General features: G+C 42.6%; 2 protein-coding genes across 2 annotated transcripts in view; one reads left to right on the top strand and one right to left on the bottom strand.

The window, feature by feature from the left end:
- Positions 1–19,449: 19,449 nt before the first annotated feature.
- nell2a (neural EGFL like 2a) lies at positions 19,450–240,726 on the top strand (the record flags this gene model as incomplete). The annotated part of the gene is made up of 21 exons (XM_080737060.1): positions 19,450–19,540; positions 20,405–21,208; positions 28,272–28,403; positions 58,452–58,602; positions 61,937–62,110; positions 63,545–63,641; positions 71,638–71,710; positions 72,766–72,848; positions 74,689–74,817; positions 83,140–83,242; positions 99,358–99,449; positions 113,253–113,358; positions 115,590–115,718; positions 147,803–147,928; positions 171,863–171,985; positions 178,592–178,687; positions 210,905–211,045; positions 216,619–216,812; positions 222,521–222,697; positions 235,124–235,348; positions 240,685–240,726. 21 exons carry the CDS (start codon positions 19,450–19,452, stop codon positions 240,724–240,726), a joined length of 3,288 nt encoding a protein of 1,095 aa, XP_080593186.1.
- Positions 240,727–273,135: 32,409 nt separating this feature from the next.
- The window catches only part of tmem117 (transmembrane protein 117), a gene marked incomplete at both ends in the record, with an annotated part of 120,875 nt that continues 105,652 nt past the window's right edge, over positions 273,136–288,358 (bottom strand). The window contains 3 exons of the mRNA XM_080737061.1: positions 273,136–273,547; positions 275,068–275,368; positions 280,860–280,989. Of these exons, the coding sequence (XP_080593187.1) occupies positions 273,136–273,547; positions 275,068–275,368; positions 280,860–280,989 (843 nt within the window). The remainder of the gene's footprint in view (positions 273,548–275,067; positions 275,369–280,859; positions 280,990–288,358) is intronic.

A 288,358-nucleotide genomic window follows, 5' to 3' on the forward strand; every position in this document is an offset into this window, starting at 1 on the left:
ACTTACTCTATACTCTCCTAGTATTGTCTCCTAAATTTCTCAATGGAGTAGGGACTATATATGAGACCAGACCACCCAACCATTATCTGTCTGCCACTGCAAGACTGTACAACCCCAATTCAGACCACTTCCAACTACTGCACATGACCAATTAGATTTCATGTACATGCTCTGCACAGATTGGTTAAACATAACATCTAGGTTCCAGATTGCAGCTTTAATACTCAGGACATTTACTGTGCATGAGGAATACAATATGTCCTGCTCACTATAACCTTCGCTTCTGTGAGTTCTGTCGGGCAGAAATCTCCTATCTCCATATAGTTTACTTTTTCTTCGTAAATTAACACCCTACTTTTGTCATGTTGTAATTCTATGACATTACACAAAAGCATCAAAAGTAGCAGGTCTGCAAGATCAAGCTTGTTGATCTGATACTTTATTTTTGAATATGAAACTGTTTTGAAAATTTGTCTTTGAATATTTTGACCAGATTCTATAAATGTCTTCTAAATCCTTCTTCTAAATCAGTGGTTCTCAAACCTTTTCATGTCAAGGACCCCCAAAATTACATGTATTTGGCCACGGACCACCCATCTCAAAATATGTTGTTCCAGGAACCCCCCAGAAGCAAATATTTAAGTTACAAATGTTTGCTTTAAAAAATATATAAATATTCAAAGATTTCCCAAAATGTCACGTTTTTTCAAAAATGCAGATCTAAAAAAATAGCAGTTACAAGCTCACAGTGCCCGCTGTGAACTTGTATATCTGTGTCATTTTGACCTCTTTTAAATTTTCATTTCATTCCAAAACAATTGAAACTCACTGGCCTTAAAGATTCTTGTGTATGTATTAACATGTAAAAACCCTCTGTTCGCGGGTCATTTTGACCCGTTAGATATTTGGTTTAAAAAACTATACTAATATAAATTTTAACTTAACATTGACTTTGTCTCAATTCCAAACAATTCATATGATATAGATGGTAAAATAAACAGTGAACTTAGAGTTGAAGCATCTTGCAAGATAAAGTGCTGTTCAGTGTGTCCTACAACAGCAGACAGGAAGACACAGACTGCTTGCAGGAGGTGCAAGAAGCTCATAATGTGCCTCACATGCAGTGTGAAGCATGTGCTTCCTAGTGTATACGTACAACAAGTGTACATTCATATGATATATGATATAGTACTTTATTGTCAGTCAAGGTTATTATAGTAAACGAAAACTAACTAAAAAACGAAAACTAGAATGAAAAAACATTTTAGTTAACTGAAATAAAAATAAAAACTAAGCTTTTTAAAAAAACGAAAACTAACTGAAACGGTATTGTGTGTTTACAAAACTAACTAAAATAAACTAAAATTATAGAGAAAATCTCCTTCGTTTTCGTCTTTTGTCTTTTCTGGAAATAAAAAATAAAAAAACACCAGTTGGTGAGGTCAAAGAGAGAAGTTGCATGTCTCAACATTCCTGCCACTCAACAATATGATTTTCTTTATTAGACAATACTTTTTCCGGAGCTTTTTTAATCTCACCCCTGACAAATACCCCATATTACGTAAAAGACTAAAACTAACACTGAAACTAATAAAAACTAAACTAAAACTAAGCATTTTCAAAAAATAAAAACAAAACGAAACTAGCAACCTCACTTAAAAACAAATTAAAACTAAACTGTAATTGAAAACAAAACCTCAAAACTAATAAAAATAAAAAGGAATGGAACAATCCAAAACTATTATAACCTTGTTGTCAGTTCACACTGAAATTTGTCTTGCGACACAGCAGCCATGTATGCGAAACATATATACAAACATTTGACACAAGGGAACAAAAACAAGACAGGTTTACATAAGGATAATATAGACAAGAGCAATGTCCACCGCTAAGCCCAACTATGGCCAAACTCCTGATTAAGCCTTAAAGTCGACTGATGGACAAAGGACCTTTTTAGTCTAACCTTATTGTATTCTGGAACACCGTATCTCCTTCCTGAAGGCAGCAACCTATATGTACACTTGTACGTATACACTAGGAAGCACATGCTCATATGTGACGTTCATGGGTGTAGACATGTGTGTTCAGCTCTTATTTTACATGAATTTCAGCTATCAGTAAAAACACCTAGCTCTTTCATTATTTAATGTGATATAGCAAAGCATAAACGCAAACATTTACCATATATCATATGCATTGTTTGGAATTGAGACAATGTATGATGAAGATTTAAAATTGATACTGTTTTTGAAACCAAATAAAGTGAATCCGAACAACAAAAATTTGATTTCAATAAATTGACCCCCATTGATTCCAGATGGGGACCCAAATGCATTTGGGTCCCCATCCAGAATCAATGGGGGTAAATTCATTAAAATAAAGGTTTTGTCTTAGGAATGTGACAAAAACGAAAAACTATTATTGAACTCAAGTCTCCATGGCGTGAGTAATCAATAGAAAAAAAAAGGCATTTTGGGGGTGAACTACTCCTTTTAGGGTTAAAGCATAAAATAAATGGTTGAAGTGGTTCCAGGTCTTATAAATCAGTGGTTCTCAACCTTTGGGTTCGGACCCCCAGAGGAGTCTCCAAATTATTTTGCGGGGTCCCCAGATGATTAACGTAATGCGCAACATTGTTTTCTCACTCAACAGTAAACACACCAACATAAAGTTTAAGTGTATAGAGGGTATCTGCACATTTCTAAAGTGGCAATTTAAGGACTTTTTAATAAAAGTGAGCATTTAAACATTGGACAAATTCTCAAATTTTAGAGGCAGAAATTGTGAAAATAGCCAATCTACATGCTCACAACGCCTCGCAACGCCATGTAGATCTGCTATTTTCACAATAGAACTGTGTTATACACAATTTATTCCTCAACTCTTAGTGCTCGTCAAATGGAGGGATCCCCAGTTAAAATATGATTATTTTGGAGGTTGTGGCCTGAAAGGTTTGAGAACCACTGTTATAAATAAAGTGGATTGGATTAATTGTCTCTGTCAGGTGGAGACCTCATCAGTCCAAACCCTGTTACTTTTCAGGATCCAAATTCCAAAGTATCAGCTCTACAAGCTCGCTTCGCACCGCGTTTCATGATGAAGTAGGGCGTTAATTTACGAGAAAAAACAAACAAAAAGTTAAAATGGAGGTACCGGTATGTCATATCTCTAAAAGCAACCTACACAATCTACTTATTTGTTTTTCGAGAGTTACTGGCTCAATTCAACGTATAACTCAAAACCAAATACACCTGTGGAGTTATACCATAGTCTGTTCATAATCAATCTACAATCTATCTACACGTGCGTTATACGTATAGTGGAGTTAAGTTTGTTCAAATTACACACAAAAGTGAATTGACAGCATCATGAAGCTAGCTGAAATTGAAATGTCAATTATTAGAGCAAAGACAATCTTCTCATTTGCAACATGCCCAGCAATTAGCAATTTCCTATACGTTAACCACTGAGGTCAAAATCAATGATTATCACCCAGAATAAGACAAATCTAATAAAATCACACATTACTTAATTTGACAACTATTTGAAGGCAGCAATTGTGTGAATTGTGTGCGGAGATGTGATTGAAGATAAAATATACTATTGTTTCATAATAATTTAATTTGAACTAATTATTAAATAACTATTGTTCATTTGGCTGTAAGATCTATGAGCTTTTACTCTTAATGATCGGTATAATTAGTTTGTTCCTTGCTATTCCCTGATAATAAAGCAGAAAGAAAACCAAAAAAGCTTAATTTGATAATGTTAAACGGTTGGACAATAGACAATGAATTATCATCTACAATTGTTAGTTTTTTTTTGTTTTTTGTATAATAATAAATGTAGTGTTAAACAAATAAATAGATAAATACAAAAATAATACATTTCCTTTGACAGCGTACAAACGGAACCAAATGAAGTTACAGACTTGTTAGGGTCAATTTAGACCCCCATAAAGGAACCTAGAGAGTCCCTGAAATCCACTTTGAGAAACACTGCTTTACAAGATTCACATTCAAAAATAGCAAAAGTATCAGATCGACAAGCTCAAGCTTGCAGACCTGCTTGATGCTTTTGCACAATGTTGTAGAAATACAAGTCAAGTAGGGTGTTAATTTACAATAATTACGAAGAAAATGTTTAAAAAAATGGGCGTCGAGGTCTGAGGTTTACCTGCGTTTGTCAGAAACGGGCTGCCTAGCAGGTCTTTGACCTGTTGACAGTGTGGAAGCTGGCCCTGATAGCCCTGATGATGGCTGTGGCGGTACACTCCATGCTGAAGGCCCCATGATGACGTCCTCCGTGGGGATGCACAACACGGTGCTTGCCTCTGATGGTGATATCCGCTTATCTTCCCCTCCACGACGATGGCCGCCGACGTTAACGACGACGACGTCCCTGATGATCGCAGCAGATTGTCAATGAGGAAGCTCTTCCCCGTGCTCCCGAATCCCTGCAAGCCGGCCATACTCGTCGTCTTCTTGCACCGCAGACCAGAGACCATCCTGGTTCACACGGTTAACCCTGACAACCTCAGCTCTCTCTCTCTGTGTGTCTCTCCAACAGTCACAGCTCTCACTGACACTAAATTCTCCTTTAATCCCTCCTTGGAAAGTGACCAGGGCCAACTTCATTAAAGTCTGGAAAGCAGAGAAAACAACAGTGCTCTCCTCTTCCTCTATTTTAGGGCCTGGGCACTTTTTTTTTTTTTACTACAGGGGCCGTGCCGTGATTGGCCGAGAGCCTCTAAATGCTAGCTTCTCAATGCAGATAAGGCCGGGGTCCCTTTTTCTGGAGTGGCAGAAGGTGGGTCCACTCTCTTTCACTACGTCAACTGGCCTATTAAATGATAGACACCCAGAGACAATGAATTGCTTGGCCATAGTTTAACATGCAGCCAAACAGTTCTCTCTCCCAGTAGTAAATAGTTTTCTCTTTTCATCAGCCTCCCTCCAGGGATCTCCATTGTGCCTCGTACAGACCCATGGGCCTATTAAATACTTAGCAACTCATTCACGCACGCACGCACGCACACACACACACACACACACGCACAGTGCTTATTTATATCTGCTTGAGCCAGGTTTCCTCGTTTTCATATACAAATCATCGTGGTGGGAATGAGCATCAAGCCGGCACGATAAAACATCAAATATAGCCTGGTTTAGTGCAGGAGGATTTTCTCACGTGCAGTTTATTAGGTGTCCAAAATGTGGAAAAGGCTTTGACAAAGAATGTTCAGCGTTTGTTGCTAAGGCAACGATAAGAAGGGAACGTGCATCTTTTCTCACAACAACCTGCCTTTAAACGTTTAGATGTTTGACTTAATTCTTTATTGTGGATATCTTTTCAACATTTCAAATGTGTTATCATTACAACCACTTAAACCTCTTCTACCGTAATGCTAAAGATAATACATAAACAAATAATACTTTTGGGGGTTGCCATTTGGTCAGATGATACAGTGGTTCTCAACCTTTTCAGAACATGACCCCCAAAAGAACATAAACTGGTGACCCACCACCCTGATAAGCACCTGGAATTGTAGGAGTTGAGGCGTCACATTTAGTTTGACCCTGTACCACAGTGAAAATAGCAGATCTAGTGAGCTTGTAGCTATTTTCAAAATGCCTTGCCTTTTTCTTATATTATTTGACAATTTGGCCCCACAAAATCATATGGGGACCCCATGGAGTCCAGACCCGCAGGTTGAGAACCACTGAGATAACGGATTAACATCTTGGGGATGCCCCAAATAACACCCTGCATGTGGCAATTGCCACCCACTAGTTTACTACCTTAAATTCTGTTATTTGATGCATAGGCCTACTGTCCCCAACTCTGAAATGTTTTTGCAGATTAATCTGATTCCATCGCAATCGATGCCCATCCATTTACATGTAACAGTGTCAGAATTTAGATAAGTGTTTGCAACCATAATTTATCAACCACATTCATCCCTTAGGCAGGGAATGTCATTTTAGGTGAACATTTTCTCTTTGTTAGAAAAAGGGCTATGGATGTTTTTCTTGCCACTCCCTATTCTTTCTGAAAATACGCCTCTGGTACCACATTAGGACATGCCACATGATCCCTCCCTTTCACCCTTGCATTTTGCCACTGTTCACTGTCCCTTCCCAAGAAGCGCAAGAATGTCTGAAAAGTGTCTTGAAAAATATATATTTTTTTTTAAATGATAATCGCGACGAAGGTCGCAGTTTACCATGAGAAATGTCACAGCTTTGTCTCTGTGTGTGTAGTGTACACATGTTTACAGTCTATGGCTTGGTTACCTTTACACATCACTGTGACATCACCTACCGGTATGTAAAAGTCCATATAATGGGTATTCCCCAGAATCCCTTTTTATTCCCACATATGAAGATCCCTGATGTCATCGATATATCTCACTGGCCAGATGGCCAAGACATGGCCCATATCTTTGTGGCTGATTCAGACAGGGATCTCCATGTATGGGCATAAATGGGATGTACTACATACAGTACATGGATCTCCATATGTGGGTAACTGGTCCGATATACATCACTGGCCAGATGTGAGGTCACATGTCGCCCTGAGGTGTCTTACTAGTACGGTATATAGAGTGTTGTTTCATATGATTGTGTGTTTCAATAGGTCACTCACTCACCATATTAGATGTGAAGTGTGCAGATGAATGCGATGATGATAAACTTCTTCTGTGACTGCTCTCTGTCATAAATTCTCCTTCTACAGCACTGCTGCGGCAGTGTGGAATTCTGTCGCGGCAGTGTGGAATTCCTTGACTCCTTCCCTTAATTAAAACATGCATAGTTCACTGGCTTCCTTCAAAACTACCCTTTCAAAAATTCACCTTTCAGGAGGTCAAAGGCGGAGGTAGTTATCACTCCTCCCTTAGACAGGTGAGAAGTGATCACCCCCCCCCCCCCCCCTACTCTGTACATAGTGTTTTATTTATGTGATGATATAGATTTCTTTTCCATGCTACTTTATATGTTGATGAATTGAATACCAACTACTACATTTCTTGTTTGACTTACTTGTACTATTTTTTGTCTAATAAAATATTCAATCAATCAATCAATGTCACACCGATGTCCATGACCAGATCCACTGTCACATATCGTCTGTTGCGTGGAAACTGATTATGTCCACAACTGTTACTTTTCAAAAATAGCGAAATAGCTCACAACACCTCACAACGCGAGGCGTTGTGAGCATGTAGATCTGCTATTTTCACAATAGAACCGTGTTATACAAAATGTTATGCCTCAAATATCACTATTCAAATATAATTATTTTGGGGGTCGCGGCCTGAAAAGGTTGAGAACCACTGGTGTAACAATCCTGAGGTGTTTTCTACTTTACTGAAGTATTACAATTTTGTCTGAAATGAGCTGGGTGTGTGGCTGGTGTAACTACGTAAAACCACAGTTAATAATGTTCGACATCATAATAGACAGACAGGGCCAAAGAAACCTTGGGCGGGGGTGGTGGGGGTTTGGGGGCAAAGGACCCAGAGTGGAAGCACAGTAAACAGGCATGTCCGCACAGGCTGGGGGTGGGGGGTGGTCTTATACCTCATGCTGGGCATGAAAATTGGTCCAGACAGCTTGGCCTATTGTTGCATTGGCAAGGGAGCCAAAGGTGCCTTGTAATCAAATTTGGAGGTTTTTATTCCACACACTGGTGGGGAAGCCGTGGCGCTGCGCTGCGTCGCGTGATGAGTGTTTAGCAAGCTTGTGTGTGTGTGTGTGTGTGTGTGTGTGCGTGTGTGTGTGTGTGTGTGCGTGTGTGCGTGCGTGCGTGCGTGTGTGTGTGTGTGTGTGTGCGTGCGTGGCTGCGCGCGCTATATATATATATATAGCTTTGTGCAGCTTTGTGCATGTTTACATGCTGCACTCTGCTTGTGAATATGCCCAAGGCTTTTTGTCTGGTGGCGGCAGACTGGTTTGTTCATGACACAACAGGAGAAAGGCTATATATAGCCTGTAGAGTGGAGTATCATATTGTTGTTGTCGGGCACGGGCAGAAACCTTGTATCTCCAATTTTCAAATTTGTACGTTTTTTCGCAAATAAAACCCTGCTTCATCATACAAGGCCGTCGCACAAAAGTAGTGAAAACAGCAGATCTACAAGCACACAACGCCTCGCACATCGGCTGTTTTCACTAGTTTAAATCATTTTAAAAATGATAAATACAAAACAAACGGTTTTGGACATACAAGGTTTCCACCCGACAACGACAATATATTGTTGTTGTCGGCAGAAACCTCTTATGTCCATGTTTGAACCTTTTATGTTTTTAGATTTTTTTTTCTTCAGAAAAGTAGCATATTTGCGACCTCGAAATGTGGCACGAAACGTGGTGCCAAGCTTGTAGATCTGCAACCTTTAATATATATATATTTTAATCCTGAGAATGAACAGTTTTGGACAAACATGAGGTTTCCACCACAACAGAGACGATAATATGCTTGCTGGAATTCTCCAGCTTCCCCTCTCTGAAAACATTCTGATTTCCATGAAGGATAGGCCTACTGCTGTTTGCAGACTGCAATAAAATACTGCAAGTAGGAGTAGCAAAAATCTAAAACATGGCAAGACAGAACATCTTATAAAAAAAAGCGAGGTTCAACTCGTAAGAACTTCCTACTTAAAGCCCTTTATCCTGTCGACATTGTATGTGTTAATAGTATCTGCAGTGGAAGTCTATTTTGATCTTGCAAGACTTTTATTCTCTGAGCGTTTCATCATTTAGATTCTTAACGATGCCGTCTCCAACAGGGCTCTCCAGGAGAGGGAGGTATAATTAGGCTATTCTCATACGGGGAAGTCTTGGAAAATACCCTGAGAGCAAGTTCATGTGAATTTATTTGATGTCCTTCTCAGGAATTGGAGGCAAAAAAAATAGGGGTCCCTTCATTCAATGCCCCCCACAAAGGCCCCCACGTTTGAAAGCTATAGCAGCTCTTCAGGGCCATCCGAGACCCCCCCATGCAACACCCACCCACCCACCTTTTCTCTCTTGTTTTCACCCACCTCCCCACACCCCCACGCCCCACCCCGAAACCTCTTAAAAAGATATCGGACCATTGCACACTCAATTGATATTCCATCACTCGAACTTAATATCGTGAATGGAGGGCCAGACTCTATGAATCAGCGGGGACAATGAGCCTAGCTTAGCAGTAAACTGGCACTTTGTGTGCAGTGTCTGTGCCATAGAAGAGGAAGTTTCTAATGTGCGACTCACAATTGTGTGTCTATAGAGTTCTAATGAGCTTCTGTGTGTCGGGATTGAATGACCCCGGGGCCCCATTCAACACCACGAGGTGCCCAATGAGCCAGCTCATTGCACACGCACGCACGCACGCACGCACGCACGCACGCACACACACACACACACACACACACACACACACCGCACGCAGCGCACGGAGACACACACACACACACACACACACACACACACACACACACACACACACACACACACACACACACACAATAGAGATAGGGAGGGGGCATATAGAGCGACTCCACTGCATGGAGTCTATAAAAAAGAGAATTTGCAAGAGAGTGAGAGATGAACATGTAGCAAAAGTACAGCAATGAGCTCTATGTGGAGTGACCACACATAAAGCCAGGTGGTGGTGGAAAACGTACTCTCATCATGTTTTACTTGAGTAAAAGTATCAATATTGCAATGTAGAGATATTAGGGTACGGTCACACACTGCACTGCCAATGCATTTAAATGGGAATGCAGTGGTTTGCTGCCATTTGCGGATTTTTGCAAAAAGAAGAAAAAACTAATTAAAAAAAAGAAGAAAAGAAAACACTCCATTATTCCCATTGAAATGCATCGGCAGAATCCACCCTCATAGGTAGAATAAAAGTGTGCTGTGACGGTGCCCTTAAAAGTAAAAGTCTGTAATTCAAAAATGTGCTGGTATATATACAGGTATTGATATCTAAATGTACTTAAAGTACCAACAGTAGAAAGTGCTCATTGCAGAATGTCCCATTTCACAAGTTTTCGATTGAACATAGCAGCAACACATTGTGAGCTTGTAGATCGCCTATTTTCAATAGGCTGGTTAATGTATGTATTGTAATTAATTAATTAATCAAAATCTATAGAAGTTAAGCAATTAACTGCCTAAACTGGAGACTTTTCAAATAATTGTATAGTAAAAGTACAATTTTATATTTGTCTCTGAGATGTAGTGGAGTAGAGTAAAAGTACTGACAATTGGAAATACTCCGGTATAGTAAACCAGTAAGACACCTAAGGGCGAGGTCACGTAGGACGCAATTCGCACAGGACGGAATTCATTTTCAAGTGTGCATGATTCGACTTGCGGTTGGTTGTTTAAGTTGGACAAAATGTGGGCAAAATATTTTCCCAAATATGGATATGGATTTAATCTGATGAATCTATCTGATTTGCTATCTGATTGTATTAAACACTGTCAAACTCACCAATATTGCGGCTCTATGGAAAGCTTGAATTATCCTCTTTCTATCTTTTAAAAAACGTTTTGATGCATTGAATCTCTATGGGAGGTATTGCAACCCTAGAAAAAAAATCTAGGGTTGCAATTTGCAGCTAAGATGTCTCATGTTATAGACCACATGAGACTCACACAATATGTCCATATATGGGCATTCCAAGCATATGGGCATATTGATGAAATCAGGGTTCTCCACATGGGCAAGGACGGAATGTGATGTCACAACAATGTGATGTCATAGGTCAGCTATAGACATTGAGGTTGACGTACTGACACAAGATGTGACGGTTTTCATATTTAACTGCGACCTATGGTCGCAGAAATACCCCCAAACATGTACTACTGAGAAGTTTTACTCAGTTACATTACACCACTGTATTTAGCCAGATGATATTTGCGTAGCACTGCCCCTTTAAGGGCAGTGCATATAAGTGGTGGCCAGGCTCAAGGCCCGCTGTTTGCCAGAAGCCTGCGTTTGAGTGTTTGTTGGGTACCTGCTGGAGGCATGAGTTGAACAGCCTAGCATTCGGTAAGACATCTTGAAACACATGTTGATGCTTTGATAATTCATTTTATGGGGCTAATATCTTAATTAGTGATACTTTATAATGCAGTTACAGAGTCCGGCAGGTGTGTTTTGGTGAGGGGGAGCTGAACTAGCCTAGCTCAGCTAGACCATCCACCCATGTTAAAACAAGGAGGGGAAATACTGCAGTTAGTTAGCTGTATATAGTCTGGCTAAGCCAGGCTAGAGCTGAACGCTGCCAGAGGCAGTAAAGAGGACTGGGGTCTAAGAGGGATTTGGAAATGGGGACTGTTATATATTTTTTTCCAGTGTGATGTTTCCTTGTGTATGTTTTCCCTCCTTATTGGTGTATTTGTGACTGTGTGGTGAGGAGTGATTGAGTATTGACTGGTGTGAATGGTGATAGTGGTGGCTGAGTGTGATTGGATAACTACTGGGACCAGGCTGGAGACTATAAAGATGGCTGCCTCCAGACAGTTGCTGGTGTCTTCCTCCTAACCACCAGTCAAAACACCAGTCCTCTGTGTCGCCAGTGGTTTTAGCTTTGTAGTGGTTTAGTTTTTAACATCAGTTAGTTTACAGCCTTTGGTATGGTAGGGCCTTTCTTTTGTTTTGGTTCCATTTATTTATATGTGTTAGCTCAGTTAGGTAAGAACTCTTTCTTTCTGTTTGGGTTACAGGTAAGCTTAGGGGTTTTAGTTTTGAGTGAGTTTTATGTACAGGGGCCCACCCTGAAGTAACGCATCCACGTTTTAAACTTTTTGTTTATAAACCGCTGTAGTTTGGACTTTAAAACTATTGTTGGTGTTGTTGTTTTGGGACTGGGAAATGGGACTTTTTTGTTGCGGCCTAGGCTCCCCTAGGCCGGGCCGTAACAGGGACAATGTTGGTCAACTGTTGCTCTAATTTATTCTCTGTACTCCCAGAGCCTTCAGGTCCTGGGTTATCCTGGCTATCCAGTAGGACCCTTGAATATATTGACTGGGTATATTTTGGTATTTTGTTGTATTTTAGTCATTTTGCTATATTTTGAAGGGGTAACCAGATTTATATGATCTATTGTAGGAGGACAACTAACCAACCTTTCACTGTTTTTCCCCACCGTGCTTTATACTGATATTTAAAAAAATGTTTGTTGGGGCCATGAGCAATAACAGGACTGAAGAGTGGTGTAGGACCTATACTGGGCCATTAATTAATATTGCATGATTTGACTTTTGTTTGCTGTGATTACTTTATTTTCATTTTTTTCCTATTTTCATTTGTTAATTTGCTGTGTAATGTTTAGTTTAGAGGCCTTAAAGCCTTCACCCCATAGCACAGATTTGCCCTTGGGCTTTGTCCCATTTTAAGGATCTTTACTTTGCAGTTAATTGTCTCACATTCTCCATGTATAAATGAGACACACTCCATAGTTAAACTTTGAACACCCATGTCTAATATTCGCTATCACCTATGAAAGATAAAGCACTAGGCCTACTGTGATGTATTGAGAAACATAATTGTTTATCAATGAAAGATAAATAAAGCACTAGGCCTACTGTGATGTATATTGAAACATAATTGTATATCACCATGTCAAGATAATTATGTCAATGTAGGAGTAAGTAAAAGTATCAATACTGCAATATTATGTATAAGATAATAATAATGTAAAAAAAAAAAACAAGCCCAAAGACGCTTGTAATAAGCAGACATGGCAACACTGCAGAGTGCAGACACTGCTCACTTTGACGCATATGCTGTTCTGTGGTCATATCCCTTATTAAACGGATATTTCACTTTCAAACATGTTTGGACTGACACTTGGTTCTGCTTCTTGTTAGGGGTTGGTGTTTTTTATTTAATTTTAGTTTTATTTAGTTTTAATTTGTTTCAATTTATTACATGATGAATTATAATTTATTAGAAAATACATATTAAATAATCTAGAATTAATTAATTCTAATCCACCCATTAGAAGGACAATATCAGTCACCAGAACCAAGGACATGTGTTCTCAATAAGTCTAACATGGTTAAAATGGAGTTTGAAGTTACAATGGGTTTATGTATGAGGGTGTCTAATAAAATGAATATCAAATATCTAAATACTGAATCAAGCGAATTAAAAACTGCCTGGGGTGAAACCCAAAAGCCTGAGTAGATGTTAAAATGACCCCAAACGTTTGAAGGTGAAATGTCACTTTACATTCATTCACAGTACTGTCCACAAGATGGCGCTGAGAGAATGAAATACAGTATATCAAGTCAGTTAGGACCACTGTGGAAACACTGCAGTTCATGTTTTCACTGCTCTTCCTTGGAGGACAAATCTTTTTAAGATGAGTGTTAAAATGTTTTCATCTACTGCTTCTATCGTTTTAGCGATTTTAACGTAGGCTACAAGTGGCTAAATATATATTTTTAGACACAATAAGCCCATTCCCAAGATGCACCGCAATCCTTCATGAGCAGATGTGACTTATGGGGGCTAGTAGTTGCTGTAAATGGTAATAGACTTCATATTGCCTTATATTTGGGCATGCCTGACATCAGTGACATGGAGCTCCATAGGCCTATTTGGGCATAAAAGAACAAAAGAACAAAGGAAGAGACTCGTACAGAAATCTCCATATATAGGCAAAAAACAAACTCAGACACAGAGACAGACGGGTACAATGGGTTTGGATAAATGGATGGGGCATTCCAACTTGCAGGCTGTCTAGTAATTATGATAACAGAATAGTCTCCTGTATTTGAAATTATATTTTCTATTCTATTACATTCAGGGAGGCAACAAAGGCCTGCCCCTCCCAAAAACAAATAAATAAGTCCTTAATAACCCCAGCTGACTGTACCACTTTCTCCTCTGTCTTATCAATATGTAGACACCTGTGTCTCTTTTTTGTCATGTAGACACCAGTCTCTTTCATGTCAATATGTAGACACCAGTGTCTCTTGTAATGTAGACACCAGTGTCTTAAGTTGAGATTCTGAATTCTTAACCGAGTCCTCATCTTGTAACCAATCCAGTGATGCAGGGCTTCATTTGATGGCCTTCCTGCACTGGCATTTGGCCTTTGTGCCCTCAAAAAATGGACAACACAAAAGGCCAAGTAGCCGTGCCCCTAAAATGACAAAGTTCCAGGCCTGATTACTTCATGCACACACGTAATGGATTATGACTGCAAAGCATTTCTCATAATCTCTGTAGAGGTCAATATGACATGTGGTCTATTATACAACAAATTGTCCCCAAAGGACAGTTTTTATTGAAGTATAGCAGTCCTGAGGTAACTGCAACCACAGACTCCTTTGTGTCTCTGATATGTGTCTGTCTGTATGGTAACGATTATGACCAGGAGCAGTGTAACTGAATCATCCATCTGTTATTCTGTTTACTTTCACAGAAACACACACACACACACACACACACACACACACACACACACACACACACACACACACACACACACACACACACACACACACACACACACACACACACACACACACACACTTTCACTGTCCTGTCCTGTCCTGTCCTGTCCTGTCCTGTCCTGTCCTGTCCTGTCCTGTCCTGTCTTGTCCTGTCCTTGTGGGGTGTGTGTGCGCGTGTGTGCGCGCACGGCGTGCACATTTATTGCTTTGTATTCTTGTCTGGGAACATGTTTTAATGACTTTTTATTTTCCTGGTGGCACTTTAGGAAATGACAACTTGTGGGCAATACAAAGTAATTACATTTCCTGTGTCTGGAACCAACAGAAATCTATTATTAATAATGAATATAGTTGCAGGCCCAGAAGATGTGATTCTCTGGCTTCCGTTTAAAAGGGGGAGGGGTGTTGCTCGTCTTTGTTTTACGGACAATAGCCGCCCACTAGATGCCCGCCATGGTTCAGCCATGAACAGTTTATCTGAAATGGAGCTGTATGCGGAGCTCGGGTGGCGCAGTGGAGAAGTCCCTGCCCACCATTACGGAGGTTGTGGGTTTGAATCCAGGGATGTCGAACCAAATTCTGGGCCCTGGGTACAAGGATTCACTACGGCCCCCCACAAATGTTTAGACTGGTAACGCATTATTTTGTGCTTTATTTATTGAAAAAATAGCAGATACAATCTCACAGCGCAGCACCGAGTGGGGACTGCGTGGAGTCCGAAGGTTCATTAGTCCGAAAGTAGTTAGGGTTACTGAGGTTAGGGTTAGAGTAAGGCATAGTATTCTTAACAGATTCGGACTAATGAACCTTCAGACTAATGAACCTTCTGACCAATGCCATGGCACCGCACCGAGTGCCGCGCTGCGAGCTTGTAGATTAAAGAACCACTGTTTTTTCTGATGTAGTAGTAGGCCTATATTGAAATTCTGAAATCTATGCTCTTGCCCTGTTTCGAATGGCCCTTACAGTAAGTATTATGCATTTGCATAACATTTCGGGGCCAGAGCGGAACCGATGAAATTCCGCATTCCCATCCGCAATAAGGGAATAATACCAGGCCAGGCTGCAGAGACAGTCTGGATAGCAGGCTCTCTGGTCCATCATGGCAGGACGTTGAATGTCAGAGAGGATTTGGAGACGGTCAGACGATCCCAACGGTGTCTGTCTGCTGGCTTCTTTGATAACAGCCTCTCCTTCACGCTGTCAGGCCTGGACTCATGCAGTCTCTCAACAGGCCCTGCTGCTGAAAAGCCTTCCACTAACGTCCATCTGGTCGTCAATTTGCTATGGAAATGTTTTTTTTGTGTGTGTGCATGTGTGAACCTAAACGTCATTTGATATGATATGATATACTCTTTGTCATTTACTGTAAAAAGTACTATAATAGTGTGTTGCCCCGTTAGGGCAACCACACTAATTAGTGAATAAATGTGAGGTCATCATGTATCTTTGTGCATAAAACATATCGTCGCTGTCGGGTGGAAACCTTGTATGTCCAAAACTGTTCGTTTTGTATTTATCATTTTAAAAATGATTTAAACTAGTGAAAACAGCCGATCTACAAGCCGCGAGGCGTTGTGTGCTTGTAGATCTGCTGTTTTCACTACTTTTGTGCGACTGCCTTGTATGATGAAGCAGGGCTTTACTTTGTGAAAAACGTACACATTTGAAACTTGGAGATACAAGGTTTCTGCCCGACAGTGACAATATTAAGCATAGAAATGCTGCACTGGGGCATGCATCTCAACTCAGATTACGTATTTCCATTATTTGACTCTATGTTTTTTCCCCCCCGTAAATGAATTCCCTACTCTTACTAGAAAAGTATCAACAATAGCAGTTTGGGGCGCCCGCTGGCCTACTGGTCCAGGTCCATACCACATAAGGCATTGCCACATAGGCATTGATGCCTGACGGCGTTGCCGGTTCGATTCCCGAACCGGCACGGCCTTTGCCACATGTCACTCCCCATCTTTCCCCCTACTTCCTGTCAGTCTACTGTCCTATCGAGTAAAGGCATAAAAGCTGAAAAAAAATATCTTCATAAAAAACAATAGCAGATCTACAAGCTCAAAATGTGTTATTATTCGATGTGTTTTGAGCGTGTAGATCTGCAATCCTTTTTGTGACATACGCTACGTTTTGGACATTATGAGCTTTCCACCCGACAGCAATGAAATGCAGGTATCATAGCTTACTTCCTCTTTAAATATGTTTGGACCTTATGTTTACTCTAGCCTATAGACCTACAACCTGTTGATTTTATGCTGTTTATTCATAATATATTATAGGATCCATCTTTGATGGATCTTTGAAATGTATCTTTTCACTTTCAATCCTTGCTCTCCCTCTCTCTGTCTCCCCTCCCTCATTTCCCCCCCTTTCCTGAAAACAATGAATGAACGATGGAGCTCGCACAAAAAAATAAATTTCACCCACTTCTTTACACCTGTAACCTAGGCTGTGTGACAATAAAGATGACTGATTTTGATTCAATGAGCAGTTGATTGGGAGGTTATTGAGGGAAGACTCATAGTTATAGCGATAGTTCACCCCAAAAAATAGTTTTTGTCGCATTCCTAAGCCAATAACTTGATGGCCAGCAGTGGTTCCCTATGGAAACACAAAGAATATCCTCAAATAATTAGCTTAGGAATGCAACAAAAAATATCCATGAATTCAAGTCTCCATGGGGTGAGTAATAGATAGGAAAAAAAGTCATTTAGGGGCTGAAGTATCCCTTTAATGGGCTGTCGAATATGATCCTGCAAGGCAGGCTAAACTTGTAGCCTAAATACTGAAGGAAGTCAAAATACCTAAAAATTGTACTCAAGTACAGTGCTTGAGTACATGTACTTAGTTACTTTACACCACTGCTGATTCCTATCAAGAGCACAGACATAAAAAGCTAGATACCTCGTCCACCGCTGCAGTTGATTGGAGCGACCTGTCCAACTTGATAGGCAGAAAAGCGGAAGTGTCGAGGGCAGTTCCAGTTTAATCCAGTCCCACCTGTTGCGCGACGCAGCTGTTTTTAAGAGCTGCGTACGAAAAGACCCGCACTCGCCTCTGATTTGCCTACCGACCTTCCGTGTCTGTTACGCACACGGAAGAATTCCAAGCCTGTCAATCAAAAATGCCTATCAATGCGAGACGGGTACCAGAGAGCCGGAAGAGCCGTCTACCTTTTTATGTCTGTGATCAAGAGGGCTCAAGGCCGCGAGAACAAGGCTGGCCAGGTGATTTTATGAGGTGCCAATCAAGGTCAGGTGTTGCTTATTGACGGGAGAGTCAACATTCTTCAGGCCAAGGACCCCTTGTGATACGAAGACGAAGCATAGATAATATTGTGTCAAATTGTTTTGCATATTAAACCAGGCCTTGGTCCCTCCGACTTCTGATTTTTCTTTTACTTTTTACAATGTCTATTCTGTCACACAGCTGGTTGGTATTATGTGTTGTAGTCTTGCTTAGAATTGTCAAGTTGATTGATCTTAGAAACTACTTCTACCAGATACGTGAATGTTGTGATCCAGTCATGATCACTGAAATGTGCAGCCAGCTCTGCACGTTTTAGAGCAGGGATCTTCAACGTTTTCAGGCCAAGGACTCCTAGTTGAAATTGGCCTCGGAAACCCAGACTTCTTTAGGCGATCAGAAGAAAAAGAAGCCTGGGCGATCGCGTTATGATCACTGTTGTAGGAAGTGTAGAATTTCCCTAACCAATCAGAGTGCAGAGAGAACGTCACACCGAATGTGTTGATGTCATGACGCAGCAGTGTTCTCTGCGCTGAGCAGAGGGGGGAGGGGGGAGGAGAACACATGCTATTGGCCAGAGACTCGCGGAGAGACTCACCGCGCCCGACCCATCTGCCTACACAAACAGGTCCGCGTTAGGTTAGAGTGAGTTGAAATAGAGATGAAGCAGGGACCCCCACAACCCATAGATTTCATATATGTAGCCCCTAGAGGGAGACATAGGAAAGTGATGTCATAAGTGACATAGGTATTTAAGGGCTTTCTAGACAGGCTGCCAACAGGGCAGCTAACATCTGTGGGTCCTCAACACTGCCAGTAGTGTTTGTCGTGTGGGGGGGGGAGTTTGAATACTGACCATGACTTGGTCTGGTGCTGTGCATTGATGTTATCGTGGCTGTTGTGTCCACAATTGTTTGGGGTGTGGCTCTACCCTCCCCATATGGTGTAGGCATTTAGACAGGAGAAATGTGAGTATTTTACTATGTATGTGCAGAGGTGAACAACAAAATGGGTTGCTATATTTTCTGTAAGATATGATTTATGTAGCATTGTCTAACCTGTGTATTTATGTCATTGCTCTAAGGGATACAGGTGGAACCAGGAGGTTCTGGTGCTGCTTGGTGTGTAACCATGAGATGTGTTGAGCTGTGTTAAAGGGCTATCGGGTAAATAATTTAATAGATGCTGCATAACTGTATTGCCTGGCATGAGTTGTATAGGGTATTTTGAATTATACTGTGTTGATATGTTACATGCTGTGTGCTTATGAATTATGTGCTCTTTTCATTGTCCTAGGCCTTATGTGGAACAAGCAGCATATGTAGGACCGCTGTTCCTTTCCCTTAATTGTTTGTTTTGTTTAATTGATTTGAATTGTTAGCCAGTCTCCCCATTTCCCCATTGTGTCTCAACAACACTTTTAATAACTTTTACCTATATTCTAGTATCCTTCTTTTCTAAATAAATAATTGTTATATTTGTACCATATCCTTGATCCTGTCTTGTATTGTTAGGGCGGGTAACATTATGGCGTTGTCGGCAGGATATGGTACATACAGTGTTTTGAGACCAATGATAGTGTGGGAGATGGTTTTAGGTTTTTGTTTGTTTTGAATAACTGGTTGTGAAAGGGAAAGGAACAGCGGTTGAAGAGGACCACGCCTGCGGAGGAAAAGTTTGCCTGCCTGCCTGATCAACTACCACTGCACCCAAACCAGTAATGGCACACAAGGAGGAACTGGCGAGGCTCCGGAATGAGCTAGATCAGCTGAAAGGAGAAAATGAAAGACTTAAGGATCCATCTAGTCAAGGTAATGGGGTGGGCAGTAATGGTTATGACCAACAAAGGGAAGTGGTCTCCATCCCATGTGAACAAAAGTGCCCCTACTTCTGTGGGGAACCTGGTGCTCCATCTGTTGAGGACTGGTTTGAAGAAGTAGACAGATGTACAAGGGGTTATATGTCGGTGGACAAGGCACAGTTTATGTTCGATCACCTGAAGGGGAATGCTCGATTGGAAATAAAATACAGGTCAAGTGAAGTGCGGGAAGATCCCGGGTTAATGATTAATGTACTGATAGACTTGTATTCTTGTTCACATTCCTATGTCGTGTTACTACAGCAATTCTTTAACCGCAGACAGATGGCGAATGAGTCATTGCAAGCTTTTTCATTGGGACTGTTATTTATAATGGACAAGATACAAATGCGTAACCCTACTGCTATGTCTACTCCTGCTACTGTGTTAAGGGACCAGTTTTGTGAAGGGGTGCATGACCATATACTCCGCAGAGAGCTGAAAAGACTGGTACGACTTACTCCTATGATGTCACTCTTCGACTTGCGAAGGGAGGCCATGTGTTGGGTGATGGAGGGACAGCCACAAAGGGATGGGTATAATTGCTGCAGACCCAAGCCTCATGAAACACCGGTCAGGGCAGCAAGTGAGAGGCCCACTTTGAATCAAGTTGAGATTGTGAGACTCAAGGACATGGTAAGAAAGCAGCAGGCCCAATTTGATATGATTTTTAAAACCTTAGAAAAACAGAGTGTGTACACAGGTAGGGTGCATAGACCGGGGCAAGTTAACAGGGTCTCTTCAGAGAAGCAGCCCTTTAGTTTTCAGTGTCACCAGTCAGAACATGTAGCTTACCGGTGTGACACTTATGACCAAGGTAGCCAAGCTACACCAGACTGTGACCCTGTGCCCAAAGTTGTGAACCAGTGTTGTCGAGACCTGGAGTACCAGTTGTCACTGACCAAGGTCGAGAAGCCTTCCCTGCAGGTGGAAGCCCATGCACGGAAGAAAAGCAGACATGAGCAGCAGAGGAGAGGGGGCTGGCTGGAGAGTGAGGCGTCGGAGCTGAGCTACTGCGACAAGGAGACGATCAGTATGACTCCGATGCTCAAAGAGATGGACATCAAGCTCTCATCTGACCGGGTGAGCAGGCCCGAGGGCCGGGGAGAGACTGGTGACCAGAAGCGAGCTGACCCGGGAGATCTACGGCGACAAGTGCACCTTCTGGAGCAGTGCAACACTACCTATAGGCAGCGCATGGGTGAGTTGGAGGCTGAGCTATGCAAGCATGCTGCAGAGGCCAGGAAAGCTGAAAAGTGGCGGTTAAAGTTTAAGAACCTTTATGATCAGCACCGCATTCTAGTTGAGGAGAAAGAACATTGGGTCTCAGAGAGAGTGACAACCCAGGCGACCAATGATGAGCTGAGACGAGACCAACAGCAGGTGTCAGAGCTACAAGCCCAGGTGGAGGAGCTCCAGAAGGCTCTGCAGGCCAAGCACAGCAATATGGACGATGCCCTCTCATTTCTTTTGAAGAAAACATTGGAGGGGCACTTGGAGAAGCAGGCCAAGAGCTTCCAGGAGGAGGAAGGCCCTGATGACCTCCTATGCAAAGCAGATGGCCCTCGAATACTGATAATCTCCCCAGGGCAGTGGAAGCAAGAGTGCCACCACTTGCATAGTAAGAGTATGACCATGGGGAGGCCTTGTAGAAGTGGGTAATTAAACAGTAATAATAGTCTTCATTTGGTAGTGAATCGTCGGGACGACGATTCATTTTTGAGGGGGGTAGAATGTAGCCCCTAGAGGGAGACATAGGAAAGTGATGTCATAAGTGACATAGGTATTTAAGGGCTTTCTAGACAGGCTGCCAACAGGGCAGCTAACATCTGTGGGTCCTCAACACTGCCAGTAGTGTTTGTCGTGTGGGGGGGGAGTTTGAATACTGACCATGACTTGGTCTGGTGCTGTGCATTGATGTTATCGTGGCTGTTGTGTCCACAATTGTTTGGGGTGTGGCTCTACCCTCCCCATATGGTGTAGGCATTTAGACAGGAGAAATGTGAGTATTTTATTATGTATGTGCAGAGGTGAACAACAAAATGGGTTGCTATATTTTCTGTAAGATATGATTTATGTAGCATTGTCTAACCTGTGTATTTATGTCATTGCTCTAAGGGATACAGGTGGAACCAGGAGGTTCTGGTGCTGCTTGGTGTGTAACCATGAGATGTGTTGAGCTGTGTTAAAGGGCTATCGGGTAAATAATTTAATAGATGCTGCATAACTGTATTGCCTGGCATGAGTTGTATAGGGTATTTTGAATTATACTGTGTTGATATGTTACATGCTGTGTGCTTATGAATTATGTGCTCTTTTCATTGTCCTAGGCCTTATGTGGAACAAGCAGCATATGTAGGACCGCTGTTCCTTTCCCTTAATTGTTTGTTTTGTTTAATTGATTTGAATTGTTAGCCAGTCTCCCCATTTCCCCATTGTGTCTCAACAACACTTTTAATAACTTTTACCTATATTCTAGTATCCTTCTTTTCTAAATAAATAATTGTTATATTTGTACCATATCCTTGATCCTGTCTTGTATTGTTAGGGCGGGTAACATATAGTTTCATTGTTTGACGTCACAATCATCAGTGTATTTTGGATTCATGTCAATTTGTGTTTTCAGATATTCACTTGAACCGTCAATACTTAATAAACTTGACCTTGCACTCTGTACACCCTTTTCTCCTCTACACCAAACCTCTTTGCCGAAAATAGCACTATAGCACTGCGAGGCGTTGTGAGCTTGTAGATCTGCTATTTTTGGCTAAAGTTCTCAGGATATGGACACTATAGGGTTCAAGTGCAGGCATATAAAAAAGGAGAAAAAGATGTCTATTACAAGATTTGGAGGACCCCCTGTAGTAACTCTGAGGACCCCCTAGGGGTCCCGGACCCCCCATTGAAGACACTTGTTTTAGAGAATAGATGTGCAGGGGTGTTTCTAGGCAACCCCCCTACAATAATGAAATAAAAATAACAGTATCTAGCACTGAGCGGTCTGTACCATCAAGGGGAAATTTAGAAAGAACAAAGACGAGGAAGAAATTAGTAGCTACTGAATAGGTGTGTTTTAATGGACACTTTTCTGTCTGTGTCTGGTTTTCCTGATTGCTTCTAAAAGTTCAAAGCCATTAGTGGGCAATTTAAAAAAAGACAAAAGACATATGATGACAAGATGACAAAAACTGCAGAGGTGGCCTTGGAGATAATAATACACATTTACAGGGTTAAAATTGCTCCTCATATTCCATCCCTCTCAGCTTCCCTACCATCTCATTAAAAAGAAATGTGTTGGATATTTTCAGACAGATTTACATATGAATCTATACATAAAAACGTTACTATCAAACAGTAACTTGGAAGCCCCCCGCCCCGGCAATGATTATGAGGACCCCTAGGGGGTTTATTACCCATGATGTAAGTTGTAAGGCATTGATAAGCGTTTTAAAACATACCAATATGCATGCTAATTAGAAACTAATTAATGGTGGATACGTGACGTTACCCATACTTTTGTTCGTGTACTTAATTATGTCCTGTTGTAAAAGTTCTTTGGACTCGATTTGAATGTGCTTAAAGGGGCCACACCATGCTTTTAAAAATATATATTTTATATAAATATTTGTCCATAATACGGTTTTATGCAGGTTTTAGCCTAAACAACCACTCAGATATTGACATTTCATGTTCTGTCTGTCTCTAATTCCAAGCCATTTCAGATGCAATACCAAAATGCCCTTTGTTGGCAACAGGGCGCTGTCTTTGTAGCCTGGCCAGCCAGCCTCATACTTGTGTGCATTCACTCACTTCCTACAATATAAGTCTGGACTTTGGGCTATAGGCAGCTTGAAAAGTGGGCGGGAGTAGGCCTACTTGCCTTGACAGACAGACTCCTTTAACCAATCAGCGTAGCAAAACATATCTCAGCCAGTTGGAAGAACGGCAAACTCCGCTAGCGCATACTCCTGTTCCTTTTTAATTGTTGTAATTGATTCCAACTCTGGAATAACTTCACTTATTGCTATCGGATCGTATCGCTATCGGATTGGTATTGATTCTGCCATGTCAGTAATCAGATCGAAAGTGAAAAATCCAGATCGCAGCATCTCTAAAATGTACTTAAAGTCAGGGTTCGAGTTATGCGGGGGCCAGTGGGAGCTTAGCTCCCATAGTTAAAGTCTGGGACCCCATAGTCAACAACCCCCTTTGGGGTCTCTTTTTTTCTAAGTGTGTTTTTTTTTTTTTTTTCTCGTTTTATTTTTATTTTTTATGTTCCATTGGAAGAATTTATATTATTTATGTTAACTAGATATACTAAATAAACATGTTAGACAGTAAGACTGAACAATGACATCACACCGTTTAATCCTACTATTAATTTTATTATTATAAATCAGGCGCATTTAATGTGGGGTGTGAGTCTTCCTTTACCGTCCGGGTTATAACACACTCGCTGCAATGGTTCCTACCTTTCCCCCAGCTGGATGCAGACCTACCCAGCTGCGTGGTCTCGCCATGGCCTGGGCATAGGCTAAGCTAGGAACCACTGCATCGAGTCTTTGCACTTCTAGCCACGGCCCGGACGGCAAAGGAAGGCGGACACGCCGGAGAGCAACAAAACAACCAAACAAAACAACGCTGTCTTAGCAAGACCATACCCGAGGGAAGTAGGGGTGCTGGGGGTGCGGCCGCACCCCCTCCCCCACGTCCCACCGCACCCCCTAAAGGGGGGTTGGGGGGAAAATATTGCCGATCGGCAAGTAGAGGCTCTGACATCAGTGGCGTGAAGTAGGAGCTATTGGCTACTTCTATTTCCAGTACAATTTCAAAATAAACATGTGTTGAATGATCGATTGTATAGACAAAAAAAAAAAAGAAAGGCTCTTGTTTTGAAATGTGCTTCTGGGCACTGTTCAGAGAGGAAATGGCTTTCAAAGGACTTCCCTTTTAACTTGTCTGAACGTCTGTCTCTCCGTGCGTAACTGATGCGTCATGGACTCGGTGGATTATAACAATACGGCCATAAAGGAATATACAGAACACCAAGACAACACAACCTAGGCTATGAAGACATTAAACATCGCCCTCTGCTAGCCCTGGCGTCCTCACTGGTGAGTCGTGGGCTCGTGGCTATAGACTTGTAATGATGAATGAATGCTATGTTATGCTGCTGTGCTGCCTGGCTAGGCTAACGTTTGGGCTAGCTAGTGGCTAATGGCTATGGTGTACCAGAACCATCGCCAATGAAGCCTGGGTTTCCGAGGCTAGCTGTTTCCTAACACTGGGGTCTGGACCGATGTGGCAGACACGTTGTATGGGTCACAACGCACTGAACACAGTGCGAAGCAACTCGTTGTGAGCTTGTACATCTGCTATTTTCACTACTTGTTTGGTACAAGGTAGTAATGTCTCTTGGTTCACGGGCTAAAAAGTTTGGGAACCATCATACTTGCTGTTGTAGACAGGTTCACGGGCTAAAATGTTTGCTTGCTGTTGTAGACAGTGGTGTAAAGTAACTAAGTAGATTAACTGAAAAGCTCTGGGAACTGAATGATTTTATGAAACTGGCACTTGTTGTCTGACTGTTGGTACCAAGAAATCCAGACTATATACCGAAAAGTACCTGATTTAATATGATTTAATATAGGAAAATACTCGTTTTAGCCGACTTTATACCCGAAAAATAGGGCCCCCATAACTATGGGGGCCACCCCCATAACTATGGGGGCCCTATTTTTCGGCGGCGACCTTCGGCGCCGCTAGAGGGACCCCATAGCTCTCGGAGTATAACTCGAACTCTGCTTAAAGTACTAAAAGTAAAAGTACTCATTATGCAGAATGTCCCATTTTGCAAGTTCAAAATCTTTTGAAAATAGATCTACAAGCTCACAATGTGTCACATTGCGATGCATTATGAGCTTGTAGATTATGGCTGAAATATCTATGCGGCTGAAGTGGTTAATAGTAATACTAATCAACCAGCTCGGAGCCTGGGAGGTCGGGGTTCGATCCCCGGCCGGATCATACCAAAGACTCATTGGGACCAAATGGGACCCACCCAGTGCCTCCCTGCTTGGCCTCAGCATCAAGGGTTGGATTGAGGGAAAGTCCCTGCAACATAGTGTCATGTCCAGGGGGTGTACTTGTACATCAAGCTGCTCACGCTACAGAAACAGGAGAGGCTCCTGCCCTATATGGGCCTCATGGCTCGGAAAAAAGAAGGAAAAAATCAACTAATGCAATATTGATATTCACTTAAGTGAATGATTATTAGTACAGATGGGGCTTACATGGTCGTGTCATACGAGATACGACCGTCCAGGCCCGGCGGCGCGAGGGTGCAAATGGGGGCCGGGCCCCCTCACGCAGACCACCTTGCCCCTCCCCTGCGCATCACTGAAACCGGTTTGACCGAGTTGCAAATACTCGAAAACAAAGGCGACTTGCTTGAAACATACATTCGCATAATGGTCGCAACCTTAAGCTCACGGACGCCCCCCTAAGCCATTGAGTCCTCCTGCCGCCGGGCCTGCGACCATCATGTTTCAGGGCTAGGTCTTACATTGCTCCTGTTATCAAAGCAATTTCTGTATTCCATACTTTTTGCTCGAATTGTACCCATCATTTTGTGACCACCCCCCCCCGCATTAGCGTTGCCTTACTCATAAAGACTGTCTGCGTCCGTGCTTGGGCGGCGGTGGACTCTCCAGGCTCAGGAAAACTGTCTATACTTGAGTAGCCTACTTTACACCACTGCTGAAGTGCTGAGTCTTGCTGATTCCTATTACCCCTTGACAAGAGGGCTCAAGGCCAACGACAAGGCTGGCCGGCCAGGTTATTTAATGGAGGTGCCAATCAATTAAGGTCAGGTGTTTCTGATTGACGGGAGAGACAAAAGCACTGTGCTGCATGTGTTCCAAGTTCCAACTACATTTTGTGGACTGTATTTTTGCTTTAATATTTGTATTTGTATTGTTTGTATTAAATCACAAAGAAAGACAGGCATTTTGGTTGAAGAAAATAAACATGAACTGCATGGAACTTTGGACATCCTTGGACTTTCTTTGTCACTATGCTATTTACGAAAACGTTTTCAAAAGATTAAGCATTATTTGGATGACACATCCTCTTGCATAATTTTGGATTCAGAACTTTTACAGCAGAGTATGTTTTATTGTGATGAGTTCCCACAACTTCCCAGTGCATGGTTCCCAAACTTTTCAGAAAATAGCAGATCTACAAGCTCATAATGCGTCATAAGAAATATGCAGGAAACAAAAAATGAAGGGACCCACACAAGCTATATACTTCTCCCACCATTGACACCAGGGGGCGCCAATGGGTCCTCCACTGCTCTCGGCTGGGTCTCTCTCTCTCTCTCTCTCTCTCTCTCTCTCTCTCTCTCTCTCTCTCTCTCTCTCTCTCTCTCTCTCTCCCGCTCCCTCTCTCTCTCTCCCCCTCTCCCTCCCTCCCATCCACACTGCTATATTCCACACAGGAGCATCTTCTCTTCTCAGCCGGTGGAGGTGGAGAGCGACCAGCCAGCCCAGCATCCTTTGTTTTCATAATAGCCACCTGTATCGTGGACATCAGCCAGACATTCAGACACAGACAGATCCTAATGGAACGTCCGATCTCTCAATCAATGGAGTAATATCCCCCCTTTCCCCCTCCTCCCGGACGTGTGTTGTTATCTTTTTGCATCATTGGATGGACATCTAAGTTGTGATGATGACGCCTGCTGCTCTCAGAATCTGGGATTGGTAACAACAACATCCTCCTGCAGCGCTGGTGACCACACCGCTCGCCCCCCCAAAAAACTCGGAAAAACTCGCACGAATTGTCGCCCAAAGCTTTGGTCCCCCTCGCCCCAGAGCTGCGGTCCTGGTCGCCCGTCTGGACCCGTGGCTTAGACAGGTCTCTTTCGCATGTGATTGAAACAAGCGGGGATACAAAAACATGGACTAATTTTGTTTCTACGTTCACCATGGGAATATCACGGCTATTTCTGCTCTTCAGTTTATTTGGCGTTGCCTCAGGTAGGTTTAGGACGCGTTTTGCTTTGCCATTGATCATAAAATATAGATTGTTTTGCAGTGAATAGTCTACAGTATATAGTCTAGTAGCCTACAACAAAATACATACACACATTTCGTGACTGGTTTATGCTGTAGGCTACAGTATTTTTAAGCCTACATTGAGGCATTTGCCCTAGTAGCCTACATCATTGGTTCTCAAAGTGGGGTCCGGGGAGCCCCAGGGGTCCTTGAGGGAGTTCCATGGGGTCCCCAGCCAAATCATAGATAGGAACCAAATGGACCCTTATTGGTCTGTAACTCAGGGTCCATTTGGGTCCATTTGTACATATACATTGGGGTCCCAGAGATAGAATTGCCTAATGCATGTCAAACTGGGGGTCCTTGAAATTAAAATGGTTGGGAATCAGTGCTAGAACCTTAAAACATCTAATCTTATAGTTATAGCCAGGCAGGGATCCCCTGGGATATCTTTTTTAAATGGGGGTCCGCGGGTGGGCTGATAAGTGTCAGTTTGGGGGTCCTTCCTTGACATGAAAAAGTTAGAACCAGTGGCCTAATTGTATTTTTATTTTTGTATTTGTTATTTTTTAACAAGGTATCAAGACCTGACTAAATTAATGTTTGTGTGTTCTTGTGAAAAAGTTTCGGGCTTCGGGGTTGACCCTGCTCTGCGCATCAGCGTGTTCGACGAACTGGCGGTTGGAGATGAAGGCTTTGATGGAGTTGCACAGGTCCAGGGCTTCCACAGCGAGTCCAGGGCGTTCCACTTCCAAGGTAAGAAGGCTACAGTAAAAAAAAAGCTGATTTAAGACATGTAGGTCTATATGCCTTTGTAGATCAGCTTATTTTCAGTGCAGTCCATCCATGGCAGTGACATATTTGCACTGAAAATAACTGATCTACAAACAAAGCTGTGAGCTTAGATGATCGTCTATTTTCAGTGTGTGACACTGACATGCAAGTCCTTCAACACAACCTGCTTTGCACTGCCTTGCACTTGCACTTGACTTGAGATCATGCATTCTTGCTGGTCTAAGTTGAAATGACAGTCTATGAAAAGATTAATAGGATATAGGCTATTACTGTAATATTAGCATACACACCTGGTCACTTTATCAAACTATGTCCTCTTGGAATGTTTCGGCTAAATTGACAGACAGTTCCAGCAAGTAGGCTATAGGCTATACATGGGGATGTTTGTTTCTTTATTGACTGAATTCCTCACAAGGTTAATGTGATCGTGTCAGATGATTCCTTCTTTTGGGAGCATGAGGTCATAAATAGTTGAATCTTATGTTATCCTCTGTCCTTATAACACAATGGTTCTTCTCTAACATTTTCATGTGAAGAAAGGTCTGTCCCCCCGAATTAATGTTTTTGGACACGGACACCATATCAGTTGTGTTAGTCTGTTTTAAAAAAAAAAAATCTGTCACAATATTTCAACTAGATTGGCTATTTTCGAATAGCACCAACTATGAAATAAGGTGACATTAAGTGGTTTTAAACAGATTTTTCCAGGCGAGCCCCCTGGAAGTTGAACGGCGGACCCCTCAAGCCAGGACCCCATAGGCAGGGTGTGTTTAAAGAGGCTGTTGTTGCAGAATGGATCTGCTATTGTTTAGAGTAGACTGAGGCTGAGCTCCGGGGGGGTCACGGAACGCCACCTGCCCCAAACAATGGGGGAATGTCTGGGTCCCCCCCATGGGAAAGTGAGGGAGTGGGTGCAGTGGAGAGGAGGAGGGGGGCAAATGGGGCTTGGAATCAGTGGTAGGGATGGGACGATATGAACATTTCATATCATGGTTATTGTGACCAAAGAAATCGTGATTTACGATATTATCGCGATAATCAAAATATCCCCAACATCCATTATCCTGGGTCGGAACATTTGCCCAAAAATAGCAGATCTACAAGCTCACAACGTGTCGCAACGTGAGCTTGTAGATCGGATATTTTTCGGCAAAGAGATTTGGTAGAGAGTGGGGGGAAAAAGACTGTATCAAGTACGTAGATTATTAAGTACGTTTTACCAATAGAGAGTTTAAATGGCACCGGATATGCAGCTCGGCAAATAAAAAGTGAATTGATCCCAGTGCATGACGGAGGACGATTTCACGATCATTTAAATCTCCACGATACGATTATCGTGAGTGTATTTTATCAGGATAAACGATAATATCGCTTATCGTCCCATCCCTAATCAGTGGTGCAAAGTAACCAAGTTCATTATTAAGAACAATTTGGGAATACTTTTAATTTACGGGAGTATGTCCAATTTCCAATACTTTCGCTTCTGCTGCACTACATCTCAGATGCACATATTGTACTTTTTACTCCACTACAATTATTTGAAAAAACCCCACTTCAGCCCTATTTAAACTTATTTGAAATTAGCCGATCTACCTGCTCACATCGCGTTATACATTTTATACATAATGGTACCTTGTGAAACGGGACATTGTGCATAATGAGTTCTTTTACTTTTGGTACTTGAAGTATATTTTGATGCCAATACTTTTGTACTTTCAATTTAGATCTCTGTACTTTCACTTGTATCTTGTATTGCAGTATTGATACTTTTACTCAAGTAAAACATGTGAATACTTTCTCCACCACTGGGGATAAATGGGGGCAAGCATGCTTGGAATGATAGAAATAAAAGAGAAGTAAAATCACTTTAGAGGGGCCGTATTTATACAGCCCTTTGGTTCACTCTGACCCGGCCCGTGTAGGGTTAATGGCAAATTACAAAATAAACACATTTTCAAATGTTACCTCATGCATGGACTGCCTTACCTTACCCATCAAAAATGGCTCAAGGGGCTAAAGACTAAAGTCGGAGCCGGAGGTAAAGCTGTGTGATTAGCTTGCGGGGAGCACATCTTGCGGAGAGCACTGCCTTTTGGCCCGGCCCCCCAATGGAAAACTACCCTACTCTAGATAGTGATGGTTATGCTTTAATGCAGGGGTCTTCAACGTTTTCAGGCCAAGGACCCCTTAGTTGAGAGAGAGATGAAGCAGGGACCCCCAGATTCCATATAGTTTCATTGTTTGAAAGCACAATCATCAGTGTATTTTGGATTCTTGTCAATTTGTGTTTTCAGATATTTAACCTCTTGAACCGTCAATACTTAATAAACTTGAACTTTCATTCTGTACTTAGTCTGCTCTTTTCCCCCTCTACACCAAAGCTCTTTGCCAAAAATACAATCTCACAACGCCGATCTAAAATCTCTGTGAGCTTGTAGATCAGCTTTTTTTGGCTAAAGTTCACGGAATATGGATATGGATATATAATTATATAATATAAAAAAGGAGAAAAAAACGTTATCACACAAAGATTTGGAGGACCCCCTGCAGTAACTCTGAGGACCCCCTAAGGGTCCCGGACCCCCGTTGAAGACCCCTGCTTTAATGTACAGTAGATGATATCATAGGGAGAAGTACAATAACACTCAAGTTGGTGGTACGGTAGTTCTGCCAAGAGCCACATGGGATCAGACCATCTATCTACGTATCTTCTATCTATCTATAAATGAGACAAATCTATGTCTGTCTGTGTGCGTGTCTGTGTTTACGTCATCCAATACAAATAATACAGAGTGACATCATCAATGGGGTGATGACGTCACCATCATCACCATCAACAGCCAATGAGGGACCAGCGTTCTTGGTGATGTCACCATCACCATCAACAAGTGCGGCCGCCTGATATAAATTACACTCTATTAAGTAGTGTTTATGCCATGGGCCCGTAGCCAGAGAGGGGGGGAAAGGGTGACATCATAACAGTGAGGCATAAGGGCCACAAGAACCGTCTATGCCTGTAGCAAATCAGATGGGCATAAACGGGAATATGTCCGATACGCTTGAGGATTGGTGGCCAACCAAACTATAAATGGGCCAATTTCCATGATTTAACTTTCATGTGACATGTGAAAACGGGCCCAAACCTCTGTTTCTTTTTCCAATGAAAAGACGTGTTGAAAAGTGACAGACTTATTCAGAGATCTCCATGTAGGGGCATAAAAGGGACACGTATCATGTATGATCGTTGCCAAATGTCCAACTCGTTGTCGTGTGGCCATGCTCTTGTCTCTGGTCCCACTTGGAAGAGGCCGGCCTCTGAAGGTGGTCTGTACAGGGGACAGGTGGTGACTAATATTTTGTGTTCTGCGGTTTGCTCGGGCTCACCACTCTCAGTCTGCCAGGCCCCACTTAGCCTTTGTTGGTGTCATTCATACTATTGGCAGCATTCTGGGAAATGAAGTTATGTCAAAGTCAGAGTTGTCAGAGTTTTTTGTGTCCATTCTTATGCCAGTGAAAGCTCTTCCTGACAGCGCCTGATTACGGTCCTGATAGGGCTTGATATCAACCCCTGTGTCGGGGCCAGGGGGTGGAGATTGGCTACCGTCAGGCATCAGCATGCCAAAAGTTGCCGCAGACTACGGCGAGACACACAGGACCAGGCAGTTTAAAGTCCTAGAACTAAGAGAACTAGTAGCGATGCTCACTTCCTTAACCCATTAAGACCTGAAAAATACCAAAAAAATGTATGTGGTGCTCAAAGTTTTTAATGTCAAGGACCCTTAGAATTATATGTATTTGATTACGGACCCCCATCTCAAAATATTTTGTTCCAGGGACCCTCCAGAAGCAAAGATTTGAGTTAAAAATATTTGCTTTAAAAGAATATATATATATATATATATATATATATATATATATATATATATATATATATTATATATACATATATATATTTTTTTTCTTCTTTTTTTTCAATAGTGAAAGTATAAAGAATGGTTACGTGACATAGATGCATTCCCGGTCCAAAATGACTTTTTTTCTATGGATTAGTCACGTCTTGGAGACTTGAGTTTAATGATATGTTTTTGTATGTGTTGCATTCCTAAGACAAAACAATTGATCTTAGTAAATTTACCCACATTGATTCTGGATGGGGACCCAAATAAGCCCCTGGATGGGGACCCAAATGCATCGGCCTGGATGGGGACCCAAATAAGCCCCTGGAAGGGGATCCAAATGCATTTGGGTTAGAATCAATGGGGGTATTTACACCCACTGATTCTCACCCAAATGCATTTGGGTCCCCATCCAGGGCCTTGTATTTGGGTCCCCATTCAAGCCCATGCATTTGGGTCCCCATTCAATTCAATCAATGGGGGTAACTTTATTATAATAATTATTTTTGTCTTAGGAATGCGACAAATACAAAAAGATATTATTGAACGTGTCTAATCGATAGAAAAATAGTCATTTTGGGGGTGAACTACTCCTTTAATGGGTAAACTAAAAAAAACTAAAACAAAAAACAAAGAAGAGCTCACGTCTCATGGCAGATTAGATCTCACCATGGAAGTGACTGCTCTGTATCGGAAGACACAGAGGTGCTCGGGAAAAAACACCGCCTCACCACTATCTTCTAATCTCCTCCAGTCAGGACTCAGGAGGAAGCTGAGGCAGCAGCATGACTGCATGAAGATGATGATGCTACTCCTGTGTGTGTGTGTGTGTGTGTGTGTGTGTGTGTGTGTGTGTGTGTGTGTGTGTGTGTGTGTGTGTGTGTGTGTGTGTACCGTGAAGGCAGCTTATTATTTCAGTGCTTCTTAGACCTTTTAATGCCAAGGACCCCGAGACTGATATAAGGTCAGGGACCCCAAGTTTTTTAACTTAAATTGTCTAGGGTTAGGTCTGCCTAATGTAATGTCCTGGAATATTATTCCACTTAGTGCATGGAAGTGAAATGCTGCTTCTCCATTTTTGGTCTAACTGTGGGAACAACTAGTTGAACTTTTCTGGCCGTGACCACCCCCAAAATAACTAGTAAGACTCCCTAAATCAGGAGATAAGCGACCGTCAGGTCGCATACACAAACTTTGGTAGGCAATGGTAGGCAATCAGGAGGGAATATGGGAAATGGGACAGATCCATGTTGATGACATGACTGGTAGGGATGGGTACCGAAATTCGGTACCGGGACAGAACCGATAAGGACATGACGGTTCCTGGGTACCCAAAAATAATATTTACTTTCGGTACTGCTTATCGGTTCCTAGGCGCACCAGTAAAAAAAAAGACGTGCTATCCGTTCAAAAAAGGCTTCATTACATTACATTATATTCATCTTCAAAGACGTATTTGACTATCTGTCAGGACCCGGTTACCAAGGCTAAACTAACGTGAGTTACGTGACAACGTGTATTCCTCCAAACACACACAGACACACAAGAGCACACACAATCGGGGGACAACTGCGCTGCCACTCAGTCAACAAGTGGCAGCGATGCTAACAACATTAGCAGCTCAGCCACCAGTACAGCTCAGCCCTGCACAGCCACAGAGAGACGTGAGATGGAGACGAAATGTTTATGTCTGCGTGGCATTCATCTCAAAGACTGCGCGGCAACAGTGCTTGTGTTGCGGACCCCGTGTGTCTCTCTGCCTGGGTTAGGGTGCGTCTGCGACTGTCACTGCTCGCTCGCTCGCCAAGCTGTGTTCTATTGTCAAATCTAAGCTGGAAAATCTAACACATCCGGTGGCCGATCTCTTCAGAATAAGATATGTTGCGCTAGCAGCAATAAGACTTCCAGATGGTGGTCGATTTCGTAATGCAATTAAACTTCCAGACGGTGGTCGACTTCTTAATCTCTTCAGAATAAGAGTATCGCTGAAGACATTGAAATATGTTTTCATTTGCATAATTCATTAAAACTGTAAATTAAACATTAAAATGTAATTAAAAATTGCTGTTTTTAATTATTCATTAAAACTGTAAATTAAAAATAAAAATTAAATTAAAAAAAAAAGAAATTGTGTAAAAACCGTTTGGAACCGAAGCCGATAAGCAGAACCGGAACCGGAATCGTAAAAATCCAAACGATACCCATCCCTAATGACTGTACTGTGTACCGCTTTGTGTGATTTTAGGGCAAAATCTGTTGGAGCAGAGTCCAAAAATGTGTCTTGCAAGAATCGGCCTCATGGTGGCGCTAGAAGAGGGCCATGTGAGAAATGAGGGGTGGTTGTGGTTTGGCAGCCAAGGAGTGTGTGTGCAAAGTTTGGCAAAGTATGAACCATTGACACACTGTCAGGCTACACTGAGCCTATGTGGTATGCGCCTGGACCGGTAGGCCAGAGGGCGCCCCATGAGGCATTCCACAGCTATTGTGAAAATAGCAGATCTTCAAGCTTTTTTTGAGCGGTGCTAACCGCTCCTATAGACCGCTTTTTTACCAAAACTATGATGTCACAAATGATGATGACATGAGTTCGCTAGACCAATGAAACACTTCGATTCTGTTGATCTGTCCATGATGTCATAGTCACAGAGTCCATGATGTCATAACGCGTTTAGGCCGCTAAAATACGTCATAACGCATTTAGGCCGCATAAAATACGTCATAAAAAATTATTGAGCGGTGCTAACCTTGAATTTCAAAATTATATTAGATGAATATCACTTATAAGCGATAAAATATCCACACTTTTAGACAGACTGTGGAAAATCTTACAGGTTATAAATGATAGGCAGGTAATACAAGTTTAAAATACAAATGAACAGACTTTGAAAAACTAAAATATTGATCTTCTGGCCTCTTCTCGCCTCTCTGGAGGCCTCTCTGGAGGTAAATAAGGTCACTTATCATTACACTATGACACTCTTACAAGCTACAATCCGTAGCTTGGTCAACTAACTGATGAGAAATGACAATAAAGACTTATATAGTCTGAGCAGACCTCTAGACTGACATACACAACAAAAAGAATATTGCCATGCATGCCTATCAACACTGATTTGCGCAGGAATTAGTTTGCACCGCTCACTTCGCACGGGTGCGATTTTTTAACCCCTGCTTGCTCAGGGGTTAAAATGAAAGTCGTGTTTCATAGATGAGACTTGACCTTAGTCTTGAAAATACAACCACCACAACTGTATTGTAAGTTATATTGTATTAATATACTCTACCATACAGATTGGACAAAATTACATTGTATTCATGAAAGAAATGCATTTGGGGAGCATGGGAACATGTTGGGAATCACTGGAATAGGATGGATGTAAACAGAGAGAGAGAGAGAGAGAGAGAGAGAGAGAGAGAGAGAGAGAGATGAGGGAGGGATAATAATGAGACCCATAGAAAACATCTCCTCAGCACTCCATCAACTGATTTAGTGAAATGGAAAACATGCAGAGGAACACAACACGCTCCCCCTCCAGGTTGTTGTCGTGCGGCACGTGGCTGGTAAACCACCTCTCCATCAACAACAAGCGGCTCTTTAATGGCTGTGGATTGCCTCTGATCAGCCGTTGACTGCTCTCAGTTTCCTGGGCAGCCGAAGGCAACGCTGTTATTTATGGAAGAGTTTTGCCTTACATCACTCAACCCAGACGTCTTGTGTTTGAAGCAAAGCGATGCCGGGTTGACGGGGGAGTACAAGGCTGTACAGTAACAGGGCAGTACAGGGGAGTACTGGGCAGTACAGGGGAGTACAGGGGAGTACTGGGCAGTACAGGGGAGTACAGGGCAGTACAGGGGAGTACAGGGGAGTACAGGGCAGTACAGGGCAGTACAGGAGTACAGGGCAGTACAGGGGAGTACTGGGCAGTACAGGGGAGTACAGGGCAGTACAGGGGAGTACAGGGGAGTACAGGGCAGTACAGGGCAGTACAGGGGAGTACAGGGCAGTACAGGGGAGTACAGGGCAGTACAGGGCAGTACAGGGCAGTACAGGGGAGTACAGGGCAGTACAGGGCAGTACAGGGGAGTACTGGGCAGTACAGGGTGAGTACAGGGCAGTACAGGGGAGTACTGGGCAGTACAGGGCAGTACAGGGCAGTACAGGGGAGTACAGGGCAGTACAGGGGAGTACAGGGTGAGTACAGGGCAGTACAGGGTGAGTACAGGGCAGTACAGGGTGAGTACAGGGCAGTACAGGGCAGTACAGGGCAGTACAGGGTGAGTACAGGGCAGTACAGGGTGAGTACAGGGCAGTACAGGGCAGTACAGGGTGAGTACAGGGCAGTACAGGGCAGTACAGGGGAGTACTGGGCAGTAAAGGGCAGTACAGGGCAGTACAGGGGAGTACTGGGCAGTACAGGGGAGTACAGGGCAGTACAGGGCAGTACAGGGGAGTACAGGGGAGTACAGGGCAGTACAGGGTGAGTGCAGGGCAGTACAGGGGAGTACAGGGCAGTACAGGGCAGTACAGGGGAGTACTGGGCAGTACAGGGTGAGTACAGGGCAGTACAGGGCAGTACTGGGCAGTACAGGGGAGTACAGGGCAGTACAGGGGAGTACAGGGGAGTACAGGGCAGTACAGGGTGAGTACAGGGCAGTACAGGGCAGTACAGGGTGAGTACAGGGTGAGTACAGGGGAGTACAGGGCAGTACAGGGCAGTACAGGGGAGTACAGGGCAGTACAGGGCAGTACAGGGGAGTACTGGGCAGTACAGGGTGAGTACAGGGCAGTACAGGGCAGTACTGGGCAGTACAGGGGAGTACACGGCAGTACAGGGCAGTACAGGGGAGTACAGGGCAGTACAGGGTGAGTACAGGGCAGTACAGGGCAGTACAGGGGTGTACAGGGCAGTACAGGGGAGTACAGGGCAGTACAGGGGAGTACTGGGCAGTACAGGGGAGTACAGGGCAGTACAGGGGAGTACAGGGCAGTACAGTACCAGGGCAGTACATTGCAGTACAGGTAATACAGGGGAGTTCTGGGGGGTACTGGAGTAAAGGGGAGGGCACGCATGCTATGGCTGTAACGATTATGACATTGCACGTGGCGATTGGTTGTCACGCGAATAATTTAGATGAACAATTTAATCGTGTTTGTTGTCAATAAGCTTTGGATCATTATAAAACATACATTTCTATTTGGCTTTTAGGCTTTGAAGCTGCAGAAATGACGAATAACCTAAATATACAAAGAAATTACTGATATATTTAATAACTGTATCCTTAAAAAAATCACAGTAGAAGTAGCCGACAGCTCGTACTGTAGATCTGCTATTTCCACTAATTTTGTTGAAAATGTTGAAGAATTATAAAACCTTTTTAGACATGGAAACGATTATGACTGTTGCGCAAGCAGGCAAATGGACAACCAAAGTATAATCATGTTTTAAGAAGTCAAAGAAAGGTGGGCAGAGGGTGACAGGGTTAAGCACCAAATGGAGCGGAGGAGGTTGCAGAGAGACAGCTTGGCTAGTTGAGCTGAACTGTTTGTTGAACGCTGTTGTCGAGCTAAGAAACCTGTCATATTCATATTTATTTGCTAAGTGACAACGGTTAAAAGTAGGGCAAGTGATTGTTTGGAGTTAAAATAAGTGTTAACTAGCTCTATATTCTGATAGTACTCTATAGCACTGTTTTCCAGACTCATTTGTGGGTCACGGACCAATTTATATGGGTCAAGACTCAAGTAAAAATCCCATTTTCTTTTCCGACAATTTTTTTAAATATTATTTCAAAAGATTTTCCCCTCCCCCAAAAACATTTTATTTTAGGGAAAAAAATAATAATAAAATAAGAATTGTATACATTTTCAAACAAAACACATCTAAGAAATTCCATGAAAAAAAATATACCTAATAATTAAGAAGTAGTGAACATATCCGATTTACAAGCTCTCAAGCCGATTTACAAGAACTTTTCGTCTATTTTCTCTTTTGGGACCCCAGCTCTAAGAAGTTTGGGAACCTCTGCTCTACTTTCTCTATGTGAGTGTTGGTGCAGTAACAGGAAAGGTGTCTCTCCAGCTCTTTATTAAACAGAAAATGCACCTTCAGGTCGGATACCAAACAATTTCTATCCAATCAGGATAGAGAACTCACACATGATACAGATTAAACAAGTGTACATGGAAGAGATGACACAAAGAAATGAGCAGACCAAATTTGAACTGTAACACTAAGAATTAAGCTGATTAATGGGTCCCTGCAAGCCAAATGACGTCATGATGATGTTATGATAACGTCCTCCGGTGACTCCGGTGACGTTCAGAACTAGGCCAGAGCACAGCCATTTGGGATGATCTTGACGTCATTTCCAGGACGTCATATGGACTTTTTTGTTTGACAGGATTATTGTTATTGTTTGTAATGCTACTTGAAATATGAGCATGTAAGGTTATATTCTGGGACATACCTGACTAGTTATGATATTTATCTGGCCTCGATCGACCCTCTCTGATTAATCCAGGACGTCAATTTTCGTGGGCAGGATTTAATGTTGGTTGGAATCAAGTGATATTTCTAGGCCAGATCTGACTACTAGTCATGGTTTGACTTGATCTGGCCCCAATCGAGATGTCACTGATTGGTCCAGGTCCTGACCGTGCTTGCTGGGGTACTCTCTCCTGATTGGCTGAAATTTCACAACCCATCTGAAAATGTATTTTCTGTTGGAGAGACAGGGAGACCCTCTGACTGAAAAAAGGAAAAAATAAAACACAATAGCAATGATTACTATCTGCATATACTGTTGTGCATTAACCTTTTAACAGACGTTTTGTTTTACCCAAACTATATCACTTACCCTACCTTAAGTCTGTCTGTTGCATTTATAAATACTGAACCAATGAAACGTATGAACTTGTGTCTAAATAACAACTACATAGCTCCATGGGGAACAGAGATTACACCAGTTTTCCTCCTGACAGCGATGATGACAGGTGACATGGTGACAAACACTCATTAGACAGAAGCCCTTTCCTTTCCTTTCCTTTCCTTTCCTTTCCTCCTGAGTGTCTCTCTCTCTCTCTCTCTCTCTCTCTCTCTCTCCCTCTCTCTCTCTCCTCTCTCTCTCTCTGCCCAAAGGGAAGGAGGAGGCTGCTATCTCTGGGTGTGTTGGTTTGTGCAGGAGGAGGAGGAGAAGGGGGGGGGAGAGAGACAGGAGTGAACACTGCGGAGGGATGCACTGCTCTGTGTGTGTGTGTGTGTGTGTGTGTGTGTTGTGTGTTGTGTGTGTGTGTGTGTGTGTGTGTGTGTGTGTGTGTGTGTGTGTGTGTGTGTGTGTGTGGTGTGTGTGTGTGTGTGTGTGTGTGTGTGTGTGTGTGTGTGGGCCAAATGTCCCCACAAGTATAGAGGGAAATTAACAAAGAAACGAAGGTGGAGATTGGGATGGAGAGAGAGAGAGATTTCTTTTTAGACCTCTTCTTCGGCATCTCCTATCCACTACCACTAATATATGTTTTATGGTAAAAATAAAAAGTAAATAAAACGAATCTGCTTGGGGTTAAGGTTAGGTATGTTAAGTAGCTGATCTACAAGCTCACAATGCGTTAGGTTAAAAAATGGCAAACAATTGTTAAAATTCATAAAACTGCCATCTGAAAATGTTGACGTCCTCACAAGTGTGCTGTAGTTGTGTGTGTGTATGTGTGTGTGTCCGTGTGCGTGTGTGTGTCAGAATGTTTTTTTTTCTTTTATTCTTTGAGAAAGTGATGAAAGGATATAGCAGTGAGCAGTGGGAGTAATTGGAGGAGGCGAGGATAGTGTGTGTGTGCGTGTGTGTGTGTGTGTGTGTGTGTGTGTGTGTGTGTGTGTGTGTGTGTGTGTGTGTGTGTGTGTGTGTGTGTGTGTGTGTGTGTGTGTGTGTGTGTGTGTGTGTGTGGCAGAGGAGGTGGGGGTGGTGGGGAGGTGGGCTGTTTAGCAGACCCCCTGCTGGTGCCTTTGAAGGTAGCTGTCAGCACAAACTGTGGAGTGGCATTAAGGGCAGGTGGGCCGAGAGAGGGAGAAAGAGAAAGAGAGAGAGGCATAATGGAGGAGGAGGGAATGCCTGGGGCTACTCCGTCCTCAGCAGACTGCTGCCAGGTGCTGGAAAAAAGTACTCAAATGTTTTACTTACTTAAAGTGGGCGTGACACGGCCAAAACAGCTAATTATGGCTATCAAATTAGCCAATTTTTTTAATGATGTCATGTACCCCCATGTTAAATTACCCAATCAAATTAATTTATTGTAGTTACTGTACTGAAAGTAGTACTTTCTGTACAGTAACGGCAATACATTAATTTGATTGGGCTAATATGGGGGGAGGGGCGGAGACTCGCGGAGTCGAGTATCCATATCATTATCTTTTGAAACTGCCCCAAAAAAAGCTGTCCGAGGCGTGTTTCCGACTTTCTAAACCAACTTTAAAACTATCAGTTCTAGGGGTAAAAATTATACACCATTCGCTATAAAATGGTAAAAAAGTACATGTCTTCTTCAAAAAAAGGTGTCAGAGATTCGTTACGAGGGTCAACACTCAACACGCTTCTCCCCGTCTAAGGGACGGTTTTGTCGGCCATACCCTGCTGTGTCTTCCGCTAAACCTGACTGGAGGACCTGGCCGGGACGCGTGATTATGGATCCCACTGGGAAAGATGGAGAACGAGCGTCCAGCGATCTCCTTTCTCCTCGGCAGCTTTGAGCCCTTTTAGCAGACATATGTCCTGCTGTCTCGGAGGACTGAGGTCCGTGGCTCATACACTCTGTGTGTGTAGCCTGTGTGTGTGTGTGTGTGTACACACACAATAGCTCTCCAAAATAGCCTTGCGGTGCGGTGCGGCGCTGCGCTGCTACACGCTAACAACATCACGTTGTGCGCGGCACGGCAGGACGGACGAAGTATACATTGCGAGGCACCGCACAACGGACGAAGTATACATTCACTACTAACTGATACGGCCCGCCTCCTTTTCAGACCGTTTGAAGAAACACCACGTGACTTACTGTATCATAATGTTAAATTTCGGCCGGTGTCACGCTCCCTTTAAGTAAAAGTATCAATACTAGAATGTAGAAATACTCTGTTGCAAGTAAAAATCTGGATTTCATAATGTACTTGAGTAAATTTACGAATTTACGAAAATGTTGGACTCAAAATGTACCAAAAGTAAAAGTACAAAAATGATTGAAAATAGCCGACCTACAAGCTCACAACGCGTCTCATCACGACGCATCGTGAGCTTGAAGGTCGGCTATTTTCAAATAGTGTATGTATAAAATAGTAACTAGTAAGTTAAACTAAAGTTTTCAAATGAATGTGGTGGAAGTGAAGTACACTATTTGGATCCGAGATGTAGTGTAGTAGAAGTAAAAGTTTTGGAAATTGGAAAATACTCAAGTAGAGTACAAATATCTCAAAAAATAGCCGATCTACCAAGCTCACAACGTGTGATCGGCTAAGTTTTTTTTAAATGTTCCACCCCAGGATAATGGATTTTGATTATCGTGATAATATCGTAAATCGCGATCTCTTTTGTCACAATAATCGTGATATGAAAATGTCATATCGTCCCATCCTTAGTTTCAGGTAACTTTTTTTTAAAGATAATCTACTTGTGGTGCAATGCGCGTGAGATCATGCAACCTAGTCGCTTCTTCAGGGCTGGTTTTCGCAGACCTGGCCACACATGCTTCTCTGGCAAAAGCTGGCAACACTGCTGCCCTGCCCTGCCTGCCGCATCCCTCCATGCTGTGCCATCAGCCCACCCTCCCCTCCCCTCCCCTCCCCTCCCCTCCCCTCCCTTCCCCTCCCTCTGTCTGTGACTGCATGTAATATTTATCAAGACCCCACCCAGGAGCATGCCTAAGCATAAAGACACAATCACAGTGCCATTACAGCATCCCGCCCAATACGCTGACGACACTGATAACTGTTTTTCTTCTGATGTATACTGCTGCTGGAGTCCGTCTGTCCGTCTGTCTGCTTGTCTGTAAACAGCCAGTCTCCATTGGAGCGATTGGCATGAAACTGTGCATGCACACTCCCAGTAGGCCAAGGAAGAACCTCTGCCCTAAATGTTTCAAATCGACCTCACGGTGTCGCTATAGCAGTATTACTCTTGAACCGTAAGACGTACAATCAATTTTCGGCATTCTTTGGATTATGAATTCAACTTCCCACATAGGCCACACCCATTTCCGCCTGATCAGATTTTCCACCGTTGTGTCCATTCCTACAGATCTTGTCCAAATCGTTAGGCTACGGTACACAGAATCTCTGTGACGTCACGTGATCACGATGTGTCCGTCACCATGTTCAGATGCCCTTCTGATCGACTACGATTGGCTTTTAAAGTTTGCAGGGTGGGGCCCAACTGCCAGTTGGTGGCGCTGTAACATCCCCTTCACCTTTTGGCCTATAACTCTTCGTACTGTTGGTCGTACAATCAAAATGCCCTGCTGTAATTTACAGTACCTCCCATACCTATATCTTAACCAGGGGTCATCAATCCTGTATGTCCTTACACAGACAACGTCCGTGGCAAATACATACATATTCTTTTTACACACCATTATAATGTTATTATTTTGACCCAACAGAATATCAAGTTTCCAGGTTTTCTTCAAAATAGACACTTATTTACTACAAAACTATGGCATATTACAAGTCCAAATAATACTAGTGGTTCTCGAAATGTTTTATTTGCAACCGAAATTTCACAGAAATGTTATAGTCATTCAAGGCTAGCTCTTTGTTTTTCTGGTAATATTATTGTCCACTAATTTTGTATGTCCGATTGTCCGTGGGCAAAAATAGAATTTCGACAAAAATTCTCCAGCATGGCGATGACCCCTGATCTTAACTGCTATGCTGTGTCTGGCGATTGAATTTCCCCTGGCGGGATCAATAAAGGTCTATCTTATCTAAGAAGCATCCTGGCATGGCATGGCTGCCTGCCGCGAGGGGAGATGGATAGGGATGGGACGATATGAAAATGTCATATCACGATCATTGTGACAAAAGAAATCGCGATTTACGATATTATCACGATAATCAAAATCCATTATCGTGGTGGCGGAACATTTGACCAAAAATAGCAGATCTACAAGCTCACAACGCTTTGCTTTTGAGACGCGTTGTGAGCTTGTAGATCGGCTATTTTTTGGCAAAGGCATTTGATAGAGAGTGAAAAAAAGACCATCAAGTACGTATATTATTATTAGTAAGTAAGGATGGACAGCAGCGCCAGCGAGGCCTGCGGGGAGCTGCTCGGCTTGTGGCGCAGCGTGGCCACTGGCCAGCGCCTCCAGGTGGCCGCTCATGTCCCGGCCTCGCTCCTTCCTGTGGGCCCTGGGGTCCTTGGCCGGGTCCTCATTTTTCTAGTTTTATTAAGCGGTGCTGACCGCTCCCACGTCAGGTGTTGTCTGTCCTGTGTCTGTCTGTACGTAGGTCCTGCCCCATCCCACATTGGCCAAGCTTCGCGGGACGCTTAATGAAATTAACTCATAAATAAATAGCACTGCTCACTTCACACGGGGTGTGATTAGTGTGGTTGTTCTGGGTTCCAGAACCTTTATGCCAGTTAAAGAGCGGTGCTCCTGAGCTCCAACATCTAGCTTTGTCCGGTTCCCAATACTGGCCTAGATATGGCCTACATCTGGTCTAGACACGGCCTACCTCTGGTCTAGACACGGCCTACATCTGGTCTAGACACGGCCTACATCTGGTCTAGACACGGCCTACATCTGGTCTAGACATGGCAACATCTGGTCTAGATATGGCCTACATCTGGTCTAGACACGGCCTACATCTGGTCTAGACATGGCAACATCTGGTCTAGACACGGCCAACATCTGGTCTAGACACGGCCTACATCTGGTCTAGACACGGCCTACATATGGTCTAGACATGGCAACATCTGGTCTAGACATGGCCTACATCTGGTCTAGACACGGCGTACATCTGGTCTAGACATGGCCTACATCTGGTCTAGACACGGCCTACATCTGGTCTAGATAAGTTATAAGTACCTTTTACCAATTATAGAGGGTTTAAATGGTACCGCATATGCAGCTCGGCAAATAAAAGTTGAATCGATCCCAGTGCATGACGGAGGACGATATCACGATAAATTAAATCTCCACGATACGGTTATCGTGAGTGTTTTTTTATCACATCACGATAAACGATAATATGGCTTATCGTCCCATCCCTAGAGATGGACACTGTGGCATGCGCCCGCTCTCACACTGTTGCTGGAACGCTGCAGACAAACCCAGCCATATCAGGATTGGATACGGTCCCTCTGTCTGTGACTCTGCATCTAATATTTATTAAGACCCCACCCAGGAGCAAGACGCATCCTGGCTTTTCACCAGTGGTGGGAGATGTACTCAGATTAACCCATTTAGGCCTAGGATTATTGACTGCTTTAACTATTGAAAAATAGCAGATATACAAGCTCACAGCTGCGAGCTTGTAGATCTGCTATTTTTTGAAAAATCATGATTTTTCTTTGCAATTCTTTGAATATATCTATTTAAAAGCGAACATTTGTAACTCAAATATTTGCTTCTGGGGGGTCCCTGGAACAACATATTTTGAGATGGGGGTCCGTGGCCAAATACCTGTAATTTTGGGGGTCCTTGACATGAAAAGGTTTGAGAACAGCATGATTTAGGGGAAGGATTTAGAAGTCGGATCAAAGATCAGGTCAAAGATATTCAAAGACTTGCACACATTTTCACGATTTTTCAAAAATAGCAGATCTACAAACTCGCAGCGCGGCACTCGGTGCCGCGCTGTGAGCTTGTATATGTGCTATTTTTCTAAAGTTAAAGCATACAATAATGGTTAAAGTGGTTAAAATCTAACGCGACTCGGGCACGTTCCAGGTATTTGAGAGTTAAGTAAAGTAAGTAAAAGTAGCAATATCCTGTTCCAAGTCCTGTAAATACTCAGTACCAAGTCCCGTATTCAATTAAAAAAGTACAAATCTTTGCTTTATTTTATTTTTTATTTTTTATAGCAGGATCTACAAGCTCACAATGCGACCCGTTGTGAGGTTGTAGATCAGCTATTTTCAGGTATAAAATAGGGGTTAAGTGGTTAATGTGTGTTTTGTAGTGGAGTAAATAAAGGGTATTTTTTGTATTTATTCTGAGATGTAGTGGAGTAGAGGTATAAAGGTAGCCTGTAACAAATTGAAATACTCAAATTCAGTATAAGTAGGCTACCTCTAAATTGAGCTTACTGTAAATACAGCACTTGAATAAAACGTACTTTAGTTACTTTCCACCACTGCAGGGAGGACTGAAGTCATTCTCAGTGCAATGACGCCATCGCTAGAAGCTTCCTCCAAGCTACTATCCTCAGACCCATCACCCCTGTGTGCGCGTGCGTGCGTGTGTGTGCGTGTGTGCCTGTGTGTGCGTGCTACCGAAAGAGGAAATGTGTGTTTGTATCCAATCTGTCTGGCTCTTGCTCTTGCTGAGTGTTTGAACAGTGACATTGAGGTGTGTATCTGTGTATCTGCTGGCGATAATGTTGCTTATGGCATTGTTTCTCAAAGTGGGTTCCGGTGGGTCCTTGAGGGCGGTTTCCAGGGGGTCCTTGAGGGGGGTTTCCAGGGGGTTTCCAGCATAATGAGAAACTGTTTAACCACGTTCCTTTTTCATGCTCTGACATTTTTACATGAACTTCATGAAGTGCCATGCTTTTATTCATTTTAGTCAGATTTTGATTGCCCAGACATTTTTCTTCTTTGAAAATATCAATACCTTTCACTAATCAGGATGTAATTAAGAAATATTACACAAAAGAGTGTGCTTTATCATGATTATCGCCAGAAGCAAAATCTGAGTTACAAATACATGTTTTCACGACTTTTTCAAAAATAGCAGATCTACAAGCTCGCAGCACGGCACTCGGTGCCGCGCTGTGATTTGGGAATTGGGGTTAAGAAACATTACACAAAACAGTGTGCTTTATCATGATTATCGGCACGCCAGCCTGAGGGTCCTGACCCACAGGTTGGAGACGACTGCTCTAGGCCATTAATATACAGCCGGGCAGTGGGGGCGGGGGGAGGCTGGGGACGGCAGCTCAGAGTGTGTGTGAACGTCAGACAGACAGGCGGTGTGTGTGTGTGTGTGTGTGTGTGTGTGTGTGTGTGTGTGTGTGTGTGTGTGTGTGTGTGTGTGTGTGTGTGTGTGTGTCTGTGTGTGTGTGTGTGTGTGTGTGTGTGTGTGTGTGTGTGTGTGTGTGTGTGTGTGTGCGTGCGTGTGGGTGGGTCCGGGTCAGTGAGGAGGGGGTGATCACAGAGATGCTGGCCCCAGCAGTCCTGGAGGTGCCCTTGGCTCCGTTTATGATTAGTTCCAGGAGAACAGCGGAGAGAGAGTCGAGCCGCCGAATGCAGATCACCTGAGCGCAAGTGTTTATTAAGGAGTCTCATATAGGCTATCTAAAATGGTATACGGGTCGGTGTGAGTGTGTGCGTGTGCGTTTGGATGTATATTTTTGTGTGTGTGTGCAGGGATGTGCAGAGAATGTTCGAGAGGCAGGGGCTGACATTTCTTAAAGGGCCTTTGGTGAAAATATAGAAAATAGCAGCGACACATTGTGAGCTTGGAGGTCGGCTATTTTCGGTAGTTGATACCACACTAAACTAAGCATAATAATCAAGTGAATACTGGAGATGTGGCGTACAGCATGGATTTCTACCCAGAGACGGATAAAAGGGCAGGGGCTCAAGCCCTCTTTGATGTCTATGTGTGTTCAGCTTCTGCACGGCAAAATCTGTCAATTTTGGGTACTTAGTAATTACTGTATGAATTGTACTTCTTAGTTTTGGTCATCATAGTTTAGTTTTTATGTAGTTTTCGTCGCAAAAAAAAGTTAGTTGACGAACATTTTTCACCATAGTTTTAGTTGACAAAATGAACACTGCTCTGTACAAGTACAGGTTTGTGGATGCACTAGTCTGTGACAGAGATAGCGGGTTTAGAGTTTGCTGCTGGTGGACAGTTTCTCACTACTGTAAACCCCTTTGGAGAGATATCCTTACTTTTTTCCTCAAATTACATCCCCCCCCCCCCCCCCCCCATGCTGGGGCCCTGCAGATGAAATGTGTTATTGGAAAATGTGCGCTTTTTCATTTTTTCAAATAGGAAGCATTACGCAATGAGCAAAAAAAAAAGTGTAATTATTGTACAGGTTGTGTTGTAACTGTGCCCCTTCTCTGCGTATGGAAAGTAACATAGCATTTACTCAAGTACTCAATTAGTCAGAAATGTAAACGGCAAGTGGTACAGTAAGACATTGAGACTAAAGAATTATAATAATAATAATCCTGGGGACTTGTTTCCATTGTGGTCCTTTCTATTCAGTTCATCAACATAGTATAAAAACTTACACAATAATACATGTCATCAACAAATAGAAAACGCTATCATGGCGCAGTTGGTAGCACTGTCGCCTCACAGCTAGAAGGTCCTGGGTTCAATTCCCGCTGGGGACGCTGTGGACGCTGGGGGCGTGTTCTCTCCTCCGCGTTATCAGTGCCCATACCCTAAGTGGGTTTAGCAAAAGGGCCTTTCTGTGTGGAGTTTGCATGTTCTCCCCGTGTTTCCTAGGGTAGGTACCCTCACAAAAAACAGGCAGTAATCCTGGTCTCTATAATGCCTCCCCCTGGCCAGCCGGGGTGCCTGATGGAGGTGAAAGGAACTGGTTGGAATAACGTGTTCCTTCCACGCGATACGTCCAGTCGTGGAAAACTCCCACCTGTCAGGTGAAAAGAAGTAGCTTGGAAGCATGAGGTCAGTCCGTTGCTCTCCCAGGTTGGCAGAGGGCGTGTAGTGCCCGCGATTACATTAGATAATTGGCACTGGGTGAAAAATGGGCAAAATCGTGGGATAAAGATTTAAGGCGGTAAACAAAGGAGAAAAAACAATGGGAATTTGCATTTACCGCCCCTTATTGTCTCCTGATTTTCTTCTTTTTGATTGACATTGATCTTTTAAAGGATGGTGTCTGGGCATTCCACATTTTGGTGGCAGAGCAGTAGTATGAGAAGTTTCCCTTTCTACCACTTTTTGCGGTCACATGTTCAGATACTGGATTCTGATTGGCTTAAAACAGTGGTAAATCAATCGCTCCCTCTAGTGCTGTGGCTGTGGCTGTCACTCACTTTGGAGCAGAAGTTCAACATGTATGAGGTTATTGAGGGCACTAAGGGTACTTGGACGGCTACACCAAATCTCCTAAAATAGCAGATCTACAAGCTTGTGGCTCGTATTTTTTGGCAAATTGTACCCTACCCCAGAATATGGATGCTGGAGTGTTTTTAAGCACATTTTGATTGCGATAATATAGTTTAATCACAGTTATACTTTGGCTACGATTATCTTGAAATGTTCCTGATATCGGCCCGTCCTTTCCCTGCTGTATGGAGCATTGCGTGATTAGTGGATTCCATGCATGGACTTCTTTATGGTCTTGAGCGAAGACTTTTTTACTTTGCACACAATGTAGTCGTGGAGGAGCTGTCAGAACTGCGTGGGTGGCTGGTGTTATTTTGCTTCAACACTGCAGCAGTTCCTTCACCAGAGACCAAACAACAAAAAGAAAAAAAAGTTCCCCATTAGCCACATAAAGTGCCTATAATCACACACTGATGATTTCTTGGTTTCCATTCACTGTTGCCTCGGGGAAATAATTACACAGGCAAGATGCACACACATAAGGAAGAGGAAAATACAGATCCCCTGTTGTTATGTCTGCAGAGATGGTTCAATCCCCACCAGGGGATTGAATTCTGGGCTTCACTGGGATTCACTCACATTTTGAGCTTTAACTATTGAAAAATAGCAGATATACAAGCTCACAGCGCGGCACGAGTGCCGCGCTGCGAGCTTGTAGATCTGCTATTTTTGAAAAAACGTGAAAATGTCTTGGAATATTTTAAATCCTTCTAAGGTGTTTTGAAAAACCTATGTTTCTATGTCAGTGGTGCTCAAACCTTTTCATGTGAAGGACCCCCAAAATGATATGTATTTGGCCCCCATCTCAAAATATTTAGTTCCAGGGACCTCCCAGAAGCAAAATTTGAGATACAAATGTTTGCTTATATATTCAAAGATTTGAACACATTTTCATGACTTTTCAAAAATAGCAGATCTACAAGCTTGCAGTGCGGCACTCGGTGCCACGCTTTGAGCTTGTATATCTGCTATTTTTCAAATAGCTAAAGTATAAAATAACTCAGTCCCACCTTCCCCCCCTTGTGACGCCCCTGATCCCCACACAATCCTCCGTTCCTTCCTACTTCCTTCGAGTTCGAGATGTGATGCTCTGTAAGCACAGGTAGACGTGAATGTTTGTGAGAAAAGGGTTGTATAGTGCCTGGGTATGTCTAGGCTCAAGTCACGGTTTAAGGTACCTGCCATAAATACCAAACCTGGGAACTAGTCTTTGCGGCAGTCAAACTATTAACTTTTTCCCTGCCAGATTATTTATTTATTTATTGGGTCTGGTGCCATCAAAAAGCAGCTTACCTTTGCGACGTTATAGTAGATAGATAGACATTCTTTTTTTTCTTTTTTTTTAAGTGCCTGGTCTGCACTTTCGCAGACCAGGCAGCAGAGGGCAGCGTCATGCCATTAATGTGAATTTGGCCGGTCTCGCTTCCCTTACATTGAGAGCAGTCACTGGCCAGAGAGCCTTAGGACCAGAGAAAATCAACACGGAAGAGAATTGGTCTCCGTTGATGTTAACGCATAATGGATTTTTAAGACCATCACTGCTCGCCATGTGATTACAGTACACGGCGGCGTGACCCCTCATCAGCTTAAGGACATCAACAAGGTAAACGAATGAACGGCCGTTTTGGCGCGGCTCACTCTCTAGAATTGGGGCGAACAGGAACGTCCAAAGCAGTATAAGAGTTAATCTCAATCTGCAAAGTAACTAGTAACTAGTAACTAAAAGCTGCCAAAATAATTGTAGTAGAGTAAAAAGGACACTATTTGCCTCTGGGATGTAGTGGGTATAAATGATTGAAAAATGGAAATACTCCAGTAAACCTTCAATTTTACTTAAGTGTACATGAGTGAATATACTTTCCATCCCTGGGTGCAGTGAGATTTGGTCTGTCAGAATGCAGGCAGGGGAGGGGGGGATTCAGTCGAGAGAATGAGTTGTACGTCTGCATAAGACAGTTTCAGATTAGAGTTGAAGCTGGTGGATGGCATCGCATCGAGCTCGAGGCTTTTGGAGATCACCACCGTAGCTGGTGGAATTCTCTCTTTACCCTTAAGAAAATGGAATCGCGTGGATCTCTGGAATCATGGATCCACCTGGGAACGGAGATGATGCAGTATATATCTCAGAAGATTTCAGCCTGGTCAAAAAAAAAAAAGCCTACTGGCAGTGATTGTATAAGGAAGGGGTCTTCAACAGGGGGTCCGGGACCCCTAGGGGGTCCTCAGAGTCACTACAGGGGGTCCTCCAAATCTTTGTGTGATAGAAACGTTTTTTTCTCCTTTTTTATATTACCCACTTGAACCCTAGCGTCCATATTCTGAGAACATTAGCCAAAAATAGCAGATCTACAAGCTCACAACGCCTCGCAGCGCGAGGCGTTGTGAGCTTGTAGATCTATTTTCGGCAAAGAGGTTTTGTATAGGGTAAAAAGAGCGGACCAAGTACAGAGTGAAAGCAAGGTCAAATTTATTAAGTATTGACGGTTCAAGTGGTTAAATATCTCAAAACACAAATTGACACTCCAAAATACACTGACGATTGTGCTGTCAAACAATGAAATTATATGGAATCTATGAAAAGGTTGTGGGGGTCCCTGCTTCATCTCTCTCTCAACTAAGGGGTCCTTGGCCTGAAAACGTTGAAGACCCCTGGTATAAGGAATATGATGCAGATCGGTCCAAAATGACAAGCAGCCATGTTGTTGTCTCCGAGCAAACGGCAGGGATAAAAGGTGGCTGTGTGTATGTTTTGGAAGACCTTTTTATTTTTGTAATATTTTCTGTCACACAGCGTGGTCATTAGGAGCAGGTGGCCAGTGGAAGAATGTGTCTGCCAATAGATAATCGACCCGCGGCTCCCTCCCTCGGCAGGGCCCTCATTGATTTGGCAGCAGAGCAATAGGATGCTGCTGCACATGCTGGCCCTCGCTCTCTCTCTCATCACAACACTGACTCATCCTCTGTGTGTGTGTGTGTGTGTGTGTGTGTGTGTGTGTGTGTGTGTGTGTGTGTGTGTGTGTGTGTGTGTGTGTGTGTGTGTGTGTGTGTGTGTGTGTGTGTGTGTGTGTGTGTGTGTGTGTGTGTGTGTGTGTGTGTAGGATATTATTGGTGCACTTGTTGTGTTGATGTTGAGCCTTGAAGTGACCTAGCGGGCGTTAAGGTGGCAATTTGTTTTGCTGTCGTGGTTTCGGAAACCTTGTATGTCCAGTTCTTATTATTATATAAAGCCCAGCACGTTGGTGTACTTTTCTTTTTTGCTTCAAAAACCGATAGATATCTTCCGATAATAGTTTTTATGCTAATATCGGCCTGATAATATCGGGAGGCCGATAATAACGGACATCCCTACACGTTAACCCTAACTGGTTCATTTGGTTCCATTTTTACACTGTCAGAGTTAAGGGGAGACCTTGAAATTTGAAAGTTTGAGAACCACTCTTCTAGAGCAGTGGTTCTCAACCTTTTCAGGCTGCGACCCCCAAAATAATCATATTTTAACTGGGGAACCCCACCCTGACGAGCACTAACGAGTTGAGGCAATACATTTAGGACACAGTTCTATTGTGAATATAGCAGATCTACATGCTCACAACGCCTCGCGTTGTGAGGCTTTGTGAGCATGTAGATCGGCTATTTTCACAATTTCTGTCTCTAATATTTGACAATATGGCCGATGTTTATTTATTTTATTTTATATGTATTAATTCGTAGTTTACGGCCAAGGAGCCCGAAGATTTTTCTATGTCTTTCACTGCTGGCTTCTCCTACCTGTTAACGCGGGCGCTCATCCAGTTCCCATCGTGCGTGATCGGACACTGCTATGCATCGTGTGTTCGCGTATTCCATCAGCTTCTCAAATCCTTTTAAATTTTTTCAATTGATCAATAAGTTCTCCGTCTGTAAGCCGCGGTGTTTACACAGTAAGCTAACGGCCCAAAATAGAGGACGGACCATCCGCTTCCGGTTAACGGTCTCAATGTTAACTGGTCCGCTCAATAATGTGTCCGTGTAGAAACCGATCACGGAGCATTAGTTCCGGCCTATTTTAGTTCCGCTTCGATAAAAAAAATGTTTTTAATTAAAGCTTATTAAATCTTCGGGTTCCTCGGGCATGGCAGAGAAGGGGTACAAAGGGGTATTTTTTTGGCAGAGGTTGAGTTAAAAGGGTCTTAAAAGTCCTTAAATTATCACTTCAGAAATGTGCAGATGCCCTCTATACACTTAAACATTATGTCGTTTTGCTTACTGTTGAGTGAGAAAACAATGTTGCACATTAACACAAACTCTGCCATCAAAATACCCCTTTGTACCCCTTCTCTGCCATGCCCGTAGAACCCGTAAATGTAATAAAAATGTATTAAAAAACATTTTTTTATCGAAACGCAACTAAAATAGGCCGGAACTAATGCTCCGTGATCGGTTTCTACACGGACACATTATTGAGCGGACACCTTTAACATTGGAGTCCCTGAACCGGAAGCGGAAGTCCGTCCTCTATTTTGGCCCAGCTTACTGTCTGCACTCCGCGGCTTACAGATGGAGAACTTATTGATCAATTGAAAAAGTTTCAACGGATTTGAGAAGCTGATGGAATACGCGAACACACGAGCAGTGTCCGATCACGCACGATGGGAACTGGACGAGCGCCCACGTTAACAGGTAGGACTCGGAGAAGCCGGCAGTGAAAGACATAGAGAAATTAACGGGCTTTACGGCCGTAAACTACGAATGAGTTAAGTTAAGCTAATCATCTGGGGAGCCCCCCAAAATAATTTGGCGACCCCCCTGGGGGTCCCGACCCACCGGTTGAGAACCACTGTTCTAGAGGTACCGGAGTGAAGGACTCAGGTTCCGTCCAGCTCCGGCATCAATTAAGCACTGCGCCCCACCCCAAACTGAGGTCAGTGGAGGCCAGGCCTGTATAGTGCCATCTGATTCTGCACTGTGGAATCTGGTTTGGTTATTTGGTCTTCGTCAAATTATTTTTGCAAATGATTCGCTGTATTACAGGATGTCTGCGATGATCAGAAACCACAAGAATAACTAAAACAAAAAAACACTTCAGATGTAATTATTACAATTTGACAAGCACCCAAACACACCTCCAAAAGGCACACATAAATTCCGGCAAGCAATGCCCTACATTATTATGAAAAATGGTCAGATATTTAATTATTCATCGTGTTTTTCTGCGGGTAGCAGCAGGTTATCGCCGGGCAGAGTAGTCATGTTGCTGTCACTAGACCATCTGTCCCAGCTAGAAGCCATGTCACAGTAGACCCATGCTATCCTGTCACTGGAAAACACATGTCATGTCACAACTATTACATAATAGCCTAATTATTTGAGATGATCACAATGATGTATTTTCAAACATTTAAAAAAAATAGTGGAAATAGCAGATCTACAAGTATCAAGTTATTTTTGATTGTCTGAATACTCTATTTACTTAAAAAAAAGGCACAGTAGCACAGATTTATACAAAAGACTGCTAAGAGGATAACCCAATAAGCCTAGAGCTTCCATTCAGGTCCTGTGTATTCAATTCATCCAGACATTTTAAAAAACAAACAATAATTAACTCAGACCGACACATTGCTGTGATTTGAAATGTGTTCACCGCCTTTGACCCATCTCTTGGAGCAGTTAGCTGCAGCCGTGCCGTGCTCGGGAATCAGAAATGGTGATCAACGCCCCCAATCCAACCCTTGATGCTGAGTGCCAAGCAGGGAGGTATTGGGTCCCATTTTTACAGTCTTTGGTATGACCTGGCCGGGGAATCGAACCCCCAACCTCCCTGTCCCAGGGCGGACACTCTAACCACAAGGCCACTGAGCTGGTATATATTGTATATTATACAGTAGTATCAAAAATATCATATTATACGAGTAGTAATACAAAAATAAAGCCATAATGCACTCCCCGTGTCCCTGTGTGTTCGTCATGGCCTCTTCAGTGTCTTCTAGTCTAGATGGCAGTGTGTTAATTGGTTAATCCCACCAGCTGGAAGTAATGCTATACACAGAGGAAACGCTGCGTTGCTAGCTTCATGAAGTGCTCCAGTGTGTGCTATGGCCAGTGTTGCCAAGTCTGCTTATTATAAGCGACTTTGAGCTTGGTTTTTTTTCTTCTGTTAAGTCGCTTGTAAAAAATACTGGAGTTGCGTTTTAGATTTTTTTAGGGGGTGGGCTTGTTGTAGAGTTGTTTATTTGTGCTTGTTTCCTAATGGTAGTTCTCAAACATTTTCATTTGTCCGCGCAGACCCCCATCTGAAGATATTTTGTGCAAGGGAAGATTTGTGTTGTTAGAATGTTTCAAAAGTATTCAATTAGTTTTGAAAACTAAAAGCTCACAACGTGTTCATCGCGACACTCTGTGAGGTTGTAGATCTGCTATTTTCAAATATCTGATGTATATAGGTTTAAAGTGGTAAACCTCCTTCTCCTCCTCTTTGAGTCTCCTACCGGAGACTTTGCCGGTCATCAAATGATTGGCTTAGGAATGCGACAGAAACAAAATAATCTCCATAAATTCAAGGCTTCATGGTGTGTCTATGTAAGAGATATTAAATAAGTGTTTTTTGGGGGGGGGACTACTCCTTTAAGTCATTTTGCTGGGGACCCCTATGTGTGTGTGTGTGTGTGTGTGTGTGTGCGTGCGTGCGTGCGTGCGTGGTTCCACCATAGACATACTGTAGAAAGGTAGACACCTCCTTTGGCTCTGGGAAGCCTGTAAAAAATATTCCAGGCAATTCTTAAGACAAGCTTCCGGAATTCTGAGGCACACTACTGTGTGCGTCACAGAAGGGGACGTTCGGAAGTCCAGTCAGAGGCATGTAAAAGTTTGTTTCCTCATGCCAATAAAGCTCCTTTGAATTGAATCGATAAGTCCGGAAAAAAACACACTGTGATTGGCCAATAGTCACTTTGAGTGGCAGCGTGCCTTCCACACTTCTGCACTTCCACCTGGACTATTTTATTGGTCGCTCCAATGAACTGCAGCGGTGAATGAGGTATCTAGCTTTTTATATCATCTATGGTGGCCACCGTGACCTACTCGCTTGTTTTGTGCTTGTTTTCGTAGACCTACTGTAGCCGGCCGCTTGTTCCATTTCGCCAAATGTGGCAACACTGGCCGGGGCATCATCTAGCATGCATGTCCTAGCTGGAAGTGAGCTCTTTGATGTAATCGCTTGTGAGAAACGTCATCATTTATTGATGCTTCCATTAAAGAAGTATGGACGTCATGTCTGTAGGGGGAGGGGAAAAAGGGTTGGCGAACCTGCTGGCGGAACAGAAGCCAGTGACACAGAAAATGCCCGCCCCACCATGCCAACTCCCTCTTCTCTCACTTCTTCTGATAGCACCACCAAACTCATAGCTTCTGCTTCTAGATCAAGCCCCCAGTGTGTGACCCATTATGCTGCTGAATGTCTGTTGATGCGCTATTTAGTATGAAAACTTGCAGCTCATGTCCGTCTGTCTGTCTGTCTGTCTGTCTGTCTGTCTGTCTGTCTGTCTGTCACACCACTGACCTGTTCTGACATCACAATGATGACGAGTCTCATGTGGTCTATGATGTCAGACATCTATGATGTCAGACGTCAGTCATCTCCATATTTGGGAAAATATGGACACATTTTGGCCAACTTAAACAACCAACCAGGTCTGCATTTTTCGGGGGGGTCAAAGCTGATCCCATGCCAAAGCGCCAGCGCTCGCCCAGCAGTCTGCCGTCACCCAGGCGGATGCGTGCACGCGCCCGTTCTCGCCCTTAGGGCATCTTACTGGTATAGTTGGTAACATAAAGCTGTGATCTTAATTACAGTACTTGAGTAAATGTACTTAGCTACTTTACACCACTGATTTCATGTGCCTACTACTGCATTTTGCAAAATGAACACATACCCTGGCTCAGAGCTATCTTCAAAGCTCAGATGACACTGTCACTGCACATGTTCTTGTATTTTGCAACATGCAGCAGCCACGTGAAATACTGCAGGTTTTTGAACGTTGTCTACAGAGAGTTTCCTTGTGTTTCTTTGTGAATATTCCAAAGAGCACGTCTCTACTCCCCCCCTGATTGAAGACAGTTCCTTCCAGTATTCCTTTATAAACTATAGGCTTTAACGGGATATTGCAGACGAAGCGGCCTCATGGGAACACAACACAACACATTTCCCTCAACTGCCTAACCTGAAGACATTCTGTAAATACTTGGAACCCATATAAATCGGGGATTCAAAGCAGTTGTTTGTGAATACTAACTATTGTGAAGTGGAGAGGATGAAATGTCGAATGCTAACTGCAAGGTTAACAATTCGCCCAGCCCATTATTTAGATATTGTTGGCTTTTTATGCCTTTTTGATAGTTGCAACCATAGGTCGCATTTACTCTGAAAACCTGCAGCTCATGTGCGTCAGTCACTCAGTCACTCAGTCAGTCACGGCAACCACACTTGCAAATTAATTCTGTCCTAGTCCCTTTTATGCCCATATATGGAGATCCCTGATGTCATCAATATTAAGCCCATATCTGGGAATGCCCATATATGGACATAATGTGTCAGTCTCATGATAACCAGTGTGGTTGTGGTAACTCGAGTCACACTTGCAAATGAATTCCGTCCTTGTCCCTTTTATGCCCATATATGAAGATGCCTTATATCATCAATATTAAGCCCTTATCTGTGTCAGTGCCCATATATGGACATATTGTGTCAGTCTCAGTTGTTTCGGCCTTAGGGCGTCTTACTGGTACACAGTATTTAGCCAGGAAATGGTGGAGAGAGAGATGGGGAGTGACACACAGCAACGGTCGTCGTGAACGGGACTCAAACCCTCGACATGCTGTCAGGCTGCATTGGAGCCTATACAGTAGGTGCCCAGACTACTACACCAGCGGTCCGGGGCGCCAGCCCATTATTATGAAGAGTTGAAGACAGTTGTAGTCATTAGCCTCTTTCCCAATTCAGAGTGTGCACCCTTCAAAGTGTGGGCCTAGCTGCGGTACCCACTCCCCCGAACCTCTGAATGACGTAATATTGTAGTTTAGACAGAGCCGAACGGAAATAAATTAGTCTCAAGTGGAGTTTGCATCGGCCCTTACTCTTGGTATTCAAGTCATCCTGCATCCTCCTTAATAGCTTGTATATCATTCATTGACAGACAGCAGGAAACAAATATTGTGCTTGAAGTGAATGGTAAATTGTTACATCACTGTGTACACACAGATGGCATTTATCACGGTTGAATGGCGTGAAAACCACTTTATTTTGACAGTTTTTTTTGTCAAATCTTAAGATGTATTCAAAATACACTCTTGCAGAAAAACTGACTTGAAAAATACCCGCTCTGAAATCTTTTATGCAATGCGCCTTTCATTTTCGATTTTCAAAAAATGCACTGAAACTAATTTGCTATACCTACTGTCAGGTGTTGTTTAGAGCAGTGGTTCTCAAATGGGTCTTTGATACTGTACATCATCACAATCCTTTTAACCACTATATTTTATATATTGGCTATCAAAAATTAGTGGATGTCATGTACAAGCTCGGCCATAGCTGAATGGTTAGGGACCCTGCCTGAGGAACCAGAGCCCCTGGTTGTCCCAGGTTTGATTCCAGGCCAGCAATTTTGATGTGTGTCTGAGCTTGTAGATCAGCTATTTTTAAATAGCTGTGTGTGGCCTATTTAGTCGCTTCTTTCGGGCTTGTTTTCGCAGACCTGATCACTTTGTTGCTCTTGCCGAATGAATCTGTCAGCAGTGGATTGCATGGGTTTAAGTCACATGTGCTTCCTTGTCCTCCTCCTCCTGCAGGTTCGTCCAGGGAGGTGAGGGCCTCGGCGCGGGCGTCAGAGCGCATGGTCCAGAAACTGAGGGGCAAGAGTGAGTTCACCGTGCTGGTGACCCTGAAGCAGGAGCACCTCAACTCTGGGGTCATCCTCTCCATCCACCACGCTGAACACAGGTACAGAACGAACGAACACACGCCTTCATACCGGCAGGGGTGTCGCACCAAATTCTGGGCCCTGGGTACAAGGATTCAGTGCGGGCCCGGCAGGGGTGTCGCACCAAATTCTGGGCCCTGGGTACAAGGATTCACTGCGGGCCCACCATGAATGTTCTTCATAGGGGGAGGGGGTTTAACCCATTTAGACTGGGAACGCATTATTACGCGTTATTTTGTGCTTTAACTATTGAAAAATGGCAAGTCTCACATGCGCGGGGAAAAATCTTGAAAGTTCGTGTCATTAGTAGTCTTTGAATATTTCAAATCCTTCTAAGGTTTTTTGAAAAACCTATGTTTCTTTGTCAGTGGTGCTCAAACTTTTTCATGTGAAGGACCCCCAAAATTATAGGTATTTGGCCACGGACCCCCATCTCAAAATATTTAGTGTGTGCTTTAACTATTTTCAATAGTTAAAGCACACAATAATGCGTTTCCAGTCTAAATGGGTTAAACCCCCTCCCCCTATGAAGAACATTCATGGGGGCCCGCAGTGAATGCTTGTACCCAGGGCCCAGAATTTGGTGTGACACCCCTGTGCATAACTGCTGCCCAGACACGAGTCAGAGAAATAAGGAACCTTATGCAACAGGTGTTCAGAGTGGCCGAATGTTGTCTGTTACTTTGTGCAGAGCATTCCAACTTCCTGTAGGCATGATTTAAAAAAAATACTGAATCCTATTAGTGTTATGTAGGCCAGGGGGTTCCCACACTTTTCCAGCAAAAGAAAGATTTGGTGTCTTCCATGGGACTCCAAAAATACATTGTGCATATACAGTATCACTTAAGCCCTGTTTAAATACAAGTGAAAATGGCAAATGTAGAAGCTTACAATGCGCCACAATATGTGGGCATTGTGAGCTTTTAGAATAGATCTACTATTGTCTTTTAGTCTAGACAAAATATTAATATCGGTAATACAGTATGTATTGGATTTTCCCTTCTTTTTTTTTTAAGAAAATGTTTTGAATTGTCTTTATTTTTTCTGATTTATTTCTCCTTTTGTACATGAGAGTATGGGCAGGAATTGGGGTGTGGCGATAACACACATAGAGGCTGGGATGGTACATGTATTGTAGGTTTGTTTGATAAACATCTAAACACATTACCTTCGCCATCAGTCAGTGACTTGAGTAAACCAGCAAATCACCCTGTTCGGCAACATATTATTAACACGCCGTCACCCGTTCCGAACACTGGGCCTGCAATCGCGGCGTGGGACGTAATGAGAAACACACGCACGCACGCACGCACGCACGCACGCACGCACGCACGCACGCACGCACGCACGCACACACACACACACACACACACACTGACTGCCGCGGCCCGCGCTTAGCATGCTAATGCACTCCATTAGCCTGGGCTGCTGCACATAGCCGAGAAGATCAGACCAGGCCATGTTGAACGACACATAACACAGCGATTGATGTGTACATTAAAGTCATCGCCGAGAAGAGACCCCACAGCGGCGGTAATGACCCCCCCCCCCCCCACACACACACACACACACACACAATACTGATTGGCTTTCCCAGTCGTTCGTAGGCTACAAAGTGGTGCTGCACTGTTTCATTTGGAAATTGGCCTAGGCTGGGATTTGTTTAATGCCAGTGTTAGCTACTGTTGTGGATTTGTGCAGCTAGAATGAATGTGTACTGTCTCATCTATGCATGGCTGGGGGTTAGAGTATAACTCTATTAGATTGGGGTTAGCTGGGGGTAGATGAATCAATTCCTTTACAGTTATGTGTCGGTGTTGTTTTTTCTTTTTTACTTTTTTCTTCTCCCTTTTGAATAATGTTTCAAGCAAATGGCCGTTAAGTAAGTGTTCTTTAAAGGCAGCTCTAGTGACTGTATTGGCAGCTCTTTCCATTAACGATGCTCCTTCAGCTGAATCTCAATGGTGTGGAGACAAGGATTCTCTTAAGCCTGATTTATGCACCTCCAAAGTATGTATCAGGCTGCAGAATACAAATGCTTTGAATACAAATGCAGAATGTCCCATTTACAAGTTTTCAAACGTATAAAAGTCTTTTGAAAATATCAGCTATTTTCAAAAATGTATATAGGGTTGAAGTGTTTAATGTATCCTTTCTAATAATAATCAATCTACAAAGTAACTACATAGTAACTAAAGTTTTCAAATAAATTTAGTGGAGTACATTTACTAAAGTACTTAGTCACTTTACACCACTGTTTTTGAATAGCCAACAAATACATGGATAAGATAACTATCATTTTAAGTGGTTAAAAACTAGTGATGTGATGGTCCCCAGCGAAACTACTCATGCTGGGGACCCCCTGGAACCCACTCTGAGAACCATTGCTTCATTGTGTGGCGTTGAGTCCCTCTTATGTTCATAACGTGTTGTTGTTTGTTACATTAGACAGACATACAGCCAGCACTGTTCGTCTGGAAAGCTGATTTACAGTCATTTTAAACAGTGGTGCAAATGGAGATGTGGTTATTGGGTGTATTCATCCTTTACTAAGCAGTTGGGTAAGCATTTGCTTTAGCTTAATCTACAGAATGCAGGAGCAATGAGGGAAGAGGACTTTAATATAAATAAACTCCTAAAGCATTTGCAGATAAGTGCTTAACATAGTTATTATAGTTTTGAAATATTCATCTGTTTTCCTTTTTCATTTCATTTTGGTGTTTGATTTAAGTTTAGTTTTATTTAGTCTTATTAGTGCATATGTAGTTTTATATTTGGTTTTAGGAACAGACTAGTTTTATTTAGTTTTAGTTTTCAAGGAAAGTCTTGATTTCATAGAAGCTGGGGCGGTTACAAAAACATTCAAACAGACTCTATTGGTTAAACCCAGAGCCCTCTATTGGAGATTCGTGCCAACCTTGTTCACTTCATTGGGCCAGGTCTTCTACATACACATCTATTGGCGAATAGTGACAAAGCGCCAACCGGAAGTTTACGGAATGCATTGGAGTGAAAGAGGGAAAAGTGACATTTCGAGTCACATGAACCACGTGACCGGCACTGTTTCTGACCCCGCTTTGGCAGAACTCTCTAATACAAGGCTCTGGTTAGACGGTTAGACCTATAACCAGAGTAGTGTCAAGGTGATATGCCTGCCCTACATTTGCATACTGGGTTGTGAGCTTGTAGATCTGCTATTTCCACTAATTTTGAAAATGGTTGAATATATACGAAAATAATGATTATGACGATTAAGACAAAATAATTGCAATTAGACGATTATGTAATAATTGTGACAGGTCTATCTATGTACGCAAGGCACAACGCTAAAATGCTTTGTCTGGTCTCCGGCAGGTTCCTGGAGCTGGAGAGCAGCGGGCAGCGCAGCGAGGTGCGTCTGCACTACCGCACCAAGGGCCAGCAGGCACACACTGAGGTGTTCCCCTACAGCCTGGCCGACGGCCAGTGGCACAAGGTGTCCGTAGCCGTCAGCGCCTCGCACGTCATACTGCACGTGGACTGCAACAGGTAAACACTGCACTGCTGCCTGCAAATGACACACTGTCAAGTCTTTAGCGTAGGATCACTGACACATGCAGTGGTGGAAAAAAGTACAATAATGTGTTACTTAAAGGTGTTATGTCACGCCCCAAAATATGACGACATGCTACAGTAGGTCACGTGGTCTTTCTCCAAACAGTCTGAAAAGGGAGCGGGACCGTATCAGCCTCTGCACAGAGTGACTGACTGCCTAGTAGTGAATGTATACTTCGTCCGTCGTACGAATAGACAAGCTCACAAGTCACAACATGTCGCGTTGAAGCACGGTTATTTTCTCTCACCACACACATTTTGTGTTCGAAAGTGGCATTTTCACCTCGTACAGCTTCTGTGGGGGTAGTTTCAGAATATAATGATATGCACACTTAACTCCGCCCCAGCCCCCCATATTAGCCAATCAAATTAGTTTATTGCAGTTACTGTACAGAAAGTACCACTTTCAGCATAGTAACTGCAATACATTTATTTGATTGGGTAATCAAAGATAAATTCACTTGACATCATCAAAAATATTAGATAGACTTTACTATTGAAATGCTGATGAAATGTGACGTTAACAACATGTATACTTTACTTTGAGTGATAAGGCTAGTTGGCTGGTGGGGGGTTTTCATTAAATGTGTGGGAATGTATAACTGGACATTATGGAGCTGTTCCAGCCAGTATTCATATATATACGCGTAGACTTGCCAAAATCACTAAATAAACTGCTTAAATTTGAGGCATAAATCAGCTTGGTCTGTTCCTTCCCCTGCCAATGCTCAATGCCCATGTGTAATTGTAGAATGATTGGCCAAGCCATTGAGGAGAGAAATGCACAGTATGCAGACAGACAGACAGACAGACAGACAGACAGGCAGGCAGGCAGGCAGATGGACAGATAGGATGTTTTCTCCATTCTATAGGAGGATGATAACGGCTTTGGTTTATTTTAAGCAGCAGTCGACAAAACGGAAATGTTTCAGCCTTGTGCCAACCGCCAAAAAGATCACTTTACAGCACCTTTACAGTGTTGTTTTTGACAGCAAATTTTGATTTAGTTTTAGTCATAGTCTTTTGAATAACATATCATTCAGTTTTAGTCATAATTTAGTCACCTGAAAAGTTTTAGTTTTAGTCTAATTTTAGTTGACTAAATCTACAGTTGACTTAGTCAACTAAAATGATTTTGGCAGGCCTTGATGGCATCGTAATGATTGATTTTACACTTGGTTGCATGCTGAAAATAGCCGATCTACAACACGTTGTGAGCTTTTAGATCTGCTATTTTCAGCAAGCAACACCTGAGAGCAGTGAAAAAGTGAAGAAGAAAAAAACGCAGTCGACACACATTTTTCGTCATTGTTTTAGTCGACGAAATCAACACTGCTCCTTTAACTGGCATGCATTTTTACTCTGAAGGATCTACGAGAGGGTGGTGGAGATGCCGTACATGGACATACCTGAGGACACATCCTTCTGGGTCGGACAGAGGAACGGTGCCCACGGCCTCTTCAAGGTTGGCATTACTTTAAAAAACAACCTTCTATTAACAAGTGATAAATGATTCAGATCAAGGCAAGGGCCAAGTTATGCATGATTTATAATTCATTTAGTGCAGGTAAAGTATGCAAAAAATAGCCAATCTACAAGCTCTCAACATGCTTTGTAAGCTTGTAATTAGTTGTAGATAGTCAGATAGATAGATAGATAGATAGATAGATAGATGAACACTGGTAGATACTTGTTTGATACTTATTTGCACGACTCCCACACACAAGTATAACTGCCTTATCGAATATTGACCTTTGCACCAGAGTGTCTTTTTTCACTTTTCTTTTTTCCTTTTTTATCGCTACAAACTTGTTTTCGCAGAATTTTAATTGCACTTCTCAGCAGTCGCCTTTGGTGTAATGCGCAGGTCGCTAACAGGCCCAGTAGGAAGTCACTATTTTTGTTTTTGCCGTCATTGTTTGTTCCCTCGCCTCACTCTCTGCTTCTAAAACAACGGAGGTAATTATCCCGGCAGTCTCTCCCGATACTGAGGAGAAATCATTAAATAGCCTCTGGACGATGCTCATTAAATGTTGGCCTTATTGTTTATCTGAAGTGGAGACAATAATTTGGCGTCTCGCAGGCTAGCTGCTCTGCACGTCATCGTCATCAGCGCCCAATCCGTCCCCCCCAGGGGGGGAAGTGGCCGGGGTTGTAATGTTGGCTTTATCGGCAACTGGAAACTATTTTAATCACAGGGGGGCGTTTGATTTGATGCCTGGCACCTACAATATAGGATGCTGTCTCTCTCTCTCTCTCTGTGTGTGTGTGTGTGTGTATGTGTGTGTGTGTGTGTGTGTGTGTGTGTGTGTGTGTGTGTGTGTGTGTGTGTGTGTGTGTGTGTGTGTGTGTGTGTGTGTGTGTGTGTGTGTGTGTGTGTGTGTGTGTGTGCACGCGCGCGCGCGCGCGCGTGTACTTGCATTACTATACGGGCGAGGAACAAAAGTTTCAAATTTGTACATTTTTTCAAAAGTAAAGCCCTGCTTCATCATACAAAGCCATCACACAAAAGTAGTGAAAACAGCCGATCTAGTGAAAACAGCCGATTTGCAAGCACACGTTGTGTGCTTGTAGATCAGCTGTTTACGCTAGTTTAAATCCTTTTTAAAATGATAAATACCTGTCCAACGGTTTTGGACTTACAAGGTTTGTCCAAAACAACGACGATTTGAGAAATAGACGTTGTGAGAATCGTTTTCCTGGTCCTCTCAAGAGAGATGTTGGTTTTAATGCATGAGTATTCCAATTAGAAAAAGACTCAGGTTGGGGTTTAGGAATTAAACATTTAGAGGTTAAGGGTTAGGGTTAGAACTGTCTGTTGGTCCTTAGTCGGGATTTACACGCTCACAACGTGTGGCGCTGCGATGCATTGTGAGCTTGTAGAACAGCTTTTTTTTGTTATTGACTATGTTCAGCTATTTTCAATGCCGTCCTTAAACTATCGATGTCCTCACTAGTATAATATTGCAAGTGTGTGTGTGTGTAGGTACGTGCACAGTGGTAATTGGCAGATGAAAGAAGACCTTGAGGTCGGCACTAATCTTGACGTGACGGCCCCTCCCCCTCCGTCTCTCTGAAGCCCTGATTGAGTGGCTTTATGGAAACACAGTCGTCCCCCCTTAAAACACATCGCTTAATTAACATCTGCGTTGACACACATATACGTGCTCGCACACACGTCTTTGTTTGAATGTGGGTGTCAGTTGAAAACTTGAAAACTTTCTTTATCAGTGATGGCAAAGACTTTTTTTAATCTCAAGTAGAGTATTTGTATCTCCGTTTAGCAGACCAGCATAGTATTTTCTTTGCAGCCTGCTCTCAAAATGTAAACTTGTATTGACAAGCTGTCATTCTGCCATTGTTAATATAGAAAATGAAATAAGCCTATAGTCTTGTCAGTTGTCAGTATTGTAGTTAGAATATTCACGACTTGAACCACATTTATGGACAACAAATACAGCTGGCATATCAAATATTGCAACATGAAATGAAATAATCATAGTCCCTATGTCATGTCCAATAGCTGAATGGGAAGCAATCATGAATTGAGTACAGAGGACCCCAATGTAAACAAGTCTTAGTGCTTTCTTGGGTTTATATCCTATTTGTAGACCTTGTATCTGAACTGTACTGTCCTGTGCTTTTCCTATTCGAACTGCTAATAAAGAGTATTCAATCAATCTGCTGAAAACTCAATTTCACCCGCAGGATCAAAAAGGTCTTAATTATTAGTATTATTAGTCCCTGACTGGCTGCCAATTTCAAACAAGGCAGTTGCTATGCAACGCTTACATTTGTATGTCTTTATTCCAGTTTGTCAGTGTCAGTGTGCAGATCAGCCGGTCAACCTTGTAGAAGGTCATTAAACCACACCGTTGCTGTTTGGAGATTTTAAAGAGATTAAAAACGAAACAAAAAATAAAATAAAAAACACCAATCATCAAAGCATTTGACAGTCCTTGATGATGTTTGCTTTATTTTTTATAGTCGCAATTATCTCATTTTGTCTTTTAAACTTAAAATATAATATAAGGAGTAGTTCAGCATTTAAATCCTATATCATCTCTGTCAGGTGAAACCATGTCTTTTCAAGATAAAATTCTATAGCAACAGTAGCAGAAAACAAAAAACACTAGGGCAGGGGTTCTCAAAGTGCGGCCCGGGGGACCCCTAGGAGTCCTTGAGGGGGATTTCAGCCGGACCTGAACTTAAATGATTAACAGTTAGGAACAGTGCTTAATTTTTGGAGCTGTGTGAAGCACAGGCTCCCTATACGTGGCCGTGTGGGTCTGTGTGTCTGTGTGTCTGTATGTAGCCTGAACTTCCTAAACTTCGGCACGCCACTAGTCCCACAGTTTTGCCACCACACACTCGCGCCATATGTCAAATCGACCGGCTTACTCGGGAATCGTGGGCTATTACTTTTCTAAGAGAAAGGTTTCTATAGTTTAATTGATATTAATTTATTAGTGAATTAATTTTCCCCCATTGACTTATAATGGGAATTGCAAAAACTCACATTCAATTATTTGTCTCTCGCAAACCATAGGGGCTAGAGTTTCAAGACTTGGAGAGGAGGTTCATAATGATTTCAAGGATTAAATAAAAAATAATTAGTGTCATTTGGCCGCATGGTGCGCCATAACACCCCACTTTACGTTTTGGCCTGTAACTCTTTGAACCGGTAGGTCGGACAATTAAAAATATTTTTTTCCCTGGATTCCTTGGGTCATGACGCATCTCCCCATATAGGCCACGCCCATTTGCGCCATGATAGATTTTTCCGCCATCTTGAATTTTCTCCAAAACACACTTTTTTGCTCCTTTTCCTACATATTTTCTTCAAATGTCACAAAAATCGGTACACATGATCCACACACACACACACACACACACACACACACACACACACACACACACACACACACACACACACACACACACACACACACACACACAGACACACACACACACACACACACACACACACACACACAGCTCCACTTCACACGGGTGTGATTTTTTTTCAATCATTAGGTGTCTCATGGGTCTGACACAAAATCAGCTCCAGCACAAATGAAGCCCTGGTTAGAAACCAAATGTACACTCTCAGAGTTGTGGGGGTCCATGGCCTAATGCTTTATTTTTCTATCAATTACACACCCCGTAAAGTATTGAATTCATGAAGAATTCTGTTTAGTTTTTGTCACATTCCTCAGCCTATAATTTGATGAATTAGGTCAGGGGTTCTCAAACCTTTTTGTAGCACAACCCCTATATTTGGGGCGATCACCCCACTCCCCCCCGCTCTTGAAAACTCTGTGAGGGTAGAGATTACAGATGGATCTAAATGGACCACTTATTGTACCACCCCCCATAAGCATTTAGCCAGAACATGTTGCTAGTAGTACTTTAACTTATTGCAACAAGAATTTTGTGATCCAACTCTCGATAACTGGTCTGGTTGTCTTTCTGGAATCTCCCACTCCGAGCGAGCTGGTCGGTAATGTTACATCGCATCACGATCGAATTTTAACAATGTGAGGGGTACAGATGGGAACTATTGGTCATGAATTTGTACCACCCGCTGATATTAAACATAATCCTAGGAAAATCGTTTATGAACAGTTTAAAATCAGTTTGTCTCTACTAAGCCTCTGCTTACAAAGGGCTTGTGAATGTGTGTGTTGGCTTCAAAGTCTAGTGCTCTGTTCTGCTTTGTGTTGGGGGCGGAAACTGTGTGTGTGTGTGTGTGAGTGCGGGCGTTGTCAGAGGTAATTGAGTGTTCCGTTCTCTTCACGCGATCGACAAACAACCTCACTTTTTTTCAAGCCTTTCTTGATTAAAATGTATTCATTCTTTTTCTGGTTGCCAATATGCGCGACCCCAACGGCACCTTCCCGCGACCCCACTTTTGGGTCGGGACCATAGTTTGAGAACCACTGGGTTAGGTCAACAGAAGACTCAGTAGGAACTCTTTCACTCTCATGAGGGATACGTCATGAAGTGTGTCATAAAAAAATAAATAACTACTGCTTTAATATAACATAAACAAACAAAATGGGGGTCCTTAAAATGAAATAAAAATCACACCCGGTGAAGTGGAGCTGTGTGTGTGTGTTGTGTGTTGTGTGTGTGTGTGTGTGTGTGTGTGTGTGTGTGTGTGTGTGTGTGTGTTGTGTGTGTGGTGTGTGTGTGTGTGTGTGTGTGTGTGTGTGTGGATCATGTTGTACGATTTTTGTGACATTTGAAGAAAATATGTAGGAAAAGGAGCAAAAAAAGTGTGTTTTGGAGAAAATTCAAGATGGCGGAAAATCTATCATGGCGCAAAATGGGCGTGGCACTATATGGGGAGAGATGCGTCATGACCCAAGGGAATCCAGGGAAAAAAATATTTTTAATTTTCCGACCTACGGTTCAAGAGTTAACAGGCCAAAACGTAAAGTGGGGTGTTATGGCGCCACCATGAGGCCAAATGACACAATTATTTTTTTATTTAATCCTTGAAATCATTATGAACTCTCCTCTCCAAGTCTTGAAACTGTAGCCCCTGTGGTTGCGAGAGACAAATAATTGAATGTGAGTTTTTTGCGATTCCCATTCTAAGTCAATGGGGAAAATTAATTCACTAATAAATTAATATCAATTAAACTATAGAACCTTTCTCTTAGAAAAGTAATAGCCCACGATTCCCGAGTAAGCACGGTCGATTTTGACATATGGCGCGAGTGTTTGGTGGCAAAACTGTGGGACTAGTGGCGTGCCGAAGTTTAGGAAGTTCAGGCTACATACACACAGACACCACACACAGACAGACACACAGACCCACACAGCCACGTATAGGGAGCCTGTGTTTCACACAGCTCCAAAAATCACACCCGTGTGAAGTGGAGCTTGTGTGTGTGTGTGTGTGTGTGTGTGTGTGTGTGTGTGTGTGTGTGTGTGTGTGTGTGTGTGTGTGTGTGTGTGTGTGTGTGTGGTGTGTGAGTTGTGTGTGTGGGATCATGTGTACCGATTTTTGTGACATTTGAAGAAAATATGTAGGAAAAGGAGCAAAAAGTGTGTTTTTGGAGAAAATTCAAGATGGCGGAAAATCTATCATGGCGCAAATGGGCTGTGGACTATATGGGCGCGAGTGTGTGGTGGCAAAACTGTGGGACTAGTGGCGTGCCGAAGTTTAGGAAGTTCAGGCTTACATACACACAGACAGACAGACAGACAGACACACACACACACAGACCCACACGGCCACGTATAGGGAGCCTGTGTTTCACACAGCTCCAAAAAGTTTGGGAACACCTGACTGCACTATAGAGACAGCACCATACTGTAGCTACATGGCCATTCATTGTACACTGTTGCATCAGTATTATCTTCTCTTCTTTGCTGCTAGTATGCTTAGCGAACAGCACAATTGCCATCGTCTCCCATATTCTTTGGCTTTTGCCATGAAATCATTTTCCGCAGGATTTTTTTATTTTATTTTTTTCTAATTCACGGGCCGGCAAATTGAAGTGGCAAGACAATTTAAAAAAACAATTTCTCCTAAGTTGCACACTCCACTTCTGTAAGGGAAATAAAATGCTCCTCAAGGGATTGGAGATTGGGTTACCATGGCGACTATACTGTGTGTGTGATTGTGTGTGTGTGTGTGTGTGTTGTGTGTGTGTGATGTGTGCTGTGTGTGTGTGTGTGTGAGTGTGTGTGTGTGTGTTGTGTGTGTTGTGTGCGTGTGCGCGTGCGTGCGTGCGTGCGTATCGAAGCCAGTGGTTGAAAGGCTGGCAATCAAATTATATATGTGTATTTTTCCAGATTATGCTTATCATTGGGGATCGGGCAATCACTGGGAAAACAGAAATAGCTGTTTTTATATATTGAACATCACTCCGGCATCATATCGTCGTTGTCGAGTGGAAACCTCGTATCTCCAAGTTTCAAATTTGCACGTTCTTTCGCAAAAGTAAAGCCCTTATTCATCATGCAAGGCTGTTGCACACAAAAGAGCAGATCTACAGATTGTAGATTGGCTGTTTTCACTAGTTTAAATCATTTTTAAAATGATAAATACAAAACAAACGGTTTTGGACATACAAGGTTTCCACCCGACAACAACGATATGCTTCAATTTATATCAAATATTAGAGTTCGTTTCCAATTTAACGAGGACGAGTTCGTCGGCGAGGCGACCGGGCGGAAACTCAAGATGAAGTTGTCAAGCGTACCCGTCTCCCCGCAGAACTGAAATGCCTGTTTTTCACTTGCAGTCACGTTTATTAGTGTGAGACTATACTGTAGTACTATAGTCTGACTTTATTCCATCCATCCATCTTTCCAGATAAACCTTTTTTTGCCGCGCTACTCCTCCCACAGTTTTGGTGGCACCCGTTTGAGCCATATGTCAAATCGACCGGCTTCATCGGGACACGTAGGGGTGCATTTTGTTAAGAGATATGTTAAATAGTTTAATTAATATACATTTATTCTTGAATACATTTTCTCCATTGACTTTAATTCAACCTATTTAGACCTAGAATTATTGAATGCTTTAACCAGTGAAAAATAGCAGATATACAAGCTCACAGCGCGGCACCGAGTGCCGCGCTGCGAGCTTGTAGATCTGCTATTTTTGAAAAAGTCGTGAAAATGTGTGCAAATCTTTGAATATATGTATTTTCAAAGCAAACTAAAATTTTGCTTCTGGGTGGTCCCTGGAACTAAATGTTTTGAGATGGGGGTCCGTGGCCAAATAAATATCATTTTGGGAGTCCTTCACATGAAAAGGTTTGAGAACCACTGACATAGTAGTCTCTCAAGAACAGACTAACTGAGCTCCATTTAAGTGAAAAGGACCTTTTCTTTGACGAATGCTGGCCAGATTGCTGACATAGAAACATAGGGTTTTCAAAAAATCTTAGAAGGATTCAAAAGACACTTATAGAATCTGGTCAAAATTCAAATTTTCACGATAAAAAAAGAAAATAGCAGATCTACAAGCTCGCAGCGCGGCACTCGGTGCCACGCTTTGAGCTTGTATATCTGCTATTTTTCAATAGTTAAAGCATGAAATAATGATACACAATAATGTGTACCCGTTCTAAATGGGTTAAAAGAAAATAATACTTTTCCCAAATATGGAGCTGACAGACAGGGACAAGGACTGACACAGAGATCTCCATATATGGCCATTAATTTATTCGAGAATTCATTTTCCCCATTGACTTGAATGGGGAAAATTCATCATTTGCAAGTGTGACCGCGTCACGGCAACCACACTTGCAATTTCCAATTGCATCTTTCTAGTTCATTATTCCATTTGTTGTTTGGCTTTAATTGTGTGAAGTCAGTGTTTACCAATAAGGGTGTGTGTGTGTGTGTGTGTGTGCGTGTGTGTGTGTGTGTGTGTGTGCGTGTGCGTGTGCGTGTGTGTGTGTGCGTGCGCGTGTGTGCGTGTGTGTGAGCAGGGAGTGATGCAGGATGTGGAGGTGCTGGTGATGCCTCAGGGTTACATCTCACAGTGTCCTGATCTCAACAGAAGTGAGTATGGAGCATGACGTGTATCATCGTATTTCACCCAAAATGTATCACATACATTATAGATCGATAGCAGATCTACAAGCTCACAATGTGTTGCATTGCGACACATTGTGAGCTTGTAGATTAGCTATTTTCAAATGGCCAACATTGATATATGGCTGAAGTGTTTCGTAATAATCAAATCTACAAAGTAACGAGTAAACTAAAGTGTTTACAATAGTGTGTACAATATTTCAATCAGAGCAGTTGCGTCAGTTCAGAAAAAGCTAAGGTATGGCAACATGACTGGTGTGTTGCGCGCGTGCAAGACACCAGTCATGTTGCCATACCTTAGCAACAGGCATGATACATTTATTTCAAGGAGTACATTTTATTTTTTTCCCCCGTTTCAATGGTTTCTTGGGCTGGATATGGCAGCCTGGAACGGTTGTTCAAGTGCATTGCACCTGTGCAGCTGACCTGCGGAACCTGGGAATATACCATTTTAGTAAAAGTATTGGAAATTGGAAAAACTCAAGTAAATTACAGATATCTCAAAACTGTAGTTACAGTACTTAAGTAAATGTATTTATTAAAAAATATAAACATTTTCCGCTTCATAATTTATTCAGAAGTCCTTTTTGTTATTTCTATGAAAAAGGACAAATAAATACTCCCCGAACCCATGCAGGTGTGGAATATCACTTTTGATTTGATTATGAATAATGATTGTGCCACATTATGCGACAGACATGATTTGAATTGATCTGCCATTAGAGAAAGGGCAAAGCAAATTGTTAGCTTAGTCATTCTCATGAATGTTTTGGTGGCAGAACATTCCGGGGGCTTTGAAAAAAAAAGGTAAAAGTATGTTTTAACTGCAGTCTGAATATTCACGATCAAAGAGTCATTTCAACCTGACTCTAAATTATGTGCATAATTCTTAACTATGATGGTGGCAGATATTGCAGTATATGTCAGGTTATATACTGTATTTTTTATTGTAAAATGTGTCAGTGCATTTCTTTTCTGTGTTCTGTGGCAGACAGTTTAATATCCTTTCTCCCATAATGCAGCTTGCCCGACCTGTAATGACTTCCACGGCCTTGTGCAGAAGATCATGGAGCTTCAGGATATTCTTGCCAAAACATCCAGCAAGGTAATGTCATGACGTTTAAGCATTATAGTATTGCTGTCGGGCAGAAACCTCTTATCTCCATATTCTAACTTTGTGTTTTTTCATAAATTAATGTCCTACTTGATCATACTACACTAACTACAGCATCACACTAAAGCATCAAAAGTAGCAGATCTACATGTACAAGCTCGAAGCGCGTCTACCCCATAGACTGTAAAAAAAATATGGACGGTGCGAAGCCATTGGTTTCTATGCTGCGAAAATGATGTTTTTTTGTCCCTTGTATGGGAGTCGCCATCATTGTTTTAATGGTACCCAAGGAATCATAAGGAATGCTATTGGCTGCCAACGGTCACGTTGAACCGCAGGGATACATGGGAGAATGTGGTGTTGCGCCTCCCGAAATACAGCACCCGAAGAAGAACACAGCAGGCTGGTATCAGTTTAGTTGGCCACGCCCCCCGCAACTTTATCATCAATTTTAACATAAATGGGACCATATTTGCACAAAACGCATATCATGGTGATTGAAAGGCAGTTTTTCACTAGCGACAGGAACCATAAAGTATTTATGACAATGTTTATTAAAGCTATACTGTGTAAGTTGCTAAACTAGTGGTCAATCGCGGTATTGCTTTTTTCGTCCGTTTTTCGCCCGGAGTCACCGCGGACCACCGGAGCGGCGCCACAAACCACCGCAACCGATACGAATCCATGGAGTGGTAGAACGTAATTTTCTGAGCAGGATTTGGGGAATAAGAGGTTAAGAATCCTTCACCATCGTAAACACTGGTTGCTGAGGGAAGCTACTTCCTGAAGAGTCGGTTATTGGCCGGTAGTGTATCATGTGTGTATGATCTGCGATGTGATTGGCCAACGTATACACAACGTATACAGATGATGCAGATTACGTCATTTTGCCGGGAAATCCCACCCCTGTCACTGCTAAGAAGAAAACATATAAAGAGAAGGCTTCAGAGGCTGAAAATAACGGAGTGGGTGTACTAAAACCTTAGCGATTTAACAGTTAGGACAATTTTAAGATTTGTTTTATAAAAAAAGTTACATGGTTAGAAAATCAAAGGGGAAAATGAATGGGGTCCAATGGAGAAAATCCTTTTTTGGTACCTCGCGGGGGAAAACAGAGCAACTAGCGGCCAATCATGGGATCATTCTCTTCCGGGAAAGTGTCATGAATAATCCAGGCAAAAACAACCCTGGTCTACCCCCTCCCTAAAACAAACAGTATGACACTTTGGCATTGCCAGGGAATACACACACAAAGGGAATTGGCAGTGACTAGAAAATGAAAGAATAGAAGAACATGCACTCACATTTGCTTCCATAGCAACAACTGCAACAAACAGGCTGGCAGGCCTTTGACATTGGCTATATTGTTGGAAGCTACTGGACTGGTTGGAAGCTATCAAAACCTCCACCGGCAGTCAATCAGTCAGTCAGTCAGTCATTCTGTCCATCACGCCACGTCACACTTTTTCCCTACTGTTATCTCCGGCACCGTTGCCCCTATCCATGCCAAACTTTTCACACACAGTCCTTGGCTGGCAAACCACAACCTCCACCACTCATTTCTCACATGCCTGATTAGGGAGTCTTACTGGTTGTTATTGTTCTTATATTCCAGCAGGAATTATTGCTTTCTACAATTCGCGGTGCGAGGCGTTGTGCGCATGTAGATCTGCTATTTTCACCAGTTTTGTGCGACAGTCTTGTGTGATGAATGAACAGGGCTTTGCTTTATGAAAAAAAACTGCAAATTTGAAACCTGGATATACGAGGTTTCTGCCCGACAGTGATGATATCTATTGTTTTGTGTTGTTGTGGTTGTGGGGGGGAGCAGCTGTCTCGGGCCGAGGACAAGATGAATGGTCTGGACGGCTGCTACTGTGAGAGGACCTGCAGCGTCAAGGGGGTCGTCTACCGAGAGGACGAGGGCTGGACGGACGGCTGCAGGAACTGCACGTGCACGGTATGAGGTGCACGCCTATTCTTGTGTGTGTGTGGGTGTGTGTGTGTGTGTGTGTGTGTGTGTGTGTGCGCGTGTGCGCGTGCGTGCGTGCGTGCGTGCGTGCCAGTCTTGATTTTGATGTTATTTAGTTTTAGTCATATTTTATTCATCTGAAAAGTTTAAATTTTAGTTAGTTTTAGTAGACTAAATAAATCTACAGTTGATTTTGCAGAGACAAATGTATTTTGGCGGGCCTTGATGGTGTCGTAATGGCTGATTTTACACTTGGTTGCATGCCGAAAATTGCCAATCTACAAGCTCACAGCGAGCTTATACAGTAGATCTGCTATTTGCAGAGTGCAACACCAGAGCGCAACCAAACATAAAATGACTTCTCTTTTGGTTCTACTGGATCTCTTCTCCACCAGCTTGGGATCAGTAGCATTTCGGGTTTCTGAGTGGTCGGAGCGGAAACAACTTACGTCATGTTGTAGTCATCAGACGGACTATACTTTACCAAACCGGAAACTGTTTTAACCTAAAATTCCCCGCGCTCAAGGGCATAATTTTAGGCCCTACCCAATAAACCCCTTGATGCGACGTAGTTTTGCTTAATTTGGAAAAGTTTGTTTGGTATATTCAGCTTTTAGTCCAACTCGTAGCGACTGGATGCTTTCCTCTGAGGGAGAAAGTCTGGTGACGCGAGGTTACTATTTATATTGATCCCAAGCGATAGGATTGTGGGCTCCATTCTAAGCTATGAGGGCTGCTGGGTTCTGCTGGGGAAACTGGACAACAGGAGCATTTCTGCCTAAAGCCCCTATCATAGTAGGCACCGTGGTGATAAGCTATCCACCGCGGTGTAGTCTTTTTAAGTCATAAATCTCCAACATTACGCCATTACTCGCGGTGAAGGGCTATCCACCGCGAACCCCGACACATCTCTCTGTTTTTACTATCAGACAGATCGGCATATCACCCCGTTCACTGACTGGTCGATCTAGACCAGTCAGTCACAGTGATAGGACTTCACCGTGACTGACTATGATGGCCTCCACTTGTTTTCTCACTTTAGGTGGATAGCTGATCACCTAAAATTTGCGGTGATAGGCTCTTCACCGCAGACTCTGATAAGGGCTTAATAGACCCATGGACAGTCTTTTGGGATCAATATAAGTAGTGAAGTGAGCCTAGATATTATTTAGGGCAGAGTTGTCCTTTAAAGAGGCATTCCTTACCAAGATGCTAATGTAGTAAGTAAGTACCAACATCTAGAGGATGCTATTATGCAGCTTGCTTACTAACGTGAACTGCTTGTGTTCATATTTGGAAGCCTGCAGATTGCATGAATTCCCAAGCCGAGAGCTACTGTATAAGGGAGGGAGGGAGGGAGAGAGAGAGACAGACACAGTGTGTGAGACAGTTTTTGCATTAACTGCGACAACTGCCGGTTCTTTTAATTCAAAGCTAGAATTTGTGTGCCGCTGACTTTCATTGATGTTTTTAATTAATTTCTCGTGCTGCACTGTAACTTTATTTTATTTCTCTCTCTTTTTCCTTTGAGCTCATTCTAATTTTCCATCTTTCCTTTCTTCTTTAATAGCTAATTTGAATTTATAATGGAATTCTTTTTTGCGCTTTATGTTAATTCTTTTAACCCATTAAGAATGGAAAGCATCCGTGTCATTTTAGATTTGAGCTAAAATGCATTATTTTACACTTTGGCTAATCAAACATAGCAGATATACAAGCTCATAGCGCGTCACTTCGTGCCACACTACAAGCTTGTAGATCATAGGCATAGTGTTTTATTTCAATTTTATCGTTGTTTAGTCACCTTTACAATGAGGTACAGCTTGTAACCATCAGGCATTCGTGGAATGAGCAACACAGCCATATACGTGTGGGGGTCCACATGTTGAAAGCTGCAATTTTATCGTTGTTTAGTCACCTTTACAATGAGGTACAGCTTGTAACCATCAGGCATTCGTGGAATGAGCAACACAGCCATATACGTGTGGGGGTCCACATGTTGAAAGCTGGTATAAAAGGACCAGCTTACACCTTATTTTTGCATTTCCTGAAATGTTACGGCTTTGGTCATACAAGGTTTCCCTCGGACAGCACAATATGTGATTTCCAACCATTGCACCCTAGGGTAGTGGTGCAAGAAGGCACTGATCTCATTGAGTGGCAGCCAGAAGCGTTCGGTACATGAGACTGACTGACTGACTGACTGACTGACTGACTGACTGACTGGTGTGGAATCAGTTTTCACCGAACATTTATACATAGTTTTTGAGCAGTGCAAACTGATCCTACATGTTAGCACTAAATCAGGGGTCTTCAACGTTTTCAGGCCAAGGACCCCTTAATTGAGAGAGAGTTGAAGCAGGGACCACCACAACCTGTTCATAGATTCAATATAGTTTCATTGTTTGACAGCACAATCGTCAGTGTATTTTGGATTCATGTCAATTTGTGATTTCAGATATTTAACCACTTGAACCGTCAACACTTAATAAACTTGACCTTTCACTCTGTACTTAGTCTGCTCTTTTACCCCTCTACAACAAACGTCTTCGCCGAAAATAGCCGATCTACAAGCTCTCAGAACATGGATGCTAGGGTTCAAGTGGTTAAAAAAGGAGAAAAAGGTTTCTATCACACAAAGATTTGGAGAACCCCCTGTAGTAACTCTTGAGGACCACCTAGGGATCCCGGACCCCCTGTTGAAGACCTCTGCACTAAATGCTAAGCGGTTTCTTACGGCCGCACTACCCCGCTATTTGCGCCTGCAGGAGGTGTGGTCGTGTTGTTGCGTTTTCCCTAAAATTGCTAACTTGCCCAAACATGTTTAGGAAACATATCAGATTTTAATCCCACCCGCTACACCAAATGTATTTGTTAGAGTGCACGCCTGCAATGGATATGTCAAGGAGTCGTACTGCCTGGGCGCCAGTGTTGATTTCAAAGCTCACAACGCGTCGCAATGCGACGCGTTGTGAGCTTGTAGATCAGCTATTTTCAGCACACAACCAAGTGTAAAATCAGTCATTACGATGCCATCAAGGCCTGCCAAAATACATTTCAGTTGACTAAATCAACTGTAGATTTAGTCGCCTAAAATCTTATGATATTTAGTCGACTAAAATTAGACTAAAACTAAAACTTTTCAGGTGACTAAATTATGACTAAAATGTAATTATATTTTATTCAAAAGGCTATGACTAAAACTAAAACAAAATTTGCTGTCAAAAACAACATTGCTGGGCGCACAATGGCACAACATTCAGAGGTCTCCACAAATCTGTTTTCCTATGATCAGCAAAAGTAGGGGTGTCAACTCCTTGCGTGAGTTGTATTCATACAAGATGATAGTCTATTCAAAGACAATGATGTGTGCTGTCGTCGTGCACAATGCCATTCACTCCGTCCAGTTTCATTAATCCATTGTTTAGGGAATGAACTGATGACAATAATACATCATCCTCTATAATCAGTACTATGTAAGTGATGCAATATGTCTATCAAATATTTTTGATGTTTTATTGAAAGGCAATCAAAAGCTAGAGCACAGCTCTAAATTGTAAATTGTATCAGTAGTTGCCAAGTAAGCTTATCAAAGATTGTTTGATCTATGTTTGCTATAGCCACACTAGAGCGATTTGTTTAACTCTCTAAACCAGCAATGTGTGAGTGATAATTCTGTGAATCAACTATCATTTAATATCAAGGCAATGTTGCTCTTCCATGGGCAGAGGGAGAGGGCATAAGATTGCATTGGGGATAATGGCTTGCGCAGTCTTCTCAGGCAATGGCATCTGGCACAGTGATTGGTTTTAATATTGTATCACCCAAACCACACCTACTGTATGCATAATGTAACAGGTATAAGGCTTTTTAGAGATAAGGCATGGTGTCCCAAGATAGCAACTTTTGCACAGGAGCGCCCCTTCCACAAGTTAAAGTCACTTTGTAATTTTGAATGCCACAAGAGACCATCCATTAAAAGATGAGAATGGTTTCTTAAAAAATTGCCCTGAAAACACATCTATCAGGAGAACATTAGGGGAGGTAAATGCAAATTCCCATAGAAAGTAGGCGTCATTCATTTCCACCGTTCCACGTTTTTTTCTCCCCCCTTTGTACATATTATTAGGGCATTAACTACTTGTGATTTTTGCAAGTCGACTCGACTTAGTAAAAAGTTGAGTTGAAGTCGACTTTATCGTTTGATGACATCATCACATCACATCACACGCGACCCCCCAATTATTTTGGGGGGTCCCCAGATGATTAACTTAATGTGCAACATTGTTTTCTCACTCAACTGTAGACAAACAAACATAAAGTTTAAGTATATAGGGGGTATCTGCACATTTCTAAAGTGACAATTTAAGGACATTTTAATACCTCTCTAAAATGACAAGTTAAACATTGGCCAAATTGTCAAATATTAGAGGCAGAAAATGTGAAAATAGCAGATCTACTGTACATGCTCACAACGCGTGTGAGCATGTAAATTATTACTATTTTCACAATATAACCGTGTTATACAAAAAACAAAATGTAATGCCTCAACTCTTTGTGCTCGTAGGGTGGGGGGTCCCCAGTTAAAATATGATTATTTTGGGGGTCACAGTCTGAAAAGGTTGAGAACCACTGCATTAAAAGGCTTTGCTTTGCGAAAAAAGTTTACACATTTGAAACTTGGATATACGAGGTTTCTGCCCGACAGTGACGTTATGCTACGGTATGTCGATGAATTGAATAGTGTACATAGGACCACGATCCCCAGGGCCTTTTTTGTGTTATCCTTTTAACCTTAATGTCTGACCTCGTGTTCCTCGTTCTGTTTACATTTCTGACCGACGAAGTATTCAATTATCACTCCAAATCATTTCTAATGCTCAATGTATGCTCTGTTGCGTTGCGTGCTGAAATTGACCCGATCTACAAGCTCACAATGTGTCGCATTGTGAGTTTGTAGATCGGGCTATTTGTGGGCACATCGCATGACGAAGTGCAAATCGGACACCACTCTCCTTTTCACAATTATTCACTCTTGGGTGGAGAGAGCGAAGCAGGATTTGTGAGGCAGTGGTAAGTACCGCTGTTTGAATTGTGTGACGGTGGGTAGAGTGTGGATGCCGCCGCCACTGTGTCTTTCCTTGCGTAACTGGGGCAACAGTCTGCAAACCCCAGGGAGTCTTGAGAATGTAAGACATGGACAATGGGGGCTCCTGTGTACTGTTGTCCCCGGTTTCCTAGACGCCAGTGGTGGAAGAAGTACTAGACATTTTTCTTCCTTAATCCATTAAGAAAGATTTCTGAGAGAACACCATATGGGGGCCTCAAATTAGCTCTTGAAACGGGGCTCCAGATCTTTAAGGCCGGGCCCGCATAAACACAATTCAATTCAATTCAGTGTTTCCCCTAGGATGGAGTTGTAACTGTGGCAGGCTCGGCTCTTCATGCACGGGCGCAAAAAAAAAAGAAAAAAGGTTCTTTTGTCCTGTTTTTTTGGGGTGGTTTCCTCATTGTAGGCAACAGGTGATTTGGATGGACAATCGGATATTCCTACAGCGTAGAATTCACTGTGCCCGTTGAAAATGCTAAAACAAAACACAACCCATTCTAGCGAGCTGGCGCTGCAGCCTCGCTAAGACCTACCATGAAAACACGGGTGGCCCAATTATACTTTATCGCACGCCGGTGTGTGACGCATCTACAGTACAAGCTCACAAAGCGCCTCATAAAAAGATAAAATGTCCTCAGAAATCTACCGTGGCGGCCAAAATCAAGGCGAGGCGGGCCGCCATGGTAAAATGCATAGCCTATAGGGGAAACGTTGCAAATGTATTAAAGTGTCAAATCACAACAAGTTGTCTCAAGACACCGACAGTCCCACCCTGAGCAAGCAATTTTGCGACAGTGGCAACGAAAAAAACTCCCCCTTAACTGGAAGAAACATCAGGCAGACCCAGGCTCTAGGGTGGCCAACTGCCTCGACTGTGTCAGGGGGGAAAGAAAGAGAGACAGAGGAGAGACAGAGAGAGAGAGATACAAGCAAATACAAGTAGATTAGTATGTGAACGGTCACAGCTTGTATCTTTGTGTGTATCTCTGTCTATAACGTCTGACACTGTGGCTCTATGGTGTATATGTATATATATATATATATATATATATATATATATATATATATATATAACTGGCGGCCCGGGGGCCACATGCGGCCCCCACCTTCACTTAACTCACTTAGCGCCGGTCGACTCCCAGATTGACATTGTTATTATGGACGTCCCTGCCGATAGACTTTAATCGACTTTTATATAAAAGCATTGTTTAAGCATTTATGTGGGTTAATCGACGGAGCAAATCGGTTTCCTTACCTTCAGCTCGTTATAACACGAAACCGTGAAAAAAAAGGATACGATTATGACGTCACCGCTAAACCAGGCCTCGTCTGTTTACAATAGCATCTGCTAGCCGTTAGGCTCAATGCAAACCATCGTCCATCACGCAGCTTCACTAGGTCGGATTTTGATTCGAAATTTTGTGTGTGGCGTCTGTATGGGCAACGATCCGTTGCCCACACCGATGGTGGTTTTTAGACGATCAAGCACGAATTGAACAGGATTGAGCACAGATGGGGGGCCGCTGATCTCCCATTGTTGCTGTCACCTTCCCATCCTTCAAACATGGTTTCTTCTGAAGGTTTTAGTGTTACGATGGCGCACTCTAGTGGTCTTTTGGTGGTGGTTTATCATCATGGCTTTGAAAACAATGAAATTACACCCTATCATGTTGATAAAATATAGCTATTTCCTGGCAGTTTTAGCGCACATCCATATTTTAAGTTCGCAGGGAATGGGGTTAATGCGGCCCGCAGGTTAATACCGGAATACTGATATATTATTGATTTCAGCTGTTACAATTCCAAACATGACCTGCTTTAATTCTGTCAGTCTATATTAGTAGCTTAATGACTAGTATAGTAGTATTAAAATGTATTTTTATGTCCAATGTATTTGTATTTAGGTACATAAAGTTAACATGGCTATATAACTAAATGCGTTTGAAATTAAATAAAAGATGTTACATTTTAGGATTCCAATTAAAAAATAACAAAAAAATATTCAGGATTCCAATTCAAAAGAAGTAAAAATAGCCGATCTACAAGCTCAAAACGCATCGCAGCGCGATGCGTTTTGCGCTTGTAGATCTGCTATTTTTGCTTCTTTTGCATGAGATACTAGAATGACAAAGTAGGATGTAGCAATATGCAATGTGGCCCTCTGGAGTGAAGGTGGAAATATAGTGGCCCTCGCCATCATCAAAGTTGCCCACCCCTGCCATAGAGACCTACAAGCTCAAAACGCATCGCAACATTTCTTGAGCTTGTAGATCAGATTTTTGCTATTTTTGTGTGACACTGTCAGTGTAGGATGACGAAGTAGGGCATTCATTTAAGAAAAAATCTTAAAAAGTTGAAATAATGGAGATACGTGCTTTCCACCCGATATCTCTCACCACCATCGCGCCTAATTGCTCTTGACAGATGATAATTATCATGTGTGATTCGTTCCGTCTGCTCATCCAACGAAACCGCCACGCTCGCAATCAGGGAATTAGATGGGATGTGTTCTTTAGCTTATGTGTGGCAATTAGCGGCGACCTTTCCTATCTAAAGGTCACGGAATAAGATGTTACCAATTACGCGGTTTTCGTATAGATGTTGCTGTCGCCATGCCCTCATTCACAGAAGAAGAGTTAATTATAGTAAGCACAACCTGAGGTGGCACCAGATAGCATACTGTTGGTGTCAGACGGAATGACGCTGATTCCTATAAGGATATGGTCTAGAACAGTTAAGACCTTCCAGAAAAACGCGGGCAAAAATCCTTGATTATGCGGGCAAAAATCCTTGATTTTATGCAGGGTGAAATATGCTGGGGTTTATGTGATTTTATGCGGTGAAATATGCAGGTATTTACGAAAGCTGTCAACGTGTCGCCTGGCGACGCGTTGAGAGCTTGTAGATCTACTATTCTCACTAGTTTAGAAATGGGGCTACATGGTAGCATATTTTTTGCCTTTCTGAAATGACGCCTCTGTGTCATATTTTTATACATTTGAAAACTTCTGCATAATGAGCACCTTCTACTTTTGGTACTTTAAGTACATTTTGATGCCAATACTTTTGTATTTTAAGTACATTTAGAATGCTGGACTTGTAACAGAGTATTTCCATATTGCAGTACTGATACTTAGCACTTGAGTAAAAAATGTGAGTACCTTTTCCACCTGGGGTGAAACGTCTCTCCTGCTCCTCAGAACGGCAGTGCCCAGTGTGAGGCCATCTCCTGCCCTCCCCCACAGTGCCAGCCGGGCACACAGCCTGCCTACATGAAGGGCGCCTGCTGCAAGGAGTGCCAGCGTGAGTCACTTTCTTCACTATGCCTCCTACACATTAATATGTGTTTTACACTCTCCAGCTCACTGTTGGACATTAACACAGTCCCTGCCGAAAATAACCCTTTCTATGTAGCTCCCTGCCAGGCCCGATAATCCAGAGAATTTAATAAGCTTGAATTAAAATATATATATTTTTAATAAAAAAAAACTAAACCTCTCGGACTAAACCTCTTGATCGCTGCACCATTACCATGGCAACCGGCAACCGGAAGCAGATCCTTCCGAGCCATGGGATGGTTCCGTTCACTCACTGTTTATACAACACGGGAGCTAGTTCTTGAACGGATGGTCGCTTTTTCAAAGTTTTTATTTTTATTTTGACGCTGTGGACAACGTAAACACGCAAGATTCATGGTCGGAGTCCGATCGTGCACGATGGATATTCTCGCGACCACGTTAAAAGGTAAGAGAAGAAAGGCAGGGCGCTACATAGCGCTTTCTGTCTGTGTTGCGCGTGTGTGTGCGTGCGTATGTGAACCCACTAACTCACTCGCACGCTCTTGTTTGGTGCACGCATCGCACATGATCCTACAACATGTAGCGTACGTACAAATAAACACATCTGTTCACACGCATGCACGCTCGCACACACACAAACATGTTTGTATTACTCTACTTGTGGGGACTTAGGGTTGTTGTTGTTGTCTCCGCAAGGCCGTCCGTCTGTCTGTCCGTCCGTCCGTCTGTGTGTGTGTGTGTGTGTGTGTGTGTGTGTGTGTGTTACCAGCTAATCTCCCCACAGTTGGCCCGGTTGCTGCCAAACTGTGTTGCTGTGAAACACAGATGTGAAACACAGATGTGAACCTGAACATGTGAGTTGCGAATCTGGGTATGGGAGTTGCAAATTATGAGACTGTTCTGACTCCATAGACATCATCCTGTATGCCAAAATGTCCTGATATATATATATATATATTTTTACCATGGTAAAATATCAGGAGAACAAGTGTAATTGCGACCGTAGGGAGAATTTACTATCAAATCCGGCAGAACCTTGACCCATCAGTGCGTAAGTACCTCTTCTTTGCTGTCTCACTGTTTGTTTGTCTGTTTGTTTGTTTGTTTGTTTTGCTTGCCTGTGTGTGTGTGTGTGTGTGTGTGTGTGTGTGTGTGTGTGTGTGTGTGTGTGTGTGTGTGTGTGTGTGTGTGTGTGTGTGTGTGTGTGTGTCCTTCGATATATTTCTGATGCCACCTGATGTTGCATGGCAGTCCTCTACTTTATCATTATAGAAGAAACCTTTTCACAAAGTGAGGAAAATAGACTGCTGCTGTTGTTAGTCATGACTGCCAGTTCCCACCTGATGTTGTGTGGGAGTTCTGACTGCTCCAGACCGTACTGAATAACTGCTAGCTTGCAGAATGTCTTCAGAGTAGGACTCAAGTCTAAGATGTACAGTTCTTTAGTGGCTGCTGAAAATAATCCATGGCGTCCTCCATAGATGATGATACGATTTCCCACCACGCAACAGCCCATGTCAAACCCTAAACACAGTGTATTGCCCTTGGGCTCAATCTTCTTCCAGGAGAAGGTCTCTGGATTGAATTTCCATAGAACATTTAAACTGGAAGTTCCTCGACCGCCAAGTATGTAGAGTTCTCCATTGTATGCAAAGGCTGAACGACCAATGTGTCCTGCTGGAAGAAAATGGTCAGGCGTGCTCATCCAGCAATTGGTCTCTGTGTCATACACTTTGACATTGTTGCACCAGAAGCCCACAAATACAAACATCTTTGTCCCGATGATGGTGGCAGAGTGACTATATGAAGCAGGTGGTGGAGTGCCTCTGGTGTTAATTAGAAGCCATACCATTGTGGTGGTGTCTAACATGTACATGTCATTAGGCCTATGGAAAACAGGATACCATTTAAATGTCTGTCCTCCGTGGATATACATGACCTTTCCCAAGACACAGGCTGAGTGGTACATCCTCCCCTCTGGAACAGTCCCAGAAACCATGTGCTTGAACCATCTGTGGGTGCCGACGTTGAATGAATGGATCTCATTGCAGTCAGGATACCTTATGTGCTTTCTGTGCCACCCTCCCCAGATGTAGACAGAATCTTCTATGAGCACAGCTGTGTGGTTCCAGCGGTCGCAGGGAACCTCAGGGGGACGTTCTCTTCCAGTTATCACTGGAGGCACCTTCACCCAGCGTAACGACACCGTGTTGAAGATGCTCACACCGATCTCATCACTGCACCAGAAATGTACTCCTCCAAAGGAGTACACTTGGTTTCCTACTGTCACTGCAGTGTAAGGTCGAAATGAAAAGAATGGTATCTCTGGTCCTCTCTTTGGAAACAATGTGCAGCACAGCATTTCTCACACTAGCTGTCACAAGGGCTGGTGAAGGACTCAAGAGGGGACTTCACTGACAGGTTGCACGGACCCCTCTACTGAAGAATCCCAAGACTGAGAAACATGAACCTGTAAGTCACAGGAAATTAGGAAACCACTAGTTTTCTCTTCCTAATAGTTGAGAAAGGATAACTGTGGAGGCAATTCTCACGTAGGGACCAGAAATACCCCAACGAAGTGGGGCCACAAATATACTGAAAACAACCACACTTCGAAATTACCAAGATAATTTACTGAGAAGAATGGCATGCAGCCGCTAATATAGACCATGATGATGTCTTTGACAATGTCACAAACTGACGTCACTTTGTGACATATTCATCAACGTCACAAGCTCACGAGGGGATGGGGATGTCCACAATGTTGAAACTGGGAATCCACATGCTCACAATGTGAATATGTGCGTTCCTGCGTAGAATTTTATGCCTTTATTGATAGAGATAGACAGTAGGCTGAGAGATGGAGAGTGACGTTGCAGCAAAAGCCGCCGGGACTTGAACTGGCCCAGGAGGCGGGCCGAGGCCATCGTTTAGTTTCTTTTGGTATAATAATTGTTTGGTATGTTCATCTGTTATTCTAACTCATTGTGTGACTCGCAGGACTAATCTAATTGATTCTCGTCTCATGTCATATAATGTATGTGCATGGCTGTAATGTAGATCCCTGGTGTCATTGGTATACGGGCATACATGGGTCTGCCCATATATGGGTCATAAATTGGCGGTTCTGAACAACCGGCCATCTGTCAGTTTCTTTATGAGCGGTGCTAGCTGCTCCAATAAGTGACTTTGTGGGTATATATCGTCGTTGTCGGGTGGAGATTTTGTATGTCCGAAACCACTAGTTTTTATAATTTAAAACATTTTACTAAAGTAGTGAAAACAGCCGATCTACAAGCACAAGGCGTTGTGTGCTTGTAGATCTGCTGTTTTAACTACTTTAGTGCAACTGCCTTGTCTGATGAAGCACGGCTTTACTTCGTGAAAAAATGTACAAATTTGAAACTTGAAGATACAAGGTTTCTGCTCGACAGTGATGATGGGTGCAGAGGTTGACCTCAGGACTAAGCGTGGGACACTAATCGCTATTAACCTTAATAATAATGATTTAAAAAAATCAACACTCAAAATAATCATATCGCATGGTTTTTAATTCATCATGAAATCATTCTCCGTTAAGCACTGACATCATTTACATTTTGACGAACTATATCCGGTTCCATGCACTTAAACCCTCCAAAAGACCAGTCCAACTAGTCACATCTCCCTGCAACAAAACAGTTTTAAGGCCAGACCGTACCATTGCAACTAGTCGCAACTCAGAGAGAGAGAGAGAGAGAGAGAGAGAGAGAGAGAGATGATCATCAAGGCTTGTAGATCAGCTATATTTGAAAATTATAAATATTTCAGCCTGTAGTCCTAAATCACCTAATGACATGTCCAAAGTAGGGGCAACAGGTTGAAAGTGATTAATTACCATGATGCATACCATGCACTGTAACTATATATTATTTTATAAATATTTCCGTGTCAAGAGAATCCAGAGAGTCCGTCCCCAAAACTAAAATGAAAAGAAGGCAGTGCTGAATAGCCTAATATGGATTCATTGTCATAGTTATAATGCTTGGCGTGGACTAGCCTTTAACAGGGGTCTTCAACAGGGGTCCGGGACCCCTAGGGTAAATATGTATTTTAGACGCAATATGCCTGGCTAAAGCGATAAAAAGCAGTGAAAGAAAACATTTTAACACCCATCTTTTCTTTTCTCTAATTACAATCTAATAAAATATGAACCCTTGTTGTAAAAAAAAGTTGTTCTTTAAGACACCCAAAATAGGGCAAACCCTGAAGCCGAAAGTGTGAGCTTGTAGATCCGCTATTTTTGGTCCATGACCCCGGGACACACAACTATAAATCAGGCCTAAATCAGACCTTGACTTTCCAAAGAAGTTTAGGGATAAGGGTTGAAAATAGGGCCCTTGACTAATCCTCACTCTAACATCTAAATCCTAACCCCTAGCATGAATCGTGTCCAAATTATTATTATTTTTTTAACCATAATACAACCATTTCTCTTATGAGGACCAGGAAAATTGTTCTCACAAGGCGTTTATTTCTCAAATTGTATATAGGCCTACTTGAAGGGACATTTGGTCCTCACCAGTATAGCAATACAAGTACACACATACGCACGCACACACGCACACGCACGCGCACACACACGCACGCACGCACGCACGCACGCACACACACAGTACAAAGCACGCCTCCAGTATGAAGGCTTGCTTCACAGCTGACCAGGGCTGTGCTGCGTTGCTAAGCTATGCCTCCCACCATGCCTCATGAGACCAACCATCCTCATACTGTACACGTGATGGACATGTCAGTTATTCACCAGCAACACACTGTAAACACACACAGAGCAAGGGGCAAACACTGTTCGCTGGGATTGAAGCTCATATCGTCGTTGTCGGATGGAAACCTTGTATGTCCATAACCGTTCGTTTTGTATTTATCATCTAAAAAATGTTACTAAACTAGTGAAAACAGCCGATCTACAAGCACAAAACGCCTCGCATTGCGAGGCGTGTAGATCGGCTGTTTTCGCTAGTCTTGTGCGACGGTCTTGTATGATGAAGCAGGGCTTTGCTTTACCAAAAAACGTACACATTTGAAACTTGGAGATACGAGGTTTCTGCCCGACAGTGACGGTATACCGGGTTCTCGTTCAGCTTGCTGTTCCCACTAATGGCCCAGCAGATGTCGCACTTTCACCTTCTTTTTTTTACTAAAAGTAAAAGTAGCAATTGATTGATTGATGTAATATTTTATTAACAGTGTGCAAAAAGTGCAGTGGTACGTTTATACAATGATGTTAAAAAGGATAACACAAAAAGCTTGTTTACATTGTGGTCTTCAAAGCTGTATTCAATTCATCAAGACATTTAAACACATCATTTTGTCTAGGACCAGTTGCAAATTGCGTACAGGTGCTCTTATGGCGGTTTTGAAGGAGGGCTGGGAGTCTGTCACATTGTGATGGCTGGGCATTCCACATTTGGTAGCATAACACATTAGTAGAACAAATGTACCATACCATAATGTAGACATAAAAGTACTGTAAAGGCCTGTATGTTAAAATGTAATCTTACAGTATTGGCATTAAAATATACTTCAAGTACCAAAAGTAATCGTTATGCAGAATGTCCCTTTTCTTTTTCCCTAAAAGGTTTTCCAAATGTGTCAAAACCTTTCAAAAAGCTCACAACTCGTCCTATCACGACGTGAGCTTATAGTATATAATGGGGCAAATGGTCCATGTAGGCAATGTTTTGTACGTTTTCAAATAATAGTGAAGTAAAAAGTAGAGATGAACCAGTGGTGTAGAGATATCAATTATTGAAAACATGGAATAAACTGTATATGTCAAGTACAGTATTTACTAGGCTACTTACCACCATCGCTGGAGTCTACAGTATATGCACGAGATGTAAACATAAGTTCCTGTTTACAGACAGTGGATGAAAAAAGTACTCAAATGTTTTACTTACAGTAGGTAAGAGTATCAATACTGCAATGTAGAAACACTCTGTTAGGCTGCACCCACACCAAAGTACCTATGAGAGTGGATTCCCCATTCCGCTAATGCGTTTCAATGAGTATGGAACATTTTTTGCAGAAATCCTCTTCTGGCATGAAACCACTCCATCCCCATTGAAATGCATTTTTTTTTTACTCATGTTTCTATGTCAGTGGTTCTCAAACCTTTTCATGTCAAGGACCCCCAAAATGATATGTATTTGGCCACGGACCCCCATCTCAAAATATTTCGTTCCAGGGACCCCCCAGAAGCAACATTTTAGTTTAGTTTTTCTTACTTTTTCTCTTAAAAAAAGACATATATTCAAAGATTTGCACACATTTTCACATCTTTTCAAAAATAGCAGATCTACAAGCTCGCAGTGCGGCACTCGGTGCCGCGCTGTGAGCTTGTATATCTGCTATTTTTCAATAGCTAAAGTATAAAATAATTAGGGCCCCTCCACCAGTGTGACACCCCTGCGCACACACACACACACACACACACACACACACACACACACACACACACACACACGCGCGCGGCCGCGCGCGCGTTGGGTTCACCCTGAGGGGAAGATGTAGAAGGAAATAACGTATTTTCTTATTTCCTCTAGGCTTTATTCTTAAGGCAGCGCTCTCTCTCTCTCCCTCACTGATGCTGCCGTGCATAATGCAGAGCATGAAGGTTGTTTGGTTTTGGTCTCACTCATCAATAGCCGTTGTGCGTTGGCTATGTTCTCTCGGCAGATGAATAATTCTGTTTCATCGCATACAGTATATCCACACTTTAGATAGAATTCAGTTTTTTTTCCCCCAGTCCTGCATACTTGCACGCACGCGTATGCACACTCTCTCTCTCTCTCTCTCTCTCTCTCTCTCTCTCTCTCTCTCTCTCTCTCTCTCTCTCTCTCTCTCTCTCTCTCTCACACACACACGCACACACTATATATTTACATCACTTGTGGGGACATTACATAGACTTCCATTCATTTTTATGCAAGTCCTGTGGCCTTACCCTAACCTCTATCCCTAAACCTACCCCCTAACCCTAAACCTAACCGTTGTGGGGACCTACTATTTTGTCCCCACACTGTCAGAGGTCCCCTGCAGGTGACTGTGTGAACATGCGTTTAGTCCCCATAAGTATAGCTAGACACACACACACACACACACACACACACACACACACACACACACACACACACACACACACACACACACACACACAGTGTGGACTCTTATTACGCTGCGTACCCCGTGTCTCCTCTCAGGTTCCCTCTGTTCACCTCCAAAGTGATTTTTCACAGATGGATATTAGCTTTACTCACCTCAGGTTTTCCTCTTGTTTTGACTCAAATTGCCCACAAAAGGGGCTCATACATTATTAGTTTTCTTTACCCCAAAAGTAATGATAGTGGCCTGGTTGCTTGAGAACACCATGTATCTTGTTCTATACGAGGTTGGTTAACTTGGGGGCATGGGGGCGCAGTAGGTAGCGCTGTCGCCTCACAGCTAGAAGGTCTTGGGTTTGAATCTCACTGGGGATGTTGGGGGCTTGTTCTCTCTTTCGCGTCATCAGTGCCAATACCCTAGGTGGGGTTGGCGAAAAGGCCTTTCTGTGTTGAGTTAGCATGTTCTTCCTGTGTCTCCTAAAGTAGGTATACCTCACAAAAACATGCAGTAATCCTGGTCTATTATATTGCCTCCCACTGGCCAGCCGGGGTGCCCGATGAAGGGGAAAAGGAACTGGTTGGAATAACGTGTTCCTTCCACGCGCTATGTCCAACCGGGGAAACTCCCCCCTGTCAGGTGAAGAGAAGTGGCTTGGACTCCTCATGCATTGAAGGAAGCATGAGGTCAGTCCGTTGCTCTCCCCAGGTTGGCAGAGGGAGTGTAGCGCCCAGGATTACATTAGATAATTGACACTGGGTGAAAAAAAAGGGTTGTTGTTCTAATATTTGCTTTCAAATAATATGAGCTTGGTTCAAGAATCGTTTCGCATTGCGCTCATCAGTAGCACCAGCACCAGCCTATAGCATATTGTTTATTGATTGGATTGATGGAATTTACCTTAATCTATTTGGATTCATACATACATTATCAATATCTTTGTGTTTTGGATACACCGGTATATATATAGGCTGGCATATATTATGTATTTTTATTTTTACCCAGCCCTTGTGTGAAGTGCATTCCGCTCAGATCCTGCATCACTGCATAATGTACGTCCTCCCACACACACACACATGGCTTGGTTTGCTCTGTCCCACTGCGAGGTTCTTCACACTCCCATCCAGGTGCCACTTTAGCCGTTAATAATCTGCTTGTGTTGACATCGTTTAAGCTTTACCCATACCGTTAGGTCACAGCAACAATGGGGGGGGGTGTGATGATCGCTATGACTCATAAGCTGTTGTTATGTTGCGTGCACATTACAAGAGGCTAGGGTGATCCGCTGTAACCACTTGAGCCTATGGCATCCACATTCCTGGGGGAACGCTCGCCTGGAATAGCCGATCAAGAAGAGAGAAAGAAGAGGCCATTAATTACAGTGCCGACTCTGGTCAAGTTTTACTAAGTATAGAATAGAATAGAATAGAACAGGGGTCTTCAACGTTTTCAGGCCAAGGACCCCTTAGTTGAGAGAGAGATGAAGCAGGGACCCCCACTACCTTTTCATAGATTCCATATAGTTTCATTGTTTGACAGCACAATCATCAGCGTATTTTGGATTCATGTCAATTTGTGTTTTCAGATATTTAACCACTTGAATCAATACTTAATAAACTTGACCTTTCACTCTGTACTTAGACTGCACATTTTTTCCTCTACACCAAACCTCTTTGCTGAAAATAGCCGATCTACAAGCTCACAACGCCTCGGCGCGAGGCATTGTGATCTTGTAGATCAGCTATTTTCGGCTAAAGCTCTCAGAATATGGACACCAGGAGTTCAAGTGGTTAATATAATCAAGGAAAAAAAAAAAGCTTCTATCACACAAAGATTTGGAGGACCCCCTGTAGTAACTCTGAGGACCCCCTAGGGGCCCTGGACCCCTGTTGAAGACCCTTGGAATAGAATAATAGAATAGAATACTTCATTGGCAGTAATCAAAAGCACAGCAATTAAAGCGTCAAAATGAATCAAACCTAAAAGCACACCTAAAAGCCAATGCTTGTTTACAGTACATTATGGTTTCCATCGTGATAGAGGCTCTTAGTGGTTTAATATCCCAAACGATTGGCATGCTCATTGCTCAACTCACAAGACTTTGAATTAATGACAGGAGGAAAGGATGTGGATCCCGGGATCTCCTGGCCCTTTATCATTTATCTCCATACTTATCTTTAAGTATGGAGTAAATCAGTGGATTTTATACAAAGCTTTATAGAAGCTTCCTGCGACTGCAGTTACATTGTTAAATAGGATATCTTCACTGTCGGGCAGAAACCTTGTATCTCCAAGTTTCAAATTTGTACGTTTTCTTCGCAAAGCAAAGCACTGCTTCATCATACAAGGCCGTCGCACAAAGGTAGTGAAAACAGCCGATCTACAAGCACACAATGCCTCGCAGTGCGAGGCGTTGTGTGCTTGTAGATCGGCTGTTTTCACTAGTTTAAATCATTTTTAAAATGATAAATGCAAAGCAAAGTGTTTTGGACATACAAGATTTCCACCCGACAACGGCGATATGTGTGTACACAATCAACTGTACCAACTGCACCTGAAAATAGTGCACAGAACGGTCAAAAGTACAGCAGGTAAATACATGGGTGAATAATATGATCCGACATGTGCAGCGGCAAGGCTCAATGCCTGTTCAGCAGCCCTGACTGAGGGAAGCTGTCCCTTAAGTCTGTTTGTGTAGCATTTTGATACCGCAGCGCTGCCTGTCCTGACAGTAGCAGCATGGAGAGATTGCGGCTACGGGGCGGTTATTGTACTTAATAATCCGTTTTGCCCTGACCTCCTCCACACTGCCTGGTGCACACAATATGTCCGGGAGGGAGGGGGGCTCACCTCTGTCTGTATAACCATCCTCCGTAGCAGTAGTGGAAAATGTATACACATTTATTTATTTTTTTACTTAAAGAGGTGGTGCCATAGTTTTGTACTTTTTCTGGTTTTCATGTGTCTAGGAGGTTGACGGTACTTCATTAGACCCCCTGGTGTGGTTGTTATGAGCAACTATGTATTCCCTTTGCATTTTGGATTTCTTTCTTGAGGCTGCCACCTTGTGGGTCAAATGTGCCGATCCAAAAACACAGAGTGACATCACTATCTGGAGATAATCATCCCCTCCCCTTTTACCATTCACCCAACACACGTGGGTGTGGCTAACTTCAGCTGGGTCACCACCCACCGTGACAACCAGGAATACTTAATGAACTGGTGGGTGTGGCCACATAAAAACCTAATTTTAACTCTTTCTGTACACTTTTTTTTCTTAGTTGCCAGGAAACTGAAGTGATACTGTGGAAATGGGCCCTGGTGTGACATCACACCAGTCCACTTTTTAGGATAGAACCATTCAGACACACCCACTCAGAAAATCACAGAAATGAAAACCAAGGCTTATTTTTTTGGGTGGAGAAATACACTGGGAATAATAAGATAAATACAAATTATGGTGTGGCCCCTTTAAGAAATTGAACAATACTGCAATGTAGAAATACTCTGAATCAAAATGTACTTGAGTAAAAGTACAAAAGTACATTGTGAGTTTGTAGATGGGCTATTTTCAAATGGCCAAAATGTATATACTGTATGGCTGAAGTGGTTACTGTATGTTTTGGTGAGAATATAATCCAAATCTACAAAGTAACTAGTAAAGTTTTCAGATAATTGTAGTGAAGTAAAAGTAGAATATTTGCCTCTGTGATGTGGTGGAGTAGAAGTAAAAGTACAGCAATTTGGAAATGCTTAAGTGTGCAGTATTAGCATAATTAGTTACTTTACGCCACTGCGTCGCAGCTGGCCATGCAACCTGTCAGGATGTTCTTTAATGGTGCTGCTGTGCAGCGTGGATGCGGGGGCTCAGGCTGAATTCTGTTGTTTGTACAGACGTTGTTGTTGTTGTTGTTGGGCCTTTCGGGCTGTGTGGCCGCTATGTGAAATTTCTCGAGAGAACCAAGGGTAGTCACTCAATATGATGCCACTGTCACGTTAACGTGGGCCATCTCTAGGCCAGATTTTTTCTAAAACCTTTTTGTTTTAAGGACACCGACCGCCATTCATTTCTTCCTATGATTATCAATCCTTTTAGCTGGTGACCCGCTGGAACTTTGGGGGTCCCTGGACCACCAACTTTTTGTCATTGACAATCAGGCCATATCGTCAGCATCATGATGATGTTAGAACTGTTTGTACAGGGAGTGTAGGGTTCAGCAGGGGCGTGACAAGGGGTGGGGGAAAGTGGGACTGAGTTACTAGGGCCCAAGGTGGAGGGGCCTTAATTATTTTATACTTTAGCTATTGAAAAATAGCAGATATACAAGATCTGCTATTTTTGAAAAGTCGGGAAGATATGTGCTAATCTTTGAATCTTTGGGTCTCTGGAACTAAATATTTTGAGATGGGGGTCCATGGCCAAATATCATTTTGGGTGTCCTTCACATGAAAAGGTTTGCGCACCACTGACATAGAAACATAGATTTTTCAAAAATAGCAGATACAAAGCTTGTATCTGTTATTTGTCAATACATGGGGGCCCCACAGTGAATCCTTGTACCCAGGGCCCAGAATTTGGTGCGACACCCCTGGGGCTCTGCACACACAGCCCTGAGGGGCACCATGTGTTGTTGTTGAAGGTCAGTGCTTGTGACGTGTTGCTGCTCCGTTCTTCAACCACCTGGCGACGGCACAGACAGGATGTCCAGAATCCAGCTGCACATGGTTGGGCGAGGGCCCAGATCCCTGAGATTTGCTGTCAAACTTGGCAGGCAACTATTGGGCATGAACACTGCGCTGTAGACCACAAACAAACAAACAAACAAACACTCGAAAAGGTCCATGCTCACCACCATGGAGGTTGTGGGTTCAAATCCGTCGCGTTGAAACCATAGAGTAAATAGAGAGCGGATAGCCCCGCCCCCAGCTATTCATTTCAATGCAAGTGCTCAGTGGCGTTTTGAAGCATGTGGAAGTAGCTTATCCAGGTGCATTGTGGGGGAAATTGGCACATATCTACGTGACAAAATGTTTCACGTCGAGACGTAATTACGTCGCGAACGTCACTCGACGTCCATTGAACCCTATTGTAGACCTCAGCGGCGAGCTCTTATGCTCGTACATGTAGTTCCCCCCACCTGCTGTTCCAGCTTTGGCCAGTAGGGGCCGGCTGCTTCAATATTTACAAGCCGTTCTGGGGGCTTGGTTGAAACTGGCTTTGTCGGACGTCTACGTGAACACAATTGGCCCTTGTTTTGGGAAGGTTAGCCAGGCAGGGAGGGTGATAATATTGTTTGGAATTAATAGGTATAACGACTAAATTGGGGAGGAAAAGTTGGTAGAAAACTATTGGCTAATCTAAATTTAAATGTAGAAAAAAATAGAAGAAAGGGTGGTGGTTTGGAGAGCCACGGCCATTCGCACCAAGGTATTCAATATTTGAATACCTTCACATACGCATCCTGGCACACAAACACACAACAGGGCTTTCACGCTACCTGAGGGAGAGGTTTGACTCAAAACGCATTGCCGGCGACTCTGTTTTTTTGCCAAAAAAAAAATGCTGTAAAGGATGCATATTTGAAGTTTAGCATCATACAGTGCTCCTTTTGCCTTTATGGAAAGTCTAGGAATGTCCGCTTTTTATTTTGTGTGGCAATCGTATCGTCAGTACATCTATTTTGGCGATGATAATCAAATTGCCTTGGGTCCAGCGAGGCGTGGCAGCATGGAACCACTGTAGTCCCTGGACGAGCTCTCAAGCATTAACTGACAATCGAGGTGAGGCGATCCAGGTCTCTAATGGTCCCTGAAATGTTACCTTTGGGTTCTTGGGGACTGTAGGCACAACGGTAATGCACTGCTAATTGCAAATTGGATAATTAAGGAATGCGGCTATTGGAGGAGATGGGGGTTGCCGCGAGTTGTCCTGCCGCAGGGATGCAAAACACATTAACCCATTAAGACTGGGAAAGCATCATTTGTCGTTTTAGACCACTTTAACTATTTCATACTTTGGCTTTTAAAAAATAGCAGATCATGGATATATGTATGTATGTATTTTAAGTGAACATTCTTTTTAGATGGAGTCAGCAGAGTCACATCTAATCTAACTATTAATTTACAGAATGTCTTTCTGTCCACCGTCTGTCTACAGTACTCTGATGTCATAGTACTGATGTCACATACTGGCCTCGACACGGAACAACATATGTGGGCATAGGACACAGAACACCATATTTGGGCATAAATGGGTAAAACAGTGCCCAAATTTCTGATGTCACAGATACCGCCGGCTGTACTGCACATGCGTCACCACCATGGTAACATCCACATCCTGACACAATGCCCACATTTGGAGATGGCTGATACGTTTATTCAATCCTTCATATACTGGGCACACCTCCGGTCAAGGTCCTAGTACATATCTTTTTGGGTCCTTGACATGAAAAAGTTTGAGAACCACAGATAGGCCTATATAGAAACAATGTCGTTGTTGGGTGGAAACCTTGTATGTCCAAAACCTTCCTTTTTTGTTATTATTTAAAAAAAATGATTTAAACTAGTGAAAATAGCCGATCTACAAGCACACAACGGCTCGCACCGCGAGGCGTTGTGTGCTTGTAGATCTGCTATTTTCACTAGTTTTGTGCGATGGTCTTGTATGATGAAGCAGGGCTTTACTTTATGAAAAAACATAGACATTTGAAACTTGAAGATACAAGGTTTCTGCCCGAGAGTGACGATAAGTTCTTAAAAAGGGGATTTATAAGACAACCGCGTGTCCTCAGGTATTCTTAAAGGGTTAAAAGGCCTTATCTGCCGGCGCAGGTCTTTATGCAGGAGGAGTTCCAAGTCTTGTTTTGATCATCTGTCAAGTGGAAGCATCAAACACTTCCCTTTCCCCCGAAGTTCATCCACTTTCATGATGGGCTGCTTTGTGATGGGTTCTGACCTACGCTGTCAATCATGTTTGATTCTCCCTATCTGTCTGGCACGAAAGCTACACATCAGACAGACACTTTTTTTTTGCCAGAGTGATTGCTGTGCCTTCTCCACTGTCTGTCCTGATATGATCTATTTGGCTTGTAGTGACGAAGGCAGATTCCTATCCCTGTGCACCACAGCAATTTTCATCGGCTAACATTAGAAAACACAAAAGTGTATATCGTTGTTGACGGGTGGAAACCTTGTATGTCCAAAACCTTTTTTTTTTCTTTATCTTTTCTTTTCATCAAATAAAATAGTGAAAATAGCCGATCTACAAGCACACAACGCCTCGCTGTGTGCTTGTAGATCTGCTATTTTCACTAGTCTTGTGCGACAGTCTTGTATGATGAAGCAGGGCTTTACTTTACGAAAAAAACGTACAAATTTGAAACTTGGAGATACGAGGTTTCTGCCGAGCAGTGACGATATAACATCAGCCCAAAGGCTTGTTTATGGCGTGGTCCTCGTTCTGCATAAGCTGTCAGGGCGGGTTTGCAGTGATAAGTTCAATGTTTAGCTCTTAATGTGGGGAACTGTATGAACAAAGTAGTCGTAAACAGAATGCAGCCATGCAAAACTGAATTTTGAGTGTAATTTTGGAACGTTGTCTAGTAGCAGACAGTGTTCGCATTTCATTGTGTGTGTGTGTGTGTGTGTGTGTGTGTGTGTGTGTGTGTGTGTGTGTGTGTGTGTGTGTGTGTGTGTGTGTGTGTGTGTGTGTGTGTGTGTGTGTGTGTGTACTTGTATTACTATACTTGTGGGGGCCAACATTTTGTCCCCACAAGTAGAATTTAAGAAATAGACATTGATAGGAGTTAGGCCTGACTTATGGAGTTATGGTTGATTCATACGCAGTCGCATGCTTTTGTCGTGCACCGGGAACAAGATCGACAAGCTCACCACGAGCCGCAAACGCCAAGCATGGCGATGCCAATACTTTTATACTTTTACTCAAACAAATTTTGAATTCTGTAGTTCTACTTGTAACAGAGTATTTTTTTACTTAAAGGAGTGGCGACACCGGCCGAAATTTAACATTATGATACAGTAGGTCACGTGGTGTTTCTTCAAACAGTCTGAAAAGGAGGCGGGCCGTATCAGTTAGTAGTGAATGTATACTTCGTCCGTCATGCGGTGCCGCGCAATGTATACTTCGTCCGTCGTGCGGTGCCGCGCACAACGTGATGCCTTGTTGTTAGCGTTTAGCCCGGCTAGCGCTGCACCGCACGGCTATTTGCGAGAGCTATTGTGTACACACACACGCGCGCGCGAAAGCACACACACACAGGCTACACACACACACACACACACACAGAGTGTATGAGCCACGGAGGCACGGACCTCCTCTGCGGAGGTCGGAGGAGGAGATCGCTGGACCCTCGTTCTACGCTTGCTCCGGTGTCCCGGGTGCTCCAGTCAGGTTAGGGGAAGAGACAGCAGAGTATGGCCGACAAAACCGTCTCATAGACGGGGAGAAGCGTGTTGACCCTCGTACACCTTTTTTGACACCTTTTTTGAAGAAGACATGTACTTTTTTATCGGTCTAACCATTGATTTTATAGCGAATGCTATATAATTTTTACCCCTAGAACTGATAGTTTTAAAGTTGGTTTAGAAAGTCGGAAACACACCTCGGACAGCTTTTTTTGGGGCAGTTTCAAAAGATAATGATATGGATAATCGACTCCGCCCCTCCCCCCATATTAGCCCAAACAAATTAATTTATTTCAGTTACTGTACAGAAAGTACTACTTTCAGTACAGTAACTACAATAAATTAATTTGATTGGGTCATTTAACATGGGGGTACATGACATCATTAAAAAAATTGCCTAATTTGATAGCCTTAATTAGCTGTTTTGGCCATGTCACTCCACCTTCAACTAAAACATTTGAGTAGTTTTTCCACCACTGCCTAAAATGTCGACGTCCTCATAATGATTACAAACGTGCGTGCTTGTGTTTTTTATGCTTCCAGCCGTGTGCCAGTTTGGTGGAGAGGAGCTGGTGGAAGGGGATCAGAAAGCGGTGCGGGACTCCTCTGGGAGGTGCCTGCTGTTTGAATGCAAGGTAAGTCCCTTCAACAGTCTGCCCAGCCATTCAGTTAAAAAAATTAAAATATGTATATTTTTGAGTCTGTCTTGAGAGATTACTTCTTCAACAAACATATGAGTGCCAGCGGCGGCTCCAGAGATAAAGAGAGGCCGTTTTGGAACTGGAAAGATTCCCGGTTCAAAACCTCAGCTCCTGAGTCCTGGCACGCGTGTCGGAAGTGTCTTTGAGCAAAGCACTGAACCACCAACTATAACAGTGTTGTTCATTTTGTCGACTAAAACTATGGCGAAAAATGTCCGTCGACTGCCTTTTTTTCGCTGATGAAAACAAAATAAAAACAAAATAAAACTAAGCTATGATAACTAAATATATTGACAATTTCGTCAACAAATAAAAACTAGACTAAAACGTCGTAATGTAGATCCAGTAGAATTAAAGACGAGCCATTTTATGTTTGGTTGTGCTTGGGTGTTGCACTCTGAACATATGAGATCTACAAGCTCACAACATGTCAGGCTGCAACATGTTGGGAGCTTGTAAATCGGATATTTGCAGCATACAACCAAGTGTAAAATCAGGCATTACGACTATAAAAGTACACTAAAACTATAATACTTATGACTTAAATATGACTAAAACTAAAGGAAATGGTATTCAAGGGGGCATGGTGGCGCCTGCAGTCGGTAGTGCTGTCACCTCACAGCTAGAAGTTCCTGGGTTCGATTCCCACTGGGGACGCTGTGGGCACTAGGGGTGTGTTCTCTCCTCCGCATCATCAGTGCCCATACCCTAAGTGGGGTTGGCAAAAGGGCTTTTCTGTGTGGAGTTAGCATGTTCTTCCCGTGTCCCCTCTATACTGCCTCTCCCTGGCCAGCCTGATGGAGGGGAAAGGAATTGGTTGGAATAACGTGTTCCTTCCACGCACTACGTCTAACTCCCCCCTGTCAGAAGAAAAGGTGTGGCTTGGACTCCTCATACAGCATGGAAGCATAAGCTCAGTCTGTTGCTCTCCCCAGGTTGGCAGAGGGAGAGCAGCGCCCAGGATTACATTAGATAATTGGCACTGAAAAACGGGTTGCAAAACAACATTCTAAATTCAAAATCCAAAACTAAATTTGCTGTCAAAATTAATACTGTTAAACTAACTGCTCCCGATGAGCAAGTTGGTGCTTGTCAACATTAAGTTAGTTCTTTCTGTCCCTCGGTCTCTTTCTGTTTCTCTCTCTCTGTCTCTTTCTTTCTGACAGCCACAAGGGCACTCAATACATGGAGATACTCACCAAGAGGCTTGGCTGGTGCTTCTTGGCGTGTGAATGGGTGAATGTAGCGCACATTGTCTTTTCAAGACAGTGCTTTGGATAAATAGTTCTGTAGAACTGGCTGACTATTTACTGTATCCATGTGCACACTGCACACACTCATACATTGATCGAGTGAAACTGTTATTAAGTCTATTGAGACCAAGGTCTCTTTTGCAATGGAGTACTGCATAAGAAGTGGGAATGTTTACAGCTATAATATATTATCTTGCAGAACATGAATTACACACCCACATATATATTTACACAATTCAGAACTCAGGAAAATAGCTCAAATGCATTGTACATGTACAGTAACAACAACATGTAAATTACCATTGAATTCTTGGAAGCTTCAAAGGGGACAAAGCAATCCAGCTTCAAACTCTTATTTGTTCCATAAAGATGGAGCACGACTGATATAAAAAAAAAAAAAAAGATTTACATTTACTTTTGATTACTTTTTACGTAAAAGTAAAAAGGTATTGCCATCAAAATACTACAGGTGTGCCGTTTCAAGTCTTTGGGCTTTACCGCTCTTTTCCTGAACATTTCCTGCAAATCATCTTTTCTGCAGGTTTCTTTCCCAGTTTTGCTTTTCTATTTTTTATGGAGAATGGAGCATATTTTGTATGATCTTGTAGAATGACATTCTACAATACAATGCCAAAAATAAGGACATCATGCAGAATAAAAGTGGTTCAAATATATATATTTTCCTGGAAAGTTAGTGCACCCCAAAGTGCTCATCTAGTAAATTACATAATTATTTACTTTTCATATAATGTTGTTGTTGCAACAATAACGTGTGGTTGTCAACAAAATCCCAAGACACAGCTGTGTGGGAACACCCGGCATATGTTATGCTTTGCCGCGAACCAAATTACCTCTTGTTGAGAGACCGTCTGGAATTGAACAACTCTAAGGGTTTAACAAACACTCCTCTCTAGACAGAAGCAACATTGACCATTATTTACACACAGAGGGTTATTTTGTTCAGACTGCCCTAAGTTCTACCCCCCATATAATCAGTAATTCACTTAAACCGGCACTTTGACTCCTGTTCATTTTCATCGTTCTGTGCACGACAGGTCACTAAATACTCTGGATAAGCAAATGTGCTAGCGCTACAGCAGGGTGTCCATTGAATTCTCCAATACAAACGTCCATACCGTCCTTTTGCACAAGTCTTTAATTGGGATAATCTCTGCTAATTGAGTCAGCATTTGGAAGCCAGAGCAACCCAATTGTTAATCAAAGAGATACCTGAGGCTTTAAGCCCATAGTTTCTAGAATGATCACCTGAGCTGTTCTTCATCACAAATCCTATGCCTTACTGAATCACTTAGCGTAAAGCATTCGCCAGATGGCAGGGCTAGGGCGTTGAACTTCCACGTCAATTAGTTTGATCACCTCAACGCCGGGGGGCGAGCCCGTTAATCGATCAGGAAACGTTACAATTTTGCAAGTTTGTGCAGCGGGCAGCGCTCGCTCGGCTCCGTCATAACCACACAACGGTGTCTTTTGGACAGCTGTCTGTGGCTGGCTGCTTCTTGGACCATCTGTGTCTGCAGGTAAAGATGACAGGCTGGCATACCCAGAGCAGATCAAAGGACCCGGGATGGATGGATGGGGGTTGGTGGGGGGCTGTCAGTCACAGCGCTACTGCTGCAGACGCCTAGGCGAGCCTCTCCTCTGACAGCTGTTTGTCGTGCCTCTGATCTGTGTGCTCTGCCTGCTGGTTTGTGGGTGTGGGGGTTCAGCCAGGCCTAGCTGCTTGATAAGTCGCTTGATAACTTCTGAGGGACTTTTTTTTTTTACGACGTTGCCTCGAGATTGATAGTTAATTAACAGTGTTACAAATGATGGGAAGTTAATGTCTATTAAGGCTATAATGTCTACAGTACAAACTGTACTTCAGTCTCCCTGGACCCAATATATCATATTGTTGGTGTCTGTTGTTTGAACTTTTTCTTTATTCGTAAATTGACGCCCTGCTTGATCATAATACAGCGTCACACCAAAGCATCAAAAGTAGCAGATCTATAAGCTTGTAGATCTACTACTTGTGCTGTTTTTGATGTTGAATCCTTAAAAGTAATAGTTTGGACCCGACAAATGAAACTTCATATATGTCATTATGATGTCATATCATAGCGTTTTGTTATGGGACTTAACATTGTATAATTATTTTATTGTTAATAATTTTCTGAAAATCTCTTCAGAAAAGAGATTTTAGAATCAGCCTCAGTTCTTAATGGGACAATAGGGGTTCCCCAGGGCACTTGTATTGGGCCCTGGGCCCTTGTATTGCACAGTCTTTTCAGATAGGGGTCCTGCGGCCACATCCATGCTAATTCGGGGGTCCTTGACCATGCAAATGTTTGAGAACCCCTGCTATAAGTACATAACAACGGGAAAGTCCCGATCTGGCGAAGCCCGAAGTGGCGAAGTGGGGAAATGTCTCCTACCGCACCGTTATGGCGAACGCGTATCTATATGGCGAAGCCCGATATTGTATGGTAGTACAATGATAATATGCAGTGCTGTCTGCACTCAGCTTGTCTAGCCTGACTATCCTTTGTCGTATGTGTGTTGTACGGCGAAAATAGCTGATCTGCAAGCTCACAACACGTTGCATCCACGAGACAACGTGAGCACACTGAGAGACGCTCACGCCTCCCCTCCCCTAGGTGCTAAGCCTCGCATTTGCATGCATACATACGTTACTCCTGTATCTGGCCTATACTCCTGTTCGCATCTGCAAGCTCACAACACGTCGCATCCACGAGACAACGTGAGCACACTGAGAGACCCTCACGCCTCCCCTCCCCTAGGTGCTAAGCCTCGCATTTGCATGCATACATACGTTACTCCAGTATCTGGCCTATACTCCTGTTCGCAATTTGGGGTGAGGGGAGTTTCTCACCTGAACTGAGTCAGTGGGTCCCTAGACATGAAAAATCACAGAGGTGCTCGTCCGCCATAGTGCCACGAATGGCGCAATGGCCAAATCAAATATGGCCACCATCGGCTATGATAAAAATCCAACTTTTCTGTTTCTGGGTGTATATGCACATGTAATACCTCCATTTGGACTAATTTGGGTGTGGGGAATTCATTTCTGATATTGTTTTGACCATTTTGGGTGATTTGGACCTTGAAAGGTCATGGTCAAGGTCATTTTGTAATTCCGAAGACCATGGCCACAACTTGGCCATTGTTAAGAGTAAAAACAGGTGCTGTAGGTCTAAACCAACTAATTCTGACATGTATAATTCATTTCTGGTATTGTTTTGACCATTAAGGATCATCTTGTCTTTGAAATATCAATGTCAATGCCATTTTTCAAAAACGATTTTGTCTTTAGTAGCACTTTTATTTTATTTTTTCATAATAGTTTGTTTTGTTTATAACAAAATACAAACTAGTTAGAAATACAAGAAGTAAAAATCCCCATTTAACTTTATAGAGGGACATTAAATGGGTGATTAAATTAGCAAATAAGACTATTTAAGAATAATAAAATCACACAACAAAAATCACACAACAAAATCACACACAAAATGAAATAACAATTTCCCTCAAAGTGCACCATATTGTGATTCTATTAGTATGCAAGTTAGTGTGATGTGCTTTTACAGGATGGATTTGCCATTGTTCCATCACAAAATATGATGCACAGAACTCCATCAGCAAGGCAGCCATAACGTTGAGTGTCATGCTTCATACATGCTAGGAGCCTTCCATCCATCAGGGCTTGACATTGACTTTTTGTGGCACTTGTCCTGTGGACAAGACATTTCCCATTCACTTGTCCGGGCACAAAAGTCACTATCCAGTCCGGATAAACAAATTATATTTCTTTCTTTAATGCATGCATAGGACTCAGACATTGAAATATAATGAATAATACAAGGACTGCTAATGAACCTCCTTGCTCCCTCCACTCCATAGTATGGGCAGTCTATAGTCTGCATACAGGACAATAATATTATGAATAATGTTATGACCTGATCCATGTTCTATTGGTGCACTTTGAGGGAAATTGTTATTTGCTTTTGTTATGTGATCTTATTTGTCACTTTTATTCATAAATAGTCTTATTTGCTCATTTAAACACCCATTTAAAACCCCCCTTTAAAGTTAAATGGGGGTGTTTACTTGTTCTATTTCTCACTAGTATGTATTTTGTTATAAACAAAACAAACTATTAAGAAAAAATTAAATAAAAGTGCTAGTAAAGACAAAATCGTTTTTGAAAAATGGCATTGACATTGATATTTCAAAGACAAGATGATCCTTAATGGCCAAAACAATACCAGAAATTAATTAAACATGTCAGAATTAGTTGGTTTAGACCTACAGCACCTGTTTTTACTCCTAACAATGGCCAAGTTGTGGCCATGGTCTTCGGAATTACAAAATGACCTTGACCATGACCTTTCAAGGTCCAAATCACCCAAAATGGTCAAAACAATATCAGAAATGAATTCCCCACACCCAAATTAGTCCAAATGGAGGTATTACATGTGCATATACACCCAGAAACAGAAAAGTTGGATTTTTATCATAGCCGATGGTGGCCATATTTGATGTGGCCATTGCGCCATTCGTGGCACTATGGCGGACGAGCACCTCGGTGATTTTTCATGTCTAGGGACCCACTGACTCAGTTCAGGTGAGAAACTCCCCTCACCCCAAATTGCGAACAGGAGTATAGGCCAGATACTGGAGTACGTATGCACGCAAACGTGTGTGAACCTTCGGCTTCACTGTGCGGGGGAGGGGAGGCGTGAGCGTCTCTCAGTGTCGTGACTCGAGTGTCTCTCAGCCAACAGTCTATTTGTCTTTGACTAAATGAAACTATTGAGCTGAACTATTGTAGCCTACTACCACACAATATATGTGCCCACTGCCCAGTCTTCAGCGTTTCTCTAAACCTCGCGCAAAGCATGTTTCCGCGTTGGTAAAAATAGCTGATCTACAAGCTCACGTTGTCTCGTGGATGCGACGTGTTGTGAGCATAGAGTTATAATAAGAAGGTTGTGAGCTTGCAGATCAGCTATTTTCGCGGACAAAGGATAGTCAGGCTAGCGAGACAAGCTGAGTGCAGACAGCACTGCATATTATCATTGTACTACCATACAATATCGGGCTTCGCCATATAGATACGCGTTCGCCATAACGGTGCGGTAGGAGACATTTCCCCACTTCGCCACTTCGGGCTTCGCCAGAAAGGTACGTGCCCCATAACAACAAAGTATATAAGGGTTTAAGTGATTAACTTTCGACTGGTATAATCCGTCCGCGCCACATCGCGCCGGCAGAGCTGATGTGCCCACCATAGTCAGCTGGGTCTGAAGTTAATGAGTCTGAACCAGCATTAATCCAGAGCGCTAGCAGGAAAGGCTAATTAATGCAAAATGCCAAAGACATGCTGGGGAGAGAAGAAGGAACTCCCCAATCAAGTTTTTAAACTCTCTCACCAGCACCTCACTGACACAATTCCACAAGATTGATTCGGGAGAAGGATTTTGAGATCGTTTGAGTTAATTAAGATGAATCACGGGAACCACCGTCCGCTATCCTTCAAAGTAAACTACGGGAGAGGAGAATTATTGAGGGAAGGGATTGTTTTCGTCGCTGTCGGGCGGAAACCTCGTATCTCCAATTGTCTGTATTTTGTGAAATTTAATGGCCTATTTCATCACACAAGAGTGTGTGAGTGAGTGAACATACTGTATGTGATCTACAAGCTCACAATGCGCCGTGAAGCAATGCGTTGTGAGCTTGTAGATCACCTATTTTCGCTACTTTAATTTTTTTTTAAAATAACGACAACAAAGGAACGGTTTCGGACATATAAGGTTTCCATCCGAGCGTGGCAACGATTTCTCTGTGGCGGTACAATAATACCGCTATTGACCAGTAACTTTGTCAAGGTAATTGGGTTTTAATGAGCAAGTGGGGAGGATGGACAAACAAACAGACATGCAGGCAGGGAGAGACGAGGTATACAGTAACACAATAGATGGATATAATTACCTTCATAATTACATTCAGGTCTGATCAAATGAGGGAGCGGCTGTGCAGACACAGTGAGAGGCTCATGAGGATCGGAAGAAATACTGTACTCCCAAGTTACCGATGCCACAATATGAAAAATACTCTGTTAGGGCACGGCCACAGCAACGTTTAATTCAATGGGAAAGGAGCAGTTTGTTGCCATTTGCGGATTTCTGCAAAAAAACTACGAAACGTTCTGTTCCCATTGAAATGCATTGGCAGAATCCGCCCTCCATGTCCTTACATAAGTTAAAGGGTAAAAGGTACCTTGAGTAAAATAAAAACATTGTGGCATAAAATATATTTAAAAGTATGCATACTTATTATGCAGACTCAAACTTCAAAATCGACCAATCTTTGCTACGCTGACTAGTCTACACTTGAAGTGAACCCAAGTGCACTCAAACACAGAGTCAAGAATGCATTCTAAATTCTGAGTTGTATTGCCAGACGAAGAAAAAAGGCAAGCAAAGGATTTGGGACGAAACTTGAGGCCTAAGGTTTAAGCTGGCTGAGCAGGCGAGGCGGGGTCCATGGAAGCCACGAAAACAGAGCAGGCAACAGGACAGGAATCTTGAAATATAATGTCCACGTATTTGCTAGAGAATCACAGTGTTTACTTATTTATATCCATAATAGATTTTCTCTTAAAAAACCTGCACCATTGACATGTTTCACACAGATTTTTTTTTTTTGCTAAATAGTTACTATATCAATTTTAAATCATTGAATCGAATGGTATCGTATCGGCATGAATGAACCAATATCTTCCATGTATCGGATCATCAACCATGTATCGTGATGCGTATGGTATCGCTATTAAATGTATCGTTACACCCCTAGTACAAACAGACACCAATTAACCCTCTGGACGGTCCGTGTATACGTCGGCCTTTGACGAATTTGATTTAAATGTTTTAACTTTTAATTCAGAATACAGTCCAAAACAGTCCAAAACGTGCTGTTTCTGAATGCTGTTTGGAAGTGGCAAAACAAAACTTAGAATTAGGTATTGTAAGAACAAAATGAGACCCGGTTCGAGCTTCTCGTTGCTGTGGTTCAAAACAGAATGCTGGTCGTCCAGTTGCACTCGAGAAAAAGCAATCGGTTTTGATGCACGCTGCTCCTACCCCGCCCCCCCCCTCCTCCCTCCTCCCCCCCCTCCTTCACCCCGGAGTGTAGAGATGGGATTTATGGCTCTTTAGAGTGAGCCGGATCTCTGGGATCCGTTCCTTTCAAAGAGCCGTTCAAAAGACTGTCTCATTTTAGTTAGTGGTTATTACTCTGTAGATCAGGGGTCTTCAACAGGGGGTCCGCGACCCCTAGGGGGTCCGCGGAGGTACTGCAGGGGGTCCGCGAAATTATTGCTTAAAAAAAAAAGGATTTAAAAAAAAAATCCTTCTTTTTTTTTTGCCATTTTCCACATTTATGTTAAAAAATAAATCATGATTCTATCCATTTTGAATAGCTTGAATACATGATTGCTATTGACATATTATTGACATTTGTTCTCAGTTAATAAGTAGTATGTTTAGAAATGGTTGTGGTACGGCCCACCCTGCTCGCTGTAACTTGTACATGTTTAAAATAAAAAATATGTCGTAGCCCCGACCCCCCCACCTTACGAGGTGGTAGGGGGTCCTGCTCCATCTGACATCTCCCCATCAGTTTGGGGGTCCCCGGCCTGAAAACGTTGAAGACCCCTGCTGTAGATGTTTATTATAATTACAAATAACTTCAAACCTATATACATTTATTTCGGACATATAAAGGTACATACCTGCCATTTGAAAATAGCCGATCTACAAGCTCACAATGCATTGCATTGTGAGCTTGTAGATCGGCTATTTTCAAATGATTTTTCTAAATTTTTACTCATTGGAAAACCTGTGATTATATTATAATCATTATAATACAATATAAATTTGTATTACAACTATCCTAAATTATAATACACTATAATGGATTATAACAGTGATTATAATACAATATAAAGTATTAATGTATTACTATGATAATTATAATACACATAATAGATTATAAAAGTGGTTATGACACAATAGAATCTATTATCATGTATTACAACTACAGTATGGTGGTCTAAATGAAAAGTCAGTGAGTGATCAGTCATTATGATGTGTTTGGCCCTGTTTGGCCTAGCTCAGACCTACTCTAGATTGGATACTTTTTTTTTTGTACCACTTTCACACCACTCTACCCAGTCTTGTAGTGGAAAACCTGGCACAAGTGGGCTGTGTGGTGTGGTGTTGAGCCTGTGGAAAATGGGCTTTTCACTAATGCTTCAGGGGAATCCTTTTGCATGTTGGTGACAGGGGCCTGCAAAGCAATAATATCGCTGCTTATATCTATTAACATCAATTATAATACTTCTACAATACATTATATTCGGTAGGTTGCACGAGCCTAATAGTCTCCAATATGCCTGATATTTATTGTTTAGGAACAGCTTATCTTGTTATATGATTCAGCCAGTCCTTGGAAGCAGCTAACAACAGTATAACTGTTGTATAACTATGATTACTCCCGTTCTCTTGGCAGAACTACCGTACCACTGACATGTGTTATTGTACTTCCCTCCATGATATCATGTACATAAAGCATAACCATCACCACATAGAATATGGTCTGGTCTCCTACTTAGCTTATCGATTACTGATTGATCCAGAATTCCACAACAACAGGCCCATTTTCTCAAAATACGCCTATGTATAGATTACATTTCAAGAACAAAATAGAAAACATTTCTGTGTCCAAGACATTTCCTGTAGTCTGTTTAGTAATAGAGGTATTGTCACATCAGTGGCTGCCAGACTAATACAATATAAAGTTAAACATAAATAGCAATATAACCACAGAACCCCAAAGTGACAATTATGAGTAACAGCAAAGTAGATTACAACTGGAGAATAAACGTGTGGTGTCTAGTCTGTCAAGTTGTGTCAACAAGAACATTATTATTCATCAGGGAAAGCTGACAGAACATGGACACAGAGGCATTTATTTCTAGGCACAGGATTTATTTCTTGGTGGATTTCTCGTCTTCTTGGAGAGAGGAACAGCCTGGATGTTGGGCAGCACTAACCCTGAGCGATGGTCACTTCGCCCTTGTTGACAACAGGCAGCTGGAGGTGACGGGGGATGATATGTAAATTCAACAAATTCTTTCAAACAACTGGCCTTCTTGCCCTGGCATTTGTGCCCTAAAAAAAAACTAAAGAAAGAAAAAACACCAAAGGCCAAGTGACCTTGCCTCTAAAATTTGAAATTCCACCTGCTACTGTATAATATATTAAGAAAGCCCAATGCTGACAGCTGACCTGGACCAATAAAACCAAGTATAGAACACACACTTGCTGTGCTTTCCTAGAAATAACACAGAGCCAGAGGCATTCATAACATTCAGCCATAACTAAAACCCCTTTAAAGATGCTTCAGTTTCTTAGTAATATGTTTGACTTGTTACAGAGTGAGTCAATGAAGAAGCTGTATTCTTTCAAATAATTTATTGGATACAGTACACTTAATATAGCATGTATTGCAGAGAAAACTGTAACCATCCAGTATTACCGAGTCTCTCTGAATGAAAGTAATAATACATTAAAGTTAGACCATCAACAAATTAAACGCTAGCATCCCTATTCATATGATAATAGAATATCTTTTTGATCTACTCACTCAACACGTTGTGAATGTGATGCCCACCCACAATGCGCCACGTGTTTGAGCTTGTAGATTTGCCTAATGTTTGCCTAAACCTAACCTAAACACCAACCTCAGTGGGGGTATTTTTGAATGGGGATGTTTCTAAGTGGGGGTGTTTCTGAATGGAGGTCTGCCCCCATTTTGGGCAAAATGATTTGGTTTGAAGGGAGAAAAGAGCAGCAAGTACAGAGCCAATGGTCAAATTGAATCTTTATAAATGTCCTAGTCAAAGTGTCAAATGATCAATAGGAACAATAAACTGAGCACTAAGCCATGCAATCTAACAATAGCCTACATCTTTTGTAGTATGTAATTGGTATGACCACGACGGGCTACATAGACATGCCACAGGGCATGTCCCTTAAGACTTAAGAAAAGTCAGCTTGTATAAAATGTACAGTATTGTATAGACAGTAATAGAATCAACCTTTTAAATTGAGAGGGTAGGTGTCTCTTAAAAGAGCCTTTGTGGGGTTTGTACGTATGAAGTATGAAGCAGATGTATTTCTTGGTGGCTTTCTCTGTCTTCATGGGCAGCAGAACCGCCTGGATGTTGGGCAGCGATGGTCACTCCACCCAGCACCTTGTTGAGCTCCTCGTCGTTGCAAGAGGCAGCTGGAGGTGACGGGGATGATACGGGTACTCTTGTTACGCAGCAGCCTGTGGACACATTGTAATTTAACAGTAAAAAGTGTTTTTTATTGATTTATTTTATTAGACAAAAATGGAGAACTGTACAATTGAAATGTAGTACAGTACAAGTACAGATAAACACCTTGCCTAAAAGGAACATCTCAAATAAAACAAATTAATTAAACCAAAAATAGTTAATGAGTCAACACCACATCTCTTTTCCAATAATAGTGGATCTACAAGCTCACTATGTGTTATGGGCTTGTAGATCTGCTATTTTTTGGCAAAGTGATTTGATGTTTAGGGGAAAAGAGCAGACAAGTACATGTCCAACACACTATAATGTGTAACTAAACAAATACAAAATTAAATTAAAATCAGTGATGACAGTGCAGTCAAACACGCCATCTATGAATAGTGTAATTTGCAACACAATTGTATTTATACTACTTGGGGTCATTGCTTCATCTCTGAGCCAAGGGGGTCCTGGCTTGAACCCTTGGCAATGCATGCAACAAGTCTGGCCATTGTTCTATCTCCAAAACAACGGCGCTTGCCTTTAATAAAGCGTGTGTGTCATAACCATGTTATGTATGTTGCATCACATGTATAATGACTGTGTCTACGCTGTGTACAGTATGAGAGGACCTGACTAGAGTAGACATTACAATCGTCATGAAACTGTACCTTTTTCTATGCAAACTTCTAATAATGTCTTCAATCAATCAATCAATCAATCAATCAATCAATCAATCAAACAAACAATGCCTAGGGTTGGAGTAATGAGAGTATGGGATCTTGCACTTCTGGGCAGTCCAACGCTGTTCCAGAAAATGTTCATAGCCTAAAACTGTACACAAAAATTAGCATTTTTTTTTAATGATGTCATGTACCCCCATGTTAAATTATCCAATCAAATGATGCTGCCGACACGCCCATACAGCTACAGTAGCTGTATGGGCGTGTCGGCAGAATAGGCTGTTGATTGTACTGCATACTTTGAGCTCCACCCCCTTTACAAACCGTTTCAACAAAGACCACGTGACCTACTGTACCATAATGTTAAATTTCGGCCGGTGTCACCACTCCTTTAAGTACCAATATTAGAACGTACTCATTATGCAGAATGTCCTGTTTCACAGGTTTTCCAATGAGTAAAAATTTAGAAAAATCATTTGAAAAAAATATTTTTCAAATGGCAGGTATGTACCTATTGTGTCATAACCACTTTTATAATCTATTATAGTGTATTATAATTATCATAGTAATACATTAATACTTTATATTGTATTATAATCACTGTTATAATCCATTATAGCGTATTATAATTTAGGATAGTTGTAATACAAATTTATATTGTATTATAATGATTATAATATAATCACAGGTTTTCCAATGAGTAAAACATTTGAAAAATCATTTGAAAATAGCCGATCTACAAGCTCACAATGCGACACATTGTGAGCTTGTAGATCGGCTATTTTCAAATGGCAGGTATGTACCTTTATATGTCCGAAATAAATGTATATAGGTTTGAAGTTATTTGTAATTATAATAAAGATCTACAGAGTAACTACTAACTAGAATGAGACAGTCTTTTGAACGGCTCTTTGAAAGGAACGGATCCCAGAGATCCGGCTCACTCCAAAGAGCCATAAATCCCATCTCTACACTCCGGGGTGAAGGAGGGGGAGGAGGGAGGAGGGGGGGGCGGGGTAGGAGCAGCGTGCATCAAAACCGATTGCTTTTTCTCGAGTGCAACTGGACGACCAGCATTCTGTTTTGAACCACAGCAACGAGAAGCTCGAACCGGGTCTCATTTTGTTCTTACAATACCTAATTCTAAGTTTTGTTTTGCCACTTCCAAACAGCATTCTGAAACGGGCCGTTTTGGACTGTTTTGGACTGTATTCTGAATTAAAAGTTAACACAAATAAAACTGAAACGCAAAGGGCCGGAAAATACACTGACCCTGGACAAACACGGGACAGACAAAGCCAGATGTAGGAGCGGTTAGGACCGCTCAAAAAAAGTACAGTACTTTAAAGTGACGTGTGTGTTTGTGTGTGTGTGCGTGCCTGCCTGTGTGTTTCAGGACCGGACCATGCACCGGGTGGTCCCCAGTGAGCCCTGTCCCCAGCTCAGCTGTCCAGAGTCTGAACACATCACTGTACCTGGCCGGTGCTGCAAGGTCTGCCGAGGTAATGAGACCTGTTATTATCCTCCATACGTTACTGTACAGCAGTGGTTCTTTTCAGGCCGTGACCCCCAAATAATCATGTTTTAACTGGGGACCCCCTCATCCTGACAAGCACTAAGAGTTGAGGCATTACATTTTGTATAACACGGTTCTATTGTGAAAATAGCAGATCTACATGCTCACAACGCCTCGCTTTTTTGCGAGGCGTTGTGAGCATGTAGATCTGCTATTTTCACAATTTCTGCTTCTAATATTTGACAATTTGGCCAATGTTTAACTCATTGAGTGCCAATCCCGAACTAGTTCGGCTTTATTAGCGTATCGCAGAGTGCCGATCCCGAACTAGTTCGGCTTAAAAAAAAAAAAAAAAAAAAAACTTTTTTTTTTTTTTGAAAAAACATTTTTTGAATTTTTTTTTTTTTTTTTTGGACCCCATCAAATCTAGTGAACATGATTTCAATCGCGATTTTGCATGTTCCACCCCCATACAACCCCATCTAACATACAGGGCAGCCATGTTTGTTTACATAACATGTAAAACATAATGGCGATTATCTCAAGAATGCCTGAACGGATTTCCAATCGGATTTTTTTGTTTGAAAGCTGTGAACAAACTGCACAAATCCACTCCAATGCAATCCAGGATTGCATTGGATTTTTTAGAGCTCATTCTTCTCTGTTTTTTTCCCATGCATGAGGTGTGCAAGGTTTAATCATGGCTAAGTTGACGAAAATAAGGCTTCTAAAATGCTTGGTAGCCAATAGCTAACTTCAAGCTAACTTCATCCTCTTCCTGTACATGCACAAAGGAAAGTGTTCAGGCAAGTCATGGCTGCAGGGCTTCTGCATATACCAGCATATCTCTATGGGATTTTCTATGGCCACTGGGCGCCCTCTAGTGGTGACTAGGGTGGCACTCAATGAGTTAACTTATCATTTTAGAGGTATTAAAAAGTCCTCAAATTGTCACTTTATAAATGTGCAGATACCCTCTATACACTTAAACTTTATGTTGGTTTGTTTACTGTTGAGTGAGAAAATAATGTTGCACATTAATTAAGTCAGTCATCTGGGGACCCCCCAAAATAATTTGGGGACCCCCCTGGGGGTCCCGACCCACAGGTTGAGAACCACTGCTGTGTTTGGGTTTTCGCTCTACATTCAATATCTCCGCAGGACAATAGTCAATATTTGTAGATTCATCATGAGCTTTCTTTTGCTTTTAGTATTATAGGTTGCAATGTCTCTCAATCCTGAAACGTCTTGTGGATATTCCTATTTACATAAAATGTTATATCTTTTTCTAGTTTGCTGCACCTGCAATGATAATAAAGGAAGGTTTGCGTATTGAATGTTCATTCACGTGTATTGTCCCTTCCAAGTAAACAAATAAAGTTAAGTAGAGTTGAATTGAGATTGTAAAATAAACTTTTGCTGGAGCAAACATTAAACCTAACACAAACTGCTTGCCATGTCAAAACGTACAAAATCTAAATGTGTGAAGCAATCAAACAACTTTTGTTTAAAGAAAAAGGAAGTCCAGCAAAGTCCCGGGGGCTTTCAGCTTGTTCCAGTCTCGTTGTCAAACCGAGACAACACAAATATTATACAAACAATGTATGCACCCTCAGGGTTTCAGAGGAAAGGTCGTAGTTGTGGACACAGGGCCGAAGAAATGTTGCCGCTACAATAGTATGACCTTCCAGCCGACCCGCCTCATACAAATACGGTATCTCTCGCCATGGCTCCCTTCCTCTTTCTCTGCACTGGTCTCATCCAGTGTTGCCGGCTCTGCTTATTATAAGCTACTTGTTTTTTTCTGTAAAGTTGATTGTAAATATTGGAAGCTGCGGATTGGATTTTGGGGATTGTTTCTAAAGTGTAATTGCTTATTCGGGGGTGTTTCGAAAGCTTCCTAAAGCTTTGCTTCCTAATTTTCTTTAAACCAGTGGTTCTTAAACATTTTCATGGCGAGGTCCCCAAGATTAATATGTATTTGTCCGTAGACCCCCCCCCATCTGAAAACATAAAAAAAAAAATATATATATATATTTTTAATAGCAGGTTTACAAGCTCACAACGCAAGCTTGTATATTGTGAGCCTGTAAATCACCTATTTCCAAATAGCCGTATATATAGTCGCTTCTTTTTTGGGGCTTGTTCTCATATAGACCCGGTTGACCTTATTCCTCCCATTAAAATCTGCCAACGCCGGTCTCGTGTGTCCTGCAGGTCATGATTTCTGTGCCGAGGGCCACGGCTGTGCAGAGCACTCTGACTGTGTCAACCTGGAGGCCGGGGACTGCTGCGTCTGCAAGGATGGCTTCCGCCCGCTGCGGCACGATAACGCTTACTGTGAAGGTAAGGGTTTCTGCTCTGAACCATAAACCTTGACTTTTTGAGCTCGTCCTTCGAGAGTTGCTGAATGTGTGAATAGTGGTGCGGCGGTATACAGTTCATTATTATTGAATGTCAATGTGTGCACTCTTTTATGACGTTGTCGTCTGGCCTCTGATCTCCTTAACTTTTTGTGCTTTTGTCGTAAATTAAGGCCCCACTTGGAAAAGCATCAAAAGTAGCAGATCTGCCATCCCGAAACATGGGGCGAAGCGGACATTTTTGAGCTTGTAGGTCGGCTACTTTTGATGCTTTTGATGAATTTGAATCCTGAAAATCTGAATCCTGAAAAGTAACAGTTTTGGACGATATGGACATTGTAGAGGTTCCGAAACATGTTACCTCGGGCACCGGCGCCTAACTTTGTCGCCGGTAGGGGGAGCATTCAGCACTCTGACTTTTGTTTAGGGTCGGGTAGGGTGTCTTATAGTGCAATTCTAACTCGGTTGCAAGCATGACACACATGTCATCAAATCAAATCATAACAAACTACATCAACCAGCATGCTTGTTTTGAACCCACATACAGTAACAGCAACCAATGGCTGCCATATCTCAGCTTAAATGATACATAATATGAATTGGCACGACGGCCAGGCAGGCAGGTAATACTGTGTATAAAAGATTAGGCTCATAAGCCTCCTATCATAACTCACCATCAGGCATCAGTCACCCCAACACTCAGCCGCGTCGCCAGTGGGCTTCAACATGGCTAATTTGCATTGACATTGATCTCCTCCTTTCACCAATAAATCTAAAAAGAGTGTGAACACTTCCACAGCCTTACTAAAGGGCAACCTCTCTGTCTTCTCTCAAGCCCTGCCGTGTCGCACACGTGCGACAAATTAATGTAGACCAGTAATCTGACTTCCCAGAAGTTTTTTTTTTGTTTTCTCCACTAGGGGGACTGTAACCCGTTGTCACACCAAAAGTGGTGACCTACTATTGAATAATGTAGAATGATTACACCGATTTTCGTGTAACACCCAGGAGTCCACTTTTTCAAAGCCCATGCATGTCTCCTTTGACAGAGGCAAGCTCCTTCATTCAGGAAACAGCGCAAATGCGTCAGATGGATTATTTGGGGACTATAGTGCCTGACAGGCACTGTTTTAACCCGCATGAGTCACTACCGCAGTGACACAAAGATTGCCCCCCCACCCCCACACACACACTGGCTTTATATAGATATAGATGCCCGGGCAAGCTGGATGCACCGCACTGGATCTGATTCTGAATCTGGACCCTCATAGATTCCACTGTGGTGGTGGACAGGTTCTTTACCCCCTGCGCCACCCGAGCGCCCACATAGTTTTTCCGTCAGTGTTATGAACACTACCTCAACCACATTTACGTCACAATGCTCTGGGGGGGCGCCATTGGGCCTCGTTTCCACCCCTGTGGCGTTCAACCTCAACATTCTGTTCTTTTAAGCATACTTCCTTCACCTCTGAATGTTATCTTTTTGCAGATAAATCTGCAGCAATACGGACCACAATATTCAATCTTCATCCAATCTTTATTTTCTTTTTAATGTTTCACTGACGCATGACTCACATACACCAAATAACAATTAACACTATCACAAACTAACTTACATACGTAAATACAGTACATACATACATACAGTACATAGTACGTACACTTATCATCTTCTCCTCACTCAAGGCAACACTCATTGTCTTCCAAAAAAAAACAATCATTAGGGATGTCAGGTGTTCTTCTCCCCATTCTTGGATCTCTAACCTCTTAATAATATTTTGGCATATTCTTCACCCAAATATTCCACAACCGGGCCCCAAACTAGAAAAAAAAACATTGATCACAATATTCTGCAACCATCCATACATTCATTAATCACTTTAAAACTGGCCTCCCTGTTTTGGGCACGCCATTACAGATGAAAACTGTAAATCGTCTTTGTTCTGTTAAAGTAGCAGAATAGCAGATCTACAAGACTGGCTATCTTTGCTAATTTTTAAATCAGGCTCAAGTGGAGCCCTTTTTTTGCCACCCTCTACTTTCTTATGAAATGAGGCCTCTGAAATTGACTGCTTGGAAGGAAGGAGTGATATTTCACAAGTGGAGCAGGGCCGTTGCAAAGAGGTGCAGTTCATCACCAGTTAAGCCATTCATTACTATCTCCATCCATACTGTATAAACTCTAGACCACAGTGTGATTGATCGTTGCTGTGCTGTTGTCTTTACGAGAACAGATGATGTTTTACCAGATTGCTATTGGGAACCCTCCACTTTAGAAGATTGGAAAACACGTGTTGATGCTTTGTTAAGCCCGTTTGTTTCACACGGCTCGCTATTAGCCTGAGCTACAACACAGTGTTTATTTTGTCGAATAAAACTGAAGAAAAAATTGTCATTGACTACGTTTTTTCACTGACGAGAACTAAATAAAACTAAGCTATGATTACTAAAACTAAGACTAAATATATTGACAATTTCCTCACCAAATAAATCTTAGAGAGGGGCTAGTGGAGAAGAGATCCAGTAGAACTAAAAGACAAGTCATTTTATATTTGGTTGCACTCGGATGTTGCAGATCTACAAGCTCAGAACGCCTCGCAGAGCGACGCGTGGTGAGTAGATCGGCTATTTTCAGCATGCAACCAAGTTTAAAATCAGGCATTACCACGCCATCAAGGCTTGGCAAAATACATTTGTATCGACAAAATTAACTGTACATTTAGTCTACTAAAATCTTATGATATTTAGCCGACTAAAACTAGACTAAAACTAAAACTTTTCGGCTGACAAAAATAGGACTAAAACTAAATATTTTGTTTGAATCAAAAGACAGAATTTGCTGTCAGATACATATTCCACTCACACACTTTTGGGACTCCACTGTGTCCTTGTGATCATTTCAAAAGTGCTTCGGCAGAAACTCTCTCCTCTTACATAACCTGGTGTGATTGTCAGAAGTTGTTTTGCCAATAGCTTATCGTGAAAGAAAGTTACTGCAGATATGACATCCCTCTACCATCCAATCAGTGTTCTTTATAGATACAGCATCCCTGCTGCCATCCAATCGAAAAGATACGACATCCCTCTGCCATCCAATCAAAACATCCCTCTGCCATCCAATAAAGCAGATAGGGCATCCCTCTGCCATCCAATCAAACTTACCATACGTACAGCATCGCTGCATATGAGTTTTGACAGATCACCTGCTGCCAACTGTGTGTGCGTGCGTGCGTGCGTGCGTGCATGCTTGCGTGTCCAGCAGCTATTGTGTGTGTTTGTGTGTGTTTGTGCATTCAGCAGCTATATTACTTTGACCTTTAGAGCCATTGCATTTGTGGATAAATCTCTGCAAATGTTGTTAAAACCACTCATTTACACTGAGGGGTCAGAGTAGAAATGCTAAATATTTTTCTTATTTTGTTTTTTTTTTTTTTTTTTTGTATTTGCGTCATCATGCCAAGGCGGTACATTACTGGGACCTCCATTATCAAACATGAGCTGTTGTGCGATCATATAATGAGAACCATAAATTGCTTGTGAACGCTTTACGCAAACAATGTGGGATTTATCATTCACGGTCTTCTCATATATCAGTTTATTTGTAGGGTTAGGTTATAATGGCTTATCAACATACTCATCATGGGGATACAAATGAATTTGTCTGGTAAATTGTGCCTGTCAGGATGTGTTAGTTTGTATCCGTTGACGCGTACATTTACACACAGTTTTACAAAATATTGATAAATGAGTCTTGTCGTATTGTGTATCCTGTGTTCGGTTCAGAAAATACAATTCCATTCAAAGGAGCTTTATCGGCATGAGAAAACATACATTTACAATGCCAAAGCAAGTGTGAGAATATAATAGAAACAGATGAAAATGGGGAAAGTATAGACCGTTTTACCGAGCGCTTCCCTGTAGAGAGCGGCACCACCATTTCTGCGTTGTAAACAGCAGCCAGTGGTGGAGTAGAAGTACAATTTTTGAAAATGGGAAATACTCAAGTAAAGTACGGACTCTCAAATTTGTAGTTAAGTACAGTACTTAAGTAAATGTAGGCTACTAGTTATTTACACTACTGCAGGGGTCTTCAACGTTTTCAGGCCAACGACCCCTTATTTGAGAGAGAGATGAAGCAGGGACTCCCACAACCTGTTCATAGATTCCATATAGTTTCATTGTTTGACAGCACAATCGTCAGTGTATTTTGGAGTGTCAATTTGTGTTTTCAGATATTGAACCACTTGAACCGTCAATACTTAATAAAGTTGACCTTGCTTTCACTCTGTACTTGGTCTGCTCTTTTTCCCCTCTACAAAACCTCTTTGCCGAAAATAGCTGATCTACAAGCTCACAACGCCTCGCGCTGCGAGGTGTTGTGAGCTTGTAGATCTGCTATTGTTGGCTAATGTTTTCAGAATATGGACGCTAGGGTTCAAGTGGGTAATATAAGAAAGGAGAAAAAAACGTTTCTATCACACAAAGATTTGGAGGACCCCCTGTAGTGACTCTGAGGACCCCCTAGGGGTCCCGGACCCCCTGTTGAAGACCCCTGCACTACTGTTTACACCGCAGAAATGGCGACGTGCCCTCTACAGGGTGTCACTCAGGATATCAGTCTATATATACAGTTGAAGGTCATACAGCATTGTGTGTTAAACAGAGCTATGTCACATTGCGTCTTTATTTACATGTTATATACTGTAGACAGGGTATAAAGCTTTTTGAAACAAATCTTTTGCAGTTACTTTGGGACAAATGGCAGCAAAACTATTTAAATACACTGAAGACATCCAGTGACGTATCATTTATTTATTTTTTGCTTCTTTTTTCGTTGGTGATTATCTTTGCAACAGCTGTGTTTACTGACTAATGAATATCATTTCAGCAGTGTTGTGGTCACGGAAATACCGCAGGTGACTGACTGAGAGTAAAACCCATCGCATTATAAGTGTGAAAGTAAGCACTGACAGACACACCTCAAGTTTGAAAACAGAGCCACTGCAGAGTACAGACCAGCAATAGTGTTCATCTCAAGAGGAGCCATGAAATTGGATTGTGTGTGTGTGTGTGTGTGTGTGTGTGTGTGTGTGTGTGTGTGTGTGTGTGTGTGTGTGTGTGTGTGTGTGTGTGTGTGTGTGTGTGTGTGTGTGTGTGTGTGTGTGTGTGTGTGTGTGTGTGTGTGTGTGTGTGTGTGTGTGTGTGTGTGTGTGCGCGCGCGCGCGACTACACAGTGAACCTGGAATGGACTCAATTTGCTGATGCTATTCTCTCAAAGGCAATTGATTTTTTTTCCCTTCTCTCTTCTGTGTCTCTGGAAATCACTTACACTTTGAGTGTTTGTGTGTGTTCTCTAAAGAAAGAACGAAATAAAGAAAGAAAAAAGGGCCGGCCGGCCGGCCCCGTTCGCTCTGCCGAAATAGTTGTACTGCGGCTCCCATGGGGAGGAGGGGTGTGAGTGTTTGTACTCTTGTAATAGACTGGACCAAAATACACGAGCGTTTAGTGGTTGAGAACTTGAGAAGGCGAGTGTTGCGGCAGAGATGATTGAAAGTGGCTGCTTTCGATTCTCGGGGAGTTTTCAGTGCGATGGCATCAGAGAGATGAGATGAGAAAGTCTCTCAACTCGCCAGGCAATGTTATGTATGGAACACAGTCGGGATGGCATGAGATGGAAATGGTGTGCTTGTGAAGTTCAAGCTGGTACAGTGTTATTACACACAGAGTAGACCCACTTCTAGTTAGTTCTCTCATGCTCTCTGTGTACAAATGGGTTTTTGGTTGGTCACATACACAATGCACCTGCACATAAAGCCTATTGTGTACATAATATGTTACATGCATATCGTCGTTGTCGGGTGGAAACCTTGTATGTCCAAAACCGTTTGTTTTGTATTTATCATTTTTAAAATGATTTAAACAAGTGAAAACAGCCGATCTACAAGCACACAACGCCTAGCGGTGCGAGGCGTTGTGTGCCTGTAGATCGGCTGTTTTCACTACAAATTTGAAACTTCGAGATACAAGGTTTCCACCCGACAACGACGATATGCAGTGTGGTGTAAATTAACTAAGTACATTTACTCATTTACTGTACTCAAAAGGATAGATAAATGGCAAGAAACCACTGGAAATCTACTGTCTTGCCAATAAATGGTAAATGGTGCATTTATATAGCGCTTTTATCCAAAGCGCTTTACAGAGATTGTGCATTACATTCACCCATTCATACACCGGTGGCGGAGGAAACCATGCAAGGCACCAACCAGCTCACCGGGAGCAATGTGGGGTTCAGAGTCTTGCCCAAGGACCCTTCGACATTAACTCAGGGGGAGCCCAGATTCGAACTGGGAACCCTTCGGGAACCCTTCGTGCTCTAATAACGGTTTCTCTACCCCTGAGCTATGCCGTCCCACGTCCTCCTGCCAATGGCAGGACGTGTGAAGTTTTGAAATGGCACATCTGTATACCCTTGTTTCCTGTTGAGATTGGCACATTTCACCCAGGTCTTTTCATCTCGCTCACGTCACTTTGTCTGCTGACCTCACTCAGCAACGAAATAAGCAGAAAATAAACAAAAATAAAAATAAAACAATTCACAGGAGGCAATCAGTAATCACCCCATGCTGTGCACTGCAATGTAGTTTCAAATGCACTGCATTGCAGGCGTTTTTTGAGAGTCAAAAAATAAGAAGACGTGTGATCTGGGCAGCTTGCCCCCAGAAATGTGCCAATCTCAATATTGAACAACAGTATGTCCCCTTGCATACATGCACATGCAGTATACATGTTGTACAAGTATTTGCACATGCATTTCCTCAGGACAGCTGTCACACACATCAAGCATAAACATGGATACCGGCAAAGAGACTCACACTAGCTCTTTAAAACAGTCCCAGGTTAGGAATGAGCTCAGAATAGAACCATGAGATCACTGCTGTGTAAATTTTTCATACAGGCAGCAGAAGGGCGAGCTCAGGGGGATACTAACCCCATCCTGTGTGTGTGTGTGTGTGTGTGTGTGTGTGTGTGTGTGTGTGTGTGTGTGTGTGTGTGTGTGTGTGTGTGTGTGTGTGTGTGTGTGTGTGTGTGTGTGTGTGTGTGTGTGTGTGTGTGTGTGTGTGTGTGTGTGTGTATAGACACACACACATACACACACACTAAGGCACACGAAAATACTGGCGTGTGGAGTTTCAAGTATTGCTCTGTTCTGTCAAACCAAATAAGAAGGTATGCCATGCGGTTTAGTCTTCCAGCACCCAGTGGTGTAAAGTAACTAAGTCAGGGGTCTTCAACGTTTTCAGGCCGTGGACCCCTTAGTCGAGAGAGAGATGAAGCAGGGACCCCCACTACCTTAACATAGATTCCATATAGTTTCATTGTTTGACAGCACAATCATCAGTGTATTTTAGTCTATTTGTGATTTCAGATATTTAACCACTTGAACCGTCAATACTTCAACTTGACCTTTCACTCTGTACTTAGTCTGCTCTTTATCCCTCTACACCAAAGCTCTTTGCCAAAAATAGCCGATCTCACAGCGCCTCGCAGCGTGAGGCATTGTGAGCTTGTAGATCGGCTATTTTTGGCTAAAGTTCTCCGAATATGGACGTTATTGTTCAAGTGGTTAATATAGAAAAGGAAAACATTGTGATTGTCCCTATAATCAAACAATCAGTACAGTTCATCCTTTTACAATGATACCATTTCAACAATCAGTACAGTTCATCCTTTTACAATGATACCATTACAACAATCAGTACAGTTCATCATTGATTTTACAATGATACCATTACAACAATCAGTACAGTTCATCATGTTACAATGATACCATTACAACAATCAGTACAGGTCATCATGATACCATTACAACAATCGGTACAGTTCATCATGTTACAATGATACCATTACAACAATCAGTACAGTTCATCATGATACCATTACAACAATCGGTACAGTTCATCATGATACCATTACAACAATCAGTACAGTTCAACATGTTACAGTGATACCATTACTCATTTACACTATGTTGCAGTGTACCAGCAACTCAGATACACTGCCAAATGTCCTACTTTAAAAGCCTTTCCTTTCAGGGTCACTTTAAAGCAATTAAGCATTTTTATTTCTTTTTCTCTTTTAGTAAATTCTTACACCATAACAGCATACATAACGTGTTTTACCGTTTTGATGGACGTGGTCTGGTATTCTTTGGTGTTTTCAGTGCATTTCCTCATAATGTCGAACACAGCAAAATTCTCAGTGTTTTCAACTTTCGGGAGTGTAAAAATGGACTGTGGAGGAGTCTGCTATGTGGTATGAGCCATTTGGGTGTTTAAATGAGTGCACTGTTTATATGCTGAATGATGGTATTGTTTCTCTCTGTTAGTTGGAGTTATTACACGGCTTGATTCAGCGGTCTTTCATTTTTGATTATACAACAGGTAGTTCCGACGGAGCAATCTGATTGGTTGAAATAGCTATCTACCCATGATGATAATGAGGATAATTATGGAACGGGTCTCATCAAACAAAGAAATCGGCTGTGCCAGTTGCAAAATAGCTGCCGGCTTGCTAGTATTGTTTCCTTGGAGGATGCCTTGTAAGCGGCTACGCTAGCAGTTTTCATGTGAAGTTCAGGGACATAGCTGTGAAATCTGTCAATAAAAAATTACACATTTCAATCGAATATCTTAATTTCAATTAAATGAAGTTGAGGGTAACTGTTGTATAATCGCAATATTACACTCCATCTTATCATGATTATCGGCACGTCAGCCTTGCTGCAGGAAGGAGCCAGGCAGGGCTGTAGTGCCGATACACCCTCTTGTGTAATAAAAGTACAGCCTCTTGTGTATTATTGCTTTTAAATAATGACCACTGCACTCAATAACAGTCCACTGACTGCTGTCTAATCAACGACTCTGATCACCTGGCTTATATCAATCTGATAGCAATCTTGATTTTCGCAAACAAACTCACAATGTCATACAGCTAGTACACTCAAGAATGCTTTTCAAAACCTTTGAGGCAATAAATAGACAATGTTGCAACAGAATATTTCATCAACACTTCCTATCGGTGGTCTACTTTCATTACCATAAGCAATGAAACCCTTTTCAAATCAATCAAATGGTTGTGTTGTTACTTTTGGGTCAATTTATAGATTTCTTCATTAAGTAGCCATGTAATAAGCTGTGTAATACTGTATGTATCACCCTTCAGACTGAAAAAAAACTCTGACCTCTTCGCTTTAGGTCTAAATCTCCTAATCAGTTTTTTTCCCTCAATAATGACCGGCTCCCTGTTCATTATCTCTCGCTTAATGGTCTGTCCTAATTTGATTGCACATTGGGACATTCACTGGTTTAATTACTTTTGTGTCAAGTCTCTGAGCCTCAAAGTTTTATTAAACCATTAAGACCTGAAAAATACCTAAAAATGTCTTCGAAATCCTGTTTTCTGGATAATAGCTCGTAGACAGAGTGTTTCTACATTGCAGTATTGATACTTTAACTTGAGTATTATTTTCCACCACAGCTACTGTACTGTAGGAGAAAGAATCTCTCCTGCTGCATGCTGTGCTACACTGGCCTTGTGTAACCTCTCTCTCTCTCTCTCTCTCTCTCTCTCTCTCTCTCTCTCTCTCTCTCTCTCTCTCTCTCTCTCTCTCTCTCTCTCTTTCTCTGACCTGCGTGCACCTGTCAACGTGGGTGTCTTGCAGGCTTCGCTTTATCTGGCCATATCCAGCCGAGCTCATCTTTGTTCTTTTACTTTCTCGTTATCACGGTATCTTGAACTGGAGAGGCCCCTTTCTTTATGTATAAAGCGACCTCTTTTGTTTGTTTTCTACGTGGCCTTTTGCATGATCTTGTCTTTGTTCTTTGCCTCGCTGCTGGGTGGGTGGGTGGGTGGTATGAGGACGGAGACCCCCGCCCCCGCGGTCAGGGGTCAAGTGGGCAGTGTCATCTCTCTCTTGCTGTAAACACACACTTGCATGTCTTCGCAGAAACCTCATATCTCCATATTTCAAAGTTTTGTATTCCTACGTAAATGAATGCCCTACTTTATCATTGTAGCAATGCTGTAGTCTACAAGCTCCCAACGCTGCAATCTGCTCTGATGCAGATCGTCTATTTTAGCTGTTTTTGAATAATGTGTAAATTTAAAGTGAAAGTGTTAAGTGTGTCTTCGGTTTTATACATCTTTAACGAATGAAAAGTATATATATATTAGCTTGTTATTATTATGTTATTATATATTAAACTTTATAACGTATCTCGTGTCCTGATGAAGCCGGTCGATTTAACATATTGCCCAAGTGCCTGTGCCAAAACTGGGAGTGGGAGGAGTAGCGCGGTAAAATAAAGTTTATCTAGGAAGATATAAAGATGGAAAGATGGATGGATGGAAATAAAGTCAGACAAGTACTTTAACCACACTAAAAAGGTGCCCATCAATAGTAGTTCTATACTAGTAAGATAATAAAAATAGATCACTGTACTGTATAGTGCATGGCTTAATGTGGCATATTATATACAGTACACCACCAGCATTTATTTAGTAGCTTACTACTACAGTGTCAGAAGATGGATTATTTTTCCTTTGTGGCAACAGAAAGAACAGGGAATTAATTATAGTTACTCTGTTACCACCAAACCTAACAACGCTACGTAACACCGTTCGTTATAACGCCGTTACACCCAACACTGCTACTTACTCTCCTGAAAAGTAACCGTTTTGGACATACAAGGTTTCCACCCGACAGCGACAGATAGCGTGTGACTCATAGCGTATAGTGAGCCTGGAAACACTTACTGTAGCGCTGCGCGGGGCCATAGAGACGCCGGCGTCTCACAGATGTGACACAGAGGGGGCAGGCTAAATGGCAACGACTGAAGGATGCTGTCTGTTCTCTAAATCCAATCACCGCTCACATGAGCCTTAAGCCTATCATCATGACCCGGGAACCACAGTCCACACACACGCACGCACACGCAGGCATGCTCACACACGTGTGTATTACTATAATTGTGAGGACATCAACGTGATAGGCAATTTTATAAATGCCATTTTCACCGTTTTATGTTTTTTGGTTGCCATTTTCTAAACCCTAACGGAGCTCGCATCGCATCTCGCTACCTGTAGATTGTAGAGCTTGTCGATTGGATATCGACAAAAGAAAATCGTTTTTCAGGCCAAGGAGAGAGCGCGCAAGGAAGCCAGTGGTGGCAGTTGCGGAAAAAATAAATACAAATCAACCCTGGCCCAAAAATAAATACGAAACGGGCGGCAGTGTGCAAACGTGATTGACATAAGGTGAGATCGATAATTTTTAGTTGCTCCGAAATTCGCTCCGATATTCGGCCGAAAAAAACGCAGCAGTGTGCAAACTCCTACTCCAACTCAGGCAACCCTTACCTCTAAATGCCTAATCATAATCCTATAACCCCCTATAACTGAAAAGCCTAATTTTAAAAATAAATAAAATAATGAAACTATAATTTATTTTGTGAGGACAGGGAAAATGTCAGTATTTCTCAAATTCTCTCTCACACGCACACACACGCACGCAAGCACACACACACACATACACACACACACACACACACACACACACACACACACACACACACACACACACACACACACACACACACACACACACACACACACAAGCACGCACGCACACACGCTCTCACCTCTGTAGCCCCTGTAGAAATGTCACCAAAGCAGAGACCGATCCTATACCTTTTTTCCCACAAAGACAATCACCTCCGGTGTAAATAACACAGTCCTGGGCTGACACCCTTCAAATGTCACATGAGACAATGGTCCCCTCTCCGCTTCATATCGGTGTCACGCAGCCACCTGCGTCCCCCCCAGTCCCCCCCAGTCCCCCGTCCCTGCGTCAGCCTGTTTGTTCAGACCCTTGGCCTGGAGCCTGGCCTTGGTCACAGAGCCATGGATGATTGATGAAGATGTACTATCGATTCAGCCAGGACAAAGTATACTCATCCCATGTATACTTGAGTCAAAGTATAGATATCAGTGGTGGAAAAATTACTCGGAAATAAAAGTTTCAATACTGAATTTTAGAAATACTCTGTAAAGGCACGGTCACACCAAAGTATGTTTGCCAGCTGATAAGCGGAATCTGCCAATGCATTTGAATTGAAATGCATTGGCAGAATCCGCTTATCAGCTGGCAGCCATACTTTGGTGCGACCGTGCCCTTACAAGTAAAAGTCCGGAATTCAAAATGTACTTGGGTAAAAGTATGAAAGTGTTGGCAACAAAATGTAACTAAAGTACCAAAAGTAAAAGTACAAAATGTTTGAAAATAGCAGATCTACAAGCTCACAACGCTGCAGCGCGTTTTGAGCTTGTAGATCGTCTATTTTCAAATAGCGTAGGTATAAAATAGGGCTAAAGTGGTTAATGTAGGGTTTTTGCGACCGTAGGTTGCAGTTTACTTTGAAAACCGTCTCATATGTCTGTATGTCCGTGAGTGAGTAAGTGAGTGAGTAAGTAAGTAATGCCTATAGTCAGCTGTTGTGACATCGCATTGTTGACATTGTGACATCACAGTGTTGTGACATCACCTCATCAAAGATCAAACCCTGGATATCCATACATAGAGACTACTGGATCATCACCTAGATCTCCATATATGGAGCTGACCTCTACATCTGATTCCAAGATGATGCCCTGTTAGGGCAACTACACTAATATAATCCCTTTTATGCCCATCAATATTAAGCCCATATCTGGGAATGCCCATACAATAGAATCCCTTTCATGCCATCAATATTCAATATTAAGCCCATATCTGGAAATGCCCATATATGGACATATTGTGTCAGTTTAACTCATCTGCTGCCATTTAACAATACCTTCGTACTCTAATTATGCCAAACTGTCTCCATAGACTTCCATGTAATTCATAGTGCACGGATCATGCACACCCATGCCTAGATAATGCACCACGTGTGTCCACATTGCTCACAGCTTTCAAACAAAAAAATCCGAATGGAAATCCGTTCAGGCATTCATGAGATAGCAGCCATTATGTTTTCCTAAAATGTAAACAAAGATGGCTGCCATGTTTGAAAGATGGGGTTGCTACATTTTTTTTTTTTTTTTTTTTTTTTTTTTTTTTTTTCCCAAAAATTCTCGGGTTCCTCGGGCGTGGCAGGGTGGTACATCGCGAAATTCTCGGGTTCCTCGTTTTTGGCAGCAAATGAGTTAACCAGTGTGGTTGACGCAACACGAGTCACACTTGCAAATGAATTACGTCCTTGTCCCTTTTATGCCCATATAGGGAGATCCCTGTCCTCTACATCTGATTCCCAGATGGAGACGACTGGACCACCTAGATCTCCATATATGAAGCTGACCTCTACATCTGATTCCCAGATGATGCCCTGTTAGGGCAACCACACTCTGTGAGGTCGCTTTTTGCCCTTAGGAGTCTTACTGGTAATATTTAGTGTGCCCAACAGGGCAACACATTATAGTCCTGGGGAAACTTTTCCGGACACTTTATTGATTACTACTATTAGGGTAACTTTTCCGCTGCCATTGGAAATGGCAGGGATAGGGAATCAATAGGGAACCAATAGGGAATCAATGGGAGTGGGAATCAGTAGGGAATCAATGGGAGAGGGAATCAATAGGGAATCAATTGGTCGAGCTTTGATGACAGTTGGCTTACTGTAGAATATAGTCAGCAACCATCAGCAACCACGCTCGCAATTTCCATTCCTTTCTAGTATAATTTATATCTGCAAAGTATGTAAATAAAGTTTTCAAATAAATGTTGTGGAGTAAAAGTACAATATTTGGATCCAAGATGTACTGGAGTAATAGTAAAAGTATTGGAAATACTCAAGTAAAGTACAAATACCTAATAATTGTACTTAAATAAGTACAGTACTTAAATAAATGTACTTAGTTACTTTACACCACTGATAGATATAATCCTGGTCAAATATTACTTGACTAGAAACTTCAGAAACCGAGAGATTTCAATGTTTTTAGTTTTTTTTTATTAATTCGAGAACAATGGCTTCCATTGTAACTTTCCATGAATAGCAAGCCTGCAGTTTTCTATTAGCTTGGATTCCCCATCGATGATTTCACTGGTTAGCAGGTTTCTGAACTGTCGAATTAGTGAAGAAGATAGGTGAAGTCTTTCTTCAAAGTACTGGAGTACTTGCTTTAACTTGCTTTACTTAAGTATTCAAAAGTACAAATTACAAAGTATAGATCTCAGATCTGCTATTTTCACTATATTTTAAATGGGCCTGAAGTGCCTAATTCATAATGTACTTTCTAGAAATGTAGTGGTGTCAAAAGTGCAAGAGTTGTCTTTGAAATGTAGTGGATTGAAAGTCATACGTTTCCAAAAAAATAAAAATATTCAAGTAAATGGGTTACTGTCTACCACTGGCCTTTGTCACAGATGGATGTTGTTGATGGATGAAGATGTCTTATCGATTCAACACACGCCAGCAGCGTATCCACAGGCAGACTGAGAGGTGTGAGCTAAGGACAGCAACGTCTGCCTCATAGCCTGATGTTGTGGCTGTCGTCTAACCGCAATTATTTGACGTAATTGCAATTATTTTGTAATAATCGTTTCCATGTTGAAAAATGTTCATATTATATTATTTTCTTTTTAAAGTATAACGTTGCCAGATATGTCTGTCTTTTCTTTGTATATTTAGGTTATGTGTCATATCTGCCATGTGCAACTTCAAAGCCTACAAGCCAAACAGAAATGTAATTATCAACAACATAAACACTAAATCGTTAATTGCAATTATTTAAGTGACAATTAATCGTCATGTAAAATGTCATAAACGTGACAGCCCTATACTGCCACAGAGTGCAGTGCAATCAGTGTAATCAGTGTAATCAGTATAAACAGTGTTTCTCAAACTTTTACTACAGACTTGTATGGGCCCATTTAGACCCCCCTAAAAGAACCCACATAGTCCCTGGAATCCACTTTGAGAACCATGCACTGAAGTAGAAATAGATGCTCCTCGGAGCACAGGTCTCCACCAGGTCAGGTACTGTAGGTTATTGTGGGCAAGCAATGTTCAGAACTCGCCAATCAGGGTGGAATATGAAAAATCTGATGGATCCATCTTGATCGCTTTGACTATTAGATATAAGGTGTACCGATTTGCGTGATGTTTCTCTCTCTCTCTCTCTCTCTCTCTCTCTCTCTCTCTCTCTCTCTCTCTCTGGGGACTTGGGGAAAAAAGTTCCCACTGCGTTTTTCTTGTTCGTGGATGTGTGATGACATAGAGGTCAACAAGTACACACACACACACACACACACACACACACACACACACACACGTGCGTGCGTGCGTGCGTGCGTGCGTGCGTGCGTGCGTGCGCATTCATGCATGTCATCTCTGTCGGGTCGAAACCTCATTATGTCCAAAACAGTTTTGGCAGATTCTACAAGTTGTAGATCTGCAACTTTTTATGCTTTTGTGTGCCGTGATCAATAGGGGCCTTTTTACCAAAACACAAATATGGAGATAAGAAGTGTCTGACGTGCATTGCAGTCGTAGGTCTAAGCAGGGCTAGGAATCTGCTCACAGTGATTGATGACACTGAGTGTCTGGTCTTTACACAACGGCTGTTCTCTCAGAGTCTGCTTCCATACTGAAGGGATTTCTAACACTCGGTCATGTTAATTGGCCATTGTTCATTCCAAAAGCAGAAAACCCATATCTCCATACTCTTGGAGTGAATTAAAGCCCCTACGTGATCATACTAAAGTGCCACACAAAGGCATACATCCACATACCCACATTTGCTCCGCTCTTCGAGCTTGAGTGATTTGGAAAAGTTGGAAAAAAGAGAGGGAGTAAAAAAGGTTTTCCCTGGCTTCTTGCCAGGTGAAACTCGAGCAAACAAAGTGTAGCGCCGTCTATGAAGCTGCTTTTTTCTTTTTTGTTTCGGTAATTGCCCAGAAAAGCGGCTACAGCGAGGCATCCGTGTTCCTTTTTAAGGAAACACATTAGTCTTGAGTATCTTCTAAAGGCGGACATGAAAATAATCATCAGCCTAGGGACTGCTGCACCATTAAAGAAACACGGTGCTGATGAAACATAAACAACAACACTCTTGTTTTTCATTTATTGCAAATTGACTGGTGAGTGAACGCGAGCGGGAGAGCGGTTGACTCCCCTTGTTGAACTGTCATGCACGGTATCTGCTGCGCCGCGTGACAAATTACTGCTCTGGAAGCAATGCCCCCCCCCCCCCACCCACCTTCCCCCCTCCAAAAAAATACAAACTGCAACAAAGCCCGCAGTCCTTCCATTTCATAGCCAGTTTTAATTTCGCGGTAAGGAAAGAGTGCACTACACGATTCTATATACTGTCTGTCGCTTCTATCGGGTGGGAACCTACTGTATCCAAAACCGTTAGTTTCCAGGATTAAAATTCACACATAGCAAAAACCATCATCCGATATGAGCTCAAAACGCGTTTTGAGCTTGTAGATCTATGATCAAGTAGGGCGTTTATTTACAGGGGAAAAAAAGCTATAATATGGAGTTTCTGCCGATAGCAACAATATAAATAGTGTATATAGACTGTTTCCTGAGCGCTCACCTGTAGAGAGCGCCACTGCCATTTCTGTGGTGTAAAAAGCAGCCAGTGGGGGTCCTCTGGCCAATTTTTTGGGGTCTTAGACATGAACATATGTTTGAGAAACCCTGTCACGTGCAGAGTGGCGTCGAGGTGGCATTTGAACAGCATGGCCGGCAGGGGCGGCTTTTTGGTATCTTCGACGCTCCCCCCCCCCCCCCCCCCCCCCCCTCTCGGCTGCTATAGTTTTGTCTCATATACAAGGCGGGGGAAAGAAGTAAAGGATGCTGAGAGAATGTCAGGCGGCGACGTTTTGGCAAAAGCCTTGTCCCTCATGCCAGTTACTGCAAATCATCCGCTTGAGCGAGCGGGGCGAGCGAGAGAGAGAGGAAGCGAGGCGGAGCGAGAGAGCGAGAGGGAGAGATGGGAGGGAAACAGAGGACGGGACAGATAGGTGACAGAGACAGAGAGAGGGAGGGAGGGAGGGAGGGAGGGAGGGGAAGGAGAGCGAAAGAAAACGAGGGAGAAAGACGAGACACAGATGGAATGAAGCGGTACAGTAGCAGAGAGAGGAAGAGAGAGAGAGAGGAAAGGCTGGCCGAATGGCACAGTTTTGTGGGCCTTTTGTGGGACATGCAAAGGCAGTAGCAGTGTTATCTTCTTCCTCCCAGGCCTCCAGTAGTGTGTGTGTGTGTGTGTGTATATATACAGTATGCTGCAGTATGCAGCTGAGATTGCAAAGGACACTCCCTATTAGAACACACACACACACACACACACACACACACACACACACACACACACACACACACACACACACACACACACACACACACACACACACACCGCACAGAGAGGGATTGATATCCTCACAATTTCTTTGGGATGATTGAGGTATTGAGTGACTGGGGACGGTCGGTCGGTTGAGCAGAAAGCTAGAATGTTAAATATTTCACAATAGTTGCGTCTCCTAGTTATATAACTCTCTCTCTGTGTGTGTGTGTGTGTGTGTGTGTGTGTGTGTGTGTGTGTGTGTGTGTGTGTGTGTGTGTGTGTGTGTGTGTGTGTGTGTGTGTGTGTGTGTGTGTGTGTGTGTGTGTGTGTGTGTGTGTGTGTGTGTGAGAGAGAGCATTTATGGCGTTTAACGGTGGAACTAATGGTTGTACTTTTTTTACATTTCAATAATATATAATGTGGAAAAAATAAAATCCTTACGGCAGGGAGCTCCCGTTTGCAAAAGATTTCTTATTATAACTGTGAGTGTGACGTTTCTAGGTGTAAGGTTCAATCTCAGACTTCGTCAGAAGTCTGAGGAAGCGCCTTAGCCCTCGAACGTCACTGATATGAATCTTTTGCAAATGGGAGCTACCTGGTGTGAGGATTTTATCTCACATGCTGAGCCTTCTTGATCCTACCTCACAGGTCTAGGACGCAGGCGCTTTTGCACTTTTCTCATGCTGTACAAAGCAGGGGGCTTCAACAGGGGGTCCGGGACCCAGATAGGGTGCCCTTAGAGGTACTACGATCTTACTACAAATCTTTGTTTGATAGGAACTTTTTTTTCTTATTTTTTTTTAAAATCCCTTTTCTCTAACATTAAGCCAAAATCAGCCGATCTACTAGCTCTCACTGCGTCGCCGTGCAACATGCTGTGAGCCTGTCATTGTAGATAAGCTATTTTCGGTGAAGAGATTTGGTGTAGAGAGGGAAAAAGAGCAGACCAAGTACGGAGCCGAAGGACTAGTTTACCAAGTATTGAACGTTTTAACTCATACTGTGCCGGGGCCACAAGAGGGCGCCAGAGTGCCAGAGATAATCTCATAGCCCACCGCTGTTAGATACAGGCACCCACGAAGCAGTGGCGTTTCATAACACGGTGACCAGTGGAATGAAAATCACCCGGAGGAAGAGAGCTAACAGATGGATATTGGATATAGGCTATCACTCATTTTAGAAGCCCGATTTTGCGGCGATTTAGCCGTAAATAAAACTTTTCTGCTACCATAGGAACACGGTTCAGAGAAAATGCTCTCTAAAGATGTGAGAATGTATTGGATTAGGCGGCACGATTAGGTCTTCCAAGATGGCGCCGTGGCATGGCGACACGCTGAGAGCTGCTCTTGCCTTGTTGCTGGTTTTTATGTGTGCAATAAGGCTGAGAGTGCTCTTGGCACAAGCATTTCATTGTTTGTCTGTACTTGTATGGATACGCATTTGACTAATAAACCGAACCTGAACCTGAACCTGAACGATGGGGCGGCGTTACCCGTTTACGGGTTGGTGGAAAGGGACCTCGGTCGGCGGCCTGGATCAACATTTAGACGGAGGCTTCACTGAGGCCTCCGATTAATTAATTCATTTTATAAAAAAAGCCAGACTAGTTCGGGATCTGCACCCCGGAATACGTCGCGCCGCCGACAGTTTAGATTGAGTTTTTTTGGGGGGGCTCTAAACTTTATTCTAAACCATTTTCAATGGAATAAATCGTCGGACCATCTAGAATCGGTCGTTGGAAAGCGTAGGACGAGCCAGGACCACCCACATCTCTACAAGCAGCTCAGGGTAAGTAAAATAGCAAAACAAAATATTGTATTGTATTGAAAAAAAGCCGAACTTGTTCGGGATCGGCACAAGAAGGGTTAAGTGGCAGTGGCTCAGGAGTAGAGCGGCCGCTTGGCAACCAAAAGGTTCCCAGTTTGATCCTGGGCTCCCCCAGAGTTATAGTTTCAAAGTGTCCTTGAGCAAGACTCTGAACCCCTAAATGCTCCCGATGAGCAGGTGGTTTCCTCCGGCCATCGGTGTATGAATGGGTGTGAATGGGTGAATGTAATGCACATTCATTGTAAAGCGCCTTGGATAAAAAAATATTCTTAGTTAAATTTACCATTTAAATATGTGAAAATACATATTAACATGAACCTACCATTATGATTAGAAAAGATAATGTGTAAACAATACAATAGAACACTGATAGCAGTATCAAACAAGTCTATGAAGCTATCTATGAACATATACAATATGTAGTAGAGCAGGGGTCTTCAACATTTTCAGGCCAAGGACCCCTTAGCTGAGACAGATGGAAGCAGGGATCCCTTCAACATATTGTATAAAACTGTGTTGCAGAATTTCATTGATTTCATAGGTAGATTCACTTGTTGACAGCACTGTCATCAGTCAATGTTGGATTTGTGTTAATGTATTATTTTCAGACATTTAATCACTTAAATTGTCGATACTTTGTAAACTTGACCAATCACTCTGTACAACCTATTTGCCTAAAATAGCCGGTCTACACTGCGAGGCGTTGAGAGCTTGTAGATCTGCTATTTTAGGCCAAAGTTCTCCTCAGAATAGGGATGCAAGGGTTCACACAAAGATTTGGAGGACCCCCTAGGGGTCCTGGACCTCCTGTTGAAGACCTCTGTAGTAGAGGGTCCCTGCAGGTTTGTCTCTCTCTCTCTCTCTCTTTCTCAACTAAGGGGTATTTGGCCTGAAACACATTGAAGACCCCTGGTATCAAATAAGCCTAGTAAAATACGAGTTCATATAACATGTATAATTCATGTGACATTGCTTCCCACAGACGTTGAATTGGATCGACTTTATTTCACTGTCATGCTACAGTAGATTGGCAAGTAGCCTTACTGCATAAAATCGCAATTACGTTATTGCTATGGCAACAATGCAAGCCCGAGGAATAATTATGGATGTAACAGTGTAACGTATAATGAGCCAGTTGTTCCAGTTCTGTGCTCCGTAGGTTGTTAGCAAAAAGCCAGCTGTTATAGTGGCGATACATCAACACACAGGTAGCTGATAAAACCATCAACTGCAACGTAGCCTGACCTACGTTTAATGGAGGAGAATATTAAAGTGTAACCTTCTCTAAACTTTGTGAGTTAATGGATATCGGTTCTTATATGAAATCGTAAAACATTTCCATCTCTGTGGAGAAATATTATTTAATATTTTTGTAGTCGTTGTTGTTTTGTTGTTGTTGTGCATAGTGTGTAGAGAGAGACAGGAAGCCGATGGTAGAGAGCGGGAAAGACATGCCATACAGTTCTCTGGTCAGGAATAGCCTCTGTGTACGGCAGCCATATTGGAAAGAAATCGGTCCTCTTCCTTCACAGGTCTCTCCAAATATACTTATTTACAGTGTTGGGAAGCTAAAGTTACAGTACATGTAGCTGAGTTATGTAACAGAGCTACATTTTGCTGTAACTTGTCAAGTAGCTGAGCTACCTTTTGAGTCATTTTTGGCTCAAGTTACAAGTTACAAATTTGGGCAATAACATGAAATGAATATATTATTTTTGCCATTGCTGTGTTCCAGAATCTCCTTTGAAAAAACAACTGTCCCTTTTCCTTCCATTCTGATTGCTTTGAGGCCATGTCAGGCTGACATATGACCAGCCAACAGGTGCCTCTAATGGCCTGGCAGTGTTAGGGAAGCTATGTGTAACTTTACAGCGTAGCTTGCTTCACAGGAGTCAGGGACTACAGTCTAAAGTAGGGGTTTTCAAACCCTTTTGGCTCTGGGCACCCCTGAATTACACAGTACATTTTTAGAATCTTACATTATATTGGAGAAATATCCGTTTCCATCGGAAATGACTGAAAACAACGTTATACTTGACATTTAACCACTTGAACCCCAGCATGCCTATTCTGGGGGGAAGGTTCACCAAAAATAGCCGATCTACAAGCTCACAACGTGATGCGTAGTGAGCTTGTAGATCTGCTATTTTGGTGAAGAGAGTTGTCTTAGAACTCAAGTACAGTGCAAATCAGGTCTGTTTTACCAAGCATAGTGAAGTGATATTGATGTATTGAAATTGAAATTATCTCACGGCACCCCTGGACTGGCATCATGGCACCCCAGGGTGCCCTGTCACCCACTTTGAAAACCCCTGGTCTAAAGCAGTGTGAAGCACGTAAGGGATAATGTCTGGCTCAGCGGAGGCTTATCGAGAAATAAAATCCCAACAGGCTGATGCCACCGACCTGTAAGGGTCCTTTTGGTTCCATTTGTAGACTCCCAGAGTTATGGGTGTCCAACAGCTGTGCTACACTATTAGTGTTAAAATGGGACGAGAGCCTTAATTAGTATAATTGGTAAGACCTGTGAAGGAAGCAATGAAGAGGCCCAATTTCTTAATTAAATCACATTATTAGCTTGATTAACTATTGCAACCCCATTAAAAGCCAGCCCAGCAGTACTATAGCACATATCAAATAAATCTGCCACAAGCATCTCCTCTCTAATCTGGCCTATAGCCGCCCCTCCCCCAGCACGTATGACAAAGATTGATTCAGCTGTTAATGGTGGGGCGTGATCGAATGCGCAAAGCAAAAAAATAACAGTCATTTCCTCACCGTCCTCTAGTGACAGCAGCTTTGAACCGGATGATCGCTTTGTTCGGCGATAAAAAGCCGTCATTAACTCTTTAGCCGGAACCCTTTTAAAACGCGGCCCCGCCGCACGTGTCTCGTGTGACAGGGCCAATCAGGAAAATGGAGTGTGTTAATGGAGATGGAGACGGTGCTGCTCTCCTCCGCTCCGCGCCCCGTCGTCATCTCACCTCCTAACATATTGTCTCAGTGAGGGTAACTGGTGGCGTGATGAGACGGATGGCATCTTAAAACCATTGGGGGCCATACAACTAAGCTGCCCGCTGGGATGGCCAATCATTCAGAAGGCTGAGAATGTACGTGTCATCTAATCCAGTGGTTCTCAACCTGTGGGTCGTGACCCCCAGCGGGGTCCCCAATGTTTTTGGGGGGGTCTCCAGATGATTAGCTTAAAGGAGTAGTTCACCACTTTTCAACCTGTCTTCATATAATAGGTCCTCACTAATGTTCATAATAAAATAGCACAATTTTTTTCTATTCAGTCTGGGTCTCATAGGAGAGCTGTCAAATCCTTCCTACCGGTGACATCATCGTTTGACAAAAAAAAAATTAAATAATATTTTTGAAAAAAAATATTTAGATTTTTAATATCACGAGAACAATGGCTTCCACTTTAACATTGCAACTTTTTCAGGAATAGAAAGCCTGCAGTTTCTATTCGCTTGCATTTCCCATTGATGATGTCACCGGTAGGAAGGATTTGACCCACCCACAGCTCTCCTATGAGACCCAAACTGAGTAGAAAAAAATTGTTATATTTTATCATGAACATTAGTGAGGACCTATTATATGAAGATAGGTTGAAAAGTGGTGGAGTGCCCCTTTAATGTGAAACACTGTTTTCTCACTCAACCGTAAACAAACCAACATACATTTTAAGTGTATATAGAGGGTATCTGCACATTTCTAAAGTGACAATTTAACTAATTTACCGCCTCTCCTGATAATCCCGAGACTTTAATATGCTTTAATCGCTATAAAACATTTAAAAGTATAATCGCTGTTTATCGCGGGTCGGCCTCTAATCACCATCGGAGAAGTGCTTTCGGTCGCATTTCCGTATCCGGCTTGCAGTTGTGAGCATGTAGATCTGCTATTTTCACAATAGAACCGTATTGTACAAAATGTAATGCTTCTGCTCGTAGGATGGGGGGGTCCCCAGTTAAAATATGATTATTTGGAGGGTCGCGGCCTGAAAAGGTTCACAATCTGTGCAACTGAGTCAAACTAAATGTAATGCCTCAACTCCTACAATTCCAAGTGCTTGTCAGGGCAGGGGCTCCCCAGTTCTAATAATGATAGTTTTTTGAGGGGGTCGCAGTCTTCTGCCTCGCTACAACTCCAGCTATTGTACCTGCTGTACAGTTAATAACCTTTCTGTCATTTAGAAATGTATTCCGCACTCGCTGTACCTCATAACTCTGACCCGGCCTGTATAGTATCTACAGTATATTGTATCTGTTTCTGTCTCCACTCCTCTCTATCTCTCTCCTTGCACTATCTCGGACGTTTGCTTTCTCTAGCTTTCCCCCTGCCCCCCCTGCTATTATAAGTCTCAGTTCTACCTTTCTTCCTGTGTACAATGCTCTCCTTGTCTCTGCTCTCTATCTCCTGTCCTCTCCGCACACCTCAACCTCCCCCCATCCTTATCTTCTCTGTCCCTGCCGCTCTCTGTGTTGCTCTTCTAAAAGTGGAGGCTGAACGCAGGTGGGTGGGTGGTCTGTCTGTCCGAAAGCCAAGAAGGCAGAGGTGGTTTCACGTACGACACACTGAAGACACTGGAATTCCGAGAAAATTTTAGTCAAAGCCTCAAAAAAGTCACGGCACAACACAGATTGTAATACTTAAATGGATTGCAATTTTATAGCGCTTTTCTAAGCAAGTTGCAAACTCAAAGTGCTTTACAATGGTACATTCATTCATACTGTACATTGGGAACTAGCTACTTATCAATGCAGTGTCAAAATAAATATACACATTTATTGTCCCTTGAACGAGAGAAGCTTCTCCCTGCAGTATTGTATGCATGTTCCAATCGACCGCTCCGAGCCGCGGAACAGCACCTCCAGCGGCATGACCCACGTTACGAGCCTCCATGCACAGCTCCTCCGGGCTGCTAAAAGAGCACCTCCTTCGTCGAGCCATGGTGCGGCAGCATCTCGGTTTGTGCGTCAAATGTTCAGCCGTGCATCTAGCCCGATGTAGCCGCCAAGCTGTGCATCCATAGTCCGAGCAAACGACACCCAAGCCTTCGGCACCCGGCTAGTGTCTCCAAAAAATCACCTGGGCATCGAGCCGTCGAGCCCCAGGGCCACACGCTTTAAGAAAGGCTAGACAGACAGCAGTTAAAGGTAGGCCGCTGTTTCCTTTGTCTCACGGCACAGAAGGCCTACCGAACCTTGCTGCCAGTGCAGGCTATCCGATCAGAAAAACAACACGGGAAAAAATAGACTAAACTACTATATACACAAAGAAAACAAAGACCCCAAAACGAGCCAAGCCTAGTGGCCAATGTAATGAGTCACAAAAAAGCAAGAAAAATAGTAAGTGGGGGAAAAAAACTGCTAAGCCATGTCCAGGCACGTCTGCCCCCAGAGAGCTACGGAAGTCATTTATTCACGTACTCAATATTACACGAGAGGGCGTGCTTTACCAAGGTTATTGGCACGACAGCGTTGCTGCAGGAAAGAGGTGGAGCCGAGTTCCGTAACTAGCACTGAAGTATTTTTTTAATGCCAAATTTGGCTACTATGTCCCATTAAAACTGCTAGCGTAGCCGCTTAGCATAGCTGATTTGTTTACATTTCTATTAGACCAGTGCAGTAATGCTGGATATTTGCACAGCGTCCGGTTATCGTCGTTATTCGCATCGGTAGATAGCTATTTCAACCAATCAGATTGCTTCGGCGGAACTACCTGTACAGTTCAAAATAAGGCACAGAAATGCATAGTATCCTGACAGCCAAGGCGTAGAAGGCTCTGGTAAAATGAATATCAAATATCTAAATGCTGAATCGAGCAACTTAAGAATTGTACTGGGTGTTCCCAAAAGCCTGATTGGACGATACAATGAACAAAAGTGAAATTATCCCCTAACCGCTGAGGGCAGTACAGTACCACGCATGAACTGTCTGCACCGTCTATTTATGAATGCGTTAATGCAATGTACATTTTTTAAAAGCGCTTTTTTATAAAGGTACTATACAAATGCAGTTGATTTAGTACTATCGCTCTCTTTTGTCGTCCTCTCTTTTCATGGCCAGCTTAATTAGCCAACATTGATAAAGGGAAAGAAGGACACGGCACGTTCATGGGCGGCCGTTGACTTGTCTGTGTTGAACAGCCACGGAGAGTTATGATGAATAGATGTGTTTTGAAGATTGAAAAGTAAAGTGTGAGGAAAAGGTGAAAGTCGCAGTAGCTGGGGAGACGGTGAAGGTCATGTTTGGAGGTGTTTTTTTACCCATGAAAGGTGAATGAATGCCAACGCACATCCATTGAAATTCAATTTTTCAGTGTTCTCCGCAAATGCGTCTGGCAAGGAACATGTTCGGGGTTGAATGCCTTCCTGCACTGAGCGAGTTGAAAGAATACTAAATAAGGCATTGCCAAGGACTATTGTCTGTCAGACAGTCTACCTCACAGTCGCTGTCAGGAAGAAACCTTATATCTCCATATTTTTTCCACAAACTAATGCTCTATTTTATACTTTGTCGTATGACGGTGTCGTGCAAAATATCCAATCTACAAGCTCTACAATGTGACACGTGAGTTTACTACCAGAACCGTCACATCTTGACCGCATCTATACGTACGTACGTACGTACATATGGGTAACGTCTTTTTTGTTGATTGATTCTCACGCTCAGAGCCCTGATGTCCACATCACTGTGACATCACTGTGACTCTGTCCTTTTTATGCCAATACAGTATTATGGAGATCCCTGATGTCCACATCACTGTGACATCACTGTGACATCACTGTGACTCTGTGCCACACTGGCCAAATGGCCAATACATGGCGCGAACTCGCCCTAAAGCTTTTCGCCCTTAGGCGTCTTACTGGCATATTTCTTGCCTTATAATGACACGCCCAAAACAGGGACACCAGGTGGAAAGTGTGTCTGTGGCTTTTTATAAATCTTTAACGAATGCAAAGTATTAACAAGATCTTGCGACTAAATAATAACAACATTGCTCCATTGGAGCACTTTTTTTCCCCCTCAATTTCCTGAAAAAGTGATGGTTTTGGACATACAAGGTTTCCACCCGACATCGACAATATCGTGTATCTAACCTGAAAATATCAAAGTGAAACAACAAGGTCTCCGGGGGCGTGTTGCTGGGACACGTTTGCATTGCGTTTGACTCTTGTTTGCCTTCAGTTGCACCATCGTTGCATCAGATTATCAAGATCATTTTGTTTTTCCCTGGCAGTGTCTTGTGTGTGCGCGTTTCCCACGTGAAGTGTTGGCGTGCGCTTTGTTTGCATTCCGTCAAAAGCTGTTATTAAACCAACATGCTGATACAGGACTGATCCAAGCATGGGAGTAGAATGAGAATGTATTTCTTTTTCTTTTTTTTTTTTTCCTTTTTTTTCCAACTGCATAAGATGAAAGTCAAAGAACCGAATACTGTATTGTAACCATTGATGTAAAGTAACTTGTAAAGTAACTCATTTTTACTTTACTCAAGTACTGACAGTAGTTTTGAGCAGTGGCGGCTCCAGACAATTTTTAATGGGGGTGCTGGAAGGGAGCTTGGCTATTAATGGAGGTGCTAAGTAGTTGTGGATATAGCCTACCAATTTATATACAGTATAAGAGCCTAAACGAACACAAATGTATTTATCTTTATTTTTATTTTTGCTGGGCTCCAAAAGCCTATACGTACAGCCAAATATCTTGTGCTGCAGTGCAAAATCCGCTATTCTGTTAAAAAAATAAAAATAAAAAAAAAGCCTAGTGTACTATTATTGACAAAGCAAATAACTGTTCAATCAGTACCATTCAAGTATCGCAAGTGTTAAGTCACATTAAATAAATGGTAATACCATGAACAAAAGGAGTGATGTATAGGGCAGGCTGCACACAATGCAGATACTGATGATTTCTGGCACATTTTATTTTTCTCATAACTAGAGATGGACCGATTGCAAAATTCTTGGCCAGTACCGATCCACCGGTTATATTTCTTTAGCTAAGAACTAGAAAATAGGGTTGCTCCAATACCCCTTTTTCAGGCCAAGTAGGCCTACAAGACATAATTCAATTTGAGTACCAATAAGCTAGAAGAACACTAATGCCAAATCAATCACAATAGTACAATATCCAAAATCACAGACAATATCCAGTCTAATATGATATGGATATATAATATTGATGCCAGCTGATCATTCACTGAAAGGTCTAAAGTTAAAAATACATAGGCCTACTACTGTATATATTTTATAATTGCTGTGCCATTGCTTCTATGTCTGTGTCACTGTTAGAGCTGCATGATTATGGCAAAACCTTTATTTTAAAATTATGGGTATACATATTGAGATAATTTATTTAAAATATTATTAATAATATTATAATTGAATAAATATTTTTGTCTTAAAAGCCAAAATAAATAAGGTTGCATTCATTGTTTTCAAGGTGAGAAAATTACCTTGTGTCACACTTAGTAGTCTGACTCTAGTCTATTCCTTCCTTTCAAATATTTAAGGGCAAAATATTACCTCATGACCCTGTTCCTGTTGTTTTGGGTTGTAAAACCTCTGTAAGGGACTTAACATGGTACATAATACATTTCTGTTGCTTAATGTACTTTGCGAAACTATCGGAGGAGACTATAACGACCTTTAACGGGCTTCACCTGGACATGCATTGATTAATCCAGCTTGCTGTGGACAGACACACAACACCACGCAAAGTGAACTGACTTTTTTTTTTTCAACAACAGAGAAACGGGAGGTGGTATGGCTTTTTCTGTCGCTTGCAACAGGCTCTTTTGCAATGCTGTTGCTTTCTGTTAAATGAAAGTTAAACTCCTTCTGCATGGACCTTCTGGAAGCAGGAAAGCCTTGCGATGCTTTTTTTTCCCTTCTTTTTTGAGACGACATTGACACAGGATTATGGAATATATCCTTACATTGCAAAGGTAATCAGCACCATCTGTATTCTGTAGGCTGCCACTAAGTAGACTGGCTGCTATTTACTTATGTTTAACTTAGTCAGAGGACCAGAGCATCATGCTGTGCAGTGCAGTGCGATAGACACAATCGGCATAAAACCGGAATTTATGTCAGTGACCGGCCGGTCACCAATGCGGCCTGTTTGATATCATACCAGCCGATTTTTGATATCGGCAGATTCCGATCTCCATCCCTACTCCTAACTTATCATGAAGGACTTCTAGTGGGCAGGAATCTTTTTTTCACCAATGTCACAGATTTGAACAAGATAATTTTATTTGATGACAGAAAAAAAAGAAAAATGGCTGAGCATTTCTTGGGGGTGCTACGGGGGTGCTATGGGCTTCTTTGGAGGTGCTAAAGCACCTGCAAGCACACCCCTAGCGCCGCCTATGGTTTTGAGGTCTTTTTTACTTCAGTATTACTTCTACTCCAGACTCCAGTACATCTCAGAGGCAAATATTATACTTTTACTCCACTACAATCATTTGAAAACTTTAGTTACTAGTTACTTTGTAGATCTTTTGATTATTATTACAAAACATACTAGCTCACAATGCATTGCAATGCGACCCATTGTGATCATCTATTTTCATGTAGACGTGTACACGTGTCTATGGGTTTGCCGCTCTGACATCATGCTCTCATGTCACTGTGATGACAGGGGAACCACTCTGCCAGAATGGGGTTTCTGCTCTGATATCACGCTCTGGCTTCACTGTGATATCACACTAACAGAATCCCTTTCATGCCCATATATGGAGTTCCCTGATGTCATCAATATTAATGATGCCCTGTTAGAGAGATCCCTGTGATGCCAGGGGGAACCAATCCCTTTTATGCCCATATATTGATATAAGGAGATCCCTGTGATGTCAGGGGAACAAAATCCCTTTTATGCCCATATATGGATATATGGAGATCCCTGTGATGCCAGGGGAACAAAATCCATTTTATGCCCATATACCTGTACCGGAGAACAAGTCCGTCCCTGTTCAGCATCAGTGCTCCACTTTGAGGCTGCAGGAGTGCAAGCTCCAGCACTCTGGTGCATCCACCTCACGTACTGCCTCTGCACCGCCTCACGCCTACAGGCCTCTCCTCTGATGGAGATTAACTACCCCTGGCTTTCACATGTTCACACACGTGTGTGTGTGTGCGTGTGCGTGTGCGTGTGCGTGACATGATTGGTATTTACTTTTTGTATTTGTGTGTGTATGTGTGTATGTGTTCGAGCCGGAGGGCAAAGCTCTCTGTCTACCGAGCAATCTTCGTTCCTACACTCACCTATGGTCATGAAGTGTGGGTCATGACCGAAAGTATAAGGTAGTGGGTGCAAGCGGCCCAAATGGGTTTCCTCAGACGGGTGGCTGGTATCTCCCTTAGAGATAGGGTGAGAAGTTCAGTCACCCGAGAGAGACTTGGAGTAGAACCGCTGCTCCTACACTTGGAAAGGAGTCAGCTTAGGTGGTTCGGGCATCTAGTACGGATGCCCCCCGAGCGCCTTCCTGTGAAGGTCCTCGACGCACGTCCCACTGGGAGGAGACCCCGTGGCAGACCAAAGACTAGATGGAAGGATTATATCTCCAAACTGGCTTGGGAACGCCTCTGTATACTCCCAGAGGGAGTGGAGGAAGTTGCTCAGGATAAGGAAATCTGGAAGTCTCAGTTGAAACTGTTACCCCCGCGACCCGATTCCGGATAAGCGGTTGAAGATGGATGGATGGATGGATGGTGTGTATGTGTGCATGGAAACGCTGAGTGGGGGGAAAAATATCATCACTGGCACACCAAACTTGTGACCAAAATGTTGGAAAAAAAATGTTGAACGTTGAAGAAACAATATATATTTTTGGCTATAATGACCCATCATGCCCAAAATAGGGAGTCTGTTTGTAACTTTAATTAATGTTCAGCCAATGGAAGGTATTAACAAGAGCTTGTAACAGTTTTTTGGACTTTTCCACCGTCCTGACAGCAACAATATGCAAACCATCTTGCAGGCAATATGGTGTAAATCTGTCCAACGTGTAAAATGGCATCTGTCTCTGTCTCTGTCTCTCTCTCTCTCTCTCTCTCTCTCTCTCTCTCTCTCTCTCTCTCTCTCTCTCTCTCTCTCTCTCTCTCTGTGACTCACTTTGTGTTGACCCTGTTTCATTAAAGGGCTTTTAAAAATTCATTTCATCCGGCCTTGACACAAACCCGCAGTGGGAGAAACTCCAACAACTCTGTCCAACTCTGTCCAAGTATATTATGAAAGCCTAACAATTCATACTTTGTCGCACCGCCTGCTGAGAATAACAAATTCCTCTCTCTCTCTGTCTCTCTGTCTCTCTGTCTGTCTCTCTCTCTCTCTCTCTCTCTCTCTCTCTCTCTCTCTCTCTCTCTCTCTCTCTCTCTCTCTCTCTCGCTGGGATTAAAGTTCTCAGTCTGACGAAGGCAGCATTTGAAGTGGTCAAACTAGCAATATTATGTTTAGCATTTTCCACAAAACCCTAATGGTCTCGTACAACATGAAAAGCAAAGGTTAAAGCCTCAATCTGTGATCTCTTCACCTTGTTGGCAGTATGTAGAACAGCAGGAACAATATGACTAAAATCATTTTACATGTTGTGTCTCATGGCAAGCTGTTCTTTCAAAACATAAAAGTCTTTATCATGGTCCTTCAAACATTCTTATACACACACACGCACGCATGCACGCACGCACGCACGCACGCACGCACACACATGCATACATGCATACACACACACATACATACATACATACATACATACATACATACATACATACATACATACATGCGTACATACATACACACATACATGCATACATACATACATACATACATACATACATACTGTACATACATACATACATACATACATACATACATACATACATACATACATACATACAGTACACACACATACAGTACACACACACACACACATATATACACACACACACACACACACACACACACACACACACACACACACACACACACACACTTGTTTAGGGAAACAACGCTTTCACTACTTACTTACTTACTTACCCAACTTTGGGCATAGGCCACAAACAAGTGCTGTCCAGGCATCCTGGGCCAGTGTCTCTAGCTGTCCCCATGTGTGGCCAGATCTCTTCACATCTGCATCCAGGTCACGCCGCCAGGTGTTTCTTGCTCTGCCCCTCTTCCTTCTCCCCTGTGGGTTCCAGAGCAGGCCGTATCTTGTGATATTAGATGCAGGTTTGCTGAGGTTACTGATTGTATTTGGCCAGGGAATTCAGAGGATTCCTCTAAGGCAGCTAGGTGTTGTTGAATGCCTGGATTCTTTCCATGGCGTTGACAGTTGTTCTCCAGGTTTCTGCTCCATACAGCAGATCAGGCCTTCACCATGGACTTAAAGACCCTGATTTTGATGTTTATTGGCACATCTGAGGATCCTCAGCAGGGCATACGAGCGGAGCGGAGCGAGTAGAAATGCTGCTCCCCACTCCAGAGGGCTGTCGTCCCGCTCGCTAATCGCTCTGGTCGGTCCACCGCGCCGCTCCGCTCCCTCGCTCAACCTGATTTGCGCATCTCTCGCTCTGCAACATTGGCTGAAACATTTTAACTCAAATCTTTGCTTCTGGGGGGTACCTGGAACTAAATATTTTGAGATGGGGGTCTGCGGTCAAATACATATAATTCTAGGGGTCCTTGACATTAAAAACTTTGAGCACCACAGATAAAGCAACATACTTTTATTTTTTTTGAAAACTATTAGGATTCAGAAGATATTATTTTTATTATTTTTTGTATTTTTTTCAGATCTGAATGGGTTTCAATCTCTCTCTCTCTCCAGATATTGACGAGTGTGCAGAGGGGAAACACTACTGCAGGGAGAACACCATGTGTGTGAACACCCCCGGCTCCTTCATGTGCATCTGCCATACGGGTTACATCAGGATCGATGACTACTCCTGCACAGGTGAGCCTCATCCGTTGTCTCTCTCTTCAGGTTCACCCAATCATTGTGTCCCCAGAGGGAGATGTTGCCTGGCATTAAATGTAACACATGCTATGACATATTGCAATAACACACTCCCACTCCCCAAACGGCCTATAGTGGACAAATGTGACCAAACGTGAAATGTTTGACCGGTCAAACGGTGAAGTCCCGGGCACTTTGTTTTGTCCTGGCTTTAGACGTATAAAAGGAGGATGTTGTTTCAAGGCTGGGGCTTGGGTTCGACTTTACACTATTGGAGACAAGGCTGTGTGTGTGTGTGTGTGTGTGTGTGTGTGTGTGTGTGTGTGTGTGTGTGTGTGTGTGTGTGTGTGTGTGTGTGTGTGTGTGTGTGTGTGTGTGTGTGTGTGTGTGTGTGTGTGTGTGTGTGTGTGTCAAGACTTTAAAGTGTTTCTGTTACAAGTGCTGCTAGAAAGAGCTGTTATATTGGAAGTTATTGACACAAAGATTTTTATCAAGATTCTCGTACCTTTGATCTCCGGGACCTCTGGGGTCCCTGGTGGGCTCACTAAGCATTCAGCTATGGCCGCCCCCTGGTTCTCAAAGGGGGTCCTTGAGGTGGGTTCCAGAGGGTCCCCATGCAGCTGAAAGTTTGTTAACTCAGAAAGTGTACACACATTCAGAGCAGTGTGAATTTTGACAGCACATTTTGATTTTGTTCAGTCATAGTCTTTTAGTCATCTCAAAGGTTTTAGTTTTAGTCTAGTAGATTTTAGTCGACTAAATCTACAGTTGATTTTGTCACCGACAATGTATTTTGGCAGGCCTTGATGGCAGATTTTACACTTGGTTGCATGCTGAAGATAGCCGATATATAAGCTTATGTTGGGAGCTTGTACATGTAGATCTTCTATTTTCAGAGTGCAACACCCGAGCGCAAGTCTTCTAGTTCTACTGGATCTCTTCTCCACTAGTCCCTTCCTAACATTTTAGTCTAGTGTTTATTTGTTGACGGAATTGTCAATATACTGTAGGCCTATATTGAGTCTTAGTTTTAGTCATCATAGCTTAGTTTCTATTTAGTTTTTACTTAGTTTACGTCAGTAAAAAAAAAAATCGACATAAAATCTGGTTGCACACTGCTGCGTTTTTTTGTTGCGAAATGTGTTATTCAGGGCAAGGAGAGAGAGAGAGATAGCGAGAGCAAGGGACCCAGTGGTGCAAAAATAAATACGAAACGGGCGGCAGTGTGCAAATGTGATTGACATAACGTGAGGTTGGTTTCCTTATTTACGTGCTCCGAAATCCACTCCTATATTCGTCCGAAAAAAACGCAGCCGTGTGCAACCAGCTTAACATTGGTCGCGGTTTGTCACTATACGCTAGTGATGTGCGGATATAGGCTTTTGAAGTCATCCGAATCCATCCGCGCAAATTAATTATCCGCCCATTATCCAACCGCATTAATTATATCATCCAATTTATAAATCCGCATCCATCCTCATCCGCAACTTCCAAAGTATTATTACTATTATTAATATTTTCTGGTAGGCTATTCCCTGTTAGTTTTCTTAGTTGTGTGATCACAGAAATGCATTGATCTAGCCTACGGAATGTCCGTTAGTCTTTTTTCTTTCTTTCTTTTTTTTTTTTTTTTGAGTCGGTGCTGCGTCGATGCAGACAGACATGCAGGCAGGCAGAGTCAGACTCACGAGAGAGAGAGAGAGAGAGAGAGAGAGAGAGAGAGAGAGAGAGAGAGAGAGAGAGAGAAAGATAGCGAGAGAGAGAGAAACAAACAAACACACAACTTAGTGGGAAGTTTAACTTACCTACTGTAGCCTACAGTACTTTACAATATGGACTATGGAGCTGAGAGAGATTCACTTTTTAGCGCAGCGCGACCAGAAGTAATGAGTGCGACGATGCATGCCATGATGCCGTTGCCTTTAAGTGGACACAGCTGTTTAGTTTTATCGTGGACTGGACATTGCCTCATGAAAAATGATGGTTACTTTACAAATTATACAAAATAACACACACTAACACAGACACAAGCATACCTATATTTCGCTTTTTATTGATAGATAGGTCTATAGGTCTATTAGGCCATAATTTATTTCCTGCATTATTTCATCCGCGGATATCCGAAATTAATTAATAATTATATTTGATTGATCCAAATCCGACTGCACCGCGGATCACCTCGGTGCAACGCTAAAACCGCCAACCCCGCATCTCTACTATACGCCAATAGATGTGTGTGTAGAAGACCTGGCCCCATGAAGTGGACGGGAGTGACGCAACTCTCCGTGGGTAGAAGGCTCTGGTCTCCAGCTAAAAAAGATTGGTGATGTACTGTGCACACGCTCAGAGTTATGGCGGGTATAAGGAGTGAACCGGGGGTCCTTGAAAGGAAAAGGTAAGATAATCACTAGCATATCGTCGTGGGTGGAAACCTTGTATGTCCAAAACTGTTCATTTTGTATTTATCATTTAAAAAATGAACTAAACTAGTGAAAACAGCAGATCTACAAGCACACAACGCCTCACACCGCGAGGCGTTGTGTGCTTGTAGATCGGCTGTTTTCAATACTTTTGTAAGACAGCCTTGTATGGTGAAGCAGGGCTTTACTTACGAAAAAAAATAGACATATCTGAAACTTGGAGATACGAGGTTTCTGCCCGACAGTGACGATATATTGGGAACGAGACGAGTGGCATTGTGGAATTTCTCCATTATAAAAGGATTCCGTCAGATCAGGGGAGAAAGAAGTGCTGGGTAATGTGAGACGCTTCCCAGCATCGATTGTGCAGCAACATGCATGCATGCACTCAACAATGATTCACACTTCATTTACTAATGCCATGCTCACACTGAATTATAATAGTAGCAAGGCTGGTATTGATTTGCTTGTGTGTGCGTGTGCGTGTGCGTGTGCGCGCGCGTGCGTGCGTTTCAAAGTGGCTTTGGTAATCACAGCAAATCAAACTCTGCCATTCATATCTATGCATATTAAATTAATGTGCTGTACGTAATCACAGTGCAACAGCTAGTGATTCACATTTACAGTGCATGGCGCCTGGTCTGGTTTGAGATTTAAAAAAAAGAACACATTCATGCATACAATATTTAATAGTTCGTGTTTGCTTGTTCCTTGTAAAATTAAAGTTAAATGTTTTCAAATCGGCTGCATAATTGCCAATACTGATGTAATCAAAAAAGCTGGGTAATAATGAGATATATATAGTACTGTATAGTCTAGCAAATGTGAAAACATTTACTGTAACTGTGTGCAGTGCACGCGCAATATACTGCACAGAACTGACAAAGCGCGCCTCATTTGACTGCAGTTTTAATGAGAGGAAGTCCAGGATGAAATGAAGAAAAGATACAGTATATTAAACTGCCACTGATGATTCTTTCAGGGGACATTAATGATTTCTGCTAATGCGTATTGTTAAAACTATGATCAAGTCACACATTTTATCGTGTAACAGTGAACCTTTGGGGGGATTAAAAGGTATTATAAATTATAAAAAAAAAAAAAATAGAATTTAGAACCTTTTGCAAAATATAATGACACTATTTTGGTACTGTAGATCAGTGGTTCCCGAACTTTTTAGCTTGTGACCCAAAAGAGAAATTAGACTAGGAATTAATTTAAAAAAAAGGGGGGGGGGGAAAACACGAAATTCGTTTTTCATTCATGAAAATGTTTGGTTTTTTTTGGGAATGTGTTTTTTTTTTTTTTTTACGTTGTGAAATAATAATAATTAAAAACAAAATGTACGAAACCAAACATTAAGGGACCCATAAAAATGTGTCCGCGACCCACAAATGGGTCCTGACCCACTGTTTGGGAAACAGTGCTGTAGATAGTGGCCTTACGGCTCTCCAAAATCAGGATGGGAATGGGTCTGGAGCTGTGCTTCCATCCTGTGTGTGCACTGTGGCACACGGCAGAGGATTACAAGGCATTTTAACAGATGCTCTAAAGCATTCATACGATGGGTATCCACACAGCATTGAGTTCCATGGCAGTCTTACAACACAGTGCACTATATAAGGGCAGGGGCGTCACAAGTGGGGGGGAAGTGGGACTGAGTTAATAGGGCCCAAGGTGGAGGGGCCTAAAGTATGTTATACTTTAACTATTGAAAAATAGCAGATATACAAGCTCGTAGCACTGCACCGAGTGCCGCGCTGCAAGCTTGTAGATCTGCTATTTTAGAAAAAACGTGAAAATGTGTGCAAATCTTATATAAATATATGTATTTTTTTAAGCGAACATTTATAACTCAAATTTTGCTTCTGGGGGGTCCCTGGAACTAAATATTTTGAGATGGGGGTCCGTGGCCAAATACATATCATGTTGGGGGTCCTTCATGTGAAAAATGTTTGAGCACCACTGACATAGAAACATATGTTTTTCAAAAAACCTTTGAAGGATTTGAAATATTCAAAGACTTGCACAACATTTTCACGATTTTTCAAAAATAGCAGATCTACAAGCGCATAACGCGGCACTCGGTGCCGCGCTGTGAGCATGTATATCTGCTATTTTTCAACAGTTAAAGCACAAAATGCAAGTGAATCCTTGTACCCAGGGCCCAGAATTTGGTGAGACACCCCTGTATAAGGGCTGCCTGGCCCGCCAGGCCAGTCTCTCTCTCTCAATCTTTATGTCTGTGTTTAGCTTCGCTCCCCGTACTCAGCACCATGCAATAAAAACACAGCCCCCCAGCGCTTGAGCAAAGTTAGAGCGGGAACCATCTGCAGCTTCTAACGACAACCAGATAAACCGGCCACCCCTCTGGCAGCCTCGGAGGCTGCGACTCCCAAAAGCCATAAAATAAAACCTAACATCTCACCCACTCCACTCTTATCTCATTGCCTCCTCACTCCTTTTATCCCCCGTGCAATTGGGAAAAGAACAAAGAACAAAACACTGTGTACAAACTAAAACCCACAAACCGAATCCTCTCTGGCCGTCAATAACTTTCCAATAAAACGGTTCGCTACAGAATCGTCTTGCGACATGAACACGGACAACACAATGTGGCATCCTGAAGGTGTGCATTAGCTGAGCCACATGGCGATCAATAGGGGGGACGTTCCACAAAAATGGCCACCTCGTAGTCTGTGACGAATACTAATGAAGCTTAGATGTGGGGAAAGTAAGCAGCTGCATCATTCTATACAGTATCGTCACTGTCTGACCAAAACCTCCTAACTCCATTTTTGCATACATCAGGGCTATTGAACACCCTTTACGTCTGTGTGTTGGTTAAAATAATATCAAACCAATGGAAAGTAGTAAAAAGTGCTTTGGACAAAAAAACTCCTAACTCCACACTTTATGCCAAACCAGCGACCTCCACCCATTTGGCCAACTCTTTTTTTTCATAAATCAGGGCTATTGAACACCCTTTAAATAATATTGAACCAATGAAAAGTTGTAAAAAGTGCTTTGGTCAAAAACTCCTAACTCCTAACTCCTAACTAAAATGAACATTTTGGAGTTAGGAGGTTTCGGCCCCGACAGCAGAGATATACTGTATATCGTCTCTGTCGGGTGGAAACCTCATGTCCAAAAATGTTCAGGATTCAAATTCAAAAATAGCAAAAGTAGCAGATCTACAAAACGCTGCGTTTTGAGCTTGTGCATCTGCTGTTGTATGTATTCGCTGTAATATGAGTTGGGCGTTAGTTTATGAATTATGTAAATAATAAATATTGAGATAAGAGGTTCCTGCCTGACAGCAGCGATATACTGTGCATGTCAGGCACGTGCACACTTTTACATCAAAGGGGGCTTGAGGCCCTGCCCTTTTAACCGTCTGTAAAAGTGCCCTCTCCAGACCATGAATGTAGTTTTTACTATGGTGAAAGAAATGAAAATGCCCTCTTTCCATGCCATACCTGAAGGCAGCATTCAAGAGAATTGTATTGTCCAAACTCTACTGAACTTGAATGCAGCATCTTATGTTGAAAGAATTCACCGTTTGTCAGCCTTCTGATTGGTCCCTGAGACTCCCTGACTGGCCAACCAGAAAAATACATTCACTTTTTGCAAGCGGGGGTGGAGTTCTGCAGTCGGAGAAAGTGGCAGCCGTCTTTCACCGGCTGTCCGCACTGCGGAGCACGGCCAGGCCGCTCGCGACCATAGCGTTTGCGATCATTGTAATGAATAAGCTTCAACAAACTAGTTCACATGGACCTTATCAATGGTCTAAGAGTCACGATTGGGTACATATCTATCTATAAATGCGAGAAGTCTCTGCGTGTGTGTTTGTAATCCGCGTATCTCGAGAACCGTTCGTCCCACCGGCTTCAGATTCGGCACGCACGTTCCCCACCGCGGCACGGAGTGCAGTGCCGGGCCTCGACCCGACCCGACGCGCGGTTTTCCCTAACCGGCGCGAAACGTTCGGAATCTCCTTATGCGGAAATCGGCGCAAAATCGGCGCAAGCGCTGACTCATTGTGACATCACTGCAGTGCCGGGCGCAAGCGCTGAGTCATTGTGACATCACTGCAGGCAGATACAGGGGCCTAGCCTCGACCCGACAGACTGAGATCTCCATATATGGGCAGATACAGAGATCTCCATATATGGGCAATACAGGGGCCTTGCCTCGACCCGACAGATATCTCTGTATATGGGCATAAAAGGGACACAGACAGATATATCTCCGTATATGGGCATAAAAGGGACACAGACAGATATATGGGCATAAAAGGGACACAGACTGAGATCTCCATGACAGATATCTCCGTATATGGGCATAAAAGGGACACAGACTGATACAGAGAATGGGCATATGGGCAGATACAGAGATCTCCATATATGGGCATATGGGCATAAAAGATGGACACAGATAGAGTATATGGGCATAAAAGGGACACAGACAGATACAGAGATCTCCATATAATGGGGTTTGCATCCGTATATGGGCATAAAAGGGACACAGACAGATATATGGGCATAAAAGGGACACAGACTGAGATCTCCATGACAGATATCTCCGTATATGGGCATAAAAGGGACACAGACTGATACAGAGAATGGGCATATGGGCAGATACAGAGATCTCCATATATGGGCATATGGGCATAAAATGGACGCAGATATATGGGCATAAAAGGGACACAGACTGAGATCTCCATATATGGGCAGATACAGAGATCTCCATATATGGGCATAAAAGATGGACACAGATAGAGTATATGGGCATAAAAGGGACACAGACAGATACAGAGATCTCCATATAATGGGGTTTGCATTAAAGGGTGGGGCATTCATTCCCTAATTTACATCGTTCCCGAGTTGGCCAGGTCGCAAACTCCATATATGGGCATAAATGGGCACAGGCAAACAGATGGTCAAACCAGGTCCTACAGAGATCTCCATATATGGGCAGAAAATGGACGTAGACAGACATATCTCTCCATATATGGGCATAAATGGACACACGCAAACAGATGGTCAAAACGGATCCTATGACAACAGGTATAATGGGGTTTGCATTAAAGGGCGGGGCATTCATTCCCTATTTACATTGTTCCCGAGTTGGCCAGGTCGCCGACTAGACGCTCGGCCGCCCGAAGGGCGGCCGAGCTTCTAGTATTTTAAATGGGCAGAATTACGAAAAGCCAGCCTATTATGTGAGGAGAAACATTATAGTTCTGTCCTCTTCCTACCCAAGATGCAATGCGCTTCTCTTTCTATTTCTATTCTATCTCTGATCCAGAGGATTAAACTAATTAAAACATTTATTTTCGGGGGAAAACTACTGTTTTGCTATGTAATTACTGTACCTTTTTCTTCCCTTTTTATTAATATCACGTAGATGTGTTTTTTTTGGTACTTTATATAGCTGTAATGAGGCTATGAAGAAAAAAAAATCCCATCCACTACCACTATAAAAGAATCTGCAAAGAGGATTCTGTCCCACTGGGATTAAACAAATTAAAACATATATTTTCGGGTAAACCCCCTGTTTTGCAATGTAACTACTGTACCTTTGTCTTCCCTTTTTATTAATATCACCTAGATGTTTTTCCTTTGGTACTTTATATAGCTGTAATGAGGCTATAAAAAAATAAAAAAATACCATTCACTGCCACTATAAAAACAATCTGCCCAGGGTCAAATGTCCCATCATAGTAACAGGGCAGAATGGGGCGGGATTTGCAAAAGGGAGAATTGTCCTCTCTGTGTAGAAATCAAGCATCTGAAATAGCCGACCTCCAAGCTCACAACGCGTCGTGCTGCGACGCGTTGTGAGCTTGGAGGTCTGTTATTTTCGATATTTTCACCAAAAGGCCCTTTTAGAAATGTCAGCCCTTGCCTCTCTAACATTCTCTGCACCTCCTTGGTGCATGTGCGTGTGCGTCTTCCCCAGTGCGTCTGCCCCAGTGCCTCCAGCTCTTGATTAAACAGAAAATACATTTATACACAAGGCACAGATAAACAAGTGAATTTGGAAGTGATGACACAAGGAAATTAGCTGACACATAACCTTTAAAAAGAAAACACTTAACCTAACTTTAACCACTTGTTGAGTCCCTAATTATCTTGGCTGAACTTGCCAATCTATAAGCACACAATGTTGTGACCTTGTAGATTGTCTATTTTTGAAAAGCTGCATTGGAGATGTAGTGGAGTAGAAGTATAAAGTATTGGAAAAATGGTAATACTCAAGTAAAAGTACAGTACTTGAGTAAAAGTTACTTTCTGTACCATACAGGCTGCCCCCATCCCTCCCCTCGGAGTTTGTGTTGGGGGATCTAGGTCGAGGATTTGCCAATTAATTCTGTGCTTTTCATGGAATACTTCCCTGAAAGGCGTGTGCCGTAGAACTGAGGATTTACGTTGAAGAATATAAAGATAATATTGTAAAGGAACAAGGAATATGCATTCATTGTCTCGTCTTTGCTGGAAACCTTGTACGTCCAAACAGTTACTTTTCAGGAAATTATAAAAAAAAGAGTGTGTGTCTATTTGAAAATAGCCGATCCCCAAGCTCACAATGCGCCATGATGCAGCACGTTGTGAGCTTGGGAATCGTCTAGTCGCTACTTCTGTGTGACGGTCTTGTACGGTGGCATTCATTTATTGGAAAAAAAATAAAATAATCAAATGTGGCATTACGAGGTTTCTACCCAACAGGAGCATTCTGTGATTTATTCAGCGCGGGGTTATAACTTAGCTGCTTGCTCAGTCCTTTTTGCATATTATCTTAACGGTAGTCTATAGAGCGCCGGTCGGTGTACAGTACATTTCGCGTTATTTCACTCTCGCCATACCGTACTTCTTCTCCCTAATCCCATGCGAGGCTGCCGGGCCAGTTTTATTGTCCTCCTCCATTTGTCTTTCCCTCCGCCTCTGAACTCGTTCCCTCAGATTTACAATGAAGATTAATATCCCCAACCCGGGCCGGATTAAATTGTGTCACTATATTTTACGTAGATCCCTATTAAGCCATGTAGGCCTAGAATTATTGAATGCTTTAACTATTGAAACATAGCAGATATACAAGCTTACAGCGCGGCACTGAGTGCCGCGCTGCAAGCTTGTAGATCTGCTATTTTTTGAAAAAACTTGAAAATGTGTGCATATTTTTCAATATATATTTTTCAAAGCAAACTTTTGGAACTCAAATCTCTGCTTCTGGGGGGTCCCTGGAACAACATATTTTGAGATGGGGGTCTGCGGCCAAATAAATGTAATTTTGGGGGTCCTTGACATGAAAAAGTTTGAGAACCACTGATTTAGAGGAATGATTTAGATGTCAGGTCAAAGATCGGGTCAAAGATATTCAAAGACTTGCACACATTTTCAGATCTACAAGATCGCACTGTTTTTCTATAGTTAAAGCATAAAATAATGGTTCAAGTGGTTACAATCTAACGTGGCGCGGGCGCGTTCCCGATCTTAAAAGCTTAAAGTGCCTTCAAGTCACTAGGCGGTAGAGCGCCGTGCCTGTGCATCCCCGTAAAAAAGTCAATTTCTGTGATTAAACCGAGGCTTTTGCGGCGGTCTTGATGTAATGACTTTTCTCCCCGCTACAGTCAAATTACTGTCGTAATCTCTTCTCTGAGTTATTGGACCATGGCCTCCCCACACACACACACACACACACACACACACACACACACACACACACACACACACACACACACACACACACACACACACACACAAACGTTCACAATTGCGGCCCCCAGTGCACAATCACTGCTGTATGCCCACATACTCCCTCTTAGCCAATATTAGGGAGACGAATTATAGCCAAATTAGATCTTGGCAATAACATTCACGGTCCTTATAGACAGTAGGGGAGGAAATCAAATCAAGTTTGATAATATTGGAAAGCACACCAGGGGTACGTTACTCCTAGTGTGTGTGAGTCTTGATTTTATTTTTAGAGAGTGTACCACCTTGCTATAGTCTTATCGCGACTACCGTTGACAACACACAGATAAGAGGTGCTACGCTAAGCTAGCTGCAGGCTTGGGTTGGCAGTCATTATTAATAGCAATTGAACATCTGCCGCTGTTTGAAAGCGGGGTCCGAGGGGAGCGTCCTTATTCCTCTTCAGAGAAGAAATATTACAGCCGTTGCAAGAAAACATTAAACCCAAGCCATTCCCCCCCGTCTATTGATGTAGTACATTCACATGATATACGAGCGTCTTTATCCTCCTCAATGGCTCTCAGCAATTAATGAATTGCGGGCTCAGCGAAAACAATGAGCAAGGTATTGATGGCTGCATCTCCTCCCGTCTATCAGAGTCAAGTACACCAACCTAATAGCCACGGGCTAAAGTGGATTACTTTATTCTATGACCCAATATTTACGATAATAATTAATGCAAACTAGGAAGATGCAATTCTGGGAAAGTGCAAGTGTGGTTGCAAATGAATTCCATCTTACCATGAGAATTTTCAAGTCAATGGGGAAAGTTAATTCACTAATGAATTAATGGCCATGTATGGAAATCTCTGTCAGTCCTTGTTCCTTTTATGCCCATATTATGTGGAGATCCCTGATGTCATCAATATTAAGCCCATATCTTTCGAATGCCCATATGCGCATACTGTGTCAGTCTCATGTGGTCTATGATGGCAGACATCTATGATGTCAGTCATCTCCATATTTGGCCAAAGTACAATTTTTGCAGTCAATGGAGAAAATGTATTCACTAATACATTAATATAGATTAAACTATACAATTTATCTCTTTGCAAAATGCAAAGAGAAGCAGGGGGGGTGAGGACGGGTTGACAGTAGACAGATTTAAAGCTCACAGACCCAGCATGTTACATATCGCCGCAGCTTATCTTGTCAGGGGGTCTGGAACAGAGATGGAGCAGTGCTGCTGTGTGCGTGTTTCCATGGCCCAGACGGCCCTGCTGTGAGGGAGGTCACAGGTTCACCTCCCAGCTGGAGGCCTCCATACTGGAACATGTTCACTCTGTACTTACTGAGATGAGCAGGGCTGGACAGTAGGGCATTTACCGAATATTCGAATATTCGAATATCAAAGTTAGTATTCGACGTTGTTCACCGAAATCGAATATTCGCTTATTTAAATTTTTTGATTGTTTTCTCTTTAAAAAATACCCTATACCAGGGGTTTTCAAACCTTTTTAGGCCGTGACCCCCAAAATAAACATATTTGAACTGGTGACCCCCACCCTGACAAGCACTTGGAATTGTAGGTATTACATTTAATGTGACTCGGTTCTGCAGATAAATATTGTGAAAATAGCCAATCTACATGCTCACAACGCCTCGCGTTGCGAGGCGTTGTGAGCATGTAGATTGGCTATTTTCACAATGTTCGCCTCTTGCTTTCTTAATATTTGACAGTTTGGCCAGTCCTGTCGAATATTCGACTATTCGAATACTTTGAGGTCGAATAATTCGAATACTAAAAATCACTATTCGTGAATGCCCTACTGGACAGTAACGCAAGTACATTTACTTCAGTACTGTTACTTTAAACTTTTTGTGCCAAAAACGGAGTTCAACGACTTTACAAAATGAGCAGTTTTGTGCCAGAAACGGAGATCTCCGACTTTCTGACTTTTTAATGCGAGCGTATTAATACTGCCGCTGGCTACTGTAAGAACGCTGCGAGACCACTGCATGCAAAGATAACCCGGAAATGAAAAGCAATTCTCCATCCGGTTCAACTTCATCTCCTGCAGGGAAATGGATTTATCTCTGGATCTGTAGGTTTCCTCAGCGCCAATCACACACTGTTTAGTGGACACTAGGTGAAGCTACAACAACCGGTATTTCCATTCCACCACGATCATGATTGTGTCCACACGGACACGCACCCCCGATTGCCCTAAAACATATGGTAAAAACACCCTGGCAGAAGCTACTGAATAAATTGATGAATACCTAGCAGAATTTGTGTTAAAGGGCAAGTTTGATTTGATTTTGCACCCAACCCCTATTTTAAAGGTTTCGTGAAATCAAATGGTCTTGTATTATTGTGGTTTCCCAGACTATGGTACTTGTCCGACTTTCTTACATCTTTCCAGATAAACTTTATTTTGCCGTGCTACTCCTCCCACAGTTTTGTCACAATGTACCAAGTGGTGCAGGGAAGAGAGAGGGTTGTGACTGGCTTTTGTTTGGAATTAGTGCATTTGTTTTAACCTTTATTAGTTAAAGAGGTGGTGCCATAGTTTTGTACTTTTTCTGTTTTTCATGTATAGGAGGTTGAAAAGGCAAAAACTCCACGCACACTGTCTTCAATGCAAAAAGGGGGAATTTAATAAAGTGATGCAACGTTTCGGTATTTAAACCTTCATCAGGCAAACTTGTTTGCCTGATGAAGGTTTAAATACCGAAACGTTGCATCAAGACAGTGTGCGTGGAGTTTTTGCCTTTTCAGTTCACCGACCATTGTTTGGTCTTTCCTCGACAGCACCTGTCGTTGTAGGTGTGCAAAAGCCTTTCGTTTCATGTATAGGAGGTTGAAAGTACATCATTGGACCCCCTGATGTGGTTTTTATGAGCAATTATGTTTTCTCTTGGTATTTGTTTGTTTTCTCTTGGAGGCTGCCACCTTGTGGTCAAAAGTGTCAGTTAAAAAACACAGATACTTTTACATCACAGAATCAACTCCTCCCCTAATTACCATTCACCCAACACTGTGGGGTGTGGCTAACTTCAGCTGGGTCACCACCCACCATGACATCCATGCATACTTAATGAACTGGGGGTGTGGCCACATAAAAACCCAATTCTAACTCTTTCTGTATACTTTTTTGGAAAAAATCTTCCTCCTAGTATAATCATAATACCTGATAATCATGTTTTAGAGGGGGGGAAATCATGGCGCCACCTCTTTAAGTAATCTTGTATTGTCTGCAAATATTAATGTTGTTGTATGGGGTTTACATACAGTATCTTTAATTAAAGTTATTATTGTTGCAGGGTCATGGTGCCCTTGGTAGACTGACACCTTAGAGCAGTCTTTTAAAGGCTTTCGAAGAATCCCTTTTTCCATATTGTCTCCGTCGGCTGGAAACCTCATACTGTATGTCCAAAACATACTTTTCAGAATTCAAATGAAAAAACAGCAAAAGTTAACTTTTGATACTTTGTGTCACTATGTAGTATGATCGAGTCAGTAGCGCATTCATTTACGAAAGAAAACAAAAAAACACAAACTTTTTGAATAATGCTGGAGATGAGAGGTTTTTGCCATCAACAATATACTGTAATGAGGCCTTATGGGTAAGGTTAAAGCAGACATGCCCAAAGTCTGGCCTGGCTGGGGGAAAAAATAGGCCATTCATTTTTCCCATAGAGATTTACAGAAATATTTATATCAATTATTTTAAACCTAGAATCAAGCAATCCAGGATCCTGGTGTATCATGAGCATAACACCTTTGATTCTGTGAAGAAAAAAGAAGCTAAACAAAGGGTATTTATTAGTATATCATATAATTAAATATTTCAAAAAGGTTCATGATTCACCAGGATCATGGATGGCTTGATTCTAGGCTTAAGATAATTCACTGATTGATTGATTTTTCTAAACCTCTATGGGACATTATTTGTATTATTATTATTATTATTATGTTGGCACCTCTAAACCACACCCATTGCTCTACTGCCCTGTAGGGGAAATAGGCTATTATTGTACTTTTACTCCACTACAATTATTTGAAAACTCTAGTTACTAGATATGCATAGTAGATTTTACACTCAATTACTGGGGTTGAGTCTACCACTAGCATGCAACCAGAAAGTCAAGGCTGTGTATCCTTATGAACATCGTCTCTTCTCTTCTCTTCTCTTCTCTTCTCTTCTCTTCTCTTCTCTTCTCTTCTCTTCTCTTCTCCTGATAGTCTTTTTTCAGACCTTCCTTCCTGAAGGTCAAGACTGCTCCTATCCTTTCCCCAGACTTCTGTTCTTCTTCTTCTTCTTTTCCCCAAAGTGCCCCGGGCGCTGCTTGCTCTGTGAGATTAGCAGCTAATCCATGAAAGGTAGCAGATTGGCTGAGCTCTCCCTTTGAATGTTATTAAAGGTGGCTGTCCTGAGGTGTGCGCGCACGCTGTGTTGGCACGGTGCGCTGGTGGTGGTGGGGGTGAGCGCGTATATACGCGTGCGTGTGTGGGTGGGTGTTGGATGTGTGGCCGTCTCTAATCCTGTGATAACCAGACTCGGACCCCTGAGGTGGCGAAACGGAGGGGGGGAGGTTGGAAGGAACGGCTGGACGCAGGGCAGAGGTTTAGGGTTTTAGAGTTGAGATGAAAAACATTGACTTTTGGCTCCATCATGTCAAGGCCCAGAGGCAGAGGAGGAAAAAGTACTCAAATGTTTTACTTAAAGTTATACCATGTAACTTTTTTTATAAAACAAATCTTAAAATTGTCCTAACTGTTAAATCGCTAAAGTTTTAGAACCCCCACTCCGTTAATTTCAGCTTCTAAAGCCTTCTCTTTATATGTTTTCTATGAGCCGTGAGGGGGGGGAGAATTTCGCGGCAAAATGACGTCATCTGCATCATGTGTATACGTTGGCCAATCATATCGCCGATCATAAACACACTACCGGCCAATCACAGGCGCATCTTGCTGACTTCTCAGGAAGTAGCTTGCCTCAACATAACAACAACATACTCGTTTGAAGGAGTGTGTTTCTCCGGAATGCCTGAACGCACAGGAACCAGGGACCCCTCTAAAGATAGATCTCGGCGAGGTGGAGGCAGACGCGGTGGCGAGAGGCCCGGTCCGCGGCGAAAAACGGCCGAAAGACGCGGACGTGACCGCGGTTTGCTATACAGCTCTGACCACTAGTTGAGCAACTTACACAGTATAGCTTTAAGTAAAAGTATCAACACTTCAGTATAGAAAAACTCTGTTACAAGTAAAAGTCCGGAATTCTAAATGTACTTGAGTAAAGGTACAAAAGTGTTGGCATTAAAATGTACTTAAAGTACCAAAAGTAAAAGTGCTCATTATTCAGAATGTCCCATTTCAAGTTTTCAAATGCATCAAAATCATTTGAAAATAGCTGATCTACCTTGTTGATCGGCTATTTTCAAATGGTAGGGTTGAAGTGGTTAACATATATTTTATTGCGACCTTCAGGTCACACCAATACTTTTGTGCTTTTACTCAAGTACATTTTGAATTCCAGACAGAGAATGTATTTCTACATTGCAGTATTGATGCTTTTAGGAAAAAGTGTGAGTACGTTTTCCACCACTGATTGGGGGTTCCTGCCCACATCCATAGAGACTGGGGATCAAGATTGTAATTTTCTATCGATTTTGATCTCCTTATCGATCACGCTTATTGACACAATTCCTTACCGATCTCACTAACGATCCTTTTTCTATTATTGGAGGTTGTTGGTAAAAGATGAAGATAAAGAAATGAAATAAAATGGAAATTTGCCCTTGGCATCCAGTATACAAACTATATACATAAAATACACAGATGCAATTAAATGCAATATGAAATACATTTCCATAACAGCAACAGTGCTCATGGTCTGCAGGGTCCTTTAAAAAAAAATGTATTCAAAATATCCACTGCAGATGGCAATAAATTATTGTAACGCTTCTTTTTTGCCAACAGTACTCTAAGCCAGTGGTTCTCAACCTTTTCTGGCTGTGACCCCCAAAATAATCATATTTTATCTGGGGACCCCCCACGCTGACAAGCACTAAGAGTTGAGACATTACATTTTGTATAACATGTATATACACTGTGAAAATAGCAGATCTACATGCTCGCAACGCGAGGCGTTGTGAGCATGTAGATCGGCTATTTTCACAATTTCTGCCTCTAATATTTGACAATTTGGCCCATGTTTAATTTGTCATTTTAGATGTATTAAAAAATCCTTCTATTGTCACTTTAGAAATGTGCAGATACCCTCTATACACTTAAACTTTATGTTGGTTTGTTGGTTTGTAGTGAGAAACAATGTTGCACATTAACTCATTCTGGGCGATGCCCGTAGAAACCGTAGATTTCCCGCTGTACCGCGGTGCCATGCCCGTCGAACCCGGAAGTTTAATTAGCTTTAAACATTATGAAAGGATTAAAAGTATTATCGCAAATTTTCGCTGATTCTGGCTCTTTAGGCCCGCCCCCCTAGCTGTATCCGGTCATTTCCGGTCTGGACCGGATCTAGCTTTCAGTATCCTGTCTGAGCCTGGGCCATAGTCCCGCCTCCATTGGTTTACACTGTAACAGAAGTGGAAGCTACTCGGCGATGGAACACTCGTTTTTCAATCGGATTTTTGCGTTTGGAAACTTTGATCCAGTCTCTACACGCCTGGATTATGATCCCCGCACATATCGTGCGTTTTGTGCGCGAACGTGTCCACTTGTTACCATAGCGCACAGTTGGCTTTTTTCAATGCTTTTTCATGTAAACACTGGCGGATAAGCAGGAATACAGCGTGGCAACGGATATGTCTATTTCAATGGGGTTTTTTTTATTCGAAAGCTTGTCACCGAGTCTACAGTCTACTAGATGAGTCGCGCACAGATTGTGCACGATGCGTGCGCGTGCCCACGTTAAAAGGTAAGGACAATTTGGCAGCTGCTTACTAGAGCTATGTTTAAAATGGCAGCAAAATTGTTAAGGTAATCATCTGGAGACCCCCCAAAATAATGTGGGGACCCCCCTGGGGGTCCCGACCCACAGGTTGAGAACTACTGCTCTAAGCCTCCTGCCTGATGGTAACATCTAAATTGATACTAATCTTGGGCACTTCACTTGAATTTAATTTCCGTAGACAATCAAAGGCAGAGCACGTTGGCTTCAACTGATGCGAACATTGACGCAATATGCACATCCAAGCCGTAAAGTTCATGTGCATTTTTTTTCTTTTTTGTTTTTTACTGCTAGTTGGCAAGAAATGCAACTGAAGTCAAAAGCTTATTAGGATGATTTGAACGCCTGCCTCAGTGATTTGATTTTAGTAAGATGTGTCTTGGATTGTCAGAAATCAAAGGTTTTGAAACAAAGACACAAGCAGTGGTGGAAAAAGTACTCAGATGTTTTACTTAACACTTATGTTGCAATGATTTTTTCTCTTCAATGTCTCGCGTTGCCATGGTTACCATAGACTTCCATGTAATTGTGCAATTGTGTAAAAAGTGCACGCCCATGCCTAGATGATGCACCACGTGTGTAGATGCTGTTCACAGCTTTCAAACAAAAAAATCCGCTTGGAAATCCGTTCAGGCATTCATGATTTATGGGCCATTATGTTTTCTTCAGATGTAAACAAACATGGCTGCCATGTTTGAAAGAATGGGTTGGTATGGGGGTTAAACATGCAATTTCGCGATCGCGATCATGCCTAATACATTTCTGGAGGTCCAAAAAAAAAATTTGATTTTTTTTTTTTTTTTTTTTTTTTTTTTTAACTGCCCAAACTCGGGGTTGGCACAGCGTTGGTATCAATACAAACTCGGGAAACTCGGGGTTGGCACCAGATGTGTTAAGTAAAAGTATCAATACTGCAATATAGAAATACTCTGTTGCAAGTAAAAGTGTGTAATTCAAAATGTACATATCAGTAAAAGTACAAAAGTATCGGGATCAAAATATACTTAAAGTACCAAAAGTAAAAGTACAAAATATTTGAAAATAGCAGATCTACAAGCTCACAACGCGATGCGACACGTTGTGACTTGGTTGCGCTCGGGTGTTGCACTCTGAAAATAGCAGATCTATAAGCTGTGAGCTGTATATCTGCATCTGCTATTAGTAGCAGAAGCACCGCGAGGTCGTCATCAAGGCCTCACATGCATCTAATAGGCTATATGCACAGCAGCCGTTTTGGAGAGAAGTTCCAAATGGGGGTGTGTAACTCTGAAAGTGTGCGGGTCCATCTGGTTCCATTTGTACACTCTCAGGGTTGTGGGGGTCCTTGAAAGAAAAGGGCCTTTATTAGTATCAGTGGTAACACCTTTGAAGGAAGTGAGAAGAGACCCAACTTCTCTGCAATATGATTGCCGTGCAATCATAGCCTATGCCTATGGCAGAGAGGAGACCCTGCCGGGCGGGGAGATGCAGAGAGACCAGCCAGGGCGGGGAGATGCTTTCGCAGGGGAAGTGCAGCAAAGGTCAGACGAGGAGGCGGGAGGTGGATGTTTTTGTTGTTGTTGTTGTTAGTGCTGGAGGCGCGGTGATAAGGAGACATGGAGGCAGGGGCGTCGCACCAAATCCTGGGCCCTGGGTACAAGGTTTCACTCACATTTGGTGCTTTAACTATTGAAAAATAGCAGATATACAAGCTCACAGCGTGGCACCGAGTGCCACGCTGTGAGCTTGTAGAACTGCAATTTTTTTTTTTATCTTGAAAATGTGTGCAAATCTTTGAATATTTCTAGGTTTTTGATGTGGATGTTTCTATGTCAGTGATGCTCAAACCTTTTCATTTGAAGGAGCCCCAAAATGATACGTATTTGGCCACCTCAAATATTTAGTTCCAGGGATCCCCCAGAAGCTAAATTTGAGTTACAAATGTTCGCTTAAAAATACATTATATTCAAATATTTGCACACATTTTCACGACTTTTCAAAAATAAATAAGCTCTGTGAGCTTGTAGGTCTGCTATTTTTCAATAGTATAAAATAATTAAGGCCCCTCCACCTTGGGCCCTAGTAACTCAGTCCCACTCAGCTTGTAGGTCTGCTATTTTTCAATAGTATAAAAGAATTAAGGCCCCTCCACCTTGGGCCCTAGTAACTCAGTCCCACTCCCCCCCCCCCCCTTGTGACACCCCTGCATGGATATAGTAGAGAGAGAGAGGGAGAGAGAGGGAGAGAGAGAGAGAAAGAAGGACATGGATGTAGCGGAGAGAGAGAGATCCCTGCTGAAGGCCTGTACATAATTGATTGTTTATCTGTCTGCTGCTTGAGCGGCAGGCAGATAAAAAAAACACTCCTCTTGCACGCACACACACACACACACATACAGTACACACACACACACAGACAGACAGACACGCACGCACACACTCGGACAGACAGACACACACGCACGCACACAGACAGTCTGCAGTTTTAACAGCTTCTGTTTAATTGACTACATTAATTCCATTGTAATGTATGTAAATATTACAGAGGTTCAGCACAGCCCGAGGACAGACAAAATAAAGAGTCCTGCTGTTGGTACAACACACACGCACACGCACGCACGCAGACACACACGCACACAGTATTATGTAGTGTACTGTCCTTGCACAGACAGTACAGTGTATATCTTTTCATGTTTTTCTTTCCATGAATGGATGCCCTATTTTATATTTGTACGACAGTGTCCCGCTAACGTAGCTCATAATGCATCGCGATGCAAAGCATTGTCAGCTTGAAGATACATTTTTGGCTATTTCGGAAATAAATCGTGAAAGAATGTTAAATGGCGATGTCAGGTTAAAAGTGGTTAATTATGTCTGTGGGTTTTATAAATATTGCTTTATTGATACTTGATAGTGTTCTTTTTCCTGAAAAGTAACACGTACAGTGCACACACACACACACACACACACACACACACACACACACACACACACACACACACACACACACACACACACACACACACACACACACACACACACACACACACACACACACACACAGAGCTGTGCCACGCTGTGGGTTCAGAGCCAGGAGGATGGCAGGTCTACAGCAGCTGACAGACAGATGTGACCTTGGACAGTTCTGCTTCTTTTCTCTCCTCTCCTCTGCACTCCTATTACAGCTTTTATATACCTCCCAGCAGGCTTTAATTCTGCCTATCAGCAGGTGTCTGTGTGCGCGCGTGTGTGTGTGTGCATGTGGGTGTGTGTGTGTTTGCACGTGCATTGGCACGTATTGGCGCGTGTGCGTGTAGATGTGCATGTGTGTGAGATACTACAGTATAGCAACAGGAGCAACTATGGAGCCTTCGTATTTGTCCTTCAATCCAACGCACGCACACACAACACTGTCTCTCATGGAGGAGCTTGTCAAAATGTCACTTTCGGTTTGGATGAGGCCCACGGTTCTGTTCAGGAGATCAAATGAATGGGACGTCTCCTGTGTCGTCATCGCATGCATTCTGATTCTCATGCGCCGCTGCGACAATAATCCTCTGATCATATAAAAATATGGCTGGAGACAATGCACCCAAATGGACAAACACGTGTACAGTATACGCGGTGATTCTGGAAGAAGCTAAGCTCCTTCGATTTTAACTGTGTTCCTGTGATTGAGTTTGGACAGGATAGTACATAATATACTGTAGATGGTCTATTTATATATCGTCGTTGTCGGGTGGAAACGTTATTATTTTAAAAACGATTTAAAGTAGTGAAAATAGCCGATCTAGAAGCACACCACGCCTCGCATCGCGAGGTGTTGTGTGCTTGTAGATCTGCTATTTCCACTACCTTTGTGTGACACTTTTGTATGATGAAATAGGGCCTTAGTTTACGAAAAAACTTACTAATTTGAAACTTGGAGATACAAGGTTCCTTCCCGACAGCGACGAGGCCAGCGACGAGGTACCTTTATCCTAGAAGTAAACTGAAAATTGGAAATACTCCAGTAAAGTAAAATTACCTCAAATTGTACTTAAATGCACTACTTGACTAACTGTACTTGGTTACTTTACATGAGAAAGAGAGAGAGAGGGGTGTGGGGGGGGAGAGAGAGAGAGAGCAGCTGAGAAACATGAATGTATTTCTGTCTCCTGCTAGGTGCGACGTGGCCCAGAAATCCACTAAAACTACCTGAAGCAGGCCAAACTGTTGCCTCCCTTCGTGTTCAAGTAGTAAACTCACTTTTCATTCTTAATTCTTAACCTCCTTGTGGGATTTTGGCCACCCTCGCTTTTTATTTCACTCTTCCAAATCAAAAGATATCTATATAATAATTGTTGCAAAGATGTTTCCTGAGACTGATAAAAGAAAAAAGGAGAAAAAAATTGTCTGAATAACTAAGAGACCATGTTTCAAAAGCAAAGCTTAGGGCCATAAATAAAACAGCTCTTGTACTTCCGTCCTACGCAGTGGAAATCGGAGTGTTTGGCTTACATAAAAAAGATTTCAAAAGGGTTAGGACAAGTCCGGGCAAAAAAAAAAAAAAAAAAAAAGTTTCTGTGTGCATCAGCCCAAAAATAGTGCTCGCTAAGCAGCTACTTATCAGAAGACCATATTTATGTGCAGCTTCCAAACAGCAGAAGACAAGGGGTGCACTCTGTACAGTTTGCTGCTGCCTGGCGGTATCTCTCTGTGGGATATATGGGGATCAATGTTTTTGTCCAGGGGCAGACAAAGGGCAACGTTATTGCCTGTTTAGAGCCCGCGTGGCGCAAGGGACAGCTTCACAGCCGCTCTTAATGAAAAAAAGATATTTGATTGTTTATTTTCTGCCTCGCCTCAGCAGCACCCGAGGAGCTGATGTTCTTTTTATTAACTCAATTTCAGATTTTTATCATCCAGTAAAGGGAGATAGGGCCCACAGACAGAGGTTTCTCCAATAAAAATGCAAAGCAACTCGACTCCCTCCCCCATTTCAATGTTAGAAACAAACTTTTGAGGAAGTGATTGTTTACGAGGCCACAGAGGATATCTGCAAAATTCCATGTCTTTTCACGTTGTAAAATCGTTCTTTTGTGTTTTGGTATGAGAGATATCATGACAGTTAGATAATTAAATCATCTAATTGCAGAGGAGATAAGTGTTTGCCAGACTAATTACAGAGCCTGTTCCGTTACTCGCAAGATCCCCCCCGGCAAGTGCAAAATGCCAGATTTATTATTTATTTATTGGGGCTGGTGCCAGCAAAAAGCAGCTTACCTTGGCGATGTTATAGAAAAAGATCTATAGATTATTTCCAAACTTTTATTTTTCATTGGATCTATTATATGTGTATTTTAGCCAAGCTGGCGGCAGAGGGCAGCCTTATGGAAAGAATGAATGTGAATTGGGCCGCTCCGCTTGTCGTCCATTCAGAGCATAGAAATGCATTTCTAGATCAGATCCACAGAAAACAGCCAGGAAGTGATTTGGGACTCCATTATTGTTTACGGGCGGTGGAAATTTTAGAGCAGCGTTACGGGAAATGTTTATACTGTACACGGCGGCGCGACCAGTTATCAGCTTACGTCCGAAGCAGTAAAAGAGTTAATGGCTCATTTTTGGATGAACGTCTGACTGACATCTTACAGGTCAAAAGGAGACTGAGTGGAATTATGGACATTGCAGTTTGTTAGTTCTTTGTTGGCAGTGCTAATTTTGACACCACATTTGGATTTAGTTTTAGTCATAGTATTTTGAATACAATTCCATTTAGTTTTTGTCATATTTTAGTGATCTGAAAAGTTAAATCTACAGTTGATTTGGTCGACAAAAGTGGATTTAAAAATAGCTGATCTACAAGCTCACAACATGTCGCAGTGTGACGTGTTGTGAGCTTGCAGATCTATTTTCAGAGCGCAACACCGGAGCGCAAGCAAGCATAAAATGACTTGTATGTTAGTTCTGCTGGATCTCTTCTCCACGAGTCCATCCTTAACAGTTTTTTTTTGATGAAATGTGTGTGAAATGTTGTGTGCTTGTAGATCGGCTGTTTTCACTAGTTTTTGGACATAAAAGGTTTCCACCCGACAATGACGAAATATAACTCATGTAATTGGCCCACTGGCCCATCATGTCCCTGTTTGGAGGGTTGTTAATTTCCAAGCCTTTATTTTAGCGGTTGCCAACCTCTTTCTGGATCAGGGCCCACTTGAACATCTTGAAAGCACTCACGGCTCACTGTCAGATGAAGTTGTCAGAGCATTGTTTATTTTAATGATCGATCAATCGATTGTGCTCCGGCTTGGATCAATGGAGCCAACTTACCGGTACTTTTTTTTTGTTTAGTTTTAGTTGTTTTTTTTCTCTATCACAACGAAAATACATTTTTCAATGTTTCATTTTTTTCCCCTTATTTTTTTACGTAATTTCTTTTTTTTATATTTATATTTGTTATATTATCATTCAAATATTTGTGTTTTGCCAATTAATTCGGGGCCTTGATATACACACACTCAGGTAAACCTCGGTTTACAGCAGTGCTGTACCAGTGGTCCGGGGACCACCAATGGTCAAGAATTGTTATTTTGATCAACGTTTGCCCGGTATCTATCCTATAGTACCACATAGATACAGCATGGAATTGTGGCCAAAATCGTATCCAATGACAACAAAATATTCTAAGTCTTGAGTCTGAGAGGCTAAATCTCATCAAATGGTGGTCCGTGGCTCAAATGCCCAATAAATTATGGACCTTGATTGAATAAGGTGAAAACCACTGGGGTACAGTAGGCCTGATATGACTCCACCAGATGAGCCACGGGGGTGCCCTGGACGTTGTAGTTTTTAAGATGATGTGTGTTCTTTCCTCCAGAACATGACGAGTGTCTCAGTGGACTACACAGCTGCGACCAGAACGCCCTGTGTTTCAACATGGTTGGAGGCCACAGCTGCTCCTGCAAGCCCGGCTACACTGGCAACGGCACCGTGTGTAAAGGTACGTCCCATTCTATTAGTGGTGGGGAAAAGTACTCACATGTTTTACTTTAAGTAGAATTATTTATATGGCAATGTACTCTAGTCCAGGGGTTCCCAAACTTGTTTGTCTCAGGGCACCCTGTAGCAACTCATAATGTAATAACGGCTCATAATGTAATAAGGGCTCATAATGTAATAAGAAAAATGTAATAAAAACTCATAATGTAATAATCAGCTCATAATGTAATAAAAAAACGAGCGCATAACGTAATAATGGATTTTTCAATAATGTAATAACGTGTTACATTAAGAACCTCCACATCGGAGGCTCATAATGTAGTAGAACTTCATAATGTAATAATGTATTTTTATTACATTATGAGCTGATTATTACATTATGAGCTTTTATTACATTTTAATTATTACATTATGCGCTTGTTTTTTATTACATTATGAGCTGATTATTACATTATGAGTTTTTATTACATGATTTTATTACATTATGAGCCCTTATTACATTATGAGTTGCTACACACCCTGCCAACTTTGTTGATGAAGAATGGAGCAACTATCTGCTAAACATGCAGCAAATGAATACATATGGGGATCATTCAGCGGTACAAAGAGCATCCACAATGTTCAACATACAGTTTGTGATTGTATCAACACTGGGTGTTGATGCAACATCGATAATATCCCCATGTGGTCAGTATGACGACAGTCTGCCATTGCTAGTTCTGGGCCACTTTTCCGAAGGTCATGGGGACCCTTATGTAAGCCTTGATGGACCAGTCACACACTTGATTCAAAGAGTGCACCACTTCGATCTGTCCAGACTTAGGGCCAGAGTGAGGTACCGGGTCAGGGCCAGAGTGAGGGCCTTACGGCGAGAGTGAGGGCCAGATTTAGGGCCAGAGCAGGGAAGGATTTACCCTTCATGGTGCCCTGTGCTTGGACCTAGTTTGTTGCCCCCCCCCCCCTACAGCCACTTAGACATAGATAGGAACAGATAATGTCATTAAGAGGATGCACACACGCACCACCTCTCACTTCAAACTTGGTTTGATTTTTTTTCCCCTTCTCCACCAGCATACAGTATCAGGTAGCTACAATTTCGACAGTCCAGCCCTGGCTTCTCTATCCCACAAAAAACATCAATCAAACAGGTAGCCACATGTATCACGGTCAAGCTCAAATTATAAATAACAATAGTGTAGAATATGCCCAAAGATGGTGTATGACACAACAGAGACCTCCATACATTAGCAAAATGACTTAATATTAGGGTGACCATATTTTCAGCCGCTCAAACCGGGACGCAAACCACTGTTGCCTAAAACCGGGACCCTAAAAGCAATGCGCACATACACCGCAGGGTTGCAAACAGGCAGTGAGTGATTGACAAACAGCCTCAGCGTTGAATTCAGACGCACAATGAATTTGTACATGTTTCCTGATTGGTTAGGTGAGCATGTTTACCTGAAAAGAACATGATAAATGTCTATGCAACCACTGAAAACAGATACTATTATTGGCACAATTTTGTAGTGAATGTTGAAAAGTGGGACATATTAGTGTTTTAGAGATATTTGTTGGGACACCGGGACACGCAGCTTGAAAACGAAAAGTCCCGGCCAAACCAGGACATCCGGTCACCCTAGTGTGGTCAGTCAGTCAGTTGTTATATGAGATACATGAAGGTTTCCTATGCAAATAAGCCGAAAAGCTTACTAGGATCTCCCTTTAGTTGACCTTGTACCAGTGAACTGTACTTTCATGAACCTTTTCCTATTCAAACTTCTAATAAAGTCTTCAATCAATCAATCAATCAATCAATCATAGATAACTCTGCAGCCGCACTGAGGCGCTCCAACACAATAGTGCACCAGTTCTTTTAGAGATGTGCACACTAGTATCCACCTAACGTTTCTTCAAAACCCTTAAGTGTAACCAGTCATTACAGACAGCAACGTTAGGTTAGCTTAGCTTAGCTTAGCTCATGTGAATATATTTTGTTTACAGTTGATCCTCTGGTGGGGGGCACCAGAGGATCAACTGTAAACAAAATATGTGGTTGTTGATGCCTTGTGCTTCAGCACGTGAAGCCCTATAGAGCATCGCAGTTGAAGCCCCACCCCGTCCTCACTCTGGTGTCGGAAGCGTTTTCCGCATTCATTTCTTCCATAGACATTTCATAAAGTATTTATTTAAACGTTTTTAAGCCTTGGACAAAGCCACCTCAGCTGGAGAGGGATCGTGTCAATATTCACATTTTTTTGAATGCAAAGATTAATTAGAAAGCTGAAAAAAAGGGCAGGGTACAAGACTGTGTACATCATTATTTTTAAAATTGCGGAAACTACACTCCCAGAATGCATAGCGAATGTTGTTGTTGTTTCCTGAAATAAAGCCCTTAAATCACGCTCAGTTTAGTTATCCAGGCCAGCATACGGCCTGAAATGTAGTGATTGTCATCTCTGTGGACGCTCTTATCGTCATCCTTAACATAGTGGATCATATTTGTAAAAGAAAGACGATCGCTCATGGAGTTCTGCTGACGTGCAATAATCCGCCGGGAAGACAGGGGGCAGTAGCTACTTCCGCGGTAACCGCAAGATACATGAAAGAAGAAGAAGCTAGACCAATCACAGACGTCGATTTCACCGGATGTACATGTTTAGCAGTATGGGAAATGCAGTTCTTCTCCGTGCGATCTTGATTAAAACGTGTTTTTACTAAAACTAGAGTGATTGCATACATACTCGGGGGTTCTACAGGAGCATATAGAACCATTTTACAACCACCAGCCTAGTGGTAAGTGTACATTGAATTGCTACGACTTTGTGGCTGATAATGTAAAACGCTATGGTGAAAATGAATGGGTTGTTTACTTCCGACACCGCACTGCGATGCTCTATTATAAATCCATCCCTGGGCCAGAGAGAGGGATCGAGTCAGGGCCAGAGTGAGGTACCGACTCCGAGTCAGGGCCAGAGTGAGGGCTAGACTTAGGACCAGATGAAGGAAAGATCAAAGTGGTGCGCTCTCCTCTGCTTCCTGGACTCTTTGAATCAAGTGTGTGACTGGTCCATCAAGGCTTACATAATGGTCCCCATGACCTTCGGCAAAGTGGCCCAGAACTAGCAATGGCAGACTGTCGTCATACTGACCACATGGGGATATTATCGATGTTGCCTCAACACCCAGTGTCGATACAATCACAAACTGTATGTTGAACATTGTGGATGCTCTTTGTACAGCTAAATGATCCCCATGTGTATTAATTTGCTGCATGTTTAGCAGATAATTGCTCATCAACAAAGTTGGCAGGGTGTGTAGCAACTCATAATGTAATAAAAACATGTAATAAAAACTCAAAATGTAATAATCAGCTCATAATGTAATAAAAATACATTATTACATTATGACGTTTTATTACATTATGAGCCTCCTATGTGGATGTTCTTAATGTAACACATTATTACATTATTACATTATTGAAAAATCCATTATTACGTTATGCGCTCGTTTTTTTATTACATTATGAGCTGATTATTACATTATGAGTTTTTATAACATTTTTCTTATTACATTATGAGCCCTTATTACATTATGAGCCGTTATTACATTATGAGTTGCTACACACCCCATGAATATTTTTTTAACCCGAGGCACCTGTCCCCTACTTTATAATTTTCACTCCCAGCACCTTATATTTATAGCATATCGTCGTTGTCGGGTGGAAACCTTGTATGTCCAAAACTGTTCGTTTTGTATTTATCATCTATAAAATGTAGTAAACTAGTGAAAACAGCAGATCTACAAGCACACAACGCCTCGCATCGCGAGGCGTTGTGTGCTTGTAGATTGTCTGTTTTCACTAGTTTTGTGCGACAGTCTTGTATGATGAAGCAGGGCTTTGCTTTACCAAAAGACATACACATTTGAAACTTGGAGATATGAGGTTTCTGCCCGACAGTGACAATATTTTAGGACTGGACTGCCTGGACTGCCGTTGCAGCACCCCAGGGTGCCCCGTCACCCACTTTGAAAACCCCTGCTCTAGTCTACATAGAAATACTCTGTTAGGGTTCTGTCACACCAAACTGCCTATGAGAGTGGATTCCCAATGCATTTCAATGGGAATGGAGTGTTTCCCTGCCAGTAGAGGATTTCTGCAAAAATACGCTCCATTCTCATTGAAATGCATCGGGAATTCACTCTCATAGGTAGTTTGGTGTAACCGTACCCTTACAAGTAAAATCAAAATGTACTTGCAGTAATAGTACAAAAGTATTGGCATCAAAATGTACCAAAAGTAGAATGTTCCGATATGCAGTATGTCCCATTTCACAAGTTTTCAAATGTGTAAAATGTACACAAATCTTTAGAAAATAGCAGATCTACAAGCTCACAATGCGTTGCATCGCATTATACATCGACTATTTCTAAATGGCCAAAATGTATACAGGGCTGACCTGGGTAATGTATGTTTTGTAATAATAAAAATAATCAAAATCTACAAAGTAACAAGGAACTAAAGTTGTGAAATAATGTAGTAAAAGTATAATATTTGCCTCTGAGACGTTAGTGGAGTAAAAGTAAAAGTACAGAAAATTGGAAATACTTTTTAGGTATTAAAGATACCTAGTTACTTTAAGTACAGTACTTGAGCACATGTACATACAGTACTGGTGTTACTTTACACCACTGCATTCTATTGTTGTATTTGGTGTCTCCTCGGAATCGTCCGTGGCCCTGGTGTCACCTGGTCAGATGGGTGGGCCGCGTGCATGTTCAGGGCTTATGTTCATTTTACTGATTGATCAATCGATTGTATTCCGGCTTGGATCAATGGAACCAATATAGTTAAGCTCCAATTTAACAACAACAACAACAAAAAAACACTTTTTCATGGTCTTTAAAGAAAATATACCATTTCTATGATACATTTTATATACAGTATATATATTTATTTCAAAGTCTTGTTATCATTAAAATCTTAGTGTTTTACTAAATTATTTGGGGGCCCACTTCCGATACCCTCACGGCCCACCCGTGGGCTCTGGCCCACAGGTTGAGAACCACACATTTAAGGGGTATGAAACATACATTTTATAGGGGGAAAAATAACGTGGAAAATCACCTGCCGCTTAATTGGACGGCACCGTTCCCTCTTTCATTCTCAAAACCATCTATCCCCATGTTGTGAAATAAAGGCCCTTGTCGGTACAGTATTCGTTTTCAGAGGCATAAGATATTCCGTCACTCTTTGATGACCTCTTTGAAGAGCTCATTTTGTAAGGGGGGGAGCGCGACGAGCGCGACGAACATTAACTACCAATCTACATCCGTGAATAATGAACATTCTGGAATTAACCTCGGCGAGACGATTTCATCACTTATACCAAGGAAGACGTGGGCGACGAGAGCCCAGCTATAATGCATCACGTCACCAAATTAGCTTCTTATTCTGTATGCAAAATACATATGCCGGCTTGGCCGGGGCTTAATTGAATACTTAATACTCGTTAGTCTTGTAGACTAATGGCCTCCTTCCTTCTCCTGTGGTCTGTGGTACCTCCAGCTATGCAGTGGTGTAAAGTAACTAAGTACATTTACTTAACTACTTTACTTAAGTATAATGTTGAGGTTTCTGTACTTCACTTGAGTATTTCCAATTTCCAATACTTTTACTTCTACTCCACTGCATCTCGGATCCAAATATTGTGCTTTTACTCTACTACATGTATTTGAAAACTTTAGTGACTAGTTACTTTGCAGATATATAATATTATAAAACATAGATAAACCACTATAGCCTACATTGTACCTTGGCTTTAATAGAGGTCCTCAGGTGGAACCGAGATCCGAAATTACCCGGGATCCGACCCGGTCCGAGACGGGTACCGGGTCCATTCACAAGAAGTGACTTCGGAGCCGGGTCGGAGCCACTACGTACCGTATGCCCCGGGTCCCGGTTCTTTGACCGTGAGAACAGCGGTTCCATTGATACCTGAATGGACCCGGCGATTGGCTGTTACATCTGTCAATCAACCCCGCACCCCCCTTTTTTCTCCTCTGGTCAATGAGAAGCGAGCTGCCTTGCTGCATCACGTGACTTGTCAGGAACTGGCACTACTTTTAATGATAAATAAAACAATATGCTCTGCTGCGACATAAATTAACAGTGGATTATCATTAACAATGGCTAATGGAAAACGTGGATTTATTGTTCCTGTCCGCATTGATTGACTGGGTCCATTTGGGTCCGGCTCCATTTTCGCCGGGTCCATTTGGGTTCGGGTAGGTAAAATTGGACCTGTGCAGACCTCTACCTTGGCTATTTGAAAATATCCGATCTATGATGTGACGCGTTGTGAGCTTGTAGATCGTCTATTTTCAAATTTATATATATTCATATTTAGTACTTTAAGTACATTTTGATGCCAACACTTTCATACTTTTACTCAAGTATATTTTGAATTCTGGACGTTTACTTAACTAGGCATACGGCATACCTAACTGTTACTTACGCATAGTATTTCTATATTGCAGTATTGACACTTACTTGACTTACTTAATGTAAAAGTACAAACTTTGAGTACTTTCTCCACCACTGCAGCTATGTGTGACGGGCTGTGCCAGAACGGCGGTACCTGCGTCTCGCCCAACAACTGCGTCTGCCAGCAAGGCTTCACGGGGAGGAGGTGTGAGACAGGTAAGGTACAACACATGAACCTAGAATGATTTATACCAGTAAGACTCCCTAATCAGGAGATAAGCGACCATCAGGTCACCCCGGTCGCTGGGGGGCCTGCAGTGGCGGGGGTCCGCCGCTAGGTGGTGCTCTACGCACGACTGTCTCCGCGCGACTGCGCCGCAGAGGCGGACGGCTCTCCCGGTCGCTCCTCTACCTCCTGAGCTACAGCCGGCCCGTACGCGGACAACCGTGTCCGTGGCAAAGACTTGGCCTTGTCCGTAGCCAAATGTTCGATTTTCTTTTTTGCACACCATAATACTGTTCCTATTTTGATTATAATACCCAATTACAGGCACGTGCACACATAGACATCAAAGGGGGCTTGAGCCCCTGCCCTTTTATCCGTCTGTAAAAAGTGCCCTCTCCAGACACATGAATGCAGTTTTTACTATGGTGAAAGAAATGCAAAAGCCCTCTTTCCATGCCATACCTGAAGGCAGCATTCAAGAGAATTGCCTTGTTCAAACCCTCCTGAACTTGAATGCAGCATCTTATGTTGAAAGAATTGCCATCTTTGTGTAGAAATCCATGCACCACATCTCCACTATTGACTTGATTATACTTCGTTCAGTGTGGTATCAAGCATCGAAAATAGCCGACCTCCAAGCTCACAGTGCGTCGCAGTTGTCAGCTTGGGGGAGGTCTGCTATTTTCGATATTTTGACCAAAAGGCCCTTTTAGAAATTTCAGCCCCTGCCTCTCTAACATTCTCTGCTCGTCCCTGCCCAATTACTGAGAGTCAAGTCTCTATAGGTTTTCTTCAGAATGTGTCTGACAGTGATTTATTACGACACTATGGCACATTAGGAGTCCAGCTACTACTTGTGGTTCTCAAATGTTTTATCTGCGAGGAAGGACACCCCCTTTGTATTTCTGGTAATAGTATTGTCCATTCATTTTGTACTGTATGTCCCTGGCAAAACAGGAATTTTTACAAAAAAAGTCCAACATGGCGAGGACTCCTGCGGTTATTGTATTATCCCCCTCACGGTATAAACCTCCGGCACGACTTTCTGCTATCGAATGGAATAGGAAGAGAGAGTAGTTCATGCAGGGTGACTTAGCGCTTGCTCCTCAGATCAGTGTTGCCAAGGCTGCTTATTATAAGCGACTTTGGGCTGACCACGTCGCGACCCGGTTGTAGGTCGCTAAATGATCTCGCTCCTACTGCAGCAATGGTTCCCTATGGAGACACAAAACGCCCCCTTTGTTTCCTATGGAGACACAAAGCGTCTCATCAAAGTATTGACTTAGGAATGCAAAAAACAAACACATATCCATGAATTCAAGTCTCCATGGGGTGAACTATTCCTTTAAGTACATTTCGTGTGCCTGGAATCCAGACTGATTCGCTTCGTTCGGCTGAAACTGTTGCGCACAACATCTTGGCTACACCTTCTTCAATCGTGTCACGCAGCGTTCCCTCTGTCCTTTTGTTTTTCTACTCCCGGCAGAAGGACAATCTCGGTCCTGGTGGATGAAAAGAGATGTTGAGTGGGGAGGAGGAAAAAAAAACTCTTTCCTCCAGCAGATCAAAGTTGGCGCCGGTGATTGTTCTCATACTTTGCGGCACACTGTCTTTTACACGGGTGCCAACGAAACAGCTGACGTTAAATTATTGTTTTTTTTCTTTTTTTGATTTTTTAGAACATTCACCAGCTGCTTGTATTCTTTCTCAGGCATCCCCTAGTGTGTGCGTGCGTGCATGCGTGCGTGAGCGTGTGTGCGTGGAATGCGTACACTCATGTCTGCAGGTGTGCATAAGTACAGTATGTGCGTGCGGTGAGCTCCGGGTGAGTAATGACTCGGTTGCTCTGCCAATGATTGGACAGAGAGAGTTTGAAGTGCAGTTGCAGCAGTGTGGGAATTACCCCCACACCTGTAGTAATCAGCCTGGCCTTCCCTCTCTGAGGCTTTACCCAGCATCCACACTGCACTGATGGAAAGTCAACTTGAAGGGACAGTTCACCAGAAAAATACTTTTCTCCTATTGATCACCCCATGGAGAATGGAATTCATGGATGTCTATAATGCCTATAATTGCGACCGTTAGGTCGCAATTATAGGCATTATAACCCTATAACCCTAACCCTAGGGTTAGGGTTCGCTAACCCTAACCCTAACTTGCGACCGTTAGGTCGCAAGTTACGAAAATCTCCACCGGCTGTAAGTTTTGAAAAGCTCCACCGGCTGGCTGTCTGTTTGTCTGTCTGGCCGTCACACTTTTGCCCCTACTCTATCTCTGCCACCGTTGGCCCTATCGATATCAAACTTTGCACACAAACTCCTTGGATGGCAAATCACAACCTCCAGCCCTGATTTCTCAGATGGCCCTCTTCTAGCGCCACCATCAGGCCGATTTTAGCAAAACACACTTTTGGACACTGCTCCTACAGATTTTGGCCTAAAATCATGCAAAGCGGTACACAGTATCTCTAAAGTTATCTATCTCATCAACATGGATCTGTCCCATTTCCCATATTCCCTCCTGATTGGCTAAGATTGCCTTCTAAAGTTTGTGTATGCGACGTGACGGTCTCTTATCTCCCGATTAGGGAGTCTTACTGGTAATCAATAATTTGATGACCAGCAATGGAGAGAGGGCGAGATCATTTAGCGACCTACAACCGGGTCGCGACGTGGTCGGTAGTTTTCAGCGACCTGGTCGCTAAATCGACCGACTGGGACGGTAAAACCACCGACTGGGACGGTAAAACCACCGACCGGGACGCTAAAACCACCGACCGGGACGCTAAAACCACCGACCGGGTCGCTAAATCGACCGACCGGGACGCTAAAACCACCGACCGGGACGCTAAAACAACCGACCGGGTCGCTAATTCCACCGACCGGGACGCTAATTCCACCGACCGGGACGCTAATCCAGCGACCGGGTAGGTAAATCCACCGACCGGTGGTCGCTTCCACCGACCACCGGGCTACTAACCCTAACCCTAACCCTAAACCTAACCTCAGTAACCTTACCTCAGTTAGGCTAACCTGCCACGCAAATCCACCGACCGGTGGTCGCTTCCACCGACCACAGGGCTACTAACCCTAACCCTAACCCTAACCCTAACCTCAGTAACCTTACCTCAGTTAGGCTAACCTGCCACGCAACCTCCCGACCGGGTCGCTAAATCACCGACCGCGTCGCTAAATCACCGACCGCGCCGCTAAAGTGAGCGACCGGGTCACTAAATCGACCGACTGGGGCGCAAAATCTTCCGACCGGGTCACTAGATGTACCAACCGGGTCGCTAAATCTACCGACCTAAAACTGCAGGCAGGTCGGTAGATTTAGCGACCGGGTCGGTCGATTTAGCGGCGCGGTCGGTGATTTAGCGACCCGGTCGCTCGATTTAGCGACCCGGTCGCTCGATTTAGCGACCCGGTCGCTCGATTTAGCGACCCGGTCGCTGAAAACTACCGACCACGTCGGGACCCGGTTGTAGGTCGCTAAATGATCTCGCTCCTACTGCAGCAACGCCCCCTTTGTTTCCTATGGAGACACAAAGCGTCTCATCAAAGTATTGACTTAGGAATGCAAAAAACAAACACATATCCATGAATTCAAGTCTCCATGGGGTGAACTATTCCTTTAAGTACATTTCGTGTGCCTGGAATCCAGACTGATTCGCTTCGTTCGCTTCGTTCGACGGACGTCCATGTTTCACATTTTTAACTCAAATCTTACTTTCTCTTTTTCTTCTTTTTTTCTGGGTCCGACGGTCAAATACATATAATTCTAGGGGTCCTTGACATTAAAAAGTTTGAGCACCACTGATATAGAAACATATGTTTTTCAGAAAACATTTAGGATTTAGAAGACTTTTTTTTTAGGTATTTTTCAGGTCTTAATGGGTTAATGGGGTAAGGTAAAAAAATAAATAAAGGAAAGATAAATCGGAGTACTTCTTCCAGCCCAGTGCCAATTTACAACATGGTCTCCTCCTCCTCAGAGCAACAATACATGATAGTATGATAGCGTAGCCAGAGCCAGGACTATCTGTCAGCTGAGCGCGTGTCACACCAAAGCACATCTCACAACCTGCTCTAATGCACAGGAAAAGTGTCAAACAGTGTGAGCACTGAGATAAGAGGCTATACGGTTATGGATTCTATTCTGTTCAGTATTCCACTCCACTCTTGGTTCCATGTTTTTTCTTTTTTTTTTTTAATGCGGTGCAGACGATTTACAGCAGTGGTTCTCAACCTTTTCAGGCCACGACCCCCCCAAATAATCATATTTGAACTGGGGGATTCCCCAAAATAATCATATTAGAACAGGGGGACCCCCCAAAATAATCATATTTGAACTGGGGACCCCCCACCCTGACAAGTACTTTGAATTGTAGGAGTTGAGGCTTTACTTATTTTTGTTTGACTTGGTTCCACAGATGCATATCATTTTGGGGATCCTTGACATGATATAGCATCAGCAACATACTTTTTTTTTTAGAAAACCGCTAAGATTTAGAAGACATTCGTAGAACCGAGCCTCAGGTCTAAATGGGTTGTTAAATCACCTTAACAGTAAGAAGTCGTCGGGTCTTGTTTGAAGTTGTAACGTGTCACACAGAAGCCTCTTTGAGTTTCTTGTAAACGTCTTTCTGAATTCATTGGGAAGAAGTCGCTACACAAAGCTGTTTTAACTAACCAAAAAAGTCCTGCCGTTTGCGCTGCCTTGATAGGTCGTATGTTTATGGTCTGTTGCAGCTAGCGCCAAGCTTGTGAGCGTCCTCCTGGACAACAACGGAGGAAGCTAATAGAAAGTGGAGTTACAACTTTTGTGTGTGTGCGTACGTGCGTGTGTGAGGCGTGAGCTCGCGCTCTTTGTGTGGTGAAACAGAGCCCGTCTGCTCGGCCATTGGCCGGGGTATTGATTGCACATAAAGGACCCCTCTTTACGAGGTGTCCTTTTTTACAGCCCCATCTTAAAGCAAATGAATTTCCTCAAGGTGCTGCTCTGTGATTTCTGCCGAGAGGAGAGGAGGAGAGGAGTGTATCGTGCACGTGCGTGCGTGCGTGCGTGCGTGCGTGTGTGTGTGTGTGTACAAGTGTGTGAGAGAGAGAGAGAGAGAGAGAGAGATAGAATGAGTATAGCCTAATACTTTGCCTATGACAGGGTGTTCTGCACATAAAATAGCCAATCTACAAGGATTTTTTGAAAACCTCAAAAGCGTTGGCAGCCCACCCATCTGTCCACTTAACACGGCAGCCTTGCGGCTGCCTTGCGGCTGCTGTGTTAAGTGGACAGATGGGTGGGCCGCGAGCAATCAATCGATGGTGTTCTGGCTCGGATCAGTGGAACTATTAAACACACTGCTCCTATTTATCGGTGTCACCGGGGGAACTCATTTTTCACCGCCATCTTTTGGCACCGGACGCCGTCGTACGACGGACTGAGCATGAGAATGAGAGAGATAAAGAGATGGAGATAGAGAGACACAGAGAGACAGAGAGAGAGAGAGAGAGAGAGAGAGAGAGAGAGAGAGAGAGAGAGAGACAGAGACAGAGACAGAGAGATTCAACACACTTAACCATAATGACTGGTGCTCCTGTTCATCTGCCAATGTAGTAAATCCACCGACCAGCCAATCACACATTTCATTACCTTCTCTACGGCTACGTCCCTCCTTCTCTCTATCTCTGTATGTCTGTCTCTCTCTCTCTCTCTCTCTCTCTCTCTCTCTCTCTCTCTCTCTCTGGTGTCTGAAGGGCATACACTACAGTATATCTGGCAAAACCAATAAACTCAAAGCCGTCTTTCCAAAACACTGTCTTAGTTTAAAAGTGCATAGTATAAAAGCTGCGATTCAGAATCCAGAATGTGTGTTAATGAATAAATGGTTATTTCTAATCTATCTGCATGGTAGGCAGTATGTTAATACACAGTAACTAGTGCATTTACAGTAGCTGTCGTTGGAGGGTAGTCCTAGTACTGCCTGAAGCTCATAAGGGCAGGCTGGGAAACATTTTTAGAAATGTCAAATGTGTCACGACGGTTCAAATCCCGTTTAGATCATGATGAAACCTATGGATTCTATCTTTTAAACCCACAATCTATAACTTTATTTCATAGCATAACTTAACATTTTGACCAGATGCCTATGTGGTGGAGCATACTGTGTTGGTTGTGGTTGCTCTACCTGTGCTTTAATTACTGTGGTCAGGAAGAACCACTACTGGTTGACAGCGGTTGAAATAAAAGTTCAAAGCAATATTCTTCCTTGTATTTCACTCAAAACAGAGATGACTGCATCCAGTTTAATGTTCATGCCCGCATCCATTTACCTGAAACTGTAGAATTGTTCTTGGGAAATATTCATATTCACTCGCTGTGAAGTGTTGACAATTTACAGCCAGTTGTTGTTCAACTCTGAGGAAGACCTGTTAGTCTGTTGCTCTGTCCGTGGAGAGGGGAATACAACTATATATAAAGCAGGGGTCTTCAACAGGGGGTCCGGGACCCCTAGGGGGTCCTCAGAGTTACTTCAAGGGGGCCACCAAGTCTTTGTGTGATAGGATCATTATTTTCAGTGAACAACTTGATCTTTCGCATCCCTATCCTAAGGAGAACTTTAGCCAACAATAGCAGCTCTACAAGCTCTCAACGCCTCGCACTGCAAGGCGTTGAGAGCTTGCAGAGCTGCTATTGTTGACAAATAGGTTTGGTGCAAAGATAAAAGGTCAAATGTAATAAGTATCCGTGATTTAAGTGGTTAAATGTCAATTATGTCATAGACTGATGACAGTGCTTTCATAAAATCGATGAAAATCTGCGACACAATTTTATACAGTATGTAGTGGGGGTCCCTGCTTTATCTCCCTCTCAGTTAAGGGGTCCTTGGCCTGAAAACATTGAAGACCCCTGGTATAAAGGAACATTTACTGTGCGCCGCTGGCTGTTTTCTCAGTTTGATTGTTGAGACTTTTGTTTCATCCGGAGTGTGCTGGATTTATGTTTTGTAGTGCTTTTCTCTTAGCATCCGTTTTCCTCACTTCTTTCATTGCTGTTACTGCATATATCTCACTGTGGCATGACACTCCAGTTGTCAGATGTTATTATTACCCTGCGACCCAGTGGCTCAGGGGTAGAGAAACTGTCATTAGAACACGGAGGGTTACCGAAGGGTCCCAGGCTCCCCCAGAGTTAGTGTCGAAGAGTCCTTGAGTAAGACTCTGAACCCCTAGTTGCTCCCGTTGAGCAGGTTGGTGCCTTGCATGATTTCATCCGCCATCGGTGTATGAATCAATGGGTGAATGTAATGCACAATCTCTGTAAAGCGCCTTGGATAAAGGCGCCATATAAATGTACCATTTACCCTTCAAAAGCACCTTTTAGTGCCCGAAAACCTGACTGCAAACAAATCAATTTAGTTGCTGAGTGCAAAACATCTATTTCGTAAATCATGGGCCAGCATCAAGTGATGGTGATTGCTGGCTCAGTGCTCCATCTATTTTGAGGTCCTCTTCCCAGCCTCTCATTGTGGAGGTTGATCAGAATTTGAACAGCCAAGCCTTTTCTAGGACACGCACGACAACCACTCTTTTCATGGTCGTGCACGCACGCACGCACACACACACACACACACACACACACACACACACACACACACACACACACAGACACACACACACACACACACACACACACACACACACACACACACACACACACACACACACAAACACACAAACACACAAACACACACACACACACGCACGCGCATCAGAGCCTCTGGCACTTGCTGCTGATGCCTGGAGGCAAAAAGGTGTTTGCCTCCACAGCTGGTGCTGCCATGCATTCAGATCTTCCGCTCTCCCTTTCTCTCTCACTCACTCTCTCTCTCTGTCTGTCTGTCTTTCACTCTCTCGCTCTCTCTCTATCTGTCTCTATCTCTGTGTCTGTCTTGTCTCTCTTTCTCTCTTTCTGTTCTCACCTCTCGCACTTTCGTTTCTACTCAATTTGATTTCATTTGAACTTTCTTTCAGTCCATTTTTGAGGGGCGAGTTGTTTAAAGTGATCGAAGGCTTTTCTTGCATCCTCATTGACAGAAGCTCCCCTGATGAGCACATGATTCCCGATGAAGCTGGTCGATTTGACATATGGCGCAAGTGTGTGCCACCAAAATTGTGGGAGGATTAGCAGGGCAAAACAGTTATTGTCATATTTTTTAAGTGAGAAATGTGTGCAGACAAAAGATGCCAGACAACGCCAAAGTCACTGATGGATGAATCCAACTGTGTCTGTGTAAATCCAGCCCATTCTCATCACCCCGCTTCACCCCCTGACGCCCCCTGCTTCACCCCCCTGACGCGCTTCGGACGCGCTTTTGGCGCCATCCCTTCAGACGCGCTGGGATGCTTTCGGCGTCTATCTATGGAAGCGGAGGGGGAGTCTTAGTGTGGATGCGCCGACACATGTTTAGTCGAATATGGACATGCTACCCTACAAACTGAGCTAGCGAGCGGCTGACCAACCCCCTTTTTTGTGTTTTTTCTTTGACAAAGTGGATACTAACGCAACGTGGACACGGTGGCTGGTAGTGGTTTTCGAATCTCACTAGGGGAATGACTTTTTTTTTTCTTAGACCACATGGCAAACCCGAAGCATCCCCTACTTGAAGCAGTAGGCATAGCCGTGGCGTCCCCCACTTGAAGCATTCTCACCTTGGGGGTGAGAATGTGTTGGTAAATCGGTGTTGTTAGGAATGATGTCAACGGTTTGTGTGTGACATCAGACCAGGGCAGGTCAGCCTTAATAAGATGTGACACAGTTTTTAAACATCACATTTAGACTGAGTACGACCAAGAGAGAGTCCTTACAGTCATATGTAAGAGTCAGTGTGAGTCAGAGACATAGACAACTAGAGGGGGCGACAGTCATCGACCGAGAATGTATCAAAACCAAATCTTTCCAGCCAGCAATAGACAAAGAAACGCCTTACGATTAACAGTCAAGTACCGGCCGCGGTGTCCATGAACCAATCCATGAACCAATCTTCCAGGACAGAGGTCTCCTGTTCTGAGTTTCCATACGCCTTCACATCTCAGGTCCTCTTCCACGAAGACATGAAGAGGAGCCACAACAACCTCTACTGTCAAAGGATGAGAAATGGACAGCTCCCCTCATCTTCCTTTGTAACCAGCCAGGAACAAGGAGACACAGACCAACCAAGATCATGTGAGGACTTCATCTCAACCAGGAGAAGTACAGAAACATCTGATGACTTACACAGGAACGAAAACCTCATATGTGATAAAAGCTTCACTGAGGCATCGACTATGAAGAAACACCAGCATGTCCACACCATAGAAAAACGTTTCCACTGTAAACATTGTGGCAAGGGTTTCAGTAGGATAGCAGACTTGAAAACACACCAGCGTATCCACAGTGGAGTAAAACCCTTTCACTGTAAACAATGTGGCAAGGATTTCAGTCAGCTAGGCAACCTGAATACACACCAGCGTACCCACACTGGAGAAAAACCCTTTGTGTGTACACAATGTGACAAGAGTTTCAGTGTGTTAAGTTCCCTGAAGACACACCAGCATGTCCACACAGGAGAAAAACCCCTCCACTGTAAACAATGTGACAAGAGTTTCAATCGGCTAGATCGACTGAAGACACACCAGCGTGTCCACACAGGAGAAAAACCCTTTGTGTGTAAACAGTGTGACAGGAGTTTCAATCTGTTAGGTAACCTTAAGACTCACCAGCGTATCCACAGTGGAGAAAAACCCTTTGTGTGTAAACAGTGTGACAAGGGTTTTTATGAGTTAGGTCACCTGAAGACACACCAGCGTGTCCACAGTGGAGAAAAACCCTTTGTGTGTAAACAGTGTGACAAGGGTTTCAGTGTGTTAAGTAGCCTGAGGACACACCAACGTGTCCATAGTGGAGAAAAACCCTTTATGTGCAAAGAGTGTGACAGAAGTTTCAGTGTGTTAGGTAACCTTAAGACACACCAGCGTATCCACAGTGGAGAAAAACCCTTTTTCTGTAAACAGTGTGACAAGGGTTTCAGTGAGTTAGGTACTCTGAAGACACACCAGCGTGTCCACAGTGGAGAAAAACCCTTTGTGTGTAAACAGTGTGACAAGGGTTTCAGTAGGTTAAGTAGCCTGAAGACACACCAACGTGTCCATACTAGAGAAGAATGACACAGTCCTTTTATACCAGCTTGCTCCTTGCAGACTAGCCTTGCTGAGGTGGTGATGTCACCGAAAACACTGAGGAGAAAATAACGCAAAATCGAATAATGTACACTCTCACAAAGATTTTGGCCTACTGTGGCGGCTATGTGGCTGACGATCTGTAGACCAGCTTTGCAAGCTGGTAAAAACACGAGGGGCTGGACGTGAGGTTGACCCGAGAGCCTCTATCTTTCAAATGGATAGTCGTGTATGAACCAGGATTGAATGTTCCGGTGGGCTGGTCGGAGCGACGCAGAATATTCCACGACTTTTCAAAGGTTGGTCAAAGATGTACCCTCCGGCTCCACCGGGCGCGTCAAGCGTCACGCCAACATCAACAATGGGAAAACTTCCATTTTAATTAATGAAGGGTGCTCCTCTGCCGACGTCAACGTCAACTTCGGACGCTCAAATAAGCCCTGGTTCATTTTTTTACGCTGTCCGATGCCAGCACTACGCCGTCTTTTTGGTGGAGCCCTAGCCTAAGAGCCAAATGGAAGTTACAGTTCTGTATCTCCAAGGGTGTACAAATGGAACTGAATGGTCCATTTGGTTCCATTTGTACACTCTGCAGAGTTATGGGGGACCGTCCATACCAAAACTGGGGGTCCTTGAAAACGTTTGAGAACCTCTACATTAAAGTATGGCTCTTAGGATCACCAGTGAAATGATGTCATCAAAAAACACTGCTCCATCCGCTTCCTGTTTATATTTTCACAGAATCGTCCTCTTCTCACTTCCGTGTCTCGCTACATGTATGTGTCTCGCTAAACAAACAGTGGAGTTTTCAATGGCCAAATGAGTCAAGTTTTTTTTTCTCTTTCTCTCTCTCGCAGAAGCAGAGAAAGCTTTTCGGTCGATCGGGGTATCGATCGAAAAATATGACAATATTCTCTGACTACTTGAAAAACTCTATGTTGCTGGCAGTGGTTAGTAGTTTGGTTAAATGTGCTTGGCAGTGAATGAGTTGATAGAAAAATAACATTTCTCTTCCTGGAGAGTCACCATGCTGAAATATAAGCCATTGTTGTTGCATTGATTTAAAAAAATAAATAAAAATATATCAGAAACTAGAAATACTGTTCGCACGCAGATAGCTCAGACCTTTGCCTACGTTCTTAGCTAGGCCTCGACCCGACCCGATACACAGTTTTTCTCCGTAACAGTGTGGAATCTCAGTGTGAAACAGTGTGGTCTTGCATGGAACACCATGTATGGGCACAAAGATCTACCCAACAGGCACTCCAACATATTGGCATGAAAATCTGCCCAACGGGCACTCCAACATTACTTCTGAGACTCCTACATTTTATATACTTTATATACTGTACTTTAGTATCTAATGATTTGGGAGAACATACTACAAAAGATTTCATGTGGGTGTTGTTATTTATATCAGGTTACACTTGTTGGTGATGATGTCACCAAGAACCCTGCTCCTCATTGGCTAAGGGCCCTGCCTTTGTACTGTTGGTAATTTTTTTTAGGAGAATAACCTTGGTCTATAAAGTTTTGGTATAACATACTGGTCTCGCCTTTCAGCGAGCCCACAATGACCAAACATGCCTACCGATGATGCCACTGGTAATTAGTGGTAGGCTGCTCACACAGAGTTAGTAGACGGAAATAGTGTCATTATAATGAGCATTAGTGAGGACCAATATTAAAGGTAGGTTAAGTGATTTAATTTAATTAAAATAACTAGAAGCTCGGCCGCCCTTTGGGCGGCCGAGCGTCTAGTCGGCGACCTGGCCAACTCGGGAACGATGTAAATAGAGAATGAATGCCCCGCCCTTTAATGCAATCCCCATTATACCTGTTGTCATAGGACCCGTGTTGACCATCTGTTTGACTGTGTCCATGTATGCCCATATATGGAGATATCTGTCTGACTGCGTCCAGGTTATGCCCATATATGGAGATCTCTGTATCTGCCTGACAGTCGGCCGAGCGTCTAGTCGAGGACCGGCATACTCGGGAACGATGTAAATACGGAATGAATGTCCCACCCTTTAATGCAAACTCCATTATACCTGTTGTCATAACCTGTTTTGACCATCTGTTTGCCTGTGTCCATTTATGCCCATATTTGTAGATATCTGTATCTGTCTGCCTGCGTCCATTTATTCCCATATGGGGATCTCTGCAGACACAGTGCCGGTTCTGGAAAACACTAATGTCAGACATTAGCTCCGCATACGGAGATTCCGGACCTTTCGCGCTGGTTCCGGATAACCGCATATCAGGTCAGGTCGAGGCCGGGCACTGCACTCCCTGCTGCGGAGGGGAACGCGTGTGCCGAATTCTGTGTAATGCAAACCCCATTATACCTGTTGTCATAGGATCCATTTTGACCATCTGTTTGCCTGAGTCCATTTATGCCCATATATGGATATATTTGTTTCTGTCTGTCTGCGTCCATTTTATGCCCATATATGGAGATCTCTGCAGACACAGTGCCGATTCCGGAAGACCCTGATGTCAGACAACAGCTCTGCATACGGAGAATCCAAACTTTTTGCGCTGGGTTCCGAAAAATCGCGTATCGGGTCGGGTCGAGGCTGGGCACTGCACTACCTGCTGCGGCAGGGAACACGCGCGCTGAATTTGAAGCTGGTGGGACGAACGGTTCTCAAGATACGCGGATTACATACATAATACATATATACATACAGACATACACACTCACAGTGATGTCACAATGAGTCAGCGCTTGCTCCGGAACGGCCCGATGTCAGTCATCTCCGCATACGGAGATTCCAAACCTTTCGTGCCGGATCCGAAAAACTGTGTATCGGGTCGGGTCGAGGCCTAGCTAAGAACGTAGGCAAAGGTCTGAGCTATCTGCGTGCGAAATGTGGAGTCTGTAGCACCAACCATGTGCTGTCAGGGCTCTTTCATGCGATTCGGGCCAATTCGGATTCGCGTCCATTGACTTCAATTAGTAGTCAGGACTCCGCATATGGAGATTCCGAACCGCGTTGGTTCCGGAAAACCGCATATCGGGTCGGGTCGAGGCATAGCTAAGAAAGTAGGCAACGGTCTGAGCTATCTGCGTGTGAAATTTGGAGTCTGTAGAACCAACCATGTGCTGTCAGGGCTCTTTCGTGCAATTCGGCCTCGGCTTCAATTAGTAGTCACGATCTGCGTCCATTTTATGCCCATATATGGAGATCTCTGCAGACACAGTGCCGATTCCGGAAGACCCTGATGTCAGACAACAGCTCTGCATATGGAGAATCCAAACTTTGTCAGGGCTCTTTCGTGCAATTCGGCCTCGGCTTCAATTAGTAGTTACGATTACGATAACAAAATGGGTCTCTTGTTCTGATAGTACTAGTTACTACAGTAAGAGTATTTGGTCCATATAAGGACTTCCGCCCTATCCCCCATGAGGAGAATAAAGCAGTTTCAGTTTTCCCCGTAGGTGACGGCCTTCCTCCAATCAGGATCGAGTGGGGGTCTTCCTCCAATCATGATCGAGTGGGGGTGGGCGTTGGTGTGCCTAAGGCCCGCCCCCACTCAATCCTGATTGGAGGAAGGCCCCCACTCTATCCTGATTGGAGGAAGGCGGAAGTCCTATGGACCACTTGCTATCGTAACTAGTAGTAACAAAACATAGACCCATTTGTTATTGTTTTGAATTGGTTGTCCTGGGAACCAGACTAATTAAGTCTAGCTGCTAAGTTCAACAGTTATTATCATATTAAGTGAGAAATGTGGGAAGACAAAAAATGCCAAAGATACTGATGGATGAATCAAGACTATGTTTGTGTAAATCGGTGTTGTTAGGAATGATGTCAATGGTTTGTGTTTTGTGACATCAGACCAGAGCTCTGGTCAGCCTGAATAAGATGTGACACAGTTTTAAACATCACATTTAGTCTGAGGGGGACACAGAGAATATATCAAAACCAAATCTTTCCGGCCCGCAATAGACAAAGAAACGCCTTCCGATTAACAGTCAAGTACCGGCAGCGGTGTCCATGAACCAATCCATGAACCAATCTTTCAAGACGGAGGTCTCCTGTTCTGAGTTTCCATACACCTTCACATCTCAGGTCCTCCTCCACGAAGACATGAAGAGGAGCCACAACAACCTCTACTGTCAAATGATGAGCAATGGACAGCTCCCCTCATCTTCCTTTGTAACCAGCCAGGAACAAGGAGACACAGACCAACCAAGATCATGTGAGGACTTCATCTCAACCAGGAGAAGTACAGAAACATCTGATGACTTACACAGGAACGAAAACCTCATATGTGATAAAAGCTTCACTGAGGCATCGACTATGAAGAAACACCAGCATGTCCACACCAAAGAAAAACTTTTCCACTGTAAACATTGTGGCAAGGGTTTCAGTATGTTAAGTTCCCTGAAGACACACCAGCGTATCCACAGTGGAGAAAAACCCTTCCACTGTAAACAATGTGGCAAGGATTTCAGTCAGCTAGGCAACCTGAAGACACACATGCGTACCCACACTGGAGAAAAACCCTTTGTGTGTACACAATGTGACAAGAGTTTCAGTATGTTAAGTTCCCTGAAGACACACCAGCATGTCCACACAGGAGAAAAACCCCTCATCTGTGAACAATGTGACAAGAGTTTCAATCGGCTAGATCGACTGAAGACACACCAGCGTGTCCACACAGGAGAAAAACCCTTTGTGTGTAAACAGTGTGACAAGGGTTTCAGTGAGTTAGGTACCCTGAAGACACACCAGCGTATCCACAGTGGAGAAAAACCATTTGTCTGTAAACAGTGTGACAAGGGTTTCAGTGTGTTAAGTAGCCTGAAGAGACACCAACGTGTCCATACTAGAGAAGAATGACAGTCCTTTTATACGAGCTTGCTCCTTGCAGACTAGCCTTGCTGAGGTGGTGACGTCACCGATAATGCTGAGGAGAAAATAAAGCGAAATCTATTATATATAATAATATATAATTCACACTTGTTGTGAATTATTTACTGACCCGAGAGCCTCTATCTTTCAAATGTATAGTCGCGTATGGACGTCATCAAAAAACACCGCTCAATCCGCTTCCTGTTCATATTTACACAGAATTGTCCACTTCAAATGAGTTGCGTTTTTGTTTTTTTGTTTTTTTTTTGCAAAAGCAGAGAAAGCTTTTTGGTTGATCGGGGTATCGATCGAAAAATAATTATGACAATATTCTGTGACTACTTGAAAAGCACTATGTTGCTGGCAGTGGTTAGTAGTTTGGTTAAATATGCTTGGCAGAGTAGACAGAAATGGTACCTACAGTATACATTAAGTGTGGACCAATTATTTGAAGATAGGTTGGGAATGGGTGCAGTCTTCCTTTAGACCAGGGGTCTTCAACAGGAGGTCCGGGACTCCTAGGGGGTCCTCAGAGTTACTACAGGGGGTCCTCCAAATATTTGTGTGGTCCCTCCATTTTTATATTAACCACTTGAACCCTAGTGTCCATATTTGGAGAACTTTAACCAAAAATAGCAGATTTACAAGCTCACAACGCCTTGCAGCGCAAGGCGAAGTGCTTTGGCGTAGAGGGGAAAAAGAGCAGACTAAGTACAGAGTGAAAGGTCAAGTTTTATAAGTATTGACGGTTCAAGTGGTTAAATATCTGGAAATTCAAATTGACATGAATCCAAAATACACTGATGTTTGTGCTGTCAAACGATGAAACTATATGGAATCTATGATAAGGTTGTGGGGGTCCCTGCTACATCTGTCTCTCAACTAAGGGGTCCTTGGCCTGAAAACGTTGAAGACCCCTGCTTTAGACCTTACTGTGGACGGGAGCAGGCGGTCAACAATCAACTTGTGGGCAGTACAGGATGAGACCATTGCGGGAATGGTCAGAAATCCAGCGGGAGAGAGAGGGACTAAACTAAAGACGGCAGTCCCTTGCTATGGCCCAGGTGGAGGTGGAGGAGGGAGGGTGGAGAGGAAGGGGGAGGAGAGGAGGACAGGAATGGAATACGAGAGAGAGTGGAAGAGGGGAAAGAGAAAGGAACAGGGGAGGAGATGAAGACGTGCACTAAAAGTGACAAATCGCTGCAGTCAGGTGGAAACCATGTATGTCCATTTATTGCACGGCTTGTTTGAATGCTTGATTCTGATTGATCAATCGCTGAAATCAGCGGTCTGATATTTCTGGATAACAGACTGCTCCGCTTGATAACAGACCGCTGCCTAATCAAAGGCTCAGCACACCTGCTGCACTGAGGCTGTACTGCGTGAATCTTGTGCTGCATCCAACATGTCAGCCATGTAAACAAACACACGCGACATTTAGAACTAAACATTGCTCTCAAGAATGTTTTTGAAAACATTTGAAGCCAAATATGGATTCTATTTGATCAACACTTCCTTGTTTGCGTCGAGGCGACGTTGTGCTCTGCGGACGGCCATGTTTTTTTTTTTATAGCCAATCTACAAGCTCTCACGGCACGTTGTGAGCTTCTAGATCGGCTATTTTCACTACTCGTCACCGGCGTTCAAAGAGTTTACGAAAACACATACCAAAAAGTTGACATTATGTAGATACGAGGTTTCGGCCCGACAGCAACGGAATGCCAAGTAAGTAAGGATAGAGGCGGGGAGGAGGGGGAGAAGAATGACAGGGGGCTGCTGGGGGGTGGGCTGGAAGAAACAAGACAAGATACAGTGCACAGACAGAACGGGAGGTGGTTGGACGGACGGAGGGAGGGACGAGGAGAGGAGAGGAGAGATGCGAGGAGGTGAGGGGGTCAGAGGTGGGTTGGCAGATGGGTAGGTAGTGGTGACGGAGGATGGGGGGATGGAACATGGAAAAGCTTTCACCGAGACACCCCCTTCCCCACACACACACACACACACACACACACACACACACACACACACACACACACACACACACACACACACACACACACACACAGTCCCTGGACCCTCTGAGCTCTTAGAGAGCTCTCTGGGGACTCACCCACTCCTCCTGCAGCCCAGGCCTGTCACTCTGACTCCGAGAGAGAGAGAGAGAGAGAGAGAGAGAGAGAGAGAGAAGCTGTTGAAAAATGCACGCGTGCGCACGGACAGACAGACTGATTCCCGTATGTACAGTATGTACTGTATGTATGTATGTATGTATGTATGTATGTGTACTGTATGTGTGCATCTTGCCTGCCTGTGTGCACAATGTCTTCTGTGTTTATACACAAAGTGTGACTGTGAGTAGTGTGTAACTCTGTGACTTGTGTCTGTATTATCGCCTAATTTATGCACTGTCGCTTGTCTGAAAAATAAATAAATAAATGCCAATCTATACCGATCGAGTGCAGGTCAGCTATTTCCGGCGCGCAAACACCGTCGTACGCAGAATAAGCCGGGCTTATGTTTCTTCTGGCAGTGGTAGAAAGTAACTCATTACATTTACTCAAGTACTGGACTTAAAGGAGTAGTTCACCCCCAAAATGACTTTTTTTCTATTGATTAGTCATGCCATGGAGAGTAGAGTTCAATAATATTTTTTGGTTTTTGTCACATTCCTAAGACAAAAATTTGATTCGAGTAAATTTACCCCCATTGATTCCGGATGGTGACCCGTTTCGAAACGGGTCACCATCCGGAATGAATGGGGGTAAATTTATTGTTATCACATTTTTGTCTTAGGAATGCGACAAAAAACAAAAAAAAATATTGAACTCTAGTCTCCATGGCATGACTAATCAATAGAAAAAAAATCATTTTGGGAGTGAACTACTCCTTTAACGTATTGCGACCGTAGGTCGCAGTTAACTATGGAAACCGGCACATCTTGTCTGTATCTCTGTCTGACACGCCTGACACTGTGGTTCCCCTGACACATCACTGTGACATCATAGGACATCACCGTGACACATCAAAGTATATATGGCTATTCCCCAGAATCCCTTTTATGCCCATGCTGTATATGGAGATCCCTGATGTCATCGATATACATCACTGGCCAGATGGCCAAGACATGACCCATATCTGTGTGGCTGGTTCAGATTGGGATCTCCATGTACAGTATGGGCATAAAAGGGATTGTATGTTGTGATGTCATGGGAACCACTCTAACAGAATCCCTTTTATGCCCATATTTGGAGATCCCTGAAGTCATCAATATTAAGCCCATATCTGTGTGGCTGGTTCAGACAGGGATCTCCATGTACTGTATGGGCATAAATGGGATTGTATGTATGATGTCAGATGTGATAGACGTCATAGGATTTTCACATAACGAATAACTGAGTAAGCATGTTTGGGGTCTCACAGCATATCTCCATGGATCTCCATATATGGGTACCAGGGGTACCAGATGGCCAAGACATGGCGTGACCTCGCCTGTCGCCCTGAGGCGTCTTACTTGTCAATACATTTACTTTTACTCCACTACAATTATTTTACAACTTGAGTCACTCTTTGTATATGTGAATTATTATTACAAAACATACATTACTCAAGTCAACTTTGATTACCGGACTTGCAGTAGTGATTACTTAAAACATTCCCCCCCCCCCCCCCCCCCCCCCCCCCCCTTTTCCACCACTGGCTCCTGGCTTGTCATTCTCCTCCAGTAGAGACGGGCAGAGAGGGCATGGGGACATGCTGACAGACAGACAGACATACAGACAGACAGACAGACATAGAAGAGGTCTGGCACCACATGAATTATGCATTTGCACAGTGGCATGCTGCAGCTTCTCACACCGCAGTAACAGATATAAATGTACAAGGGGTGAGGTCATATAAGCGCGCACCACAAACCCACTCCACGCTTGACACTCCCCCACCCTCCCCCCCTTCCCCCCACGGCACACTGTTTCTTTCTTTCTGTGGATGAGGATAGTATGAGTATGAGTAAAACGATAGCGGGCCAATTGTGGTTTCCATTTTAGCTCTTTTCTTTCCCCGTTCGTATTTTCTGGTTTTAGAAAATGGATGTGCGTTTCTCGTGTTATATGACCTGGGGGAGTTTGGGTGAAAACTAGGACATTAAAATGGTAAATGGACTGTGTTTATACAGCACTTTTCTAGTCTTTCCGAACCCTTTTCGAAGCACTTTACAATGTACTTCACCCATTTACGCACACATTCACACGCACTTTGGGATCCACATAGAAACGGTGTGGCTCCTTTGTGGATCTCTGTCTTCATTTGACCAGCCTGTGGTCATTCGTCTGCATGTCTGGTCATCTTTCAACCACTGTTTTAATTGTCCTTGGGAGGCAATTTTGTCCCGCTGAAACCTTGGGGCAAGGTTTCATCGTGCTCAGAGCCCCTTTTGAAAATGTAAAACAAATCAAATGAATCATAGTGGAGGTACTTCTGTGGCCGACTGGCAGCGTGAATACAAAGTGTGGCCCTGACTGGACCAACGGTTTGCAGAGATTAGCTCTCGACACACAGACAGACAGACAGACAAACAGACTCTGTCATAGATGGCTGACCTCTTACAGCCAATGCCATGAGAATCCTTCGCCGTGAGGCACTGGTTTTCTTTCAGAGTTTGGTTAAATCGTCACTGTCGGTTGGAAACCTTGTATGACCAAAACCGTTCCTTTTTATTATTATTATTATTTAGTGAAAACAGACGATCTTGAAGCTCACAATGCTTCGCGATGGGACGTGTTTTGAGCTTGTAGATCCTCTGTTTTCAGTACTTTAGTGTGACTCTTGTATGATGAAGTATGGCATTCATTTCAGCCATTTCCATTTTCAGCATCCTCCTCCCAATGTGCCCCTCCTTTTGTGCTGTTGCACAATAAACTCATTCTTACAAGATCCACTTTGAATGGACAGCATCATTTTCCAATAACAGTTTTAATTGTATTACTTTGCTGCATGCCGATTTCTCTTCGAGGCCACCAGTACAAAGCGCAGTTAGATGAACAGCCAAAATGAGACCATTAGCCGAGCCCGAATCGCAATGCACTCCTTGCTAGACAACAGAGATTCTTCTCCGCCTGCCTGCATGCTGCAGTAACCTGCTTGAAATAATTGGAAATATTTCCTCCAAGAAAAGCCCCGCTTTTGCCCCTTTTGATGTGTGTTTATTGACTAAATTGCTGAGCTGTTCCTGGGAGATGAATGGTTTTGGGATGGCCGGTATGTGCCTCCCTTTGTTTCCCTGCTCATTATGGCTCTAGCTTTCACAGCTAGTGAAAGTCCTTCATGAGCCCTGTTAGATATCCTGCCAACAGGTTTACACTTTACACGTCCCTTCATCTGTGCTGTCATTTCGGCGTCTAATGGCTGCCTCTCGCTGTCCCTGTCCTTGTCTGCCCTCACTCACTGTGTCTTCCAAAAGGGAAGGGAGGAGAGCGGATTGATTTGAAGTACTGGCCAGCAGTGGTGGACAGAAGTGGTGTGCAGTAACTAAGTACATCAAGTACTGTACCCCCAAAATGACTTTTTTCTATTGAATACTCATGCCATGGAGACTGGAGTTCAATAATAGTTTTTTGTATTTGTTGCATTCCTAAGACAAAAAATAAATAAAAAATGTAATACCAACAATGTACCCCCATTGATTATACATTTTGGGTCCATCCGCCCATCCGGAATCAATGGGGGTAAATTGACTATATTATTTTTTTGTCTGAGGAATGAGATACAAAAAAAGGATTACTGCATTTTTGTCAAAACGTACCAAAAATGCAGTAATCCTACGGACCCTACCTAAAGAACGGATAATCGCAGATAAAAAACTTTTACTGGTGAAAGAAAAAGGATTGTCCGCCCCTCCATGTGTCTTTAGTTTACATCCTGGTCACATGGCACGTTCCCAAACTTACAACAATATATAATTGAACCACTTAAGCTTAATTTCAAACATGTTGTAAGCTTGTTGAAGGTCTATTTAAAAAAAAAAAAAATCTTAGAAATTGTGAAAAGTTCTGACAATTCTTCATTCAGTGCTTTTGAATTTTTTATTTACTTGAGTACTGTATGTACTCTGTCCACCTCTGCTGGACAGCAGTACAGTTAAGTAAAGTACATTTACTCATGAGTACGCTGTACTTGAAGATGTAGTGGAATACGCTTTTAGAGCATATCAGTGGTCATAATGTGGACACAGCTAACAATCCATCTATGTGTATTCGTATACACGGACGTGCAGAGAATGTTAGGCAGGGGCTAACATTTCTAAAAGGGCCTTTTGGTGAAAATATTGAAAATAGCGCTGCGACACGTTGTAAGCTTGGAGGTTGGCTATTTTCAGTTCTTTAGACCACACTAAACTAAGCATAATCAAGTGCATACTGGAGATGTGACGTACGGCATGGATTTCTACACAGAGGACAATTCTTTCAACATAAGAGCTGCATTCAAGTTCAGGAGAGTTTGGACAAGGCAATTGTCTTGAATGCTGCCTTCAGGTAGGCCTATGGCATGCAAAGAGGGCATTTGCATTTCTTTCACCATAGTGAAAACTGCATTCATGGTCTGGAGAGGGCACTTTTTACAGACGGGTAAAAGGGCAGGGGCTCAAGCTCCCTGTTATGTCTATGTGTGCACGTGCCTGTTCTTATATCAAATGAGTCCATTTAGTTCTATTTGTACACACTCAGAGTTAAATAAGCACTGAGAATTTTACAGTGTAGATCAGGGTCTCAAAGAATAAAAAGATAACTGGTTCCACTTCTGTTCTGTACCTTCTCAGTGTTACAGACCCGTAAAGGTTCATCTTTGGACCTCTGGTAGCCCCGAACCAGAGGTTTGAGGAAGCGGTGTCTTAACTCATTTGCTGCCATTTAACAATACCTTCGTACTCCAATCCTGCCAAACTGTCTCCATAGACTTCCATGTAATTCATAGTGCACGGATCATGCACACCCATGCCTAGATAATGCACCACGTGTGTCCACATTGCTCACAGCTTTCAAACAAAAGAATCCGAATGGAAATCCGTTCAGGCATTCATGAGATAGCAGCCACTATGTTTTACACTGTTGTGAGCTTGGAGGTCTGCTACCTGAGTTGTATGGGGGTTGTATGGGGGTTAAACAAGCAATTTCGCGATCGCTATCATGCCTACTAACGTTTTTGGGGTCCAAAAAAAAAAAAAAAAAATCAAAAAAAAAAAAAATCAAAATGGCGGCCATTCTCGGGTTCCTCGGGCGTGGCAGGGAGGGACATCCCAAAATTCTCGGGTTCCTCGGGCTTGGCAGGGTATTAATCAGCAGCACTAAATCACCGTTTTTTTCATTCACCGTCCTTTAAGGACAGGAGAGCGAGATGAAGGGGTGTTTTATGTTCGCAGCTAATGACGCCATTTAGATTCTATACACAAGCAAGCGCGCGCGCACACACACACACACACACACACACACACACACACACACACACACACACACACACACACACACACATACACACACGCGTGCACGCACACTCTAATATCCTGAAGGGGAAGTGTTGAAGGAAGAGCTATCACAGCTCTCCGGCACATTACACCTACACTGTCTAAATTGATATTTTATTGGTCGACAAAAAAAAAATAAGAAAGAAAGAAAGAAAAAACTCTCGCTCTCTCGAGTCATGATTGTTTACCACCGTTCGTTTCTTCTTCCCGAGATGATTGCTTCATAAAGTACAGCCATCTAAAAGACATATATTCTGTTTATATACGTGAGCGAAATGTGGGTCTTTTTTTGTTTTTCTTAGGGTTGCAATTTTTACAGCACGTAATATTCTCCCAAACCTGGACCTGGTACAGAATGGGCTTCTTTGATGAAGCATTGAATGAGTTTTATTTATCCAGCTCTTGATGTTTTTTTTTTCTTTTTTCTTTTGGGCGGGGGGGGGGGGGGGGGGGGGGGGGGTGAGCTGGGATGAGGTGTCACGCACTGTGACTTGACACACGCACGCACAGGATCTGCAGGTTTTTATAGTAAATGCGATGTGGTCGCAATAAAGAATCTTGACCGCGGCATGCAGAAGAGGGTTAAACCCCATTATGTTGTTGAGCGGAGTCCTTCAGGGCTCTATACTAGTAGCTTTTCTGTTCTTTTTTCCCCCCTTTTTCTCCCCAATGTAATCTTTATGTCTATGATTCCTCAGTAGGATACAACAGCAGTGACTGCTGCCTGTTGTATCCTACTGACTGACCTGCTAGTGAGGATTCTTTCTCTTTTTTTGTTTTGAAAAAAAATAATAATAATAATCTGAACACTTATAACTAATCAATGTCTTAATTCATGAACATGTAGGATAGGCAATCACAAGCTTTTAGCTTCAGCCTATTCCTTTTGATCACCTGTAACAATGATTATATGAATGTATGACCTGTATGAAATATGATGATCAAATAAACTAAAAAAAAACTAAACTAAAGATGTACAGGTATAGTCTACCTCCTACAGGGGTGTCGCACCAAATTCTGGGCCCTGGGTACAAGGATTCACTGCGGGCCCCCCATGAATGTTCTTCATAGGGGTATTTGGTTTAACCCATTTAGACAGATTATTACGCGTTTAACTATTGGAAAAATAGCAGATATACAAACTCACAGCGCGGCACCGAGTGCCGTGCTGCGAGCTTGTAGATCTGCTATTTTTGAAAAATCTTGAAAAAGTCTTTGAATTTGTTTTTCTTTTTTAAACTATGTTTCTATGTCAGTGGTGCTCAAACCTTTTCATGTGAAGGACCCCCAAAATGACACGTATTTGGCCACGGACCCCCATTTCAAAATATTTAGTTCCAGGGACCCCCCAGAAGCAAAACTTGAGTTACAAATGTTCACTTAAAAAATACATTATATTCAAAGATTTGCACACATTTTCATTACTTTTCAAAAATAGCAGATATACAAGCTCACAGCGCTCCCTGCTTCCCTCCCCTGGACACAGGTTCATACAGACAGTCAGTGATGTACAGTAACTAAGTAGATGTACTTAAGTAATGTACTTTACTTGAGTATACATTTCCAGTACTTTTACTTCTACCAAATATTGTAGTACTTTCACTCCACTACATTTATTTGAAAACTTTAGTTACTAGTTACTTTGCAGTTATAAATTATAATCTTATAAAACATACATGAACCACTTTAGCCATTATTTTCTACCAATGGCTATTTTGAAACATTTTGTACTTTCACTTTTGGTACTTTGAGTACATTTTGATGTCAAAACTTTCGTAATTTTACTCAAGTGCATTTTGAATTCCTGACTTTTACTTGTAACAGAGTATTACAAGTAAAAAATGTGAGTACTTTTTCCACCACAAAACGAGACGCACCATGTTGGATTCGGACCCACAACCTCTGCAGTGGCGGGCTGGTACTTCACTGCGCCACTCGAACACCTTTTCCATTTTCGCCCTACATGAAATATCTTTGTACCCCATATTATATATTTATTATTAAAAAAAAAATAAGAAACTAGCAAACCTAGTTTGAAAACTAATCAAAGCTAAACTGAAATGTAAAACAAAGTGTCAGATTGAAATGGGAAAGTAATAATGGGAAATGCTAAACTGTATAATTACATTGGTTGCAGAACGGAGGATGAGAGGGAGAGAGAGAGAGAGAGAGAGCGAGAGAGAGAGCGAGAGAGAGAGAGAGAGAGAGGAAGAACAAATGAAGAGGATGGAGTGAACTGATGGAATGTCAGGGGGAGAGAATCAGAAGTAAAGAGAAAAGATGACAGATGGGGGGGGAGCAAAAAGGTGATTAGTGGAGAAAACAAGGAGAAGGATGAATGGGAGGCTGAATGGGGAGAAGAGGAGAGTATCAGAACAGTACTTTTGTACTTGAGTAAAAGTATCAATGCTGTAACGTAGAAATACTCTCTTACAATTAAACATTTATTTTGGTAAAAGTACAAAAAGTATTGGCAAAATATGCTTAGTAAAAGATCTGTAAAAGATTAACAAAATAGCAGAACTACAAGCTCACAAGGTTGTCAGCAATGCGTCACATTGTGCGCTTGTAAATCTGTTATTTTCAATTGGCAAAAAATATATACATGTAGGGCTGGAGTGGTTAATGTACAGTATGTTATAATAATCCAAATCTACAAAGTAACTAGTAACTCAAGGTTCCATATAATTGTAGTGGAGTAAAAAGTACAATATGCTTATAGGGTGCCCTCACACCAAAATACCTATGAGAGTGGAATCCGCGTTCCGTCAATGCATTTCAATGAGAGTGAAGCGGTTTCATGCCAGCAGAGGATTTCTGCAAAAAACGCTCCCTTATCATTGAAATGCATTGGCGGAACGCGGATTCCACACTCATAGGTATTTTGGTGTGAGGGCACCCATATACTGTACAAGTAAAACTACTGGAAATTGGAAATACTCCAGGAAAGTAAAAAATGCCTCAAAGTTGTACTTGAGTGCAGTACTTGAGTAAATGTACTTAGTCACTTTAAACCACTGGGAGAGGAGAGGAGAGGAGAGGAGAGGAGAGGAGAGGAGAGGAGAGGAGAGGAGAGTAAAAGGGAAGATGAGGAGAGGAGTAGAGAAGAGGATAATAAAGTATAGGAGAGGCTATATTCGGTACACGACGCGAAGTATGAATTAAGGAACACGCTGTCAGCGAATCACTCATGTCACCTGAAGGCACAGCAGGGGTGGCATTCCACCTACTCTTTTAGAACAGCCGCGTTTTGTTTTGTCTCATTTCCTCTTTGTAGTTCCTCCGGTTCAGCTTTTCACTAATAGTTCCAACATCAGCCGCCGTAGCAGGGACATGCAGAGAATGTTAGAGAGGCAGGGGCTGAAATTTCTAAAAGGGCCTCTTGGTGGAAATATCGAAAATAGCAGACCTCCAAGCTCCAAGCTTGGAGGTCGGCTATTTTTGGTGCTTGATACCACACTGAACTAAGCATAATCAAGTCAATACTGTGGCGTAACAGCATGGATTTCTACACAGAGAGAGCAATTCTTTCAACATAAGATGCTGTATTCAAGTTCAGGAGAGTTTGGACTTTCACCATAGTGAAAACTGCATTCATGGTCTGGAGAGGGCATTTTTTTTTTTACAAATGGATAAAAGGGCAGGGGCTCAAGCCCCCTTTGATGTATATGTGTGCACGTGCCTGAGCTACACAGCAACAATCCCTGGGAGATGTGTCATTTAGCCACGAGCAGCAGCAGCAGCAGGCCTGCTACTCAGGCTTAAACGACAGGCTCCGGCCATTAGCGGGGAGCCTAATTAAGACACAGCTAATTACGGGTGATGGAGTGCGCTCGCGCTTTGCCGAGGACCCCCCTCTAAATAAATAATGAATACGTAATCACTTTGTGCTTAAACACGCCGCGTCGGGTTTGAGCGGGCACACAGGCAGGCCCCCAGGCATTGTGGGTAGTAGGCGTGGAGCGAAAAAGTGTGTGTGCGTGTGTACTGGGTGTGCGTGTGTACTGTATGTGCGTGTGTGCGTGCAGGGGCGTCACAAGGGGGGGGAAAGTGGGACTGAGTTACTAGGGCCCAAGGTGGAGGGGCCCTAGTAACTTTAGCTATTGAAAAATAGCAGATATACAAGCTCACAGCGCGGCACCGAGTGCCGCGCTGCGAGCTTGTAGATCTGCTATTTTTGAAAAGTCGTGAAAATCTGTGCAAACCTTTGAATATTTCTTAAGCAAACATTTGTAACTCAAATTTTGCTTCTGGGGGTCCCTGGAACTAAATATTTTGAGATAATGGTCCGTGGCCAAATACATATCATCTTGGGGGTCCTTGACATGAAAAGGTTTGAGCACCACTGACATGGAAACATAGGTTTCACACATTTTCACAATTTAAAAAAAATAGCAGATCTACAAGCTCGCAGCGCGGCACTCGGTGCCGCGCTGTGAGCTTGTATATCTGCTATTTTTCAATAGTTAACATTCATGGGGGGCCCGCAGTGAATTCCTTGTACCCAGGGCCCAGAATTTGGTGTGACACCCCTGTGTGCGTGCGTGCATTTGAGAGAGAGACAGAGCGAAAGGAGTGATGCATCTTGGGAGCTGTCAGGGGGTGAGGAATTAATGTGGTTTTAAATATTCACTACCTGTGAGTGAGAGGAAGGGAGGTGGGAGGTAGCAGCCCTGGGGGACATCTCACAGTTTACAAAAGAAGGGAGGCTGTTTTCATTGCCTAACAATTGCATAATACAACAACAACAACAGCTCCCACCGTATTTCAACTCGGGGTGTCTATGGCAGCGTTGCTGATTATTATAAGCGACTTTGGTCCTTTGTTTTGTTTTGTTTGGATTTTTCTGTGAAGTTGCTTGTGAATATTGGTGGTTGAATTTTTTTTGGGGTGCTTGTTTCTAAATTGTAGTTGCTTATTTGGGCTTGTTTGTAAAGTGTAGTTGCTTATTTGGGCTTTGTTTCTAATGTCTAATGGCTTATCCGGGCTTGCTTCCTTATTGTTGTTTAAACCAGACTTCTCAAACATATTCATCTCAAAGAAACCCTCCAAATGAATATGTATTTGTCCACGGATCCCCCAAATCTAAAAATGTTTTGTTGTTAAAACGTTTAAAGAAAATTACATTATTCGCACATTTTCTGTATTTTTCCCACAATTGTTTTGAAAACAGCAGACCTATAAGCTTGTAAATCACCTATTTTCAAAATAAAAAATAAAAATGGGTTAAAGTGGTCATGTGACCTACATTATAGTCATTTCTTTGAGCTTGTTTTTGTGATGCATTCATCCGATGATGCAATGCAAAATGTGATACACATACATACTGTATGTTACAACATCCTAGGTTTAATCTAGCACGCACACAAGCATGCAGCAGGAATGACTTCTTGGTAGCTCCTTGGTCCTTTGCTTTTATACTGTCCGGCAGTGAAATCTATTCTTCCACATCCACTTGCGCAGTGTTTCAATATCATCATCATAAGAATTCATGCTGCAGTCCGTGTTGATGTCCTAATTTGTTCAGTCTGTCTGTCCTCTCATCTCTAAGTGTCATTGCGACATTTCCAGATAATTATGTTTCATCATTTTTCATCATTCTTAATATAGCATTTCAAGCGAGACAGTTCTGACGCAGATCTCTCTAACTCTGACCACTGGTATTTACTCAAATGCATACACAGTGTACAATCGGTATCTTGCATATTACAGTATAGCCTAGTATAGATCAGAAATTCCATAACATTTTTTATAAACCTGGTTGCTTATTTCTCTCACAAAAGTCTTGCAACACTGGTAACTATATAGCCTAAATAATATGTATTTAAGTCTCTCCTATAGCACCATTCAGCCCAGATCAGCCTGATGACGCTCTATGGGCTTCTTAAGCCGTGACATCATTTTGTAGTCAGACCCCCCGCTGGTGCCAAGCAGATTTATTGTCAATATGAGCAGTGCTGTGTCCCTCGCTATTTCAACAGATCCCAGACAAAAATAACGACTAAAGTATAATTCTACCACTTTCCTGTCAACAAGAAGGAGAAGAAAAATTAGCTTATGGTAAAAAGATTCACGGGCGCTGGTGCCTTGTTGGCACCAGAAGTTCTCCTCCGCCTACAAAATGATGTCAGACTTAAGAAGCCCATAGTCTGGGGCGATGGTTTAGTGTGAAAAGTGATGAGTCATCACTTTTCACACTTTTGTGGGCGTTTTCTGGGGCCATTTATAGCCCAAGGAATGTTTTTTGTGCAAAACAAATGCTTGCAATGGATTCTGCATCATGACAAACCCCTAATTAGACCCCTCACATCCTACTTAAAGCAGATTCTTTTCGGGGTATTTTCCTCCTGTATAGAAAGTCGATGGGAGCCCAACTTGATTTGGCCGCTGTGGCGACCCCGAAGGTCGGCAGCTCGGGCGCCCTAGCTAAATCATTAGAGCATGCCCTTGGCTACATCTGTGCAAAATGTGGCGCTTGTAGACTGATTAGCACGAAATATCCCTAATGCCCCCGACTACTAGTCTTGTGTGTGTGTTTTCCTGTGTGAGAGACACATTTACTCAGCCCTATCTGTCTCTTTCTACCCGTATCAATTTGGCTGGCAGAGTATTTATCCCTGCCTATCTGTATACACTGTCTGCCAGTGATTTACCTGTTTTTCGGTCCGAGCCAGTCTGTCTGCCTTTCCACCATGTTTGCCAGCTTTTGCGAGAGAAATAAAGCAACCGGGTCCGTGAAAACATGAAAACAAAAGACACAACTAGGCTACATGAGCCTAAATATGCGTTGAAAATAGCAGCTGTACAAGCTGACAGCGCGTTGCGATGCGACATGCTGTCAGCTTCTAGATCTGCCATTTAAAAAATATATATATATATTTTAGGGCTGGGACTCGATAAAATAAATCTAATTAATTAGAGGCTTTGTAATTAATTAATCAAAATTAATCGTATGTTTAATCTCATATAAATATTTGACCTGAGAAGCATTTATTTTGTATTTTATTTTTCAATTAAAACACATTTTTGCATACGAGTGAATCAACAAGTGAGTTTTATTTTTATTTTTATGTAAATTTCCCATCCACTGGACCAAGCAAAGCAGTCTGATCAGCGGCTTCTCCAGACGCATTGTGAGATTTGGAGGTCACTTATTTTCGGTACTTATTCATGGTCTGGAGAGGGCACTTTTTACAGACAGGTAAAAGGACATTGGCTCAAGCCCCCTTTGATGTCTTTGTTTGCACATGCCTGAGGCTAAGCTCAGCACACATTCCATTTGTGCTTTTCACCCGGCCTTTGAATCTCCTCTCCTCTCCTCTCCTCTCCTCTCCTCTCCTCTCCTCTCCTCTCCTCTCCTCTCCTCTCCTCTCCTCTCCTCTCCTCCCCCGATCTTGTACAGTGGATCGACCGCTTTTGGCACGCAGTGGCCGTCGTACGACAGAGTATGGGAGATGTCCACACAGTGGAAATGTACACTGTAAAGGAGTCTAGTGTTTACATGCAGTAACGTCAGAGAACACTGCGGAATAATCTCTCTCAGAGTCTCTCTCTCTCTCTCTCCCTCTGGACGATCTGTCAGGCAAACCGGAGAGGGGGGGGGGGGGGGGGGCGCACAGGAAGCTAAAGAGCGGGGGGCATGAATGAGAGTGCTTGTGTTTCAGCTGTCAGTACAAAACAACTAATATGACGAGGTGGCGGAGGACATGTGAAAGCAGTGGTGTAAAGTAACTAAGCACATTTACTCAAGTACTGTTACTTAAGTACAATTTTTACAATTATTTGATGCCGATACTTTAGTACTTTTACTCAAGTACATTTTCAATACAGACTTTTACTTGTAACAAGAGTATTTCTACATTGCCCTATCGATACTTTTAATAAAACGTGCAAGTACTTTTTCCATCACTGATGATGAAAGTAAGTCTATATCAGACACCACAGCACTGAGCCCAGCCAGTGTGGAAAATATATATTAAAAAAAAATGATACATGGCCTCTCCTCGGCCGTGTCTGCATGAACTCGTGCCGGGGATTCAGACAAATTGCTGGGTATTTCTTAAATAGATAAGGCTCTAATCTGTGCGACATTTGATCAATGGTAAATCTGCCAGGGAAATTCTATTAAAGGACTGCGGGCTCATTAGCCAATAGATCTTAATCCTATTATTGCCCTGGCTGGTGCTGGGGGACTGAGGGACCACTAGCGCCTGCCAGCCATCCTGGACCGCTCTGTGGGGGCATCTCACTGGAGGCAGGCAGGGAGAAGGTCAGGCACGGCACGGCACAGCACAGCACAGCACAGCACAGCACAGCACAGCACAGCCCTCAGCATTCTCATATTTCATATCTCATATTCATCAGACAAATAAAATAAAACAATGCTGTTTAAAGAGACTTCTCTCCCCCAGTCCTATGCATCCTGTGCAATAGAGCAGTAGTTCTTTTGAAATGTGAAGGTCTCCCCTTAACTTTGACAGTGTACAAATGGAACCAAATGGACCTGTTAGGGTCCATTTGGTTCCATGTGTACGTTGTTTAAGTTACAGACTTCAATTTAGACCTTCATTAAGGAACCCACAGAGTCCCTGAAATCCATTTTGAGAACCACTGCAATAGAGCAAACAGTGGGTTTCGGATCCATTTTTGTGGGTCGCGAGGTAATATCCCTTTATTCATATCCTACATCCTACTACTACTACTACTACTAATAAACGAGTCAAACGACCGAATGTCTGTCGGTCCGATATACACGCATGCTGACATCACTGATACTAAACAGTGCCCAAATTTGGAGATAGCTGACATCACTGATACGGTACTGCGCGTGCGTTGCCGTCATGGTAACAGCCGCATGCTGAAGCAGTGCCCAAATTTGGAGATACGTCTGGGTTCTCCAACGTTACTTCTGAGACTCCTACATTAAATCCGTAAAACAGACAGACAGACATTTGAGCCGGCGAATGTGTCCGTGCGTTTGTTTGCCGACACTCCTGTGAGTGTGCGTGCTGTGCATGCTGTGCCTATAGCTGTGGCATTTGTAATACAAACCGTCTCTCATTTCTAATACAAACCGGCTCTCATTTCTAATACAAATCGTCTCTCAGTCCCTGTGTCTTCCCAGAATAGTCTGGTTGCATTTGAAACATTCATGCCGCATCTGTCTTCTCATCGATATGTATGTCCTTCTCCGCTTGGATCGATGGACCCTTTGGACCGCATCGTCTGGAACGCTGGACACGTTTTCTTTCTCTTTTTTTTTAATATGAATTATGAATCAATCAATGCTGGAAATGCTTTAGTTTTAACATTTTTTATGGAATTAAAAAGGGCGGGGGGGGGGGGGGGGGGGGGGTAGCTTAATGTGCAACATTGTTTTCTCGTCTAGTGTGTATCTGCACATTTCTAAAGTGACAAGTTAATGACTTTTTAACAATATGTATCTGTGGAACCGAGACAAACTAAATGTAATACTGTACCTCAACTCCTTGTACATTCCATGTGATTGTCGGGGGGGGGGGGGGGGTCCCCAGTTCAAATATTATTTTGGGGGGGTCCCCAGCTCAAATATGATTAATATGCTCTAACCCACCATGTTTTCTGTGTCTCCAGACATAGACGAGTGCTCCGATGGCTTTGTGGAGTGTGACAACAAAGCTACGTGTGTCAACCTGCCGGGCTGGTACCACTGCGAGTGTCGTGATGGCTACCATGACAACGGCTTGTTCTCAGCCAATGGGGAGTCCTGTATAGGTGAGCTTGAACCCTCCTTTTTCCCCCTCTTCTTTCCACCGCTATACAAACCAGGAAATCACACTGCTGGATCCAAATCCTTTCTGTTATACTTTTATTTGCATACTACGTTTCATGCAAGGTATACTCCAACGTGTGTCACATTAAAAGACAAGTAGATGTCATGTAGAAAATGTAGTTATTGTTTCCTCCCCACACACGTTTCTGTCTTGTCACTGCTGTCCTACTGACTCACCTTCCAGTGAGGAGCCCCCACTGGGAGGACATAGGGCCTCCCGCCCAACTAGCTCTGGTCCATAGCGTTAGAAGAAGTTTCCTTCTAACGCTATGTCACCGTTGAGCGCCTAAGGAAAGGCTACTCACCCTCTCGTCTGTAGTAAATATTAAAAATACAATTTTGCCTACATTTTGCCACTGTACATACCCAGTACTGTATGTGCCTACTTTCCTTTGTGGGAACACTCTGAGCCCCCCACCTAATGTCTAAAATACACATTTTAGCCAGAAAATCAGAAGGCAAAATCTGATCAATGGAATTTTCTATTGACAAGATCTGTAGAGGGCGGTGTGGAGTAGCTAAAACCTCTGTTGAAATGTTGTCTTTTCTGGCCAAAAAAGTGTAGTCCTATTTTTAGACGTTTCAGCATCTTAGATCGGTATTTGTTTTGGTGAGTACTAGCGATAGAGGCTAGAGTTCTCAACGGGCCTGAAAATTAAGGCCCGGCCCTAACTGGGCCCGAGTGGGCCGGCCCGAAGCCCGGCCCGACCCTAACAATTATCATCATTTTCGGCCCGAAAACCCGAAAGCCCGAGAGAGAGAGAAAAAAAGAAACGTCGCCACTCGCCAGTAGGCAGCTGGCAGCACCAGTGTCTCAAATTACAACAGTGAGAGAATGCACATATAATAGTTGGCGAAATGGCAACTTCACGTGTTAAATTGTTCATGAAACATGCAAGGTTCTGCACAAAATGTGCTAACGTTAAATCCCTGTTGTTGTCAACAGTCAATCTCAATCATACAGCTCTCATCCTCTCTCCCCCTGCCGTCGCTGCCTGCGTGATTTATGTTTCGTCCTTTCAACGGTCACGCATCAAACACAGGCAGCTGGCTCGACAGATCTATAAACCCAAAACGTGTTCATCTAGCTTGCATTCTGGGCTTGCAGATCTGTTGTTAAGTGCGCGACACGGTCGACACCACCTAACCACCATGCTTAAACATACACAACTCAGGCAACAAGCGGCGCGCTGCGGCTGTAAACCCTTTAATATAAATGCACACAGCAGCAGCAAAGGACACTTGATTAACCAGAAAGCATAATGGAATTATTAATATCTTACCAGAGGAGATGATCGTCTCTATAAGGTAAGAGGATGTCAACGTATGGTGCTTTTAGGTTGATCATGTTGATGTTGTTGTAATACAATCCTCTTAAGTCCTTGTCAATAATATCCAGGTTGGTTCCGCTTTTAAACTAGTTTTCTTGGATTTATACTTATTACAAACTTGTGAAATTGTCTGCTGCCTTTTAATTTAACATGCAGCTCTGCTCGAAACTTTCATCGTAGCCGCTCAACACAGAGCTAACGGTGACTCGCTGCTGTGCTGTGAATTTCCGTATATCCAAAGGTTTCGATTGTGACGTCATCACAACAACCAGACTGCTCTATGAGACTGATAGACTATACTTCCGTATGCGTCACCTATTATCCTTGGTCCATTGGTTAGGAACTTAGCCAGGCTGCAGTGCTGCGCTGAAGACAGTCAGACAGCGATATGCGCCTGTTCTCTGCTGCTTGAGTGACGGAGCCCGGGGCCCGGCCCGGCCCGACTAATTATTATAATTTTTGGGCCCGGCTCGGCCCGATAACGTCGGGTCGGGTCGGGTCGGGCTCGGGCTGAATTTGAGAACTCTAATAGAGGCTGAGCGGCTGTGAGCGCAAGGGCTCATTGGTGACATAGCGTTAAGGAGAAAGAGCTCCTTATAATATGGACCAGAACTACCACCCCAAAACTCCCTGCTGACAGGTGCCGCTCCCCAGGCCTTAGGATTACATGCAGTGACAATTATCACCCACACCGCCCGGCTTCCCTCCCCTGAACACGGGCCCAGGGGCGTCACACCAAATTCTGGGCCCTGCTGGGAACAAGGATTCACTCACATTTTGTGCTTTAACAATTGAAAAATAGCAGATATAGAAGCTCACAACGCGGCACCGAGTGCCGTGCTGCGAGCTTGTAGATCTGCTATTTTTGAAAAGTCTTCTAAGGTTTTTTGAAAAACCTATGTTTCAGTGGTATATGTCAGTGGTGCTCAAATATTTTCATGTGAAGGACCCCCAAAATGAAATGTATTTGGCCACGGATCCCCATCTCAAAACATTTAGTTCCTGGGACCCCCAGAGGCAAAATCTGAGTTACAAATGTTCGCTTAAAAAGTACATATATTCAAAGATTTGCACACATTTTCACGACTTTTCAAAAATAGCAGATCTACAAGCTCGGTGCCGTGTGAGCTTGTATATCTGCTATTTTTCAATAGCTAAAGTATAAAATAATTAGGGCCCCTCCACTTTGAGTAACTCAGTCCCACTCCCCCCCCCCCCCCCCCCCCCCCTTGTGACGCCCAATTGTGTTTGTTTGCAGACACACATACCATGGCTGCTGTGGTGACTACGTGTTGCGTTCTGTCGGTGTTGTTTGGTGTTTGTCTGTTTTTTGTTTATGTTGATTTGAATGCAAAAATGTAGTATGCCAAAGCAAATGTGTATTACACAATGGTTAATAAAGTAATCTGATTCTGAAACCTGACAAAGGTGGATGCACCACGATGGATTTGAACCCACTTGTTTTTCTTTACCACAATTGTTAAATAATGTTATTTAGACAGATGCTATACCGTAGGTTCATTGTTAACCTGATATAGTATAGTAGTTTCAATGTACAGAATGTTATTTAGATAGCATGCTGTTTAGACAATGTTAGGTTCATTGTTTACCTGGTATCCCAGTTTCTTGAGGCACTACACTCGTTCTCTATTATTGATTATTTAGCTTGTTTATTGTAGGTCATATCTGGATAGGAGCATCTGCTAAATGTCTATGTTGTAAAATGTAAAGCGTTGTGGAGAGATTTCCCCTTTTGGAAACATGTTTTTGGTTCCATAAGACACTCACTCTTTGTGGGCTGTGTTGGTGGTAGCTATGATTGCTGGTGTCATTACTGGGGTGTTTTTCTTTTTTGGTGTTTTTTTCCCTCCTTCCATTATATACGTCGGTTTCCTTTTTTGCAAGCTTGCTCAGTTTCCGGAATAGTTTTTCTGTGATGCAGGCTGCCTGCAGGAGTGTCAGCTGTCAAAATAGAAAGCCTCTATTCTAAAGTAACAGAGGAGTCGCACAGCCGGTAACAATTCGTCTCTGTCAGGGTTGGAAACCTTGTATGTCCTAAACTGTTATTTTTCAGGATTAAAGGATATATCTTATTTTTTTTTACAACAAGGGTCCATATGTTAGATTGTAATTAGAGAAAAGATGATTTTGATTTCAGTGGGTACAAGTGATGCAAGTGCATACAATGGCTAAATATGTATTTTTTTAGACACTATAAGCCCATTCCCAAGATGCACCACAATCTTGCATTGGCAGATGTGACTATATGGGGGCTATTGGTGTTACTGTAAATAGTAATAAAGAAATCGCTGGCTTATTGTGTCTAAAAAGACATATTTAGCCACTTAAACGTGTACTGTATGTCCACACCCACTGAAATAGAAAATCGCTAAAATGTCTAAAACAATAGAAAGCAGTAAATGAAAACATTTTAACACTCATCTTTTCTTCTCTAATTACAATTTAAAATATGAACCCTTGTAAAAAAACAAAGTTGTCCTTTAAAATTCAAAAGAATCAAAAGTAGCAAATCCACAAGCTCGAAAACGTGTCGCTTGCGGGTCTGCCAATATTGATTCTTATGTGTGACCCTGTAGTTTGATCAAGTAAGGGCGTTCACTTATAGGGGGAAAAAAACACACAAAGGTTAGTATTATGGAGATAAGAGGTTTCTGCCCCGGCAGCGACGAATAGTGCTGCCTCTGCTCTTCTGGCTAACCCACCTCCGCTTGTCAGCCTGACAAGTGAGAGACAGACTAGACACACACACACCCAAAAACTCACTCTCAGGAAAGAAAGAAGCCATAACCTGTCACAGGAGGTTTTTTTTGTTATAATTTGACCGAAAGTGGGGTTATTATTCTGGGTTATACGGTACGATTGTTGCATCCTATGATGTCCTCCTGACTTGAGGAGAATCATGCCTGATTTGCCCCTGGTTCCCGCATTGTGACACACAACTACATTTACTCAAGTATAGGACCATTCTGTTCCAGGGGCTCCCCAGTCAAATGAGTTGATTTAGCATCTAAATCAGTTATTATTGATTTATATTAATTTTAACCAATTATTTGATCATTCGGATGTTCAAAAATAGACGATCTACAAGCTTCCAACGTGCCGCGATGCGACATGGAGCCTGTAGATTGGCTATTTTTGAAAGATCTCCAAAAATGAGAAAAGGTATATCGTCGAGTGGAAATGTCTAAAACTGTTACTTTCAGGATTCAAATTCAATAGCCAATAATTTACAAAAAAAGAAGAAAAAAAAAGTTTGAATATGGAGATAAGAGGTTTACGGAGGGTAAATCTGGTGCGAGGCAAGAGCCAGCCTTTTTTCAAGAAAAAAACTATTCCCACAGGCTGTGCTTTAAATGGTGTGACCTGTGTCAAGCATATCGTCACTGTCGGGTGAAAACCTTGTATGTCCAAAACCATTTGTTTTTTATATCATCTAAAAAAATTAACTAAACTAGTGAAAACAGCTGATCTACAAGCACACAACGCCTCGCGTTGCGAGGCGTTGTGTGCTTGTAGATCTGCTGTTTTCACTACTTCTGTGCAACGGCCTTGTCTGATGAAGCAGGTCTTTACCTTGCGAAAAAACGTACAAATTTGAAACTTGGAGATACGAGGTTTCTGCCCGACAGTGACGATATGCCCCCGAATCATCTCTTTACACCCGACCCCCAACCATGTGGTGTAAAGTGAAGTACATATCCTCAAGGACTGTACTTGTGAGAATGTCCAATTTTCAGTGCTCTTACTCCTACTCCACTACATCTCAGAGGCAAATATTGTACTTTTACTCCACTACAATTAGGCCTATTTGAAAACTTTAGTTGCTATTTACCTTGTAGATTTTGATTATTATCACAAAACAATACATTATCCACTTCAGCCCTACTTCAGCCCTACTGTATACTGCATACTGTATATACATTGGGGCCATCTGAAAATTGCCGATCTCACAATGGGTCGCATCGCAACGCATTGCTTGTAGGTCTGCTATTTCCAAAAGATTTTTCTACATTCCTTGTGAAATTGGACTTTCTACATTATGAGTAGGCCTACTTTGTACTTTTGGTACTTTAAGTATATATAGATTTGACTTATTTCTACGTTGCAGTATTGATAATTAAAATAATAATAATAGTACTTTTCCCACCACTGCCCCCTTGCAGATATTAACGAATGCAAGACGGGGCGGAACACCTGTGCCAACGACACGGTGTGCTTCAACCTGGAGGGGGGCTACGACTGCCGGTGCCCCCATGGGCGCAACTGCACCGGGGACTGTATCCACGACAACAAGGTCAAGCACAGCGGGCAGATCTGGGTGCTGGACAGCGATAGGTGCTCCGTCTGCTCCTGCCAGGTGTGTGTGTGTCTGTGCATGTGTCTGTGCGAGCGTGCCTGCGTCCGTGCGTGCTTGCGTGTGTGTGTGTGTGTGTGTGTGTGTGTGTGTGAATATAATTAACCACTTAAATCCTCTAATATTAGTAAAACGGAAACAGTACATGGTATTGTTTCCCCCCAACTGCAAAATAGCCCTTCTACAAGCTCACAACACGTTGCACTGCCATTGCTTTGTGAGCTTGTAGATCGGCTATTTTTGACATACTCTCCCCTTCAGAATATTATTTTACCAAAAAGGATTCTTCTAATCTATGGCATCAGCCCACGGTTCATGTAGGTCAGTTCCATGGACAGAGATCACCTGGCCAGCACCATGGGTACAGTTCATGGCTCCTGTGGTTCAGTATCCATGGACAGAGATCACCTGGCCAGCACCATGGGTACAGCTCATGGCTCCTGTGGTTCAGCACCATGGACAGTGCTACTCAGAAGAACCATGAGCAGATTGAGCACAGCTCATAGCTCCTGTAGTTCAGCACCATGGCCAGCTCCACTCTGCTCAAACCCAGCATCGCAACTAGAGTTCTCAAACTCTGCCCGAGCCCGACCCTTTTTCATATTCAATAAAGATAAATAACATGTCATTGCTCTCAGCGTCGACTCGAAGCGACTAGCGGCTAATGGGCTACATCCAGGCGCAGCCCCAATGTAACGGTGAGATTTAAAGTTAATACTGTAAATACAGTAAACACGTCAACGCGTCGTGGGCCTCCAGAGACATCAAAGAGATTGGCGTGTAGACACCTCGTGGGTACCCGCTGTGTTAATAGCTGGCTGGTGTTGCGCACCAAAATGCCAGTCAATCTACATAACCCACTGAAGTCTGCTTTGCATCACGATCTGACATGTTTAGAACTTGCAGATCAGTTCTTCTCATCCTGGCAAGGGCCATAAATCAGACAGCGGCAGCCAGCTATGATGCGATGGTGGGGTTAACAACAGGTCAGACTCCGAAACGAAACGAAAGAGAGTGGAGGAGAAAAAGAGACTCGACAGAGAGTTGAGCGACAGACGGCACATGCAGACAGATGCATGCGTTGCAGGGTGTGAACAAGATGAGGAGGATTATAAGGATTACACTTTTCTTCAAGAGAAAACATGCTAACATTGCCGAACCAAAAGTGGAAAGGTAGGCTAATCTCTCTCACTCTCTCAGCGCAGCCTACTACTCCGCTATAATGGGGAACCACATGGTGCGGTCACCGTGGTGCCGGCGTGGCGCGTTTTTTAATTAATTTATTTTCCTTCACTCTGGCTTGGCCTCAGGCCTGCCCCGTCGGGTCCAGTTAGGGCCGGGCCTTAATTTTCAGGCCAGTTGAGAACTCTAATTGCAACCAGGGGGCCAGTTGTCCGGATTTAAAATGAAGCAAACACGGAACTAAGGCCGGATTTAGACTGCAGTCAAATCCAGCCTGAATCAGATCTGTGCCACATCCAGATTGGAATCTGATTGGTTCCATTTGACTATGTGACCATTTAAACCAATCGGATTCCAATCTGGATGTGGCTCACATCTGATTCAGGCTAGATTTGACTGCAGTCTAAATTCAGCCTAAAAGTTCCTATGATTGGCCGCTAGTTGCGCTGTTCTGGAACCAAAAGCAACATGTTCTTCATAGGATTCCATTCATTTATCCTGAGCTTTTACATTAGATTTTCTTACCTTAATAAACATTGTTATAAATACTTTATGGTTCCTGTCGTTAGTTTAAAGCTTCATTTCAATCGCCATGATTTGCGTTTTGTGAAAATATGGTCCAATTTATGTTATAATTGATGTTAAAGCAGGGGATGCTGAAGGAGGGGCTTGTGAACATTTTTGGCAAGCTCAAGACAATGTCCCATGTATCCCTGCGGTTGCACGTGACCGTTGGCAGCCAATAGCATTCCTGGTATGCACATTAAAACAATGATGGCGACACTAATACAAGGGCAAATCTAAATTTTCACATCATAGAAACCAATGGGTTCCCATTCTCCATATTTTTTACTGTATTTTTTATTTATTTATTGTATTTATTCAACGTTGCCAAACAACCCTTAGGCCAGCCACATTTTCTACAGATTCAAAACATTTTCAAAATGTAATGAATTGTTTTATTTTTTCCTTCTCTTAGTTTCAAATATAGCAGATCTCAGGCACGTGCAGAGAATGTTAGAGAGGCAGGGGCTGACATTTCTAAAAGGGCCTTTTGGTGAAAATATCGAAAATAGCAGACCTCCAAGCTCACAACGCTTGATTTCTACACAGAGAGGACAATTCTTTCAACATGATGCTGCATTCAAGTTCAGCATAGTTTGGACAAGGCAATTCTCTTGAATGCTGCCTTCGGATACGGCATGGAAAGAGGGCATTTGCATTTCTTTCACCATAGTGAAAAAAAACTGCATTTGTGGTCTGGAGAGGGCACTTTTTACAGACAGATAAAAGGGCAGGGGCTCAAGCTCCCTTTGATATCTATGTGTGCACGTGCCTGGCAGATCTAAAAGGGAAAAAGCTTGTTTCCTCAGCTAAATTATAGAGCCCTGAGAGACTCGGGTCAACCAACTATGGATTAAGTGGTTGAAGGCCATATAGGTTCTCAGAGTTCTGGCCACGTCCTCAGCGAGAAATCGCCGTTGTCCTGATTGATTTAGACTTTATTGAAGAGGCTTGTGGGAAACAGGTGGCGTGAAAAACTCATTCTATCAACACAAACGCCTCATTTTTCCCTCTGATTATCGTTCCACGGTCCAGTCATGCTGTTAATTCAGCGTTTCACTCATCCTGATGCCAAGTGTGTGTGTGTGTGTGTGTGTGTGTGCGTGTGCGTGTGTGTGTGTGTGTGTGTGTTACTATAGTCACCAGGACCAAATGTCCCAGCAAGTGTCGTATAAGTGTTGTTTATATGGTACTAAAAAAAGGAGAAAAAGGGAAAAAAGAAATAAAACAAAAAGAAATTTATAAAAAAATGTAGGATCTAGTTTTACAATTATTTAGTTTGGGATTAGGTTCCGTTTAACTTTTTGTATTAGAGGGCTATGCCCGATTTATACTCAGTTGTGCTTACATACTTCTTTTGCCGATCTACAAGCTCACAAAGCATCCCCTTATGATGCATTGTGAGCTTGTAGATCTGCTATTTTAGGGCGAATCTCATTCTTTATTAAATGGCATTCATAAAGTCCTGTAATGCTGATGTCCTCACAAGTATAGTATTACAAGTGTGTGTGCGTGCGTGCGTGCGTGCGTGCGTGCGTGCGTGCGTGTGTGTGTGCGTGCGTGCGTGCGTGCTGTATTTGTGTTGGTGGTGGGAGGCGATTATGGCAGATTAGTATCGGTGCTGCTGAACGATCGAGACGCAATTTATTCATTTGATTACAAAGGACGAGGGCAGAAACGGTCCCCTGATTAAATGAGTCATCCTAATTGATTTGGGAGATTGAGGAAGTGCCTGTCAACATTAGTTGTGTTGGAACGGCTGAGAGACGGCTGAGAGACACGTTTGTTGTTTTGTGGTGGTAGAGGACAGGACAGACACAGAGCCATGTTGGATTGGACTATACCAAGGTCAACGGCACAGGACCACACACATAGTTACATTACAGCAGGACCACACACATAGTTACATTACAGTGACACAGGACCACACACACACATAGTTACATTACAGTAGAACCACACACGACACACACACAGTTACATTACAGCAGGACCACACACATAGTTACATTACAGTGACACAGGACCACACACATAGTTACATTACAGTAGGACCACACACATAGTTACATTACAGTAGGACCACACACATAGTTACATTACAGTAGGACCACACACATAGTTACATTACAGTAGGACCACACACATAGTTACATTACAGTAGGACCATACACACACACAGTTACATTACAGCAGGACCACACACACAGTTACATTACAGTAGGACCACACACACACATAGTTACATTACAGTAGGACCATACACATAGTTACATTACAGTAGGACCACACACATAGTTACATTACAGTAGGACCACACACATAGTTACATTACAGTAGGACCACACACACACATAGTTACATTACAGTAGGACCACACACATAGTTACATTACAGTAGGACCACACACACACACATAGTTACATTACAGTAGGACCACACACACACATAGTTACATTACAGTAGGACCACACACATAGTTACATTACAGTAGGACCACACACACACACATAGTTACATTACAGTAGGACCACACACACACACAGTTACATTAAAGTGACCAGACGTCCCAGGTTAAGCCCGGGATCACCCCCGCTTGCAGCCGACAAATCTGTAAAACACTATTGTCTGGTTTTCAACATTCGCTTCCTAATCATCCCACAATTAAGTGCTTGCTTAATTTTCTTTTTGTAGATATACAGTATATCAGGGGTCTTAAACAGGGGGTCCGGGACCCCTAGGGGGTCCTCAGAGTTACTACAGGGGGTCCTCCAAGTCTTCCAATCCTTTTTATATTAACAACTTGAACGCCTATAGCGTCCATATTCTGAGAACTTTAGCCAAAAATAGCAGATCTACAAGCTCACAACGCCTCGCGCTGCGAGGCGTTGCGAGCTTGTAGATCGGCTATTTTCGAGCTTTGGTGTAGAGGGGAAAAAGAGCGGACTAAGTACAGAGTGAAAGTTAAAGTTTTTAAAGTATTGATTGTTCAAGTGGTTAAATATCTGAAAACACAAATTGACATGAATCCAAAATACACTGATGATTGTGCTGTCAAAAGATGAAACTATATGGAATCTATTTACAGGTTGTGGGGGTCCCTGGCCCTGCTTCATCTCTCTCTCAACTAAGGGGTCCTTGGCCTGAAAACGTTGAAGACCTCAATATAGTCATTATGGCATTTGATTCCTCCCCACACACATTTGTGTAGAGCTGTTTATCCTACTGACTCACCTGTCAGTGAGGATCCCCCCCGGGAGGACGTAGCGCCTTGGCTATCTACTCCTCCCACCCAACACTTCCTGCTGACAGATGCTTCCTAGCTCCTTTCGGAGCCTCTCCCTCCGCTATGCAGCTCCGAGATGAGGTTCCTCACTGTCTTCAACCAGAATCGTCCGACTGGGTTGAAGCTTCACCATTCGCGAACACTTTACCTTTTGTGAACATTCTATCCAAAAAATGAAGGTCCTATGCCGGTCTCTCATCGTTAGCGTCGATATAGTTGCTGTCGGTCAGAAACCTTGTATCTCAATATTTTGCGTTGTTGTCGTTGTACACTATAGTAGCATGGCATTACCATGCTACTAGTGTAACACAAAAGCAGCAAAAAAAGCAGATGCGTTTTGAGCATAGTAGAGTGGCTACTTCTGCTATTGAAAATGGTTAAGCGTGTCAATGGGCTTCATAAATATTGAACGAATGAAAAGTATTAACAAAGAGAGGTTACTTCTTTATTTTTTATTTGTATTTTCTGAAAAGTGTGTGTGTGTGTAATAATAATAATAATGGATTGCATTTTTACAGCGTTTTTCCAAGTGCTCAAAGCGCTTTACAATGGTCCATTCATTCACGCATTGTGTGTGTATGTGTGTGTGTGTGTGTGTGTGTGCGTGCGTGTGTGTGTGTGTGTGCGTGTGTGTGTGTGTGTGTGTGTGCGTGTGTCTGTGCGTACACTCACCGTGCAGGCGGGCCAGGTGATGTGCAGGAGGATGGTGTGTGACTGTGACAACCCCAGCGCGGACCTGTTCTGCTGTCCGGAGTGTGACCCTCGCCTCAGCAGCCAGTGTCTGCACCAGAACGGCCTGCTCACCTACGGCAGCGGAGACACCTGGGTGGAGAACTGCCAGCAGTGCCAGTGTCTGGTGAGTAGCAGCAGTGAGGTTATGGGGGGAAAAAGTGTTTTATCACGCAGCCACTACTCTGTGGAATGCCCTCCATTAAGCCCTGAAATCCCAATACTCTAGCAAAATTTAAAGATGCTGTACCATGATTTATTGCCCCCTTAAAACATGATGATCAGGTATTATGATTATACTAGGAGGAAGATTTTTTCCAAAAGAGTGTACAGAAAGAGTTAAAATTAGGTTTTTATGTGGCCAAAACCACCAGTTCATTAAGTATGCCTGGTTGTTCAGGTGGGTGGTGACCCAGCTGAAGTTAGCCACACCCACAGTGTTGGGTGATTGGTAAAAGAAGTAAATGCATACAGTACATAATACAACCACTGCCACTGACAGAGATTTTCAGTTTGGCGGGGTATCAAGAGTAGAGAGGAGGGTTGCAGGAGGAGAGGTACGTGAAGTATTTCTTGGAAGAGATGAGTTTTCTACCTACAAAGGGAAGTGATTGGTACCAGGGGTGAGAATTGAGTTTATACTTACAGCTCTGCTGTATGCTTTACTCAGCCTGGCATATTACATTCTGGAAGGAAAAGGTTGAGGCGGAGGAGAGAGCTGTGTGTGTGTGTGTGTGTGTGTGTGTGTGTGTGTGTGTGTGTGTGTGTGTGTGTGTGTGTGTGTGTGTGTGTGTGTGTGTGTGTGTGTGTGTGTGTGTGTGTGTGTGTGTGTGTGTGTGTGTGTGTGTGTGTGCGTGAGCGCGCGTGCATGTTTATATGTGTGGAAAGGAAGTGAATGCTGTCGCGTAGATACCTCTTATCTCCATATTTAATTTTTTCCCCCCATAATTGAATGCCCTACTTAATCATAATAGAAGTATAATAGTGTCCAAAGTACCAGATATATACAAGCTTGTTTTGAGCTTGTAGAACTGCTACATTTGCTATTGTTTTTAAAAAATATATATTTGAACGAGTAACGGTTTTGGACAGATATGAGTTTTCCACCCGAGTTTTATAATGTGTGCCTGAGTTCACGGCCACACACATTTGCGCAGCAGTGTGGAGGCGGTAAAGCATATACTGTATACTGTATATAGAAGTTACTGCATATAGAAGACTCTCTATAATAGCACATACTGTATATAGAACATGTTGTCACATATTTCCGATAAGCCCACGGTTCTCCACTTTGGAATCCTCTGCCCGAGAGACAGATCTGTCTTATCGCCGTTGTCGGGTGGAAAACATTGTATGTCCGAAACCGTTTGTTTTGTATTTATCATTTTAAAAACGATTTAAACTAGTGAAAACAGTAGATCGGCTGTTTTCACTACTGTTGTGTGACGGCCTTGTATGACGAAGCAGGGCTTTGCTTTGCAAAAGAACGTACAAATTTGAAACATGGAGATACTAGCTTTCCACCCAACAACAACGTTATACAGGCGTTTCTTCCACGCAACATATACGGCGAGGGGTTTTACAAATGTACTGCCTTTTTCTTGTACAGTACAGTACACACGAGCAGTGGTGGAAAAAGTACTACTTACAAGTAGAAGTCCCGTATTAAAAATGTACTTGAGTTAAAGCATTAAGTATCGGCATCAAAATATATTTAAAGTACCAAAAGTAGAAGTACTCATTGTGCAGAATGTACCATTTCTAAGGTTCAAAACGTATCAAATACAAGCTCACAATGTGTTGCATCACCCTGTATATATACTGGTAGGGCTGAAGTGGTTGGTGTGCTTTGTAATGATAATCACAATATACAACGTAACTAAGTTTCCAAGTAATTGTAGTGGAGTAAAAGTACAATATTTGTCTCTGCGATGTAGTAGAGTTGAAGTAAAAGTACTGAAAATTGGAAATATTCCAGTGAAGTAAAAAATGTACCTGAAAAAAGTACAGTACAGTAAGTGTACTTACTACTTAGTTACTTAACACCACTGCCTGTACCGTATACACGCAAGCATCTCCACCTCCTCGCGTTGCCTCTCTGGCCTGTCGCCATGTTTATTAAATGCAAATGTCACGCCGTACATTCTCTCCCCTGTCATCTCGCTTCCCATTTACAAGCTCCAATTTACACACTGTGCGCTGCATGGAGCGTCTCTCTCCTGACAGCGCCGTATGTATGGCCTGTAAATCATTCAGCACCGCTGCTGTAGCGGCTCTGTGTGCCCCTGTGTCCCCCTTGTAGAGGAGACTAGTGGCGTAAAGCAACCAAGTACCGTTGTTGCTGGCGGGTAGAAACCTCTTATAATAACCTTTATAACCGTTATAACCTTTTTTTGTAGTTTTTTCATGAATGGTTAATGGTGCATTTATACAGCGCCTTTATCCAAGGCGCTTTACAGAGATTGTGCATTACATTCACCCATTCACACACACATTCATACACCGATGGCGGAGGAAACCATGCAAGGCACCAACCTGCTCACCGGGAGCAACTAGGGGTTCAGAGTGTTGCTCAAGGACTCTTTGAGACTAACTCTGGGGGAGCCCGGGATCGAACTGGTGTTCTAAGACGGCAACTCTACCTCTGAGCCACTGCCGCCTGTCGTAAAATGTGGTACCACCCCTACTTGATCACACTACAGCGTCACACGAAGGCATCAAAAGTACAGTAGCAGATACGCAAGCTCCAAATGCGGTGCAACGGTATTTTTGCGATTTTTACGACATGTACTCAAGTAGCTACTGCGGTGCACTTAATTACATTTTTTATTACTTTACATGTATACATTTTACAATAAATACTTGTAAATAATAATAATAATAATTGTACAATAAAGTGCAATATTTGCCTCTGAGGCAAACATTGTACTTTTTTACTCCAGTCCACTCCAGTTATTTGAAAACTTTAGTTACTAGTGACTTAACTCTTTGCAAGCCGCAGGGAGCCCCTTAAAAACAGGGGTACAGAGGTACTGCCGCTCAATCTTCTATTTATTTATAAACATGTTTTAAAAAAGCAATGCACCAAATGATAACAACACGCTCGGATCGCTCGGTGCAAGCCAGCAAAACGTGCATGAAGCACGTTTTGCGGCCGGGCAACTTACATTGATGCAGATGTAGGCTGATTTCCACCGTTCATTTGCGTGGAGCCAGACGGGGTAAACCGCGAGAAAAAACAGCGCCCGAAAGTACATTACGTCCTCGTTGCACGCACAGCGATCTAATCACATGTAATCCACTCATTCTGAAGCCTTGATTTCGTCTTTCGTCTGATCGGAAAAGACTCGGAGATGCGCTGGCCAAGCGGCTGCAGCCATAATAGAATGGCACGTAATGGCCGCCTGTGCATGCCAGTTGCTCAGTTGCAGATGACGTCATCACGTCTCTGACGCTTTAACCTTTGAGATGGTTTCTTAAAGAGACAGAGCACGACCGGCGACTGTTTTTTTATTTTTTATTTTTTTTTAATTATAATTAATTTCATTTTTAATGACCTAGTACGGGAAAAGACGGGCGGCTGATTGAGTGGACCGGACAAGTACGGGCAAGTACGGCCGGCTTGCAGGGGGCGCGGCGCGTGCACATGGGCGCGTGCACATGGGCGCGTGCACGCATCCACCTGGGTGACAGCAAACTGCTGGGCGAGCTCTGGTGCTTTGGCATGGGATCAACTTTGCCTCTGCGTCCTAAAATAAATATTGTCAATTTGGCTACAGTGTGTGCGTCCGCTTCTTTGTCTTTTAAAGACTTAATGGGATCAACTTTGACAAAAAAAAAGGAAAAAAAAAGAATGCACAGACCTGGTTGGTTGTTTAATTTGGACAAAATGTGCCCAAAATGTGGTCATATTTTCCCAAATATGGAGATGACTGACATCTGACATCATAGATGTTTGATGTCATAGACCTAATGAGACTGACACAATATGTCCATATATTGGAATTCCCAGATATGGGCTTAATATTGATGACACCTGGGATCTCCATATATGGGCATAAAAGGGACAAGGACGGAATTCATTTGCAAGTGTGACTTGCGTTGCGGTTGGTTGTTTAAGCTGGACAGAATCTGGCCATATTTTCCCAAATATGGATGAGCTGGGATGAGGTGTCACACACTGTGACGCACATGGACTTAATATTGATGACATCAGGGATCTCAATATATGGGCATAAAAGGGACAAGGACAGAATTCATTTGCAACATCATTGTGATGAGCTGGGATGATGTGATGTCAGAACTGGTCAGCTATATTGTTATGTCATTGTGATGTCAGAAGAGTGACAGAGTCAGAAGAGTGACAGACACAGTCAGAAGAGTGACAGACAGACTCAGAAGAGTGACAGACAGACTCAGAAGAGTGACAGACAGGAGCTGGAGGCATATAATTATGTTGACCGCTTGAGCCTTATTTTATACTTTGGCTATTTGATAACAGCCCATCACACACAAGTTTTGCATCGCATTGCAAGCTTGTAGATCTGCTATTTTCAAAAGATTTTAAAATGTGCATTTGAAATCGGACATTCTGCATAACGAGTACTCTCTAATTTTGGCACTTTAAGTACATTTTTGATAACAAAAATGTACTTTTACTCAAATACATTTTGAATTCCGTATTTTGACTTATAAAGTATTGATACTTTTACTTAAACACATGCAGGGTACTTTTTCTCGGGCATTAGCATATGAACAGGAGTTACTCTATGGTCTGAGGAGCAGAGAAATGCTGATTCGCACCGTCCTCCATTGTGAGGGGTGTCCTTAAGGGCAGACCCTGAAGGGTGCTACTTGGATTGTGTTACAGCATCCCATTATAAGGGGCCGGGTAGAAAAAAAAAAACACTGTGGCTGAGAGTTGGTTGGTGGCGGGAGCATGGCCGTGCAGAGAATGTTAGAGAGGCAGGGGCTGACATTTCTACAAGGGCACTTTTGGTGAAAATACCGGACATAGACGATGCCCTGAAGAAAAAGAAAATCGTCTATTTACGGTGCGTGATGCCTAATACATTTACACGAAAGCTTCATTCGTAACACTTAATGACTGACGTCTAGACTCTATATAATGTGTTCAATGAGGAACAAGCATTTGTACTAAAGCTTTTTATTTTATTTACTTTTGTTTGAATGAGTGTCTTGGTGTATTCATCTGTTCTGACAATGAAGCCCCCCCCCCTCCCCACACACACACACACACACACACACACATGACCTTTCATCGATATACATACTAATGTACATACTTCTACGTACTCCGTCGTGGGGCCAGACCTCCATTCAGAAACACCCCCACTTAGAAACATCCCCATTCAGAAATACCCCCACTGAGGTTAGGGTTAAGGTTAGGTTTAGGTGACACCTCCATTTAGAAAAATTTAAGTCAATCTTCTGAATGGCAATGTCGGTCGTACACGACCGTGTCCCAAGCTATTATCAGAGTGGGACACCGTCCTGCGACAGAGTATAAATCAGGCTATACTTGTCTCTCTGTCTGTCTCTCTCTCTCATACTCACACTTGCACCCACGCGTGCTGCGCAGCACACACTCCCTCATTTATTCCATGCTCTTTTTATACTCGTATGTCACACGTGCACACACAAAAAAAAACAACAAGACTACAGCTTGACGCGTGCCTCCCTCCCGTCTGGAGGGGGATACGTAATATCACTGGAAAATGATCTGGCTCAGCGTTTTCTCTGATGTTGTAATAAATTAGGCGGAGGACCTTGTCGCCCCTTCGGTGCCGTCGTGCGGCGTGTAAATATTTCAAGGAAGGAAAACACCTTGATTGGCACTCTTTGCCCGTCATACAGCCGGAGGGGAAGGGGATCCGACGCGGCCATATACTACTAGGTGTCTGTTTCATGTCGATGTTTCAAATGAGATTTGCAAATGAGAATGGGAATTTCAAAAACAATCAGTCACTCTCTCAGCCACTGTCTACGCACGTAGAGTCCACGCGGGAGGGTTGTATGTGGAGCTAGAATGTGATACATTTTCATGGAAATCAAGGCTGTGATATTCCAGAGAGCTAAAAAGTAGTTTTTTATATCTAGTTTTGCATTAAATTTTCACGGTCTCCGAATGCACTGTAATCCTTTTTTTCCATAGAAGGAATAAAGCTAAGGGAAGGTACCTACAGTATACCGTAGGCCCCTATGCATGCTATGCCCACATTAAAATCCAGTGATATTCACGCAAAGTTTTTCCTGGAAATTAGCTCGCGGCATAGCCGATTTCATACATTTATGCAAGCTGTGTATGCTGCAGGTTAAACCATGTTCCTTTACTTTATAATAGCGGGACATAAATTAAAATCAGACGACCTCCTAAGCCTGAGAGAATCGTTGCCGTTTTAGTTTCGCTGGCAATTGAACCCGAGATATAAAAAAAATGGCTGCAAATTCTGCAGGATAAAAGAGACCATATTGGTGATATGAGTGGGTCGTGCACATAGTTGAGAGAGTGAGGGACTCAGGTCTGCAAACCATGTTTGGCTCTTGGGTGAGTGCTTTGCCCTTCTCGCCCCCTGGTGGTGTAAAGTAACTAAGTACATTTACTCAAGTCAAGAGTGTGCGAGAGTGACACCACAGAGATCGTAATGGCCAAGATCTAGGACAAGCAAGGAATTCCCCCCAGCAAGCAGAGGCTGATCCATGCTGAAAAACAGCTGGAAGATGGCCGCACCCTTTCTGACCAAAACATCCAGGAAGAAGCCATGCACCCTCCAACTTGCACTGCAGGCCCTTGCCGATTTTCAGATTTTCCGATTAGATTTTCCGTGTATTCTCATTGTATTAGTACAGATCTCCATGTATAGCCTGGTTAACACTTGGGTGACTGAAAATAAAAAACTACCACTACGCCTGCATTTATCGTTCATTTTGACCGTTAGATTCTCTCCCTTTTGGCCCAGGAGCGCAACACTTCCTCCCCCTGCTGCCAGCGGGGGTTCTATTGTCTTCCGAATTTGAATTAGCATTTCAATTGACCTCTCAAATACTCTCGCTTTCAATGTTAAAGTTGTACCATGTAACTTTTTTTATAAAACAAATCTTAAAATTGTCCTAACTGTTAAATCGCTAAAGTTTTAGAACACCGACTCCGTTATTTTCAGCTTCTGAAGCCTTCTCTTTATATGTTTTCTATGATCCTGGCCGTGGACCGGATTTCGCGCCAAAATGACGTAATCTGCATCATCTGTATACGTTGTGTATACGTTGCCCAATCACATCGCCGATCATGCACACATGGTACACTACCGGCCAATCACAGCGCATCTTGAAGTGGGGTCGCCATATTTGTAGTCGCCCGTGTGTCTCTTTACTCAAAAGGTAATCTCGCCTACCAGGCAGGGTGAAGTAGTCCGTTTCTCCGGAATGCCTGAACGCACAGGAACCAGGGACCCCTCTAAAGATAGCTCTCGGCGTTGTGGAGGCAGACGCGGGGGTGTGAAGGTACGAAAAACGGGCGAAAGACGCGAACGCGACCGCGGTTTGCTATAGGGCTACTGACCACTAGTTGAGCATCTTACACAGTATAGCTTTAACTTCATGGTTTAGCAGGAAAAAAACAGGCTTGGGAAAATGACACTATATAAACGCTAAGGATTTTATTCCTGTTATTTGAATAGTTATAAAAGAGAATCCCCTGGATTAGACACGGGACAACGAACGCATGCTAGTTACTAGTTATTAATATTATTTTCATAAACATCATGATTAGAACCTACTACCATTTAAAGTTTGTAGCATGATCTTACTTTTAATGTCACTGGTTTAATTTCGTATCGCTTCGCAGCGCAGCCCAGCATCCGCGCCGAGGCCTTTGTATTATAGCAGATTGTTGAGTTTTGAAAGTCACTTTAACAAAGCAGACAGCACACCACCACCCCTTGGCGGTAGTGAGGAATTAGTATGGGCATGTATGGAGATCTGTGCTCATACACATAAAGTAACTGACGTCATGGACAGAACGGCCCATACAAGGAGATATGCACGTGAGATATGTGTGTGTTATGTTTGCACCGCTCACTTCGCACTGGTGCGATTTCTTTTTCTTTACTTTACTGGAGTATTTCCACATTTTTATTATTTATCTTTATCAAAGACAAATTTATACTTTTACTCCACTACAGTTTGTAGATTTTGATTATTATTACAAAACATACACTATAACCACTTCAGCCCTATATGCATTTTGGCGATTTGAAAATAGACAATCTACAAGCTCACAATGCGTCACATTGTGAGCTTGTAGATCTGATAGGGTTTTTTTATGCATCTTATACATTTGGAAACCTGTGAAATGGGACATTCTGCATAATGAGTACGGTACTTTCTACTTTTGGTAGGCTACATTTAAAGCTATACTGTGTAAGATTCTCAACTAGTGGTCAGTAGCCCTATAGCAAACCGCGGTCGCGTTCGCGTCTTTCGCCCGTTTTTCGTACCTTCACACCCCCGCGTCTGCCTCCACAACGCCGAGAGCTATCTTTGGAGGGGTCCCTGGTTCCTGTGCGTTCAGGCATTCCGGAGAAACGGACTACTTCACCCTGCCTGGTAGGCGAGATTACCTTTTGAGTAAAGAGACACACGGGCGACTACAAATATGGCGACCCCACTTCAAGATGCGCTGTGATTGGCCGGTAGTGTACCATGTGTGCATGATCGGCGATGTGATTGGGCAACGTATACACAACGTATACAGATGATGCAGATTACGTCAATTTTGCGCGAAATCCGGTCCACGGCCAGGATCATAGAAAACATATAAAGAGAAGGCTTCAGAAGCTGAAAATAACGGAGTGGGTGTTCTAAAACTTTAGCGATTTAACAGTTAGGACAATTTTAAGATTTGTTTTATAAAAAAAGTTACATGGTACAACTTTAAGTACATTTTGATACCAACACTTTCATAATTTTACCCTATAGGGAATTTTGAATTCCGGACTTTCGCTTGTAACAGAGAATTAGCAGTATTGATACTTTTACTTGAGCAAAAAAATCAGAGTTTTTTCACCACTGCTCCTGGGGTGAGTGCTTTGCTCCTCTTGCCACTGTATATTTTAAGGCTCTCTAGTTGAGAGCGCGTGCCGCTGTGGCTCTGCAAACTGTAACGGCATTCAAGGTTCATTTCACGTTCCTGTCACGCCACTGAAGCCCGTGCACCGTATCTTACTGCACCATTCCCCTCCAACCGCCTGCCACTTGCACACAGTTTGCCTGGTGGCCGTGTGTGTGTGTGTGTGTGTGTGTGTGTGTGTGTGTGTGTGTGTGTGTGTGTGTGTGTGTGTGTGTGTGTGTGTGTGTGTGTGTGTGTGTGTGTGTGTGTGTGTGTACGGTGTACAATTGCTTAAGCCTGAGCTATAGTTTTGAGAGGGTGTCGCGCACAGAAAAGTGCCGATCCCAGCGCACAACTAAATATAAATGAAGCGCTTTAAAGGTCGGGTCTTATAATTTAAATTGCCTTTAGAATGCATTATAAAGCACATATAAGTCTCCATATAACACTTTGTTAAATGTTTATAATTATTCTAGTTGTAAACATAGAACTATATACAGGGGTGAAAGTGGTTTGAAATTCTTGCCGGAACTGTCATAAATTGGCCGCGCGGCGAAGCTGCGCGGCCGAAAAAAATTGGGAGGCTCTAACCCCCCAAAACCCCTGAAATGCATAGAAAAATGCATTTTGGAACAGTAAAACACTACAGGTCCTACACCTGAATTAGGCAACACACTTACTGTAACATGAAACATGATTGAAATCCTAAATGAAATATCTATAATAAGCCTCTTCATATTGTTCATTGTTCCATACAGAAGGGTAAGCATATATATATTATTATTATATTTATTATATTATTACCCATATTATTATTAATATTATTATAACCAGTTATCTAAAGTAACTAAGTACATTTACTAAAGTAGTGTATTTAAGTACAGGTTTTAAGTATAGCCTAGCCTACTTTACTGGAGTATTTCCAATACTTTTAATTCTACTCCACTACACATGCAGAATAGAATCATTTTGGTCTATTCTGCATCTAGCTTAAGGCCGCATCCATGCAGGCACAGACAGACACAACGAGTCCTCCTAGAGATGGGATGTATGGCTCTTTGAAGTGAGCCGGATCTCTGGGATCCGTTCCTTTCAAAGAGCCGTTCAAAAGACGGCCACTGTTCATTAGAAAGGAACGGCTCCCTACTGTGAACTGAATCATATCGTTCATTTCAAAGAGCCGTTCAAAAGACTTGATTCGTTCGCGAACGTCCCACCTCTATTAGCTCCGTGCACTCCGTGTCAAACAAACACTGTAACGCAAACAGACTGGATCACACTGACCTTAGTGACCTACACAAACCCACGGGAATAATTTAGAAGCCCTTTATCAGAAAATATAACTAGTAACACTTGTTTTGCCTACTGTATGTTAATCTGACTTTGGTATAGGCTATTGTTTTCTTCCTGGACGTGTGTTTGTGGCAGGTTTAACATGGGATTTTGACAGCTGGCTTCTCCTCGTCTTAACGGAACTCCGTTCCGGCCCCAAATGTTTTAACGGAACGGGGGTTCCGGCCGTTCCGGCTCACTTTCACCACTGACTATATACCAGTAAGACACCTTATATTAGGGCGAAAGGACGGAATTCGCACAGCTCGGAAGTGTGATTCATCATAGATGTCTTATGTTATAGACCGCTCATGTCTCATGTGGTCTATAACATAAGACCACATGAAACTCACACAATATGTCCATATATGGGCATTCCAAGCTATGTGCTTAATATTGATGACATCAGGGATCTCCATACAGTATATGGGCACACAAGGGACAAGGACGGAATGTGATGTCACAACAATGTGATGTCACAACTGGTCAGAAGCTATAGACATTGAGGCGTTACTCACGGACAAGATACGGACAAGATGTGCCGGTTTTCATTGTAAACTGCGACCTACGGTTGCAATAACTATACAGTATAGCTATATAGTTATAATGTGCTGTACAATGTACCTTGCTGTAAGTTGTTAATGATAAACATAAGGCTTCATAATAGTAGTTATGAAGCCTTATATAAGTGCATTCTAACACATTACCAGTCCCTAACTGGGTCTGCTGCTGCCTTTGCAGAAATGTGAAATGTGTTTTTTTTGGCCATTCAAAAATAGCAGATCTACAAGCTCACAGCGTGTCACTTCGTACTGTGAGCTTGTACATCTGCTGTTTTTGAATATTTTTGAAAAACGTCAAAAGTGTTTGGAAAACTGAATCATTTTGAAAATGTTTTAAGACATCTTCTCTTCTGGTGGTCCCTGGCACAAAAAATTTTCAGAGGGGGGTCCGTGGCCAAATACATATCAATTTGGGGGTCCTTGACACCAAAATGTTTGAGAACCACGTATTGCTCTAAAGAAAGGGGAGCAAATGCTATCATCATTGAACACATTTTAAAAACAGGCCAACCACATTTCGGGCATAAATTGGCCTTCTTCAGGGCACGCAGAAAAGGGGACAAATTAGGCAGAAGGAAGTATAAACATAGTATGTGTAGGCTATGGGAATGCACACGCTGGAGTTTTAATTTCCCAAGGAGAAGCCCCAGCGGATGAAAGCGCATCAGCAGAAGTGGGTCAGGGCTTGCAGGCATATATATATATACAGTATAGTTGAGCCAGAGGATCTATAAAGTCGAAAGCCAAAATATATGACCTGTTTTTCTCTCCGGCCAATTGAAATCCAATATGGCCTCCTCTGCTGTGCGGTGTGCAGAGATTAATATGGGAACAACAATGAGAGAGGAGGGCCAGACCACAACAAGTCAATTTAGAAAGCAGCGGGATCGTTTACCAAAAAAAGAAAAGAAGAAAAAGCTTTTGTTGTTGTGTTGTGTTCTGCTGACTGTGCAGGAAGTTGCACGTCTCTCCCAGGTACCCTAATTTTTTATTTTTTTTTCTCTGTGAAGTCGTGATCAGGCAGCACATCTGGCATGCAAATGTACACGCCGTGAATATTTGCATACTGTAAGAGACCTGGTGAGGAACGGGAAACCAAACAGATTGTTATCTATCTATCTATCTATCTATCTATCTATCTATATATCTATCTATCTATCTATCTATAGTATCTACCTACCTTATCCATCTGTATGTCTACACAGTGTCTGTTGTGTCTATACAGTGTCTGTCTGTCTGTCTGTCTGTCTGTCTGTCTGTCTGTCTGTCTGTCTGTCTGTCTGTCTGCACAGTGTCTGTTGTGTCTATACAGTGTACAGTATGTCTGTCTGTCCGTCCGTCCAGCACATCCTCACCGCAAGGCGCCATATTTCACCGGCGGTCAGACAGTTGCTGATGTTGCTGGTGCCCTTTTCTTGTGTGGGACTATGGGAAATGTTTTTAATGCCGTCTTCAAGGTCGGCACTATTATACAATGATAAACTCTCTCTCTCTCTCTCTCTCTCTCTCCCTCCCTCCCTGGGCTCCCCAGCAGGGGCAGGTGGACTGCTGGCCTCTGTCCTGTCCCCCCGTGGACTGTGAGTTCACGGTGGTGCCGGAGGGCGAGTGCTGTGCCCGCTGCGTGGCCGACCCCTGCCAGGCCGACACCATCCGCAACGACATCACCAAGACCTGCACCGACGAGCACGGCATCCCGCGCTTCAGCGGAGCCTCCTGGGTCAAACACGGCACCGAGTGCACCCTCTGCCAGTGCAAGGTAAACCACCCACCCACCCAGCCAGACAGCACCGCCAACCAGGGGTGTGACATTTGCAGTGGTGCATTTTTTACTGATGATTTATGGCTATAAAACCTTGCAAAAACGTTTCTTTTTACATTACATTTTCCTCTGAATAGGACTCCTACAACACTATCTGAAAGGATGATTTCTTTTTTTTAATTATTCTTTTGAAAGTAGAATCTTCTTTTGCATCACGACTCATTGTAAGCTTGTAGATTGGCTTTTTGGCCGAAATGTATAAGGTTGAAATCGGTAATGAATGGTTTGTAATAATATTATAAACTAAAGTAACTAATAACTAAAGTTTTCAAATAATTTATAGTGGAGTTAAAGTTAGAAAAAGTACTGGAAATTAGAAATACTCTTGAGGGTCACCAAGGGTTTTGACAACACTGTTGTGACTAATACACCATAAGGAATTGTTTAGGGTTGCCAGATGGTACTGTACATGGAATATCTTTTCTATAGTGGGCATTGGACATTTTGTATTGAATACAGAGAGATGTCCTACAGGATATTTCTTATAAGGCAGTGGTTCTCAAAGTGGGATCCGTGGACCCCCGGGGGTCCTTGAGGGGGTTCCAGGGCTGGGTCCCCAGCTAAATGTGTTATTACAGCATCACGGTCATTTCAACCACTTTATCCACGAATTATGTTGGCTATTCAAAAAATGGCAGATCTATAAGTTCCCAGCCCGTCACTCAGCTATTTTTGAAGATTTTTGAACGTGTTCCGGAGGTCCCAGGTAAAACAAAACTTTTTCAGATGGGGGTCCGCGGCCACGAAAAAGTTTGAGAACTACCGTTAAAAAGGACTATAGGCTTCACATCCTGACTGCTTGGGGGGTGAGCGAGTTCTGATATGCCGACCGCATGGCGTGAACCAATCAAATAATAAACATATGAATAACTAATGAGAGGGAGCTGAAAGGAATGAAGCGGAGAGGAATGAAAAGGAATGAACGTGGCGCGCTCACACATGCAAACACACACGCACACATGCCAATACGCACGCATGCAGAAACATCAATGTACCGGTATGCACAGACTAGTCTACCTGAATTATGAATCTGCTCCAGTTCAAAACAACCACTGAAAAGGCGGCTTCGCTACTATACTGCTCCTGTTTGACTGTTTGAACCATGTTGAAGTATACATATTAATTAACGACTTGCATCATATACTGTTTGATGACTGCTGTTTGAACTGTGCCGAAATGGGCTGTAAATATGAGGCGAACGAGGGTCTCACTGTAACCGTAAACAAACAAAGAAATTGAAAGAACGCTAGGAACAAAGTGAGAGTGGAGCTAGAGAGGCTACTGTGCTGTCCATATATATATATCGTCGTTGTTGGGTGAAAACCTCGTATCTCCAAGTTTCAAATGTGTACGTTCTTTCGCAAAGTAAAGCCCTGCTTCATCGTACAAGGCCGTCGCACAAAAGTAGTGAAAACAGCAGATCTACAAGCTCGCGGTGCGAGTCGTTGTGTGCTTGTAGATCGGCTGTTTTCACTAGTTTACATATTTTTTTTATTATTAAAAATGCATAACGAACGGTTTTGGACATACAAGGTTTTCACCCGGCAACGACAATACATATACTGGATCAGGGGTCTTCAACGTTTTCAGGCCGGGGACCCCCAAACTGATGGGGAGATGGAGCAGGGACCCCCTACCACCTCGTAGGGTGGGGGGGTCGGGGCTACGACATATTTTTTATTTTAAACAAACTACAAGTTACAGCGAACAGGGTGGGCCGTACCACTACCATTTCTATACTTAACTAATTAACTGAGAACAAATGTAAATAATATCAACAATCTGTCAATTGCATAGTAATCATATATTCAAGCTATTCAAAATGGATAGAATCATGATTTATTTTTTAACATAAATGTGGAAAATGGCAAAAAAAAAAAAAAAAAAAACATTTTTTGAAACCTTTTTTTTTTTTTTTTTTTTTATCAAGCAATAATTTCGCGGACCCCCTGCAGTACCTCCGCGGACCCCCTAGGGGTCGCGGACCCCCTGTTGAAGACCCCTAACTGGATAGATAGATAGATAGATAGATAGATAGATAGATAGATAGATATACTGTAATGGAAGGAAGATAACCAGTGGAAGGAACAGTGCTTCTTGGATAATTGGGCAAAAGACTGTATAATTATAGTGCATGTATATTTGATGCATATCAAGTATGAAGGCACACAGAATAGTATCCAACCACTCAACGAGCAATGCCCATGTGGGCAAGATCAAATGGTCAACCCTGGACTGACAGAGCTTTGTTCATTTAATAGGCTGATGTTCACCATAATGAGAGGGATATTAATACTGGAAAAGAAGCATGCCTACAGTATGTGCTGCACTGAAAGTGCTATTACAGTATTTTCTGGACTATAAGGCGCACCTGACTATAAGGCGCACTGTCAATGAATGGTCTATTTTCAAACTGTTTTCATATATAAGGTGCACCTGACTATAAGGCGCACATAATGGACGCTACCGTTGCGTTATGCATCAAACAGATGGAGCTGTGCTAAAGGGAATGTCAATGTCAATGAATGATCCATATATAAGGTGCACTGGACTATAAGGCGCACTGTAGTTTTTTGAGAAAATTAAAGGCTTTTAAGTGCGCCTTATAGTCCGGAAAATACGGTACTCTAATCATCGCTGTCAGGCTAGTATTAGTATTGTATTGTATTGTCCTACTTCCATGAAATTTCTGAGGCAAATATTGTACTTTTACTCCACTATAATTATTTGAAAACCTTAGTTACTTGTTACGTTATAGATTTAGATTAGATATAGATTTATTACTAAAGTAAACATACGTTAACCACTTCAGCCTTGTATACATTTACACCATTTGAAAATCGTCTCCACAGGGATCTCCATATATGGGCATAAAAGGGATTGTACGGTATGTGGCCGATGTGACTGTTCTGATACTAAACTGCGACCTACGGTCGCAAATACAACAACAACAACAACAAACTAAAAATGTAAATATGGTGATACAAGGTTTATTCCCAACAGCAAAACGTTCCGTATTCTCAGTAGACTATCATCATGGCCTTGCATCAGCTGGTGGCAAAAAAAAAAAAAAAAAAAAAAAAAACTGTGCCCTCTGCGTTTCTAAATGTCAAACTGCAATTGGTATGCAGCTGTGTGAAATGTTACAGTACAATGAGAAGCCCTGAGAGGTGCTGGTTGGCTCAGGGTCAAGGTCTGGATGACATTTACTCTCAGGGTTGTCGCACCAAATTCTGGGTACAAGGATTCACTGCGGGCCCCCCATGAATGTATTTCATTAGACTGGGAACGCATTATTTTGCGCTTTAACTATTGAAAAATAGAAGATATACAATCTCACAGCGCGGCACCGAGTCATTCTCAAACCTTTTCATGCGAAGGACCCCCAAAATTACATGTATTTGGCCGCGGACCCTCATCGTAACATGTTCTTCCAGCCCCCCCCCCCCAGAAGCAACATTTGAGTTACAAATGTTCGCTTAAAAAATACATATATTCAAAGATTTGCACACATTTTCACGACTTTTTAAAAATAGCAGATCTACAAGCTTATAGATCTGCTATTTTTCAATAGCTAAATAATTAAGGCCCCACCACCTTGGGCCCTAGTAACTCAGTCCCACTTTCCCCCCCCCTTGTGACGCCCCTGTTTACTCTTTCCTTTTTCAACTTTTCTTTGGCACCATGTTTTGCCCAGTGATTGATATTTGTGAAATGGAAGGAAGGAACTACTGTGTCCCCTGGCCTGGCATTGCCAGACTGATACACTTTTGAGTTATTTGTACTTCACTTGAGTAATTCCAATTTCCAATACTTTTACTTCTACTCCACTACATCTCAGATCCAAATATTGTACTTTTACTCCACTACATTTATTTCAACACTTTAGTTACTAGTTACTTTGCAGATTTTTATTATTATTACAAAACATACATTAACCACTTCAGACGTATACATTTTGGCCATTTGAAAATAGCCGATCTACAAGCTCACAATGTGTCGCGATGCGACACATTGTGAGCTTGTAGATCTGCTATTTTCAAAAGATTTTTATACATTTGAAATGGGACACTCTGCTCAATAAGTAGTTTTACTTTTGGTTCTTTTAGCACATTTTGATACCAATACTTTTGTACTTTTACTCAAGTAAAAGTTGAATACCGGACTTCTACTTGTAACAGAGTACATCTACATTGAAATCAATATTCAATCAATCAATCCCACGTGATCAGGGTAGGTATCACTCTCCCCAGCCCATCTCATTCACAATGGATCAGAGATGTCCTATATTTTATGAGGCTCAATGTCTACGAGGTTGGATTGATACATTTTATAAATCTTGGCAGTCCTTTCTCGTGTACGTTGAGGTACCGCTGGGAATACTCGAAGACACTTAGCAGAGTAGCAGAGTATTTTAATGTATTAATTGTTCTAGTTTCTTTTTGTGTTTTTTGTTACCGTGCTCTTGAACCCTTCTTCTTCTTGTTTGTTCTACTTGTTATTTTTGTTTATTGTCTTTTGTCTATTGTCTGTTTGGGGGAGGAGGGAGGTTGTCTGTGTTGGTACAGTTTGTCCTTAACTCTTTGCCGTCCGAAATAGAATGGTTGTTGGTAGATTAGCCGTGAAATTTCTATTATTATATTATGATCTGAACCGCATTCATTTTACCAGACATCCAGCGCTATATCACGTGGTCTTCATCCCCCATTACCATACCGCGATCCCCCGTTGTATACTCACCCCAGTTCCCAGTGAAAAACTCAATCTGCATTGGCTTAGAGTGGGAGATTCGGCTGACGCATCATGTCCCCGTGCGTTTCGCGTGCGCGATCCGTTCACGTAAATGTCCCCTCAAATAATCCATGTGTGACTCAAGAGTAGAACTGAAAAGTTTCGCTAGCATAGCCCCCAGCACGGCTGCAGTAGAAGCACTCGTGTACAGACAGTAACCGAATGGGGGAAGGTGCCTTGGAGAAGGAAAGGGCCATGACATCACTTCTGCTTCATGTCAGACCAGCCATGAGCTATCGATGCACGAGTGGTGACTAGGGAAGGTTAAGACGATCGCCGATTTTCGGATGAAAATCATTTATTTCGGTAAATACGGGAAAGTACGGGAAAAGACGAGCGGCTGAGACCCCCCCCCCTAGGAAGTCCGATATAGTACGGTTTTAATATTAAGGGGCTCCCCGTGGCTTGGAAAGTGTTAACATGCTGAAAAAGGATAAATGAAGTTGTCCTCTCTTTCTCTCCTGTTTTTTTGTTTCTTTCAGAACGGACACATCTGTTGCTCGGTGGACCCCATGTGCCTTTAGTCGTGGCAGACCTGAAGCGACCTGTACAGCATCCTCCATGTAAAAAAGAAGAAGAAGAAGAATAGAAAATGAACCCCCCATAATGTCTCTTCACTCTCCTCCTTCCTCACAGGCCTGAGTCAAACAGCATGTCGGGTGGAAACCTTGTTTGTCCAAAAATAAAACAAAAATACCTTTTTTATGATTATAAAAAAAAAAAGTAAAAATAGCAGATCTACATGAGCTTGTAGATCGCTACTCTTGTGCTACAGTCTTGTATGATGGAGTAAGATGTTGATTTACAAAAAAAACATAAGAATTTGAAACACAGAGATACAAGGTTTCTGCCCGATGACGACGATTTGCAAATCCTTATTTCAGCGTTTGTTTGAAACAGCTTAGAGTCAGCGGTTCTCAACCCTTTTTTTCTGTCTTGAAAAGCGTTCACGGCCCACCCATCTGACCACTTAACACACGGGGCAGCCGGAGCGTGCATTTTCAGAGCATGCTTATTTTAGCGATCAATCCGATCGATGTTGTTCCAGGCCTTGATCAATGGAACTAAGGTAGTATTACATGAAGTTTGTATTCATCGGTTTCACAAGGAAACACATTTTTCTTTTTTCTTTTTAATTTAAATGTTATAAATTATTTGGGGTCACACTTTTGCCAGTGAGAGGGTCCCCCTCACTGCCTCCTCACGGCCCACCGATGGGCCCCTTACCCACAGGTTGGGAATCACTGGCTATGAGAGTACCAGATATGAAGATGCATGCTCCTTCTGACAACCTTTTTATTTATGTATTTATTTTTTTCCCAGAAAGAGAAGTGAGATAACTACATTTTAAGGTCATTCAGACTCTCCTGCACCCTCATGCTGTATGTCCTGACTGTCCGACCCGGTTCAGAAAGCCCGTCCGAAACTTTAGTTTTTTTTCCCCCCCAACGTCGGATGGAGCATGTATCAGTATGTGTTGACTTGAGCAGGTTTAAAGAAATGTTCTGGGGCAGTGGTTCTCAAAGTGCAGTCCAGGTTACCCCCAGGGGTCCCTTGAGGGAGTTCCAGAAGGTCCCCTGAAAATGATTAATAGTAAGGAACCAAAATGGACCCTTAGGCTACGGTTCTCTAACTCTGTAACTCCAAGAGTGTGCAAATGGAACCAAATGGACCCATGCTACGGGTCCATTTTGTTCCATTTCGTACACTCTCAGAGTTATGGGGGCTTCATCTCCTAATCTGCGTGCCAAACTGGAGGTGCTTGACATTTAAGAAAAGTTTGAGAACCACTGTCCTGGGGTATTTGCAAATGAGTGAGTCTGATCAGAGTCTGCGTTCTCAAGTCGTCTTTATACCAAATACAAACATAATAAACCAACAGATGATGGACTCCAGTTCCCACAACCCCCTCCTCCTCTCTGTTGAGCTTCACCAACCAGTGAAAACCTCTGAGGAACACCAACCACTCGCCCCGTTCCGCTCCGAACCATCTGCAACATGAAGCTGTAAGATATTAACAATTACTGGCATGACTGTGCTCGATGTCCAAAACATTTTTGCTGATTTCTAAAAAAGATATATATATACGAAAATAAACTTTGAATCTCTTAATCATGATAGCCTAGATAGAGTATGGCAATTAGCGTTTAAAAGCTTCCATTGCCACATTTAATGAGAGTTGTGTATATTAATGTGGTGCTCTGTAGCGTTTTTTCTTTAGTTTTTTGTTTGTTTGTAAAAGATTCTGTTGTTTCTAATTTATTTCCAAGCTTGTTATTGTGTAACGGTGAAATAAAGTATTTCCATTTACATTAAACGGAGGGTGAGGCTCTTGTTTTGCGCCTGGTAATAAATACTTGAAGATCCTTTTGTTGGTATAAGATATTGTGTATAGTTTTATGTTTATGTTGATCAATTGAATACATATAGGACCACAATGTACCCAGGGATTTTTTGTGTTATCCTTTTAGCCTTAAATGTCTTTACTCTTCCACGAATGCCCGATGCTTGCAAGCTGTATCTTGTTCTAAAGGTGCACTAATCAATGATAAAAATGATATAAAACACAATACCAATTGTTATTATTAAAGGGGAGATTTAATGGACCGAAGTTAAGTTTCCTAACTTTTTGTGTGTAGTCTAGTATTCAGGGCTCTATTTGCAAACACAACAAAGGTACATTCTGAACCGCTTGAGCCCTATGTACTTCTCTGCATGACAAAAAAGAGAAAATAGCCTTTCTACAAGCTCCAGCAACAAGGTATGTGCTCGTAGATGTGCCATTTTCACAATTTAGAATTAAAAATATATCCCCACCGCTGATTAAAAAAGAGCAAATCCAAATTAAAAATGAGCAATTCCAAACCTGCATCTGTCTGTAAATAGTATATTTATATAGAGCCTTTAACCATGGTGCTTTACATTCACCCATTCACACTCACATTCATACACCGATGGAGGAGGAAACCATGCAAGGCACCAACCTGCTCACCGGGAGCAACTAGGGGTTCTTGCTCAAGGACTCTTCCACACTAACTCTGGGGGAGCCCGGAATCGAACTGGGAACCCTCTGTGTTCTAATGACGGTTTCTCTACCCCTGAGCCACGGTCGCCCCTTACTCCTTCACATGGCGTGGGGGTTGTTGCTAACATGGATTCTAACCTCGTTAACTGGGAAGACGCTGATAGGGAACTGTCCCCACATTCGTACAATTATAGTCCACATTTGCATATTATTTGCAGTCAGGCAGAAACCTCTTATCTCCATATTCTGTAACTCTTTTCGTGAATTTATGCACTACACTGCAGCGTCACACAAAAGCAACAAAAGTAGCAGATGTGCAAGTTCCGAAATGTGGTGCGAAGCTATGCATTTTGAGCTTGTAGATCTGCTACTTTTGATATTTATTTTATTTTATATCCTGGAAAGTATGAGTTTTTGGACTTATGAGGATTCCACCCGACAGAGATGACATTTAGCGGCGGTCCTCCAAGACTCCCCTTCCATAGTTAAATGCTATAACCAATCAGAATACGGGTTCGATAGATGTATAGGCTGCATCAGTATTGTTGCTGGCAAAAAACGTAAATTAAATTATAGTTCATCATACAAAGTGGTGAGAACAGCATGATGCAACACATTGTGATGATACATTCGGTTTTGGACATACAAGCTTCCACCAATAGAGGGTATGCGCATGCATAAAGTGAATGGGAAATCGAGTGGCAAATCGAGTGGCAAATTGAGTGGCAAAGTGAGTTTAACGTTGTTTTATGCAATCAGATAGGACTTTCTGTTTGAATTTATGGGCTTTCAAGGCCAGAAAGTAGTTTTTTGCCACTCAGTAGGCGTTCCCGCATAACTTCCGGGTATGATGATGATGTCACACGCATACCTTCTATAAGCAACGAACGACACAGAAGTTGTGTGTTGCTTGTTTCTGGGGAAGTACAGTAAACTGTAACAGTGACCTCTCTCCGTCTTGTTATTCCAGATAATAAACGTACCATAAGTGCCTCCTGAGGTAGATGGTAATACGTGTATCCTAGTACGGGCATTAGAGGCCCTATAATTTAATTATCAGAGTCTATCTGATTACGGCCGGGCAGAAATAAGTTAAGCCGGGGCCGGTGGCTTTATTTCCCCGTGGACCAGACTCCGTCGTAACCGACTTACTCCCTGGCACTGGCCCTCGGCTGCTTACATTAACAAACACGCAACGTAATGGAGTCCATTTGTATTCCTACTCACTCCCTCTCGAGTCTCGCCAGAGCTTTTTCTGCATCTTAACATCTCTCCCACCTCAGCTTACCATCATTCCAAACTGAGAATGTGGCCAAGTAACTAAGTAAATTTGCTCGCAACTGTCGCAAGTACAATGCATAAGTACTATTTTAAGGTAATTGTACTTTTACACAAGCAAAATTTTAATTCCAGACTTTTACTTGTGACAGTATTTCTACATTGCATTATTGAAACTTTTACTTAAAGGACAACTTTGTTTTTTTTTACAACAAGGGTTCATATTTTAGATATTAATTCGAAAAAAGGAAAGATGAGTGTTAAAAGGTTTTCATTTACCTCTTTCTATCATTTTAGTGATTTTTAACGATTATGATTTGCATGGTGCAAGTGGCTAAATATGTATTTTTGGACACAATAAGCCCATTCCCAAGACGCACCGCAATCTATCATAGGCAGATGTAACTTATGGGGGCTGGTGTAGAAATTGCCGGCTTATTGTGTCTAAAAATACATAATTAACCACTTGTACTCATGCCCCCATCCACTGAAATCTACAGTCGCTAAAACAATAGAAAGTAGTAAATTAAAACATTTTAACACTCATCTTTTCTTTTATCTGATTACTTTCTAATATATGAACCATTGTAAAAAACAAAGTTGTCCTTTAAGTAAGGAATGTGAGAACTTTTTTCCATCACTGGTTATATTGTATTAACGTACTCTACCACAAAGATTGGATAAAACTACAAACTAACCATGCACTTAAACCCTCTAGTCTAGACCCAGGAAAAGTGGACCCCAGAATAATGGAAGTCTGGGTTCAAGTGGCTGTGTTCAAAAATGGGAGTCGGCCTATCCATCTACCACCTCTGTGTGTGAGTGAGAGAAGCCGATGGTGTCGTGGGTTGAAGTGGGCAGTTTTCACAGCGGCTGCAAAAGGGGTTTGGCAAGGGCACCATCTGGCACGCTCTGGTCCGCTGGGCTCTAGCCCGGCGGTGGGAACGCTGCCAGCATGGGCAGGGGCGTCACAAGAGGGGGGGAGTGGGACTGAGTTACTAGGGTCCAAGGTGGAGGGGCCTTAATTATTTTATACTTTAGCTATTGAAAAATAGCAGATATACAAGCTCACAGCGCGGCACCAAGTGCCGCACTGCAAGCTTGTAGTTCTGCTATTTTTTTAAAGTCGTGAAAATTTGTTAAAATCTTTGAATATTATGTATTTTTAAGCAAACATTCGTAACTCAAATTTTTATGCTGTGGGTGTCCCTGGAACTAAATATTTTGAGATGGGGGTTCGTGGCCAAATACCTATCATTTTGGGGGTCCTTCACATGAAAAAGTTTGAGCACCACTGACATAGAAACATAGGTTTTTCAAAAAACCTATGTATGAAATTTTCACATATTTTAAAAAAAATAGCAGATCTACAAGCTTGCAGCGCGGCACTTGGTGCCGCGCTATGAGCTTGTATATCTGCTATTTTTCAATAGTTAAAGCACAAAATGTGAGAGAATCCTTGTACCCATGGCCCAGAGTTTGGTGTGACACCCCTGGGCGGTGGGCACGCTGCCAGTGTGGGAACCTGTGTAGTGGTGGTGGGGCACAGTGGGGCAGGGGCACGGTGCTTGTCCAGCTGGCTCCTAAATGTCCAATTTTCCATGGCAGTTTCCTGAACCCCCCGGCAACAGATGCCCCGACCCGCGGGGAGCCCACTTTTGCTGCCCCTCCTATATTCCTTATTAATGACCACCGCCATAGCATTGTGTAAAGCAGGGACGTGCAGAGAATGTTAGAGAGGCAGGGGCTGACATTTCTAAAAGGGCCTTTTGGTGAAAATATCAGACCTCCAAGAAAATAGCAGAAATAGACCTCCAAGCTGTGGAGCTTGGAGGTCGGCTATTTTCGGTGCTTGATACCACACTGAACTAAGCAAGTGAATATCGGAGATGTGGCGGAACGGCATGGATGTATCCACCTGTTTCTGCAAGACTTTACTGTAGCATTATCGGCGGGACACTTCCGGTTAACAGCAGACATACAAGTTCACGTCGCGTCACAGATGCAACCGTTGTGAGCTTGTAGATCACACTCGGCTGCGACGCCAGAAATGCCGCTCGCCTTCTGTGCAATGCACGATGGGATGTTGGAAAGTTGTGGATATACAGAGAGGGCAATTCTTTCAACTTAAGATGCTGCATTCAAGTTCAGAAGAGTTTGGATGGACAAGGCAATTCTCTCGAATGCTGCCTTCAGGTATGGCATTGAAAGAGCGCATTTGCATTTCTTTCACCACAGTAAAAACTACATTCATTGTCTGTAAAGGGCACTTTTTGGGCCGTCAGGGCCTGCAAGGCCTTCTCTGCTGGCCCTGCACTTGCCTGATAAAGAAATTTATATTTCATAATATATAATTATTTTTCCACACAGGGTTAGGGTTAGGGTGTATTTATTTTGCTGCCATCATTGTCTCTCATTCACTCACACAGACTGGTCTCTGCTTCCACTCTCTGCAGGTCTAAAAACACAGCAGCTTGCCTCAGAAACCTAAGGCTTTTATTTTGGCGTTGCTTGCTTCCCATAGTCTATACATCCCATCCCTGGAAGTGCTTCCCGTCTCATTGGACAGTTCCAATGAGAAACAGGAACCACTTCCTACAAAACAAACTTTTGTTTTCATGTTCTTCTGTTTATTCTGAGCTGATGATGATAAGTTCGGTTCGCTAAATTAACTCACAAATAAATGCACAAATAACAAAACATGGCTGAAGGAGGAGAGTAAACTGATTTGGTATGGATTTACTGGACAATTTGGGAAACCTTTTTCGAGTAGGACTTAAAGAAAAGCTTGGCATTGATGGACACATTACCAGCCATGGTGAGTTTAATCGATCTTTATAGGCTTTGTACTCGCTATGATGATTGATTGTTTTATAGGCTATATTGTTGCTGGTGCCTGTGTTGCAAGTGTTGTGTGTGTGTGTGTGTGTGTGTGTGTGTGTGTGTGTGTGTGTGTGTGTGTGTGTGTGTGTGTGTGTGTGTGTGTGTGTGTGTGTGTGTGTGTGTGTGTGTGTGTGTGTGTGTGTGTGGCGTGCACTTGTGAAGAGTGTAACTCAGTCAGTCTCCGATCTCATCAGCTTGGTTTAGATATCGGTGTTGTCTGTTGTTGCCTGGTTATGTCGAATTACACTATAATCACGTGAATTTGTGCACAATTCTAACCGCTGAGCTTGTGTGAGGATTGAAATCTATTGAAGGCCTGGGTATAAACTGCGGGGTGGGGGCTCAAGCCCCCTTTGATGTCTATGTGTGCACGTGCCTGGTGTAAAGGCTACTATCGCTGGTGAAGTAACCTGAAGTAACCTGTTTCACTTTGTGTTATTTTTGACAAGTTTGATTTAGTTTTAGTCATAGTCTTGAATAAAATGTCATCTAGTTTTAGTCATTGTTTTAGTCGTCTGAAATGTTAAATATGTCACGGTGTGAGGCAGAAGTGGAGGACCCAGAAGCAGAACACAGCAGGCAGGCAGATCAAGTCCAGTATTTATTAACAATAAACAGCAAACACAGGGAAGTAGACTGAGACACTAACTATACTGGGAAATACTAAACTAGGGGAAAGTCACACTTACAGAAGACATAATAAACAGGCTAACATCAGGGTTACATAGACAGGAACACACAGCAACATGGACTATAACCCGACAAGGGAACACTGAACACAGGAGGTTTAAATAGACACTGACTAGACATGATTGGCTGAAAGACTAACAATACACAGGTGGTGAACATGACTAATCAGTGAGGTGTGACAAGACAGGTAACGGTTACAAGCCAAAACAGGAAACACTAGGACATCACTACACAATAAAGGTACACCAGAGTCAGTACATGACAGTACCCCCCCTTTAAGGGATGGATCCCAGACATCCCCAAAAATAAAACAGGGTGGGTGGAGGGGAGTCGGACGGAGGGAAACCGGGGCACAAATATTGGACTGGCATTAATAAGTCAGAACAAAACATTGGACTGGTTTTGCTAAACACAGTGGAATATATTACACAAATCTAACAAACTTAACTGATTGGGAGAAACACAGACAAACATGCAGGCAAGCACACAGTCAGACATGCAGACAGACAGATAGACAAACAGACAGACAACAAAGAAGGCAAACCAAGGACCTGACAAGTGACCTGACATATTGGGAGACAGGCAGCCAAACAAGTCACTTGACATAAAGACAAGTAGGTAGAGAAGTCAGACAGAAGACTAGATGACCGGGGAGTGGACTGACAAACAAAAAGACTAGCAGACAAACTAGCAGACACACAGACAGGCAAACAGGCAGACAAACAATTAGGCAGGGCAGGGTACCTTAAAGGGCTAGCAGACTGGGAAACATGAGAGCTAGAAACCTTAGGAACAGGGGAACTGACAAATGGAGGAACAGCCTGTGGGTCAGGGAACGGGGCCGACCTTTGGAGTCTGACCGGTGGCAGTTCTGAATGTTCAGGAGGAGCGTCAGCAAAGAAAACTGACTGGGCTTCAGGCAGGTAGTCGGCTGATGAGGGCATAGCCTCTGTGGTGCAGGGCGGAGCGCTGGGTGACAGTGGGGGCTCCTGGACGTTGGGCAGTGTGGGCTTTAGAGAGCTGGGCAATGTAGGTTCTGAAGCGCTGAGTAACGTAGGTTCTGGTGGAGCAGAAGGCAGTGATAGAGGTGGAGCCTCTTTGGCGCTGAGCTGCGGCGGCGTGGCCTCTGCTGCGCTGAGCTGCGGCGGCGTGGCCGTGGCGGCAGTGAGCTGTGGCGACGCGGCCTCTCCGGCGCTGCTGGGCGGCGACGCAGCCTCTCCGGCACTGCTGGGCGGCGACGCGGCCTCTCCGGCGCTGCTGGGCGGCGACGCGGCCTCTCCGGCGCTGCTGGGCGGCGGCGCGGCCTCTCCGGCGCTGCTGGGCGGCGGCTGAGCCTCTCCGGCGCTGCTGGGCGGCGTCTGAGCCTCTCCGGCGTCGCTGGCCGGCGGCTGCCGTGGCGGCAATACCTTTTCAGTGCTAAGCTGACGCACTGGTGCACTGGGAGGCAGTGAGGGCTTCTGGACGCACTGGTGGCGGTGGGAGCGACCACGCCTTCTCCTGTTGGCCTGGGGTTGAGGGAGCACAGGGTCTGGACAGGTGGGTTCCAGGCTCATGAACCCAAGTCGAACCGATGGAGTAAGAGTTGGCTGGTCGCTAGCCAACTGGGGGCTAGTAGGCCGGGGAGTAGCAGACAGGAGAGCAGGCTGGGATGCAGGGCAAGCTGGAGTGACTGGTTCAGGCTTGTTGGCTAGCAAAGATGCTAACAAAGCTCTTACTTCCCTGGCTGTTCCATCCACTCGTTGTGCCCATTGAGGATGCTTCTTCATAAAACAAAAAGTTTCTTTCAGAGCCAACCTGAGAGCCATCTCTTGCTGCTTCACACATGTGGTCTCTTTAACAGCACTGATATAGCTGTCGATAGCTTGGAGGTCCTCATCAATCTCCTGGAGTTCTGTTGGGTCCATGTTTGGTCGGGTTATACTGTCACGGTGTGAGGCAGAAGTGGAGGACCCAGAAGCAGAACACAGCAGGCAGGCAGATCAAGTCCAGTATTTATTAACAATAAACAGCAAACACAGGGAAGTAGACTGAGACACTAACTATACTGGGAAATACTAAACTAGGGGAAAGTCACACTTACAGAAGACATAATAAACAGGCTAACTTCAGGGTTACATAGACAGGAACACACAGCAACATGGACTATAACCCGACAAGGGAACACTGAACACAGGAGGTTTAAATAGACACTGACTAGACATGATTGGCTGAAAGACTAACAATACACAGGTGGTGAACATGACTAATCAGTGAGGTGTGACAAGACAGGTAACGGTTACAAGCTAAAACAGGAAACACTAGGACATCACTACACAATAAAGGTACACCAGAGTCAGTACATGACAAAATATCTAAATATCATATGATTTTAGTCGACTAAATCTACAGTTGAATTTGTCGACAAAAAGAAAAAAAAAATAATTTGGCGGGCTTTGATGGCGTGGTAATGCCTGATTTTACACTTGGTTGCATGCTGAGAATGGCCGATCAGTTCTGCTAAGAGCTCAACACCCGAGCACACCCAAACATAAAATGTCTTGTCGTTTAGTTCTACTCTCTTCTCCACTAGTCCCTCCTTAACATTTTGGTCTAGTTTTTATTTGTTGACGGAACAATATAGGCCTATATTGAGTCGTAGTTTTAGTCATCATAGCTTAGTTTCTATTTAGTTTTCATCAGTGAAAATAACATGTTTTGTAAAAGTTTTAGTCTGCAAAATCAACACTGCTTTGTGGTAGGGCTGGCCGGGCAATTCACCGAAATTCATATAGAAAGTTTTATTTAGAAACAATAAACAACTCAGTTAAACTCAGAGAGAGATGAAGCAGGGACTCCACACACACACACACACACACACACTCACACACACACACACACACACACACACACACACACGTGTACTTTTTCTAATCTTTTTCCCCCTACACCAAACCGTTTTGCTGCAAATAGCAGATCTACAAGCTCACAACGCATCACGATACAAGCCTTTTTTTTTTTTTTTTTTTTCTTCTCTTCTCGGAGTCCCTGGTACAAAACATTTTCAGATGGGGCGTCCACGCCCAGGCTACATCAATTCGGAGGTCTTTGACATGGAAACAGTGTGAGAACCCCCCTACTTTTTTTTCTTTTTTTCAAACAGCTCCAACTGCCCAAAAAACACACAAAAAAGTGCTGTGGTGTTAAAGAGAAACTCCATTAATACCATTCCCCCTGTGAAGAGCGCAATGCTTTTTAATTATTCATGGGGCAAAAAGTGTTAAGATGTAAATACACATAAGTGCTGACTAGATAGTATGAGGCAAATCCACCAATTATCACTCACACTGAAAACATAATTTGCATGTGCTGTATAAGGACACTCCACATATAGCCAAGAGGTTAGCTTTCTTTTTTAGAAATCTGGTACACCTATGCTCTCTGATATTGTATTGTCCCCCCAGCAAGTATCTTGCACTGGGTCAGGGGAGGCACTTAACTACCAGAGGAGCTTTGGAGAGGCTCCATTATGCACCCCAGTTCTTCTGCCTCATATCATACATATTCAGTTATTTTATTCACCACCACAGTACAGTATCAGAGCACAGTGTGGTATATCTTTCACCAGACAGAGGAACAAGAATACAAATAATAAAGTGTATTCCGATTTTGGACTTATAACCACTTCTGTCGGGGGAAAACCTCATATATGTGCAAAACTGCACATTTTCAGGATTATAATTAAAAAGTAGCAGATCAAAAGTAGCAGATCTACAAGCTCAAAACACGTCGCTTCAAGCCGTGTTTCGAGCCGCGGTTCGAGCTTGTAGATCTGCTACATTTGATACCTTGGTGAGACACTAGTACGTTCAAGAAGGACATTCATTTACGAAAAAAATCACAAAATGGTAAAGTATGGAGATAAGAGGTTTCTGCCCGACAGCAACGATATACTTGGTTGACCGGAGTCCCCCAGGGCTCTGTACTAGTGTTTTTTCAGTTAATTTGTTTGTTTTATCTTTTCTTTTTTAGGAAAGTGGATAGAGGACAAAGAAGGTCCTCAAAATAAAAACAGACAGCATTAGCCTCATGATCATCACACTAGGGGTAGGCAACCTTGGGCACGGGCGCCAACTGCCAACATTGGCACAGGGTTTTTTCTTTTTTTAGAGAGGTTTTTTATTATTTTAGAATAAAATGTTAAAAAACTGTTTAGTTCAAACTCCTAACTCTGACTGCTGGGGACAGTTGGGAGTCTTGGAGATAGGTGGGTTATTGCTAGTGCTAGTCTAATGATCACACATCCTGATGTGAAAGAAAATATTTCTTAACGTTATGTACTGTATATCCTATGGTCAATCAAAATCAGCAGGAAATATTACATTTTGTGTCATAATTAAACTTGAAATGTTGATATGGCACACTGATGAAGAAAAGAAACTGGCATGTCACTTCATGTTAGAAAGGTTGCCGACCCCTGTGCTAGAAGCACTAGAGGAGGTGGAGAGCTTCACCTATGTATTTGTATCTGCCTATCTGGGCAATATTGTCAATAAATATCAGACAGATCATGCGATTCATGCCAACGTGAAAGTTCGGATTGGCAAGGCAAGAGCAGCTTTACATCAGCTGAAGAATGTCTTGGGATAGATACACACAGGCTCCTACAAATTCACGCCCCTTATTGTGACAGCGGCCCCACTTCGGGTAAGGGAGAACGGTGTACTGCAGCCGTCAATGCAATCCTTATGCGAGGCATCGTAAAATACTGTAATTTCACTGGTTCAATATGGAGGTTGTAGGGATTCTATTTGTGTTCCAATAATGTGTCCCATTTGTTTGATTTTCCTTTTTAATGTGATATAACTGCCATCGCAATATACAATCCACAACATACCATGAATCAAAAGTGCTAGCATTAGAAATCTTAAGTTTAAGTGGCCGCATGGTACACATCATGGACGAATCCTTGAGGTTTTCAATACCCAGATACACTTGTCTCTCATGTATAATTAGTCTACTTATTTTGGGACATTATCGCATCTTTCTTCCAAACTGAGAATTCGGCGCTTGTAAATGCATTGCAGTAAAGGCAGTGAAGTCACTGAAAAGCGACAGGTTCTCTGTCTGCTGTCTTCCCATGCTCTGTTAACATTATGGGTAACCCATGCGAATACCAGAAGAGTCGCTAGAAAGAAACTCGCCTGGGCTGATGGTTCATGCCTTTTGATTGATTGATTGATTGAGGTATATATTCGAAATTTTGTATAGGAAAAGGTACAGTTTCGTGAACTAAAATGATCAACTAAGAATGTCAACTAAAAGGAAACTCGGGTAAGGCTAGGCTTATTTGTTATTTTCCACTGAGATCCTTAATATCCTTATAGACCTCTGTAAACTATGTCTAAACGGATAAACCTAACCTTATTCCTAACCTTAACCTCAGTAAAACGGCGCCAAAACCTAACCCTATTCCTAATCTTAACCTCAGAAAGATATGCGTAATCCTATTTTTCATTTATTTATAATAAATAACCTTATTCTCAATAAAACAAATACAAGAATCAAAATCTATGCGAGTTTCTTTCCAGCGACTACTGGTTCCCACCCATGCAAGTGGCAATTAAATGTGACACACATCATTTACTTTGAAATCAAGAAGATATGTTGACAAAGACAGTCCATAGGATTTGGAAACATTTTTATTTAAATCAATATAGTCTTCAGTTCATGTAGGATTGTTTTAAAAGTTGGCTAACTATAGATGAATTGCGATGACTTTCTATTCGCTTGCTTGCAGTACACCGTTCTCCCTTACCCGAAGTGGGGCCGGCGGGCTGCTGTCTCAATGGTGTCTGTGCATTTGTAGGCGCCCGTGTGTCTCTATCGTCAGATCTTCCTATAAACACCAAGATCAGCAGCACCATGAAGAGAATCCAGACAATTCCAACAACACCTGTCTTTAAGGCCCTCTTACTGTACATCTAATGACTTTGAAAAGATTTCACAGTCGCAATAAAATCATTATAAAGCTTTTGGAAAATCTTTTTCAAATCTTTCCAAAATCCTTTCAAAGTCATTAGATGTAAGAGGGCCTTTAGAAGAAGCATCCGAATCCGCTGCATGGCCAAACACATGACCTGGAACTGTGGCAGAGAACAAGACAACACCCTCAAATGGGGTTATGCAGAGGTACTACAGAGGTACTACAGAGGGTACGTTGAGAGAAAGCGGAAAATGTCTAGAGTGAAAGTGCACAGGATGCTCTAATTTCAAGTCTTTCACTACTTTTCTTATTTGTAATGTTATATTCTTCAATATATTGCTCAAAAGGATGGTTATCGTTCATTCATTCTATCGGATGGATACCTCATACAGTATGTCCAAAATGGCTACTTTCCGGGATTCAAATCCATTGCGTTTTGAGCCTATAGATCTGCTATTTTTGCTACCTTTGTATGATACTATGGCGAAGTAGGGCATTAATCTACCAAGACAAATAGAGACATGGGGTTTCTGCCTGACATATGCTAGATATAGTTTTCTAAGCAACATGTTGTAGTCGAGTAAAGGGGGTACTTTGATCCAGAAATCAGGGAAAAGGGGGTACCGAAGCCAAAAATGTTTGGGAACCAATGGAAGAAATCCTCCAAAGCCGCTGGCGATGGATCGGCCACACTCTTCACAAACCTGCATCTACAGTAATATCACAAGATAGGGCCTGCTCTGGAACCCACAGGGGAGAAGGAAGAGGGCCAGACCAAGAAACACCTGGCGGCGTGACCTGGATGCAGATGTGAAGAGATCTGGCCACACATGGGGACAGCTGGAGAAACTGGCCCAGGACCAGGATGCCGGGAGCAGGGGTGTCGCACCAAATTCTGGGCCCTGGGTACAAGGATTCACTGCGTTATTTTGTGCTTAGCACAAAATAGCAGATATACAAGCTCACATTGCGGCACAGAATTGTTTTGAAAATGTGTGCAAGTCTTTGAAGGTTTTTGTCAGTGTTGCTCAAACTTTTTCATGTGAAGGACCCTCAAAATGATATGTATTTGGCCATGGACCCCCATCTCATAATATTTAGTTCCAGGGACCCCCCAGAAGCAAAATATGAGTTACAAATATTCGCTTAAAAAATACATATACTGTATTCAAAGATTTTAACACAAGACTTTTCAAAAATAGCTAAAGTATAAAATAATTAAGGCCCCTCCACCTTGGGCCCTAGTAACTCAGCTTCCTATCTTCCCATAGCCCTACAGTCTATAGATCCCATCCCTGGAAGTGGTTCTCATTTCTCATTGGACAGTTCTTTCAAATAACTGTCCAATGAGAAATCGGAACCACTTCCTCCAAACCAAACCTTTGTTTTCATGTCTCTCTGTTTACTCTGAGCTGATGATGATGAGTTCAGTTCGCAAAATTAACTCATAAATAAATGCACAAATAGCAAAACATGGCTGAAGGAGGAGAATAAACAGATTTGGTGTGGATTGGACAATTTGGGAAACCTTTTTCGAGTAGGACTTAAAGAAAAGCTTGGCATTGATGGACACATTACCAGCCATGGTGAGTTTAATCGACCTTATTAGGCTATTATTTTGTACTCGCTATGATGATTGATCGTTTTATAGGCTATATTGTTGTTGGTGCCTGTGTTGCAAGTTGGCTCTGTCTGACTGTGCGCTATGCCTAAGCTGCAAGCAGTGGTGTAAAGTAACTAAGTACATTTACTTAAGTACTGTACTTAAGTACACTTGAGTTATTTGTACTTTACTTGAGTAATTCCAATTTCCAATACTTTTACTTCTACTCCACTACATCTCGGATCCAAATATTGTACTTTTACTCCACTACATTTATTTCAAAACTTTATTTACTAGTTACTTTGTAGATCGTTATTGTTAATACAAAACATACATTAACCACTTCAGCCGTATATACATTTTGGCCATTTGAAAATAGCCGATCTACAAGCTCACAATGCGTCGCGATGCGACGCATTGTGAGCTTGTAGATCGGCTATTTTCAAAATATTTTTATACAATAATGATAACTTGAAATGGGACATTCTGCACGATGAGTACTTTTACTTTTGGTACTTTTAGTACATTTTGATACCAATACCTTTGTACTTTTACTCAAGTAAATGTTGAAGAGTACATCTACATTGCAGTATTGATACTTTTACTTAAAGGACCGGGTCACCTCTGGGACAACCAGATCTTATTTTATTGTTGTTTGGGACACGATCAACACAATCCTAAGTACTTTTTTGTGTTCAATCTGTGTTTTTAGATATTTTAGGATTTCAGCATGCTACAACTGCTACAACATGCTACAACTGGTCATATGATGCATTTTGCATCATATGACCAGTTGTAGCATGCTGAAATACTAAAATATCTAAAAACACAGATTGAACACAAAAAAGTACTTAGGATTGTGTTGATCGTGTCCCAAACAACAATAAAATAAGATCTGGTTGTCCCAGAGGTGACCTGGTCCTTTAAGTAAAGAATGTAAGTACTTTTTACACCACTGGCTGCAAGTGTGTGTGTGTGTGTGTGTGTGTGCAGAGATGGGAAGTAACGAAGTACAAATACTTTGTTACTGTAACGAAGTACATTTTTCAGTACTTTGTACTTTACTGAGTATTTATTTTTCTGAGTACTTTTTACTTTTATCCGTTACATTTTAACACAAGTATCTGTACTTTTACTCCGCTACATTTTCAAAACAGGCTCGCTACTTTTATGTTAATGTAGCGCCGATGCGTGGCAGATCTAACAAAATGATTAGAGCGATCGATCATCATGCATAGAAGCTGCGGTGACGCTCTGGAGTGAGTGTGGAGTTAAAACTCAGTGGAGATGTCAACCTTGTGCCATACATGGGTCAAGAACTACAAATCCCAGAATGCCCCAGCAAGATGGCTTCCGATTGCCGATTGAGGGCAGCTGAAAAGGAATGGAGATCTCATTCATTCAGTCACCTAACAAACTGCAAGAAGAACACCAAGCAAGAACAACAGAAAGATCCACTAAGCGGTTAACACACCAATGGTCGGTGAATATGCCTGTTCTTTTGATGTCGGCCTTAGCTTGAAATGTTTGTACTAAATGCTCTTAAGTTGCTTATTTAACTTGCTTATTTAACTATTATTTTGTTTAACTGCTTGGGTTCAAGGTGAACCACTGCATTTTAGTTTGAGCATTGGTTGCATAGTGTTAAAGCACAAGTTGTCAAAAGTTTAAAGTTCAAATGTTAAAAGTCAAATGGGTTAAAGTTAAGGTTTCAAGTTAAAAGCTTAAGTTTAATGCTAAAAGTTATGCTTGAATTTAAAATGTTAAGTTACTGAAAAGAGCTGATCTGCAAGCTCTTAGCCATTTTCTTTATTTCTCTAATTACTCTTAAGTGTTAAATGGATTTAATTCAATTCATTTGACCTGCTTGTAAAGTTGATTCTTTAATTCATTTGAACTGTTAATTCGTTTAGTTTAAATGTTTAACCAAATTGAACCTTTAATACTAAAATGATTAGTTAATTAGTTGTTAAAATGTTTTCCATTTAAAAGATTTACTTGTTTAATTGACTTAAATTAATTCATTTACATGTATTTAATTAAAATCTGTACATTAATTTTTTATGCCAAGTAATGTATAGAAACCTTAAACAACAAATTGAAAGTCTAAAATTATTCAGACGTTTAAAAGCATTTGTAAAACCATTTGGAAATATGTTACATTGTTAACATCTGTTTCTGTATTTAGTAGTTTGTTAGAGAATTACTTACTTCTGAAAACACAAACCTGAAAACATGTAATTGGTGAAATGTCTTGTCACTTAAATGATTGACTGCTTTAAATTTACCTTTAAAATACTTTACTTAACTACTTACCTCTAGATACTTACCTTAATTACTTTAAATGTAATTACCTGGTTCCATGCTCTGTATTTAGAAGAGATGCTTTATTTGAATTACAATGTTGTTATGAAATTGAAGATCAACTACATGCCCAACAAAGTTTGGAAAATAAAGTTGATCAAATTGGAAAGAGTTGTTCCGTGTGTCCTTTGGAGTATTGAGTGGAACCTTACAGTGAGAGAGTCACTGTCAAGTGGGGCAACACCGGCATGAGCACCGGTCTATTTACTTCCTGTACCTAGACTAACAAATACAACTGATCATATAGTCTACATAATAGCCTAATACCCTATGCTCTTATTTTGAAATCCACGGTTTTCAGAGGAAGTGGTTTAATTCTACCATCATAACATGCTGGATACAATTCATCTCGTTACAGCTTTCAAAAAAATGACAACACAACTCTATGCACAATTCACGTGGATTAGTCTATACCTTCTATGGATTATAAACACAAGACTTTGGCCATGCTGCGCTCCTGTAATGCACACGCGTTGGAAATGCGTTCGTTTTGAACCTCCCGAAGCTTAGGTGAGTTAGTGGCAGATAAAGTAATGCTTCTGTCAAGTTCTGTGTGGAAAAAGTGAAATGGTCTGCTCTGCACAACTGTAGCTTCGGTCATCTTTGCCTCGCAAAAAAGGTGTGTGTGTGTGTGTGTGTGTGTGTGTGTGTGTGTGTGTGTGTGTGTGTGTGTGTGTGTGTGTGTGTGTGTGTGTGTGTGTGTGTGTGTGTGTGTGTGTGTGTGTGTGTGTGTGTGTGTGTGTGTGTGTGTGTGTGTGTGTGTGTGTGTGTGTGTGTGTGTGTGTGTGTGTGTGTGTGTGTGTGTTATTGAATACTTGATTAGCAGTTTGCATAGCAAAAGCACTACAGTAGGTCTATATGGCTTGTTTACATTGGGGTCCTCTGACAGACAATATGCAAAATCTTACAGTAACAGTCAGAAATCTGTCTGTGGATGTGAGATGTATTATAATTGAACAATCAAAACGACATTCTTATTAGGAAACCTTATCTGTATTTTAACATCAGTCACCAAGTAGGCCTACATTTGGTGGTCAATTGGCACTTAAAGAAAATGGGTTACAAAATTGTGGGATATAGCCTACATATATTTTTTATAATAATAATGATTGTACTTGGAGAGTCAAATATTAGGCTATCTGTACTCAGTCTAAAAAAAACACTGCTGCATTTAGATTTCACATCACATTAGATTTCGTAGGAAACCATTCTGGGCCAGTTTTAAGACGTGTGTTTGGTGGGGATCTTTTAATTTTAATATCCTTCAAATTCAAGAAATATACGGTAAAAATACTTGTACTTTTACTTTAAAAGTACTTTTCAAAGCACGTACTTTTTACTTGAGTAATTATTTGGAATGAGTACTTTTACTTTTACCAAAGTCGTTTTTTTCACAAGTACTTTTACTTTTACTTAAGTACAGAACGTGAGTACTTTTCCCATCTCTGTGTGTGTGTGTGTGGGGGGGGGGGGTCTCCGTCAGTCTCCGATCTCATCAGCTTGGTTTGGATATCAGTGTTGTCTGTTGTTGCCTTGTTATGTCGAATAACACTATAATCACGTTGTGAATTTGTGCGCAATTCTAACCGCTGAGCTTGTGGGAGGATTATACTCATGCAGAATACCAATTTCAGAATCATATACTATATTATCATATTATTGGTAGGTCTACACCATGATGATGTCATCACGGTGTACTTTGCAAGCCAAACCCCCAAATCAATCCTCCAGTTCTAGGCAACACAGAAGGGGGGGAACTTTTCTCTTATTTCCACATAACAACTCAAAGGTATATTGCTGCCATTTAACAATACCTTCGTAATCTCAGTTTCCACGTTCTAGTTTCTTTTCCTTCGAGTTGTTTTTCTTTTCTCTCTTTGATTTGGACACTTTACTATTTTGATAGTTGTGCTTAAGGTCACTTTATGTATAGGCCTATATATTTATATATTATTCGTTCACTACCTTGCTCTTTACTGTACTCTGTTCTTGTTTCTTTTTTTCTTTTCTTCTTACTTCTCTGTAACTTTGTAAATAACCTTATATTGCTGTGCTGCCTCTGGGCAACTGATTCTCCCCCTTGGGATAATAAAGGTATCTATCTATCTACTTACAGTAAGCCCTATTTTATAATTTGTGTCTATTCAGAAAGAGCCGATCTGCAAGCTCACAATGCATCGATGTGATGTGAGCTTGTAGATCTGCAAAGTCACTACAAGCTATAAAGCTGTCAAATGCAGTCTAGTTTAAAGCCTGTGTAACGTGACAACATGCCGATGTGAGAACATACCGGACGCACCCAGACACAGAGAGACAGAGGGAGAGAGCCACAGGTACTTGATCATGCTGGGAAACACCTTATGCAACGCTGTTACATGCATATCACTGCTGCTATGCCACACGGTTGCATTTATTTCCCCTCTCTGTAGCTCTTGGAGCTCCATTACGCAAACAATGCTGCTATTATTGTCGCTATAGATTACACTCCAATATTAGAACACCTAAACTGAAAACACGTACACTCCTAAACACACACTGTATAATGCTGCAGAAGAATGATTCAATATACTATTGTTGTTATGGTTGCTTATACAGTAACATGTATATTTTACCATCACTTACAATACTTACTGTAGCCTATACACGTTGTGATGTGTAGATCAGCTATTTGACTTATTATTATTATTTTTTTTTCTTTCTTCAAAATAGTTTAAAAAAAAAGGCAAATAAGTTACAGGATAAGGACAGGCCCTAGATGTCTCCACTAGGCCTGACAGCTATTGTTTATGTTACATCCTATCTTTGTTATGGTTCAGCTTGTCCTTGAAGCAGCTACAGTATAACTATGATCTGAGCCCTTTGCTTCTTGGCAGAACCACCGACCTGACTGTTATTGAACTTCTCCCCATGATATCATGTACATTAATTCATAACCATCACCTAGAATATTGTCTCCACTCCTATTGCCTCATCAATTGCTAATCGATCCAGAATTCCACAACAATGTCTATAGGCCTAGAATACTGTAGAAGCCTAGAATACAATAATTCTACCATGACCCTACCCAGGCATTTTACCCACACAATGTTTACTATTATACTAGTGCATGCATCCAACAACATGATACAGTAGACTATGTACATGCTTTTTGGGTTGAAGCTACACATCATCTCCATGCCAATGTCACATTCTGCCTCTGACCAGGTACTTTGGCAAAAAAAAGTAACTTAAGTGGTCAGATTGGTGTTTTAATGATCAATCGATCGATTGTGTTCCAGCTTGGATTAATGGAACCAACATAGTTTACTTTAATTTCCTATCTGTTTCACAATGAAAAACAAATTGTCACGTTTTTTTCAGGGAACAATACAAGTTTTACATTATTATTTTTAAACAGCAATGTTATTGGCCCATGGCCCACCAATGGGCCCCGGCTCGCAGGTTGAGAAGCGCCGGCTGAACGTCACCTCCTGATAGGTCAGAGAGAGCTGTGGAGCAGGAATTAAGGATGGATCCCATGTTCCCACTGGGCCATGGGTGACATCCCTGCTTGTTCTGGTCCGGGGAGGAGGCTGAGGGATGAATTCTGATCAGTTCAACGGGGTCCGCTGGGGTGACAGAGCTGTCTGCGCAGAGGGATGGGCTGTGAGTGCACTTATTTCACTGGAAGATAGCGAAAGGTATCACCAGGTCACCAGGGGCGTCACAAGCGGGGGAGGAGGGAGCCCTAACCCTATTTTTGGCTAAAGTTCTACGAACATGGACACTAGGGTTCAAGTGGTTAATATAACAAAGGAGAAAAAAGCTTTCTAGCACACAAATATTTGGAGGACCCCCTGTAGTAACTCTGAGGACCCCCTAGGGGTCCTGGACCCCCTGTTGAAGACCCCTGGTATAAAGTAAGAATTGAAATACTCAAGTCATTTTCGCCACTGAAGATGGCAAGGAGCTGGAGAAAGTGATCCTACTTGATCTGTGGCTTACGTGTGTGTGCGCGCGCGCAGGGGCGTCACACCAAATTCTGGGCCCTGGGTTCAAGGATTTACTGCGGACCCCCCATGAATGTTGACTATTGAAAAATAGCAGATATACAAGCTCACAGCGCGGCACCGAGTGCCGCGCTGCGAGCTTGTATATCTGCTATTTTTGAAAAATCATGAAAATGTGTGCAAGAAACCTATGTCAAGGACCCCCAAGATGATATGTATTTGGCCACGGACCGCGGTCTCAAAATATTTAGTTCCAGGGTCCCCCAGAAGCAAAATTTGAGTTAGAAATGTTCGCTTAAAAAATACATATATTCAAAGATTTTCACACATTTTCACAACTTTTCAAAAATAGCAGATCTACAAGCTCGCAGCGCGGCACTCGGTGCCGCGCTGTGAGCTTGTATATCTGCTATTTTTCAATAGATAAAGTTATTAGGGCCCCTCCACCTTGGGCCCCAGTAACTCAGTCCTACTTTCCTACCCCTTGTGACGCCCCTGCGCGCGCGTCAGTGCCTGGAGAAAGTTCGACTCAGGCGGCACAAACACACACAATACAGCCTCCGCATGTTGTGCTTCTCGAGGTCGACTGTAACTGATCATAAACAAAACCAACACAGATGCACTCATTGCACTTGGGAATTAGTCAATACACTGGCATCACAAATAATACAATATGGGCACCCCGCTCTCCCAAACAACAAACTCCTTCATGTGCTTTTTCTCGTTTACTGCATGGTACTCCAAGAAAATCAATATCTAATTTCTCAGCCCAATGGCATACATGGGAGAGGCTTCACTCTCACATAATACTCTGTGGCAGTGGGTGTGTATAGTCTCCCAAACAAACAACATGCAACCAAGTCTTCTTGCCCACATTGAGGGTTGCATGGTATCAGTTTTCAATTATTGCTAAACCACATTTGCATAGCTTAGTTGCTTGTATTATCCAGGTATAATTGAATGAGACACAAAATTGCTATCTGCTGTCTTATTATATTATACAATAAAGGAGCAGATGGCAATGTTTTGTCTCATTCAAGACACTCCAACTGGATGAGTATATCGTCGTTGTCCGGTGAAAACCTTGTATGTCCAAAACCGTTCGTTTTGCATTTATCATTTTAAAAATGATTTAAACTAGTGAAAACAGTCAATCTACAAGCACACAATGCCTCGCACCAGCCGCCGCACTTTTGTGCGACGGCCTTGTATAATGAAGCAGAGCTTTACTTTGCGAAAGAAACTTACAAATTTGAAACTTGGAGATACGAGGTGTCCACCCGACAACGACGATACGTTATTCACATTGGCTGTTATAGTCCATGGGCCATACGAGATGTCGGTATCGGAAAGGTGGCAAAGGTTATCATGCATTTTTGAAAAGCTCTATATCTGTAGATTATATTTTGGTATGATAACCCTTTCTGAGACACAGCTAAATTGGTGTTATCAGCCGCTAGAGTTGGTGTCCCATTAACTTTACATTACAGGGAAAAAAAGCAAAAAAATAATCTGCTTTAAGTAACATATGAGGGGTCAAACTAGGGTTGTTTCATGATTCTGAATCCATTGCAAGCATTTGTTTTGCACAAAAAACATTAAAAAAAAACGGCCCCACAAGACTATATGGTTTAGTGATGAAAAGTGATGAGTCGTCACTTTTCACACTTTTGTGGGGGCCGTTTTAGCCCAATGAATGTTTTTTTATGCAAAACAGATGCTTGCAATGGATTTAGAATCATGAAAAACCACTAGTTTGACCCCTCATATGTTACTCAAAGCAGATTATTTTTTTGCTTTTTTCCCCCTGTAATGTAAAGTTAATGGGACACCAACTCTAGCGGCTGATAACACCAATTTAGCTGTGTCTCAGAAAGGGTTATCATACCAAAATATGATCTACAGATATAGAGATTTTCAAAAATGCATGATAACCTTTGCCACCTTTCCGATACCGACATCTCGTATGGCCCATGGACTATTATGGTGGTCAAACCATAGACCTTTGGTGGCAAGTGGCATCTTTCAATGTTATAAGTTTACTTCACATGTAAAGTTCATTCATATGCAGGCATGGTTACCAGAGTTTAGCCTTAAGCAAACAATCAGAAGAGAGGGCCTTTGATAGAATACACATTAGAGTATTGCTGACTGATGTCAGGGCAAATGAAGGAGGGAGGACTTTTCCAGCTTAATGTTTCCATCTCCCTGCATAGTTGTTGCACAGTCCCCTCAGGCTATGGGATTCAAAACAGAGGAGCGTTGTACCTTGGAGGCTGTGAATGGTCAAATCTGCCCCACACTGTTAGGGTTAGTTGTTGAACTTGGATCACATGCAGGTCACTTCAAGGGAAAGGCTCGCTCAACCCAAGGATTAATTATTTTTCTACGTTTGTGGAATAGCTTTAGTGTATTGTTTTTAAAAATGTGCTGAATAAAAATCAAATCAAATCAATCTGGAGAAATTCTCGAATATACTGGGTTCAGATTCAGATAATTTGTATAAAAAGGATTACAATCCGCACACCCTAGTAGAAGTCTTAGGGAGTCTTTTTTTAATAATGTTTATGATCCACAGCGGCGGTCTATACCCAACAGACACACTTTGGCCTTCGTCAGTGTTATTTGATAAGTGTATATGACCTAAAGATAAAGACACTTCGGTGGCAATCCTGGCCAATATTGAGTGTTGAGTATTGGGAACGCACCACCAGGAATAGCAGATCCAAGCTCACTTGCCGTGACGCATTGTTTTTAATGTATTTTATTCTGCCAGTGCGCGCGTGCATGTGTGTGGATCTAGCATAGTGTGTGCATTCCCTCATCGGTATAAATCCAACGGGGGACTAGCTTTGAGCGGAAGGCCAGGGGCGTCACACTGGGGGGGAAAGTGGAGGGGCCTTCATTATTTAGCTATTGAAAAATAGCAGATCTACAAGCTCACAATGCGGCACCGAGTGCCGCGCTGCAAGCTTGTAGATCTGCTATTTTTGAAAAGTCGTGAAAACATGTGCAAGTCTTTGAATATATGTATTATTTTAATCGAACAGTTGTAACTCAAATTTTGCTTCTGGGGCCAGTGGGGGGTCCCTGGAACTAAATGTTTTGAGTTGGGCGTCCGTGGCCAAATGCATATCATGTTGGGGGTCCTTCACATGAAAAGGTTTGAGCACCACTGACATAGAAACATGGGTTTTTCAAAAAACCTTAGAAGGATTTGAAATATTCAAAGACTATATTTCAAATCACAATTTCAAATCACAAATTATTTTTTCAAAAATAGCAGATCTACAAGCTCGCAGCGCGGCACAGTGAGCTTGTAGATCTGCTATTTTTCAATAGTTTAAGCACAAAATGTGAGTGAATCCTTGTATACCCAGGGCCCAGAATTTGGTGTGACGACACCCCTGGCGGGAGGCATTGTAATGTGAGCCCGGTGAGAGATACTGAAGTGTCCTTGTGTGCAGATAGCATCATTATCTCATATCGTCCATATTAATTGGGTCAGCAGCTGCAAGACGTTGACCTGTGCCGTTGCCTGGCAACAGCGTATCCCTTAGTATACAGCAGGGGGGGAAAAGAAGTAAACTTACAACTCAGGCTCGGCTGCAGGATGAAATGACTGAGGGGGCAGTTGAAAATGGCAAGGGGGGGCACATCTTATTTTTATATATTAAAACAATATATATTTTGTTGTTGTCGAGTGGAAACCTTACATGTCCAATACCGTTGGTTTTGTATTTGTCATTTTAAAAATGATTTAAACTAGTGAAAATAGACGATCTACATGTAGATCTGCTGTTTTCACTAGTTTTGTGCTATAGTCTTGGAAGATAAAGCAGGGCTCTACTTTACGATAAAACGTAGAAATTTGAAACTCGGAGATACAACGTTTCTGCCAGACAGTGACGATATAAAACTTAACTTACTGAGGGTGCAGGATTTGCAACCGAGGGTGAAAGGCCCCCTCTGGCACCCCCATGGCGCCGGGCCTGTTACAACTTTACATAGCAGGACGATAGCAGCCTAATGGTATTATGTTAATGAAGACAAACTAGTGCTGTCCAGTAGCAAATGTATAGATTTATTGGTAACACATGATTCCTCGACAGACAGACACATTACAGTAAGTACAGTGGTTCTCAACCTGTTGGCCGCAATGGCCGGGGACCGCTGGTTGGGCCATGAGGGTATATTGCAAGTGGGCCAATGCCAGTGGTGTAAAGTACATTAACTCAACTACACTTTTGAGGTTTTTTTTACTGGAGTATTTCACATTTACAATACTTCTATTCCACTACATCTCAGAGGCAAATAAATATTGTACTTTTACTCCAAAACGTGAGTTACTAGTTTCTTTGATATACAGATTTAAATTATGACATTGTAAAAACATACATTAACCACATTTTATACAAGCTCACACGACGTATCGCATCGTGACACGCACGCTTGTAGATCTGCTATATTTAATCATTTTAGTACTTTTACATTTGGTACTTTAAGCATACTGATGCCAAATACTTTTTTACTTTTACCCAACTGATTTTGAACACAGGTCTTTTACTCGTAAGGCTGCACCCACACCAAAGTACCTATGAGAGTGGATTCCCCATTTCACCAGTGCATTTCAATGAGAATGGAGCGTTTTTTTTTTTATATTGTGTGGTATTGATACTTTTACTTTTCCCACCACTGGCCAATAGCCTGATATATTTTTTTTCTTCTTTAAAACCTCAGAAAGCGAGTTTTCATTGTGATGCTGCTAAATAGTTAAAGATGCAGTGCCATCATTTATTTTCTCCCTAAAATATGATGATCATGTATTATGATTATACTAGGAGGAGGATCTTTTTCCAAAAGAGTGTACAGAAAGAGTTAAAATTAGGGTTTTATGTGGCCACACCCACCAGTTCATTAAGTATGCCTGGTTGTCAGGTGGGGGGTTGACCCAGCTGAAGTTAGCCACACCCACAGTGTGAATGGGTGAATGGTAAAAGGGGAGGGGATGATTATGATGTTCATTTAATCACTGTTTTTGGATCTGCCCTTTTGACCCACAAGGTGTCAGCCTCCAGGAAGAAATCCAAAATACAAAGGGACTACATAATTGCTCATAACAACCACACCAGGGGGTCTAATGAAGTACTAACCTCATAGACATATGAAAACCAGAAAAGGTACAAAATGATGGCACCACCTCTTTAACTCATACAGTGCCATCCGGCCACAAGGGGTGCTAGAGTGCCAGAAATTTCTCCATTGACCTTCTTTATAGCTTTCGTCGACCCTCTCCCAACTGGCTCGTGTTTTCACTCCGGTCAATCCTATGGGTGTCCAGAGGAGGAAGCTAGCTGACACGTAGCCAAAATGCTAACCCATTTAGAAGCCCGATCTAAAGCTATTTCATCCGCAAAAAACTTTCTCATTGGGTCTGGGGACACAATCCGGAGAAAATCCTGTCTAAAGATGTGATTTATTATTGGAGTGGGCGGCGCGATTCGGCCGTTAGCGCGAATACGGCCCGTGGATGGCCGAGTCTAAGTCCCGGCCAAGGATGGACGTCTAGACCGGGGCTTCGTTGAGGCCTCCGATAAAATAATTCATTTTATTAAATATCCCGGACATGTTCGGGATAGGCACCCTGGAATACGTCGCGCCGCCTACAATGAACATTTGGTGAACATTGGGGGGGGTCTAAACTTTATTTTAAACCATTTTCAATGGAATAAATCGTCGGAGCATCTAGCGTCTCTCGTTGGTGAGCGCTGGGCGAGCCGGGACCACCCACGTTGCTCCAAGCAACTCGGGGTAAGTAAAATAGCAAATAAAAAATTGTTTTTGATCCCGAATATCCCGAACTAGTTCGGGATAGGCACTAAAAGGGTTAATATCATGAAAATGCCCAACCATGCTGACCACTTAACCATGCAACAACCACGGAAGATCTTCGAGTGGGCCCTATTAGCCGATCCAGAAAAGGTTGAGAGCCACTGCAGTAGAATACGAAGCAAATATCAGGTGTTTTCTTTGCTTTGAAAAATAAATAAATGCAAACACATGGGGACAGACGACAAACCTATCTGTTAGTATTTCAATACAATGATATAAAACAGCATGGACACCAGCAGGGACATTCAGTGTTTTTGAACCCATAATCACATTACATAAAAAAGAATATGACAACATCCCACTCTGTCCAGAAGACTGCGCCGTAACAGTTGGCTATTGTTTGCTGAATGTTCACTGTTCCCGCTGAATGTTGGGCTAGAACAGTGGTTCTCAACCTGTGGGTTGGGACCCCCAGGGGGGTCCTCAAATTATTTTGGGGGGTCCCCAGATGATTAACTTATTGTGCAACGTTGTTTTATCACTCAACAGTAAACAAACCAACATAAAGTTTGAGTGTATAGAGGGTATCTGCACATTTCTAAAGTGACAATTTAAGGACTTTTTAATACCTCTAAAATTACAAATTAAACATTGGCCAAATGGTCAAGTATTAGAGGAAGAAATTGTGAAAATAGCTGTAGATCTGCTATTTTCACAATAGAACTGTGTTATACAAAATGTAATGCCTCAACTCTTAGTGCTTGTCAGGGTGGGGGGGTCCCCAGTTAAAATATGATTATTTTGGGGGTCGCGGCCTGAAAAGGTTGAAAACCACATTCAAACCCATGCAAGGATTAAAGCAACAGCAAATCTCATGACTGAAAATACCCCAATCTGTGGAACCGCACAAAAGTTCAGGAAATTGCAGATTTAGCTTTTATATGAAATATCCCAGACCGTTAGGGTTGATGAAAGATGTTTTTGTGATAGTTTGACCCATTCTAATACTCTTTCATTAAAATGACTGAAATCAGTCATGGTGACTTTAATCCATGCAAACCGTTTACTTCATGGACCGTTGGGGTCCCCCAGGGCTCTGTACTAGAATTGCTATTCTCGCAGGATAATATTCTACCCCGAGATAGGGACGTGAGGGTTCCAGTGGTGTAAAGTAACAAAGTACAATTACTTAAGTAATGTACTTGAGTACAATTTTACTTTACTTGAGTATTTGAATTTCCAATACTTTTACTTCTACTCCGCTACATCTCGGATCCAAATATTGTACTTTTACTCCACTACATTTATTTGAAAACTTTAGTTACTAGTTTCTAAAAGTAAAAAAAGAAGGAAAAAAAAAGGGAGATTTTCATACATTTTATACATTTGATCACTTGAACACACATAATGACTTTCTACTTTTGGTACTTTAAGTACATGTTGATACCAATACTTCTGTACTTAGGCCTATACTCAAGTACATTTTGAATTCCGTACTTTGATAGTAACGGAGCATTTCTATATTGCAGTATTGATACTTTTACTTAAGTAAAACCTGTGAGTACTTTTTCCACCACTGGAGTTCAAGTGGTTAATTAGAATATGTTTATGACGATATTTAAAACATTGATGTTCATGTGCACAGAGATGACTTGGGTAATGAACACACAAACGTGCGTGCACACAGTCACACACACAGTAAATGTGCGCAAGCATACGGTAGTATAAAATATCACTGATTAAATACAGTATAACACACCTATGTGCACAAAAGCACATTCAAACATCTGTCCACACACACATTAATGCGCAAACACAGACGGTATATACACACATGCATATACAATACCACGCACATACAGTATACACGCACGCACGCACGCACGCACGCACACACACCACACACACACACACACACACACACACACACACACACACACACACACACACACACACACACACACACACACACACACACACACACACACACACTTACAAGGCTATCCTCCAGAGATGGGTGACCTATTGCAGAATCACACAAAACTACCACGGCACACAGTTTCGGGTTGAAATCAAAGGTCATCAGTTTAGGTTGAAACAAATAAATACTGCAACCGTTGTTAATTTGGTTTGTTTTACGTATAATACTAGGCCCTTGTTCTCCAGACCAGAGTAAGGATGGGCGATAAACCGAAAATGTATCGAATCCGGTGTCTTGAATAAAATGTAATTTAGTTTTTGTCATATTTTAGTCATCTGAAATATTTTAGTTTTAGTCTAGTTTTATCTGACTAAATATAGGATTTTAGTCTACTAAATCTACATTGTATTTTGGCAGGCCTTGATGGCGTCGTAATGATTGATTTTTCACTTGGTTGCATGCTGAAAATAGCATATACAAGCTCACAACACATCGCGCTTTGAGCTTCTAGATCTGTTATTTTCAAAGCGCAACCAGACATAAAATGAATGGATCTCTTCTCCACTAGTCCCTCCCTAACATTTTGCTTTTGGTCTAGTTTTTATTTGTTGATGGAATTGTCAATATATTTAGTCATCAGCTTAGTTTCTATTACGTTTTTACTTAGTTCTAGTCAGTGAAAAAAAGATAGTCGACGAAAATAGTCATAGTTTTAGTCAACCAAATGAACACTGATTAGGTGTGGTATATCACCCAGCCCTATAACTCCATTGGCTCCTTTAATACTTAGTGACCCTAGCATTGACACAGAGGCAGGGTAGGTCGTACAATAGACTGTAGGTATGATGGTCAAAGGTGTTGCACTTAAATTAGAGAGAAAAGAAACATTTCCAGGATTATATTATAAGATTATATTATGCCATTATTATATTATACCAGCATGCTATTTGATTATGCTTGCTTATAAATAATTCGATTTCAAATTGAGGGAAATGGTTAGTGCTTTAGAATAGACTTTATTTGCCAGTTGCACGACTGCTGCAGTTGGCTCTGGTAAAAAATAAAAATAAATAAATTGGCCATTTCTATTCAGGTGACGTGCAGCTGTCAAGGTCAAAACCATATTCCTTTTTAAAAACATTCTCAGTATCTCTGTATTTAAAAAGTCCTGTTTCTTTCAGACTGTGCGCGGGAGGGACCTCGAAGCTTGCATTCTTTTATAATAATTTTTTGGTGCAGAACTCTCCTTTGTACGTCGGAAAAATGGAAAATTTATGCCAAGGGCAAAAACTACCTCTTCCAGACCTCATTGGTATTCAAGCGCAGGTGCATTCAGCCACATAAGCAATCACACAAAAGTGACTTGTTGGTTTGTTGTTTTGATCTCAGCTGGCTCGGGTTTATTAGCCTGCAAATTGATAATCTGAGCCGGGGAGATGAACGGACCATTAATGTGTGTCGCTGTTCATAATCATAATCATGTCATTTCAACATGAAATGAGGATGCATCAAGCACATGGTGTGGAGCAGGAGAGCGTCCGTCTTGGAAACTGGAAGGTTTGTGGTTCGATCCCCGGCTGCTCCTCCTTCTGGCTGCGTGCCTTTGAGCAAGGCACTGATGAGGGAGGGGGGGGGGGGGGGGGGGCAGTACCTTAATGGCTGCTTCCGCTGTCGGTGTGTGAACGGGTTAATGGTTCTCGAAGTGGGGTCCGAGGACTGCCCCTTAGTTGAGAGAGAGAGAGATGAAGCAGGGACCCCCACAACCTCTTCATAGATGCCATATAGTTTCATTGTTTGACAGCACAATCACCAGTGTATTTTGGATTCATGTTAATCTGTGTTTTCAGATATTTAACCACTTGAACCGTCAATACGTAATAAACTTGACCTTTCACTGTACTGCTCTTTTCCCCTCCAAAGCTCTTTGCCAAAAAATAGCCAATCTATAAGCTCACAACGGCTCGAACTTGTAGATCTGCTATTTTTGGCTAAAGTTCTCAGAATATGGATGCTAGGGTTCAAGTGGTTAATATAAAAAAGGGGTGAAAAAAGGGTCCCGGACCCCCTGTTGAACGACCCTGGTTTAACCAATTTAAACCTACATAAATTTACATCTACAAGCTCACAGCTTATAGATGGATAGTTTTGAAACATTTTACCAAACATTTTACCAAACAGAAATCTTCTCTTATGGGGTTCCGCAGCCAAATCCATGTTAAGTTGGGGGTTCCTAAATGAAATGCACATTGTAAAGCGCTTTGGATAAAGCCGCTAGTATAGATATGCAGACTGTATGAGGCAGAGGCGTCAATTGGGTATGGCAAGGTATGGCAGCTGCCATACCTTGGCTACAGGGGAAAAAATGTAATGTACTTCTTAAAAAAAGTTCATCATCATGACTGTTGCTAAGGTATGGCAACATGACTGGTGTCTTGCACTCGCGCGAAGCAAGACAGCAGTCATGTTGCCATACCTTAGCTTTTGCTGATGGCACTGGTATAAGGGTGTAAAAAGACTTCTCACAAAGAAATGAATCAAAGAGGATCCGATGAGGTAACCATTTGTCCATGCAATAAGAAGACATACTGTGTACAAGCAGTAGGAGCATACATGACATCTGGGACATCTTAAAAGGTTCTGCCTGTATATACCGTCGTGGTGTGCTTCCATCAGCACGTGAACATACCAAATATCAAGGCACTAATTTCGCTGTAACAGTGTTGTGAAACGATAACATCCACATCACCCGGAGTATAGGCACCAAGTAATAGTTTTACGACATGAAAATAGATTTACGAAAACGTGAACTCTAGCAAAGCACCGTGTCGATTGAGTTGCTGTCTTAAAGTACTTTTGCGGTCCAAACGCACAAAGATCTACATGGTGTTATTGGCAACGGGGCCAATTTAGAGACCTTTTTATTCACCGACTGTGACCAGACGGAAGCTGAGTCTTTCCACCCAAAGGAGAGGGTTCTCTTGCAACGCTTGACTCCGTTCCTGCTTTTGTTATAAAATGGAATAAAAGCATTCCTCAAAAACCTCAAAATTCCAACGTCGAAGCTTGATACTGAAAACTGACGCGCCCGCTTTTGAAAATCTTTCCGTCACTTACTGTAAGAACGGTGGTTCTTCAAAGTGAAGTCCGGGGAGGATCCTCGGGTCAAAATGGAACCCGTAAGGTTAACAGGGATCCTTTTGAAATGAAGAGGTTTTAGAACCACCGATTTCGTCCGAGGCCAGGGACTCTTTAGGCGGGGTCTAAATTGACCCATACAAGTCTGTAACTCTGGCAGTGTACAAACGGAACGGGTTCATTTGGTTCCGTTTGTACCCTGCCAGAGTTAAGGGGAGACCTCAAAATCTGAAAGCTTGAGAAACACTGCTTCACGGCGTCGGCGAGGATTTGCGTGCGTCGAAAGAGACGGCCGGCTCGCCACCGCCTCCGCCGTCGATGGCGACGCTCGCGTTCTCGTTCACGTCCTGCGTGGTCTCCTGCGTGGTCTCCTCCGTCTCCATGGACACGGAGGACGTGGAGTTGGTCAGCGGCGTCATGCCGAAGTGGGCGCCGTCCACCGAGAGGAGCATGGGCGTGGCGGCGCGCTTCAGCGTCTCGCTCATGGACAGGCGCACCTCCTCCACGGGCGTGGCCACGCCCATCTGGTTGCTGCTGTAGTCCGACGGCGACTTGCGCTTGATCCGCTCGTACGTCTTGTCCTGGCTCTCCGGGAAGGTCTCGCACTTCTGGAAGCGTCCCAGCAGCCAGATGAAGAAGCCGAAGAGGCCGAACATCGCCAAGCTGCAGCACGCGTGGGGATGAAAGGAATCTGGGTTATTATCAGTGGTGCACTTTTACTTACTTTTACTTCTATGCCATGAGGCAAATATTGTACTTTTACTCCAATTCAATTATTTGAAAACTTTAGTTAGTTACTTGTAGATTTAGATTATTATTACAAAACATAAAATGTCGACTTCAGCCCAGATCGGCTGTTTCCACTATTAATGTCTATTTGAAATTAAATATGTAAAGTAATTTCTTTGTATATTTACGTAGGTCATTTGTCATATCTGCCCTTTGCAACTCCAAAGCCTAAACAAAAATGTAATTTTTATTCACACGCTCCAGTGTTCCGACAAAAACACAATCAAAGAGTTAATCACAATGATTTTTATAAAATGTCATAATCGTGACAGCCCTAATAGTGAAGTCCAAACAAAATAAGACATAAAAAACTAAACAAAAGGAACAGCAAAGGCTGGCGTTGCGGTCCGGGCACCTAGGCCGCCTGACAGCGTGTCACGGGTTCGAATCCCGATCCTGACGACCTTCGCTGCTCGCCACTCCCCGTCTCTCTCTCCCCATTTCCTGTCAAACTACTATGTCTCTGCTGTCTGGCCAAAACCAGCGAACTCCAAAAAGCAATTTTTCTTTTCAGAAAATGTTAAAATATCCAGCTCATGTGGAGTTAGAGGTTTTGGCTGAAGGTTCAATATTTTTGTAACCAACACAACAAACGACGTAAAGGGTGTTCAATAGCACTGATAAAAAAAAAAGGTTCACTGGTTTCAGCGACAAATACTATCAATATACTATCAATAAAGGCAGAAAAATAAATAAAATAAATAACCAGTAAAATGCCTCAGGGCGACAAGCGACCTCGCCCTTTAAGCCTTGTCTTGGCCATCTGGCCAAAGGGATTTGGTTCCCCTGGCATCACAGGGATCTCCATATATGGCAATAAAGGGGATTTGGTTACCCTGACATCACAGTGAGTATATATTGGCATTCGCAGATATGGGCTTTATATTGATGACATCAGGGATCTCCATATATGGGCATAAAAGTGATTTAGTTCCCCTGGCATCACAGGGATCTCCATATCTCCATATATGGGCATAAAAGGGATTTGGTTCCCCTGGCATCACAGGGATCTCCATATATGGCAATAAAAGGGCTTTGGTCCCCATGACATCACAGTGATGTCAGAGCGTGTCCCTTTTATGCCCATATATGGAGATCCCTGTGATGCAAGGGGAACAAATCCCTTTTATGCCCATATAGGCCTATGGAGATATGGAGATCCCTGGGATGACAGGGGAAACAAATCCCTTTTATGCCCATATATCGACATCCCTGATGTCCACATCACTGTGACATCATCGTGACTAGTCTGTGCCACACTGGCCAGATGGCCAAGACAGTGATGTGTCAGTGGAACCAAAGTGTCAGGCGTTACCCGTCCGTCCGGACGGATACGGACAAGCTGTGACGGCTCTTGACTGTATAACTGTATAATAAAAATAATAATAGAAAACCTGGGGATGAAGGCCAGGGCCTTGACGTCCAGGCTGTGTCCGAGGTAGCGGCTGTGCAGGAACATGTCTCGCTCCACGTAGGAGCGGTTGGTGACGGGGTCCAGCGTGGCGGAGCGCCACTCATAGGTGAGCGTGCTGCGGTTGAACTCGGTCAGCGTCTCGGGGAACTCCACGGTGAAGATGCGGTCGCCGGGGCCCACGTACTGGCCGTACTCATAGGGCTTGTAGAAGATCTGGTTCTTCCACATGTTCAGGTCCAGGATCAGCACCAGGAAGATGATGCCGTAGTTGAACCATTTGCCTGCGTGCACGGAGAGTAGGCATGTTAATCAATTGTCGTGAATCGATTCAAATCGATTCAGTCTGGTGACAACTTAAATCGATTTAATGAAAGAAATTTGAAGAGTTCTCTGTCATTTGCTACTGTATTGGAAAGAGGATAAGAGAAAACACCATGGGCTTACAGTAAAAAATAGAGAAGAAAGAAAATAGAGAAGAAAATGCTGGATTTGTGTAAGAGAAATGTTTTTTCTTTTTTTAAGTACCGGTATTTTTGGTCATTTGTCTTCATGGAGAAAAAAAAATTGTGTGGAAAAATGGTATTGTGATTCGAAATTGTATCGTGAGTTGAGCGAATGGTTTACATGCCTAATGGAGAGTGTGTTAATTCAGCCCAAGGACCCCTTAGCTGAGAGAGAGATGAAGCAGGGACCCCCACTACATATTGTATAACATTGTGTTCCAGATTACGTTTTTTCATAGATGGCTTCGAAGACTCGCAGCCCTGTCATAGTGTATGTTGGTTTGTATTTATGTGTATTTTCAGACATTTAACCACTTTAACTACCTAGTAAATGTGACCTTTCATTGTGTACGTTCTGTCTGCTCATTTTTTCCCCCTCTACACCAAACCTGTTTGCCGACAATAGCTGATCTACAAGCTCACAACGCCTCGCAGATCTGCTATTTTCGGGCCAATGTTCCTCTCAGAATAGGGAAGCTATAGTGCATTGGTTCTCAAAGTGGGGTCCAGGGACCCCCAGGGGTCCTTGAAGGAGTTCCAGGGGGTCCCCAGCTAAATGATAGTTAGGAACCAAATGGACCCTTATGGGTATGTAACTCAGAGAGTGTACAAATGGAATCAAATGGACCCGTTTGAGAAGCACTGCTATAGGGTTTGGTGTGGTTGATGTAAAAAAGATGATCCCATCTCACAAAGATTTGGCGGCCCCCCTGTAGTAACTCTGAGGACCCCCCTACAGGTCACAGACCCCCTGTTGAGAACCCTTGCTTTAGACCTGTGTGCTATATCTGGATTTTCATCTGTACTTCTGAAGAGTTATTATAGAATTGTTATTGTCTGCTCCCTTGCTATGTCTCGACGTCCAAATAACAGGTTGACCTTGTGTGGTTTACTGCATAGTGAGGTCGCAGACTGACGTTGGTTGCCTAGGAGATGGGACCTAGAGCTGAGGATAACTCAACTGAAATTGAAAACAAAATATATATTCTTTACTAGAAATGTGCACTTGGATTGCCTACCCCGGGCCCGGTAAATATAATATGAACTAGAAAGAGTGCTCCTCGGAGCACAGCTCTCCACCAGGTCAGGTAGGTTATTGTGGACCGGCAATGTAGGGGATTCGCCAATCAGGATGGAATATGAAAAATCGGATCAGTCTTGATCACTTGACTATAGAGATAATGTGTACCGATTTGTGTGATGTTTGGAAAATAATCGCAGGAGTAAAACGTTTTTTTTTTGCAAAAATCGGCCTCCTGGTGGCGCTATAATAGGGCAATGTTAAAAGGGTGGCATTTGTTCTTCAACGTAGTGCGAATGTGCCTACAAAGTTTCATCGTAATCAGACGATTATAGAGATACTGTGTACCGATTTGTGTGATATTTGACTAAATCTGTAGGAGTAAAGTCAAAAGATTTGTTTAGCAAAAGTCTGCCTCCTGGTGGCGCTCTGGGAGTGTGTGTAACCGAGGGACACACACACACACACACACACACACACACACACACACACACACACACACACACACACACACACACACACACACACACACACACACGGACAAACAGACAAACAGACAAAAAAGAAGAAAAATAAATGCTTGATCACATGACTCCAGAGATTTGACCTACAGTTTTAAGAGATATAGGACAAAACGTGCAGCAGCCTGTAATATGCAAAACTGCTGTTTAATAAGCAAAGCGGCTTGCGAAACAACAGTATAATAAGCCTGGTCCCTATTCAACAAGCAGGTATGCACCGTACGTAGATGCAAAGAAACAGAAACAAGCCTAGCCTAATACTCCCAATGAGATGTACAGTTTATGAGCAGAGCCAGAAACAAGATATTCACCACAAGTCAGACGTCACACTCATTCATTCATTCATTTATCAGGTATTCATACGACTTTGACTTTGGGCTCACTCACGTCCTAAGTACCAGTAGACCCATTTGTAGGTAACAGAGACTCCTCTGTCTTATGTCTAATCACTACATTTCCATCACACAGCTCATCTCTGCGGGGTGACTGATAGCAGGGCAGGATGTCCATCACAGCTGAAATCTCCTATCTCCATATTTTAAAAAAAAAAGGATTTTGGAAATGATATTGATATTATAGCTATTTTATTTTATTAGATATGTGATGTCACCTGAAAAATTGTTTCCTTTTGTGAAAAAAAGGTCTGCATGTATCGGAATCAGAAATTAAATGAAAACTATCGGAAAACATCGGAACCATGAACAATTTTTTTTTCTCCATTTCTCTAATGGTTCTCAACCAGTGGTCGGGGGACCACCAGTGATCCTTGAGGGGGTTCCAAGTGGTCCCCAGCTAAATGGAGAGTTGGTACCAAATGGACCCTTATAGATCTTTAACTCGAGAGCATAAAATGAAAACAAATGAGCCACGGGACCTGTAAGAGTCCATTTGTTTCATTTTACGCTCTCAAGAGTTGAATTACTGTTAAACATCTACATTATTACATTTACAAAAAGTCTACACAATCAGAGAATGTAGAAGATTTTTTTTATTTTGTTCGCCTGTTATCTCTCCTATTGGGTCTGAGAGGCTAAATCTCATCAAATGGTGACCCTTGGCTCAAATGCTGAATAAATAAAGGTCCTTGATATGAAAAGGGTTGAAAAGCACTGGGTTTTGGACATACAAGGTTTCTCTACCTGACATGATACCTCTCCCTCCCTTCTCTCTCAGAGATATGCTGTTAATATGCTCTTACTTAAACCAATCACGTTGCGCAGGGAGCCATCGCCATAATACTTAATGGCTATGCTAGTGCATTAGGGTTAACAACCTGGCGCGGTTTGAAACGGTGAACGTTTGAACGGTTTAACATTTAGCTCAAGAACATTTGTCCCCCCTCCTCCACTCGATGGGTGTGTACTACTATGGCATACTGTGTGCACAGCCCAGAACCAAATGGAAAATAAACTTTAAATGGGAAAACTGAGTACCAGAAAGACTCCCTAATCGGGAGATACGCGACAGTCAGGTCGCATTTAAAAATTGGCCTGATGGTGGCGATAAATGGGACAGATCCATGTTGATGACATGACTCTAGACATATGTGTACTGCTTTGCGTGATTTTAGGGCAAAATGTGTAGGAGCAATGTCCAAAAATGTGTTTTGCAAGAATCGGCCTCATGGTGGCGTTATAAAAGGGCCATGTGAGAAATGAGGGGTGGAGGTTGTGGTTTGGCAGCCAATGAGTGTGTGTGCAAAGTTTGGCATGGACAGGGGCAAAGGTGGCGGAGATATGAGCAGGGGAAAAGTGTGATGTGACGTGACGTGACGTGACGTGGCGTGGCGTGACAGACTGACAACCGGTGGAGGTTTTGATAGTAACCTGACAGTCGCAATTATGTGTTTCATAGGCGATTCTATAGGGAGGGCAAAGGATGCAATTGCACTCCCTGGTGGCTGGGCGATTTCTTTACTTTTTTTTATTTTTATTTTTTTTACTTTTTTGTTGTTGTCATTCGTACATACCAGTCGCAAGTGCTTCAGCGGAGCGCAGTTTCTCTACCCTGAGACAACTGAAGGGTTATTACGGACAATAAACTGATACAAGATTGCCAATTTAGGCATTTTGCAGATAGAGAAGGAACACAAAATAAGCGTGTACCAAATAACTGAACAGTATGCAAGAGCAAAACACACAAGGCTGCAATTCATTGTGTAATAAGGCAGATACATTTTTTTTAACCAATCAGAATTTATGTTGTGTTGTCTCCAGGTAGAAACTCCACCCTGAGCCTTCAAAATGTCCATTGAATCCAGCCGCAGTACAAGAGAATGGGGCTGACATTTAGATTGTCAGCTTCTTCCAACCAATCAGATCTCGAGTTTGCCTTGCTGGGCGTATTCTTTCAGATCTTAGCTGGCCCTGATGAGGTTGCTTGCTTGCCTCAGAAACCTTAAAGAGGTGGTGCCATAGTTTTGTACTTTTTCTGTTTTTCATGTGTCTAGGAGGTTGAAAGTACTTAATTAGACCCCCTGGTGTGGTTTTTTATGAGAAATGTTGTATTCTCTTGGTATTTGTTTGTTTTCTCTTGGAGGCTGCCACCTTGTGGTCAAAAGTGTCAGTTAAAAAACACAGATACTAAGTATGTCACAGTATCAACTCCTCCCCTAATTACCATTCACCCAACACTGTGGGGTGTGGCTAACTTCAGCTGGGTCACCACCCACCATGACATCCATGCATACTTAATGAACTGGGGGTGTGGCCACATAAAAACCCAATTTTAACTCTTTCTGTATACTTTTATGGAAAAAATCTTCCTCCTAGTATAATCATAATACCTGATAATCATGTTTTAGAGGGGGGAAAAATCATGGCACCACCTCTTTAAGGCTTTTATTTTGGCATTGCTAGCTTCCCATAGCACTACAGTCTATAGATCCCATGCCTGGAAGTGGTTCCCGTTTCTCATTGGACAGTTCTGAATGGGAACTACTTCCTCCAAACCAAACCTTTGTTTTCATGTTCTTCTGTTTACTCTGAGCTGATGATGATGAGTTCAGTTCGCTAAATTAACAAAATAAATAAATGCACAAATAACAAAACATGGCTGAAGGAGGAGAATAAACAGATTTGGTGTGGATTTACTGGACAATTTGGGAAACCTTTTTCGAGTAGGACTTAAAGAAAAGCTTGGCATTCGACACATTACCAGCCATATGGTGAGTTTAATCTAGCCTATATCTTTATAGGATATTATTTTGTACTGGCTATGATGATTGATCGTTTTATAGGCTATATTGTTGTTGGTGCCTGTGTTGCAAGTTGGCTCTGTCTTGACTGCGCTAAGCTGTGTGTGTGTGTGTGTGTGTGTGTGTGTGTGTGTGTGTGTGTGTGTGTGTGTGTGTGTGTGTGTGTGTGTGTGTGTGTGTGTGTGTGTGTGTGTGTGTGTGTGTGTGTGTGTGTGTGTGTGTGTGTGTGTGTGTGTGTGTGCGAGCGAGCGTGCGTGCGCTCATGCAGTGTGTAACTCAGTCAGTCTCCGATCTCATCAGCTTGGTTTGGATATCGGTGTTGACTGGTTATGTCGAATGACACTATAATCATGTGAATTTGTGCGCAATTCTAACCACTGAGCTTGAGGGAGGATTGATATCTATTGAAGGCCTGGGTATAAATGCACCGCCTGCCACTGCTCAGTAGGTACAGTTTATTACGTCTAGCGGGTTTAAGTGGTCAGAGATAAGACAATATATAGCCCTATGCATGCGGTTGTGTGATCATACCTGTGATGTGAATGTGGTACTCCTCTTTAAAGATGCGCTTGCAGACGGGAAGCCTGAACTTGAACTGCGTTGTGGACATTCCTGGCAGGTTCACATCCAGGTCCCCCATGAAGTGAGGAAACTCCCAGTCCTGATGGAGGCGCACACACACATAATCATTTATTTATGTTCACCTTTTACAAGAAAACATCTTGAACACAAATACTGGTAGATGCACTCATCAAGTTCAGAATCTCTTTGATACTGTATGTCTAATCTTAGTCTATGGATACAAGAAGCAGCGTCTCCTCCATATGTGGCGGCTGCCTATTATCACAGATATTGAGCAGAATTTTGCCAATGCTTTGGCTTTTGGCTTGGGAATTCCTGCCGTCTGCAAACCCCTTACGACTAGTCTGTGGACATGGCCAAGGCTTCCAAATATAAACACAAGTAGTTTACAGTTGTACCCAAGCTGTTCAATCTCATTTTTGAGAAGTTGGTATTTTAGAACCTTAGCAAGAAATGCCTCATCCAGACTAAGTCAAACGTACAGCCTACTTCTAAGATGGTGACTTCTCTGCTATCTTCACCAACAACAATAACATCTGGTGTATTGGCTGTCACATTTGAGAAAGTGTCAACACCTTGTGTGGGTATAAACATTAACGGAGGAAGGTGGGATGTATGAAAGCATGTTCTTAACCAGTAGGTCAACAATTCTATCATGCCTGGAAATATACATTCCCTTGCATACATTTAGAATATGTGACAGTGATTCTATGGTTGGAACACACACACACACACACACACACACACACACACACACACACACACACACACACACACACACACACACACACACAAATAGAGAGATACAGATGGCACAAACAAGCTAATGAAATGCACCGCAATCACTTTCAACCAGAGAACAGAACAGATAGAGAAATGCAAATTCTCCTTATACAGTAAGCCTACAGTATACTGTGCGCGATGCTCAAAGGATGTTTTCACTGTGGGGGTGAGGACTGAACCGACGGTGAACTCGCATAAACCCACATGGGGTCTCAGAAGAGGATTTGCTCAAGGATTGACTGAAGGTCAGATTGCGCACCGCAAGCTAGTCGCCTTAAACAGTGCGTTTACAGGGCTGAGTGTAACGCCATTGAGAGTTCCGTGTCAGAAGATGGGTCAACAGACATTTAGAAGCTCTCCATGAAGTGTATTACCGATTTATTATTTTGGTAATCTCTCGAGACAAGATTCTGCCGACAGCCTGAATCTGTCAGCACCACGTACTGTACCTACTGTACACAGACGCACCCGGGAGGCAGTGTACTAAGGAAGGCAGTGGTGTAAAGTAACTAAGTACAATTTTGAGGGATCTTTTGCTCTGCTTGAGTATTTCCAATTTTCTGTACTTTTACATCTACTCCACTACATCTCGGAGGCAAAATTATTGTACTTTTACTCCACTACAATTATTTGACAACTTTAGTTGTTGGCTGCTTCGTAGATTTTTTATACCAATAAGTATGTTAGACTGAAGTACATTTTTGTACTTGAGTATGAAATTCTGTAAAATATTTGTTTTGTTTTTTTGTTAGTTAAGTTTATTTTTGCCTAAAATGTTGCATGCATTCATGACACTAAACAATACATTTTTAGCAACAACGTTTAATGTCATACACTAGGCCTATGAATTACATTTCAATAATTAAAGTTAATAGAAAACATAATAGTCCAGTCATTATATGAAAAACCTAAAACAAATTGCAATAGTAGCAAACTCAACTGATTCTGTATCCTCATTATGTCCTTAGTGAGGGAAAAAAAAAACCAAGGAATCCCACCGGGGCAAAGTTTTGAAAACGACCTACCTACCTTCACTTACTATACACTACACTGTAACGGAAAAATGACTCCCAAAAAAGTCTGTGGGATGTGAGGGGTCAAACTAGGGGTTTTGAATTATTCTGAATCCATTGCAAGCATTTGTTTTGCATGAAAAACATTCCTTGGGCTAAAAACGGACCCCAAAAGACTGTGAAAATTGATGATTCATCACTAAACCATCATTTTGAGGGGCCATTTCTTGCCCAAGGAATGTTTTTCATGCAAAACAAATGCTTGCAATGGATTCAGAATAATTAAAAACCCCTAGTTTGACCCCTCACATCCCACTTAAAGCAGATTTTTTTGGGAGTCATTTTTCCGTTACAGTGTAGTGTAGTGTATAGTAAGTGAAGGTAGGTAGGTCGTTTTCAAAACTTTGCCCCGGTAGGATTCCTTGGGACTTTTTTTTCCTCACTAATGCCTCATTCACACTACAGATATATAGCTGAACGTTTTGCTTGGTAATTCAATGTAATCTCAATGGAAACCAGCTTTAAAGATACAGGACACACAAAGAACAAAGCTTTGAAAGCTTTAAAGCTGGTTTCCATTGAGATTACATTGAATTACCAAGCAAAACGTTCAACTATATATCTGTAGTGTGAATGAGGCATAAGGACATAATGAGGATACAGAATCAGTTGAGTTTGCTAGCTACTATTGCAATTTGTTTTAGGTTTAGCCTAATTTTGTCCTAAAATTACTGGACTATAACCCCAAGAAAATTCCAGTATTGTATTTTAGTAATATGAGGCATGGTCATACAACCCCCTATAAAAACCAAAGCTCAATGCTGACAGGCGGTCAGCATGCAGGTGGTTTCATGTACAGTATGTATGTATTTCGGCCACAAAAAAGAAAAAAAAAAGAAAAAAAAACAATATACCACATAAAATGTAGCTATATTGTGCAGTATCTGTTAATGTACATAACAGAAAAAAGAACCATCTAAAAGTGATTCAAAGTTGATGCCTTCCTGGTGAGCCAGTTATATATGCACTTAACAATTCTTATCATGCATATATTAATAAAGATAGCTCCGCTTTATCAGTGCAGCTGCCTGGGTTCCACTCTTATGTTTGCTCTCATTTGCACACTTCTTTTTTTTTTTTTTTATTGCAGTGAGGATTTTCCGTACGGCTGCATTTCCCGTGGGCCCATATCCAATATCCAATGAAGTGCATAAAGGAAAGGGGATGTACTGTAACCCCCCCTTGATATTAATTAAGACCTCCACTTCTCCTACCATATCGTCTCTGTCGGGTGGAAACCTCATATGTCCAAAACTGTTCTTTTCCAGGATTCCAATTCAGAAGCGGGAGCGTGCCGATATTGCAACATAACATTTGTTTCGACGTTGCATATTAGTTTGACGCTGGTGAATGCTAACCTGGTGAATGTTAACCTGGTGAATGCTACTATGCCTAAACCTAACCCAAACCCTAACCCTAACCTAAGTAAAACTATGCCTAAACCTAACCCTAACTATGCCTAAACCTAACCCTAAACCTAACCCTCCCTAACCCTTAGTCGAACTAATGAAACGTAGTAATATTGAGATTGACAAAAGCATCAAAAGTAGCAGATAGAAGAGCTGAAGACTGCTTCATGTCGCGTTTTGAGCTTGTGAATCTGCTATTTTGATGCTTTTTTGTGACACTGTGCTACGAAAAAAAACACACACTAAACATTCAAATATGGAGATAAGAGGTTTCTGCCCGATAGCAGCGGTATTTCGCTGCTCTAGCACTAACGGCCGTGACATTTAAACCAACGCACTTCCCTCCCACAGAATAACGAGTCTCTGGGACATACAGTGGGAATAAATATGCATGTTCACGCACATTCACAGTCACACACGTACCACATGTATGTGAAAAACACATTATGCAATACATGCACGCAATCACACAGCGGTGTAAAGTAACTAAGTACTGTACTTAACTGGAGTTTTGATGTATTTGTACTTTACTTGAGTATTTCCATTTTCCAATTATTTTACTTCTACTCTAGCCTCGGAAACCCCGACTTTTATTTACTTCTACTCCACAACCTGTCAGATCCTAATATTGTACTTTTACTCAACTACATTTATTTGAAATCTTTAGTTACTAGTTACTCTGCAGATATAAATTATAATATTATAAAACATACATTAGTCGCGATGCGACGCATTGTAGATCTGCTATTTTCAAACATTTTGTACTACTAATACTTATGTACTTTTACTCAAGTACATTTTGAAATCCATACTTTTACTTGTAACGGAGTGCTTCTACCTTGTAGAATTGATACTTAAAGGAGGACTTCACCACTTTCCAACCTATCTTCATATAATAGGTCCTCACTAATGTTCATAATAAAATAGCGCAATTCTTTTCTACTCGGTCCAAGTCTCCTAGGAGAGCTGTGGGAAGTTCAGAATCCATCGTCTTGTGACATCATCATTTTCCAAAAAAAATAAATTAATCAATATTTTTTTTTTTACTATCGCGAGAACAATGGCTTCCACTTTAACATTGCAACTTTTCAGGAATAGAAAGCCTGCAGGTTCTATTAGCTTGGATTCCCATTCGAATCGGTTTCTGACCTGCCCACAGCCCTCCTCAAAAAAAAAAAAAAAAAAAAAGCTAGGTTGAAAAGTGGTGAAGTCCTCCTTTAAGTACAACATTTGAGTACTTTTCCCACCACTGCAATTACACAATTTGTGGCATTCAGCTCAAATTCAGTGTGTCGAATAACTAGAGAGAAAAACACAATAATTATGCAAAAGAAAATAAGAATGCAGCCGACAGCAGCTGGGAGGCATATCCAGATCCATGTCACTAATTAGGCCAATAATTAGTTTGAGAACTAAAGCAGGTGTCTCTTCTCACGGAGGTGAGAGATTAACGGCAGCAAACGAGCGCTGCGCAAATGGAGGTGAATGAAGCCCTTCTTTGCGGGCACAGCGGCGGGATGAGTCTTTTTGTATTTTATTGACAAACTCTCTGGCGCGGCGCAGAGTGTGGTTTTAGAGCCGTGAGAGCGGCGGGGCCCTGTGCCGTTGAAAAAAATGGACGGACTAATTGAAATCATAAATAACTTGTTGTAAACGTGCCGGCTGGTACAAAATGAGAGGGGTCTGTCGTAAACAAAGAAAAAAAGAGGGTGTGTGGGGGTCCAGTCCCGGGGCCAGTGAGTCAAGCTGTGATGTCACACAGTGTGTGTGTGTGCAGGGGTGTCGCACCAAATTCTGGGCCCTGGGTGCAAGGATTCACTGCGGGCGGCGGGCCCTCCATCATGCCCCATGAATGTCATTTAGACTGGGAACGCATTATTACACGTTATTTTGTGCTTTAACTATTGAAAAATAGCAGATATACAAACTCACAGCGCGGCACCGAGTGCCGTGTTGCGAGCTTGTAGATCTGCTATTTTTGAAAAATCATGAAAAGTCTTCGAATATTTCAAATCCTTCCAAGGTTTTTTGAAAAACCTACGTTTCTATGTCAGTGATGCTCAAACCTTTTCATGTGAAGGACCCCCAAAATTATATGTATTTGGCCACGGACCCCCATCTCAAAATATTTAGTTCCAGGGACCCCCTAGAAGCAAAATTTGAGTTACAAATGTTCGCTTAAAAAATACATGTATTCAAATATTTGCACACATTTTCACGACTTTTCAAAAATAGCAGATATACAAGCTCGCAGCGCGGCACTCACTGCCGCGCTTTGAGCTTGTATATCTGCTATTTTTAAATAGCTAAAGTAGGCCTATGAAATAATTCCAGGCCCCTAGTTGGGCCCTAGTAACTCAGTCCCACTTTCCCCCCCTTGGGACGCCCCTGTGTGTGTGTGAGAGAGAGAGAGAACACTTCATGTCACATCAACTCTGTATGGCTGCAGATGACAGGTGACCCTGGCATGCACTCAACAAGCTGGTCTGGGCTTATAGCCTAGCCTGGAAACCAGTGTCTGCCAAGTCTGCTATGCAAGGCAGCCATATTCAAAAAGAAATTGGGCCCCTTCATTACTCCCTTCACGGGTCTTTAACAATTATATTAATGAAGCCTCTGCTCCATTCTGGTCAAACAGAGTCAGGGTGCTGATATTGTACATGTTGGCTCACTGGAAACTCTCTGCTACACCAGAGGGTCAAGTGTCCTCATGGGGGTTCCAAATGGCCCATTATGGGTCTGTAACTCTGAGAGTGTACAAACGGGTCCATTTGATTCCATATGTACACTCTGAGCTGTGGTGGTCCTTGAAATTAAGACGTTTTGAGAACCACTGTGCTACACTAAATGGAACAGAGCCTTCACTATTATCATTGGTAACACCTGTGAAGCAAATAAGGCAGAGGCCCAATTTCATTCCAATATGGCTGCTGTGCATATAGCCTATAGATGCCTTAATGGTCCACGTCACATTGATATAAACCAGTATGTGCACGCCGGTCGGCACCAAATGAACCCCACCGTTCATAGGATGCAATGGATGGCACTCGTGTTTAAAAATGCATTCCATCAAACTTTCAGATGCCGTTTTTCTCCCAGTGTGGAGGAAGAATGCTTAGGATTTTTACTGTAAATTCTCACTCTTGAAATATATAATCCTTAGTTTCTGTTGATTGTAAACAATAATAGCGATTCAAAACAGTTGTCCTTCAAACCCCACCTCTATTCACCGTCATCAGAACAGAGGGAGCGCTCCTCTTGATCACCCACCCGATCCACTGGATCACCAGAGCGTCTACTGCTCGCCCAGCTGCAGTCCATGAAGCCTAATTATGCTCCGTCCTGCGACGGTGTCGCGCGCAGAGCCGCAGACCTCCAAGCTCAGAAGGGTTGCATTGGTGACGCGATGTGAGTTTGTATATCAGCTACTCGGTTGACGTGGAACACCGTTGCGCAATGAAGTATATGTCTCGATAAGGGCGCACCCATGGGAGCACCTCACTAGCACACAAGAGGAGGTTGAATAACCAGTGCTCCCCAAAACAACAGGTTTGGGGATCTGTTGGGAATTGATTACATGATACAGTCAGCTGTGCATTCAGTCTCAATGTTTGTAAACAAATAATTGGCCTATACTAAGTAAGAGTTCTCGTCATGACACTGGCCACTATCGGTAAAAAATCGCCTAGGCTATTTTATGTTGACTAAGTCATAATTGACTGACAGCAATATTTGTATGTCAATAGGCACATATTGTTCTAAACGTTTTGGGTGAAATTGTAAAGAAAAAACATGGTTTTGGTTCAGTTTTCTGAAAAACATGAAATAAATTACATATTTTAACTCATTCATAGCCAAGCCCGAGTTTCCCGTGTTATTTCAGTACCCCCAGACTGCCATGGCCCGAGTTTCCCGAGTTTTCCCGTAAAAATCGCAATCACGAAATTGCATGTTTAGCCCCATAACAAACACATCTTTCAAAATGGCAGCCATGTTTGTTTACATTTGAAGACTTTGAAGGCTTCTATCTCATGAATGCCTGAATGGATTTCCAAGCAGATTTTTTTGTTTGAAAGCACTATGGTGCATGAGGCATGGGCGTGCACTAGAAATTTAGGAACGTGGCAGTGAGGAACTTGGGGGCCATTTTGAAAAGGCAATGAATGAGGGGTGACATTTTTTA

The sequence above is a fragment of the Nannobrachium achirus genome (genome assembly GCF_963921795.1).
Source record: "Nannobrachium achirus genome assembly, chromosome: 11".
NCBI classification, from domain to species: domain Eukaryota; kingdom Metazoa; phylum Chordata; class Actinopteri; order Myctophiformes; family Myctophidae; genus Nannobrachium; species Nannobrachium achirus.